Source organism: Drosophila bipectinata, chromosome 3R, assembly GCF_030179905.1.
Source record: "Drosophila bipectinata strain 14024-0381.07 chromosome 3R, DbipHiC1v2, whole genome shotgun sequence".
In the NCBI taxonomy this organism is placed as follows: Eukaryota; Metazoa; Arthropoda; class Insecta; order Diptera; family Drosophilidae; genus Drosophila; species Drosophila bipectinata.
Window position 1 is genome coordinate 2,512,367 of NC_091739.1, and position 244,417 is coordinate 2,756,783.

At 42.2% G+C, this 244,417-nt stretch overlaps 16 protein-coding genes across 33 annotated transcripts; 6 read left to right on the forward strand and 10 right to left on the reverse strand.

Annotated features, from left to right (window-relative positions):
- Positions 1 to 6,833: 6,833 nt before the first annotated feature.
- Positions 6,834 to 8,455, reverse strand: Sirt2 (Sirtuin 2). Its single transcript, XM_017249321.3, has 4 exons — positions 8,240 to 8,455; positions 8,083 to 8,177; positions 7,933 to 8,029; positions 6,834 to 7,877 (listed from the first exon to the last, which is right to left on the reverse strand). Exons 1-4 carry the CDS (start codon positions 8,322 to 8,324, stop codon positions 6,967 to 6,969), a joined length of 1,188 nt encoding a protein of 395 aa, XP_017104810.2. The 5' UTR covers positions 8,325 to 8,455; the 3' UTR covers positions 6,834 to 6,966.
- Positions 8,456 to 8,699: 244 nt separating this feature from the next.
- LOC108130868 (zinc finger protein 501) lies at positions 8,700 to 12,542 on the forward strand. 3 transcript variants are annotated; one of them, XM_017249536.3, is made up of 3 exons: positions 8,700 to 9,849; positions 9,915 to 10,453; positions 10,568 to 10,705. In XM_017249536.3, the coding sequence occupies exons 1-2, from the start codon at positions 9,174 to 9,176 to the stop codon at positions 10,430 to 10,432; spliced, it is 1,194 nt and encodes a 397-aa protein (XP_017105025.1). In that variant the 5' UTR covers positions 8,700 to 9,173; the 3' UTR covers positions 10,433 to 10,453; positions 10,568 to 10,705. The 3 variants fall into 3 exon arrangements, with proteins under 3 accessions (XP_017105025.1, XP_017105026.1, XP_017105024.2); XM_017249537.3 differs by having other exon boundaries at positions 9,915 to 10,400; positions 10,490 to 10,630; XM_017249535.3 differs by having other exon boundaries at positions 8,704 to 9,849; positions 9,915 to 10,400; positions 10,568 to 12,542.
- A 2,299-nt stretch (positions 12,543 to 14,841) lies between these two features.
- Positions 14,842 to 27,995, reverse strand: Orp8 (Oxysterol-binding protein-related protein 8). Of its 11 annotated transcripts, none has more exons than XM_017249482.3 (10): positions 26,860 to 27,995; positions 21,559 to 21,660; positions 19,005 to 19,054; positions 18,389 to 18,535; positions 18,101 to 18,332; positions 17,806 to 18,042; positions 16,766 to 16,923; positions 16,515 to 16,696; positions 15,262 to 16,455; positions 14,842 to 15,209 (listed from the first exon to the last, which is right to left on the reverse strand). In XM_017249482.3, exons 1-10 carry the CDS (start codon positions 27,293 to 27,295, stop codon positions 14,975 to 14,977), a joined length of 2,973 nt encoding a protein of 990 aa, XP_017104971.2. In that variant the 5' UTR covers positions 27,296 to 27,995; the 3' UTR covers positions 14,842 to 14,974. The 11 variants fall into 11 exon arrangements, with proteins under 11 accessions (XP_017104971.2, XP_070138356.1, XP_017104972.2 ...); XM_070282255.1 differs by having other exon boundaries at positions 18,389 to 18,531; positions 19,001 to 19,054; XM_017249483.3 differs by having other exon boundaries at positions 16,515 to 16,693; positions 26,860 to 27,994.
- Positions 27,996 to 28,719: 724 nt separating this feature from the next.
- Positions 28,720 to 29,965, reverse strand: LOC108130750 (uncharacterized). The gene has a single exon (XM_070282258.1). It carries the CDS (start codon positions 29,906 to 29,908, stop codon positions 28,871 to 28,873), a length of 1,038 nt encoding a protein of 345 aa, XP_070138359.1. The 5' UTR covers positions 29,909 to 29,965; the 3' UTR covers positions 28,720 to 28,870.
- A 2,265-nt stretch (positions 29,966 to 32,230) lies between these two features.
- Positions 32,231 to 34,099, reverse strand: LOC108130884 (thioredoxin domain-containing protein 9). The gene is made up of 3 exons (XM_017249556.3): positions 33,946 to 34,099; positions 33,469 to 33,731; positions 32,231 to 33,382 (listed from the first exon to the last, which is right to left on the reverse strand). Exons 2-3 carry the CDS (start codon positions 33,643 to 33,645, stop codon positions 32,909 to 32,911), a joined length of 651 nt encoding a protein of 216 aa, XP_017105045.1. The 5' UTR covers positions 33,646 to 33,731; positions 33,946 to 34,099; the 3' UTR covers positions 32,231 to 32,908.
- A 545-nt stretch (positions 34,100 to 34,644) lies between these two features.
- Positions 34,645 to 39,119, forward strand: kuk (kugelkern). The gene is made up of 2 exons (XM_070281012.1): positions 34,645 to 34,771; positions 36,997 to 39,119. Exon 2 carries the CDS (start codon positions 37,024 to 37,026, stop codon positions 38,650 to 38,652), a length of 1,629 nt encoding a protein of 542 aa, XP_070137113.1. The 5' UTR covers positions 34,645 to 34,771; positions 36,997 to 37,023; the 3' UTR covers positions 38,653 to 39,119.
- Positions 39,120 to 40,247: 1,128 nt separating this feature from the next.
- On the forward strand, positions 40,248 to 44,278 carry gwl (serine/threonine-protein kinase greatwall). Of its 2 annotated transcripts, XM_017249469.3 has the most exons (6): positions 40,248 to 40,606; positions 40,975 to 41,823; positions 41,881 to 42,042; positions 42,095 to 42,226; positions 42,760 to 43,762; positions 43,821 to 44,278. In XM_017249469.3, exons 1-6 carry the CDS (start codon positions 40,457 to 40,459, stop codon positions 44,084 to 44,086), a joined length of 2,562 nt encoding a protein of 853 aa, XP_017104958.2. In that variant the 5' UTR covers positions 40,248 to 40,456; the 3' UTR covers positions 44,087 to 44,278. The 2 variants fall into 2 exon arrangements, with proteins under 2 accessions (XP_017104958.2, XP_017104959.2); XM_017249470.3 differs by lacking the exon at positions 42,095 to 42,226.
- Positions 44,279 to 44,451: 173 nt separating this feature from the next.
- Epg5 (ectopic P-granules autophagy protein 5) lies at positions 44,452 to 52,913 on the reverse strand. Its single transcript, XM_017249468.3, has 15 exons — positions 52,786 to 52,913; positions 51,983 to 52,731; positions 51,641 to 51,926; positions 51,124 to 51,584; positions 50,843 to 51,070; positions 49,563 to 50,777; positions 49,361 to 49,504; positions 49,125 to 49,302; positions 48,095 to 49,062; positions 47,578 to 48,034; positions 46,767 to 47,523; positions 46,004 to 46,712; positions 45,630 to 45,950; positions 44,999 to 45,571; positions 44,452 to 44,938 (listed from the first exon to the last, which is right to left on the reverse strand). The coding sequence occupies exons 1-15, from the start codon at positions 52,813 to 52,815 to the stop codon at positions 44,626 to 44,628; spliced, it is 7,389 nt and encodes a 2,462-aa protein (XP_017104957.2). The 5' UTR covers positions 52,816 to 52,913; the 3' UTR covers positions 44,452 to 44,625.
- Positions 52,914 to 53,365: 452 nt separating this feature from the next.
- LOC108130858 (sodium-coupled monocarboxylate transporter 2) lies at positions 53,366 to 87,676 on the reverse strand. 3 transcript variants are annotated; one of them, XM_017249523.3, is made up of 11 exons: positions 87,448 to 87,676; positions 84,973 to 85,031; positions 62,093 to 62,316; positions 61,889 to 62,036; positions 55,912 to 56,086; positions 55,693 to 55,828; positions 55,031 to 55,190; positions 54,754 to 54,972; positions 54,317 to 54,695; positions 54,118 to 54,260; positions 53,366 to 54,061 (listed from the first exon to the last, which is right to left on the reverse strand). In XM_017249523.3, the coding sequence occupies exons 3-11, from the start codon at positions 62,301 to 62,303 to the stop codon at positions 53,593 to 53,595; spliced, it is 2,040 nt and encodes a 679-aa protein (XP_017105012.1). In that variant the 5' UTR covers positions 62,304 to 62,316; positions 84,973 to 85,031; positions 87,448 to 87,676; the 3' UTR covers positions 53,366 to 53,592. The 3 variants fall into 3 exon arrangements, with proteins under 3 accessions (XP_017105012.1, XP_017105011.1, XP_043067870.1); XM_017249522.3 differs by having other exon boundaries at positions 84,973 to 85,034; XM_043211935.2 differs by lacking the exons at positions 84,973 to 85,031; positions 87,448 to 87,676 and adding an exon at positions 72,904 to 72,979.
- Positions 87,677 to 96,350: 8,674 nt separating this feature from the next.
- Octalpha2R (alpha2-adrenergic-like octopamine receptor) lies at positions 96,351 to 140,269 on the reverse strand. Of its 2 annotated transcripts, XM_070281734.1 has the most exons (4): positions 138,627 to 140,269; positions 100,387 to 100,545; positions 98,090 to 98,686; positions 96,351 to 98,002 (listed from the first exon to the last, which is right to left on the reverse strand). In XM_070281734.1, exons 1-4 carry the CDS (start codon positions 139,428 to 139,430, stop codon positions 97,547 to 97,549), a joined length of 2,016 nt encoding a protein of 671 aa, XP_070137835.1. In that variant the 5' UTR covers positions 139,431 to 140,269; the 3' UTR covers positions 96,351 to 97,546. The 2 variants fall into 2 exon arrangements, with proteins under 2 accessions (XP_070137835.1, XP_017105010.2); XM_017249521.3 differs by having other exon boundaries at positions 96,351 to 98,686.
- Positions 140,270 to 179,817: 39,548 nt separating this feature from the next.
- Positions 179,818 to 181,378, forward strand: LOC108130760 (BPTI/Kunitz domain-containing protein 5). Its single transcript, XM_017249348.3, has 2 exons — positions 179,818 to 180,225; positions 181,121 to 181,378. The coding sequence occupies exons 1-2, from the start codon at positions 180,075 to 180,077 to the stop codon at positions 181,306 to 181,308; spliced, it is 339 nt and encodes a 112-aa protein (XP_017104837.2). The 5' UTR covers positions 179,818 to 180,074; the 3' UTR covers positions 181,309 to 181,378.
- A 29,721-nt stretch (positions 181,379 to 211,099) lies between these two features.
- Positions 211,100 to 212,599, forward strand: LOC108130814 (uncharacterized). Of its 2 annotated transcripts, XR_001773621.3 has the most exons (5): positions 211,100 to 211,318; positions 211,380 to 211,561; positions 211,614 to 211,790; positions 211,845 to 212,391; positions 212,458 to 212,599. XR_001773621.3 is itself a non-coding variant. In XM_017249447.3 (4 exons), the coding sequence occupies exons 1-4, from the start codon at positions 211,285 to 211,287 to the stop codon at positions 212,337 to 212,339; spliced, it is 888 nt and encodes a 295-aa protein (XP_017104936.2). In that variant the 5' UTR covers positions 211,100 to 211,284; the 3' UTR covers positions 212,340 to 212,456. The 2 variants fall into 2 exon arrangements, 1 of the variants encoding a protein (XP_017104936.2); XM_017249447.3 differs by lacking the exon at positions 212,458 to 212,599 and having other exon boundaries at positions 211,845 to 212,456.
- A 9-nt stretch (positions 212,600 to 212,608) lies between these two features.
- On the forward strand, positions 212,609 to 214,450 carry Rh2 (Rhodopsin 2). Its single transcript, XM_017249446.3, has 4 exons — positions 212,609 to 212,707; positions 213,072 to 213,988; positions 214,120 to 214,153; positions 214,219 to 214,450. The coding sequence occupies exons 1-4, from the start codon at positions 212,609 to 212,611 to the stop codon at positions 214,312 to 214,314; spliced, it is 1,146 nt and encodes a 381-aa protein (XP_017104935.1). The 3' UTR covers positions 214,315 to 214,450.
- Positions 214,451 to 214,976: 526 nt separating this feature from the next.
- Positions 214,977 to 215,672, reverse strand: LOC108130815 (uncharacterized). The gene has a single exon (XM_017249448.3). The coding sequence runs from the start codon at positions 215,537 to 215,539 to the stop codon at positions 215,117 to 215,119; it is 423 nt and encodes a 140-aa protein (XP_017104937.2). The 5' UTR covers positions 215,540 to 215,672; the 3' UTR covers positions 214,977 to 215,116.
- LOC108130816 (uncharacterized) lies at positions 215,648 to 216,230 on the reverse strand. Its single transcript, XM_017249449.3, has 2 exons — positions 216,152 to 216,230; positions 215,648 to 216,095 (listed from the first exon to the last, which is right to left on the reverse strand). The coding sequence occupies exons 1-2, from the start codon at positions 216,194 to 216,196 to the stop codon at positions 215,766 to 215,768; spliced, it is 375 nt and encodes a 124-aa protein (XP_017104938.2). The 5' UTR covers positions 216,197 to 216,230; the 3' UTR covers positions 215,648 to 215,765.
- A 1,866-nt stretch (positions 216,231 to 218,096) lies between these two features.
- LOC108130755 (uncharacterized) lies at positions 218,097 to 218,873 on the reverse strand. Its single transcript, XM_017249341.3, has 2 exons — positions 218,720 to 218,873; positions 218,097 to 218,661 (listed from the first exon to the last, which is right to left on the reverse strand). Exons 1-2 carry the CDS (start codon positions 218,771 to 218,773, stop codon positions 218,224 to 218,226), a joined length of 492 nt encoding a protein of 163 aa, XP_017104830.1. The 5' UTR covers positions 218,774 to 218,873; the 3' UTR covers positions 218,097 to 218,223.
- Positions 218,874 to 244,417: the final 25,544 nt, after the last annotated feature.

The window sequence follows — 244,417 nt, forward strand, 5'->3', positions numbered from 1 at the left end:
AGCCAGGACTGAATGTGTTTGTTTGAGTGAGTGCGTGGCGCATTTTTAGCCAAAGTTTTTTTTGTTTCAAATTCTTTTCCTTCAGCCGTCTGTGGCTTGGAGTTTTGTGTTATGCTTTCATCTGGTGCCTGCTGTCGGCCAATTTGCCTAGCCCGAATTGCACTTGCATGCTAATGAAAAGTGCTTACCACACAAGCCCCAGAAAAAACAGAAGGGAACTTTAAATTGCCTCCACTTTAAGGCTAAATGCAAACACACACAGTCGTCCCTACATTTACATATAAATAGTAATAATAACAGCGGCGAATGGGGCGCGGCAATCAGCGTTCGGCGCTGCATTAATGAAACCCAAAACAACAACAAGCGCCCGGGCAGGGCATTGTGCAACTGCGACAGCATTGTCCTTGAAGTCCTTGCGCCAGCCAACTAAACAATGGCAACATGAAGGCTCCGGCGTAAATCGTGCCACTTCATTATGGCAGCCACCAGCAGCAACAGCGGCGGCGGGGAGTAAGCCTTGCAAATGAGTTTTCCCTTTCACGACTTTCACTTGCTCATTCTGATGCCAGAACTGGTTAGCATTGTGACATGCCTGGGGGCTTATTGTATTGTGATCAATAATTGCGGCTGAATGCGAAGGGTTAAAGGGCATGCAATACTAAGGAAGAGTTTCGTTTTTAATCTGGAACAAAAAGAGGATTATTCCACCTCTTGCATACAGTAGCATCCAGAGTTTGGATTAGATTAGTTACAAGTCAGGGATTTCCTATGTAATTTGTTTACACAAATAAAGCAATATACATTTAATTAGCCCATTCAGTTAATGCCAGACAATTCCTTGGAAAATTATGCAATCAAACCCATCACCTGCCGAGAACTGGACGGACAAGTCAGAAACAATTACGCACAGCTCGTCAAATGCCCGGCACACACTGCGTATGCTTGATAACACTTTGTGACATCTGACGGTATCTGACAAGCATCCGACATGCCTTGTATCTGTGCGGTTGTGTGTCTGCAAGATGCCTCTGTCAATGCATGCGAATGTGTAAATATTTGCATGGTAATTAACTAGAACATCTAGCCCCCCGCACACATCTAAATTAGCCGTCGTCCTTGATTTTCGCATTTGCCACTGATGCGTGTCGACTCGCTAGGTGGAAAATGTTACCTATCACATTTTGTTGCCGCACAATTATGCAGATTGCCACAGAAGAGGCACGAGGCTGATGGGGACACGAAAGTTTGGGCCAAATATTTGCCATTTGGCCGAGGACACGCCCCTGCACCGACTTGTGGTGCTGGCTTGTGTTTGTGTTTGCCATTTTTGGACCACTGAAAATTGCAACTTTTCCATGATTTGTAAATAAACTCAAGTGGCAGCCAGCAAACATTTTTTATTATTTTTTTTTTTTTGGTTTGGGGGGACAGAGAGCAAGCCGAACCTCATCGTCGAGTTTGAGGCAAACACTCGAGCGTGTAAATGCACATACGAAAAAAAGAGCTTGGGAAACTAAAATAGAAACACATTTCATTTCCGTAAGATCTGGCAGAGTGGAAAAGGAAAATGTTGAGTTGGAAAAAAAGCCATGGAGCCGGAGAACAACTGGCAAACAACAAGAAAGTGGAAATAAACTTGGCGATAAACCAACGAAATCGATTGGAAATATTTTAACGAAATTGCAGCTTAAAGTGTCAAGGCAGTGTGTTGGTTGCTGCCAAAAAGGGGAGGGCTTTTTCAGAAGGGGTTTTCCGATGATGTGGCCCAAGCTGTAGCAGCAGGGGGCTGGCAATCATTTGCAGTGACGTTAAGATGAGTGCTCCTTGCAATGATTCGACTGTCGATGATTATGAGGCTGCAGCTGCAAATAGTTTCTGTTGGGTATTTAGATAATGCCACCCATTTACTTTTCTTTCAGACCCATCTTTTCAATCTTTGGCAACGGAATGGGTAGAAATAAAAGTGCTTTAAAGGTAAATATAGTATATGTATAGTACCCACTTATCAGTAAAATATTAAAAAGAAAAGGCATCTTAGAGAAATGAAGAATTCTAAGAATTCTAATATAATATTTTATTCAGAAGCCCCACAATAACGATGAAAAATATTAAAACCATTCAGAGAACGACGCATCCTTGGCACTATTATCCTGGCCGCTGGCGCATCTCTCCAGTGAGCAGTTCAAGTGAAGCACAACGGCAAAGAAACAGTTTAAATGCTAACAATGCAACGGTTTCGGGTCAAGTATTTCCATTTTTCCTCTCCCCCGGACTGCGGGGGGTGGGGGCTACGGAAACGAAGTGTAATGAAAGCGTGTAAAGTGCAAATCGAAAAGGCAATACAAGCAACGAGTACAAAATACTCGTGCTTCCCTTTTGGCCAGAATTTCTCTAAATTACCAATGTCGGGGCGTGAGGGCCGGGGCGATAAGGATAAGTTGGTAAGGTGCCCGGACACATCCTGCAACAGCGAACCAGGTGAGGAGGAAACGAGTCCAAGGAAATGTATCGCAAACTGAAACAAGTTCCTTTCATGCCCTAAATAGCGCCATTTTTTTGGCCATTTAGTTTGGGAAATTATAACTTTAATTAAAGGAATTTAATTTGGAAAGCAGGACCTACATTTGTAAGGCCTTGGCTTATTGGGAAAAGAAGTGCAGTCCTGGAATGTTATTACTTTCGGCCTAAACAGATTTCCATATTTCATTAGCATTTCGTCCGACCGCAAAAACCACTAGCGAATTAAATATTGATAATTGTTTTTCCGATTCGATTTTATAGACCAGCTGCCTCAGTGCCTTCCCCCCGTTATCTATATGAATATAACAAATGTATGGGCCTGCGTGGGCTAACTATATACGCAATTACATAATCCAGCGGAAGAGAAGACTTTTTGCATATTTCGATTGTTTTTGTGTTTTTTAGAAATTTATTGCATATTTTGGCGCAGCCCGTGAACTCTCCCGGGAATTGCCCGGGGCTTACGACACACACACATACAATTCGAAACGAATTTAAAGCCGTCGAGGCGGCGGGACCGACCAACAAAACGCTTCAAATGAAAAATTTCAATTAACCACAAAAACCGACGGCCAACCAAATCGAAACGAACCAAACCAAAACACAACGGGAAGCAGATACCAAGGGGGATGGAGCCATCTCCAAAAAAATGGGTCCACTGCCAACCATTTTTGGCTAAATCATTTTCCTCTCTTTCGATCCGTTTGAGGAGTTTTTGCCCCCGACACTGGCGCATCTACAGGGGCAACCTGAAAATCCTTTTGTCAGGATGCACTGTGCGTACTGGGCCACAATTAAGTGCACTCGGCAATGCACCTGACGGACCCCCACCCGCACACCGCACACCCAAGCACACTATTCATTTATTCATTGAAGATTGGCTTTGCCCAATCAATTGGCCATGGACCATGGACCCGTGCATTTGGCCAGGATTCGGCTGCACCAAATCAACGCAAACTGCGGCCTTTCCGGTGCCCAAAAAAAGTACTGAGAAAAACAATAATTTCTAATATTTTAAAGGGCTATTGTCCCCTTAAAAATTTGCAATTCATCTATCAAAATGTGCATTTATCTATTTATCTCGAGCTATTTATCTCTAAACAATAGCATTTCATTTTTTTTTCAGTGTGACACGCAATTGAAACCATAGAAATCAATGCGAATTATTTGGTTTTCCAATTCGTTTCACTTCATTAATGACAATCCCTAGACCCATTTCATTTTATTTTCCCCCTCGATAAGAAATATTTAGTTGTATGATTTTTACGATTCGAAGAATTATTTTATTTGCTATGCATTTGCATTTCTACTGTTTATTGTTCATCATATTGACATCAATTGTTTGCATTATTGCCGGGGATGCAGGAGACCGCAGCTAAAATTTATTTCATACATGCCAGCCCCACCGCAGCTCATTTGGCGCCACGAAAACCGCCAATTTGGCTTCGTGTGGCAAGCAGCTATTCAAATCGAACTTTAATTTTGCATATGTTAGTGTTAGGGGACAGGGGAGTGGGTGAGAGATTGTGGGTGTCGCCCACTCAATCGTTTTCGGAGCATTGTGTTGACAAAGACCTAAATAAAAATTTATGCTCACAAAAGTATGCTATATAACATGCGCATAAAATGATTATGACGATTATGCCCTCGCTCCCTAGCTTGGGATATTATGCGCACAAGAACATGAGCTTCCAACTCAAGTACAGTCTAGGATAAGTTAGTAGGAATTTTATATGTACATACGTTTAAATTACATGGAAATGGTAAACGTACAGAATATTAAATCATACAATCATAAACATATAAAAATAATTTAATTCAAAAAGAATTATGAAGCAAGAACTAAAAGATACGAGCGTTTATCGGTCTATTGTGACTTAATTATCGGAGATAATACCGAATAAGCTTTATTAACGTTATCATAACTCTTAGTATGAAAAAGTCTTAAGTATCTATTTATGACGATTAAGTCATAGCATTTAATGTTAATTTTAAAAATGTTATAAGTAATAACCAAATATGTAGACCATGAAAAAAAAACAATTAAAAACACACATTTAAATAGTTAATTTATTATTTTTATTTCCTGCGTCCATTTACCGTCTATCAATACCTGCAATATTAACTTAATATTAATGTTGCAGTTTTATATTAATAAACCTAAAATTTTATATCAAATCCTATTCTCATCTCACTTCGATCTCCACGTCCAACTTGGTTCAGTGTAAAAGCGAATAAAAAGACGATTTTGTTAATGTTTGAATAAATGCTTCTTTTGAGAACTTTATATAAATTGTATCCAAAAGACATAGATTTAAGATCGGTAGTTCTCGAAAAGACTCCCAGCCGATTTTTAAAATACAGATATAGTTTTTTTTCAAGCCAACATACATATGTTTATATATTTATTTTTAGCTAGTTATTAACATTTTAACCGACATTGTTTTATTCCCCTCCTATACAGTCTTAACACGCTCCCACATTTATTGACACAAATTGCGTTTTCTGAACAGCCATCGTTGGGAGCTCCTTCGTCTGCCTTTCTTTTTATTAAAGCAATAATAAAATATTCATAAAGATTTCGTTTATGCCACGATAAGAGGACATATTTTAGAATAAACGCCCATTAAATAGGTTTGCGGCTGGCGTCTGTGGAATCGATGGGGATCCCTGCTTTATTATCCCTGCCTGAGTTATTTGTGGTTTTAGTTCGGTTGTGTTTGAGAACTGGGGTTGGGGTTAGGGTCCTCCTGGCCTTCAAGGGCTCAATCAATTCCAGGACAAGCTGTGCTCCCCCGCAAAACAATCATGTCAAGAATTCAATATCAAAGCGCGAGCGCAGCTGTCGCTGATGACATCGGAAAGTGTCCGCCACTCCCCACGTCCGTCATTCTTTTGGGGCGATTGATGAACAGGCTGGGTTGGTGGCAGGGTCGCGGTCGGGGGCATCGGATTTTGATTACAAATATGAAACATGTTCACACAAATATGACCTGCCCCCGGAGCCCGCACCGAAACCGCCTTCGGGTTCCATACAGCTTCCTCAATGGCGTTTGTATGGAGTGCACTTAATGGCGTTCCACAGGGGGGAGGGAAATGAGGCGGAAGTGAGGCAAAGTCAAGTTAATATTGAGCCAACTTGAGTCAATTTCCAGAGTGGGCCACACTGGAAGAAATAATAAAAAATAATTCTAGTCTGCTCTTAAATCTGTCTTAATTTTTTCAGTAAAATATAATTATATTTTAAAGAAAGAATTATATTTGTATTTTTTTTTTAATTTTCATTAAATCCAAAATGTTAATAAGTGCTAAAAATATTAAAGAAAATATATGTACGGAAATTAAAATTAGATTACTAAAATTATCTAACTTTTAAAAAATCCTAAAAGCAATATAAAAATATCTTTTAAAGTCCAGAAAAATTCTAAAAACCTTTCTTTAAAATAGTCACAGAAGTTCAAAAAATATTCGTAAGCTAAAATATATTCTTTCAGTGCTTTGTAACATATTCACTTGGATGGCAACACTCGGGAAAATTGCAAATAGACAAGATCTTAGGCCATTAGCTTTAATTGCCAAAGTTCTGGGGCACCAACTGGAATTGCAACAGCAACAGCAAGTGCAACTCCAACTGCAACTGCAACAAATTGCGTGGCTATCAATATTTCCGTGGCTGCATTTGATTTCCTAATGCACCCGCAGCCAGCCAGGGCAGCAGGGGGCCAAGTTGACAAGCCGCAGCCCCACATCCTCCCGTTATGCTGTTGTCAACGATTAACAATATCCGTTTACCTCCTTCGGCAGGAGGTCACCCGGTGGCCTGGTTGGGAGCTTGGTTTTAATTAGTGCCGCCCGTACGTATTTTCTATTGGCCAATTCACCGCAGAGGCTTCATTACCTGCTGCCTTGTGCGAGTGTGTGCAGGACGGATTGCGAGTCATTAAGTTGATGCTGCAGATGCAGCAGCATCCGAAGCGGCTGCCCCACAAACATGCAGTTAGAATGCCACATGCCACGCCCACAGCGTCGTGGCGGTTGATGATGATGTCAAGCGGGGCGTAAACGTGGACTGAGGCAGGGACGGGAACGGGATTGAATCGGAATCCGAATCCAAAACCTGAAACAGAAACATGTCGAGAGTTAACCTTTGTTGGCGGTTGCCGCTTTTTGTGCGCTCCGGAAACGGCAGAGGAACTCAATCAGTTTTTGCGGTTTATGGTGGCTCGGTCAAAAGGGACACGCTAATGGCTCACAAATGGCACTTGAATAATTGAAAGCCGGAAACGGGAGAGAAAAACACACACGGGGCGAAATGAAATGAAGCGCACCGGGTTACGGCTTAGCTTGATACTGCACATGGCATTGTCAGCTTTATTCTATCCATGTAAACAAATTGCACTCTTGGAAACGAAACTACAAATTAACTACGAATTGCACTAACTAATCTCAGGTCCTACTGTGGCGGCCGCTGCTGGAAGCCTTATCATCCTTGTCTGAATGTGGTTTTGCTTTGTTAGTCGCAGTCGACGGCTCATCATCCTGACCCTTCCCACTCTCCCTTTGCGGCTGCTTCTTCACCAGTTTCCCCTTTTCCTTAGCAATGAGTTGCTGCAACTCATCATCCCATCCAAGCGCTTTGGCCAAGGCCAATACTCCGGCGTCGCAGTCTCCCAAATAGGCGACATCTCTCGTATTGTTCGGCTTGCCATAGGAAAGCGATTGCTCCTGGGGGTTCATCCAAGGCACAAAGCTAGCCTGCCCCACTGCATCACGGTTGATCAAGAGCCTAACGCATCGTGGACCGGGTCGCTGGACTAGCGAAGCAAACGGTTGAACCTCCAGCGAAGTTCCCATTATGATGAGGAGATCGCAGTCACGGAAATCCTCTTCAGGACTCTCGTAGAAACTCGCGGGAAGGTTTTCTCCGAAGAAAACTATGTCTGGCTTGACCACACCCTTGCAGACCTTGCAGGTGGGAAGTCGATCGGCAAAGATCTCCGTCTTCATCCAGGCCATGTCGTACTCCTTGCGGCACTTCAGACAGTGGTTGGTGTGAAAGCTGCCGTGCGCCTCTATAATCTTCTCCTCGGGCAGACCCGTCAGCCTATCAAGGGTGTCGATGTTTTGTGTATAGTGACGCTGCAGCAGACCCTTTTTGTCGAGCAGTCTGACGAAATAGTGTGCCGGTGTCGGAATAAATGATCCTGGGTACAGCTCCTTGGCCAAGGCAAAGAAGGGCGCCGGATTCGTCTCAAAGTAATCCAAGTCAAAAATAGCCGTTGGATGCGGCAATTTGTACTTCTTTAGGTTGCTGTACAGCCCTGAACCAGGCGACCGAAAGTCCGGAATGCCAGCAGCTGAAAAAGGAATATTTTGTAATGCAAATACTTTGGTTTTCATAGCTTCATGTACAGGTGGAAATTCCAGCTCCCACCATTGTCACTATTTTCCGGAAACCATGCTCTCGCCAATGAGCGGCAAAGCCCTCAAAGGACAGGTCGGGTATAACCTTGAAAGATTTCCATTTAGTTAATAATTAGATTACATTCATACATTCCTCACTTTCTCCACTTTGAGGTCTTCTTTTTCGTCCACGGAGCCGCCCAGATTCAATGTGTGTGCAAAGAAGCGACGAATCATATCCATTGTGGCTTTATCTGGAATCGTATTTTGATATTCAGTGACAGTAGAAGCATTTCTCAATGTTTTGAACACAAACCTTCTCCGCCTTCGTCTTCGTCGCTAGATGAGAAATGGGTAGCCTGTGATGTTTTTTCGTCCTTTTTCTTGTCGGATTTGCTCATGGTGGTAGTAGTTCGTAGCCTGGGATGGCTATAGAATCGTAAATTGCGTATTAGCTTCAGAATATCCGTCTTGTTTTGGTTTACGTTTCCCTTTGACCTGAAACCGCATCAATCCGTTGCCTCAGGTATCGATAGACTGAGCGATAGTTTAATAGCCACTATTTATGAATTTAAAAAAATGCTTTTAAAAACAGGGGAAGTATTAAAAAAAAAAACTTCATATATTTTATATACATATTTATTTTATTAATATATTTTTATAATTTTAATTGATTTTGAATTTTAATTCAAACTGTCTCCGCAGCCCTGCCTACGATATATTTATATATCGATATAAACATATAATTGGCATCGATATATCGATGTATTATCAATGCAGCTCTGTTGTTAGCCCAGCCCTGGAAAACCACGCCAGTCATTTTTGTTTTGATAAGGATACGGATACAAAAAGAGCGTGGCCTGGAAAATTTGCAGAAACCAGCAAGAAAAAGCCACGATCCGAGCCCGAATCGGTGCAAACTGTGTGTCAGGTGGTGCCCGATCCACTTATCACACATTCGCGCTTTCCCCAGCCAACGTGGTATCAGCGTGCGAGAAGAAGAGGAGAAGTGACAAAACTAGAAGCACCAGCAAAAGCAGAAAACAGTGCAGACAGCTAAAATAACAAATCGAAAAAGCCCGGGGAGTGCTGGTGGAGGTGGTGGTCGTGCTGGTGTGGAGCAGGAGGCGTAGAGAAGTAGCGCGCGGGGGGAAGGGTCCGAGTGGGCATGGCCGAGGGCTTACGGAGTGGCCACCATTGTATAACTACGAAGCGCTAAAACACAAATCTCGAATAGCTCTTGAACCGCCATGCATCTGAACCATGCGACCGCCGCCACAGCAGCCATGGCCACCTACCAGCACTACCAGCTGCCAGCGAACCACGGTGGTGGAGGCGGGGGTGGTGGAAACGGTGGCGGAGGAGGCAGTGGGGGTGGGGGTGGTGGCAGCGGCAGTGGTGGTGGCGGTGGGGGCGCTGGCTTGCAGCAACCCGCCACGCTGGCCAGCTTGCAGCAGAGCCCGTTCGCCCTGCACCAACTAACTGCCGTGCAGGCCATCCAGCATCCCACCCACCAGGCCATGCTCCATCCACAACATCCGCTTGTCCACCTGCTGGATATTTCCACTACCACAACGAATAGTGGCGGCGGCGGAGGAAATCACACACCCATATCGCCGATGAAACAGGAGGTGCAGAGTGTGATCAGCGAGGAGGAGGTGGTGGTAGATGATCCGCGCAAGAAAAAGCAGTGCCACGTGTGCAAGAACAAGTTCCGGCAGCTGACCACCTTACGCAACCATATGAAGATCCACACGGATGAGCGGCCGTATAAGTGCAAGCACTGCGACAAAGCCTTCCGCCAGATCTCGACGCTGACCAATCACGTGAAGATCCATACCGGCGAGAAACCCTTCACCTGCAACATCTGTGCCAAGGATTTCCGCCAACAAAGCACGCTGATAAATCACATCAAGACGCACAAGGGTAAGTATGCTTTCGTCTGTTGGACTTTCTGATTAATCTATTCCTGTATTCCTCTTTCGGAACAGCGGCGGAGTCCAGCACGCCCACCTCCCTGTTGAACTATCAGCCGCAGCCGAGCGGCAAGCACCGAAAGTCGCAGATGCATCAGGCGTATCAGCCACAGCATCAGCGAGTTCAAATCTCAAAGACGTTGTACTCCGGCAGCTATAGTTCTCCGGCGGCGGAGGAGCTGGTGAAGCCGTACCAGTGCAGCGTCTGCAAGCGCCGCTTCCCACAGCTGAGCACGCTGCATAATCACGAGCGTACCCACATCGATCCCAAGCCCTACAAGTGCGAGACGTGCGACAAGTCCTTCAGCCAGCTGGCAACGCTGGCCAACCACAAGAAGATCCACACGGGCGACAAGCCGTACACGTGTTCCTACTGCCACATGCAGTTTCGCCAGCAGAGCACTCTCACCAACCACCTCAAGACGCATACGCACCAGCTCGCCCACGGTGGGGCTGGCGCCGGTGGAGGAGGTGGTGGTGGAGGCGCCGTAACAGCCACAGGTGAGCCGCTTGTGTGTTCGCCCTACCAATGAGCCGCTTTCTGTTTATCCACTGTGTGTATTGATTATTAACGCTCTTCCCTAACGAAGCTTTTATTTAAATCTTGTACGCATGCCACTCCTTCCATCTGATCGAATCTTCACCAACTCCAATCCTTGAATCTGCAGTGGATCACTCAATGCCCGCTCCTCTGGCGCCCGGAACGCAACAACTGACGAGTGGACTATTGCCGAACAACCTGCATGGCAGCACGCCAAACATCATCCAGCTGGACCATCATCCACTGCTTCATTTCCTCGATGGCAGCACCACGGTTAGCTCGGTGGTGGCGACAGCAGCGGCAGCCGCCAACACTAAAGTCGAACCGTTCCAGGGCGGCGGCAGTGGTGGCGGCGGGGGATCACCGCCTGGCCGAATGACCGTGGTGGGCACGATACACATGCTGAAGGGCGATAATCCAGACCGACCGTTTGGCTGCAGTGTTTGCCAGAGATTCTTCTCGCAACAGAGCACCCTGGTCAATCACATCAAGACGCACACGGGCGAGAAGCCATACAAGTGCAAGATCTGCGAGGTCAACTTCCGGCAGGTGGCTACGCTCAACAACCACATGAAGATCCATACCGGGGAAAAGCCCTACAACTGTTCCTACTGCCCCAAACAGTTCCGGCAGAAGAGTACGCTGCAGAACCATCTGAGGGTGCACACCTGCTAAGCCTACACCTGGACCAGCAGCACCTGCCGGAACGAGCAGTCACAACCAGCCAGCCAGCCAGCCAGTCAAGCAGCCATTGAGGAATAGTGCAATATGAATGCCACATAGCACGTACAGTTTAGAGATCGCATAATACGGCATACGAATACGATGATTACATGAATACTATATTTGAATATATACTCGAAAGTGTTATTTACCTGCTGTGCAGAGCGCAATTGTATGTAACTATATATCGTAGAGAGCTGATCCACATGCGTGTCCAATTGTAAATTAAGGCTAACCGAATTCGCATAAGCCACGAATGAAATGATACAGGGTGTTTAAGCCTATAGCTCTAACCTCTCCTCTCTGGGTGGGTCGATTTCAGTGGGTGTCTGAAAAAGTAATCCTTGAACAGGTTCCAACAGTTTAGTCTCTATTACACGCCTATATACTATGTTAGTAAGCCCCTTTAGCTGTGTTTCCTAGCCGAAGTGATGAATATTAAAATGCTAAATCATAAATATTTATTCCCTTTAAAAGCATTAAAATACTTTACCAGCCAGCAACATGTGTTACAGGTTGTGGGTAAACCGATTTTCATAGCTCATTTTAATTGTACATTTTTGATTTATATTTTAGTATATGTCGCAAAATCAAAGCTAGAAAATATTCAAATTTTTTATTTGGCCCTCAACACATATTTTATTTCCTAAAAGGAAGCGGTTCAGGAGCCTCGTGCGGCGATTACGATATCTGTTGTTTGTTTTATCGCTTATAAGACCAAATTGTTGTGGGTTGTGCAACGATTACTTTCCGCACTAGAGACTACCATAGTGGTGTCCCTCACTGCAACTGTTGTCACCCGAATTCCCCATCCTCCCATCCCTTCTGACCTTCTCCTATAAGTTCCGAGTACCGGCTTCTCTCAGCTTTTCTCGTCGTGTTAAATGTTAAGCCCGCCAGCAAAGTAAAGTAAATGAATTAAAAAGTAAAACTAGTTATTGCTATACTGTGTGTAACCCCGCCCGCTCTAAAACTTACATAACGGCATGATCGGAGAAAACCAACTATTCATATAAGTGTACTCTTAGCGCATATTTAGCAGCATCTTCTACTCAACATGACTACAGCGGAGCAAAGGCGATCGCATAAAATAATCAATAATACATTTAAAGAACTATTGATTGCAAACCGGGTTGCTTATAGAACAAAACGTAAAATTAAATTAGAAAACGGAACGCAAACGAGTCCCTATATTAAGTGAAACGAGATGAGAGGTGAAGAAAGCGAGTAATACCAGCTATTGAATTGACAGAATGATCGTAAATGTTGTAGAGAATATATAGTATATATACAAAATATATATATAAACTACTTGTAAATGTAAGCGAAGCGATGAGCTAAAACACAATAATAAAAGATACAGAAAGAAAACTTTAAAATCTGTTTTTAATTACAACTTTAAATATGAGCCTAACTGATTAGAGATAAATGGAAACAACAAAGTTTAAAAGGTAATATGTTCCCAGCATGATCCTCGATGAGTACTATGTTCAAACTATAAGAGTTTCTAACGCATTTTCCCTTAGAAGCTTCAAACCTCTATTCTTATATCTTTATCTGAACACATAAATTGTTTAACTTAACCTTTCCCTTAATGCCACTCACTGCTATCTCCTCGATTATCGCTATAAGTTGACTTATAGTTGAATTTTACGTAAGGGAATTTTACGTAATTCTCATACCTTTGTTGCAAATATGAAAGTTACCTATCTTTTAAATATATCAAAAGATAGTTCGATGCGACACACCTTTTTCGAGCATATTGTCACATGCAGTGGGGTACGTTCACCCAACATTTTTTAAACGTTTTTTTCGAAACCACTTTTTTTAAACTCTTATCAATAATATCTCAAATTGAATTTAATTTTATGCACAAAGAGCCAACCTTATTTTCTTATAATTTTTTTTTGTCTAACCTAACAAACAACAAGGGATAAAACCAAAGAATCAAATTTAAATAAAATTTAATTTATGAATTTATGTTTTTTTCAGCCATACTGATTGAATTTATCTTTCAGCAGTAACAAGTATTATATATCTTAATTAAATTTTTATAAAATTTAAAAAAATTTATTTTTCCTTTGTTTCTTATTATTTTTTTTAATACACAATTTTCAATAATTTCAGTAAAGTCTGGTAGCTGGTATGCACATGACGATTGCTCAAGTTTGGCGATCTGTAGGACACGGGCCGAGCAAACTGTCGATAACTCTCGTAATTTAAGATTCTGCCTCAAATTTTGGAAGATTAAAACTAAATCATGCATCTATCCGGAAACGCAAAAAAATAAGTTGATTTTTTGTAGGGTTGTTGGTTTTTGAAAAAATATCGTATTGATGATATTTGCTGTGAAAAAAATATCAATCGATAATATTAAGAAATATCACCAAAAAAAATCGATATATCGAGTATTTTTGATATTTTTTATGGTCAGCTAAAATTGAAAAAAGGTGGTTTGTAAATTTAAAAAAAGGTTTTAATATGTGTTTTCATCCGCCATGAACTGCAAATAAGAGCTATTTTTTATTTAAAAAGTGAATTGAAAAAACAACAAATATTTATACCCACTCTCAAGCAACTTTTATATAAGTTCCTTGAAATAAAAAATAACAAAATTATTAAGGACATTGTATTCAAATTTATTTATAAAAAAAACTTAATACAAAAAAAAAAGTTTCATGGAATTCATGGAATTCTTTCGGTTATATGCTGGTCTGTCATTCGACTACGGGAGTCACAGACAATACATTTAATGACAGAAGCCAACCGTTCAGATGGAACCGAACTTCCAGGCGTGATAAGATAACTTAATGCCAATTTCTGGCTTAAGAGTGACCAAACATAAAATATCGGAAATACCAACTCAAAAATATTATTATCGACTATTTTTGCCCAAAAAATATTCCGATAATAATATTTTTTTTAAGAGAAAATATATCGATATATTGATATTTTGATATATTTCCGACATCCCTAATTTTTTGACATTACAAAGTAAAGAAGCTCCCCTCGAGTATTGGTATATTTTCTTATGAAAAGGTTTAGGTAACCACCCACGAAAACGCATCCAATTTGACTTGAAAAAGGGAAATTTATTACGTTTCTCAGAAGATATTTTGCAGGTTTTTGGGAAAAAGGAAAATCAAGTTTTGTTTAATTGATACTACATGTAAATACTATAAGCATTTTCGTATTAAATCACTAAGGTATTTTGCACAGTGTACGCAATGTGTGTGTTGCGAAGGGCAGAGAGCCTCTCGAGCATTTTTGTTCAATTTGGTAGTTACATAAAGAATCGGAAGGAAAATAAGCGAACTAGCTAAAATAGTAGCATCGGTTAAGTTGGAATTTTACGAAATCTGGTGCAACTAATCGTATATATGTGTGTTTATGTGTTTATGTATAAATATAATATGTATATGCGTATATCCTAACCTACCCAGACTACCCAGTCTAAAGGAAACGGACCGCACATGGACACTGTCTGTGGGAGCGACTTGGATTATTAAGACTTACTATATCTATAATATAAGACAAACACTTATTAGCCTATGAATATATAGTTCGTGATTAGACGTTCCGGGTCGTGCCTGGACTCAGGCCTGGGGTCGACCAATCTCTGGCAGCGTGCGAAGGCATTTGAGTGGGACCGAAATATACAGTTCAGTAAAGCATATATCGAATGTACTCTAGGGTGTTTTATATAATATATATAGCTGTATATGATGTTAACTGAAGGTTTTTCCAAGTGTTTTTTTTTCCTGAAGTTCAAACAAGACTACATCAACAACGACTCCCCGAATCCTTAGCTCTATTTGAAGAGCCAGCGCAGAATGAGGCTGGCGACCAGGCCAATCACGGCGTAGATAAGCGATTTGAAAACAGTGGATTGGGACACCCCTCCGCCCCACAGGTGCTGCGACTGCATGCTCATATTGCTAGACGTCGGAGCGTACTGTATCCGCTCCAGCCGCTGGCTGATCTCGTTCAGCTGCCGTGTGTGCTGCTCCAGAACCCGGTTGACCTGATCAACTGCCAGCGCGAGTCTGAAGCGGAAGTTCAATAAATGTTCTATAAACAATTTAAAATAACACTCACTGCTTGATGGCACTGGTGGAGCTCCGTTTCACAGCGCCCTGGGGCGACTGGCTGGAGTCAGAGTTGGTGTCGCGTGGCGCCAGCACCAGGCTCTTGTTCTTGGCCTTGGGGGCCGCTGCACCGCCCGGCTGAGTACCCTGCCCGGCGTTTGATTGTCTTTGGCTGCGTGATATGGTCTCGAGGGATGGACGCAGCGGATGCATTAGTTCGGCTCCGTGGATAATCGGCACGGACTTGTGACGCGTCTGGGTGAGCACCTTGTAGTCGCACTCGTATTGGCGCACATCATTCCGTGAGTCCCATGGACGCAGATCCGCGTACTTGTACACCCACTGGCCGTAGCTGTCGAGCTCAAAAATACCAGGTATATATTGGGAATCTGTACTGACCCGTTCCTTGGCATCTGAACGCTGGCGCTCCTCCAGCACCGTCTTTTCCTCGGTGGCCGCCACCTGATCCTCACGAGCGATTGCATCCGAGACACGCTGCCATAGAAGCTGCGATTCGAATGGTTGCTGTTCCTCGAGAGGAACCAAATACCGCGTTAGACGTTTGGAACGCATCTCAGCATCTGCCCGGAATAGCAGCGTTTCCTCGCCCGTTTTGGAATCCTTAATACGACATTCCTTATCCCAGTGACCCGAGATCGTGGCCAGGGTCTCCTTGCCCAGCTTGATCTTGCCAACTACTACATTCGTGGCATCCGAACCGCCAAGGAATGGCTTCAGCTTGAACTCCAGCTCCGTCCTGTAACCGGTGTTCTCGCATTCGATGTTTATCTTGCCCCCGAGTTCCATCGACAGGGTGCCCATTAGAATGCCCTTGCAGTGGGCGTACGGCGTGGAGGCCGTATAGCATTCACCGCGCGGCAGCAACGTCATGGTGGCAGCGCCTTCTAGCACCGCAGAGGTGCTGTTGCCGTAGAACTTCGATTTCGCCAGGATGGAGCAGGTGATGCTGAAGCCGTCCTCCCGGTTCGTCACGTAAAAAGCAGAAACTGGAGGGTGGTGCGAGACCTGTTCGGCAATATAGAAGGTTCGGCTGCCGGTGGGGTGCTGCCAGTAGCAGCGGAACCGCTCTCCCAAAATCGGGTTGTAGGGCTTTTTCAAGCCCTTGGGCTTCTTGTAGAAGCTCGACAGGTACCATTGGACTATTAGCTTCATCCGCGTGAAGGCGTCATCTTCGTGGACGGCCCTAGAAGTGAAAGATCGTCAGTAAATGGTTTACTTTTGAAGCTGACGATGTAAGCTTACTTGGAGAGAATGTCTGCATGGTAGTAAGAGTCGCTGAGCTTGTCTAAGAAGGAGCGCGGCTCCAGGATAAAGGTGGGCAATACCACCTTGCTCAGGTCCATTCCGGGTCGCACCTGCTTGACAATACACCAGATCAAACTCTTGTTCTCCTCGGCCAACTCCTCTACCTGCTCTCCTTGCTGCTGAAAAACAAAATGCCATTTCAATTATTTAAAAATGGTCCTCTCAGAAAAAAGGTATTAAGAGGTCACCTCGCCAAACTCCTCCTCGGTTATGGGCACGTAGGTTGTTTCCTGACATTGTTCTGGTCCGTCCTCCTGAACTTGCTCGGCGGCATCGGACTCCGATTCAGACTCCAGACCGGACATGACAGCGTTGGGTGCTTCATTCTGACTGTCTGCATCCAGATCTAGAATCACAAACGCAACGATAAGATCAAGATTAGGAGGAAGATGGGAGTTGCATCACGGACGCTTGTCAAGCCGCTTCAGTCTAGCAAAGACCCGGACATGACCCCGCGGCCAGAAAGCAGGATACTGTGAGGGTTCAATAGCGTCTAGGCTGACCAAAGGAGTGAGGATAATGTAAAGGGAGTTTCTCCGGGCGGTGAATATACAAAAAAAATTAATTTTGAACAATTAATGAAAAGTCTACTGTTGCGTATGAATGTCTGATGATCTCTAGCTAACTTCCGGGGAAAACCACATTGTATCATTAGATCTATTATTTCTTGAATTTGCATGAAGCTACAAGCAACTGAAGTTTGAAAAGGAAAACAAAGGCAGCAATTACGAAAACTATTAGAGCCATGTGGTATCCCCAATGAAACACATCGAAAATAAAAGGGGCGTTCGTTGTTCACCCTTGACATTCAGACGAAATTGCGGCAGTATCAGACAGTCCGGAGGAGCACTGACTGGCCGCAAAACACTCTGCGAGCTGTGAGCATAGTCGTCGTCATCCTCGTCACTGGAACTGCTGTTGCACAGTGTGGCCCCTAAGGACATGGACTTGCTGATGGGACTGAGGTGGTGACGCCTGCGCTGACCCATTCCCATGGTCCCCATGCCGTGCTCCACACTGGAGGCGTCACTGTACGAAGTCTTTCGCTGTTGGGACTGCTGGCCGAAACGCGGCAGCCGCCTGGTGCGCTCCCAGTTGCTCACGGCGCTGCTGTAAAGCTGCTGAAGCAGCGGAGTCGCAGCCCGACCAGATGCCGACAGACTCGTGTCGGAGCGAGAGGTGTCCACCGCATCAGATGGCGGCAGAGCCAGGAACTGGGCCCACTTACCATGTTCGTTGAAGTGCTTCTCGTAGTCCGCCTCCGACCACTGGGTCTCGTGGGAGACCGGTAACGGATCGCCCACGTAGCTGGATGAGGGCGCTGCCCCAGTGCTGCTGTTCGAGCGCAGCAGGAGGGCAGAACATCGCAGGGAGAGCTCCAAGGCGTCCATCCAGCACTTGCCAGCCGCTTGACTGGGGGCCCGGAATATCAGGTAAGCCGTAGGCAACGGCTGGACCACAGCTCCTGCAAGAACATGGAATAGTCAATATTTTTATTTAGTCTTAGGATAGGGGTCTAGTACCGATGGTCTCCTTGTCAGGTCCGCGCGGTGCCCAAATGGACTGCTCCAAAGGATGGAAGAGCTTGAAGCAGAAACCGTCCTTCTTGCTGGGGCGTTCTATGACCTGGCAGGACGTGAGCATGACTGTGCCCACCCAGTGGCTGCTCTTAGTCTTCTGACTCTTGTAAATGAGCAGCAGTCCTGGCTTCAGAACGCACCACAGCTTTGTCCAGGACTTGAGAGTGCCTCGCACCTACAAAGATTTTAGATTTAAGTAAGGTTGAATTATGTTGTTAAATGCCAACCCACCTTCAGCCAGTCGGCCAGTACGATCACTGCCGGATCCTGGAGCGAGTTCATCATTTCACTGGCCACTCGCTTCTTCTCGCGTCTGTAGTTCTTCCTCTGGGCCTTGTAGGACTCCTTCCGATTAAGCTTGGCAGCCTCGGCCGCTGACTGTTGGAATTTAAAGAAAAATCAAAAACAAATTAAAAATACTTCAAACCATAGACTTAAGAAGAGGGGACCTTTCGTCTTCTGCAGCCGCTAAAAATATTGAAATACTTGAAGTACATATCAGCGATGTGACTCTAATTTCGACTTGCGATTACGTCAAATGCCCGCCGACAATTGCCCGGCGAAGCTTTTAATTTTGAGTTTTTTTTGGCGAGAAGTTCGAAACGCATTGTTAATCTAATTAGCATTTATAATTTGCTTAGCTGAAAAATTTGTCACTTTTATGTCAGAAATACATGCACGTGGCGTGTTTCGGGAGGTCTGACCCTCCAATGTTTATAACTATTTTCACGACTGTTTATCTGGCCCGAAGCACATCGATTATAACTAAATTAGACAACGGCCCTTATCAGCCCATGGTGACCCAGATTTTGGCTCGGGCCGGAGGTTTTCTTTGGGGATTACTTGCCTTATCTGCCAGATTTCCATCCCGATTGTCTGAGGCCCAGTTGGCGATTCCTGAAACACGGAAAATCATAGTTATTTGCATTATTTTTCTAGGAGGCTTTTGAAGAGAGTCGTTGCCGAGTGTGATTTCGAGGCATGGTGACTGTTTACTTGTTTGTTTAGTTCCCAAATCGATCTAGCCCCGACAAAGTGGCTTGTTTTTGGAGACTATTCCATCGCCTATTTACGATCCAGAAACAAAATCAAATCAATGCGGGAAAAGCGCGAAAACTAAATGAAAACTAAAACAAGGCGATGGCCGGGTCGGGTCAGACAGAGCACGCGAGAGAAACGCACACTCGGCCAGCAAGGCCCCAAGGTGCGATGTAGTCCAAGGGGTGGGGCGGACGGTGCCCAGGGTCAGAGGGGCGGCGTCTTATTTATTTTACGAATATGTTTTAATTTATCTCGCAAGGCACTCGCCGCGGCGGAAGACTCTCCGCTCCGGGGTCTCTTTGTCAAGTGCCTCGCACTTGCAGTGGCCGAACGGCTCGTGTATTCCACATTCTTATTAATTATTTTTATTGCTTGGCTAAAAATAAAGGTCTCCCAAAAACGAGTGAGTATATTTTAATATGCACATCACACACATCCCACACAGCGACAGTCACAGCCTCACTCACACCCACGCGACACTCGTTAATTAATTAATTGCGATTCCTCGCGGAAAGGCGAGTTAGGAGTTGTCACTTGCTTTGGAGCAGATTCATGGCCAGTCAGAGAGCTGCAACTGCCCCTTTCGCATATTCCTCTCGCCGTTTGTGTCTTTTGTTTTGCTCGCGGTTCCACAGGGCGGCACTACATGGCGTATGCGTGATGCGCCGAAAATTCTTCTGTTCTGTTTGTTGATTTCTCGCCTGCCGCTCGTCCGCTGGCCGCTCGCCGACTGATTGAGATATATTGAGTCTCTGCCCTGCCGAAACGCTCGCGCACAAAGCCCAACACTCGCCAACAACAAAAAGCGCCAGCGGCAGATGACAAAAGCAGCGGGGCAGCGCCAGAGGCAGAGACAGCGGCAGTGGCAGTGGCAGTGGCAGCGCGGCAGCAGATACTAAAGCTGAGCGGCCCAAACAATTATCTGGCTTTTGCCATAATGGCTTTTGTTTTGTTTTTAAATGGGAATACAAATGCTTTCATAGCCAAGAAGTATATGCAGAGGATCATCTCTGATGTGGCCGCCCTCAGCCGAGTCTCTGCCTCGGCCGACGCCAGCAGAGCGCTGGCTAGATACGTAGATACAAAGTGTGCTTCGCTGTTCAGATAACGATATCAACGCCAACTAGGCTCTCCCAAACAGACAAGCACGCACTGTGGAGGGAGAGCTAGTAGCTACGAGCTTGTTATTAGCCAGTCCCCCTGCTACATGATCTCATCTTCGAGAAACGGTGGGAAAGCTTGGGGCTTTGTTCCCCCGATAAGATCATCCTAACCTATCCCAATCAAGTGCTAAACTAGTACTCCCTCGCAGGGACTATCCTTGAGCGAAAGCCATCCATGACAGCACCTGCAAAATATATCACAATTATGTCACCCTGATAAGCCTTTCAAACCCCCAAACTAAGTCCCCTTTATGCTGGGCGTACACCTGTAGATTATTAAAATGCGGTGGAGGAAAGGTGGGGGATCAAAAGTGGAGGAAAGGTGGGGGATCAAAAGTACACCAGGTGTTTGAAGGCGATATCTAAACTTCGGCGATTACTCATGGCTGAAATCAGAACATGTCAGGGAGCACCTTATCGAAGGCACTACAGATATGGACGCATGGATGAGTCAGGCCGTCCTTCCCGAGGCCCCTTGGGAAATCCTGTACCGGTTCTACTTGCCACCAATAAACCGATTAGTCGAATTGGATCCTAATCAAAGTGCAGAGCGAACTGACTGTAAAATATTAATGAATGTCATAACCGGCGTGATAAGATATGATCAGCATTAGCATTCAGAGCTGTGAGTGGCGGGCACTCTGGGTATTATTAACAACACACTCGCGCCCCGCAATCGTTTGATAATAATGCGCCAAAAACAATGGCAGGAAAGTAGAGCCACACAAAAGCTCTACACAAAAATAAAAGGCGAAGTGCGTCACACCAGAATGGGAACGCCGGCCAGGGGGCTGGCATATGAGCACTGCATGCAAATGCGCCTTTTAGCCATGTTGCATTCGGCCTGCGGCTCAGATAATAGCCATGAGCTGCTGCCAAACGTGCCGATCGCGAAAATAAAAGCAAAAATCAAAAGATTCTGACCAGATGATGGGTGCTTGGTGATGTTTATGAAGTCAAGAAATGCATTTTAATCTCCAATTAGTCTCACAGGATGTGATCTCACAGGTAGTAAAAATTGTCATCATTCATATAATCTGAATATCAACTAAAGAATCAACTTAAAAACCACTACAAACTATCTTTTCTATGATATGTGAGGATTCTACTTGTTGTAAATGATAAATGGTATGTGGGATGATCAAGACTGTATCTAACCGTGCTGGAATTTTGTAGTGATTTTGGTTAAAACTTCACCTGGCGATGATGGCGCCGGACTGTTGCTCAGACTGTCCGTGGAGGGGAGCTTGGTCATGAGCACTTTCAGCGAGGGTCGCCGTTTGAATTTGAAATCGAATACTGAGGAGCGGTTAGCGGCACACACATGTATATATAGGGGGAGAAAGAGAAAGCGAGCAATATGTATATAGATAATATATGTTATATAGGATTATAGGTTTATAGATCTAAGGACACTGGCACTGGACAGCTTTAGGCACATACGCACGACACTTAGACACTGAAAAGTTGACAAAACCAAAGACTACTACTTAGGTACTTGGGTACTTGGGGAGGGTGACACGCACACGAGGAAACATAAAGAAACTACACAGAGAGAAAATAAAAAAACCAACACACTTAAAAAGAATTTAAGATCTGAAAACACATAAAACCCATTAACCATTCGAAATAGTGAGAGCTAGTTACTCAATCAACTGAGCCCTCAAGTGCCTAGTTGGGAGTGGAACATCCTTGAACGCACTGAGCCTTTGGCCACTTGATCCAATCAGGCGTAACGAAGCCTTGGGCCGACGCCTCGCAGCACAGCCACTGCCATTACGAACTTAATTATGGCCTCATCATGGACTCATCAATTGTCTGCTATCGGACATGGGAGCGCCACGAAGGAGCTCGGCCGAGCCTGGAGGAGCGCCAAGGAGGCGCCCAAGAGACTGACTGGCTGGCTGGTAATTAAGATTGCTGCTGGATATGGCGATGGGAATGGCGATGGCGATGCAGATACGGATGACGATAAGATGGCCCACACAATACCATGGCACTGATTGATTTTAAATAAAGCGCCAACGCCTGGCAGCCAATCAATTCCAGCAATTAGAACACGCCTTCCTAGCTCTCGAATAGTTCAAAGTTCAGGCCAGGCACGTGGAGAAATAAGGCCAACTATTAAGATTAAGTAAAGTCTTAAATATCTATCTGTTATTATTTAAAACTTTTCTCAGTGAGCAAGAACCATGTTAGAGCCTTCGCGTGTGGCAAGACAGTAAGTCTCCGGCCAAAGGATGTCAGCCAAGACACTGCAAGTTGCAACTCAGCGCGACTGCAATGAGTTCCCCCACTGGGCCCGGCCAACATGACGTCACTTTTGGCCGCTATAATGGCGCCGCTCCAAATGGCCGCTGGCACCCCTCCCTGCCAAAAAGCCCGACCATATTTTGTTGCTTCTTTTTACGTAATCCAATTACTAGTTTGTGGGCCAACCATTGGGGCTGGAACGTGTGTGTAATGTTGTGCCTGCGGCTCATAGTCCGAATGGGTCACACACATCGATGTGGAAACTCCACTCGGGATATCAATATTAGTGGACAACACAAAATACCACTCGACCACATCCTGTTTGCCATTTTGCTCCTTCCTCTCGCATGGTTTATTTATTGCCGAGTAATTTGCCCAAAAGCATGCTTTAAAATATTCATCGAAGCACACATACACTCACAGTCTCACACACACCTCGGCAAGAGGTATGGCTCCCAATCATGGACTCGTTGGGTATGCAAATTCGGATGTAAATCCCGTTAGCCGGCAGATTCCCGGTGGTGCGAAGAGCAGTAAGCCCGCTGCATCTGCCAGCCCATCTCACTTTTGACCTTTTGGAGTGGGGGCTCACAATTTTCCGCCAAAACAAAAATAGAACTCGGCGCGCTGCGAGGTGGGCGTGAAGAAGAGGACGAAGGTCCTCCAACTGACCTCCTGCCCCCACTACTCGCTATCCATCTTCAAAAACAAGAGAACTGCGCAAAAATAATGCCTGGCCAGGTGGACATGGGCATGCACTTTTCCAGCTATTTTGCGGAGTTTATAAATTATATTTTTAAATTTATTTTTATTGGAAGTCTAACATAATCTCATTTATATTTAGTTCGATAATTAAATTTATAAGTAATAATTTAAAAAACATAATTTAGATAAAAAGAAACTATAATACAGTGATGGAAAAAATAATAGTGAACCTTTTAACTGAATCTTTTGCTCCAGAAACACAAAAGTAACATTTTTTATATTGATTTTTTAGCTAAATATATGTAAGTGCAAAATAGTTTATAAAACTGGTCTTTTTAAGTAAAAAACATTTCTCTTTTTGATTAAAAAAGGACAAATACCCTTATATCATATGAATATTTTTAAAACTATATTACAATTCTGTTAATAGCTAGGATTTGAAGTAGAAGGACTAGAAACTTTAGTCCTCTATTCCTTAGCCATTGTAAATCGACATATCCACAGCACGGCCCTTTTAGGGTCTTATGTTCGGATTACAATGGTCTCCACTCTATAACATCTCTTTCCGGTCCTTCAAATTTAAAATTTAGTAATTTAAATTTTCTTACTAACTCCTCTTAGCTTAATAAATAAAAAATAGCTTAATATATAATAATAAATCGTTTCTCGAGCGCCTTTAGGTCGACTCGGCCTCTAAGCTTTATGATGAATGCAGGAATGCACTAATTGTGATGCACAACCCAATTCCAAAATTATGAAAGACCGCAAAAAAAATGTAATCATTGTAATAAAAAAAAAGTTATTCAATAAAATAATAAGGGTCTTGCAATTAAAATTTAAGACGCTAGTTATTTGAATACCAATACTAATGCTATGATATAAGTATAGTATACTACTATAAGGGATATACTATACTCTTTTCCAAAAACTTGTTTCTTTGTTTGGAAGAGTTTCTTTTATTATATTCATTCGTAGAAACTCGTGGTTTGCTGAAGATTGGCTTTTAATGGAAGAGCTATTTTTGTGGCAAGTTTAGGGTCACTATGGCTACTGAAACTCTTTTTAAGAAAGTCTTTCTTAGTTTTTGGGTAGCACATGTGATATCGTTTTGGTTTCAAACAGAAAAATATTCGGTTATCCACAATACCATTAAATAACATTGCTACTACATTGTATTCCATCAGTTATGGTGTGCTTAGAGCATAACTAATAGTTATTTAAATCCAAATATAACCTATTTAATTTAATCTTTATTTAGTCCATCCATTCTTTATATTTCGATTTCAAGAAACTGTTTTTCCCAATGTATAGAGTAGCCCGGAATATAAACACATCACAGTTATGCATCGATTTTCCGTATTTATTTTGTACGCAATTTCCCTTTCGGCGAATACTTTTCCATATGCCGCACTGGCAGGCGCAGGTGGCAGGTGGCAGGTGTGCGCTTTTCCGATTTCCCGAACGTTTACGACATGCAGTTTACCGCTCAAAGACAGGGCCACTGCCCGCCCACACCCACTGAGGGGGCCGGGGGCCACAAAAATAAACAGCAAAGACGAGGCGACTACAATGGCAATTATAAAGTCGTATTCGGGTAGAAAGTAGTGAGTAGGAGTGGGAATGCTGTGTCAGCTAATTGCGACAATATACCGCTCGTTGAAGAATAGGATGGACCTCAATATCACGCTCTTTTTGGGGTTAAGAACTCATTAAATACATTGCAATAAAATATTCTGAGCAAGGTCGCTTTAATGAACTTCAGACTGCACTTCGTGCCGGATGAGTTATTTTTGAAAATATTTTTAAAATAAAAATTAAATTTAAAAAGTTCCTTTAAACTGAAAAGCATTGAAGGTCACCTCTATTAACGACTGAAATCTGGGCTATAAAGTAATACAGCATGCGAATAATAATTTTAATGACAGTTGCACGCCATAAAGAAAACAATAAAGACAGCGGGGCAACGGGGCAATGGTGCGTGTGCAAAATCCCACTGGCCTGGTCGCTTTCGTTACCTGGCCGCCCGACCGCCCGACCGCCCAGCCCACATGCCAGGCCAATAAAAAGCAAAAGTCGGATAAGTTTCCAAATCGATAAAGCGCATGGAAAGCGGAGGGAAAAGGCACCTGGAGGCCTGAAAATTCAGCAACTGCCGGACAGCTGTCCTTTTCAATTATAATGGAGCTAATTTATTTATCGAGGAATATTTACGCCGTCGAACGGCTGTATTTTGAATGCAAATCGATAATTGGCTAATGGACTTGAAGGCCTACAGTATTTCAATATCTAAATGTTTAGCAACTAGTTTCATTATCATTCAAGGCTGGGAATCAATATAGCATGTGTTCTAAACAGAAAACTAGAAACAAATCATAAACCTGCTTGAATCTGTAAACTTAAAACAAACAAACACCAAACAATACTGTCAATAAAAGCAGCTGGACTCTGATCTCATCGCTTTCCAAGAAAATCAACAGAATAATTATATATAAAGTTATGTCATCTGGATTAGTAAGCTGGATTTAGACGATCTTGACTGGGGACTAACTCAATTACTTGGATAATCTGCATACATCACTACTGATTGCTCCATTAGGATGAAAAGTGGAGGATTGTCCGATTGTCATGGAAATGGGCCACAAAGGCTGTACTAACCCCCGGCTATGTATCTATACGTGGCCTGGCAACCCAACCAGTCGGGCTAAAAGTCAAAAAGTGGTGGGTAAATTAATTAACACCATCCGCGGGGAGGGAGCATCGGCATCTCGCACGGATGAATGGACCCGCAGAGCGGAAGCGCGCTAAACGCCGAACAAAAGCCGAGTGTTAGGCGACAGCCTATGGCGGTTCCCCCATAGGCGGCGGGACGGAAGTTTGGGGGGCGGCGGCTCGGCAGATGATGAGCTGGATTTTGAAATGAGAGACGAGCAGTGTAATCAAAACACACACCATATGCGGAACACAGAATACGGAAGTTGGAATTAAAATCAAACGTAGAACGATATTGATTTACATATGCGGTCAAAATAAGAGCAACACATTTATTATATTTATTATATACACTATATAGCCATAAAACCCATAAAACAATTATGAACCATTCTAAAAATACATCGAAATAAAGGGTGATAAGGGTCTAATAAAACTTTACAGCTACACTTCTAGATAAATTAAACGGTACGATAAAAATAATATTTATGGCAAAACATTCAGAGTGCAGAACGAACGTTGGGGAATAATGTACAGCCCATCTTGGGTGAGTCAGGATGAAAACAAGAGTAACTCAATCCACGGTGCAGATAAGGAAGTTACTGCAATCTGCGCTCGCGCCTTTTTGTGCCATTTTTTCGACCGCAGTTGTGCGTGTGATAGTGGTAATCGTTTGAATTTAATTCAGAAGCGAGCGATCGAATCGGCAACTGAATGCGATACAGACTCGAAGGTGTGTGTGAATGACATTGACGAGCGAGAGAACACGAGAAATGGAACGCAAAACGACATCGAAAAGCGATATAGAAGCCAGGGGCGGACGGGACTCACCTGTCGACTGGCGCAGACCGGCGCTGTTGGGCGGCGTGATGCTAATCCCGCTGACACTGCTGGCTGCTCCCACGCTGACGCCGAGCGACTGGTTGGAGGCGCCCATGGACAGGGCCGTCGGGGTCACCGAGCCTCCGCCGCCGGTGGGCAGGGGGAGGGGCAGCTGGCTGCCGGTGGGCACGCTGCTGGACTGCTGGGGGGTTCCCGGCATCGAGTGCGAATGGGCGGCAGAGGGCGCCAGTGAGTCCCCAGCACCGCCCCCCGCATGCTTGGCGCTGTTGATTCTAATCGGAGTGCTGCTGGCGGCACCAGTTCCAGCTGGAGCGGCCCCGGACGAGAACGGAATGACCGGGAGGGAGGCGGTGGGCGGCGGAGCCGCTGCTGCACTGGCCGGGGCACTGTTCACAGGTGTACCGGGCGATTGTACCGACTGCATGGCGGATCTTTCTCGGCCTTAATTCAATTTGCGATTTTCTGGTTTCTGTTGTTGCTATTCGCCTGCCGTTTGTCTATTTTTTCTATCAATCAGCAAGGCATTGCTCCAGTTGTTCTCACAGTGTTGCCCACGCACACTCAGGCACACACACTCACACAGACTCAAGGACCGGACGCAGGGCCAATTATTGATTTTGTTGTTACCCGCTGCAGAGTTGGGCCTCTCTTGGTCGCCCCACGATTTTGTTTTCCTTTTGGATGTTTTGTTTTCCAAACACAAAAACCGAATAAATCGAAACGGTCGCTTCTGGCTGGGGCGCGAGTGTGAGTGAGGCGATTAGACGCGTCTTTTGAGAAGCTTAGCTGACTAGCGTTGAAAAAATTTTATGCACTCGCTGCGGCCACGTAACAGAAGTTTTTCGGTTTCGGGTTTTGCCAATTAGTAAGAGGAAAGAGCTGTACGAAAATTTCTCATAATACGGGTAGGGCACTATCGTAGTTCTCGCACACGCACACACAATGGTGGGGATTCTGTCACACTGTCCGCGTTCTTCTATGTAAGCTCTCTCGCTCCAACGGTCCGGCGTCGATGGCGTTTGGCGTTCAAATGAGGCTGCTGCCGTCGCTACGTTTCCAAAAAGCTAAACTTGTTTCTTTTCCCTTTCGTATGAGCTCATCCACCACCCACCCCGGCGTGGCCCACCTGCTTCGGCGAGTATTATTTTCATGACGTGGTTGTTGTTGTTGTTGTTGTTGTTGTTGGGTTTGGGGAGGATTTTCAAGCGCGGCGTCAGCTGATGGGAGCGGATAGTGCAGCCCTGGTTTGTCGCTTTTTCCAGGGCTGCACATTCGACAGTTTAAAATCTAACAGTTTTTTTTACAGTAGGTACCCGATAAATGTTAAGATGTTAACAGAGAGCAATATCTTTGTTTATTTTCAAAATTCGGTTACATAAAATTTAAGAACTATACGAGGATTTATGGATACTCCTACCATACTGATTAGGATGTTTTCTAGCGATATAATATGTATTTAGTAGCCATTTTCTTAAAATTTTGTACTCACATTTTAGAAATATACAAAGTTAGCATGAAAATCATTTATTTTTTGCCCAAAAATAAGCATTTCTAAGGTTGAGGTAGAAAAAAAGGAAATTTGAAAAATAAAACGAGGGTGAATTCTAAATCACAATAAATGTCGTTTTTCTAAGGAATGGTAATAATTTTAATTTCAAAAAGGCTGGTTAGACCTTGAGATTAAAAAAAGGGAAAGAATTTTTTGTACTTTTGGAGATGTTTTTTTTAATCTGAACTACAAAATTACGAAGATATACATTTTTTTTAACTCTAAAAATTTTTTAAAGACTTCCCTGAGTTGGCAAATGTCAGTAAATAAAATATAATTTTTTTATTAAATTTTTATTATAACTTTAGAAATTCTGGCAATAAACAGAAGCTTAAATTTAGCTATCATAATATTTATAATTGGCATCCGCATTACAAAAGTTTAAAACAAAGAATTTAAATGTTTTAATTTTTAATTAGACATTCAAAAACTGTAAAATCATTAGCCAGGCTAGCAGAATTCGGTCAGGTCTCCACCACTATGGATCACCGCCGTCACTCGCCACGCCATGGATTCGTACAGCATTTCGATCTTGTCCACCATCTCGTGGTCACTGTGCCAGACATCGTATAAAACTGATTTAAACTCGTAGACGTTTTTCGGAGCCTGGTTCTGAATCCTTGGCTGGATGATGGCCATCAGTTGCTCCAGAAGATTGAGGTCGCTGCAGTCAGTGCCCTCCGGGCCGACTAGGGTGTCCAGAAAAATCTCCTTTGGCGGTGATCCCTCCACAAACTTGAGGTCGTCCATATTAAAAATGTTACGCCAGTCGCGCACTGTCCAATCCTGATGGGCCTTCGCCCAGGCCACCCTCCTTCGCTTTGATTCCATACTGAGCGAAGTCGTTGTTTTCTCCTCTTCTGCCGGGGTTGTGACTTCTCTATTTCCGTCCCGGATTAGCTTGGATCGAATCTCGCTGATGCGCCGCTGCAATGTCCTTCGGCTTACTTCTATGCCATACTGTCTGATCAGTATCTTCTGCACATCAACGGATGTGCAGTTTGGGTGACGGGCTAGTATTTGCTCAACCAGTTGGCGGTTTTCCAAAACCTTTGGCCTGCCCACTTCTCGCTTTGCGGCCTCGCGATTTGTGTCCTCCTCCCGAAGTGGCGCCTGAGGCTGGACTGGGGTCTTGGGTTTCTGGGGCAGACGCAGGGTGGCTGTTTTACCCTCCAGCAGCTCACACTCTCGGATGCAACTCACCACGCTCTCCACGTCGCACTCAAGTATCTGGGCGATCTCCTCGCAGCTGTTCGAGCCCTTTAGAGCCTTTACAATATTTCTCACTTCGGCAGCCAGAACCATTTTCGCGAACTTTCCTCGTTGGGAACTGGAAAACCAATGATGCTGAGCTGATTTTGGGGGGCGGCTTTTATTCATCTGGCAGGTAAAGTTCCTAGAAATATTTTGTCGCCTGCCTGATTTCGATTTTATGGCGATCAAGCTAAGTATGTTACCCGGGATTACGGCGTCAGGTAAATATGGCATCGGATGGCGTCTCTTTTCGCCCTTATCGATCCTCCGTTAGGGGATGCCAACCCTTCGGAAAGCAGCTGTTTAAAGATGGAGTATTTTCACCTAATGATCCTTTAACAGCTGTTTTCCGAATACTTACCTGATCATATGAGTTTCAAAGTTTATTTTTCCAAAAGATGCAGAAACGAGGTCTCTTTCTGAAAATGTATAATTTTAAAAACCAAAATAAATAAAATGGTTTCTTAGAATGTTTTAGTTTTTATTTTATGACAACCTTTTGTCTCTACTATTGGCTGGTCATCCATTACCTTTCTAAAGTTTTTAATTTTCATTATTTCTTATATTTATAAGTGAAATAATTTCAAGTTAATTTTCAAGTGTCTATTTTTTATTTATTTATTTTTTTTAATCTTAAAAATTTTAATAAATAAAACTTAAAAACAAAATTAAACAAGAAGGGAACGCTAACTATCGGCGGAAACGAATAAATCTCAACCGGATATATTGGGCCGATCCTTTGAAGAATTTTATAAAAAAGCCCATTTATTAGAATTCAAAATTAGAAGAAAAATCCCAATCCCAATCCCAATATTTTCCAAAATACCAAAGTTGGTATTTTTAACAAATACCAAATTCCATTTGCGATTAAACAGGTTTATGGCAGCTAAAGGATATAGACGGCCAATCCCGGCCGTTCCGAATTTATATACTGAGTGCTAAGAAATAAAAAATGTGTGAGCAGGCTGTGATATCAACTCAGGAGGTGATCCTGGTGAAGAATATATCGAATAGTACGTATACATAAGGTCGGAGATGTCATCTTCATCCGTTGCGCACTTTTGACCAAAATTAATATATGTACCCTTTGCAAGGGTGGTATAATAAAAAATCTGCAGTCCGATAAGTACTTAGCCTTACTTACTTAGTACTTGCTAGTGTGTACTACATTCCCGACTGTCGAAATTTTAGCCGATTCTGACTTTTATTTTGACTACGTGTGGAATCGGTCCGCGGATTTTAGAAAAATGGAGAAAGAGCAATATCGGTCTGTGATTCGATTTTTGTTTTTGGAAGGGAAATCGCGCAGCGAAATCAAAAAGAGCTTGGATGCTGTGTACGGTGACTCTTCTCCATCGATGGCGACTGTCAAAAATTGGTTCAACGAGTTTCAACGTGGTCGGTTTTTGATGAGCCACGTCCAGATGCCCCGAAAACGGCTGCCACGGAGGATAACGTGACAAAAATCCACGATCTCGTATTGGCAGACAGTCGATGGAAGGTGCGCGAGATAGCTGAGAGAGTAGGCATCTCAAAAGAACACGTGGGTCATATCCTGCACGAAGTTTTGGGCATGAGAAAGCTGTTGGCGCGATGGGTGCCGCGTTTACTCTCTCCGGACAACAAACGCAACCGTGAGACCACTTCAGAGCAGTGTTTGTCGCTGTTTAAGCGCAATCCGAAGAAGTTTCTGCGTCGTTTCGTGACCGTCGGCGAAACATGGATCCACTGGTGCACCCCAGAGACCAAGAAACAGTCGAAACAGTGCACTTCACCCGGCGAACCTGCTCCGAAGAAGGCAAAGACTATCCCATCGGGCGGAAAGGTGATGGCCACAGTTTTTTGGGATTCACAAGGGGTGATCTACATCGAATACCTGGAGAAGGGCAAAACGATCACAGGGCTGTACTATGCCGAATTATTGGGCCGATTCGCCGCCGAATTTCAGAAAATTCGGCCCCATTTGGCGAAGAAAAAAGTGCTCTTCCATCATGACAGCGCATCGGCTCACACTTCCGCCCTCGCCACGGCCAAATTGGTCGAATTGGGCTACGAACTGCTACCCAATCCACCATATTCTCCAGATTTGGTCCCGTATGACTTCTTTTTGTTTCCCAACTTGAAAAAGTCACTCGCTGGACAGAAATTTGCGTCGAATAAGGAGGTCGTCGCCGCCACAGAGGCCTATTTTGTAGAACTCGAGAAAACTTATTTTTCAGACGGTTTAAAGAAGTTGGAGCATGGCTGGGTCAAGTGTATCGAGCTAAAAGGAGATTACGTTGAGAAATAAATCGCCACTTTTCCAAAATTTTCGTTTTTCTTATGGAGGCTAAGTACTTATCGGACCACCGATAAGTGGTGGTAGATATTCATATGAAACATATACGTAAATATAATTAAGAGACATCTTTTCATATTGAAAACTAAACTAAAGGCCACGATATCCATGGCAACGTTATAATTGATCGATATTGGCACACTTTGTATGAACTATGTGTCCGTTTTCCAAACATTCACTTCCCATCTGGCTCATTAACAAGAGACACAATTAGCGTATTGTTTTGAACATGCAATTTAATAGTTGATTTCATTTGTATGCTTTGTAGAGTTACAAAAATAAATATAAAAACTTGTACATATGTGTTAGTTACCTCTACAGTAGGAAATGCAATACACCTTGTTTTAGCCGTTCAAAAAATATATATGCCAGATGTCTTGTTTCTTGTCTTTTGTGTTGTGTGTGTATGACTTTTTGTTTTACACGCAGGCCGTAAAACTATCTTCAACTAAACATACATATATATGTGCTTCAGGTGTGGGTGCATTGTGGATTTGGAATTACAGAAGGTATTGCATGGAGTTCCATACCGTAAGATCAAATTTTGAGTACGCTTAAGCTCGCTAGGGTGGCTCAGCCTTCGAGGCAGCTGATTGAACTGATAGATTAAAGCACATAATCGTGGGGAAAAGGCAACCGAATAAGCCACTTACATTCTATGTAGGGAGGGGGTTTTGGGGATGTTGAACCGTAGCAGATACTGATCGGAATCGTATATCGTATAATTAAATAAATATCGCTAAAGTACGCCTAATTGGTTTAGATCCATGTGCTAGGTTTTGATTTGTGTGTGTGTCTCTGCTTTTTCGTGCTCTCCATCACCTCTTTTGAGTGTCTCGAGTGTAGGAGTATGGGGCTAGGGGAATCATTGAGAGCGTGGGACCAGCTGCCCGTAGTTAGTCATCCAGGTCGATGTCTGAGTCGTCTGAATCGTAGCCGCCGCGTATTGTCTTCTGTGGGCGATTTATGAACGGCTTGCGTTTCACATCCGGTGGCTGCATTAGATCTCCCTTGTACTCAATAGCTCCCGAGTGGGCGATGCGCCACTCCAGCATTTCCGTGGAGAAGTCGTCGCAGTTACCCAGATCAGTGAAGCCCACAATAAAGTCCTTCGTCTTGCTATCCTTTACCAAGGCAATGGTGGGTATTACCTTGATGCGAAGTCGTTGGGTCAAGAATGGCGTTTTTTCCGCATTAACCTTGCAAAACTTGGCCTCCACGTGCTTGGCAGCCAGGATTTTCAAATGCATATCCACAATCTTACAGCGCTCAGTGCTGTCGCGATAAAAGTGACACACAATGTTTGGTGATTTTTTCGACATCTCGAAGAATTCCTTCTCGTCGGCCAATTCAGAGTAGGTGCCATGCCCCTGGAAAATGAAACTTTATTTAATTTAAGGTTGAAATTTGATGAAATTTAAGGTTGAAAAGATTCCTATTGGAAACTGCTTCTTACGTTTCTGAGCCACTCCTGCTTCTTGTTGTTCAGCTCCTTCATTTCGCGAAGGCGCTGCTCACGCAAGACCTTCAAATCATCGGAGTCCAAGTTATCCAGGCGATCAAGTTGCTGGTCCAGCTGCTGCTCAATGGTCTTGGCCGCCGTAAAGAGTTGATTCTCGAGGAGATTGGCCATGTCTGCTGGTGCTGCTACTACTGGGTTGTGATTGGTTTTTCTTCTCCAGTGTCGCTCTTAGTTTTTCCGTCTTCTCCGTTCGCACTCTGCGTGTGGTACGATTCGGTCCAATGTAAGACGGTGTGGGTTAATGCGCCGTATGTGTGTGTGGTTCCGGTACAAATGGAAAGGCGTAGTCATGGAACCGCCGCAGATGCGTCATGTTTTGTGGAAAATTCAATTAAGTAAGCCTCTTGGAGTGGAATCTGCGAGGCCCCGGAGTCGAGACGACTACAAATCGATCTTTTGAAAGGTACTCACCAAGGTGTTTCAGTTATTTCATTGATTTTGCCGATTTAAAGTTTATTTAGGCGTAGGGTTGTTGTCTAGGGTTGTCAAAGAGAGGCTGGCTGTCTACTATCGATAGAGCCCAAGTAAAATATTAAATATCGTAGATTTTACTTCTTAAAAATGAACTGTAATTATAATAAAAAACAGATAGATAATTATGAACTAGAAATGGAGAGTAAGAAGTAGATATTTGACGTAGAATAGATAATAGATAGATGGATGACTAACTTATATTAAAAATACGCAAGTGTATCTTATAAAAGCGAAATGGTTAACAGAAAAGTAATGAAGAATCAACATATGTATATAATATATGTAAAATATCGTCAGACATCGCTGGGGATAGCAAATTGATAAACTAAATTGGAGCTTAGCAACACTAAATTTTGGCGCCAATTCGTTGGTGGTGGTCTCAACAATTTATGTATGCGATAGTATTGACAGAAATATACCTATTTAAAATATGTGTTAGCGAAATTTTAACTTTCTAATTTAAAAACATTATCTCTTTTTTTAAAATATCTAAAAAGATTTGAAAATTTTCTTTTTATATACATATTTATTTACAAAGAATTCCCAGCTACAAACTCCATGGAGCTATCGATGGTCGCTGCTCATCGCAGCTAAGGCACCATCGATACTATCGTCGATGGTCTTCCAGCTCTATCAAGCATACAGCCATTTTTCAGCGCGTTGTTTGTATTTTATATCGGTCGGCGTCAGTTGCAATTCAACTCAATTTCTCGGAGCGCATCAATTACCGTGTATTAAACTGTCGCCGACGCCAAAATAAAAGGTTTGTGTTAACTAATAACAGACTGGGGGCCCAATTGGGGAGATAAAGTGAGCGAGGTATTTACGAGTCCTTTGTTGCGGTAGGATTGCAAGCTTGGTGTACATAAAAAGATTGCGCGTACAAACTAAACCGGCCGATTTTTAAATCGCGAAATGTGTTAAAAGTATAGACGTACTGATCGAGTTTTATGACCTTGCGAAGGGCTTGCAGCTGCCTAGTTGCTATAAAACACGCGGATATAATTTCATTTTCCTAAAAACTCATATCTCGAATTGTTGCTGCTGCAGCACCCGCGCCGCCATTTTTAAATATTGAGCCTCCGACAATTGTCTGGTACAGTGGTGGCAAAGCACAAAGGACAAGCCTGAAGGCTGATATATCAAGCGGAGTGTTTTTTTCATTGAATTAGGTTAAGTTAAAGGATTAAGCGCCCCTGTAGACATTGACATTTAAGTTTCTCTAATTTTAAAAATAAAGAAAGCTGTTCAATTCGAACTACATGCGCCGAGACCAATATTTTGGCGCGCACTGTGAGCCGCCTTTTCTCACACACGCACACACACACAAGCAGACGAACTGAAATCCAGACGGCTTGCTTTCTTGCGATTCAATGTTTTGCTGTTTTTTATTGCGAGAAGGAGGAAGGGCTATCTGGTGTTTATGCTTTTTGCTGATCAGATCGCAACTGGTTTAAATTGATTAACTGCGGGATGGGCAAGAGAACCTCCATTAACTGCTCAAGCACACAAAGGGGCTTTTATGCTTCGGATTCGAGTTTAATCAACTCTGGCGAACGAATGTCAAAACAAAAGCGAGGAGCATAGCATTATAATAATTATTCCCCTATCGCGAGGGCTTGGCGCATAAATGCGCTCCACTGCCTACACACACTAACGTCCCTGCATTCCCCCAACACAGACTCATATCTCGCCGCTGTGATATTTCAGTTGCAGTTGCAATTGCATTTCATTATTTTTCGCTGCTGGGCACAGCATCGTGCGCTGGCCGCAATTTTCGCATTCGCATTTCCACTTTCTAAAAAAGAAAACCAAAGTCACCGAGCCGCTCGATGCTATTTCTTTCTAAACGGCGTCCCCTGCCTTTGCTTTCCCACAGAAAATGCACTTGGGTGCAACCCGTTTGGGTACCCTTCCACGGGGTGTGTTTAATTTTACGAAAAATATAGAATAAAATAAAGATATGTTTGGTTGCAAGTCTGAAAAACGGTTAATCTTCTAATAATATAATATTTTGAGTAAAAATATGCAGTTTCAGGGTATTCCATGATCCTGGTTTTTGTCATTGAGAATTTCCCATTTAAATGGCATCGAGCTGTCTGCTTAGTGTAGGTCGGCCTAGGAAAAGAAAATTGTCTTGCATTTTATTCCACTTCTCGGTCTCTGTTTTTCGCCTTTTCTAGGTTTCTGTATTTTTCCCCATCGAATTATTTTGCTTGCAAAGCAAGCCAACAAGTAGAGAAATATACACAACGCCCGTGGCCGCCTCGCGTGCTGGCCGGTGTTTGTAGGGTTTATGTCTCATTTTGCTTCGAATGCATTTAATAGAACGGAAGCCAGCTAACAATATTTTGGGGGAGCGAAACCAGTCAAGTAGAACCGAAAAGTATATACGGTGTTGGGCCAGGTCAGTGAGGAGGGAAGGAGTGGAAATGCCACCCCAAGGGAAAAGGGATTTTACTCAGGTATTGGCCGGGAAAATTGGCAGCGATCATTAGCATATGTCGCTTCGCGATTGGTCTTTCCTGGTAATTATGGCGTACTAATCTGGGCGTCCAGATGGATGTCATAAATGGCAGCTGTAGAGCCAGGTACCTGCAGTTATGCAGTACCTGCGCTTTGACCTGATCCTGCGAATCGCTACTTAAGCCATCGCCGACCACTCATCACATCAAGTCAATCTTCAGACACGAAAGAGTCTAGACGTGTTGGGATAAAAAAAAGAGATAAACGCAAAGCGTCACCCAGAGATTAGCACCAAAGAGATTGGAAAAACAGCCACTCTACTGTGATTAAAAATTCTCATAATAAAGCAGCAGAACTGTGGTAAGTGGGCTGGGGCGGACAGGCACTTGAGCCGGTTCTCGAGAGGAATGTGGTGTAAACAAACCGCAGCATTCTCGTACTTGTTTAGTTTTCATTTCGATTTCGATGCACTTCAGTCAACTAATGAAACCCATCTACCCTTTGTTTGGATCCCTTGCAGAGATCGTGCAACACGGCCAAGAATAACCAATGTTGAGCAAAATGGCGCAACCGAACAGTGCTGGAGGCGGTGGATCAGGAGGAGGGGGAGCTGGTGCAGGTCCCAGTGGCCCCGGTCGTCGCCTACCCCTATCGCTCAGCGGTGGCTCTGCAGTTTCCCGCATACAATCCGGCACTAATGGCCGCTCCAACAGCCCCCAGAATGGTGGCAACCAAAAAGTAAATGCCACCGCCCCGTTGGGAGCTGTGAAAAAGCCTCACAATCACACGCGTTCATCGTCAAGCAGTTCGGCGTCTTCTAGTGCCTCCAAGGATGAGGATAAGAAGAGCCAAAACGGCGTCAGCAAGTCCACCAACGGCAAGGAGAAGCCCCCGCAGAATGGCAAGGACCAGAAGGAGTCAAAGCCTAAAGATAAGGCCTCTGACAAAGTGGAGAAGGAAGTGGTGACCGAGAAGCAAGGGCCAGCAGAGAAGAATGAAACTGCGGAGGAATCCAAAAAGGAAGCTATCGCTTCTGAGGTTCCCAAACCAGAAGATAAAGCAGATGTAGTCATTATTCTGGATGATGAACCACAGGAGGCGGAGAAGGCTCCGGAGCCCAGTACGCCCACCAAGGAGCGCAAATCCACTCGCAAGTCGGGCAGCCAACAGACGTCCCCAGTAGCCAAGCAGCCTTCCGTTTCGCCGGCTCAAAAGAAATCAGTAGATGTGACTCCCACTAAAGTTGCGGAACCATCTCCGCCAGCACAACCCGAGGATGTGGAAATGGAGCCGCTAACAGTGGATGCATCTCCCATACGCAGCGTCCGCAGTAACCTGGATGCCCAGCCAGCGGCCACCTCCACACCGGGACGTAGTATCTTTGGTTTCCGAAGCGGCAGCAAGCAGAGCACTGAGGTGGAACTGGCTGCCCAGGCCTCCAGTTCACCCGTCACGGCTCCGCCACGCACTTTCGCCCAGATAAGTGGCCGGCGCAGTATACGAGGACTCAACACTTTGACGCCCTCGAAGGTGGGCAGCTACAGGTGCGCTCCCAGCGATCTGGACACCTCGAACTGCACCAATGCCAGTATGAACGCCACCGTGGGATCTGAAATCCCCAACAGCTCGTCGTTTTCGTTCTCCATCTTTCGATCCGGACGCAAGCGTGACCGTACTCCTCCGGTGCTTTCTGGATCTCAGTCGACCAATGATCTGGCCCAGGATGTAGAAATGTCGCCGCCGAAGCGAGCCCGTTTCGACATTTTCCATTTGAATCTGCCGTCGCCATTTAGCCTGCTACGTGCGCGCTTCTCCAAGACGACCATCAGCAATCCGACGCGTCTGTGTCTGGATCAGGCTCCGTTTGCCGATGATGGTGGCGAGGTACAAAACGTGTCGGGCATTGTGATCGAGGAGGAGGCCAAGCTAAACACATCTTCGGTCAGTTTGCCAGAAGGAGCGGAGGAGAAAGGCCAGGAAGTTGTCAAAGATCTGTCTGTGGGCCAGGAGGCCGGTGTGGAAACGCCGAAGAAAGGTGGTTCGCCCGTAAAAGAAATCCCCGCCGAGAAAGGTGTTGATGGCAATGACGAAGAAGTTCCCGTCAACGAAGAGAATATTCCACCGGTCGTGGAGTCGGCGGATACGGAGACTAACCGATCCCGCTGCTCCATTATGTAGAAGAATATAAGCATAATCACTTCCCTAGATCATAAGTATTACGTAGCATATCTGGTTTTCCCTCTTTATGGTAATTTGTGTTTTGGACGTAAAATTACATAGTAAGGAGATGTGACGACTTCTATCAGTCGGACCTGGTCTTGTATTTTTTAACAAAAACTTGACCAGGTCTGAAGTTTTACCAATCTCGACTGTGATTTCTCGGTGGATGGCTGTTGGCTAACAAAGCAACCATCTTCCGAAGAATCGCTTCAAATCTAAGCCTGTTTACCCAGCCTAATTGGGTATCGAACCGAAAAACAAAATACACATTTATATTATACCATTACACTATAATTAATGCAGTTTTTTTAAGAATAAAAATATTTCTTTGATTGTCCTTTTCCAACCACCAGTATATGCAATAAGCTATTTTGATCTGTAAAAATGTAATACGTATTTCATAAATAAAATGGATTTTTGAAAAATTTGAAGTCTCTTAAGGATGTAGTCTCATGTGTGAGGTTGAAAAAATCAATTTTTTTTTTTTTTTTATATTTTGGTAGTATTGTTTATTATGAATGTACTGTTAAAGTTTCAAATAAAAATATCAAATAATGACAGAGATACAGCCCAGAATCGAGAGCGCGCCTACACCGAAAAGTATGAGTTTCTCGGTAGCGTCTAAACTTTAAACGCGTTTTTCTCGAAACGACATTTTTGTGTGCGGCGCAGGTGATTCACAAAATTCTATGGTACCGATCTAGCTGAAATTTGGATATGTTGTTCTTAAAAGTAACACCTCTGTCCCGTACTAGAATCATTTATTTTTAATGATTAGTTTTTTTTTTATCATTAATTTAAGATAAATTTTTTAAATTTTTTTTAATTTTTTGTTTTGTGAGTTCGCCATTTTGTTGTTTATTGATGAAAATATTTCATTCTAGTACGGGACAGAGCCATTAGCTTACAAAACAATAATCTATTCTAATTTTTTGTTTCGGATGACTCTAGCAGTCGAAATCACCTGCGCCAGGGACCTATCTTTTTTTTTTATATGCATACTTTGGCATGCTATAAAGTGTATTAAACTACACAAGAATAAATTAAACGAAATATTTTCAAATAGTTTATGATGCTTATAAAAACATATTTGAAAATTGAAACGATCGCATTATTTTTTATTACAAAAAAAATTTTTTGAAATAACCTCTAAAAAGTAGGCCGGCACATGAGACTACATCCTTAATCGATATGTTTACATTTTAGTGATTGGATTTGGATGTTGACAATGGATTTTAAAATAACGCTTGATATCCATATGGAGATCGATAAAATATTTATCGATAAAACCAGGGCTGGCTTGCGACTCTAGGGCTGCACACTATTCAAAAATGTGATCAGTGAAATTCGATGTGTATAGTTTTGATTTTTAAAGAATATTACCAACAAAACACGAGTTGTATTGGCCGTCTGAATATATATTCTAGGATGAGAAATTTAGAAAAATTAATAGAATGAAAATATTTTAAAAACGGATAAATATATATTTTTAACAAAACGTGACTACTTTCCCTATTTGGCCATCCCTTCTTTTGTGCCTTCGCCATTGTTTTCGTAGCCCTGGTCACACGTACGAACTGAACCAATATCGACGCGCTGCTCGGTTCAAATTGCTTTTTAAAATTTTTAATTGTGCAATAAACGATAAAAAAATACTAAATCAATATCGTGAATTTAATTTGGGCCTACCTACTAGCCCATCAGCTCTCAACTTGGTAAACGCGTAAAAGGCGCGATCAAAAAAGACGGTAAACTGGGAGATATGGAAAACGCTGATGCGACTTCCCAGTCGGATCCCCAAATTGACTACAAGACTCCCAAGAAGACCCACTCGCTGATCGACAGTGAGCAGTTGCTAGACAAGATCAATATCCTCACCACTAAGCCGGAGAACCACTCCCAGAATGCAAAGGTAAGGAAAGAGGACACGTGATAGGTTTACAGTTACTTGATGACAAGAGGGCGCCAAAAATGTGGGTTCCCGAAAAAGGAAAATAAATAAATACACCTAAGAAGAGAAAGGTTTTTACACCCTTATGATATTTATAGACTATACGTGCGATATGTCCTTCCGACAATGTGTACAACACCACAGTAGTTCTTAAAGTAATTTTTTAAATAATCCTGGATTGTTATTTGGATCAAAGGATTGATCTGGTGGTCTGTTTTTGGTTACCTTAAAGGGTTTATTCATGTATCGAATTTGTTTCTAAATAAACTGGCCTTCCCTTTCCACTCTCCATTTTTGTACAAATTTTCTAATAAATTATGAAACTCCAGCTTCCCACGATCAAGGACTTTGTCATCATCAAACCAATCAGCCGAGGAGCCTTCGGTAAGGTCTTCCTGGGCTACAAGAACAATGACTCCAACAAGCTGTTCGCCATCAAGGTGATGCGCAAGTCGGAGATGATCAACAAGAACATGGTCTCCCAGGTGATCACCGAGAGGAACGCCCTCGCCCTGTCCCGTTCGCAGTTCTGCGTGAGCCTGTTCTACTCGCTGCAGTCGCTGTCCTACGTTTACCTAGTGATGGAGTACATGGTCGGGGGAGATCTCAAGTCCCTGCTGGCCATGTACGGATATTTCGACGAGGTCACTGCCCGTTTCTATGTGGCCGAAATGGTAATGGCGCTGCAGTATCTCCACCAGCATGGAATCGTCCATCGCGACATCAAGCCGGACAACATGCTCTTGTCCGCCACAGGTCATGTCAAGCTCACAGACTTTGGGCTGAGCAAGATCGATATGCGAAGGGATTTGGAAATCTCCGACTTAATCAACTGCTCCCCAAACTTGAATGCCCGGACCCCAGGCCAGCTTCTGTCGCTCACCTCGCACTTGTCTTTTGGTTCCGAGAAGAAGTTGCAAGACTATGGCTCCGCTCTGCCAGGACACATTGTGGCCGGTATGGGAGGAGCACCCATGGTTACTGGCACTGGCACTTCCCACCTTCTCCAGGCCATCAACAAGCATAGTCTGATCATGGAGCTGTCCGACAGCGAGGGTGACACTTCGCTAAATGAGGCGGAAAAGACGAGTGACAGCAAGATCTCCGGAGTATCGCCCTTCTTCTCAGCCGAGGAGGTTAACGATTCCATTACCCACACGTGCACCACCAATATTAATGTGGGTAGAAGAAAGAATAATCTCTTAGTTTATGTATTGATTTTTTGATTCCTGTAGCCACAGGACAGCAGCTCGTCCTGCTCTTTCCACACCTGCAATTCAGCCGACCTGAGTAAGTGCTCGCCGCCGTTGGAGTCCGCTGGATCAGGAGTCGCGGCTACGGAGGCTGCTCCCACCAAGCGACGCGTGGAGTTTGCTTTGGATCCAGTTCCCTGCCAGGTAAGTTACTTTGCCTCTAAGTGCCAAAGTAATGGTTCATTTCCGCAATAAGGGCTGCAAGTTGGCCGAGCAGGACAGCAGTAACAACTTGGCCACCAAAGGTGGCAAGCATTTTCCGAAGCTGGAGAATGCAAACGAGCCCTCGTTTGAGTTCTCCATGGTACGCAGGCGATCCCTCGACGAGGTGCGTTGGCATGTGCATGTCCTGTCAGTGTTTTGTCTCCTTCGGCTCCTTTTGTAATTCTTTTATCCATCTCCTTGTTATACCCTTGCAGGGGGCGTGATGTATGTCTACTTTCGAGTAGATTTAAGCATGAAGGCTAGGAAAATTCATAACATTCATGTTTGAAAGAAGAGGTTGATAGTATCCTTTGAAATTGATGCTATTGATGAAAGGGACATCCTATCCTTACGATGTTTTAGATTCTATCCACCCCACAGGAAAGATCCCGATGACAGTAAAGGCTATATCTTTATTAATAAGCATATATGTAGTTCTAAAATTAAATGCCTCATTATGTATACCGAGTGCCTCAATCCATGTCCATCCTTTATCATATATTAACATATAAACTAAACAATAGAAACCGCCTTACAACTGCAAGGGTATGTGAGCTTCGGTTCGCCGAAGATAGCTTTCCTTTCTTGTTGAATGTTTTTATTTTAATCATGTATCCCGTAATGACATAAATTCTGATATATATCACCGTAACCTAGCGCAATCGCTTGTTAAAAGGTCAGGAGGATTCCGGCGTGTCAAGCCGCAAGGGGGATGACAACTCCAGTTGCCACCTGAACCTGAATAGTGAGAGCACCGCCTCCTCTATCGAGAACAAGGCCGAAAACCTGAGTCAGTCCAAGGAGGACTTCAGCTGCTCGGACTACTCCCGCAGTTACAACATGACCAATGGAAACGAGATGAGTGGGATCCACATGAACTCACCTTTTCGAAACCTTTCCAAGCACTTTAAGCGCCCCGACTTTCTGCGCGGCATGAAACGAAAGATCAATCTGGTCAATCGTTCCGACAACATGTCCAGTCTGGATGCCGATGGCTCCAGCTCGGGCAATGGCAGCCAAAACACCGGTCTCACCCAGGAGATCGAAATCCTGAACATTGGCAGCAGCACGCCGAAGAAAAGAAAGGCTCGTTCGTCGCCTATCCGGGGAGTCCTCAAGGTTCGTTCCCTCTCCGATGACGAACTGCCCATGAACCATTTGCTGTGCCCGGAAGCAAACGTGGCCAATGTGGTCTTCTCCACGCCTGTCTCGTCCCAAAAGTTGCCCCGCCGCGATGGGGGCTTGCTGGGAAAACTGAAGGCTACTCGCTTCGCACTGCCTTTGTCGATAGAAAATAAGAAACGGGAGCATGCGGCCGTTGAAAAGATGTCGGGTGTGCACTACCACCTTAAGCTGGCCGACGACCCCACAATGTCTCCCATCAACCATGGCGCTGGTAACCTGCCCAAGACTCCAAAGAATATGAATATTAATACACCGTTTCGCACGCCGAAGTCTGTGAGGAGGGGTGCGCGTATTTCCAATGAACGCATCATGGGAACCCCGGATTATCTGGCTCCAGAGCTACTGCTGAAGCAAGGCCATGGCCCCGCCGTGGATTGGTGGGCCCTGGGTGTGTGCTTCTACGAGTTCATGACCGGTATTCCACCCTTCAACGATGAGACGCCTCAAAAAGTATTTGACAACATTCTGAACAAAAGTGGGTTAACCTGTTTTTTTTTTTAAAGTAAGACCTCAATTAAGTTTTGTACTTGCAGACATCGAATGGCCTGAAGGCGATGAGGCGCTATCTGCTGAAGCCATGGAGGCTGTGGAGCTCCTGCTGACCATGGACCCCGCGGAGCGACCTGCTGCCAAAGAGGTGCAACAAATGCAGCACTTTGCCGACATTGACTGGGAGAACATTGGCAACACAGAGCCACCGTTTGTGCCCACGCCTGACAATCCAACGGATACGGGCTACTTTGAGGCCCGGAACAACCTGCAGCACCTGCAGCTATCCAACTTTGCCGTGGAAGACTGATTACCGCTCGAACGGAGCCCGGCTGCGCCCGCTTTTCTCAGCCCTGTTATTTATTCCTGTCTAAGAGTAGGCCCCCCATGTTCACCTGTTGTTGTTCGTTTAGCCATATGTATTTATATTCTGTGTTTAGCGTTCATTTGAATTGTATCATTAAAATTATTGTACAGTCGATTCACTCATCATTATTACGAAGGATATATATGTATGTATTCCGGTACAAATCGCGTCAAGTATGCGCGATCTAGATAACGTATTTAATAAATTTATAGAAAAGATGAAATTGTGTGCCCTATAAAGGGTGCCCATTCAGAATGTAATGAACTTCTATGTAAAACAAGATCACCAAAAACCGTGTCAATCGAAAATATATTTGGAATTGGTATATTCATAGTCGAATGGCTTATGTTTTCTTGGCAATTTCCAAAATTGCACAAGTACATCACTTTATTGACCCTAAACCTAGATATATGATATTCAACACTCTGAAAATAACACAACTGGCTGTTTGAATGAGAAGTCCTCGTCGCCTGCTCCCTAAGCTACGTGGAGCTAAGCTTGAAGTCGAAGTCCCAGACCTCCGGAATGGTTGTCAAGAAGCTCTGATCGTAGAATATTGCAATCAGCCGGCACACCAAGTGCGAAACCGACCGCGGCTCAGGAAAGACAGACTCCTTCAGCAGGGTCACGGCCCGCACTATCGAGGGCTTCTCCTCCGAGAACTTTTTGTTGGCCAAGAGCATGGACAGCTCGCGCATGGCGCTCTCGTACTCCTCCGAGGGCAAGCGAAGATCTCGGTTGGCCGGAAACAGGGAGAATATGACGCAGGCCAAGCAGCGGGTTAGGACTTTTCGTCTGTAAGGAACATCATTTAAATATGAAACCGAAAGACTCGCGTTTGCTTTGACAACCTACCTGTTGGTGATGACCTCTGATTTCAGTCCAATCGCGCCCAGCAATCCATCGCTCCAGCCCTCGGATTTTGTGGAAGCAGCCTGTAGCTGCCGGGCGAGCATATATAGTGGCTTCTTCACCTGCTGGTTGACTTGGAGGACCTGACAGCCACGTGAAATGATTACACCCCACACAATAGCCAAGCGTGGTTCCGTTACAGGCGTGCTCTTCACACTCTCCAGCAACTGGCTCAGGTCCTGTAGGAACGTCACCTTGTCGCCATCCGAGGCTATCTCCTCCATCTTGTACACCACAAAGACGTGTAGAGAGAAGAGGTAGCCACCCTGCATGATGGGCATTAGATCAAGCTTCGGCAGAGACATGCTCAGAGACTCGAGTAAGCCCTGCCAGCTTGGGGCGTGCCACGGGGCATTCTCCGAGGTTCGGAAGTAGCTTTCCACGCTGGACTCTAGCAAAGTGTATATGCTTGCAATGTAGTTGTTCAAGTGACCAATAGCGGGGAGAGTGGAGCACATGACCAGGTTGCCGGGGGCACACCGCTGTTGCCACCAAACAAGAGCCTTGATGTGGATACTAAACAATAAACACAGTAAGTTTACTTTTTCCTTTTGGAAAGTTACCGCGAACTCACTTGGAAACCTCCTGGCTCTGGGTCTGAGTGGGAGCCACCAGCTCCAGCATCAGATTCAGAGCCTCCCGCCGTTGCTCCTCCGGCGTGCGGTGTTCACTACAACTGTGTATTGCCCGGTCAATGCTATTGAGGAGTTCCAGGAACGCGTCGGTGAAGAAGCGCTCCCCATCTTTGGTCATCATAAGCTTCTTATGTTTGGATCCTCCGGCTCGCTGCAATCGGACCATGGACCGGGTGTATAACATGCGCTTAGCGGATCCCAGCACAATAGCGTCCTGGTTGGAGCGCTCAGGCAACATGGCACATGCCAAGCGAATAAGTCTACAACGAGACAAAATTAGAGAAAAATAAAGGAAGTTCCCAAATGTGCTTACTCCAACACAGCGCGATCGGCATAGTTGGTCTCGTTGGGCAGCTTGAGGACAATGGCCGGTTCCACACTGGCCACAAACCACTTGAGCAATTGCTCCAGTTCGCTGTACTCGACCAAATGCCACGGATACTGAATGGCCTCCTCCAGGATTTTGCTTGTGTTTGGCTGGATGTGGATGTTTGGTTCGAAGGCTATCTTGACAAAGATGCCAAAGAGATGGGACAACAGAGCCACCGGCTGGGGCATCTGAACGAACCAGTTGTTCCAATCCACGCGGATGAAGATGTGTCCCAGCATGGCATGGGACTCTGGCAGAAAGCGTTGAAGGCTCTCATACAGAAGCTCAATGTGCTGGGCCGGAGGTAAGAAGCGTTGCCACGGAAGTTGGGCCAATCCTTCGTGAATAGGAGCCAGCACATAGCCCGCAATATTGGGCTGGGCAAAGTGGTGCACATACCATGCGAACACGTGCTCCAGGATCTTGTTCGACGACGGCAGAAACTGCAACACCTGCAACGTGGTGGCCACGAAGGAGCGAATCATCAGCTTGCTGCTGCCCACCTGCTGTTCGCTCCAGGGCAAGAGCACCTTGCTCTGGCCAGGCGTCAGCTGTCGTATCCAATGTGCCACTCCAGTGGCAGTCTGCTCCGTGTACGGAATAAGCCATGGCCCGTACGTCTCCACAATAGAGCCAAAGACAATGTCGCTTACTGGAAAAAGTACAATCTATCAGTCTTCCTTCGGCGACCTCACTATCAACTCACTCTGGTCGGCTAGCAATTCCTGGTAGCTGCAAATGGCCGAAGCCAATAGAACGTGGCCAAAACTGGTGAACCACATGACCAGTGGATGACAGTAGTCCTTGTGCTTGGGATACAATCCATGGAGACCGTGATGCAGTCGCTCCTTTTGAAAGTGCCGCGAAAAAAGCAACAGCGTGTCCGTGGCAGCTTTCAGATTAAAGATCTTCTGCCGCCGGGCAAAGTCCAGGGCCACCTCGTGCACTTTCACCTCGGAGTCCTCCAGCGTCAGCTCTGGGCAGTTGCAGCGCACGAACAAGGCATTAAGCAAGTCCACCAGAACCACCGGCATCAGCTTTTGATCTGAGGCGCGATCCAATACCAATTGCATGACTTCCCCGTAGTGCTGGGGGAAGTCGTAGCCAAAGATGTGGACTAAGTGCCGGCGGAAAAGATCTTGCAGCAGGCTGCTGTCCGGCTGCGACCATGCCTCCAAGCCTTGCAGCACCAACAAAAGGAGACGGTTGATTTCGTTCAGCTTGGGTTGATAGACCTCCAACCACCCAAGCAGATCGAACTTCGAGAAGAGCACAAACAGGGTCTGCGTGTCGCACCGCTTTAGGTGGGATTCAACAAGAAACTCGTACATTGGCAGAAAGTGGCCCACATCGGTGCGGCTGGGCACAAAAACGCCAGCCAGAAGCTCCAGGAGATCAGGTCGTTTGAGGGCCAGTCGGAGCACGCTTAAGCCCTGGGCCGCTTGATCCGCTTGCAAGAAAATCTACAAATATTCTTAGTTTTCTTTTAATTTACTTGAAACGGCATGTATACTCACCCCTAGCTTATCCAGGACCTGGAAGTACAAGTCATGCGTGGGCTGAAAGTTCATCGTCACCTCGTTGAGGTTGTCCACCAACTGATAGAAGCTTTTCACTCCCAACTGAGTAACCCTCTCGTCCATGGGAGCCTGCAGAATGGCTCCAATGTAGACGCCGAATTCCTCAATGGCTTGTGCGAAAACATCCACATTCATGGCCCCCAGGAGCTCCTCCACGAGCTTATCATGTCTCTCCCGATTCTCGTTCAGCTTTCGGGAAATAACTTCATTAATACGTATGTGTTCGGGCTTGAGGGTAATCTGGGCTGCACGGGTGCAGCTTCGGTGAAAGATGAGCGAAGTGCATTCCTTCCTGCGGGTTTCTTCGTAGGGAACCATCTGGTACAAGCCCGGAACGCTCTCCAAGTAGTTGGAATTCAGGGAATTCAGCTCTGAGGTCTTGTAGTGATAGTGGCTAGCAAAGAAAGAGTTTGAAAATTACAAGGATTTTCAAAAGCTAACCTAAGCTTCTCACTTGGCTGTTGAGTTGAAGGTAGTCATCCGCTTCTTTAGCTGAGACAGAAGGTCTCCATCGATGGGGGGCGTTTGGATGGGCTCGACTCGTTCGTGGCCAGGTATGGCTACACTCTTTTCGTAAGTGTTCAACAAAGTTTTAATGTGCTGCGCAGGAGGGGTTCGTGGCTTTGGTTGCACTGGAGTCCTCGGTGCCTTTCGGTTGGGCAGCCTAAGCACTTTTCGGCCCCAAACATCCGCCTGATTTCGCTGCTCCTTCCGCAGCGTGGCCAGGCACAGGAACTCCGTCCAGTGGGCCACATGGCCACCCAGTAGTTCCCTCAGCTTTTCACAATTGTATTGAGGCGGCAGTTGTTCTGCGTCGCTGCTGAATCGGTTAATCTGGGTGTCCTCCAGCCAAAGCGCACAACTTTGCATCAACTTGACGCAGCTGCGATGAAAGTGGGCCGCGGAATCGTCGTTGGCGCATTTTGTCGCCAAGGCTGAGTGGTATGTTTCAGCAGACTTCAGCTGCGACTTAATACTCTTCATCAAAGGCACATTGTGTTCGTAGAACTTATCGGACACACCGAAGTTCTGACTAAAGTTGAGCGATTCGTTCTCTGTGGGCACTCTCCAGAGGTAGAGCTCGAAGAACTTCTGGCAGACGATGGGAAACAGGGCGTGGTTACTCTCCATGCTGGCCAGCAGCTGGGCGTGTTTGTAGATCACCAGTTGGCTGGCAGGAAATGAGTTCACCTTGGCCAAGGACAGTGTTTTCTTCAGAGCTGCCTCTACAGGCTGGGCGGAAACTTGCCGAAGCAGCTCTGGCCAAATTCTCGTGTCCACTAGTCTAAACTCAATCTCTAGGAGCACTAAATTTAGCCAACATGTCTGGGGGGAGATCAGGGGAATTCGAGAAGATGCCTGGCCGCCGAAAAAGACTTTCAGAGCAGAGCCCTTGGGAGCTGATTTCCAATCCGTGCAGTCCTGCGAATATAAATACAAAATTGGTATACAGAGCTACTTTCCACTCTTTTACTGTTGAATACCTTGTAGTAATTGTAGAAGAACTCGACAGCCTGCGCACGGCAGTCGGGGAACTGGTAGGAAATGCGCAGCATCCTATCAAGGAGGTACAATAAATTCGAGTTTTGAGCCCAGCCTGGCAGAGTGGTGAAACAGTTGAGCCAAATATTCAAGAGGTTGAGAGGTGAGCAAAGGCCAAAGCTGAAGGAAGTAAAATAATGAAAAGATGATTAAGAAATATTTAAACTTAAATAGCAACCTTGTATACGAAACAATCTGGTGATGAAGCATGTTGTCCAGGAGCTCCAAAATGGGACCAATGGAGTTGGCGTATACCATGTCCTTGGCCAGTTTCAAATAAGTTCTGTCGGCATTCAGAAGGGTAGACAAAAGTCTCTGAAAACTGAAAAAGAAATTATATATACAAAACATATGTTTTCAAGGAAGTGTAAGGATAATACCTTTCACAAGTGGCCAACGTTTCAGGAGTTTCTAAAAATAAAGGCACTATCAGCTCAAGGCAACGGATGGTGGCTGCATGTCTATGATCCAGCAGTAGCTGTTGCAGCAAGTTGAATCCATGCTGGCAGATGAGGGGAATAGAATGGCCATGCAGACTGACCAACATGCCCACATACAAAGCCAGCGGCCGGTTCTCGGTGACCCCCTGAAATATGGTATCCATGCGCTCCAGCTCTGGTATAAACATCAATGGTTCCGTGGGATGCAAGAGGGTTCGTTTCACAGACTCCACCCCTTGGTCCATAAGATGAAGCCGCAGCAGGGAGATCATACGCCAGCACCAGCTAGTAAACTGTTCCCGACTCGTCTGAGTGGAGTCGATCAGCGAGGAGACTTGGCGCACGCTCTCAGAAATTCCAGAGGCGCCAATAACTTCGGGTGCAAACTTGTTAAGTGCCTCGCTTACCAGGTGGGCCATCCGTACGTGAATGTTGTGGGGCAGGAAGAGCCGTCCCTCCACATCCAGACCCCAATTCAAATGGCCAATGATAAGCCTGGCTAAGTGGCTTTCCGAAGACTGATAATCGAAATGGAGAAGCCAATTGGAAAGAACCTCAAAGCTGTCCATGTTGGGATGCCAGTTTTCTAGGGGCAGAGCCTTGAACAGATAAGCAGCCTGGTCCACTTCCCCATACCGCATCTTTATCTGCACCAGCAGGCAGCCCATCAGATGTTCATCCATCAAGTTGACCAACATATCGCGCGCCGCCTTATAGCAAAACTCCCGGGTCGAGCGGTGTATGTAGCCAATGTGAAAAATGTGAAGGCAGATGGCTTTAACTAAGTTGGCGTCTTTGCTGCGATTCCGATCGTTGGCCATCTCGAAGAAGGTCTGCAGCAGATAGTACATGTCGTCCGGAGCCACGTCTGCGTTAGCCAAATCAAATTTGTTCCAAAACTCGTCCGACTGAAAGGCAGCTTCGGCATTGCCGACCAAATCATTTGCTAAATCGACGGGGAAGCCCACGTTCAAGTAGTAGAACAGATGCCAAACAACCTCGGTGTCCAGAGTGCCGAAGGGTAGGGTGGAGAAGTATTGCCAGGTGCCCAGATTACGGGTGCGGTAAATATAACCACAAGCTCGGATAAGTAGGGCCTGCAGTTCCACTTGAATCCTTTCGAAGAGTTCGTTAGATTTGGGTCGGCTGTTGTTTCTGCGGTTTCGAGAGGTTCTTGTTTTATACAATTATTTTATAAGAAAAGGCTTAAAAATACTTACAGAAACAATTCGTTGTAGTCAAAGATATACTGGAGGGTGTGGCGCACTAAACGGCCCAATCTTTTGGCTAGTTGCTTATACCTTTCGTTGTTGTAAGTCAGCAGTCCCTCTCCTAGTATCTTGACTAACTGCGAAAAGAATACCACCACAGCCAGCATTCTCTGGGCAGTGATCATGTCCGGTTCGAGGATGTAGTCGTCCAGAAACTTTTCTATACGCATGGCCGATCTAGAATATATCCGTGCAAGAATATAGCTTCGCAACTATCAATTCCGACTTACATAAAAATCTTTTCAAACGGCAGTTGGTTAAGCAGAGCAATTAGATCGCTTTCCTTTAAGCCAATGCATTCACCAGCAGGTGTATGCGAGTCCTCCCCGTCAGAGTCTACCACAATCCATCGTTCGGTGGTACCTGTTGCCTCTGAAAGGTCGCGATGCGCTTGGGCCTGACCCTTTAGATATTCGTTTCTCTTCTTCACCGGCATCAGCAGGATCTGAAGCACAGCCATGCAGTGATTTAGTTCTGGGGAGTTTAAATCCAAAGGCAGGTCATTTTTCTGAGAGCTTCGTGGAGCAATTTGCATTCCCGGCAGCTGCAAAAACTGGGCGGCCCAAGAGCCTACACCATTGGGGCACCGCAAAATATTGAAGAGTAAGAACCAGTGGTCCTCTCTCGTGGCCAGAAGTAATTGCAAAGCTATTAGTTGGCGGAGCCACTGCTTAAGGTCTGCGTCAAAATTCTAAAATTAAAAAGAGTTAATCACAATGTCGAAGGGGGTTTGTGACTTAAGTTTACCGCATTTGGACTGGGTCGTCTGATGAAACTGAATAGTATGGATATGGCTCTTCGCAACTGCGAAACGCACTCCAAGGCCGCTCCAGATTGGGCATTGTTCAAGAAAATCTCCCCCTGGGCATCCGCATGGGGATAGACTAGCAAGTCCTTGATAATTTGGTCTACTTTTACTTTGGTTATCTTGGCGGTGATCAGGTTGTTAGTGTACGTGTGACAGACCAGGTCGTAAAGGCTAGTCAGTGAAGTTTTGGCCAACTCAAGCTTAACCGGATCAACCTTTATTATTCTGGAAACAAACTTTTGCAATTAAAAGCACAGCTTAGTGTAAGGTTTTGTACTTACTCGTATGTGACGCTTTCTTGCACAGCATTTCCATCTCCACAAGTCCCACTAAAGTTTCGAGTCACGGATTCTTTTGTCCAAATTTGTTTTTGGGATACTCCGCAGTTTTTCCTCCATTTCTTTACATCGTGCAAATTGGATGTAATCTTTCCCTGAAGCTCGTAATATTCCAGCAGGGCAGCGTACAAGGGATCCGCCTCGCTAGACTCTAATAGCGAGTTCATAAGGAACTCCAGCTCGAACTGCTTCGCCAAATCCAGATCGGGGCAGTTGTAGATTTGACGCAGTTGCTCATCGGAAAGGGGCTTTACATTGCTTCTGGCCAAGGCAAAACCCGAGGCTTGAGTTTCGGCTTGCCGGTATACAATCTTTGCACTCTGCTCCTCTACTTGGGCATTGGATACATGCATCGGTAGTAGATTAGGATACTGCACAACGTGGGGAACGACGTTGGTGGTCGAGGGTGGGGCACTTGGTTCGGCTTCCGTTTGAGTTACAACTATTGTTTTCTCCTCTGCGGCACTTTCCTCCGGTAGCTCCCTTACATCGCTGGAGATGCAACAGTCGTGGCTAACTATATTCGCGTCACTGCTGCTGCCAGCCAAAGCGGCCACCCGTTCCAATTCCTCCAGCAGCGATACATTTTCCTGCTCTTCCTCCCTTTGTTCATCGTTACTTGTTGATAACTTAGCAGGTTCCTCCTCTTCCTCTTTTGGAATCTGCCTGTCGCTACGTTGTTTTTTTGTCTTCTGCAATTTAGGAATTCGGCTTAGTACGCGAATGTTTTTATTTTGCAAACCCACCTCCTTTTTTGGCTTTACAAGCGTAGCCATTTCAAATATTTTATTTGTTCTGCCTTAGCCTTTTGCGTTCTATTTGTGCATTATTTTGGACACAGCACCTCTAAACAATGAAAATCCCCACATAATAGAGATGGACAAAAGTGGAGCTAGCCCAGCTAGCCCGGCAACAAAACTATCGAATGGCTACACGTAACAAAACAATTTAACATTTATTTATTACTCATGTTTCGTATATTCAAATAGTTACGACCTTGTTTAACCTAAAGCTTGCTAAATAAAGAATTTAATTTTTCTTTAAACTTATTAATTTTTCATAAATTTTTGAGACAAATTTTTTTGTGGAATTTAAATAATCTTTTATAGAGACTTTGAAATCAATCTCTGCGACAAAATAATATCCAAAACAATACAATTAAAAACATTCCACCTTTTCCCACGACTTAGTACAACTGGTTCTAAAAGAATTGTGTTATCGATAGCGAACATTTATTTGGCTGATGGGCAGCACTGACCTTTAAATTGTCAAGCGCGCAAAATCGAAAATGGCATTAGTAATCTTTTTGTATGATTTGTACAAAAATACGTTTATTTGTCTTTATTTATTGCACACTGTCACGCACACACATGCGATAAGTACATGCGAATGAAACTTGATTGCTACAACAGGCGCGAAAATTGCTCAACAATAGTCGCGCGCAGAAAATCACAGCATCTTTATAGACTTGAAAAACACTTGGCTAACTAATAGATCTATTCTAGGTCTTAGCTTAGCGAACTACAAACTAATTGGACAGGCTAAGACAGATCTTAGAGCGCAGATCTGCCAGCCAGCTGGCGGTATACGCCCGTCTCCCCCTCTCCCGGCACGGTGTCGATTTGGATCCGACTACTGTCGCATATGGATGGCTGCTCCTTTGCTCCTTCTGATGTGGTGAAAACCACCGCAATGGGATTGTTCTTTTCCTTCTCCTCTGGCGAGGATTCATAACCGTGGTTGACCTTCTCCTCCTTAGAGGTTGTCGTCCCGGAGGCCGAGGATTCACTGCTGTTACGCCCATTCAAGCCGGACTCCTCCTCGTGCTTGAGATAGTACGGTTTGTGGCCAGAGAAACGCTCGCACAGACGTAAGATCAGCGGGTGGAGAAGCTTGCCATCGTAGGCATCATCCGGGTGCTGGGTCAGCAGGCTGATCAGGGTGCCGATGATGACAGTCAGCGCCGTGCCGATCAAGCTGTAGTACATGAAGCTAATGGAGTAGAAGGTCTCCAGTCCAGATCTAGAAATAAATAAGAAATTTAAAAAATTGAAAAATTTAATAAAATGCGTATCTACCTTTCAGGTGCTATTGTTGGGGGTGAGGCTACGAAGCTCTGGTTGTATCCATTGATGGGAGTGTGAGTCAGCAGCCAAGGCATCTGTCCAGGTTCCATCAAGGGCTTCGTAATCGAGTCCGAAAAACTGTGGTTGGAGCAACCCTGTAAGTAAAACCCCTTAAAATACATCCAATTTTTACCAGCATTACCATTCCTACCTCCGTCGATGTGGGCAACATGGGATTCGACTTTTCAACGGTCATTCCTCCGCCAATGATCCACAGGACAAAGGCGCAGGCGGTGATCATACCGGCAGAGGTGCCCTTCCAATTGGCAATTGGCACCATCATGGCCAATATGAAGCAACCCAACAAGGGACCCGAGGTGGCCGAAAACACAAGCAGCGAGGATTCAATCACACCAGCCAGTAGGCCCACTCCAAAGGCCACGCACATGATAATTAGTCCACAGATGACGGTGATTAGCTTGAGGATTCTCAACTGTTGCTTGTCGGAGAGTCCTTTGAACCTGGGAAACTGCGAAATGAAGTCCTCCCAACAAACAGTGGCCAGGGAGTTCAGGTTGGAGACCATCATGCTTTAAAGATTGTACAAATTAGTTAGGAGTTTCAAAACCTATTTCCATGTAGATCTACCAGAGCGCTCCATTGAAAAGAGTGGCCATGAATATTCCGACAAAGCCGGGCAAGAATCCGAGCTGATCCTCTACGAAAAAGGGCAGGATCTCATCGGGCTTCTTGATGTAGCCTTCCGCATATGGATCGCAGTTGATGTATGTGGAGTAGATGACCATGCCGGACAGCCAGGAGAGGGAAAAGAAGAAGAACACCAGGGGAACATTGGTGAGCATCACTCTGGAAAGTCAAAACTTGGTTATATTCCAGCTTTTATTATAGTTGGGAGGTCACTTACCGTCGCACTTGCTTTAAGGACTTCAGACTGACGTAGCGCTGCATGAAGTTCTGCTGGCACCCAATCTGGGAGAGGGACATAAACAGCTGTCCCAGCCAGGCCGAGGTGGTATCCACTCGAACAGTCATGTCGCCGGTGAAGTTGAAGAAGTTGAGACGACCTGCGAAGTAGGCGAAATGGCAATGTACTCCCTATGGCAACTAGTAAAGATTGAGCTGCAGGGGGAGCAGGTGGAGGGATTCCCAGGAGCCCGGCGATTGCCGTACAATGACAGCCAACAACTCAAACCCGAGTGACAAACGCTCCGCCATCACACATTTATTACTGTCGTCATGCGAGGCTGCCATTTCCTACTCAGCCGCCGGCCCCCAGCCCAACCCGGATTCAGATGCCGCTGTTTTATGCCACTTTTATCATCATCATTTATGTGCATAATGAGCCGGCGCAGTAACAGAAACGGGAAAGGCAGGAGCATGGCAGGAGGTACATGGCGCTCGCAGTGGCATCCCACAATGGATGCCATTTTAATAGTCATCATTCGTCAGCACTACACACACTGTATGTGGTATGCGTGCAGGATATACATATCCTGACAGCTGGCTAATAAGCTGCTATGATCAATCGAAGCGAATCCTTGCCACAAACTAAAACTGATGGCTTACCATTGTCGCGATTCAGTTGGTAGACCTTCTTGACGCCGCCCGTGGAAATGGTGCCCTGGATGCAGACGGCGACGGTGACAACCAAAATGGTCAGGGTCTGGATGACATCCGCGTTGATGGCCGCCTTCAGACCGCCCTAATGAGTGGCAAACACAAGGAATTTAAATATTTTCATCGTTAAATCGCTGACATTCCCGAACCGGATGCGCCGCAACTTACCATAATGGTGAAGAATATGCAAATGATGGCCATGCCCACGATGGAGGCCCAGTAGGGTATCCCAATCACCGTCGAGAGGGCCACGCTGGGTGTGTACACGGTGATGCCCAGGTTGCAAATCTGTCTTACTATATAGGTGGCCGATGCCAGGCACCTGACCGTGCGGCTCTTGAACCTGCAAAAGACCGGAGAACAGGAAACGCTGCTGAGTTACAGGTGCGGGATTTAATCAAGCTGCTTGGACTGCCGTCTGCACTCGTACTCCTATCCATTTATTTATTTTATTAAACTTTTAATGGCGCCCTGGCTCGTTCTCGAGCTAAGAATTTCTGAATTTATTTTTATTTTTAACCTCTTTTATGACTTACTACCCGCTGTAAAGAAGTTATGTGTGGTATCGGGTCTGGGAGGGTTAAATTTACGACATGGGCGACGGAGAAAAACCTAAGAAAATTGGCGGGTCTGTAACTCGTTTTGATTGTTTTTATAGTTGAGCCAGGGCGCGGGCCCTAGCTTTTTATGTGCTTCTCGGGGCTGTAAAAATTTGTGTGTTAATTTGATGCGAAATGTGCGACAAGATGGGGAGCACGGCTTTTTAGGGGGTTCCCCTAATGATCGTTTAGTATGCGTTATGTGCGGGTCCGGGCGAAAGTCTCAAGTGCCTTTGCACACGCACTGCCATAGAGAGAGTGCCCGGGGTCCATAATAAATAAACTGCTTTACGTCCGTAATGCTTTGATTGGTGTTCCCAGCTTTAGGCCAGTGGTAGGTTTGCAGTCCGTTTCGAAACTATAAAATAGTTTAAACATCCTGAGGAATCAAGTTCTCTATCCTTGATTTAAGTGAAATTTATACCCTTTATATGAGGTGAAAGTTTCTACTTAAAGGATTATGACAGTCTCAAGCTCATTCAAGGATTTAAGAAGGTTATATGCAATTCTATATAGATGACCTTAAGGGCCCGAAACGCACTGTGCTGGTTGTAATCCCAAGTAATTTCTCGTCGTACATCTAATCTGGCTGCATAATCCACTTTTCCATGGCCCGGCTCCACTCATCCTTATCCTCAGTACCTCGTCCTGCTCGTCCTTTACATTTCTCCGTCTATGCCTGTCACTGCATGTGTGTGAGTCGGCCCACTAAATGATTAATTGCCCTTGGCCAATATTGATCTGGGCCGTGTTGCGGGCTGTCAGCGGGCCCTATCTCCTCGGCCAATGAGCGATTGGCTCCAGGAGGCGCAGGTGTTGTTGGAGCGGGAATTAAATGCATATTTAGGCGGCGAGGAGGATGATATCTCGGGGACTGTCTCTTTAATCGCCTTAATGCGAGGTTCATTATCAAGTGGGTTCTCTGCAATATGCTGCACCACCGAGTATTAATTAACCAAGAGGTTAATGGTGGTGCTGCACTCTTGCCGTGAGCAAACATCAATTGGCGTGTTTGTGGGACAGGCTTAACATATTTACCCGATCGACTTAACATTGTTGGTCGGGGCTTAAAGCGGTTTACATGACAACGTGTCGTATGCTTGATACACATTTTAATTGCGGCCCCGAAAGAGAGAAGTCCCTGCGGAAATCTGAAAATCCTGCAGAGGCCAGCCCGTAGGCCTTTAACAACAGCCAGGCCTGCACACATAAAAGCCCGGCCGGACAGCCAAGGACACATGTATGACAATCGAATATGTGTTGATTGAATGGGCGTGGCAGTGGGATGATTCTGGTTGGGCGGCTTGCTCGGCTGGTCAAACATTTATTTAGGCATTTTCTTAGGTTTTTCTTGTTTTTCCCAGGGCTGAGCTTGTTGTGGAAATTGATAAAGAAATATTATTGTAGGATACAATCACCCAACACAAGTCCAGACTACCAAGCACACACTGCCACATGGAAGAGCATATTGTTGCTTGCGGTCAATTTTAGCCTGATATGTCAATTTAATATGATTTATGGGATTTATTGTTTTCGGTTGCCTTTCATTTCTGTGGTTGTTGCCGTTGATGTTGCTGTTGCTGCCTCTTCGGCCCCTGCGAGTGTTTTTCTACGTTGTCTGATTGTGGCATTTGTTTCTCATTTAGCCTGTTAACATTGTGTTCATCACAATAAGTGCTCGGCTCGGCTTGGCTTGGCTTGGCCAGTTGTCCTGCCCAAGGATTTGTCTCTCCCGCTCTCTCTCTCTCTTTCTGTCTGTCTGTCACTTCATTTCGCTCTGTGTGTGAGTAATGACCTGGAGGCTGTCACCGCCGTCCAGTTGATTGAACGTTGTCCCGGTCCTGGCTTTTGTTTTAGTTTAATTGATTTAACCGTTTGCCTACACCCCCTCTTTGCCTCGTCCTTGCTCTGCCCCCGCATCCGCCACCGCCTGCGCCTGCCTGCGTAATTCACTTCGTTGAGTTGATTAAAGACATCCTGCGATGCGATTGTCGCTTAATAACTTTAAATGAAATGTAAGTGCCGCAAAGTATGCAATAATTGCTGCAACCATGCCAGCGGGTAAGCAATTACCAGCAAGGACACTTGCTCCCCTCGCACACTCGCCACACGCCCACAATCTGCAGGACAGCGTCAATGACCACTGGAGGGTGTGAAAATGGGTTTCCAGAAAGCTGGAGAAAGAGGGAGCCGGCGAGAGATAGAAGGGGAGAATCAGAATGAGCAGGTCAGCAGGCTTTTCCCCCATTAATTGAACAGAGGCTCCTGCTCCTGGTAGGTAGCTGCGTACCTACCATCTCTCATTTCCCACTGCCTGGATGCATCATTTATCATGGGAAAGCCGCTAAGCCAGTTTTGGGTGCAGGAGACAAAGGCATAAATTAATGGCAAATTTAATATGACGGTTTGTACAATGGCCAGATAATCGCCGTTTAGACACCATCTCCCGGGACTCCAGTCCTCCCGGGCGCTTCGAGTTAATTCTACAATCAAGGCCAATCTCTGCTCAAAGGTTCGGGTGCAAAGGGCGACACTTTTGATTGCATTAAATGCCATGCATAAATAAACATAATCAGCCGTGTGAAGTTGGTGTCCCGAGCTGAGTGCCATCGCAGTGTTAAAAGCCGCCCACAACGACAAGGGGAGAAAGTCAAAGAAAAAAAAAATCAAAGGTAAAAGGTATACTGTGACCTTGACGACTGGAAGCTACCTCACAGGCTGCCGGTCAGAGGTGAAAAGCTAATAAATATGAGGATGGGTTGAGATTAAAGAGAAAATATCAATAAAAAAAAGGTTAGATTTTTGGCTAGCTTAATATTCTCCTCCAATATTTCAGTGATCTTTTAACCTTTCTCATTATCCCTTGTAGAAGTACTTTTTATGACATGGTTAGCTTGGTGCCGATATGCCCTTTCCCATTGGTCCTGCCAGTGGCATATGTGTTACTCCCAAACAACTTTGTTGTCTTTGAATTGCAAATCACGCTCTCACTTTGTAGCCCAACGACGAAAACGTCTTTATTTATGCGTATGCATGTCGCCCCAAAAAGCTCGCTCTCTACCCTTTCCCCGCTGACCCGTCAGCCACTCTACCCCTCTAACTTTCCATCATCTCCACCTGCTGTCGAGTTATTTTTTCATTCCCTGGCACTTTGTTGGCTCCTTGTACTCGTAAATAAACCAGGAGGAGGAAGCCCAAATGCATTTTTTCCATTTGCTAAGTGCTAACAACTGTTCGCATTGATCTCTGCCGCTGCCCTGGCGTACACAAGGTTGATATCAATTTATTTACATGTAATTGCCACCCCAGACTTCAGCCACCAGCCCATCCAGCCCCCAGCACACAATGGATAGAATTATGCCGTAGGAACAAAGCCGAACTTTGCTTGACCATTGAACTCGATGGGCGGACAGCCAGATAGGAAATCTGTGTGAGAGCCGGGCAACACTTGAGTTGGCAGCGAGTCAAGGGTCGCCCCATCCCGAGCCATCCTATCCGCCCCCGATTTGAGTGGCAGACATCACTTGCGACAGCCGACTGACAAGTGAGAGAATCCATGACTTTGGAAGGGCATGTATGTGTGTGGCTTGTGGGTGTTTGGTTGTGCGACAGTGTGTGGGGATGGATGTCTTGGGTTTTTTGTTTCGCAAGTTTTTCGGGGAGGAGCTTCGTGCCTGATGCTTGATCCTTGATGCCTGATGTTAGTGACAGGCAACAACACGCGCTATTTATAAACATTATTGCACAAACGAATTGTCATACAATTTGTCAACAGCCTCAGACCAAGTGGCTGCTTTGTTGTTGGCTCCTTTTGGATTTCTTTTGCTTTTTCGACTTTGGTTTTCATACCCCTTAGTTTTAAAGTGTAAAAGGATATGTGTGGAGGCAACGCAAAGGAGTTTGTTTCCCTTAAAATTATTTTAAGCCTTGCAATGTACAAGTCAGAGCTTGGAAAAGCATTATTAGTCGACATGTCCTTTTCTTATATCAGAGTACTGGATGTCCTTTAGTTGCTTCACTCCACTCTTATTTTTTTTGGGCATTGTCATCGTGCTGCCTACGTCAAGGCTTTTGTCTTTTCCTCCATCTGGAGTGGGTGGCGAACGTTTCTCCATTCGGCCTGCCTGCTCGTTGGCCAAGTGGCTTTTGGCAATTTGTAGCATATTCACTTATCGGCCTCTGTGTGTGACCTAGACCCCAATCCCCCTTCCCTAACCTTGCCCATCAGAAGTTCGGCCTATTTTGATGAAGTTGTATGCATAAACATGTCGCGGGGCGCCAGTTGCGATGACAAGCGACAATGAGGCATCCAAATGCTGTGCTCGCAACTTTTTGGGGCAACATTTGGCCATGTTGCGACTTCTCAACCCTTTTTTCTTGGCTTGGATGGATCTCTTTTTACCAGGCCTTACTTTCGCCGAAGGACTTTGCCAATTGACAAGGATTGATGAAGTTGCTTGTCTCGTTGGCTGGCCAATTAGGTTGAGTGTTAAAGCCTCGCATCAAAATTATGATATATTTTATAAAAAATTACTTTATTAAAATGGGCAATTGTTTTATTTAATTTATTAAACTCTTTAGCTATTGCTCCATTAATCATTGCTCTGCCAGGATTAATTGAGTTTAACTACTCATTGTAAAAAGAAACTAAACATGCATTAGTCATCGATTTTGTCATTAATATTACTTCGACGCCAGTTAAGTCCTTCGTGTGTTTTACTAGGTTTTATGCTAATTTACAAATTACCCCAGTTTTGCCCTAGGAAAACATTTAAATAATTTGTCGATTCTGCACAGCTTTCACTTCGCTACTCTGCCCGCCCTTCTCAGCCAAAAAATGTTGTCAACGGACGGCACATGCCAATTAAATTTCAATCAAATTATGCTCAGGCCGCACCCGCCGCTCTGTTTGTCTTGTCAGTTTTTGCAATTAATTGAATTCTGTTGTCGAAACTGCAAAACATTTGATAACAAATTTGTTAACTAATTTCGAACTTAAAAAACAATTAGGCCCACGAGGCGACAACTTGCGACAGATGGAGAGGCAGTGGCGTAGGAGATGTGGCGGAACTGACGACAACTGGGCGATAGCATCCGTGGCAAAGTCCAAGTCTTGGCCCAGGCGCGGCAAGGACGAATCTATAGATTATGTGCTCTGCCGGCTCTGCTTTTGTTTTGCCATTTGTTGTTGATTCTGCTGTTTTTTTTAATATAATTCAAATTTATTTAGCAACGCGGCACAAGTTGTGCCACGGACAGAGTCAGCATCAACATCAGAAACAGAACGTAAACCTGAGCTGGATCCTGGCTGTGTCCTGCTTAGTTTCATTTGGCCTCCTTAATGAAGAATAAAATTGTGTGCGCTTCGGCGATAAGGGAAGCAGGAGCAGCGACACAACGACTCATTTGGCGAAATTAAAATGAATGTTTAAATAACAATTTCCCTGTTGCCTCTTCGTTTCTTGCTAATTAAACGATGCGGCGCTCGAGGGACTGACTTTCTCCTTCCCGACTGCGTGGGAACTGGTTTTCTGTCTTGAACTCACCTGAGATCGATGTACTGATAGACGGAGGTGATGCCCAAGTTGAAGTAGACGGGCACGAACATGAAGCACACAATCGGGTAGGCACTCATCATGCCATAGATGATCTCCCACATGGCAGAACCTCGATAGTACAGCTCACTGGGATAACCTACATAGTAATGGTAATATTAAATGAAATGCTAGGAAAAAAATAATAGAGCTTACCCAAGACAGATCGTACTCCTAGCGTTCCTCGAGCTATAGAAATCATCACAGCTACGATCGAAACACCGCCGGTGGCAAAAACATAATCGGCCTTGCTGCGCTCCTTTTTTTTGCCGAAAATTCGTTTCCAAAGCGGCCCCAAGACGGTGATGGCTATAAACAGGACGAACATCAGATAATCCCAGCCCAGAGTGCTCAGGTCCTTGGCCATGTTGTTGCGGCTCCTGATGGCAAGATGCAACAAAAAAAGCGGAGAAAAAAATCAAAATTCAAGTTGGTGACCGGCAAAAAACAAACACAATCTTTTCAACCTTTCAGGAAAACGGGGCTGACGGCATGGGGGCTTTTAGGTGAGATGTGAGCTGGATAAAACGCTTTCCAGCACAGTTGAGCATGTGCATGTTAGTCACGCTCGGTGGACATAATGCCAACTGAGAGCTCCTCCGTGTGCCTGCCCGGCGGAGCAGGAAACTTGGGCCACATTGTTGCATATCCGTCGGAGGGTGCTGTGGTTGCCTGCACCCATCATAACAGATGCACTGCCAGTGCCCTTGGCCGCCCAATTTTCTAACTTCACCCACTAAGGGCCAACTCTAATGACCGGCAAAAAGCGGCTACTGTACCAAACTTTCACCAGAAAGGGCCAACACTGGGCACATATTTTATAGCCCTTTTATATAATTTAAAACTTCAGTCCGTCATAGAAAGAAATTTTCAAATGCAACATCTTTTAGGAACTTTAGGCGTGTCAAAATTTTTAAGATTTATTAAACGATAACAAAGATGTAACTTTTTTTTCACTGTACTTAAGCAAAGGAAATTTACAGTTATGGACTCACGCTCTGACATTTGTGTGGCGTTCTTCCAAAGCGACTTTTTACTGTACTTTGTTTCAGCGGGTAAGGGCGTGTGTTACCCGAGGTAAGAAGTCAGCTTAAGTGCGACTTGGCTGCGACTTTGTGTTTTTATAGCAAAGCCAAACTGTTGAGTTGCCTGTGATGTGGACCCCAAAGCCAAAAGGATATAGGATTTGGCTCACCCTTCACCTGGCTTCCCCAAATAGTTACCAAGACTTCAAAGAAAAACTTTTAAGGACAAAGGGGAAAAACTAATTGGAACAAATGTTCCATCGGCTTATAAGTTTTGACTTGGCAGTTATTTTTAGTTTAAACGCAAAACTCAATACCAGTTTTTATATTGTCAATAGAAGAGTTTAAATTATTCAAGAGCTTTCCATGAATTGAATGATAGTTTCCTGGGAAAACCCGCGATCTTCAGTAATCAACTCAACGTGATTTATCTATGATGGAACTTGGCTGGACGGTGCCATTTATAAAACAAATATACGTTAATTTAATTTTGTTTTGCAAAACAGCTTATTAAAAATCAGCCAGTCACGTGTTCGGTTCAGCTATTCCGTTTGAAAATTAAATGTCTGGCTGTCTGATGCTTTTGTATTAAAATTTGTTCGGTCTTTAAGTCTACGATTCCGCAAGTCACCGATAAAGTTCTGAGCTCCCTCATAGTCATGTGATTAAATATAATGTATCGCTGGTCAAATCCCGCATTACCCATTCGCCCCATTGCCCCGAGCTGGTCAACTTCTTTTTTTGAGTGTCATCCGGCGGTCATCATCTCGGTCGTTCCGTTCAACTAATTGACAACATTTAGCATGCAGTTTCGCTTTTTTGGCCCCGCTCTTGGCCCTCTCGGCCCTCTCAGTCATTTCGCTTTTATCTGACATGCTGTCTGGCTTTTGTTTTGCCTGGTTCTGTCAAAACTATTAGTCATGTTGTTTTTGCCCGAGCTTAGCTTTGTTTAAAGCACAGCTGCCATGTCACCCGCCTGACAGTGGCAGTAGTGGCGGGAATCCAGGAGCTCGGGAGCCTGGCTACCTAGCCAGCTTTCTCATCTTTGTCCCTTCGCTTTTTTGGCCAAGTGATAAGCCAGGGCAGACAAAGGACACGAATGGCAGGAGCCACCGGAGCCAGGAGTCAGGACGGACAATTCCATGGGTCCCCATCCCGCCTCCGGAGCTATTGTGCGTGCTAGGTTGTGTGCAAAACGTTATTTTCTGCTTGCTGAGCTTAAGCAAATTATCCATGATCCTTACGAGAGTGCCACCTGCACCCCACATGCCGTCATGCAGGAGCAATACTTGAGTTTCATGCATTCTTTAAAGAAAAGTCGCTTTACAGATTTAATATTTATAATAATATTCAGGAGAATACATTTGCGATTTTATCATCTCAATAATCCTTATGCAGGACACAGTTTGAGAGACCCACAAACTGTTTACTTTCAAGTGTTTCCCACATATCCTTTGATGTGTGGCAGAAACTAAATGTGGCCACAAAATGTCCAATAGACAGCGACGACAATTTGCGAACATTTGCATCAAATATGTATGTTAAACCTGGCCAGAAAAAAAACCAACTGACAAAATCACTAGGAAATCTAGAAGCCAGAGGAAGCAGGGACTAAGCCACACGTATGCATAAGTTAGTAGGTGGGCGTGGTCGCCCCTTCCGGAACAAGCTGGCACTTGAAAGTTTTGGCCCAGGCTCACACACAATAAAAGTGGCAGCCAAGATGGGACAGCTCTGGGATGAGGGAGGGAAGCTGCCGCCATATTCTGCCACTTGCAGTTAATATTCATGCAGTTCCTTTTTTTTGGAAAAATTATACAAAAGTTGGCGACATGTGTGTGGGAGTGGCAGGCGGAGGATGTGGAGGAGTCTTCGATGCCAAGCATCATAAATTATAAAGCAGCTTGAAGGAGAAACAACAAAAGCAACAAGCATCCCAGCCGTTGACATGTCCTGGCCCAAGTCCTGGCATTTCCACGTGTGTGTATTTGGGTTTCAGCTGCGTGTGTGTGGCTGTGTGGGTGCCTCTGGCAGCCACAATGGAAAGTTATTAAAAATAAAAAGCCGGCAAAACTGAAGACCGCGTAAGCGCCTGACTTAACTTCCCGAGCTGCACACTCCTTCCCTGGTCCGGGCGGAAGGAGATTTATGACTCTCATGAAATATTCAACATGTTCCTGATAGCCAGAGCCGAAAATCTGCCATGATAATGCGCCAAGATCGTCAGACAATGAAACACGTATCAAAAACACATTTGCTCTGAAAACTGAGCCCCAGTCTGGGGCAGAGAAAGAAAAATGCAAAGATTGCAGAGCAAACAAAATAGGAGCCGTTGCTGAACTTAATTTGCCATTTAATGGCCTGCAGGGCCATGCCAGCTGACAAATTGAAAGTGTAATTTAGCCAAAGTGCAGGCCCGGTTTTGGCCAGGAGCCAACTACGGCCAGCAAGTGGAGCTTGCCTTTTCATTCCCATTCAGAGCAGAGACCCAGAACGTATGAAAAACTTTGCCGCCCACGCTACCTCGCAAGACTTGGCCGGAGAACGGGTGCGGCACCTGTTCTGCTGATGATCAGAAATTGCCAGGATAATTATGCATGTGGAAATTACAATACAATGACACATTGTTGCATATGCAGATGGGCACTTGTGCGGCGCACTCAATTTATGTGGCACTTCAACTTGAAGTTTATGCGCGGGGCTTGCGAGTTGCAACATAGTTGCATGCATTTCGCGGTAGTTCCCGAAAGTTCCCCTCCCCTTACTGCATTTGCTAATTAATGCACTGCAAAGTCAAGCCTTCAGTGCCCGGGGGTTGATGGCGGGCTCGTCGGCGGGGGCGTGGCAATCAAACTTTTATGTGACAGATTTTTCGGTCTAAGGATGCAACTTCTGCGGCTGTTAAAGAGAATCGCAAAGTGCAAAATGTTGTTCCAATTTTAGGGGATATTTTAATGTCTTTATTATTACCTTTTTGGGAACGAAGTTTTGGCCAAACTGCTGCCATTTATTTGCCATTTAAGGGAAGTTGCTTTTTGTGAAACTTAATCAGAATAGATTTTCTGTTCTAGGACTCACGAATAACAATATATTTTTTTTATATAGACTTTTCTTTTAGTGTACTTCTAGGAAATTGCAGTCAAGTCAAGTGACTGCATTTCACTTTTTTGTTCTTCGTTGAAACGTTTCAATTTTTTTTTGTTGGTTTTGCGCTGCAAACTTTGGTCGGTTCATCTTCTTCATTTTTGCTGCTCGGCTGCTAAAAGTTGTTAAATACAAAAGTTTGCCACTTAATACCAGTTCGAGTAATGAAATACGAGTCAAACTGTAAGCAGCGATCCCTGTTCCTGTTCCCCATCCTGTTCTGTTCAGTTCAGCTCTATTCTGTTCACTTCCTTCCCCTTTGAATCCTTCCAGCAAATTGAAGTTGAAGCATGCGGTTGGCAAACTTCTTCCTGCCATTCGCCAACATGCAACTGTTCTCGACTATCCAAGTCGCCATCACAGCCCACTCCCTCATGCCACTGGGTGAGGCATCCCTCCCCGATTGCATTTGGCAATTGTTTGTTTAGCTTTAACCGCTCGACGCTTTACACATGTTCTCCCTGCTCCCTGGGGCCCTTTGACCCGAGAATTTTGTGCGAAACTTTAGTTTGATTTCTTCTCGACCACATTCGCCTTGGCCAAGCTTAATGAGAAAAGTCATTGGGGGCGTGGCATTGCCTGTAGCGGTGGCGGTGGCAGTGGCAGTGGAGGTCCTTCGGCTTTCGTTTGGCTTGCACTTTCGGGCCAGGTCAAAGTCATTTATCAAGCGATGCCCGAAAAATAAATACTCGACTTAAGTTGCCGCTTATTTATCGTTCGCTGACCGTTCGTTGTTGCCACCAGACGTAACGAAAATAATGTCAATTTTTCAACTAGTCCCCCTCTTCTTCTGGATGGGGTTAAACTTTCAATTGCGATCATTTATAATGGAGCGGGAATGGGCGGGGGGTGAGAGAGCCGTATCGAAATCCCCTCCATCCGGTGCTGACATTTCTCTTTCGCTTTGGAAAACATAATTTTCCGCGGACATTTTTATAATTTATTTGCAGGAGCATGACTTTTGCAAATAAAAAAGCAGGAGGAACAACTTAAGTAAAAAAGAACATTTCCACACACTTTGTGAATTTCGCGAAAGTTTCAACAAAAGTGACAATTGCAACTTGTTGTTGCCTGTCATTGTGGCCCTGTCGCATTTCAAAGTACAACTTTCCGCTTTACAAGTTGTCCTGTCAAACAATTAGGCAGCCTTCTTTCTTCAAAACTTCGCCAAAGTCCTTTTTATACCCTTGCAGAGGGTATTATAATTTTGTCCAAAAGTGTGCAACGCAGTGAAGGAGACATCTCCGACCCTATAAAGTATATATATTCTTGATCAGGATCACCTCCTGAGTTGATATGAGCATGTCCGTCTGTCCGTCTGTCCGTCTGTCTGTCTGTCCGTCTGTCTGTTTCTACGCGAACTAGTCTCTCAGTTTTAAAGCTATCGTCTTGAAACTTTGCACACACCCTTCTTTCCTTTGCACGCAGTATATAAGTCGGAACGGCCCGGATCGGCCGACTATATCCTATAGCTGCCATATAACTGATTTATCGGAAATGGTATAACTTTGGTATTTTTAGAGTTAGAGAGTTCAAATTTTAGGTGAGAGCTATTTTTGGCAAAATAATACGACATGCCAAATTTCATAAGGATCGGCCGACTATATCCTATAGCTGTCATATAACTGAACGATCGGAAATGACCCAACTTTTGTGTTTTTGAAGATAGAAAGCTGGAATTTAGTACAGACTCTATTTTTGGTCAGTTGATCCAACCTACCAAATTTCATTAGGATCGGCCGACTATATCCCATAGCTGCCATATAACTGAACGATCGGAAATGGTATTTGGTAGAAATATCAACTTTCGTATTTTTGAAGATAGAAGTTTGGGACTTTTTTTAGATTTTGTATCGTAATAAATTGGATTATATATTCCTATTTCCATAAGGATCGGCCAACTATATCCGATGTTTGCGATATATATCCGGTTTTAACTGCAAGGGTATATAAACTTCGGCTCCGCCCGAAGTTAGCTTTCCTTTCTTGTTGTTTACTCTCTTCAGTGTTGGCAGGCAATGATTATGGAATTTTTGAAACGGAATTTTTGAATATTAAATAAACTTCTTAAGTCTCAATTCAACTATGTGAAATGTAGATATTAATATAAAAATATTCCTAAAAGTGTTTAAATATTTAAACAAATACCCTTTAATGGCTAAACATTTTTGTAAACTTTCCACCGCAAGAAATGTTTTTCTTGGCCGGGGCTAAGATGACAGGACTGCCACTCTTGTCCTGGAGCCTTGCCCACAGCTTAAGTAATTTGTTGGTCGCTGAAAAGTATGCTAAAAAAGAGCAACAAGAGTGTTGGAGAGCCGGGAATGAAGTCGGCAAGGCATTAAAGCGGCCGCCAGCCACTTGCCAGTCGCCACATGCTGTTAATTTGATCAACATCAACCCGGGCACTAAACCGGCGACTTCATCCCGGCAATTTAGTGGTCAACCCCCAGGGATGAGCCCTGGGAACTGGCAAAGGACCTAGAGCGTGCATCTAGGGCAGCTCCGTGGCTAATGCTCGGGGTTTTGCGTTGCAAGTTGCGTTGTTGCAACTTGCGATAGCATGCACAACTAATTTCACGTTGTCGCCACTTCCATGTCCAGAACCAGCACCCAGCACTCGACACCATCGAGTGGGCACCAGCAGGAAGAGCTGCTTTTCCCCACTTTTCCAATGTCCTTTTTTTCCCTCTCCTCTTTTTTCCTTCCTTTCCGCATTGCCATGCCCTAACAAAGTTTTCATTACGCAGACTGTGAAAAGTTCCCTGGAAGCCTTTTCCTTCCCCGGAAAACTCTGTGTCTCCGGTTTCCACCTGCCTCGGCAACAATGGGCTGCGGTTCCTTTTCATTTTGGTTTCTCGGTTATTTTTCTGTGTTCGCATTTTACAAATAATTGGGTTAGTTAGTGTCCGGGTGCAATGTCTGTTGGCCAATTTTTTTCTCTTTGTGTTCTCTGCCACCCCTTCAACACTTTCAGCTCCTGGTGAGACATTAGCTCGTTGCTGGTCAGCCACCTGTGGCTGCGGATGAGTTATTCCAGTTAACGGAGGACGGTTTTAATTATAAACCAATATTTAAAATTCACGAATGCGTTGGATGCTTGTTTAAACATTAAATAAGCGACTTAACATGTCTAAGCAAATATAATTAAAAATATTCATTTTTTGCCAATAATAATGATGGGAAAATAATAAACAGTTCTGATATTTTTTGTTTAGTTGTGTCTCATTGGCAAAAAACGATTATAATTAATGGTTGACTGACAGAGCTAGGTCCTTTCGAGCACATAAATTTGTATTCAAGCGAGTCCTGTCAAAGGCTAAACAAACGACGGTCTGTCTTGTTTTTGCCCCACACTGCCCCTGAAAGAAAAGCCACTAATCATCGTTTAAAAAGCTACCACTTGACATCCAGCCAGCACCTGTCCGGCTAATTGAACTAATGAAATGCCCTTGCAGGACTTGCCCAGGTCCTTCGTAGCCTGGCGAGATTGTGGAAATTAAAAAGCTTGTTTCGGGCTCTTTGTTTGAACAAAGGCTGTTGATAATAAATTAGACTGGATACATTTTTGTCACCATGGAAATGCTACAAATGGATATTTATGGCTGCTACACCTGCCCCTTTGGGTGCAAACTATTTTCACCTTTCTCAGGTGGGTCCCACACACACATGCGGAGAGTCCTTCCCCTTATTGGCCACGTGCTGGCGATTTGTTCAAGTGACCGGCTATCTTTGGGATCCAAGGGCTCTTTATGGGCAATCGGGGAAATAATGTCGTTGGCCAGTCTGGTTAATTACATATATATGTAATGAGTGTGCATATGGCAACTATTTAATTATTTATTGACGTTTAAACTTAAGCAGAGCCTTTAAAATGTTCTTCAATTGACGGAGGATTTTGTGCTGGCTTTTCGACTCTTGTGAATATTTCAGAGCATCTTTGCTTGGACTTTCAGAGGTTTTAAATATTTTATTGTTTGTTTGTATTATTTGTGGAAATTAAAGGATGTAAAAATATAGAAAATGATCTGTGATGAACACATTTTTAAGTTATACCAGTATAAAGTGGTCTAGAGTCCCTGTAAACTAACCGTGAAATGGAAAAAATACATCCAAGGTAATTTCTGCTCTTGATATATTTTATAATTTTATCTTGATGCTCAAAGAATTGCTGAACATAATGTTTTTGCAATTAAAATTGCTTTGACCTGTTGCCTTTTTGGATTTTCAATTAACTCGGATAAACCTTGTTTGGGGCAGCAGCTCGAGCTTTGATGGCCACCGGATGACGCTGTCAATGTCAGTTATTAAAACTTAAATTCACTTAGAGGGAGCATAAAAAAATTGGCTCTAGCTCATCCGGTGGCCCCTGACAGGACGAGAGGGAGGCGATGCTGGTGCAAGATATGCAGGAGTCCCATACCGACACGACAATGTTGCCAGCGGGTTAGAAATTCTGAAGAGCAGTGGGCGGGCCTGATAGCGTTGCACAAATTGTTTTGCTGGCAGCGTCAACTTTATGCTGGCAACAATGTAATTTATTTAATTTTCCCCCCAACTCCCTAGCCCCCTGGATACTTTTAATTTTTTTGCACGCTGCAAAGCAATTTTGAACCCAACTGGTAACAGTTGCTAAGCTTTCGCGCGTTTGTGTTGATTTCATTTGAATTTATGCAAAATTGTCAGTTTCAGAGTTTTGGAGTTTCGGAGTGCGTGTTATCCCGCGTTGGTGTTGTCCTCCGCGGTGCGCCTTCGGCGACGCGGGAAGTAAACTCGAGAATTATAATTTCAAATGATTGTACGTACAATCAGTTGTAATTAGCATATTTAATTATATCGCGCTCATAAATATTCATGAGTCGCAAATTGCAGCTAACTGGAGGGCCAAGTGCCCTGACAAGCCAGGAGAGCGCAAACACTTTCGGGGGCAGTCGGAACGAAAGACTTTAAGGCTTGGAGAGGCACTTCCAAAATGATTGATCTATGCATGGGTTGATTGATTGATTGAGGGCCATTGCCGGTAGCCGGAAGAGCCCTGCACAGTTGCAAGTGGCAACAAATCAAACAAACAGCCGGAAAATAAAACGTGCCAGGACAAACAATTGTGCAAACACTATCAATACGCAATTAATGTCATGTAATCGATATTTACAGATAAATACGACCCGCTCTTCTTCAACTACTATTACCCTTCCTGTCCGCATTTTATCGGCTTAATTGACAGGAAAATATTCCAGCTGGGAGCCGTGTGGGGGGCGGCAATTAGTTATTGTCTGCACTTCGGAGCAAACGCCACTTTTCGTATCGTGTGACACTTTAAATCGATAATGCATTATTACCTAGACAGTCATTACTCATACGCCGTGTCTGACAGGCATATATGCTCGGGGGCTGACTGTGGGATGGCCGGCTGGGGGTGGTGGGATTGTGAGCCAGTGCGCTTCATTCATAATTAAAGGCAATTAGTTTTGGGCGCCGGTTGCAACAGTTTGCGGCAGCCAGATACCACATGCTGCAATCGGTAATTTGGCAAATTGTTTTCGACAGTGTTTTCGCCAGAATGGAAATTAATTCGGCCTCCCCAAAAAGTAGGCAACACTGTCCTAGCTCCGCTCGGGATCCGACACAAGTCAATTTACATTTGTGCCAAGCCAGCTGAAGCTCCGCATAATCGTTAGATTATGCTGCTGCATCAGCTCAGCTCGGCTCTCACAGTGCCAACAATAACAATCACTTAATAACTTGGCCCAAACTGTAACAGCAATTACATGACCAACTGGAGGACAAAGGGACATGGTACGGCCAGAGTGGGAGCGGGGGACTAAGAGCACGGAGTAGGAGTCAGAGCCACAGCCAGTAACAATGGCGAAAAGGACAAAGTAAACACGCTTGGCAGCAGCTTGTCCGGCAACAATGTCGCAAAAATTTTACTTGTCTTGATTGACAGCAACAGCTAAAACGACTACAGTAACTACAACATTTAGCTCTCTTGTTCTTGCGGCAGATACACTTGGAAAAATTACAATTAAAATGCAAGCCATTAAGATAAATTTATGATCTCTGTAACTGTAACTTTTATCAAATACCTTTTCAAAGAAAGAAAAGTTCAAGGATTTTATTTTCTCTGTAGATGAGGTGGCTTAGTTACCCCAAAAAGTTGCCACATCATTTATTAGCCAACAGTTAGCGTGAGTGGGCGGAACATCTTGTGTTCTGGAGTTCTTGAAACGCTGTCCTTTGTCATAACTGAGGCAGCTTACTTAGCCTGCTTACACTCCTGGGCTCTGCAGGACCCTTAAGTCAGCCAACTGGCCGCATACGTAACGAACTCAAATGAAGTCGCTCGAAAGTGAATCAATTTGCATAGAGTTTATGCTGAGGCAGTCTGTGCTGTCTACTTGCCGAGAACTCATTAAGAACATTGTCTGGCAACTTCCGAGTGTTAGGCAAAGCTTCCGCCCTGGAAGCTGGAACAACACTTGCACTGAGCAGTCGAAACGACAAATTTACATATGGCTATGTGTGTGGCTTACTCGGAAAGCAGCACTCGACTCGGTGGAATGTCATATTCCGCGGTGTGTAGCATTGAATGTCTTAGAGTTACGACACCGATCACAGTCGCAATGAAACTGGGCAAAAATAAAAAACCGAATGCCGAAAAAATTTAAATTCTACAGGCTAAAAAAACAATAATTAAATACAAACAAAAAGAACAAAAAAGAAGCTGGGTCACACCTGTTTAAACTTTAAATGCTCCACATTAAATGTTATACACATATGTTTAAACTTTAAACTCACGTGAAATTTGATGAGTTCCCGAGTGGAATAAGTAAGGAAAGTTGATTGGATTGACCAAAGCTAGTGTCCGACCTCGTCGAAGAACTGGGTGCAAATGCAAGCACCTAGTGGCCCTGTGGACCTTATTTATATGCCAAGAGCCCGATTATCAATCTACGTAGTATGAAAGGCCAAAGCAAATACTAGGTTGGCTGTCGGCTGCTTCGGCAGGTGTTTTTTTCCGCAGAACGTGCTAGGCTGCTGAGATACTCAAAATATTGAGTTAAACCGAATCTCGGCAGACACAAATGTTTGCCAGACAATAAAATCATATAATTATTTAACGTCAGTGGAGGGCGATAAGTTGACGGCGGACAGACTTCTGGGTGGGTGGGAAGTTGCCTCGACCTAGAGCACTTAATCGGAAGTGTTTTCTCAGACGCAGTTGAGAATTTTATCTAAATGAGCCATAATTCACTGCCCTGTTCCAGCTAACTAATTACTAGTTGCGAATTTACAAAGGGAAAATACTAGGGCACACGGCCAAAAGTCAGGAGCTCCTGAGCTTGTTTGGATTTTTCTTTTCTTTAACGACTGCAGTCGTGATTAACTTCGTTTGCATGAAATATGTGGGATGACTCGGACACATCCTGGAGGCCCTGGCAAGGAGATTTTACAGCGATGTAAAGTGTAATTTATTGCCAGCACTTGGTTATTTAATGAGGCATAATTTTCATTTGCCACAAAAAACTTTGCGACTTTGGGAGACCACACAAATTTCAAGTTCATATTTTGAGCTCTTCCGAGTGGCTTTAGATTTGGCTTTTGGATTTCTGCATCGGCATCAGGTTGTGTGTTGTGCCATCTGCTTCATAAATTTTCATTTGGCTGAAATCATAAAGTGAAAAAAAGGAGGCAGTTTAAGTATATCCCGAGTCCCCGGAATTGTGGGTTGAATTTGGTGTTGTGTTAGCGGCGGCAGATTTAATTTATGTTTCATTTTTCACACCAAAGCCAGGCAATCGCCAAAAGGTGCTCCCGACGCCCTTTTCAACAAGTGCGGTGTGTATATGTATGTCCGGTGGGGGGTTGGGGTTTATGTGCCTATAAATATGCAAAATTTATGCGGATGCTGTTGCTGGCTGCCCGGCTTATCCAAAACAAAAATGTAAAACAAACTTTTCCTTCTTCACATGGATAACTAATTGAAATATATACTGAAGCGCTTTTTTCTTTAGTATTTATTAATTTATGCCTTCAGTTTACTGCTCAAATCTTAAGGGTTCTATAGACTTTGCGGATTGAGTTCCAACGAAGTTATTTAAAATAAAATAACAAAAGCTTAAAGGTTGATCGAGCTTAAGGTTTTTACATTTTTAATTGAATAGCAAACTTTTGATGTTTTATATCGGGTTTTCGTCCCTCCCATTGTATGAGAACAATATTTACTTGAACCAGCCGAGTGCAAATGTTAACTTTATTAAAGTGAAAGCATATTTTGGATTAAACACAGTTAATTTAAACATCATCGCAGCAGCCAGTTGTTTGCTTACTTCTTAAATATTCATCGGGAAAATCGCTATCAAAAATTCATAAGCTTTTTGCAAAAATATCTCCAATTCATTGCCGCATATTTTTGTTGTCGTTGGTTTTATTTATGCCTCTCTTTGTTTTTACACTGTTTGTGTTCTTGTTTTCTGTATTATTATTATTTATTTTTTCTTCTCCATGGACGAGTTTCCGACCAGAAACTACGACGGCTGAAGAGCTGCATTTTCGTAGAACCACACAAATCAATTTGCAATTGCGCTCATTGTGAAAATGCGAACGAAAATGTTTTTATTACAATAGTTTGATGCGGTTTTTATTTATTTACCACAATAACAGCAGCAGCAACAACATCGGAATCCAGCGAAACTATAGCCCGATTTCGCCTGAATGCTTTTTAGTGACTAGTTGTTGTTCTTTTTAGTTTAATTTCTGCATCTGTTGAATTTTTTATTGAATTTTTTGCTTGAAAAGCTTTTCAATGTTATTACCTGATTTTGTAAAAATTCTCTGAACTTAAATTTGCTTGATTGCCCACGATTAAGAATATTTTCAAGATGAATTCCAAGCCAAATGCCACTGGATTGTTTGCATTTAAAACGAGCTTGCCCAAACTTTTTAGGCAAAATTAAATGCAATTCCACACAATTAAATCACGATAAAGCAATTAAGTCAACTTTTTCGCTCCCATGATTAATTCAATTCAAGCCTTCTAACTTAAAGAGGCAACAAAAGCCGACTTGGCCTAAAATATTTATCAAACGTCATTAAAAAATTAACACATGATTACCGTTCGTAGACAACCTTCCGTAGTACGGCCTCTAGGAGGAATCTCGGAAAACGCTCGCTCTGCTCAGCACTTACCTTTAATTAAATGATTTATGCTAATTTTGCGCCACGTTGCCAAGTTAATTAAATTCCAGAGGATGGCGGTGGTGGCGCCTCGCTCTCTGGAGCCTAGAGATGATTAACCTGCCTCTTGGCTGCCTCTGGTGTGGCTATTGTGCGGAGCGTTTGTTGTTTGCCACCTAATTGTTGGTATTATTACCATCGATTAGCCATGTCGGCATATTGAATGGATATTGTTCACTGTTTAGTTATTTACCGACACTGATACTGCCACTGTTAAAACTTGAGTGGACAAATATTGATTGCTTTCGGAGTCCGACTTGGACTACCTTGTGTACTGGTTGCACATTTAGATTTCACAGCCAAGTTTAGTTCAAAATTATGTGTATGTATTTATAAACGGCACCTGACCACAGGCTGGGCGAATTAAAGTAATCAAAAATGTCAGCCAAATTAAATCTATTTGCTGAGCAGAGGCAACTTTTTCAATTAGTTGAAACAAACAAAATGCCATGACAATGGTATTAGTCACCCACCGTCCCAACAGCAGCCTCCTCTACTGCCCAGAAAACAATAAGCAATCAACCTGGTTTGCTGAGTGGTGCTATCTGGCCAAAACCATCAGCAGCCAGCAGTCGGCATTCAGCAGCGGCAATCGGATATCAGCCATCAGACATCTGCATTCTCTTTGGTGTTTTTGCGTGTAAAATATCACACATCGAATATTCGAAAATCGAGTATTCGTCGGCACACCACCCGCCTAGAAATTATAAAACAAACCGCCATTAAACCGCCGTTTTTTCTATGCACTTCACACCAAATTGCTCTCAATTTCAGATTAAAGTCTGTGATATTGTGAAATTAAAATCAGTTTACTTCCTGACTCATTAGCCTGATAGAAAATTAATTAGATACTCAGTTCAAGGGGTTTTTTCCTGACAGAACTACTCCCATCTTAATTTTAAATCAATTTTGTGGTTTTTGGGCCTTATCACTGATCGGAGATAGGTAAGTGCTCCGATTTGAATGAAATTTTGTGAGTCACGAGTACCACTTCAAAGATTGCGAACGGAAAACGTTTTTGATTTAATTATTCGATTGGCAAATTAAAAATATTTAGCCATGGCCAAAAACACTTTACCTATCTCTCGAATTTTATTTTTGTATCAACTTATGTTCTGTTTTCCACTTGAAAATTTTGATAGCCAATATCTCGATCGTCTCGATTTGTTCTTCCCCCAGAGGTTTCTAATATCATTGACTAATTAGATCTATTTGTTAATTACCAAAATCAATCAGAATTTCGTTTTGACGGGCCTGTTATCTCAAGAAGAGTTCTAAAATTAAACAGCCCTCAAAAATAGAAAAGATGTGCCGCTTCACGTGACCAATCGAGTTTATTATTCTGAACGACTTGATAGATAAAATGACTTTCATTCAACTCACGGACCATTTGCTTTCTCGAAAAACACTATAACAGGTGTTGGAACTGTTAGAAGTTGGTTAAATATTAAGACCTTGACACCTGGGACAACAGACGTCAATGGGGAATCAAAATAAACTTTAAATAACAATCTGAAGTACCAATATTTTGACTCTCATAAAAGTCTCAAAACGTGTTTGTTTTTTTCACGATTGGCCTTTGAATTAAATGCTTAAATTTATTTATTCATGCTTAATACTTTTATTGTCTGGAATGATTAATATTTGAGTAAATAAGCTTATTAAGATAAAAGTGCCCTAGCATCATTTATTATTTAGAAAGAATTGGGGAGTCATTAGCTTTTTATGATTACCAAGAAACTGAATGAGAGAAGCGCTCGTTGCATTAAATGGGATGATTAATAGGTACCCAGTTTGAGACATAAATGATCGTTTCAACTCGATATTTTGAAAATTAATTTAAGACTCTAGTTTAATATCTTGTAATCTATAAAAGTCTGGAATGAAATATTTCAAGTAAATAAAGGTCCATTGTGCAAGCGTTTTATCAGGAATTTGCATTCACGTTTTTCAAGGCACTTTTGTTACACAAGACCCTGATAAGGAAGCTTGTCTTATCTGTTCCGGAGACTTTACTGTTGATCTTCTCCGTGTTAAAGTTTCAGGCAGCTGCAGACACCACATCTGGTAATTGTTTTATTTACTTTCATCAACAAATTGAGTTCCCTTGTTTGGCGGTGGTGTGATGCTCGCACTTCTGGCCGAGAGCCACACAAGCAAGTACTTGTGGCGTTCGCAGGGCATTGTCATGGGCAGCTCCTGACCGCGATCCGCCCAAGGATCCGGCCGAGGCCAACTTTTAGTGGCATCTGACTGGCTGTGTTATTTGTTTGACGAATGGAGTGCAGAACTCAGCATTGCACTTGAGTGATTGTGATATTGTGACACGCGTGCATGCTGTGCAAATTAAGTGCCTCGCCTCGCCCACAAAAAACAACAATGAGTAAAGCTTCAGGGAACACACATCTGACAAGCAATTAAAGTGCGTTGCCACGAAAGGGATAAATTGGTAAATGCTGCAGCAGGGTCTGGCTTGTCAGCCTGCATCCTGCATCCTGCAGACTGTAGATTTAATTGCGGCTCTGGCAGCATCTGGATCTGGTCTGTTTGGGTGTTTACTCATTTTGCCACTCACTCAACCTCTTGCCACACTCTGACAATTTCAATTTTCCATTTCTGGCGCAATAAAAGTGTATTTTTCCATTCATTATTCATTATTTTAATGACTCCCGCAATGATAGTGGGACAGACGCCGAAAAAAGGCGAGCAACAATGCGATACACATTAAAAAATGATTTAATTTAAATTGCTTATAAGTTGGTGGCAGTTTTTCTACTCTTCTGTTTGTGAGTTAAGCAAATATTAAAATTGAAAATGCTGATTATTTGCTTATTTAAAGATTACACGTTAATCTGTTTGTTCAATTTGGTTTTCCCAATCATAAACATGCGCACAATTATAGCCTTTTTTTGTGTTTTTGCGCGAGTGATGGCTCGGCAAAAAACTTTCTTGTTTAACAACTTGTCATGTGATTCTTGTCTACGCAATTTTTTATACTTTTTTGGTGATTCCCCAGCCCATTTCTCTGACTCAGCCCCTCCGGCCAGCTGTCTTAATATTTGTTTTATCTACCGGCCGTGGAATATTTTGTCTCCTGCAATTGCCAGGCACGTGATCGCGAATAGGCATTGAAAAACGATGGTGCATTGCACCACACTCTGAACATTGAACACGGATTATACAAAATTATTTAGCATTTACTCGGGATTACCAGCGTATTAAGAATGTAATTAATTTGTGTTTGTGCCAATGCACAGTCTGCTGTTAAATAATCAACCAATATCTACTGCAAAAACCGCACAGAACAAACACGGCCGATGGGAAAATCTCTCAAAGGAAAAAGGACAAAGGCCAGGAGGAATTTGCAGCAATGCAGCAGTACAACACGACTATAAAATATTATGCATAAATAATTAAATGCATATACGAGAACACACAATGCCTGGCCAGGAATAAGGCGTGGTCCTTGGCTGCATGTACAGTGAGCAGTGGATACTGAGTACACCCGCTCATTATTTATATTGTATATGCAGTTTCAGCGCCTACTGCCGGCCAGAGATTTATGATCCGGCGGGCTCTTCTTGGGCCAAAAGGGGCAACGGACAGAGATTGACATAAATAAAATGGCTTGCTGGTTGGTTAGCCGGTTGTCGGTTGTTGGTTGTTGGTTGTTGGCTGTTGGTTGGTCGCTTGTGGCCCGGTTTGGTCGGTTGGCTGGTCAAGGAGCATGAAAACAATTTCAGCCTGTTTCAGGACCGCCGCCCGACTACCTCGCCTGTCGGTCTTCCCGTCTGCCTGCTGCACTTACAACGTCGGAGACAAATGCGAACACTTTCGAAGGATGAAAGTTCAATACACTTCAAAGGCTTCTAGATGTTTCACTTTGTGGGTCGTACTTAAAAAATCATTTTCTTTACTTTCTTGTGCATTTCTGAATCTGTTATGTTTTTAAAGATTCCATCAGTGTCATAATAGTTTAGGTCCTCTGAATAGTTGATTCTTGAACTGATTAATAGTTAAACCTAATCTAATTTTTGCATAAAAGATAAATAATAATTTATATTTAGTGTAAAAGTCTCACACACCCAATTTATCTACATGAAATCAAAAGAACAGGACACCAAATGTATCTGTGGCAATTTATGGGGCATGTTTTGGGCCCATGTCGAGAGCACTCACTCAGTGCAACAACAAACAAAAAAAATTACAATAGCAACAAAAACAAAGAAAAGACAAAAACAACACACTTCCAGATGGCAAGAAAATGAAAATGGGGGCGTTTTCAGAACGTCCTGTTCGTTGTTGAGTTCATAAATAGCGATGTTGCATGCAACTTGAAGAGCGCGCCTGGCTCAGCTAAGCTTTGGACTTGGCTTCAGCCTTAGGAGGTCTAATTTTTACGAGCATGTTGCGTGCAACTCGAGGGCAGAGCTTGCAGCATACTTCAAGGCGTTCCCACACCAGCTCCTGATCTCGTGACGTCAGCCGGCCGAGGCGATGGCAGGAAGTGGACTGACTGCAAGCTTTGCATTCAGTTTCAGTGTTTTGTGATTTAATGCCCAGCACGGGCATAATTTAAATTGCTTTATTCGTGCCGGGAGCATGTTCCTTGCTCTCTCCAAGCAAATCCAGTATACGCCCCGTGTGCCAGACCATTGAAAATTGTGCCCTATAATAACAAAGCGGCACGAGGAGGAACAGAAAATTGAATACAGCATTTGAGCTCTGTTCCGCCTGTGTTTGTTCTGTTTTGGTCCTCTCTGTGCGTTGTATGTGGCATGTGGAAAGCAATTCGATCAGTTGCCAATGGCAAGCGGCAATCACGATGCCCCCCGCCAAATAGAGCAAAGCAAATGAGTGTCTGATATCTAGGGGGGTTTTTGGCTTTCAACGAAACAAACTTTGCCACAAAACTATCAACAACACTGCCACTTCATGGATGTGGCTGTTTATTTGTACCATTTTCGTGGAGTTCAATCCACAGAAAAAGAAGCAGCTGGTGAAAAGGAAGCCAAATGTCGGGCAGGATAAACTGCACTTGGGAAAATTTTAAAAATCTTATTTATATAAACTACTTCCATAAGTATTCTTCTAAGAATTGGAGGATAACATAGAGCTAAAATTACAAGCCACATCTTGGAACTAAGGACTAGATTTTTTCAAGGGTAGCTTTAGGGATTCCGGATTCCATTTCGGTCGACTTGGTCGGAACTTTCGGGTTTCTCCGCTCACTGCTTAGCGTGTTAGCCAAAAACTGAAACTGGGAGAAGCCACAAGAAACTGTTTTCGGCTTCCGTCTGGCTTCCTTGGCTTCTGGGTTAGCCACACCAGGCTGCCCATACCATGCAACTTTCATTGATTACTTTGTTATGGATTTTTCTTCATTCCTCTTCTGGTCGAGTGTGTTTTGTGTATTGGACTGATTTGCAACACAAGCAATGCAACAAGGCCGGCGAGCTCCTCCTCTGATTGTGGCAATCAGGGACCCAGCAAAAGGGTGTGGAAAGTTTGCGCAATTTCATATTCAATATGAAGAGCTCTCGAAGAAGCATAGTTGATATCCATCCACGAGGGGATTCGATTGCCGTATCAATTCCCAATTCCCAAAATTGAATTGCATTGCAGCGACAATGTTTAAAGCGACACTTTTTGGCCAATCGATGTGCAATTAAAATGCGAGACATGGCCGAGCTTATGATTAGAGAGAAAAAGATCGCCGCAATTTTATGCACGTAGCCGATCGATTCAACTTCAAATAGCCGGAGCGCAGCGCATTAGCCGGGAATAATATTCAGTCGGCATCGTCGCCGTAGTCTTGCCAACAACAATTAGCCAGAAGTTGAAATGCGAGAGGCGACGACGCCGACGTCGACGGTCGTTAAGACGAGCACTGGAGCTGGAGCTGGAGCTGGAGCTGGGTCTGGGTCTGGACTTGGCTCTGGGCCTGGGTAAGGGTCTGGAACTGGGCCTGCACTTAAGCACACTGACTGGATCTCAACTTTGGCCAAATGGAATTGAAATGACAAGACATTGTGGCCAGGGGTAGGGGTCGAATGGGTTGGGCTGTCCGGCCACTGCCCAAAACCGGCAATCGAATAGGATTTAAATTCAATTAAAATTTATTGTGGGAATTTTTTAAATTAAAATAGGTATAGAATAATTATTATCCTAATTTATGGCATAGCCATAATAAATTTTAATCGACAACATGGTCAATAAATTTTAGTTTTCGAAATCAGTTGTTCTTCATTTTATATTGTCTATTGTATTACCCTTTAACTCTGATTGCTTTCAGTGTGGAGAGTCGCAGAACTGGAAAGGAGTGGATCGGAATGGCCTGTGATGCGAAATGGGATTGGGGAATGGGATGTGATGCCCAGCTGGATGCCGCCTATTGGCCTGTTGTTGTCGCATTTATCACGGCTGTCGGATTGCGGGGCACACCCCCTCGTCAGCTCGGCACTCCGGCTGTGTTAACCAAGAACTTGCTGCAGGTCAAGTTACGGGGCGGGCGAGATGTAAAGTTTCACTTTAAAGCTGATTTCTGATTTCTGCATTCAGACCAAAATAAAGAAAATGGCTCAGGTACGTCGCTTGTCCTGCGAGCGAGTGAGTTCAACGAACCATTTCCCTGTAAAGTGTATTCGCTTCTCCTCCCTTTTTTATTGAATTTCATTGATAAATGCTCCTTGCAACATGCATATGCCCCTGGCTGTTGCTCCTTTTCGGTCGCTTGTTGTTTGTTCGATGGCAATTCGATTTCTGATTGCATGCCGGTGCCATAAGTATGCAGTATTTGTGCTGGTGCACCTTCTAATCGACTTAAATCCAATTTGGGTCATATGCAATCATTGGCCCAAAGGTAACCGAACTCGCCGTCAAGTCGTTCAACTTTGTGCGAAATGTCTGCGAATTCTGCCATCGATCTGTATTGATTATCCAAAAAGGAAAAAACTAACGTTCGAAACTCGTTTTTTAAGTATCTAGTTTTATTTGTCTTTACGTTTTTATGACACCTTTTAGCCGGTCGCCGAAATCGATTTAAAAATAGTTAAGTCGCGTCATGTGATGCCAATTAATCAGCCGGCTATTGCCGAAAGAGCCAGAAGTTGCTGCTGGTTTTTTGGCAGACACGGTGTGGCCTAGTGCAATTATTCAGGTAAAGTATGTCCACTGCATCAGCGATGCAAATTTACCTTGCCATATCCACATGACTCACAAAAGTCCGGCTTAAGTATACTTAACACTGTTTACCTGTTGCACCGACTAAATAATTAACCGAATAAACAGAGTTCGTATTTATCCAGGCCACTGGCTGAGGTGTCAATGTCAAGTACTTAAAACCTTAAAATAATCACCTTAAGACAATATTTTTGTTTTTAATGTCTTCGAGGCGTTTTCGGCGTTCTCTTTAAGTGTAAAAAGCGACAAGTTATTTTTGGGTGCGCTTGGAAAATCTATTTTCAGACTGGAAATCACTCGGCAGTTTGTACGCAACCGGTATCGGTTCAGTCACGTGGTTTGGCAATCGGGTTTGGTTTGTTTTTCCGACTAGTTGATATAGTGAGCATGTGATGTTTTTCCACTGCCTGATTGCAATGGAGAATTGTTGTAATGCTGCAGAGATAGCGCTTTTGTAGCATTGGATACTCATGACAGAAGGGAGTGGTCATTACCCTTGAGAGATTATATAATTTTGTGAAATTCAAAAAGAAAGACGGCTCTGTAAGAGGTTACACTTTTGAAGCACTCTCCAGTACTAACGATTACTGTTTATTTAGACAAATAGTCTTCGTTGCATGTTGGGAAGATATGTTACAATGCCTATAATATAGACTCTAAAGAGTTGACTGAATAAACAATGTGCAGCTCGCACCTCTTGCACTTGACACGCGATTTTTGTTGTCATGCTAATTGAATACTTTGTTAAATTATTGTAATCCGCAGCGAGAAACAAGTGGAGAATACTTTTCATTCATGATTTCTCGGCATGTTAACTGTCTCGATAAAATATTCATGAAATATGCCCATCAAGTATACGTATAATGTGAGGATTTGACTTCATTACCCGGCTTGCGGTGTGATCGCAGGCTGTGGTCAATGCGGTTGCAACGAAAATGTTATGGGAAACACTTTGAGAATTTAATTCAGAAATAAATCAGAAACTATAATTAAAAGAAAAAAAATTATATTTATTCTCTATATAAAACTTTTCATTTTTGGTAATTAAATTTTTAAATAATTAAATAATTAAATAATTTTGGGATTTGTTCTTATTATTTTGGGCGAAATACGTTAATACCAGTTTGACAAAATGTCCGATGCGGGCACATGTTTAATTAGTCAATGTTTGTCACAAATCCTGACATATGAGCTTTTCAATCGCAGCAACTCATTTAAAAGCGTCAGATGGCTTGGTCGCTGGTCGCTGGCGGCCAGAACTAAAAATAAAACCAATTTCAATTCCAATTCGAATTCCAATACATTGGCCACTCGGTTGACAGTTGTTTTTGCTTTGGATGTTGCTATGTTGCTGTACTCCTGTTGCAGTGGTAGTTGCACAAGAAATATCGTTGCATATTTCACGCCAACATTGCGCGAATATTTATCAAGTTACCCTAGTCTCCTAGTCTCATAGTCCTCTCGCTCCTCGTTTTTTTTTCCTTTTTAACAACAGCGTCTTTGGTGGCGGGTAAAAAACGCAGAAGCAGACGATCCAGCCAGATGCGATGGCCGAGAGCCGGTGGAGGGGCCCGGGAGGGTACAAAAAAAATAGTTAAAATGTAGATTTATGCAAATGGGACGCATAGCGAACTCGCTCGCATCCTGTCCCAGCTCGCATTCTCTGTATGCCAATGTGTTAGTAGCCCGCCAGGCGATTTTCCCCTCCCCCAGCTAACCGCCTTTTTATTCTGGATAACTCGTAAAATACCAGGGTATTTTATGTTCGTACAGGTGTTGGTTTTGCTTCTAAAATAAATAGGTGCTAGCGCTCTTTAAAGACTTTTGGATTTTATATCAGAGTTTTTAAGCCTAAACTAAATTGGGGATTGTTTTTTACTTTATATAATTTATTGAATATAAATATAAACTTTATAAAATCGCTATAATGTTTAGAGGTAGTACCGGGTATCATATTGTCTTGAGTGTAACCTCAAGTATCCTTCGAGTTCCCCACTGTCAGCTCAGTTCGCTTGCCAGCTCGCTGCCTGCTGTCTGTCTGTCGTCCTGTCTGACTGTCTGGGTATTGAGTGTATTGCATTTAATATTTATTTGCTTTTATTTTCCCTTTTCCCTTTGCCGCGCACATTTTTCTTTGCGAGCAGAAAAGAAGGATAGAGGGATTCTGCATGGCCGTCAGGTGGAAAAGGAAAATTAAAAATGCAATTGCGATTAAAATTGCATGACAAACGCGTCGGCAAAAAGTGTTGCCAAAGGGGGTTTGCATGTTTAGCACCCACGGCCCTCCCGACGAACCTCCGTGGAACCACTCACTGATAAATAGTCGCATCCCCATCGTAGAGGGCCGTGCCGCTCCCCATTGTCCCATAAAAGAAAAGTGATTTACTTCGCAGATGAATCACAGTAGTCTGTTTAATCCTATTTCTAAGTAAATCAATTCACACTTACCTTTATCAATCCTCAATGGAAAGTGTCACCAAATTTAATTAACGCGAGATCCGTTACGTCTTCTGGGCCAAAAAAGAAGGTGAAGAAGTTTGATTTGTAATTAGCACGACATAAAAATACTCTTAGCCAAAAATAATCGTATTTGTGAAAATTTCACCAGACACACAAGATCCCATGTATATCCGCAATCATTGTTACAATAAAATCATTTTTCAGCCGTATTTATTTATACATATTTCTTCATCTGTTTACGAGTCTCCACCAGCTGGCTATCTGCCCAGTTTCTCCTTCGTAGAATTTAATTCTTGTGGCAATGGCCGCCACACGCGACACTCTCGAGTCCCCTGCCCCTTGAATCTTTTTTCTTTTATAGATACATATGTACATATTGTATCTGTATCTTTGTCATTTGTGCATTAAGCGATTAAACAAAGCATGTGCACCGAGAACAAGGAACAATGACAAAATTTAAAGAACCTGACAGTGATGTAGGAAAATAAATTCAAGGTAAAAAAGTAAAGGTTTTGGGGTTGAAGGTTAAAAGTATTACTTTCCATCCACTATGAAACTATTTTTTTTTAACCAAGTTTTTATGATCATTTATAATGGGAAATGCTTTTGGGAATGCTAATTCTGGAAACCATTCCCAACCGAAATATTTTAGAAACCCGGCCAACAGTGATCACGTGACTAGGGAATGATTTGATAACTCAACCGGCGCCAAACGATTCGCGTTTTTTAAGCTTTTTAACTTTTTTGTTTTGATTCCGGTTTACGCTTTCTGTTTTCAGTTTTTTCTTCTTGTGGCGAATTTTGCTTTTTTTTTATTTCGGCCTAGCGTTCATCACTTTTTCGCGCACTTCTGCTCGGTCGGCTGGGGGACTGAATGTCAAATGATTTGGCCGTTCGATGCTTATGCTTTATTTATAACAGCACTAATTAATTTTCACTCTTTCTGGACGGCAGGGCGGGGTCGGGCTGGCCGGGCAGATCAGCGAAAAAACTGAAAATACGGTTGGGATGGGGGGGATAAGCCATCAACCGACCGACTGCCAGCGACTAATATAATTTGCGGAAATTGTGACACAGCAAACTGGGGGCCAGGTAATTGCACCCAGCTACTAGGGCTCCAGCTCAAGCTCAAGGCCCGCCCCCGATTCGGGCCTGATTTCCCCCGACGCTGCCATTGTTAGTGGTTATTAATTTTCCATATTCACACAATATACGAATATACTAGATGGTTGGTAAATGTTCTGCCCCGAACAAAACAGATCGGAATAATAACAATTTCGTTGCCACCTGAGAATGGACCGGAAAACTTGGACAGATCTTGCCGCGATTTCGGCGCTGTTTTACATAAACAAATCTATTTTATAAAATATCAAGTCCAATCAGTAATTAATTAGTGGCGTGCTGGCTGTTGGGAAACCTGTTCCATGTTTCCAGTTAACTATATGTGCCTAATGTGGCATTTTTGAAGAGTTTGACTAAAAATCGTTTATATTATCTTTTCCCATTTTTTTGGTGGCTCGTTTGCATTGCTAATGAGGACTCGGGCAAGAATTTATGGCTGGTCATGTGAAAAGTTTGTAAATATTTAGCAGATGGAATTAATTTATCAAAATCTGAAAACGACGGGCCATAAAAATCGAAACTGCCGCTTCATTTGAATTATCGTTAGAAAATAAATTTCATTGTTAACGGGGATTTTATTTTTTGGTGATATTTTGGGGAAATTTTCCGCTTTTAATTTTGTCAGTTTTGTCGCGCAATTTTTCGAAATCATAAATATGTGTGCCCAGAAAATTTTCCACATCCCAAAGTCGACTTGGGGGGGTGGCAGGTAGGTGCTATATGACGACCTTCGTTATCAAAAATTTCTGTCACGTCCGCACGAGTGACCCACGGGCCTTCAAAGGGTTATGTAAATAATGCCTCGATTTTGATTGAACTTTCGGTTTACCCGTATCGCGTGATTGCTGAGCCCTCAGATAATGCCAAACTTGTTCAATCAATTTTCCGTTTATCGCCCTTTTGAACATTTTTTTATAGTATTATTATTATTGAAATGCTTTTGTTGCGGTAATGGGGCTATTAATGCACGCTAAGATGGAAAGTAAATGTTTCAAAGTAAACATTTCTTGATACAAGTTTTAAGAATTCATCGAGACTTATTGGAAAACTAAAAAAAATTATATAAAAAACTATTAAAATGCTGATTATGATTAGTTTAAATAAGTAAACATTTGTGGTTTCTAGTTAGCTAGTTATTAAAAAACTGTTTTTTATAAAGCAATTATTCCTAAATAATTTTTCGGTTGTGGCTTTTTTATTGTTTCTGCCTATTTGAAACATCTTTTTGCTCAAAGCCTCAGAGCGTTTTTTTTTAATCTGTACATTTTTCACAAAAATTGATGGTCTACGAAAAATTGGTCTGGTCTACGGTTTGGTAATTAAAATCACAAACAAAATTACTTTTCAAAGAGTAGATTGGTGTAAGCTTCCGTTTTGTCGTTGTCTGTTTGATTTATTTTAGTTTATTATTTTATTTGATTTATATTGGTGCTTCTTTATATCTTTTCAGGGTAAAAATTTTCACTGCTACGCGAAGAGGATAGGATCGGATCGTTTCGGATCGGTTCGATTCGGAACTGCGTCTTGTATCTGCGAGCGCCACGACGGGTTTGTTTTCATCGCCAGTTGCGCGGCTGCCTCTTGGGCGGCGCTATTTCTCTGCTGGCGCGATCTTGTTCGTCGCGGAAGGTTCGTGCGACGCTGACGGTGACGCTGACGCAGCAGCCGCAGTCGACGCTGGCAGCTCTGCTGGGCGTACCGCCAGCATCTGAGTCTCCCAGGTCCCAAAGTCCCCCTCAAGCGTATTGAAAAATATAAAAAGAGCGAAGATCTTTTGTGGGTTGTGTGTTTTGTGGATTTGTTTACGCACTGCTGTTGCCGCTGCTGCAGAGCCGGTTTTATAAAATTTTTTCTTTACTTTTTTTATCGCCAGTGCCCGTTCCAATCGATCCACTGACCACCACTATTAGCCACGAGCTTTGGATATTCTGCTTGCACAGAGTGCATTTGCATCGTTCGGCTGCCAATTGGAAATACTGACACAGAGCCGAAAAGAGTGAAGCCAGTGCAAAGATGGCAACGTAACGCCGCGATATAATTAACACATGCAACGAGCGCTAAACAACTTTAACAACAACCAACGTGTAGATAAACAAACAACAATTGCCGGGCTGCCCTTTGCCCAATTACGTGGGTGGAGGTGCTGGGGGAGCTGGGCCGTTGCTGGGGGTTGTGGGTCATAGTCAAGTGCAGGGCATGAGCAGTGCAAAAATGTAATTTTCTGGCACTAGAGTCGGGGGAATTTCCTAGGGGGCTCTGACGCATATCTCATAGTCTAAACGTTAATTACACACCAAACACTTAGTCATAGTGAAATGCCGGTTTATGTGCCAGGTTCAAGGAGTAACAGAAAACTATACATAGAAAAAATGTTCGAAGAACTTTATTTAGTTTTGAATTATTTTTAAAAGTATTTCACAGATATCCCAAGAGGTTTTCCTTAACAATTACAATCTTAATAAATTTATAAATTTAATTAATAAAAGTTCCCCCAATGTTATGTTTACCGTGGACCTATCATTAATCGCTTCGTTTGTCGTTCAAGTTGCCGGCATTCGGGACGAGTTGCATGTTGCAGACTTTGCAACTTTTTCAAACTTCCGGCAACAGTTTCCACACACAGTCAAAGCAAAAGTTTTTGCATTAAATACAAAACAGTGTTAAATAATTTCAGCTATTTTATGATCATTTTTCTTGGCCTGGGCCTAGTGGTGCCCGGGCCTGTGTGTGTGCGGGGGTGTGGAGTTCGTAGCGGTTATAATCATCTCAACCGGAAGTAGACCCCTCCCACTCTATCATCGACTATCTCCCTCCCGCCTTCGCTATGGCCATTCCCGTTTACTTTATGACCGCTAAGCAGGGCGGTGGCCGACTGTTTGGCGGTTGGCTTGGTTGTGCCAGTGAATTAGCACAAACCGCATGTTAGATTTGTTGATAACATGCCACCACCGCGACTCCCCCACACCCCGGCACAACCTTCCGCCCCCACCTACTGACACACACAGGCGCTTGTTGTTATCCTGAGGGGCTGGGCGCGGGTCCTTAGCCGTGCAGTTAGAGGCTGTCAAGTTGAGAATTTTATGCGAAATGTTTAGTAATTAGTTGCATCCGCAAGGGGAAATTACTTAGCAAAGCCAACCGCAAAAGTCTCTCCCTCTATGCCGCTCATCCTGCCACCCCCAATCTCTCCAAATCCAAATCCCACTTCCAGTTCCTATCTGTCATTCCCCATCCTCTCCAGCCACCTCCTTGTCTATTCTACTGGGTTTGGCGCAAAAGTTCAAGCGTTAGCAAAATGTTGACAGCTTCAAGACATTCGCATTAGGGGTATCTGGCTCATACAGTCATCACGCAAAAAAAACGATCGTTTTTGCAGTAATTCTATTAAAAATTAAAATTTTTTTCTAATGTCTTGAATTTTTATTCTAAATTATTATATTTTTTTTCATGGTGATGTATAATAAGAATTATTTAGCTCCTCTTTCTCTTAGTTTCTTTTTTAATGTATGAAAGAATCTTTTATATACAATAGGCCAATATTTTGAAAAATTTGCTTCTTAATCATTTATGATAAGTTTCCTGATTGATCAGGAAACGGTTCTGCATTTTTCTCTCTGTAATTATTTAGGAGTCATCCCCAGTGCGACATGTGCGACGTGTGTGCTTGTGTGTCTGTGAGCATGTGTGTTGGTGAGCCCAGCTCATTACTCATACGCAGCGTGCAACGAGACTCCTGTTGGTGCCAGGCGTTAAATTAACTAATTAAAACTTGCACAACTCGTGTGGCCGTCTCTTTTTTCCATAGTGCTCGGTCTCTGTCTTGTTTCGTGACAATTATTCGTGGGTGCTTTTAATTTTTGCGCCTTTTTTTCTAATTCCGCTGGAAAATGATGTTTCCACCGACTTGTGACCCGGCTGATAAACGTTGCACAAGTTTCGGGCGGCAGCAGGAGCAGAAGCAACAGCAACAACTGAAACAATTAGCACAGTCGCTGGCATCTAGACTTAACCCGCAGGTTCAAGCTCCACTCTCTGTTGGTCCGTATCGTTCTGTCTCATTCCTTGTAGCGCATTGCGTGGGCTGCACGAAAGTTGGGCGAACAGCTAGCCCAGTTTTTGCACCTCACGTGTGTAATTAGCACCTGGCTGACTCGCAGACGGGGCAAACAAACTGGCTTGACAAACTTTGCATGCTGCTGGCGCGCTTTGATTAATGAGACTGTTGCGGCTTCGTGGCGTTAAAAGCGCGTATTTGGCTCTAATTATTTAATTGGGTGAGCAAAACAATTGATGGCACAAAGGCAACTGTTGGCTTTAGAGTTTAAAGAAAAGAGGGCTTATCATACTAATGAATGGGTAGGGATCGATTGGGCAAAACCTGATTGATTTATCCGGTTTGGGGGATGGCCCTTATGACGGTAAAAGTTACTGCTTCATCAAATTTGGGGTTTATTAATAACTCAGCAGATTTTCAAATCACTAACTAATTAGGTATCACATTAGGTAGATCTGAAATTGTCTATTTCTATGGTATTTTAAGAAAAATACGTTTGATTTTACGTTGTTAAGCTTTTTAACACTCATTCCTCTTTTTCCTTTCGTTGGAAATCAATTGACTATGAGCGTAATTATTACCTTTATTTATTTCTCTTTTACCTAGAAAAAGTATGTCTAATCAACCACACATCAAGTGGCTGTATAAAGGTTCGATTTTTGTCATCTATATATTTATTAAAGTTAATTAAATACAGGTGTTACAAAATTCTTAGTATCAACATCGCAGTCTTAAAATGGCACTTAAGCCTGAAAGTGGGCTATGAAATCTGGTAGCACTTACCTGGCCAATCCCATCCCCAGAAGTGTGCTATTTTACCGAAGCTGTCTTACCTTTGTTAGACTGAAAATTTAATGGGCGGCAGCTGCTTGACAATTCTGCAATGTCAAGGCTACTACAACCATTGTGGGAAAAAATCAATAAGCTGAGGAGCCCAAATGGCGGCGTCTGCGCATACAGGAAATTAAAATGCCATTTAATGCCAGGGAGCTACCTACTTGCACTCCCTTTAGACTTACGCATTCCCACACACTCGAGCGAAGTTTTTCAGAATTTACCGGGAATTTATTTCCTTATACGCCTGCAATGCCGTACCACCCTGAAATATTTGCCACCTGACCAGGTGTCAGAAATGAATGAACAAGACGAATGCATTTAAAGAATTTAAGAATACCTTCGGTTTTTATTAATCAGTTATGATTTCTGTTTATCCAAACTGTTTGTTGTTTCTGACTCACTTGACGAGATTAAGTTTTAAAATGATTTCTGTTTAGTAGCTTTAGCTGTAGCTTGTCTCTGATGAGTTCGAGTTCAAGTTGGGAGCCTCTTGTGGAATTTTTCGTCTGCATTACTATTTAGTTTGTAATTGTTATCGTATTGTATAATTTCAATTAAATCTTTATTGTCCTTTTAGTGGACATATGTATTCACTTAGCTAATAGTTTTATAGTTGCATATATCGTATTTTCTATTTATAAGTTTCGCTTACAACTAGAAGATTTTAGGAAAACAAGTTGACCCATACAATGGGAAAATGTATCATTTTGCTCAAACTCAACTGGTGTCTTGGGGCGATTGAAATGGGATCCAAACGAAGGGCAACAGAACCGAAAGTTTTAAATGCGATTTTAGTTCTTGGTTTACAGTGTAGATTTGTGAGGATTTTCCTTTAGTTTAGTTTAGTTTAACTATGATACATATATGATTGCCTAAATGCTAAAAGTTGTCAACTATTTGTGGGGGTAAGAAACGGGGTTTCCGATAGTTTGTTCTTGTTTTTTGGTTTTTGGTTTTTTGGGCTTTGTTATGTTGTTATGTTAGTTTGTTTACACTTAGTCTTAGCTTTGGTATAATTAAATACTTTTTAGTTTACCTCTTCGACTTACATGCGAAAATTCAATTCTTTGGTGGCTTCAATTTGCAATTTGTGTTGCTCAATTTACATTTCATTTCGTAATCCTAATCGTATCCATAATCATATTAAAGTTTAAGAATCATGAGACTATAACATGGCGTAGTTAGTAGGTATTTTATTTACAAATGCTTATTTGGCTAGGTAAGTTTGAAATGCTCCTCTTAAACGCGTAACTAACTTTAAATTTTGATTTCGAGTTCTCTTCTTGGGGTGTTTGCTATGTGTGAGTTTTTGTGGATTTTGTTCCGATTTTTAGGGGGTGCTCTATGTAGAGCATGTGCATGCATGTGCAACCAAGACGTTAAAAGGGGCTCAGATTTTAACGTTTTGACCACCCTGAGGGAGAGGGGTGCATGGGATGATGAACCGAGGCGATTCGTAACTCATAGCACCATGTTACTTCGTTGTTAGCTAAGTGGATACTACAAAATACTTAGAAATAATGCAATGAGACTATGTTCTCCTATAACAGGCCAAGAAACAGAAAAGCAACAACGACAATGGCAAGTTCTAAACTTTATTTACCTATTCATATTCATTTAGATTTGTTGTGTATTTTACCCATTGTTAACTACAGTTTATTATGAATTACTTACATGTCTAGGGCAACTAACATGCAGAGTTTGTGCAGCATTTTTCTAAGTTGTTTTTACACTTAATTGGTTTATGGCTGTTTAATGCTTTCCGTTTGTGTTTCCGATTTTTGTTTTGTGTTTTTGGGAAGAAACCTTTCGAAATACATTCACTTACTTAATATACACACAATTAGTTACATAGTCTGCCCGAAAACAGGAGTCGAAGTCGGATAACGCAAGTACAATGCAAGTGGATAGAGCGTAATTGTAGTGGAAGACTTCCGCTTAAAATTTAGGTAGGTAGTTTATTTTTCGTTTATTTATTACATAAGTTATCAATGCCAAAAATTTGATTTTCATTAACCGCCTGCCTAATATACACACATAATACTTCATCTTTCCTGAAGTATCTCTATGGCTTGTTCATATATTTGGTGGTATTTTTGGTTTCGCTCGTATTTGATCTACCTTTGCGCACAACTAAGTGGAACAGACACACATATGAGAGTTTTGAGTTCAAATGTCGGCTATGCTTATTAAATGAGTAAACGTTTTAATTCTCTTTTTATGTAGTTTATATATATTATTTATGAACTATTCGAATATTCGCCGTTTGGCGTTTATCTAATTTCAAAATTCAACTTTAATATATATCTGTTTATTTATCATTAATATTAATATTTGTATTTATATATTTGTGTCTAGTTTACAATTAGCAAAAAGTTTAAGTTTAAATATTGAAATTACACTAAGTTACTTGCAATTGGTTTTAGTTTTTGTTTTTATAATGAAATAATTTCATTTAAACGTTTCAGTCATTTTAAATTTTATTTGTAATATTTGTTGCTTAGCTTGGGAGAGACGGACCCAAAACATGAACTCAGATGGTCGCATGGCTTTTCTTATGGAAAACAATAAATTCCTTTGATCTTCGCTTTACTTTTCAATCCGAACACAGGCATTGGATTTGCTTAGTTTTGGCCGGAATTTTCGGGTACCATGCAAAAATATGAGGAAACGCAAAATCAAGCATACGACCCGTTGAACCGAACCAGCAGCAGCACCAGAACTTTTCCAATTAATCAACGGGGGTCGGGTCGGGGGGGAATTGGGGAAGAGGCATGGGTAAGTGAAGCAGGCACAGTTTAATGGCCGCCATCGTTGTGTCGTCATTGCCTCATAAATATTCATGCTGTCAATGCGCATAAATACCTAAGTGCATATTTATGGTCCAACATTTGTCGTTATGAGTTTTACATTTATGGCTTTTTTACTTTATTAATTAATATGCAGGCCAACGAGTCAGCAGGCATTTTTCATTTGATTCATGCGTCTGCCGTCCGACCTGGTCACGATAATTGCTCCTAGAGAAATCCAAACACATATATCACAGGGCCTCAAAAATATGCGGCGCCACACCCCCGCTGTGAATCAATAACTGAATTGTGTACACACGTTGCCATTTCGGCAACAATGCAATTTTCACGTGTTCCTCATGTGGGAGGGTCGTATAAATGAAACAGAATGGATTAATTGCACTTTTATTCGATTTAAAGCGTAATTTACTTGGCGTTTTCAAAAGAATTGGCCATTATTATGACGGTAATGTTCACGGATTAATAAACATTTCCTTGCCAGCCTGATCGTAATTCGTTCAAATATTTATCAACTTTTGGACCAAAAAATGCTTTGAACAATCCGCAACCGCAAACAGAATTTCAATTAAAACCAAAGCCTCCCTAGCCACTCCAGGGCCCACTGATCCTTTTGCTCTGTAATTTGCCAAGTTAATCAGGCATTAAATTGGCTTATGGGGCTGAAATAGATGATGACAGAAATGCAAATTCTAATTTTCGCATTTGGCCCGATAAATAATTAAATTTTGTCAGCACTCGCAACTAGCTACGAAATGTTGATGGGGCTTTAAAAACTCGCCTATGCCAAAAATAGAACCCTATACCCCAGGGTGAATTTTTGTTATTATCATAAATATTTTAGAGTTTATTATGTTATTTACCCGAAAATCGGGAGACTCCTTTGTTGACTCGACTCACCAATTAGGACAAATAAACTAAAAATTCAGGCGCGAACAATTTGCATCGCAAATCTCATAATTCAATTAAGGGAATTAATTTAAAAGGCTTTGAATTATGCAAAGCGTTCGCAACTTTTTTGTTTGCTTTTAAAAGTGATAAATATTACACATTTAATTTATGGTGATTGCTAATTGTGACATTAATTGCAAAATTTACAAAGAAACGGCAAAAAAGCAACAAACAGCCGGCTGGAGACAAAGGATGGCATTGCGTATACGCCGGGCTGGTTTGCTGGTCTAAAATGCCGAGCTGGTTTTTCACGCACTAAGTGAAAATGACTTTCCCGTGTGCTTGGCAAAACAATGCCGTTCGACACTCATCTGGCTGTCGCACCTAAGTGCAGCTAAGTGCTGTGTGTGTTCGGTGGGTGGTGGGTTTCGCAGATGTAGGTGTAGGTGTGTGTGTCGCGAATTTTAATGTGCCTGCTGCACCACCTGCTGCTGTTGCACCGCTATCAGCAGCACCACCACCATCCAGAACCCTCCTGTCGATTTCAATTGTCCTTTCTTGTTTTTGCCATTTTTTGTCCTGCCATTTAGCTTGTTGCTTTTATTGTTGGACTTTCTGTCGCTGTTCAAATTGTCATTTGAGTGCAGTTGTTGTACACACATTGCTGACAATGCCGAAACGTACGTACGTACGTCCGGATGCAGAGCTGTGATCTATAAAAAATTCAGCCAGAAATTGCTTTCGATGTTTGTCTTTCAACACCCGCATAGCTCTTGCCCCGATTTCCATTTTCCATCTCCCGAAAAAGCGAAAACCACACACTATTATTTATGCGTTCTTAAACAATTTTAAGATGTTTTCTGGTGGCCAAAACAAGCACTTAGCCTATGGACCGGGGGCTATAAATCTTAGGATGTGGCGAAAGGGACTAAAAGCGTCATAAATTTGATGTCACATAACACGGTGATTATATTTTAGTTGCTACTAATTGCTCTGACTAGATTACGATCGATAAAGTTTAGATTCAGCTTCACCTTGTCAGCCACCAAGTGTTTGAAAAAACACACGAGTGTATCCCAGATAGAAAGCCATCACACAGGGAAGTAAAATAAATTGGACGTAAAATTTATGCATAGACCCGTCAAAGTCCTCTACCTCCTCTAACAAATACACTCGTATATATTTTGCTTTCCATTTTTTGGCTTTGGCTGGCAAAACAAGCCAAGCCGCACTAGCCAAGCGAAATGGAGAGCCATTCTGGGCCACATGCCAAAAACAGAGCCAGCTCCCTCTGCCTCTTTCTGGCCCTGCCTATCTGCCTCTGTCTCCGCCTTCGTCTCACTCAGTGTCATTGTAGCGTTCCAGTGACGACTGTCTGTCCGCTGTCCGTCTGTCCGTTCGACTGACTGAATGACGGGCTGTCTATTCCACTCGGCCGGGCACATGCATTTGCTGATGCATGGCCAAAAACTAAAGTGGGAAATGGCGGAGAAAAATCTAAAAATTGTAAAAAGGAATGTTAAACAGTAAAAAAAATAAACTTTTTTTAATGAAATTAAAAACATTCTTTTTAACAATAAAGTACTTTTATATAAAAATGGTTTTTTGATATTATTGTAATGATATTTAAGATCATTTAAAATATGGAATATAAGACTATATAGAAACCTCATTATGCAAAATAAAATCACTAATATAAAATTTATGATGTTAATTTTTAATATTTAAAATCCTTTTTTATACTCAATATGCACCTAAAACTCAGAATGCTTTAATTCAACCTGAGCATTTTTGATGGCTTGTGCTATCCTATAGACCGATTTTTTCAGTGTAGCTCCCAACCATTTGAATTTGCATCTGTGTGTGCCCATTAGGCATTGGTTCCCACCCATATATTTGGTTTATTTTTTGTACTCCCACTTTCTGTGTCGCTGAGTGAAATATCTTTGAGTGAATGAATAAAACTGCGGCTGCCTTGTCTCGCAGTTTTCTTCCCCAAAATTGTTTTTTTTTGGCATATTTCTGTGTGCTCACTTTGTAACATCGAATTCTGTGTAGTGGCCGCCTGACTGGATTATACTTTACATTTATGTGAACATGAAATTAATGATCTGGCCAAACGCCAACTGTGGAATGTAGTCTTTCTCGGAGAAGTATTTGCCGAAATACTCGTATTAAGAAGGAATCAAATTAATGTACCTTCTGACTGTAGCAATTGCTGACCTCGATATTGGTTGGCACTGCGACTAAAGGGTTTCCTGCCGACTGCACTTGGCCCAGAAAAGGTGAGGGGTAGCATTGGCCATGCAGCCGCAAATGGAAATTTGCGAAATTATTTCAAGTTGAATGGCCATAGACGTCGCAGGCGGACACATCCCATTCAGGGGAGCATAATAGATGTTTGCCGAGCTCGGATTCTTGTTTGCCCAGCTCATGCATTTCTATGAGCTCGTCGAGTGTGAAAAGTGTGTGTGTGCGGTGCGGTTGGGGGGTCTTGGGTTCAAGGGTACTAGAGAAACCAAACGAAACCAAAAATGCGTAAATTGAAATTGAGAGATTCCATCAAATTCACAGCCGTTCATTGCTTTTGAAATGAGCTACAATGTTCGTTACTTTTTCTTTTTTCTTTTGTTTTGTTTTACTTATTCCCAAAATCAAAAAAATAGGTAAGTGGGACGAAATGGATGCAAGGTCGAAACGATGAGGGGTTTACCAAAACGAAGCAAATCTAACGCCTGTAGTGCTGATACATGCCATGACCATAACCCATGGGTGTGCTGCCCATGGCACGTTCGGTTGCCTTCTCGATGCTCCTCGAAACGCACCTGTAACAGCACACGTAGGCCAAACATCACTTGAACAGGATGCGCCTGAACGCCCGTCGGAAGTCCTTGTTAAAAATGGTGTAGATGGCCGGATTGAGAGCCGAGTTCATGTAGCCCAGCCAGAAGGCGATCGCAAATGCTGATTCCGGTATGTTGCAGTGACTGCTACAGGCCGGCACCAGGATGTACAGGAAGAAAAATGGCAGCCAGCAGGCTATGAAGCTGCCCATGATGAGGCCTAAAATCAGCGTGGCCCTCTTCTCCTTTTTCCTCGCAATCCGACGCTTCTCCTTCTCCGGATCCCGGGGCTTCGGGGTCTTCGGAATAGCCGGCTCCAGCTCCGCCTTAATCACCTGCTGCTTTTCCTGCTGCTGCTGCTTCTGGTGATCCTGGTTCTTGCCCTGCTGCTGATGTTGGTTTTTGGCCGCCACCGCCTTGGCCTCGTTTCGGCGCTGCTGGTTCGATTTCCGCCCAAAGATCGGCTGGCAAAGGCGAAACTTGAGCGGCTTTACGACGGCACATCGGCTTACGACCCCGGAGTCGCTGCTGGATGGATCGAATTCACTCACCATGTCCGTGTCCACGCCCACGGAAAGTGCTCGACACCGGCCGGCAATGGGCGAAACGCGCAACTCGTTTCCCGGAGCAGTGGCAGTTGCAATAACGGTGGCTCCATTGCCCCCAATATTAGGTGTAGAACTGGCCCCGACTGGCGACGCCTCGGAGGCCACACTGCCGTTGTTGTTGTTAAGCACATTAATGGAGTTTGTGCTGCCCATGGACGGTGGCACGGGAACATTGAGACCCACCCGGCCAGTGGCTATCGTGCTCACCTGCAGCGTCTCCTTGGGCGAGGCGGGTGAGCAGGGTGCTCCGGCTGCACTTGTTGTCACAACGGTTACCGTATTTGCCCCAGATCCGTTGGGATTGGCGTATGCCAGCACCGTTTGGGCGGCCACCGCCTCCAGCTCACCCGCCTCCGATGTGGATATGTCCGAGGCCAGGTCCATGGTCACCGTGGGAATTTGCATTGGCAAGGTGGCACTGTTCGGTGGCGTCTCGATGGTGGCTATCTGGCGCTGCTGGTGCAGTTGCAAGGCCGCTGCGCCGCTGGAGGAGGGCATCGGTATGGTGCCTTTCTTGTTGGCGGTGGTGAAGCTCGTTACCTGCGCCAAAAATAAAAATGTAAAGTTTAATGTTAGGGGAAATAATTTTAAGCTTTTAATTTAACAATGATTAAGTTTTGTCTTGTTTTCCTCAACAGTATTGTTGGGGCAAGTGCTCCACTGCGAGGCACTGTGATTAAGAATCAGAGCCATCCACCCCATTTCATCCCGTGCTCATGGCATTGCAAATTAGGTCCGCAACTGCAATTGCAACTGCTGCTGGAAAAAGGGACAGATGGCCCAACACTTGCTACAACAGTTTTCCATTTCGAAAATCCTGTTTAAGCCAAAAGGCGGGAGAGAAACGCGTCCGAGCGCGCGGATTACACAAACATGGGAGGATGGACGATGCCAGCTGAGGGGGTGGGCTGGGTGGCTGGGCAACTGGGGTGTTGGGGGGTGATGCGCCACGGGGGGCTGAACATATTCAATGCGCGAAAAGCAGCAACAATTACCCCGGGCAATTAACAGAGACACAGAGCGTCCAAACGAAAATGAAAACAAAGTGTTGGCATTGCTGATCGAAGATGGAAATACCCTTTAGAGGTAAGTCTTTGATATAAAGACATAGGATGGGATAATGAGAAATGTCCCACTATAATATACATATTTTATTTAGTATCCGTTATAAATTTAATGCCTGACCTTATCATACCCTTCTTGGAGGTACAAACACAATGATTCGAGCAGAACGTGCTGTCAGCATGTGTAAGAATTTTCCTTGTGGCCCTCTTTGTTTTCCTCACCTCGCCTCTGCTGAGTTTTCCACTGTTTTCCCACTGCCCCTGCCTGTTTTCCTTCGCCATCACAACCGAACCTCTCCCGGCTGTTAATCGCTCGTTTGGGCCGCTGCCCTCGAATTTGTTTGCACAAAATGGTCGAGAAGTGTCGCCCCGATATTACCAGCCAAGTTCCAGTGTCCGGGCCTGTCGGTTTCTCTATTTTTGTTCAGCAGCTGTGTGCATTGCGCATACAGTTAATTGAAAATGCAAATTGCGTATGGCACTCGTTGCAAGCATCAGGTAATTGAGGATCATTAGAGACTTTTCACTCAATCAGTGGATTTGGGGGCGGAGCTCCGATTAAATTTTCAGCGATAATTTTGCAACAAAAGCCAGGTTCGCAAATGCCATTCCATGGAGTGAGCCTGCATAATGGCTGCAGAATCGGTTCCCTGTACTAACGTGGCCAACGTGGCAGGCGGCAATGGCGGCCAAAATTGCAACGTTGGCACACAAAACCGACCCTGTCCAAACAGCAATTTCCAATGCACTGGCAGTGCCACGGGAGGCATTCTGGTGGGAGGGAAATCCAACACGTAGCCCACAAGTTGTTGATGGGAAATTGAAGCGAAGCATGTGTGCTCAATTTGCAGCTTCCTACCAGGAACCAGGTACCAGGTAGTACCAGGTAGGGTAATGCACAATTACTTTTTAGCCAAAGGAGTCGACGGGAAAGGGCTGTAAAGGGGTGAGAACATATTGCTCATACGCCGCGTATTCCACACGGTGGCTTAGAAAAATTACATTTGTTCATTGAATCGTCAAAATTTCCATTTACAATGCTGCCACAATCGGTGGGCTACCGCATTTAATACTCAGAATGTGCAATTGGGGAGTGCTCTCATCAAAGTTCATTAGGCACACCTCCCCTTATCCTCGGGGGAGGTTTCAAAATCATAAATAATCAGATTTACCCACCTGTTCGTTGTTTGTTTTGCGGGGATGCTTTTTAATGCCTCGTCTCGCCCGCGCCTTGGCGGCAAAATAAATTCGTATATACACAAAGACCATAATGCAGCTGGGTATGTAAAAGGATCCCAGCGCCGAGTAGAGCACGTACCCGATGTCCTCGCTTAGCTGGAATGAGAAAAAACAGGGTCAATAGGTTCAGAGGGTTAAATGGGTTGGCTTCAAATTACACACGAGAGGGCGTGGTCAGTAGTCAGTGGGGTCTAATGTATGTCTTTGGGTTTGGGGGACAATATAATTACTATGCTTTGAAGCAGTATTAGCTAAGATCAAATAATGAAATATAATAATCCATTTTAGGTCCATATATTCTTCTGTTTATTTTCTGAAAGACTTAAAAAAAACACTCCTTTCTTTTTGCCTTCTAATAAAATAAGCTTATTAAGAATTTACTTAAGAGGTATTATTTTAACACTCATTGATAAAGCTCTTAATGAACTTTACTCTATTTATTCCAGCTCAGAACAAACCCTTATCCTGTTACCTCAACTATCGCTTGTTAGATTGAATTTAGTGCACCACATCCGCTTTGAAATTCAGCTTTTCGTTCTTTGCCGTTGTGGCCGGGCTTGTTGCTTTCGACCATATTCTCCCCTTTTTGGCCTGATAGCGTGGGTTATTGAGTGCATTAGGCTGATTTATTATAAAGTGCATTTTTCTCTTCATTCTTTTTTGTGCCAGAAAAAAGGTTTTTGTCTGCCTCGTTTCCGAAGAGCATTTACGGCAAAAATGCAAAGTGCATGAAATTTCATAACGGTAAATGAAGTAAAAGTATTAGATTACCGTGCCACAAAGGGCTTCCACCTGCCAGCAAAAGTTTGTGGCCCTGCGAGTCGTGCGCCACTTTTTCAGGCAGTTGCAATTGCATTTTATTAAAGCTGGCGGAATTAAATCGCCTTATACTTTCTGCTCCGGAGGCAGCGGCCCGGCCGCCCGACTCTCTTCACAAAAATTATGTAAATTAAGTGTTTTGATGAAAGGCGCACAAAAAAAAGTGCACTTGACAGCCATGGAGGGGTACAAACTGGGGCTGTGAAGGAGGGAATTGCCCGAGCAGTTTGCCCTTTTGAGTTGCTGTTTTCAGGTTCGTGTTGTTCGCCGGCGAGTGGCGTGCATAATGAAATGCTTTTGTCCTGTTGTGCTCCCAGTGCCCCTGGCTCACCTCGATCCTTGTTCACGCTTAGCTGAGAAATGCATCATTTTGCACGCAGATGAATAAGCACATGAATCGAAAATCGCAGTACTCTCGGTATTTTAAAGCCACTCAATGAAGCTTCTCTTTCCAGTACTTCAGAGAAAATCCCAGGATCCTTGCCCACATCAGCTGGTCAACCTAAGCCCGATGATTCTCTTATGGTAGTTGGCTAAAAAATCGACTGGCAATTTATACAAAATTCTTTGCAACGTCACAAACGAAATTTATTTAACTTTTAAGCTGCTTACACCCCTATGTGGCCGGTATGGGTGTGCACCCACATACACACATACTTAAATTGAATTGCAGAGAAACTGCCGGGAACTGTAAATACGAGCACGTAGAAATAGCTGCACTTCGATGGGGCAGAGCCGGAGCCAGACCCAGAGCCAGAGCCCCTGGCAGTGGCAGCTTAAGTGCAGCCCAGTTTATCATAAGCCGCAGGCGAAGTTGCAGCAGGCAGCAGGCAGAAACAGGCTGAGCTAGACAACTTTATCCTGCTGCCAAAGCAGAAAATAAATTTCCCATCCCCATGGACACCGCCATAGCCTGAGCCGAGTCGGTTGCGGCAACAAAATAAGCATAAAGTATTAAGCGCTGGGTATAATGTTGCCGAAATATACATCAAGTGGCAGGTTGAACGGCACAAGAGACTCCACGGAGATGAGAGGCAGCCACCAACAGCTACTTAAGCTGGATTCTTGAACGCTGACGTTGGCTCGGCTGTCTCGGTTTTCAACTTATTGCCTGCCACAGAGGCAGCACGCAAAGTGCACTTGAATAAATGTTTTACAAAACTTTTGAAAAGTTCCTGGCAGATGGGGCAATTACAAGGGGCAACTAAATCCAAAGGCTATTTTATTAAATGTATCGATTTCAAGGTCTAATAAGTTTTAGAAATATTTTATAAGGTGCTTTAATTGCTTTAAATAGTTCCCCCAAACTCATTCTAGTGTAAGCCCTGCAGTTGCAACTGAATGTGCCAGTTGTTGTTCCTTCTCCTTGCAGCACCATTATAAATGATCTCATCATTTACGGTTTACTGTTGAAATATCGACAGCATTTGTCAGCGTTTCACGCTCAACTGAAACGAAACTGTAATCATTCCGTCGAAAACCTTTTAGTTAAGTTTTGGGTCGATTGCATTAAAGCCAGGGGCTGGCTGCCAAAAACTTTTGCTCGTAGGCCCAAAAGTTACGCATACGCGACGTGCTCACACGTCGCTCCGAGGAAACACCTGTAGCAACAACGAGGCACGAAACTTTTCCACACTGATAATGATGTCGGGCCGAAAGGCTGGGGAAATATTTTATTAACGCATTTGAACAAAGCTCTTAAACTGACATTTGTACAGGCGTAAAAAGGAGGCAGAAACTATGTACAACTAAAGCTGTGGCAGGCTGGGAAAGTACGTGTTGCCAACGGGATGGGAGGAAACTAGTGGACGAACAAATAAATTGTCAACTGTGCGTGACGATAACTTTGCGCAGCGGATTTAATGTAATTGAAAACTTCACTTTGTCGCTGCATTTCCCTTGTTCACTTGCTTCCCGTTAGCCTATTTTCCGTTTCCCCTTAACCCATTTCCATTCAGTTTTTCTTTAAATCCGGTGTATTTACACTCGGGAAAATGGTTTTTCTGGGGTAGGGATTTTTCTAGTTTCGAAATTAGAAATCCTCGGAAGTATCATTTTATCATTTAATTTTCCATTTAATATTGTTCAAATACTCGCTATTACAATTTTTGATTATTTTTAAATTGTTTCAATTAGTTTATGCTATAGAAACACCAACTGGACTTCACAGTACAAGCCTTGTTTATTAAAGCATAAATAGAATTTAGCTGTTTGGTTAAATTAGGTGGCGTTTAATATTATTAATATTTCTTAGAATAAACACAGTGTGTTTATTTTAAATTTCCGCAACAAAAACACAAATAAATAAATTACCGAGCCTCCCAAGAGCTTTAGCCTTTCGATCAATTAAAATGCAATACAAATTTAATGCGTCCGGGCCTCAAATGGATCCTGGCTCATTAATATTGCATTAGTTTTCTCCAAGTGCATCCTGGATCCCCTCAATCCATCCACAAGCTGCATTTGTGCTAATTTGCAGATTTTCAAATTGCAGAGGGCGCTTTTGTTTATTTAAAAGTTTTTCGTGGAAGAAGGACGAATGAAGATGGGGAAAAAGGAGTTGCAGGAGAACAGCGTGGGAAGGCAGCGAACGAAAGAAAACAAAAAGCGTGACGCAAAAGAAAAATAATTATTCTGCAATTTTTAATTAAATGGCAATGGTAATTGTTGTTGCCGGGACCCAGCATTGGGGAACTTAAGCTGATGGAAACAAAAACTCATTATGCGCCACCAAATTCGTTAGTCGAGTGGAGCAGCGGTGGAAAGCATGGAAAACGGTAGGAGAGCAACAGCTAAAAGTGTTGATGATGACAAGTACCAGGCCAGGAGGATGGGACGGAGGAGGAGCCGCCAGAAAGCGCAAAAAGAGTGTAAGCCATGATGAAAAGGGCTGATGGAGCCCGACTGGAAATTTATTGAAATGTAAACATGGAAAAGCAAGCCGAAATGAGCGTAATTAAAAATATTAAATTTCCAGGCCCGTCCGGCCGGCGAATGATGCGATGCTTTAAAGGTAAATCTACTAGCCGCATGGCTCTGGGGCTTACGGCCACCAATAGCTGCCAGCAATCGCAAATAATATGTAATGAAAGAAAATAAAGAAGAAATTCCGCTGTAAACACAAAAGAATTTCAATCCGCATTGCACTGCAGAAAGTTTGCCAGCGAGCTTGGGAAAAAAAAATAAAAAAAACTGAAATATCCACGATGTTCAACAAAAAGTTGAGTCAAGCTCACAAAAGTACAGAAAAATAAATACGTATATTTATATAGCAAGTGTGTGTGTAAAGTGAAACACTTTGAAAAATATAGTGAATATAAACAAATGCATTGGCGGAAGAGTGGTAGTCTTGGTAAATCTTAAATAAAATAAAAAATTGTAAATGAATAGGTTATAATAAAAGTTTGATTTTTTTGTTTGTTTCCAGAATGTTTTATTTTAAAACGGTTTGTTTTTTATTTAACTGTGATTATCTGTTCGAAACACCACTTACAAATTATATTATATTATATTAACTAAAAAAAAAACAAGTACTCCTTGCAGTGTGGAAAAAAATCGCCGAGTAGCTGCTGTCATCATCAGGATTGTTGTCGGGGCTTGTGCAAGTTTCTCAACATCAATAAGCCAAGACTGCGAAGGACTGGGCGACAGGACACATTCGGACACGTCAAGGACGCAGCAGCCACGCACACCGAGGCAAACAATAAATCTGAAGTGCAACTGCAGGCGGCGAGTAGTTTTTTTTGTGTGATTTAAAAAAAAACAGGGAAATGTACGCTACATGGCAGCCCTGCCCTGGTGCACTCCCTCCTCTTTGTCAATGTTGTCAATATTTGAAGGGGTTCGGAACCAAATAGAACCCCCTTTTCCAGCTCGTTTTGGCCCGCTTGTTTGTCGGTGCTCGCTGAAGCAGCCATTTTGCACAGTTTGCATAGCCAATTTGCCTGGCAGTAGTTTTTCTTTTCACTCCTCGTCTTCGCTTTGACTCTACATGGAATTTTCCTTCGACTTTGACTTTCACCTCCCCGGGAGCTACTATTTCAATTGACTGCATTTCCCATTGCCATTTCGCTATTCGCCTTTCGCATTTTGCATCTTGCATCTCGCCAATGCCAATCCTTATTTTCTATTAGTGTACACTCGATTCATGCCATGTCCTCATCCTTCCCAGCATCGACTCTGCTGACTGACTTTATTTGCCTTCGCCTTTCGCATTTCCACAACTTAACGCTTGCCCGCACATGCCATAAACGTAAATCAAGTGGCTCCTCCGCCCAAAGCGACGGCACTCAGAAGTGGCCCTCAAATAAGGGCTAATTCCCTGGATCCTGTCCGGTCCTCCTCGGACCATTTAGCCCACGACAATGACCAGCACGCGCCACTGACAGCGAATTTTTAGCAATTAAAAGCTTTTAGAGAGTGGTCAGTAAGGACTTTCAAGAGATGCAGAGCTACTTCCTGCAGGGAAGTAAACGTTTTGGAAATCTTATCTTTTTAATTTTATATAAATAGATACATCTCAATGCCTTGGTATTTTTAAGTTTCAACCATATTTTTTGAATCCTACATTTAAATAAACCTTTCACTAGGAACAATACAATTTCCGCTTCAAAAATGTATGCATGTTGAAGTACCCCTTGGGGGGTTTCCTCCGGGGCAATCTGATTTCCATTTCAATTCGGTTAATCAATTCCATGGCGAAAACACCAGGCCCCCGGGTGTTTTTTAAGCCACGGGCCTTGCCGATTTGTTATTGCCGCTTAATTGCGGCTGACGGCATGCTTCATTAAATTGCAATTTTTCAGACTCTCGCCACGATTGCTAAGCCTTGCAAATGCATTGATGCTGTGATAAAAAAATAAAATAAAAAATAGCCAAGAACAAAAGTGGATGAGAAGAAAAAATCGGCCGGAATTATGCTGTGGGCTTTTTAATTGCTGTGGCCAGTTTTATGGTTTTATTATTTGATTTCAAGGGGAGGACCAGGACCTGGACCGGCACCCCAACCGGACCTTGACAGGACTCTTTTCCTGTCCCGGGCATGTTGTGTGTGTATCCGCTGTGAAACGGCGTTTTTATTATGCGGCCTGATATTTTTAATGGCAACCACTTTATGCTGATTGCCAGCCTGGCCTACCCGCCAGCCGGCTTAGGCTTAATGTTATCGTAAAAATAAAATAGCAACAGAACAACTCAGCACCGGCAACTGTTGCTCTATATTATTGTTGTAGTTGTGGCAGCCTATTGCAGCGGCAACTGAGGTTTTGTTGTTTTATTTTTATGAATCGTCCACAACCACGGAAATTGCTTGTTGACACGCAGAGTGAGGGTGGAGCCAGTGGCAGTGGTGGTGGGGGAGTGGCAGGTTCCTGACCTAGTCCACGGCAATTTGTTTTCTCACTTTTCCGCCTTGGTCAATACAGAGTCCTTTTGGGCTCGATACCCTATTGAAAGGGTGATAAGAAGTTGTAGTTATTTTATGATTCGTTTAAAAATGTTGCTTAGAAGTTTAGAATCTAAAGCTTATGTAAAGCTAATCTAAGCTAATCATGTGCCAATTACAGGACATGCTTATTAAAAATATATTTTTTTAATATACTGACTTCCAGGGTATTAACGAGTGCACTCTACCCAATATTTTCCTACCTTTTGGCCTCTTTGTCTTTAGCCACCACAATTTGTGATTGATGTTTGGCGTTATAGATGACTATAATTATGCAACACGATTTGACTTGCGTTTTATTTGATTACCGGTTGCGGGCTTATTGTGCGGCCAGAACGCCCACCCAATCGCCCTCCCTCCCCTTTGATGACTTTATTCCAAATGCCCGAACAAGGGAATGGGGAGTGGTTGGTGATTCCGTTCAGAATAGTACCTATTGATTTTGTGTCATTGGGGTTTTCGGTGCTCACGAAACACAAATGAGTTGTGTAATTAATATGGGCTTTTGTCTTGCCATAATGGCAAGCACATAAATAGCACAATAAGCCAATGTTTTCGGTTCAGACCATGGAGGATGTAACGCAAAATAGCAGAAAATTAATTTTCATATGGCTTTGGGGTGTCTTTCGTTCTCAGCCTCCTGGATCACAAACATGCCACACATATATATACATGTGTGTGGGGGAACATTTGCTCCTAACTGTATGATAATATTATGCCCCTTAACCACAATGTCGCATGCATTGTTAATCATCTGCAGTTGCCAGTTGTAACAAATTGTTGCCAAATGGTTGTTTAAGGCTCCGCAAACTTGCACACAAGTGCTGCCGAAACTGGCAACGGCATCGTTAATTTTAACAGTAAATTAAATACGGGTCTTTTCGCAACGGCTCTACGGAATCTGCCATTGAGCCGTGTTTCAAGCCCAGACCAATAGCCGTCAGGCCGTTAACCAACCGCCACTACACTTTGAAATTATTTCAATTAGAAAAGGATTTCGTTAAACTTTTATTATTTCTGGTTTACAATTTTGCGTCTTACAATCATACCGTTCTCTACAAAAAACCAATAAAAAAAATATGGGCTTTTATAATTTACTCATCTCGCGGAAACACAAGCTTTTGCAGAACAAAAGCTTGTTTATTTTTTAAAACAACCCAATTACATTCACAAGTTATCCCGTTTAAATCTTTTTTTAAAAGTGTACTAAAGTCCAAAACGGACTGCCCAAATGTTGGTGTTTGTGAGTGGCTGGCTGCCAAGCCAATTGGAAATTTTAAATGATATATATTCCTGAGGTCGCGGCGCCCTTTGGGCGGTCAGCCCTCTTAATGTAACTAAATCGAAAGCTGGCTAAAACGTGTTTATGCCGAAGCAGTTGGCCAAATTTCCAACTGGCCGGACTTGGCCGGGCAAAAATAATTAGTGTGCTGCTGCCAGGCAAACAAATCCTAGATGTGTGTGTGGGGCATGCTCTTGTGCAACAGCAATGGCAGAGACCAGCAACAACAGTGATTCGCAAATTTTAACGCTTAATGGTTATTGACACACACACAATCCAAACAGAGGAAAACGGAGGAACAGGAAGTGTAGGTTTATTGAGGCAGTTGCAGAACCAGGGGGCGGAGAGGTAAAGCAAACAGCATGACACTTGTCGGCCCGGGCTGGACAAATGAACAGCCGCCGGGGCAGCCATGGACAACCTGGCATTGGTCATTGGATTTGGTTAAAAGGCATGCATGCAGAGTCGGGCCGAGTCAATTGAGGGGTGGGACAATAGGGGATGAAAGGGGGGCCTGGGGAGCCGGGGGCCAAGTGAGACTCAACCGCAGCTGATAGCCAGGACAGCCATGATAACAACGACAACAACAAGGAGCACGACGCAAAACTACAAACTACAAGAACCCCCGGCAGTCTCAACAAGCAAAACAGTTTTCCCACATTTCACGCAATTTCCATAGCTTTCCATGGCTTGTTTGCTGCTTCGTCTGTGTTCCGGTGCCTATGCTTGTTATTTATGGTTTTAAATACTTTTAAACATTGCGCTGTGTGTGTTTTTGCATTTCAATATTCGTAATTGCTGCGTATACGTGATATTTACGGGCGTGCGTTGCGTATACGCACTGTGTGTTGTGTTGAAATTAAAATTGAAATGAAGCCTGCATGCGGTCTTGCTTAAACCTTAGACAATATTGATTTTAGCCGGATAGCCGAATGCTCAGGTTGATGGAGTGGAAGTAAAGAGTTTCCGCTCCAACTTGATTAAGTTGATTTCGAGGATTTAAAATTTAAATCTTCCAAGTGATTGTTTTTTATTGGCCAGCATTTACGACCGCCAACAGTATCAGTATTGGCAGCATTCATTTTCATTATCCAGCCGTGCTCTGCAAGTGCAATTTCATTAATGGCTAATTAATTGCAACTTTATTTCGCGGTCCGCCAGCAATGGCAGTCAGCCAACCGACCAACCTGCCAGCCACCAACCATCCTGCCAGCCATTTTGTGTTGCAACAAAATGTGTTCGGCGCACGCAACATTTCCAGGAAGGAAAGGTGGAAAGTCAGACACGAGAAGCATACGTTTTGTTATTCGAAATTCCTGTAATAATTTCATTTTAATTTTTTATTAATTTTTAAGCGCCGCTCCTTTGCACGAGAGCTGCTTGTGGGCAATTGCATATTCAGAACCACTTAATATTAAGCGACTGCACAAGGATCTGGTGTGTGGGGTGGGCTTGGGTGACTGCGTGTTTTAAAATCGTAAAACATGTTCTTCGCACACACACTTAAGGCGAACTAAGGCTACAACTAATTGGAACACTAATTAGCGTTATTAAACTACAGCAATGGCGGAGTCGTCAGTAAAGCGGCAAGCAGTATCCGGGGGAGGGGTGGCAAGAAGTGTAACGTGTGGCAGCTGCATGTCTGTCTGCCTGTCGCTCGAAGCCTGGGAAGCTGCCCATTAAAAGCACATTTAAGATGTTTACAAACGTGTTCTGAGACACTGCACACACCCCCTAGCTCTCACACGCACACATGCGGCACAGAGGGAAATAATTTGGTGAGCTTTTGGTGCTTAATAAAAATAAATATTTATTGAAATGATAGGATGAATGGTAGATAATCATAACACTTTATTATTATTTATTATTATTTAGAGACATTAAATAATATAATTTAAATTCAATTTATACAAAAGTATTAAAATATTGAATGAACTTTTTTTCCAGTGTAATGACACGCATTTTCTGCCAGTTTTTTGTACTGGCGAAAAACTAGAACGCTGCTGCGGAAGCAGCGGAAACGGATGTGTGCCAGCAGCAGCAGCGGCAGCGGAAGAAGTTGCAGAAGAAGGAGCAGCAGAAGCTATGCCTGCAGAGAAGAATGGAGAAAGCCTCTAATAAGAGGCGGTACAGACTACATTTTACAACCGACATTACCGCTAAAACCAGGAATAGAATGGAATGGAGGGCAGGGATATCTGAGCGTCTTTGATTGGCCCGTAAATGAGGGCAGGCGGCGGGTGGAGGGTGGCGGCCAAATGCGAAAACTTTACTTTAATTGACAGCAAAAAGCAATTTGCCTCATTACAAGCAACACGAGCGTAATTAAATGCTGCCCTGGGGCATGGAGCATGGAGCTCCACGGCTGCGACCTCGATGGAATCGTCAGCCGACACCACTGAAATCAGGGAAATCCCCTCGGTACCTCCAGCACTTCCCCTCAACTTCCCGATAGCGCCGGATTACGGGTGAAGCTTTAAATTTCCAAATGCTTTGACCGACATGGCGCACAAAAGGGTCCTGGATCCAAGAATCCCAGAATCCAGCGGCCAACAGCCAGCAGACAACAGACGACATGCGATTTAGTTTCTTATTTGACACTTTTCCACAGAGCTTTTGCCTCGTTTTATTTTGCCATTTCCCCTTCTTTTCATGCTTTTTGGATTTTTTCCACCTCCTTCTGCTTCGGCATCTGTCGACGTCCGCTGCAGTCATGGCAAATGTCATTTAAAGGACAATAATGGCGGTCGTCGTTGCCGCTCGACCAAGTTCCCTTCTCCAGAAAGGAGGGAAAAGTTCTGTCTTTTTTCATTCCTTTGTGTTTTTGTCTCTTTTGGCCGCATTTAAAGTCAAGTTAAAGTTCAAGTTACTGCGAAAATGTGCGTCAGCTGCGGATCCCAGTATCGATTTACTCCAGAATGTGACATAATTATTGCTCTGTTAACACACACTCTTGCGCAGCGCGAAAGCGGAGCAGCAGGCTCCTTGAGGACATGCTGGGATGAAGGAGGCTGGTCCCTCAAGTACTGAGAACAAGTGCCGGAGAGATGAGCTAAGGCGTCATACTTTGCACTGAAAGAAAAGGACAACAATTTTGGTAGTCTATTTATCCTGTTGGTATGGCATCATTTTTTCTATGACTTTAAAATTAAAACTGTAAATCCCTTTTTTTGGCATTAGGTTTTTAATTATAAAAGTATGCTATTTAGAACCGGCTTGTGTCAGTGTCCTGGTTCATTCTAGTTTATGGCAGTCCTGTGCCTTTGGCTTGGCCCCACTCGACCGGCGATTTATGTATGTATGTGGGGGCGGTCTGGCGGGCCGGTCAGCAGGAAAGTTTTCATTAATTGTACTCGCATGTCAGCAGAAAAGGAAGAAAAAACTCGGCCCCTGGTGGGAGGCTGGGCTGCCTGCCTGCCGCATCTATGTAATTTAATCAAGAGATGAAGAAACTTTAAGCCATCTTCATTTTTGGGGCTGGCAGCAGGCTCAGCAGAAAGTTTCTTCAGAAGGGCCAGCAGGGCAGAGGGGCAGACAGGGGCCAGAGTAAATATTGAAATCTACAACCTCTGACCCGCATGACAGACGAACAACAAGGATAACAATGCCCCGCATACAAATTTGTGGGCGTTGCTGAAGAGATTTGTAAACAATATTTTGTGGCATACATTTGGGACAGCCGCTGCCTGTCCTGCTCATGTTGTTGTTTCTTGGCTGGATCTGGATTTGGTTTATATATTGGCAACGTCTTTGCTTCTGGCTCATCTCGATTTCGGTTTCAGTTACAGAAGCAGCCTATTTCTTTCTTCCTTTTTGTTGGGGGCCAGCTATTTTGTGCTCTTTTTATTGGCCTGCCCTTGGTGTGTGTCTGCCTTGAAGTATTCCCTTACATTGTTGCTCGTTTATTTGGCTTTCTGGTCGTGTTTCCATTTTTTTATTTCGCTGAACTTTGCCGGCAGGCTGGGTAGGGGTTTAGCGGATTTAAGAATTTTTCATGAAGCGTATAATCTAAGAAATCTGAGCAAATGAGATTAAAAGTTTGATCTGCCATTTTTTATTAACTGACAAGTCGGTCAGTTGTTGGCCATGAACTTTCGAACGGAAAACTGGCACTTCAGCGATGCAATCAAGCGTGAGCATAAATATTTATGCTGTACATTTTTTCGGCTTCAATCAATTTTGCATTAGAAGAGACACAAGCCAGCAAAAACATATTTGCAGATGAAAATCATAGCAAATGTTTCGGCATAATTTCACAAACACAAAGGCCAAACAAAACCAAAAAGAAACGAGACTGTAATTCGTTGGTAACACAGAAATTTATTACAACTGTCAGCCCAGCCAGATACTTTACTGGGCTTCCACAGGCATCGACAGGCTGCGATTGCTCGCTTTTATTTCTGCCGGTCGGGCTCGACAGTCGTGATTGCTTTGCAGTTTTCCGAATGTAGCCTCTGCGTGTCCTAGATGCCGCCTAGCCCCGTCCGGTGCGTAGTTATGTCTGATCATAAAATCAATATGCGCATACTAAAATTTTATTTCTTTACAATTTGTGTACGAATTTGTGCGACGCCCGGCTCTTCTCCTCCGCCCCGATGGTTTACGATTTTCCGCATTGCCTTCGTTGGTTTTTTATTTTTTGCGCCGACAGCCTTTGTTTTGCTTGCTTTTGTTGTTGTTTTGTAGTCCATTTAATTCGTGCCATCAAGGGCCTCGCCCATCCGCCGGCAGGGTGCACATGCTTTGTCCATTTTCGAAGGGAAATGGGAAACGTTGTTTGACATATTTTTCTCGTTTATGTGTCCCTTGATCCGCCGAGTGTTGCTTCTCGCTGTTTTCCCTGCTTTCCTCTTTTATTTCTCTTTTTTTTTTACCCTGGTTGCATGCCCACACGGCGTATGCTTGATAATTGCTTTGGCATTTGGCAACGCCTTTGACACGGTAAATGACTGGCGAGTATTTGCTTGGCTGGCTTCCTAATTGTGTTTGCACAACGCCCAGGAGGAGTGGGAGGACATGCAGGACCTGGTTCTCGTGTAAGCCACTCCATTATGTCATTTAGGGCATTCAATACAAATTGGTAATATCTCATTTATACTCATTTTGGTCTTTTGCCCCGTCTGCCCCAACAAGGACGAAGATGGATTGTCGAGCAGGGGCCAGCAGGGGAGGGCTTAAATGTACGTCTCTGTGGATATAGATAAGTGTGTACGTGTTGTGCTCGTGTTGCCTGCTCCTGCTGCTGACCACGCAGCAAACAGGCAAAACAAACAAGCAAGCGAAACCAAAGGACCCCCACTCACACACTCGTTCACTGCCATTGCGTTGGTGAGTGACCAAATGTCAAATATACAACGGCACACACTTATTTCATTTCCAGATTTATGGTGGGAATCGCCAGTGTCCGTCCGAGCCATTCAATTCGATCTCAAGCGGTGCACTCTTAAAAATAATATATATACATATATTATATTGCATAGATTGATAGATTGCTATAGATTGCATAATTATTTTACTTTTGTGCCATTTTCAAAACTTCATTTTCCTTCTAGCTATTTAATTGTTATAATTATATATAATTGCTGTTTTATTTCTTTTATGAAGGAATTTTATTTTAGTGCATCTGAGTTTCAGGCAATAACTGAAATTTCGTATGACATTCCTCGACGCCAGGACTCAATGTCACTGTCTCGTCCTCTTTTCTGTTACAACCTCTTGTTTACTTTTTTGTGAGTTTCTTGCTGCATATATCCTGCAGGCTGCAGCAGGTTCAGTTTTAGATTCGGTTTCAGTTTCATTTCCAGATTTAACTTCAACTTGGCTGTGACAACAGTTCAACTGCACTCGCACTCGCACTGGCACTCGCGCGACATGTCAACAGATTGCGTATTGTTGGTGCATTTTCCATTTGATTGCTCGCCACAATTCCCCTGTTCTTGCCGGGTTTCTGTCCTTTCGGCAACAAGCAAGCAAATGGCAAAAAAACAAACACGAATGAAAGCAAAGACCGCCGCCGCACACAATGTAATATGCTACTCGTCTGCGGTATGTGACGCACGGTATGTTGCAGCATGTCCCATCGAGATATCCTTCTTTATGCTTCCATCAATTTCGAGTCACAGCTCTCCGGATCCATATCCGTCCGTATTTGTGGCTTCAATTACTCCAGCGAGCATGGATTCTACGCACGTATATCCGCTCGCTGTTTATGTCCGTGTAAAGAGTTTAACATGTGCTTGGCTTGGTTTGGTTTGTCCATGCCCTGATCCTGGTCCTGGCTCTGAGTTTTGGTCCTGCCACAACGCATATTTCTCCGTCCTTTGCGGCATCACGTACACAATCCAGTTATAATATATAACTACAAATGGAATTTATCTCTTCATCCTAGCCCTCGGCATCCTGCCTTTTTTGGCAAGAGTCTCCGTCCTCTTTCCCAATTATTGACATGTTCGGTTGTTGCAAAAAGTTAAATTACTCTGTGTACGATTTTGTAATTGCTTTTCTCACTCATTTTTGGGTGGGGTTCTTGCTTGTCTTTATGTTTTTTTATTAAATATGTTTGGGATTTAGGTTCGTGGGGCTCTAAAGTTTATAGTTTTTTAAGTAATAATTATGTAACAGATTAGTTCTAAATGTATTAAATTAAAATTATTACGTGTTTTAAATTTTGTATAGTTTGTTTATGGAAATGTTTTGTTAGAAACAATATATGTATATTTAATAATTCAATGCATTTTTTTGATTTAAAAAAACCCTCTGCGAAAAAAATACAGATTTTTTAGTCAGTATTTGTCTGTTCAGGATGACAATCTTTTTTAAAAACATATGTTCTTGAAAATAACTAAAGCATTATGATTTTAAATGTAAAAAATTGAAGCAAAGTGAGATAAGTTCATAAATACAATTAATTGTATCGTGCTATGTTTTCTTAATTAAAATTGAATTGAAAAGTTAAGAAATCTTTGCCAGCCGAACAACTTAACAGCATGTGAAAATGTTTCGACTGCAAGTTGTTCAGTAAATATATAAACCTCAAACTATACACCTGGCAGCTTTGTTTAAGTCCCTGGCCTGCTTCTGCACCGTTAGGCGCCATTGGCTTTGATAAAAGTGTCATAAAATGTGTCCATAAATAAAATCGACTCGCCGACCATCCAAACTGACTGACTAAAGCTCGTCATTAAGCGCGTGCGTGTTGCCAGCTTATAACTAAAACGGCTTATACGGAAATGTGCGATGGACGACAGCCCGGAGGAGGTTCTTTGGCCAGAAGCAGGAACAGGATCCGGACCAGAGTGTGACTGGGAATATAGCTTATGTTAAGGTGGTGCTAGAGAACTTAATTTCCAGGCCAGATGAGCGGACTGGACTGATTAAAGTGGTTTCACCGAGCCACGTAAATAAATAACAAAAGCCGGCGGGGGAGGCAGAGAAAAATATTAAGAGAATTGAGGTTGTGGTTGTTGGGATTCCGGCTTCTGCTTAGACGAAAGTCAAATTGAAACTCGGTTGGGGTTAGGGTTGGGGTCTGGGTTTAGGTTTCGTTTTCGTTTTGCCGTGGCAAGCAAAAACATGGCCCGACGATAAATTATGATCACAGCTAAACTTTATGCCACACACACGGCTTACACACACATGTGGCCAGTTGAATATTTTATGCCAACACCCAAGCCGCAGAACCGACTCAGCCCGGCCAACTCAAATCTCATGAAGTGAACATAAAACATGCAAATTAAAAGGTCCAAACACGTCGTCGTCCTCGTAGTCATCGTAGTTGCAGCTGAAGCCGACACATAGACACGCACAAAGTGAACTAATTTACACAAAAACAATACAATTTGCGAACCCTTGTTCCATTTCCTTTCTCCCCCTACCTCTGCCACTCGAGTCCTGGCCATCCCAGCGATTCCATTTGGCAGGACTAACCCCATTCCGGTTTTGTTTAGCTCACAGCCAAATGGCGCCACCTAGACATTTATAACCCGTCGTCGTTCTGTCTCTTTTTTTCTCTCCCCCTCTCCCTTTCTCTTGGCCCAGTGTGATCCTTTTGGCCCAGAGTCCTTGCTTCCTTGTCGCACACATGCGTGCCTGCGTGGCCACATTGTAAATCTTACTGTCAGAACATACAGACGCTGGGCCACTTCATTTCAAGTGTATTCATGCACTGTAAGAAAAAAAATCTATAGCTTACATTTTATTATGAAGCACAGTTGCTCTTAAGATAAGCTAACTTAGAGGGTTTCAGAAATATGTTTGTGTAAAATTTCGAGAAGTGCAGAGAAAGTAAAAGGACAGAAAGATACCAATGCTCCGGCGAAAGAACCTCGATGGCGTATTTTTCATGTGCACACTTAAGCACCGCCAGGAAATCCCAAATAGAAAAGCATATACCATATAAGTAGTACACCCATCGGCAGGGACAATCAATGCCAACAGTTTATGGCAAAAGTCAGAGATGCTGGGCTCTTTGTGAGTCGGCTCCAGATACCTTTTATTTCCTTGGCTTTGGCTTGGCTTTCGGTTTTAGCTTCCGGCGTGTGTATTAAGTTTTGCGATACTAATTTGCCAGATAGTTTTGCATGTGTGCGTGCCTCGGCGGGAGCTCTTAATTACATTGCCTTTTTGTGTCAGGATGTCTAGCCGAGAAAGCCGAAAGCGGCCGAGAGCGGGAGGTTAAGTGGAAATTATTTTAATCAAATCATGAAGGGCGAAAAAGTTTCAGCCGAGCCGAGCAACAGTTTCGCAGTCGGCTGGAAATACTTCCCATACGCCCCGTTGCTCGTTGCTGCTAGCATTTCGGTTTGGTTTTGCCCTCAAAATTGGCCAAACTAATTTATTTGATTCATTTAGATGCAGATTGTGTTTTCTGATTTCGCACAAACACACACACACCCGCTCACTCACATATTTATAGCCTCCATTTGGCAGGGCTTATCTTCTGGGCCAAAAGCATTTGGGCCGGCTTTAAATGTTCTCTTTCTGTACTGTCGAATTGGTCTGCGTTTGTATGCATAAATCTCGGTTATTAGTGAGTTTATATTCGCTAGACATTTTCACGTACTTGCTGCTAGAGCATCGCCATTTACGACTAGAATTTTAAGCTGGAGAGACTTTATTCCACACAGCGTTTGGCGGCTAAGCCCATCAACGTCCATGCAGAGTACATACGCCCGGAATCGTTCACCCATTGCAGGCGTCATCAGCGAAAAATGTACTCTTCAAAATCCTTTGAGGATGCCTGGCTGGCTGGATGGATGGATGGCTGGCTCTCAAAATGAAATTAATGACTTAAAAGCTTTTTTGCGGTACCCGTCACTCAAAATACAATCAATGCGCGTAAAAGCAACAACAGCCTGTTCGCTCCAAAAACGCTGAGCTGTAATTTGCGAGCGCCGTTTAAAGTCGTCGCATCGAAAAGTTTTCAACGATCAAAATGGTTTTTACCACCTGCCTGAGTGCCTGGCTGGCCCTGGCTGCCTGCCCTCGCGCCTGCCTACCTCCTTTTAGCCAAGTGTCACGCCGGCAATCTTTGCCACAATAAATATGAAGGGGACGTGGCAGGCAGAGGTGAGCAATAATTGTTGTTTGTGTGGCAAGTTCATGCAAAAGAATTAAGTAACTGTAAATGCAATAAACGGCCACACCCCCACAGAGGCCCACCCTCTGCCTCTGCCCTTCGCCCGACTTTCTCCGGCTCTCTGCTTTTTCATTTCCTCCTTCGGGCGCCCAGGTTGGGAGTCGAAGTTTTTATGGGTTGACAGTCAACCACGCAGACGCCCAGCAATAAATTCTGGAGCGAACGCTTAACGTGCAACATATTCCAGCAGCAATAGCAGGGGCAACACCAGAACCAACAGCAGCAGCAGCAGTTAACTTCCCCTTAAGAGGTTCCATCGGCAGGGCTTCCCCCTTTTCAGAAATAAATGAGCATTTCGCACGGAAGGGTTTTGTGGCGTCATTTTTCCCGACCCTCCGTAGAGGGAGAGGCCAATGGATACACAATAAAAAGGTAATACAATTGATCCCTAATAGCATTAAAATAAGTCGAATATTCTGCAATGATTGCATTTTAATTCTAGGGTCTAAGAGTATTTTAATGTTTAATAGACATTCAAATGAAAAAATTACAAAAAAGGGTTGCATGTAAGTATCTTTTTGTCGTTCTATCGCGATAAGAAATCGGGAAAAAAGTATTTTTTTTTATTTCCGTGTATGGTAGACCCAGCTAGAACACCTAGGAACAACAATGGCAAATTGTAACACCATTAGCTGCTGGAAAATTGGCAAAACGCAACAAATCGAATCGCGCCCGAAATAGGAAGCTGGTGGTAGGTGTTCCTGGAACATTCCTCAGACTTCTTAGACTTCTGCCTGTGGGCTGCCACATTAAATCAAGTGCAAAATGTCTGCGAAATGTGATGCGATGTCCTCAGTGCGCTGAGCTCCGGGCTGAGTGATAAAGTGTGAGCTGTCAAAGGGGCGAAAGCGGAAAAGGCGGGAACGCGGCGGGTAGCCACCGGGATATTTGTCCGGAAATTGTGTGGAACAGCAACACGTAGAGCTTCGATTCATTTCGGTTCACCATTCCACCTTTTATCATTGCGTGAATTCTGCGAATAAATCATCTAGGCAATCTTTATTTTCCACTATATCACACGGAATAAACCAAGAGCTTCCATTAAAAATAAAAAGAATGGAAAAGTTGTTTCACTCAACCGGCTGAATCCGATTTTCGAAATAAAAGTTGCGCAGAATTTCGTATAAATTAAAGACAAATAAAAGTTAGCTCACATGCTGCCACGGCGAGGTATGCCCTTCCCAAGCCATGTTGCCATGAGGTAGCAATTAATTTAATAAATCAACATAAAAGTTTGGCCTCCTCGCCTGCCGCGCAGTTTGGTTGTTGATTTTTTCTGATTCCATTATTCAGAGCTGGCTGTGTCAACTTAGGTGGCCATTAGGCACAAGCTTAACCCATCAGTGCCAAAGTCGCCAAGTCGGTGGGCAGAAGTTGAAGACCGCCATCGATTGGCCGTGAAGCCGAGGCAGGAAGGGAGTGGCCCTCCTCCACTTTGGTGTTTTGTTTCAGACTTTTGTTGAACGAATTTTTTGTGCACTTTGCTTGCCTTCTATTCAAGCTATCTATTTTGGGTTGCTGAAAATAATTCCCAAACTTGGGCCATTGCTTTATTCCTTAAGTTTAATTAAAAAGCTTGCAGTATCTGGAGAGGAAAATGGGGGAGAAATAAATTGGTGGGAGACACTCGAAAAAATGAAGATACTGTAAAAAAAAAACAATTTTAAAATAAAGTGTACCATTTTGAAAAGTAAATAATTAAAAATTGGCAAAAACATATATAATTCTTGTAGTAAATGGTAAAAAGTAATGGTTAGATTGAGGAGCAGATTTTAAACTATGCTTTTAAAGGAAGCTATTTTTTAAATAAAAATAAATTAAATTTAATGCTTAATCCTTTCCAAAGATAATATTTGAGTATACAGTTTCGTAGTTTGCCTCAAATTAAGACTTTAAATATCAAATAGACTTTTTAAACAGTTTTATTCCGAGTGAAGCAACTGCAATGGGTTTTTGCTAGTTGGGCTGGGAATTTTCCTAAAAAAGTCCTGCCACTTTGGCTCATAACAATGTTTGACAAGTGAGGGAAAAGCAAGCACTGGGACGCGGGGTTGGAAAGGACTTTCCAGACAAGGCAGCCCGAGGAGATGGAGAAGACGGAGGCCGGCTTGTCTGGGGGGGGGCGGACAAGATTTTCAGTTTAATTTGAACAGGACCTGACGACGACGTAGCCTAGTTTCTTTTTCCCTTCAGCTGCTGCTGCTTCTGCATCTGCTGCTGATGTTGTTGTTGGTCCTTCAACGTGGCAGCGATGATAACAATGGCCGGCAACAAGAAGAGCAAAAACAACAAGGACAAAAAGACTGCATCCTGCGTATCTGAATCTGTATGAGTGTCTGTGAAGATTTGCATCTGTGTGGCAAGTTGCAGCTGCCAAAGTTGCTCCCGGCTAAGCTGGACTCTTTTTCATCCATCGTTGCGAGAAGTAGGAACAATCGGAGAAAGTCGAGGCTGCATGAGAGGCCCTGCTAGATTCCCTGCTAGACATCCTTTTTGAGGCGCATCCTTTGCTGTCCTTGTTGCTGCCTTTTTAATGACACTAAACGTTTATCAACACACAAAACAACGGAGCCCAACAAATGCAATAATCCCTTAGTTTTCCCTGCTTCTGTTTTCAGTTTCTCTTATGCCTCTTGTTGTTGCAGCGTTTAATTAGGGGAAACTTCTAAAATTAGGCCGGGCTCTGTGCGACTCAGATTACGTATACGACCCGTGAAACCAGAGAGAGGTTGAATTTTGAAACGAGCTCACCCACGGAAATCCAATAAAACAAGCATGATGGACCCTGAATGATGTACAATTCCTAGCTTTTATGCCCAACGAAAGTTTTTACTTAGTCCGTTAACAACAGAGGTCCAAATAATGGCGTGTAGTTCCCCATATCGCGACTGTAGGCCGTCTTTATCACATATTTGTTTTGGCCGTTTTCGGTGTTTGTCTGTGTCACTTTTATGACGGCGTTTATGAGCGATATATGCGGTTATGACAGCACCAACAGCACCAGAAGCTTGTTTATCTATGTGGTGGCTGCTACACAGCCACTCTAGTGTTGTTGCTGCTGCGTGCCACCGACAGGGGCAGGAGTGTCCTGACACAGGAGCTGCGGGAGCACCAGCAACTGGAGCTGAAACAGCTTGTCCCTGTCAGTTTGCTTGCAACCTAAAACGAAGACCCCCAACTCCCGGCCAGACCAAGCCATTTATGGTCGCACGATGGCCGCATCTCTTTACGGCATTATCGTCCTTTCCTCCTGTCGCCTCGCTGTGATAATGGCCTCTCAACGCCAACAGCCACCTCTACACTTGGGGGAAATCTTATTAAATTAGAAATATATTATTGTTTTGGTTGGAATAAATGAAAACGGGTACAAATTGCATATTTTGTCGGATAAAAAGTATAGGATAAAAGTCCCTTCTTAAAAATACATTCATATTTTAATTTCAGTGAAAGAATCTAGAAGTGAAGTAAGTTCATTGCGTTCCTCATGCTCATAGTTGACCCTCCGACAACTTTGCGTATTTCCGGATCGTAATAATTTTGATTGCTTGACCAGGTCAGGAGGACCCAGGCGGGAGCAGGAGGTTAGAGTGCGCTCAGCGTAAGCCAGACAAGGCCACTGGAGTGAACTTTTCACCTGGTCAAGTTCCGAAAAGCTTGACACTCATCCGGGGCGATGATGACGATGGACGGAGAAGGAATCTCCCGGCTGCTCATTAACTATGGCACAACTTTGGCCAAAGCCCCGACATTCCACTTTAGGCATTAAGCTAATGAAATAAATTCCAAATAAAAAATTCCATCTGAGCTGGGCTAAAAAAATGTCAAACTTTCCATGGAATAAAGTGAACCCAAGTGAAGTGACATTTGCAAGCCCTAAAACGAAACAATGCGTTTGGCCAGGGGCACTTTTTAGTGCATTTTTTGCGAGGCAGCTGCGCGGGGAATTTGAAAGGAGAGCGTCGGTGACAGCTTCAGTTATTTGACGGGCAGGCAAGTTGGTTGCATGCCACTGAAATATGCCAGTTAATATTTTCAAACGCTCGGAAAGGGACTGGGTGACAGGTATGCAATCGAATCAACTGAACAACGGAAAGCCACCCGCCGCCAAGTCCCACGGAAAATTTTAATAAAAGGCAAATATTTGCCAATAGCAAAGGGACGGAGGGACCACGCATCTGCAAAGGATTGAGATTGAGATGAAGATGGCGGACCACTAAATTGAAAGTAAACAGCAATCTATTTTAATGCGTATGCACCCGAGTGGGTGCATATTGGGTCCCTATTCACCCATTCCCATGTCAACCGCAGTCAAAAATCAGGACTTGCATCTCGTTGAAGTCTCAGCATACAGGATGTACAGTGTACCCGATGCAGGATGCAGGATACAGGACTCAGTGTGGCTTGCAAAAAGTATTGGGGATTTTACAACGGGTGCATGCAAAGCGAGCTGGCGGGGCGTTTCAAAATATTTCGCTGGAAACTTTGGGGCAAAGGCAAACAAAAGTTAATTAAAACATTCCAGCTTTCAACATTTGCCTTCGCCGATTGGAAACCGCGACTGCACTCTGGAAAAGTTCTAATGAAACTTTATTTAAAATGATTGAGAGGAATCTGTAGTGAGCTACAGACATAATTGATTTTCCAATCAACCTTTAAGTCAGATAGTAAACCGAAAAATGTAATCTGAAGCTTTGGTAAATGTTATTCACTGCATTTTTGATTAAAGGGAAAATACGGAAAGTCCAGAATTAAAAATTAAAATCTCCAAAATCCACTCATTTACAAAGGCAGATGGCGGATGGAGGCTGTTGGGTTTGTGGAAAATCTCAAAAAAGCCACAGAGCAGCCAAAGTAAAAGATGTTTAAGCATCGGCAGCCACCAGCAGCCGAAAGGAAAATGGAATACCATGGAATGTAAATTGAAATCGCAGTCGAAATAAAGTGAAATGAAGCGTTTAAATTGCGAGAGACTGTGTGTGAGTGAAAGCACCCACACAACCACCCAGACCCACACACTCGTGCCGGGAAAGTAAGTGAAAGTTAATGTGAGCGCGCTTGTTTACTCTGCGGCTTTTCCAAGGCAATCGTTGAAAATATTCGACGTGCAACTGAGGCGAAAACATTACCATTGAGACCTCAATGCTGGAAAATCGGGGAAAACGGTGCGGGAAAGCGCAGAGCCATAAAAGAAAAGCGGGCAGCCAACTGAGGGTAGAGATCCTAAGAAAAGACTCCAGAAGCATACACACGTATTCCCTTTTCTTTACTCTGACTAAAGGGGATTTCCCTCAGATATATGTAGTATATAACAGATATATGTACATGTGCTTTCTTCTACGGGATGTTCCAATTGTTGTCATCGCTCAATCGATTCGGTTAAATATTTTTTCAGGCCAACAGCGGAAGAAGAAAAATAAACACTTGGAAATTATATTTCACTTGAGGATTGACTCGTAAATCGGGGGGATAAATCACAGTATGGCAGCGCACCTGCAACTTAATAATCATTAGAGCCATGGGGCTCATAGTTAGGCTCGACAATGTCTTTCCTCCGGAATTTGTTTCAATTTCTTTATTTTTTCTTTTGCAAGTTAGGGGGAGGAAAATCCAAGCTGTGCACATTTGCCACCAAAGCTGTAAGCATTTTGTTAGGGGATTTGATTCAAAACAACTCGCTGGTACAACTGTAATAAACTTAGGGCCCCACAAAGGATAGACACACCACACGTTCACCCTGCATACGAGCGAATACGAGCGTGTGTGGCGTGTGGCAAGTTGGCTGATTTATGCCCTCGCGGCTTTGGCTTCTGTTTAAGCGCCAATTGAGTCTCACGTCCCGGTGACAAATCGATTTCTTATCACCCGATGCGGTACGTTATTGCCCTTCGATGGGCGTGTGCGTGTGCCCGGGCCGCAGATAAGGTTAAAGGTGAGCCAGCCCATCGCCACGCCCATTCTGGCCAAGTCCCAGCTGGCTTCCCTCGACGGAGCCGCCAGAGTAAATAAAATTTTAATTTAATTTTTAAGCACTCGCGACGATTACGCGTAATTCAATCGAAATGGCTGGCGAGGGGCGTTGCCGGGGCAGAAGCCGAAAAGGTACCCGGCTGTTCTGCGCCGGCCTTTATCAGTGTTTCGCCAGGGAAAGTTGTTGACTTTTATGGCAAATGACTAGCGCAACAGCGTCGCTGTCCGGTACCCTGCCCCTCTCAGCGGAAAAGTTAGCCGCTTATTTATTTTCATTTCTGCTGGCAAGTTTGAACAATGGTACTGAACAAAAAAATATTTCACGGATATATACAAGTTATTTTAAATTTGAAGTAGGTCTTTATATATCCTGTAATATGTTTCCTAAAAAATATAGCCACTTTTATGAAATTTTTTTTGCAGTGCCTTCTTGCTTTCGTAGTTTATTTTTTACACAGCTCCTGTTGCAAAGGTCCTGCCTAGTTGCCAGCATTTTATATTTGTTTTAATTTCCTTGCCATTTCCTTGGCCACATTTGTCAGTCAAATGGCAAACTGACTCCGGGCCAGGCCATTCCACGTTTTAGTGTTTATTACAGTTTACTGGCGCCCACCTCCCCGCCGGAAGTCACTGTTTAGGGATGTCGGAAATATATCAAAATATCGATATATCGATATATTTTCTCTTAAAAAAATATTATTATCGTGATATTTTTTGGGCAAAAATAGTCGATAATAATATTTTTGAGTTGGTGTTCTCCGATATTAGTTGCGAAAGAAAGGAAATGCAGGTTTACTTGAGTATGCCATTTTGTATTTGGGAGACAAATCCGTTGGAATTCTGGAACTCACAAATTTCAACGATCCCGATTCTAGCGAAGGTTGCTTTAACTTTTCTTATCACGCCTGGAAGTTCGGTTCCATCTGAACGGTTGGATTCTGCCATTAAATGTGTTGTCTGTGACTCCCGTAGTCGAATGACATACCAGCATATAACCGAAAGAGTTTTTTTTAAATCATTGAAGAAAGATTTATTTTGTAATTAAGAGCATTAAATAAGAGAATTAAGTAATTAGCATTATTAAGTACATATTCCATGAATTCCATGAAACTTTTTTTTTTGTATTAAGTTTTTTTAAACTTTTTTTTAAATAAATTTGAATACAATGTCCTTAATAATTTTGTTGTTTTTTATTTCAAAGAACTTAAATAAAAGTTGCTTGAGAGTGGGTATAAATATTTGTTGTTTTTTCAATTCACTTTTTAAATAAAAAATATGTCTTGTTTGTAGTTCATGGCGGATGACAACACATATTAAAACCTTTTTTTAAATTTAAAAATAACCTTTTTTCAGTTTTAGCTGACTATAAAAAATATCGAAAATACTCGATATATCGATTTTTTTTGGTGATGTTTCTGAATATTATCGATTGATATTTTTTTCACAGCAAATATCATCAATACGATATTTTTTCAAAAACCAACAACCCTATCACTGTTACTTGCCACTTCCACTCCTAGATGCGAAAATATCAAACGGAAACCGGTTTCTGCCCCCCACCCGGCTCCTAGTTGAATTACTCGCTCAACAGCGAGCATAACTTCCGATTCGCCTCACTGGCACTGCTCGGTTAGAGTTATTAAAGGCCAAACAGACGCCGAGACCAAGTGGTATGGAGCCATTAAAAATTTTATTGACTTCACATGCTCAACAGCCCAAAAAGGCCATTTATTACTCATCACTTTATTTGGCCCTCTTCCCCAAATGGGAAATTTAAAGAAAAGCTTTAAGACCACTCGGCCAGCTGGTAGCAGCTGCAGTTGATGTGGATCCTGGCTGTTATATCCTTTCATCCTTCCCTGTTTTTGTATACAAATATATCCGTAGGTATGTTGGTGTATGCAGTGTTGTGTGGCATGCCACTCAAAACTTGCTGTTGGGCAGGTGGCTGGCAAACACGTGACTGGCCAGTGGGTGTGGCATTTCGGACGCAGGGACGGATAGGACTTACAATGTCCCTTGTTAATGGCATTTTATCGCCAATTATAAAACCTGTCATTTCACCATTTTTATCAGTGTGCAAAAAAAGAAAGAAAACGGGTATTGAGGAATGAAGGAAATGTGTTAACAAAGGATACACACGAGAGGCGAGAGTGGAAAAGCGGGCGGCTGATGCTTGAAAATGCCAATCATGTAGGGACCAGGCTAAAATCGAGCACCGGGAGCACAGTTTCTGGATCAGGATGGATAGCAGAGCCACCGCCAGACTCTGCAGGGCAGACATGTGGATAAGTGGGCGACTGTCTGGCTCACTGAGTGAATGCCTGACAGACAGGTCACTTTTAATTCATAAAGTGAATGGGAAGGCCTTTAAGCTGCTTCCAGGAGTATCAGCTTGCAACTGCAGTAACAGGGTCGAATCGACTTGCAAATTGTTTAAGGCAATTTAAGCTTTAAGAAGCTTACGGTGGGGTACAAGAAGGCACAAGAAGGCTTTTTTCCCAATAATACATTCATTTATGTCCAAATTGACAATAAATGTATCTTCAAATTACGATTATGAATCGGATGCTACATAAACATTTATAAATGCTATACAAGTTGAACTCATATTTAAAGAAGAGATTGCAGGGCCCCACCACCGTAAGAAACAAGTAAAAGTTATTTTTCTTTCAAGGGAGAAGGCATACATGTAAATAAAAGCTGTTAAAATACGATAGTGTTGCCTATTAGCACAATAGGCTAGAGCACACACATATGGCCAGATATCCGACCCCAGACACGGCAGAAGGGCTGAAAAAATGGCGTATACGCCGGATGGGTTTTGGGTTGGCGGTTGCTGGGGAGGCAAAGTGCACAAAAACACACACACAGCACGCAAAGTGTAACCACAAACACGACAACGAAGGCGGCAACAAACTACAATCAACAACTACAAATACAAATACAATGGCAGCGACAGCGACAGCAGCAATAAGAGAAAAATACACAAGGACACACAAGGATACTGCACGCAGGGAGAGCCAGTCAGAGAGACAGACAGACAAATGATATGTGTGTTGTGCTCTGGGTGTCCTGTGAGCCTCTACTTGTTCTCTGTGCCCTGGGAAGACAAGTGCAAAGCATAGGTTGAAGGTGCCGCAAATGGGATTGGGTTTGGGCCCCAGTCACGAGTCGAGTTGCCACGGCTTCTTTCTGCCACCGTCCACCGTCTTATTTATTTGCCTATATTCTAGTGCGGGTCTTGGTGTGTGCGGCAAGTTTATGATCGGAAACTGCCACGGACGCAGAACATAAGGCGGCCAGAATCACGGCTGTAGGACAGGCCAAGAGGAAATCAAGGTGCTTCCTGCTGCTGACTGATGGCGGGGCTTTTTTTAATTTTAAAAGATTTTAAGAGTCTTCAGTTTTCAAAAGACTGTTTGAAGTCGAAATGAATTGAGACACATTAAATAAAAATAACAAACAATGGACTTCCTTGAGCTGATCCCACTTCATCAGTCATCTTGTACAACTAAAAACATCAAATATTTCAAGAATACCTTCAATTTATGAAAAGGTTTGATATTTATTAATAAATCCATTCCTTGAAGAGTGGTCTACAAATCCAGCCACCTGTTGTCTTACATTCAAAATATGCTTCAGCTCTCACTCAATTGCGACTTTCGATTGTGTCGAATGTCTTAATATTCGCAATCAAAATACCATTGATGGGAGGCACTTCATCTTGGGTGCGTGCTTTGTGGTATCAGGGCACTCTCTCGAATTCATAGCCAGGATAACAAATGGCAAAGCTACATGGCTGCTGTCCTGCCCATAATATCAAATCATATTTTAACGTTTATTCCCACAACAATAAAGGCAGCCACCGACAACTTTGTCTATCCCATTCTGGTCCTTCTATATGTATTGTATATATATTTTCTACTGCTCCTCTTGATGGCATGAAATTCCTTGGAGAAACAACAAGGGCAACAAAGGCCTGGCATTTACTAATTTCATAAAGCCAAATGAAATAAAAATGCCAGCAGAGTGGAACAGCAAAAAGGGATGTGACAGGCGAAACGAAAGGATATGGGCAAAGGAATTTATCGCGGTCTCAACATGTGGCCCGACAAAAAACAAAAACCAAAGAAAAAAAAAATGGAAGAGTCGAGTGCAGAAGAAATTCCGTATTTTTGGGGTATTTTTTCTTTATTTTTTGGAGAAATCAGGCACTTTCCAAATGCAGTTTTAAGCTTCACTGAGCAAAGGGGAAATCATCAAAGCCTCGGAATGAGTGCGCCATTTCCGGTTGCGGCTACAGCGGGATGCTGGCAAATGGGAAAAGCCAGCACCCTTGCCCGCACCGGGGCCAGGATCAGAACCAGAGCCAACAATGGCAACAATAACTCAATAAAATCTTGGCGCCCGGCAGTCGCAGACAAGGCTCAAATGAATGCAAGGAGTGTTGGCTAAAACCAGCTTCTTCTCGCTCTTCGCCCTGCCTCTTCCTTTCCCGCCAAGATATCCTTCTTTATGCCGCCATTCGTCTTCATCGTTCCAGCGTGTTAATGAAAGAAAAAGGCAAAGGCAGCAACGGCAATGCCAATGACTTGGATGGTCTCTCTTTCTCGTGGCTTTTATGGCCAACATTAAAGTGAACTGTAAAATGCGCTTCATTTGTAAAAATGAGCCATCGCCATGGGGGCGTATGCGCAACGTGTGGGCCAAGTGCTCCGAATTATGATGATTGACGATTATAAACTCTGGGAAGGATTTCACTCTTTTGACATGCAAAACGGAATAAGGCCAACCAGGACACAGGCACACAGTAAAATATGCAGGCTGAGGTAAGCCAAACTCGAAAAGCACGCAAAACATGCCAACGGAATTTTAAAGAACCAGAAAAAGACACCAAAAGAGGCAACAGAGGCCGGAAATTAATATTTATAACATGGCCTGTCCTCAAATGTCAATGTGCATATTTTTAATTATGCACAAAAGTCGAAAAGGGAAGAAAAGTGTGAACTTCGCAATGGTAGCTGGTAACTGGCTGATGCGGGTTCTGTCTCAATTATGCTCCGACAATTTTCACTTCGTTGCCGCTGTCAAATTTTACACGCCCTGCTTTACGGCTTGTTGTTTTTAATTTAAAATTTCCTCAATTCCATTTCTCTTATTTGTGTTTTGTTTCTGTATTTTCTTTCAACTTTTTTCTGTTTTCATTTACATTAAAAGGCTCCAAAATGAGCGTAATTAAAATTGACCCAAGGGAGTAGCCCGGGCAATAAAAAGTACGAGATGGAACAGGCCGAACTTTTGCATAATTAGGCGGGCAGGGGCTGGACGCGCAGTTGTGCTTAGGAAGCAGTCTACATGAATCATCCGGGGCTTTGGTTTGGATTTATGAATGTCGAAATTAAACTCATATATGCTAAATTGAATCACAGCCCCCATTGAGTCAATGATACTCAGGGCCAATGCTGCAACGAAGGGGGCTGAGCAGCATTGTGTGTATGCTAGTGTGTTAACAAGGTCCTGGCACATCCTGGCCGGCCTTGCCCAGCCCTCGTGCTCTTCTGTCTCATTTAATTTTAAACTTTTTTGATTTCTCTGGTGGCCGGGTGGCAACTGGCTCCCCGAACGACATGTGCGGCGAGTGAAAAAGTTGATTTGAGAGTTGGACTCCGCTCCCTTCATATCGGAGGGGGGGAGGTAGACAGCAAATTAAACTACAAATTTCATTTACGCAATGCAATTTCAGTTGGCAAATTTAATTCAATTCACCCAAAACGAAAGTTTATCTCGCCACGCCGCTTGGGGTAATTATGTTCGCATTTAGCGCGGGATTATGGTACACTGAGTTAAGTGCGCCCTGCAAATTAAAAACTTATTCATGCTTTTGCCAAATAAATGCAATTTCTATAATTTCTTTTTGGCGGGCCTTGCCCTCCTATTCGGCTATTTCAGCCAGCCTTTTTTTTCGCCCCACTTCACCGTATTTAATAGCATAAAATGGCCCACAGAAATGGGGCCCTGACGACATTTTGTGTAATTTATTTGGCCTACGGGCGCATCCGAGAGTCCCGAGTCCTGAGTCCTCAGTCCTTTGCCTTCATACCGCCCGTTGGTTGTTGTTCTTGTTGCTTTTTTTTCCTTTCTGGGCACGACGATGAGGCGCGCAAATACTTTAAGACGATTTTATGTAAATGTTTTTCGTGCTCATGTTTTAAGTGTGTTGGCATCGCCTTCGACAAACGCCGAAAAAAGGCAAACGCCGACCGTAGGAACAAAGGATGCGGCCGGATTTCAACTGCCGCCTGCTACGTCAACACTGAGAACAAAGGGAAGCTTAATCAATTGATGGAAAACACTTGAGACTACCAATATATGAACCCAAATTCCAAAAACAAGTGTTATCTTGGCCCTGCGAAAACAAAAACCTTGATAGTTTCAGCTATATGATTTTTAATTTTTTAATATTTTTCCTCTGTGTTGTTTTCCCCTCTTGAAGGATATTCGGCTCCTTTGCCGTGACTGTTCATTCGGAATTTTATTCAAAATGGATTATGCCGCCTGCGAGTAAAAGAAAACAACACAAAAAATAATTCTCCACCATTTTGCCCACGATGTCGGCTGGTCTTGTTTTTTTTCATGGCTTTGCCCCGAACGCCCCACTCGTTTTTGCCGCTGAATTTGCAAGTGTTTATGTTTATGCGACAAAGTGGCAAGGCCCCTACAACGGAAAATGAAGAAACAACACCCCACAACCCTCTTATTGCGATCCTTTTCGCGTCCTCGCCCTGCTTCCTGGCTAATGCTGATAATGCCGCCCAGCCAGTCAGTCTGGTAATGTCTTAAAGCCAAGCGCACAACCACTTAAAAGTAAAGTTTAATGAATGGCGAAATTGGTGTTTGATTTCGGCTTGGCCATAAATCTTCACATGGCCAACTGACTGGCGGCTTCTGCGGTCCCATGTGTGCTGACTCAACTGGCAATTATCTCGCCTTTCCAGTTTTCAGCTTTCCAGTTTCATTTTTTTGCACTTAAGTGGAAGTAAATCAATATGCCCGGCACGGTATAAATTTACGACAAATAACGCATTAAATTGAATTGCTAAATTTCATTTTATTGTCGGATCGTGCAAAGGACTTTCTTCGAGTTTTGAGTGTACTATACTTCTACCTCTTCCGCCACTGCCAACTGCATAACTCTTTCGTTTATTAACCATTTTCCTCACACATACCCTCACCAGCTAAAAATGACTAAAAATCACTCTAAGAAATTTTATAAACATAGAATAGCGATACTAGTGATAGTTCCTAAAATTAACTGTCATAAATCACTCAAAATTAAAGACAGAAAATGGTATGCCTGTCTTTTCGAGTCTTTAACCATGTGAATAGATATACACACCATATTTTTAATATTTTATAAAATATTTCTCCTTGTGCATTAGTCCTGTATCGAACCAACAAAGGCGCCAGACGATGGCAATGGCAATGGCATCACTGCGATGGTGACAACGCCAGCTGGCGTGATAAGCCATTCATTACGATTATTATGGAGGTGGTGCCACGCAGTGGAGGGGCATCCAGTGGAGGACTCACATACGTACGACATGTGTGTGGCAGCGAGTCTTGAACTCGGCGAACAAATAAAAAAATACTGCTGATAGGAGTAAAAAATTTTCATACTCATTTATTTTTATTTACTGCGCGCAATTTGCACATAAAAGCCAGCCCAGTGAAAGCTAAAACCGGCAAAAACCAAAAGCCCGAAGTTGTCGAGCCCATGGCGTGTGAAAGGGTTTTTCTGTGATTTTTGTCATTTTTTTCGGCGAGGAGACAGATCCTGAAAGTATGGAAAAATTATGCGTAGCCATAAAAGCTGAGCGCTGCTAAACAGAGCAGTGCACGGGAACGCTCCTCGATGTCGTCGATGTCAATGGCATTGTCAATATTTACGCTTTGACATTGTTGTGACAGCGGAGCCGGGCGGAAAGTTTTTGCTCGAAGTTAATTTATGGTGTTCATGTGTGCAAATGCTGTCATAAATGTCAAGCGAATTTTCGTTTCGCCAAAAAAAATATTTATGGTCGTATTGGGTTAACATCGATTGGTGTTGGCTCTTTAATTGCGGCCGGGATCCATAAGGAAACCTGCTGGCATCTGGCCAGTTCTGTGGGCAGAGCACAGTTCTGTGGGAAAATTGCTGGTTGGAAGCCGGGTTCCTTCTGCCTTCAAACTGAGTAGGGAACGAGTCAGTCTTTTCATTTTATTTGGCTTTCTTTAATAAAGCTGCGCTCGCCGGCAATAATCACAGGCCAGAAGTAAAGAGGCTGCGGGGCGTATACGCAATTTGTTTTGTTTGTGTTTCATGGGACTCGCGAAAAGGGGGAAAGCAAAGTTTATTTCCAGCTTGGACTTGGTGAGATTCTGTTTTAATTTGCGATTTTCCGCTTGTTTTGCCAATTAGGCGCCATTTGACTTTACGATTGCAAACAGTGTCCCCACAAAGTCCGCGAGGCCAGCAGCCAGGCAGTGAAACTTTGACAGATTGCCCCCGTTTTGCTCAATTCATTCGGCAATAAATTAACTTTGACCCTTTCAGCCGCTGGTTGTCATCAGCCAACCAATCGAGTTTCTCTTATTCCAGTTTATTTTCCTCGGGGCCGGCCGGCGAGCAACTTTCCGATGGATTTTAATTCAATTAGCATCAGAACAGCGCAAGTCAATTGTAAAAGAGTTTTGCTTTCATCTCGGACCCATTCCCACAGCTCTGCTTTTCCGGCCTGCTTTCTTCAATTTATTTCGCCGAATATAATTTACTCGGGCATCAGAACAGATAGAGGCGAGAATGTTATCCGAGGAGGAGGCTCGTAAATAGAAAATCTGCTTCAGTTGGCATTGTTGCCGGTTTATGTACTTTGTTGCCTTGGCAGTGAAAGCTAATACGCGTGCGAATCTCACAAGGGCTTTTCGCACAAGCCGAGAGCCGAGAACCGAGAGCAGTCGAAACAAAAATAATGATATTAAACTTTAGCAAAGAAATTATATTTTATACGAGATGACATCAGCTCCAGTTCACCCAGCCAGCGTTGCATTGGCTGTATATATACATTTCTATACATTAGTATCTGCGTGTGCTTGTATCTTGTATCTTGAAACAAACTTTTCGGGGCAAAGTACTTGATGCGATAAGACAGAAAAACAAATGTGAGTTACGGCCCGGAGACTTGGTCCATGTTTGTTGCTCTGGGGAAAATGTAGATGAGCCCCCGACTCTACGTATTCGTTCTGCATTTTATGGAATGCAATAAAAAACTTTTCAGACAGCCTTCAAGAGTATGCAATGCAAATTCCATAAGCAGGATTTAAGCAACGACCGCAATGAACCAAACAAAATAAATAAATAAATGCCAGCTGACTGAGCCAAGAGCCCCACAGCCAATGAAAGCCAAACAATTGACTGCAAACGCGTTTTCTTCTACAAAGGAAAATACAAAGAAGGAAATGTCTGAAAGACTGAAAAAATAATAATAATTCGGACACTAATCTGAGCTTAGAAACTTGGCTTTATTTTAATCAAACCGACGGAGCGAGAGGCACGAAAAGTTACCCCAAAGGGGATACACTTCCAAAAAAGTAACTAAAGAAATTAGGGAGTACTTGGTAAAGTAAAAGAGCCTCTGGAAGAAATCGGTTTCCCATATAAAAAAATCTATTTTTCTCAGTGCACACACACAGAAAACGGAAGCTGCGGAGGAAAAACGAATGAAAAGAAGCCATTGGCGAAATACGCGACTACCAAGATAAGGGGGATAAGCCGCCAGGGGGCGGGCAGGGGTAGAGAACCCAAACTGGGCCAAAATGAAGTTCAGCCTGGGCCGACTTTAAGTTCCTGCCGGAGCATGACAAATGCCAATGAGCGGCTGCACTGCATATGGCAGTTACTAAAGAGATAGGGACTGGGCAGGAGCTGGGCGGGATGGCGGGCTGGCGGGCTGGTAAGGATTTTTGGGGCATGGGGAGACCACAAATGGTATACGTGCAGCACTCACAATAACGGGACAGACCCGAAAGCAGCCGGAAAGAATTGCTCTGTAATTTAATTTAACCAAAGGCCCCGGGAGTTGGGGCGGCACTGGGGAAAGAATGGCGGGCGCCAGTTAGTGGTGCGTGCCCCATAAGCTAAAATGTCAATATTTGCCTATGCCACGCATAAAGTGCCAAGGCATATGCCTTGTGGTTGGCGGCCATTCAAAGGCATGTCTGCTGTTTCGTTGTTTTTCTGCTTCCAGCTCCTTTTTCCGTATGCCGCATGCCACCGAACAACATCCTATCCGTAATGTCAGCGGCGATGAGTGCGCGGCGAGCGGAAATTAGCAAACGATTCGAGCGCCCACCAGGCAGTCAGAACGAAAAAAGAATAATATAAAAAATCTCCGCGAGACGAATGTAAACGGGGCTTATGCTTGTTATTTGATTTTGTGTTGATTTTCTCTGGTATATATTTTCTTTAATAATTTCCTGTTATAAACAAATCAAGGATGTAATAACGCAGTTCAATGCGTAAATGTTGCCGAAAAACCTCCTCCTGCCGGTCTCCGCTTCAAAATAAATGCCACTGATTATGATCTTAAAAGCCATCGCAAGCTGTAATGGCCGAGAAAAGTGAACTTTTCCAACGATGTGGAAACGTGGTATGGGGCCCATATAGTGAACACTTTAGCTAGGAATATACAGTGTAAAAAACTTAGAGCACCCTATCAGCAGCTTGAAATTTAGAAATTATATTTCCTTAGAATTACCAGCCACTTTTCCCCCAGTGCAGGGACAAGATATACAAACACAGCCCAGAGAGGTATTTCAAGGACTAAGCCCATTAGCTCACTGTTGTTGAACCTTTTTTTCTTTTGCATTTCGGGCTCTGGCATTTCTTTGCCTTCTTTTGCATGAAAATGCTACCAAAAAAATGTAAAATACTTTGGCTAACGTAAAGGGCTACTCGCACACTTGCTTAGGGGGCCACACACACAGATATAAGAGACGTAAGCATGGGCATCTAGGAAGGCAAATGTAAGTACAGAAACAACAAGAGCAAGTCTTCAGCCGAGCAAGTCTTCAGCTGAGCAAGTCAAGTGTATGAAATGTAACAAAGACCTAACGAGAATTACAGCCACACAAGCTCGTAGCTACGTAGCTACACATTGCCTGCGAAATAATGAGAAAATATCAAAAGTGCCCAGGCTCACGCACACATTCTAGTGTGTGGACTTTGGACCCGGCCCTGGACCCGGGCTCAATGTCAACTTAAAGCTCCCTTGCATATCAAATGCCGCCGGCCACGACATTGAGGTTGTGCAAAAACCGGGCATTAGGATGGCAACCGAGAGATGGGCGAGATGGTCTCCCGCTTCCAAAGCAGTTTTCTCTTAATTTCCTTTAAAGTGCCTGCATAAAAAACTGACGCTAATGAGCTACTTAGGCAATGACTTAAGTCGTTATTGTGCTGCGGCATCTCATCACATTACACATACGCAGTGTGGCCCAGCCATTTGAGGGCCCTCATCCGCCTAGGTTTTGTCTCAGCCGTTTTGATTTCTGGGCTCAAAACTTTTGCATGAATTAGTTGGAAGTTGATCCTTTGGCGTTGGGCTTGGTGGCCTTTTGATCCTGGTCCGGCCATTTGTTGCTCCATTGTGAGGATGCCTGGTGCCTGATGGCTGGCTTTTGTGCGTGTTCCGTAAAATGGTATATAATATTCGATTAATATTTCAATAAAGTGTTTGCCCCTTTACGGATTATAATAAGGTCCATTGTGCGACCCAAAGGACCCCAGAGCATCGTCACAATGGCAGCTCCCAGCCAGCCTCCGAACCGAGCCCAGTTGAGTTGAGTTTGCCCAGAGTTGCGGGTGAAAAGCATTGAATAATGTAGTTTCTTGGAATTAGAATTTCTTCTTAGTCGTCGTCGTCGTCGTCATCGTCATCGCCATAGCCACTCCATTCAATAAGCGGTCTTTTGTACGAGTATATTTGTAGATTTGTTCGACAGCAGGCACTTTCCGGACAAAATTGCACTCATTACGCGGCAGGCAAACAATACCCCATGATTTGGGTAGGTTCCACAGCGGCACAGCGGGCTTTATTATTATGCTTGTGCCTCCAAAAATAACACGAACCCGTACGCCCACTTCTACGTATTAAGATACACCTCATTAGGTTCGGCATTAATCAGGACCGCCAGCTGATCTCAATTAAATGCGCCTGTCATAATATTTTCCCACTACCACACTACACCCCCAGGAAAATGAGCGATTTAAGTATTTAAGGTCCTAAGTATGGGTTTGAAAAAGGAATGGGCATAACTATTTTACAACAGTACTTAAACCAAAAAATAAATTATTAAAATAAATCAATAAATGTTTCAATTTATTCCAAGTCTTTTTTAGAGAACTTTCTTTTCAATAGAATACAAAATGATGTCAAAATGTTTTCCCTATTAGTAATTTTATGACCCAGTGCACTCTTACAAACCCTGCTCTTGGAAAGTCAAAAAATAGAGGCTAAAAATAGTTATACGGCTAGACTGTCTCGAGTGTCCCCAAATCAGCGTCATCGCGCTCTAAAATGTTATTTTATTAATTAAATCGAGCAGGAAAGTGTCAAATCAGCGCCTCGGTCGCCTCGCCGCCCCCTGCGGCATGTATTGCGGTTCAATGTGCCGTCGTCGGCGTTGTTGCCTCTGCTGTTGTCTGTTGTCGGCGACGAGGAACAACAATTTTGTACATGTCAACATGGTGTCATAATTAAAATGTTCACCAGGCTATGGCCCATATACCCCATATGCCTCGCCCCTCACCCACTAGCTTGTCGGCCTGCAAATTGCAGGGCTTACATGCCAGCGCCCGAACAAGGCCAACGCCTACAGGCATTTCCTTTCCGAAAAATTCGCCAGGAGACATGTTTAATGATTGGGCAGAGGCGTGGGTCGGGGTGCTGGTCCAAAGCCATGAGGTAGTTGGGTGCTTGGGTAGTTGGCTGATTGGTTTGGCGGTTAGCTGGGCTGTTGTGTCATTTGTTTGGGCCCGAATGCTAATGCCTGCGAGCTAATTGGAGTGCCTGGAACTGAAACCGTAGATGATGGATAGATATGTCCCTGCTTTAGCAGATAATGATCCAGCTAAGAATCACCTTTACCACGCACATCAGTGCGAGGTAATCGATGCTTGTTGAGCTACACTTTGACATTATAAATTGTCACTGGACCCGCTTGTTTCGCTTGTTCAAAATTTAGGCCAAAAAAATGCTTCGCAACCTTATCCGGGCCACTTAGGCCTGATTAATGTGCCAGCAACTGGACTCTGGCCATCGTAAATAAGCAAAAAAAAAAAAACAATGTTCAGCTTTGCCATCGCTTTTCCTCTCGCTGTTGGCCCGGCTTTTATTGTCTCAAGGTTAATTTGAATGGCAAACTTTACGTAAGCATTCTTCTATATTAAGATACTTTATTTTGCTCTACTGACGCTTTCCACTTTCCACTTTATTATTATTTCTGCTCTGGCTTTTTATACACTGCCCTTGTGGAGGAAAAAAATTAATCAAAAATTCTGGAGACAGGCGAGATACAGATACGGACGATATGGAGGGGAATGCCCTGGGCTATTTGCATTTTCCATTTAGTTTTTTTCCTCTTCGTTCTGTTTATCATGATTGCAATAAATAATATTGTGGCTTAACCCACCGCCGCTGACCAATGTTTTTGCCACACAATTCAGTTTCGCGTTCCACTTTTTAAACGTTTAAAAATGTTTACAAATTTGGCCAAAAACGACAGGGCTTTAATCCAGAACACTGAAGATTCTCTGTGCCCTCTGGGGAATGGCTGACAGAGAGGTCCTGTCGAGAGTCCAGTCACTGTGATTGAATGCTTTACTCGTTGATGGCAAACATCGATTCCCTTTTGAAGGACGTTTTCAATTTGTGGCACAATTTAAGGAATTTTCCAAAAAGCAGCACTGGCAGCAGCCAAATAGCTGTAAGCAAGTGCGCCAGTTTGTGGCAACTCAGCTACTACATGTGTGTCCCACAGCCTTCCTTGCCTTGCTCTTGGCCAGGAATTTCTCTTGTGAATTTTCCGACTAGTTTGTTACGCTGTACGTCCTCCCTTCCCAGAACCGACGACCCCTCGAAATTCAAATTCTAATTCGGCAACTGGCAGACCCGCATGATAATGTGCATATTTCTATGGATTATAGTCTACTTTTGCGAGCCCGGCCCCACTCTATTAGGGTTCTACCCGGCCCGGGTGCTGGCGGAATTAGACACACTCTCGGAATGTATCCACCACTCATATGCATAAATATTTCTGCGTTTATTCGCTGCGTGACCCAAGCTGTGGCGAAAGGCAGGAGGGGCAGGAAGCCCCGCACGATCTGACAATTGTGCCGGCAACTTGAAAATTTGCATAGAAAGAGGCCGCAATTTTGCGCTTTGCATGTTGCTATCTAGCATTATGGCAATTCAACGCTTTATTCTCCGCAAATATGAGAGCTCTCAGCGGGCTGGCTCTATTGACTGACAAGAAGTGGGCTAAAGCTAAATTAGGCACGAAAATATGCAAAAAAAAACTTCTCATCTATCAGAAGTGGAAACTATAAAGTAAAGAATATAAATTAAAATTATGGCTTCTTTCGACCAAATGGAATTAATTTCATAATGGACTTGCAAGTTAAAGGTGTTGATTATTTTGGATTACAATGATTGATTGCATTAAACTTAATAAGGTTTGATTTTGGCTTAAGTTTCATAGTTTAATTTATGTGTATTTGCTTATGACTTATAGAATGAAATTTAAAACCAAAGTACATAGTTCAAATGATAAAAGAAAACCGTTTCTTGATAGAATTCCACAATCTATTGTTCGATAGTTAGTGGTGCGACGTCAATTGCCTTCAATTGGTTCTAATTTCGCTTGGACGGGTATAGACGGATATGGAATGCAACACTCTGGATTATTATGCAATGGATTACGAAACTCACCTCGCACTTGGGCAGCTGTCCCTCCGGCATCTTCACCTTCCAGCCGAGGAGCGGGGGAATGCAGATGAGGGCGGACATAATCCAGACCGCCGTGATCATAACAGCGGCCCGTGCCGGCGTCCGGGACTTGAGATAGTCCACTGCCTTGGTGATGCTCCAGTACCGATCCAGCGAGATGAGGCACAAGTTCATGATAGAGGCGGTGCAAAGCAGGACGTCCATGGCTGAGTGGATGTCGCACCACCAGCTGCCGAAAATCCAGTAGCCCATCAGCTCGTTGGCCAGCGAGAAGGGCATTATGATGAGGCCGAGAAAGAAATCCGCCACAGCCAGCGAGGCTATGAACCAATTCTGTATGTTTTTTAGGGACTTTTCCGTGGCTATGGCGATTATAACCAGCATGTTGCCGACCACGATAATGATCATCAGGATGGTGACAATAATCGAGGCAATCACTATGTGGGTGAGCGTGTAGCCACTGGGGTACCGGCCGTCCCAGTGTATCTCCGTGAGATTGGGATTGGTGTAGTTGCCGGAAGTAGTACTTTGGTTGTAGAACCCCCCGCCTGGCAGCAGGCTGCTGTTGTAGTAGCTGCCATTGAGCAGGTAGATGGTGTCGTTCACGTTGATGTAGCCGAGGCCCAGGCCCACTCCCGGCGTGGGCAAGGTCAGCTGTCCGTCGACGGCGAGGAGGGGCGGATTGAGAGTGGCGTTCTCCGGCTTGCTGGTCGTGAACACGGCCAAGAAGTCATCGGTGCTGATGTTGCCCGTATTGATATTGGCATTCAGCCGGCTGTAGTCCATTGTGATTTTAGATTCTGTTCCGTTGGGGTGGCTAGCTTCTAGATGAGTCTGATTGGTCCCATGCTGCCCTCGATTCTCGATTTGTTTATAATTAATCCGATTACGCGCGAAATTCCAGTGCTCTTTAAATCTAATAATTTAGCTAATTCCTTAATAGCATATTTAGCATATTATTTCGACTATGTATACCCGTTTTGCACCGAAACTTGTGTGTTTGCGTACTTGCGTGTGGAGCTCTGGCTCCGCTATGTATATTTATTTATTTTACTTTTATTTTTTGTTATTTGCTGTTTAATCAATTAAAGAGTCTAAAACACATATACAGTATGTACATTGGCGGTGGACGCGGCCGACACAACAACACGATAGAAAAGGCTGCCTAGTGCTATATACAAGTGGTTGGGAGAGCGATCCCATCGATCCGGCTCGGGCTCACATGGCGTATGCGTTACGGGTCCATCAGTCAGACCCCTGACGCATTGCCCTCGCACTGTTTTGGCTTTTAATTAAATTGAATCGAATTGAATGGCCGTCAAATGTCTTTTCACTGAAACCGCAAACTAGAACTGGCCTAGATTTGGTCGATCTGGTTTTTACTCTATTTCCTTCTGTTTATTTACACTAAAAAGGCGCGACCCGCGTTTAGGCCCTCAACCAGGCGTTGGCATATTTTCTAGCCGTTTCCGGCCAACTCTTTGGTTCGCTATTTTTTTCCTTTTTCTATGTTTTTGTTTGTTTTGGAACTACACATCCTAGCTGAAAATCACGTAAAAATACTCGCGGATTTTCAAGTATCCACACTTTCATCGCCTTCCGAGGCTTTGATGCTTTTTCTTTGAGCGCCCGTTTGACACTAACAGATGTGATGTTTTGGCCAACTTTATTTGACGTTTTAGCCGACTTTTCTTCGAGTGTTTCGTGGTTCGTGCCCTCGCTTCGTGTCGAACACGGTTCGGTGTGAGCGAGAGGTGGCTATATTGACCTCTCGCTCCACACAACGTGTTGCAAAGAAAAACGCGCGCGCGATTTTTCGACTTATGTTAGGTGCGAATCAAATTCGACTGAAAAACGTTGAAAAATTAGGTAGTAGTAGAAAAGTAGTATAAAAGTAGTAGTATTCAACCATATTTAGTGGAATTTCGAGGCAAAATTTTTAATACATTTTACAACTTTTTAAGTTTTGTTATGATTTTTTTTTGTGTTTGTAAGGGTTTTATTTTTTAATTTTGTGGTATAATTCCGCTTTTTTTAGGGAAAATAATTTTTGCAAAGCGCAACATGTTTGAAGAGTCACGAGCGCTCGGAAAATTTGCTTCGTACTTCGGTTCTATTCGGAATTAATGTCTTGGGAAATTTTCTCAATTTTCCTTCTCTGTCCTTTTCAACTCATTTCCCACCAAACACCATCGCCACTGCGAGTTCCATTTCAATTCGTGTATTTCAATTCTTCGACTGTGATTTAAGTATCTCGCAGATGCATTGGTTAGTCCATTGTTTACCTGTGGACAAGTGTCGCGATGTCAACAGATTAGATACGGGCTATTGAAATATGAATATGTATTGTGTGGGTGTGTAGAAGCCCGCTTTTATCGACTGTCTGTCAAATTGTAATTCGAATATAGCAATTTCTCTCTATTTTTAGATGGCTTAACATGTTATTCCTTTGGTAATAGGGTTTGATGATAAATGAAGGTATTTCACACGGAGTTTGACGTCTATATTTATTTACACTGCATTTTAATTAAATCAGAATTTTTGTATTTATAGTAACTTTATATAAATATTGGTATTTTGTTCAAATTTATTTTACAAGAGGATAAGATAAAAAGATAAGTAAACAATACTCAGTAAGAATTCCTTAACTTTACATCAACCAAATAAAAAGTTTAATACATTTTTTAAATTTTCTTTAATAGATTAATTAAATTTTCTTTCTAACAAATTAAAAAAGGCTCACAATAAAAAAAATACTTCTTAAGTATTATATTCAACAAATATTCTCATTACAATAAGAGAACAGAAAAACCATTAAAACCATTAAATCATTTTTAATGCTAACTCTTCTAAAGATACTTCTTGATACATATGTACATCTAGATACAAACTACATAAGTCGCTATCTACCTTCTGTTAAATGTAACTCTTCCTGTCTTCATGTTACTTTATAATTAAATACATGTGAAAATGTAGAGGTATAAATGTGTTTTTTAATGTATTATTGAAACTATATTTTAATAAAATAAAATTTTTTGGAAAAACATTCAAATGAAAACAAAAAACAGTATTATGCATAGAAATCAATTTAATTGAGTTTATTTATTCATGCCCAAAAACAAAATGGTCCAAATATTTGCATATTTCATTTTAAAACTGCAAACAATGAAAAATTGTTGCTATGAATTTTTAGTGAAATAAATACAATTTAAAATTTAGTTGAGCTTTGAAAGGAACTTTGAACTTCCATGATCTGTGCACTGAAATGCGATTAAAAATCAATTAAACTATTCACTTTCGATACCAAATCGCAAAGGCTTAAGTTCCACAAGTGCATGTTGGCCGGGCATACGTTTCACTCTCTCAGCGACTCGCGGGAAATTCTCTCTCTACATTCTCGGCTCGCCGTTCTGTTATGCTTTTGTTTGCCTTTGTCCCAGTGCCCTAAACCAAAAACCGAAACTTATTTTTGTGGCAGCACTTTTCACGTTTTTCATTTCGGTGGGTGGCATGGGTGGCGGTAAGGGGTGAGTTCCTTTTTCTACACACATATGTTTGTTAAGGGTTGCTGCTGGCCAGGCCAGTGTGTGTGCGATGCTACCTTTTGTTTACATTTTCGTTTTAACCCAAATACGGGGCCCTGTTTTCACGGCAAATGCTGGCCGGTTTCGAGTCGGCCTTTAAATACTTCTCACTTTTTCCCCTGGGAAGTGGGGGGTGGCTGGTGGCCAATAAGGATCCCATAATGAAGCCATCCATCCGCAGAAGGTGTGCGGGTGGATTGAAAAGGAAAAGCCAAGGCAACGCCAACATATCAGACACATTATGCGCGATAGTCACGTCTTCTGGGCACATAATTGAAAAGCGAACTTGAGCGTATCAATCGGGCAAACAGGTTGCCTTTGCCGGCGCAATGAAATCAGCTAGAAATTATGATAATGAAACAGCCAAGAGGCTTGTCCTTTTTCTCATTTTTTACGTTTTATGATGAACCTGCTTCTTGTCTTGTTCATCAAGTGCAGACGGTGCGTATGAGTTATTTAATTATGTTAAGCATACATCGTCACCCTGCCGCGCATAATTTCAAATTACACGCAGCACACATCAAGCATCCAGGTTTTAGCATCAACATAATAAATCCGTGGAGGTCGTCGCCTGACAACAAACAAGCTGAGACTAGGACACACCCAGGTGGGCGGGCTGTGAAGAGCATACACCCACGCACCCTCAAGACGGTGACAAATTCCGGAAACAACAAGCGACAGCGGCAACAAATAGACAGCGGGCACTTCTCATCTTCAATGCATGGACTAAGAGATTGCTTGTCAAGCTCTGATTATGTTAACCACCTGCGAAGGTGCTCCTAGATTTTCCGGATAGCGATGGAAAAAACTTCCATTTCCAGCAGATATTCATGAAAAATTCTCCTCGGCGACTGGGCTCTGCAATCCAAGGTTTCAAAGCAAGTACATTATAATCAAGTTTTTAATGCGCTTTTCTCCAAGTAACACTCATATTTAAATAATTGACAACCGAAACCCTCTCCTTGGTCTATCAGAATAATAGATTGCAGCTACCGAAGAGGTTAACTGCTTTAATTTCACGCTTATATGGCTTTCAAATTTTCAATCAAGTCCGGTATTGATCGAATCATGGCCGGAAACAGAGAGGTAATCATCATGGCCATAATTCCTCCACACCTATCTGGCGTAGCGCCCAATGACCAGACGACCCGTGTGCATGGATTTTGGTAATAATTGCGCTCCAGTTCCGTTATTGCGGTAATACCGGGATACTGATTTAGAAGTGGCCAATAGTGCAAGAGTATTATTGTACCCGGTTCTCGTAGAGTAGTTGTAGAAAAGTGTAACAAAAATAAAATCTTTAGCGCCCGTTCGGAAAAGTTTTTTGGGAAACTTTTGATCCAAATCTGATTTAAAGAACCATTAGTATTCTTGGATAGATAGGTTTTTAGATAAGTCATAAGTCATATTGGTGTTACTCATAGACTTTTTGGGCTTGTTCCCATGGGATGCTATGGTTAAGGAGGCTATTTTTTTAAGGTTAATAAAATTTAAAAAAGAAACCCAAACTTTCTAAACAAATTGTTTATAGCTCATCATAGCTATATAATTTAATCTCTTTACTATAATTTATTGTCACATAAATCCTTTTCAATTTATACAATGATAGTTGTTCTTTATTATTTAAGAAACTCTTTTCTTATCTTCAATTTGGAAACTCGTCGCAGCTTAAAATAGTTTCTTTGGCAAGCGATTTAAGCCTTCTGCTGCATGATGAATTACAGGTATATAAATTTGCCGAGTGTGGGTTTTGGAATTTCGAGAAAATAACAGAACTGCTGCCGTAGATAAGACGCCAGTGCACCGAATGCGCATATATTAAATTATGTTCCCATATATCAGAGCTGCTTGTACAATTTTCCAGTTTTCCGTGCATCACGCTCTCGCCCTCGCCCCCAGGCTCTTCATGTCTAACTCCATTTTTCTTTCTCCTTCCCTGCCGATTGCAGTTGCCTAATGGAAGGCGACGACTGAGGATTCGCCAGCTCCAGACTGCATTGATGTCCTTGGAACATGTCTTTTGTGCAGCTCGGGGCTAAATCCACTAAATCCACTCTTAATTCGCCGCACGTTTTACATAATGAAATCGGATTTGTGGGCCGTGGAAAGGGGAAAGCCCTGGACCAACGAGTCCCATAAATCGGAGCACTCAAAGGCACGCTGCACTCTGTCACGGTCCAAAATGGGCCAAAATGTGGTTAAGGTCGTGAGAACTGCGCGGCAGACTCAGCAGCTAATGCCGCATTTTTGGCGTAAATGCTCCAACTGCAGCTACCACTAATGGCGGCAAATATATTATGCGCGCTTATCATTCGCATTAGCCGGCGAAATTGTTGCTAAAAGATTTTCAACTGATGAGGAGCGAACCGAGGGGCCTGGAAGGGATTGCCGAAACAAATGGCAAATGGCAGCCAGACAGGAAATTACGCTACTCATACGCACCGTGGGCACTACCACCTGCAGTATCTTTATTTAAAAACTCAAAGCGCGTCGCTCGTTTGCCGTGTTTTAGTTTCATTAACTCAGCTGAAAAGCCATTTATCAAGCTGTCAGCACCAATTATTTATGTACCCGCTCGGAGTGGAGCAACATCGGAGCATAGCACAAATATTATAGAAAATATTATCATGGCCCTGGCTTCGGCTTAAATAAATGCCTGGGATCAATTCGCATTTGGCGTTAAATGAAATGGCAATCGTGCCGGCGTTAAATGCGCTACAAAATTAAATTAATTGCCAACCTTTCGCCTCGGGGCATTTATTGCCAAACAATTTAAAGTTTTAATCTGCGTCAAAGGCATTTAATAGAATGGCCTTGCCCGGCAATTAACCAAAAATCCCAACACCATGGGGCAACATGTGCCGGCAATGCCCGGCCCCAGAACGGAATCCCTGATCCCACATGTTCTGTGCGGCTCAGTTGGCTGAACATTCAGGAAATTTGCTCTCGACATGGGCCCAGGAAGTGCATAGCTCGGGCCTGGTCTGAGGAAGGATCCTAGTCAGTCCCTGCCCCCCGGCTCCTTGCTTGTTGCCAAGTTTCATGGTTTGTTGGGGCCAAAGTTGACATACAATTTATGCGTCTAATTACTTGCACTTTTTGCTCGAACTTTTGTTTGCCATTTTTGATGGACCCATCGGCGGCCATGTCATTTATTATTTTTATGTACACAGCGAGCGTTTTATTGACACGACGGCCGATTGGCTCCGCGACTGAGTCAATAAGGCAGCGACAAACTGAAAAGGCTCTTGTGCCAAACAAAAAAGGAAAAACAAAATAAAGACGAGGACTGTCATTAATCTTTCGTTCTTCGGCCAAGTTGTGCAGCTAATTGCGCCATTTTCGTAGGTTTAGCCTCGAGTCAGGGTCGTTTCTCAGGAAGGACCTCCTTTTTTACCCTCTTGTCTCAATTTACCTCCAGTCTGGGCTATATTCATATTTCCATGGCCAGTGACCCATTCCTGGACAACTAAGTATTTTACGCAAAAAAGACGAGGTCCTTCGCAGTGACTTTAATGCCCTGAATGTTCATCTAAATTCCCATGCGAAACAGGACGAAATAAACAAAGCGTTTGAAAAAAGAGAAAATAAAATACAGTCGGAGGTACGGTGGAAAGGGCGGAAGGCCAGGTAAAATAATCGGGATTATTTATGTGGCTCGGCAGAAATTTGCTTACATATTACACTTTTGCAACATTCTTTTAATTAGCTGCGCCGACAGCAAAACGAAAAGTTCCAAACAAAGGCAGCGCGGCACAAATGCTGGGCATGAGCTGGAAACAGTTAGTGGCCGTTGAAGGAGATGGCTTGGGTTGAGCTGAAGGGCGGCAGGCTGGTGGCTGGCTGGTGTGTGGCAGGCAGGTGGCTTTGTTCCGCAAACGCACCGCGAGCCATGAACAAGGCTGGACTTGCAAATAAAGCAGAGCGTCGGGAAGCTGTGAAGGGAGACGAGCCAAAGACGAACTCTTTACAAAATTCCCAAACCAGACCTTTTCTTGGTCAGTGAAAAAAATAAAACTATAGCTGAAATGTATACTTTTTACATAAGCTTAATTTTTAATTCTAACTTAATTGCCAGTTTCTACAATCTAATTTTAATTTTTATAATTTTTACCGAATTATACATTTGATTAGTCTTTTTCTTAGTGATCTTTGCATTTGGCCTTTTGTTGTGAGCCCTGTTCTCCCTTCCTGGCCCATCAAAGCCCTTCGCATTTTTGTTTGCTTGTTTTATGCCAATTTTTGGAAGCTTGCACAAAACATTTTTGCAACACAAAGTGCCCGCAGCGCCGAAGGAAGCACAAAACCCCATGACTTAATTAGAATTTTGTGTTGCTACTAATGTTGCTGACATGGTTAGACGCAGTTTGTGCCCCCGGTTGCCTTCAATTGAATGCTTTTGGAGCCCCTTGACGTAGCGCTGACACATGAAATGCATTTGTTTTTTTTTCGTAAGGCCGCAAGTGGCTCTTATTCATCTAATTACCTGTGATGCCTGAATTGGATACGATTTTGCATTAAAACATACATTTTAAGCCGGTATTTAATCCTTTTCCATTCGATTTGCAGATTCTCTTTCGCTGCTATAATATCGTGGCCTTATCATTTCCTTTATTTTAGTTTTCAACATTTTGTAATCAATTTTGTGACCACACATGCTGCCCAAATGGACACAAAGGGCTGCCATTTCTACTATTTTTCGGGAGAAAGGACGGACAAAACTGAAACTAATTTCGAATCCATTTACATAAACTGACATCTGTGAGAGTTTCGCCTGACCAGCCGCTGCCCTGGAGCAGTTTTCAAGGCCAACGCCCTCTACGACCAGCCCCGCCCACTGTCAAATATTTGCATTTGGGGTTTTTTTTTGCCTTCTTTTTGCAACTCTTGCATAACAAATAGTCCAAAAGTATTGCATGGGAAGCGGGCATGTGAGTGCATTGTAAAACATGCGGAATTACAAGCGGCAACATTAAATGCAACATTTCCAGCTGTCGCACTTTTAGAGAGAGTGGGTGTGTGAGTGGATGGCAATGGGTGTGGTCGCAGAGAGATAAAACCATGGCCATTAGATACGCCCATAAAGTCAGCTATCATCGCTGACCAGGAGATTAGTGGATGGATGGATGGATGGCTGCCTCGTCATTGCCGGCAATTGATTTTCAATCAGCGCCGACTGCGACCTTGATGCGAAACCTGAGATTGCCTTGCCGGTTGACTGCTGGCCAGTACTCTGACACTCCGGCACTCAAGCCTCATTTGGCCCAGGTCACTTTAATCAGCTGCAAAAGCTTTCAGCCAGCCCGCAGCCATAGAGACCGGCAGTCCAAGTTTTAGCCATATCCCTGATCCCAAGGCGAAGTCGCAAACCGCACACTGGTACGGAGAACAGCCATAAATCGGGGTTGTAAACAGGATTAAGAAGAAGGAACCTTATTCATAGATATATAAAACGAATGAAATTCGCCAACACATGAATTTTTAATGGTTTGACTTCAAAAAAAACTTTTGTAAGCTTCATTCTCATTATTGAAAGTTTGCAAACCAATGTTCTCCAATGCATCTGCGGGGCAGTCAGCTCAAGGGCCACAAATTTCAATTTCATCGGCTGCCATTGCAATTGAACAAATGTTTGGCCACATTACGAACATTGCAAATTATTGGTTGTGGGCTGCTGGCTGTGAGCTTTTAGTTTCTTCCCAATTTTAAGCCCTTTGTGCGGAATAAACGCAACGAAAATTGAATTCTCTAAATAACTGCGATGTTTGACGAGCTGTTATTCGAAATTGATACCAATGAGTCGGCGAATCAAACAAAAATGCAATCAAAGTTCCAATTTAATTGCATTCGCTCTGCCCAACTATGCCATTTGTGTTGCAATCAGTCTAAATGCATTTCCGTTCAATAACAATCAGAGATCGGAGCGGTTTGCGGTGAAGTGGCCATTTTTCAATAACGCATCTCACACATCGTTATCAATGGACAGGCCGCTTCATCTAATGAACTTCCTGGCGTCGATTAACCCTCGTTTTTCAAAAACAACATAAACATAAGCCATGGCATGACAGTGAAACAGTCTTTTTAGGCAAGGCACTGTGGGCTTTAGTGGCTTCATAAAAAAGTTAAACATTTGTGAATAATAAACATTGTGACAATTGTGAATAATGCGAGTGCCAGGAATTCCTATATTGTTATGAGGTCCCATTACCGAGCTTATTAAAAATAATATTTATTTTTGAGTTAATTGACCGGAAAGTTTCCCATGGTGCAACATTCAGTTAAACTTTCAGTTCGTTTGGCCAAAAAGGAAAACTTTTCTTTTGGCATACATGCGAAACGTGAGGAAACTTAATTGGGGCACGGTCATTTCTTTTGGGTAGGAAAAGCGTTGGACAGGTAGGTGGGTGGGTAGAGTCCCGGCCAGGTGGGCGACTCCGGAATGGACTTTTATGAGCAACAGAATTTGCTGTTTATTGGCTTTCATTATGGCAGCGTTGAAAGCCACAGAAGCTGCAGGCTGCAGGCCGCAAACCGCATTTAATTAATGGGGGTACTGGCTGCGACTTTCCAGCTCAATGGAACTCTACCAAAATAACTGGCAACTGGCAACCACAAGGCCTCGGAGCAGCGGCCCAGGACCATTATGCAAAAGTGTGTTCGAGTGCGGGAGGCACAAAGTTTGCCCATTTTGTCGGCCAAAGAATGCACAATTCTGCCGGCCCTCTTCTGCAGCTAGCCCACAAAAAGTCGGCCGTCTGGGCCTTACTTTAGCCAGTTTAAGTGCGCCAAATTGCTTACAAATTCACTTTATGCCGAAACTCAGAAGGCATTTTGTTGCACCTGCTGAGCCGGCGGCCATACATTTTCGGTTGAGTGCTCTCCATCGAAATCCGCCGGCTATTTTCATTTAAATTGTCAGTTTTAATTAAATTCCGACGGAATGCACTGAGAACTATCGAATTATTGCATAGACGTCTTAATTAGCGGCACTCGAATGCGGAATGTGAGCTTGAATTTCAATTAAATGGCACAGCGCTTCGCACGATTGCACGGACTCTCGAAAAAAAACAAAAACCCGAAAAACGCTGGATGGCAACCCAAATCAAGCGCATCTGCCCCAATCCGACACCTGTCGCAATTCCTGATATCAGATGGCCCAAAGGCCAAAGGGGCCACTGGTCAGGAGTTGGGTCAGGTCCAGTTGGGGTCTAAATAATCCGGCAGGACCTGATAGAATCTCCGGCTGCCTGCGCAATGAACTCCCATGACGCCCAATACCGAAATCTGTTTTACATATCCCAGCAATTATTTCAACCTTTTCCGATTTTATTTATTGCCGTTTATAAATACTTGATTTTAAATCTTGCCAAGGGTCACAATGCACTGCAAATGATTCTGAAAGGTAAATAATATTTTTAATATTACAATATGTGTATGGGTATTTAATATCGTATTTTGATGCCTTTTTGACTAATAAGATTTCTGACATAAATTTATTTAATAAAAACTGAATTATTGTGCATGGTAATTTTTTACCAAATTGAAATTGGGCAAAAGCAAACAAGATTGGCCAAATCCATTAGTTTCCCCTGAGCCAGATTTGACAAATAGCCTGTCCTGCATCGGGAGAATAAAATGTATCCGCCCATCAAGTAATTGAAAAGTGCACTGTCAAAGCGAAAGTGATTTGCAAGCCGAAGCCGGAGGTGAAGCTTAAGCATTTGATTTGGATTTTGGATTCCCAAAAAACAAACCATGTTTGTGCAAGGATACGCATACAGTGGGCATACCGTATACGCACTCAAAGCGATATCGTAATGGAACGCAATTTGTGCGAAATAAATCAAATTGTGTCTGGCACCCAGGAGGAACTCGATCGACTCCGGGCGTCTCCCGAGACGACAACAAACGAAATCAAAGTTGGGGGCGAACAGCACTCAAATGGGAATCAGTGGCGCAAAGGCATTTGTATTGATGATGCTGAAGCACTGCAGATAAACTAAATCAACGAAAATTGGCTTACGAGTCTAAGATTTTGAGTTATTGCTTGCCAGCTTGCCGTGCTGCCGCCCTCCCGCTCAGCCGTCTTGCGGGCCGGCACACGCGGCGTATGCGCAACATATCATTCTGTGTGCCACACAGCTAGCGCCGCCATTAGCGTAATCCCCCTTGCAGGCCAAATCCCCACTCAGCCGGCAATTTCCATTAGCATTCAGGTCAATGCAGCACCATTAGGGCGTGCCACTCCCCCCGCCGGCTCACCCCTTTGGGCCTGCCTCGCCCCCTGTGATTGTCATTAATTCGCCATGCGGTTAAATATTCAGTACAGAACTCCCAGCATCCCAGGCACTCGAAAGGTGACTTTTGATTTTTATTCAGTTTCCGGCGAAACTTTGTGCAAAGTCATGGATGGAGAAAAAGGAGTGACAGTTTCTGCATTTCTCAGAGAAAGTCTGTGACATTATGGGACAGCGCAAAGAACATAATTGACAAGCCCCATTGCAAGCTCATAAAATTTTTCAAACTTATTTGTCGCTGGCAAGGAATTTTCCACCACTCGGTAGAAAAACTTTCATCTCCGGCCAGGCCACTATGGGTAATTTGACCAATTTTTGTGACAAAAATTAATAACTCAAGATCGGAGCAAGATATTTGACTTCTGCTTTTTGCATGGGGTTACATTGACCAATATCTTTTACCAATAAGAAAATAGAGGGCGTGGCACCTCCACTTTTTTTTGTTAGCTAATGTAAATTTCTGCAGATTTTTAGAGTACTTATCAACTAGTTCTGTGACAGTATTTTGTTGTATTTCATAGAAAATGGTGGGCGTGGCACGCCTTTAACAATGGGTTACAGTTTTAAGAAGAAAATCCATCTAAAGCATCGTGTGCCCCTGCAATGAAAGACAATTAATAATGTATAGAAGACAAAGGTCCAGCTCTTCGTTCTCCAACTCAATATTATATTGATGTCCAATATTCACATTATCAAAAGAGCTTTCATCCTCACCCGCCGTGGTGTCGTCGGGATTTGATTAGCCCTCTAATAGGCCCAAAACCTCAAATGGAAGACACATTTTCTGTTGCTATATTCTTCTATCTAAATTCACTAGCGAAAATTATCGGATCAGAAGGACCTGTAGCTCGCAGAAATACGTCTGGACTACAAGTCTGGAGGCACTACAGCGTGCTTTCTGCGAGATATATTTCCCTTCGAATGAAAAGGCAGTGTTGGCCTACAGGCTTCTTGGTTTTCGGAAAATGTAATAGTTTTTGAATTCAGCCAAACTGCATGATTCCGGCGCTACTGACTTAAGATAGAAGAGCACCTCTTCCACATTTGCGTCAAGCGGTAGCAAAATTTTTTACTCTCTTGGTCTACGATATCGCTATACTCTTCAAAATTCACTCCTGAGATGGAATCTTTAATAAAATTAAAGACAGCGTTCTCCTCTGCAACTTTTTCCTTTGCTTCGAAACATTTCGCAAAAAAAATTTGTGTTTGCCAAATTAAGGTTATGTTCTAAAAATGAAAAATTCTCGCATAATCGGAAAAAAGTGGTATTTAAAGTTACATTTATTCGAACAAGAATTTAATACTCTACAACATACAATAGGTTTCGTCGATGGACTCTTCTAGACTCATTTTAAATCCCTTATGGAACATGAGACTTCATCCAAAATATGGAGTGGCAAGGCTACTTACATTTTTGCTCGATTACGGGGACAACACGATTTTATTCTACAAATGACGATCACAAACATATAATACAAGCCACACAGAATGATATTCATTTAAAAAAAAGTTATTATATTGTTTAGATTTTTAATTCTAGCCTCTCAAACTTTGTTAACAAAACTTAATGTTTTAGTCGCCTGTGCTTTGCAATTGCAACAGCTGTGTTTGTCAGCTGATTCCTTTGTTTTGGCGCCCTCTATCAAAATTTTTGTTATGCACCACTGAAGATTGGTGAATTTGGAATACGTTACAGTGAAACTTATTTTAATTTTCCGACTTTCAGAAAATGGGTTTTTGTCACAAAAACTGGTCAAATTCCCCATAGTGCAGGCCCAGCCCTGCACGGCCAGCCCTTCCGGCCCCCGGGTTCGACATCATCGAGCCGGGTCGGCGACGGGGTCACAAGTCAAGTGCTCGTAGTTTGGTGCAAAGTTTCTGGCACAAGATGATGCACATGTGCGTCGTCTTATCTCTTGAGCCGCATTCACAGGCTTATGCTCTTGATAGTCTGAGTTCCCCCAACCTGCCTGTTGGCCTAAGAAATGAATGTCAGTCTCAGATACATGAGTATTTGAGAGATGTGAAAAATGTTTCTTAAAGGACTACTAACCCTTGAAGTTAACTTTATGCAACTGACAGTCAAAATAGCGTTAGAACGTAAGGAAAAAGAGTGAGTTGGCTTAAAAAAATGATGAAATCCTTTATCAAATATCTGCCTATATCTTAACAACTATTTCATTTTCATCACTATTCTATCTGTCTGTATCCTCCAGATACAAAAGCCAATTGCAGACTCCTGTATGGAAATAACAAATAATAAAGGATGCCAGCATTGTGAAGATAACGTCTCGAGAAGCTAAGAAAAGCAAATACTTGGGTTTTAATTACAGAATTCAGAGCCAGTCGAATCCTCAGAGTCTAAGGATGAAATTCACACACAGTGTTAGTGGGGAAATTAACAAAAATTGGGTTAAATACATACCCATATGAGCGGCAGCAGTGGGTGGCCCTTGGTGCAGGCATATTGGAGTCAAGGCTAAATTAAACGTGAACGTTTTGTTAAGTGCTCTCGGATAAACATACTCACCCACCCCCTGACATAGTTGGGAGCTATCGAAGCATTTGCAACTGTGATAATTACTAAACCACATCGGACCTCCTCCTAGTCCTGGCCGCAGTCGCAGTAATAGTCCTCCGCCCCGGCCTGCCCACACTCGCTGCAAATTTCCGCTTCTAATGGATTTTTATGCGCCGCCCTGGAGGAGAGGTCGACGTGCTGCCATTTAATCTACACTCAATATGATTTTACCGCACAGCAGGAGGAAGCCGGCGAACGCCGCTAATGTTGACATATTGTATCTCTGCACTGAGAAGAAACTAGACGAAAATGAACAAACAAGCAAGTTTCTTTTTATTGGTATCGCTACTGACTAAGTGACTTCTAATTTCTCTCTCTGTAGAGATAGTGTGCGTGTGTCCGTATTTATATGCCATAATCAGCATTATATGCCCGTCATGTTATTCTCCATTTTTCGCCCTGCCATTGTAGTGCTAATGATGATGAAGTTGTCCTTAAATGCCCGGCCAGCGCTCAGCCAGATCCGGATGCTGCGGTGGCATTTGGCACTTGGAATTGGAATAGGAATAGGAATAGGATTTGGAGTAGTGGGAGTGCCAGCAGTAAGCTCGTGCAAGTTCGAGGTGCTGAGAGGTCCTTGGCACTTGCCATGCCGGTCAGCCAAAGCTTGTACACTTGTAATGAAAAGTAATTTGCGCTATATTCGCTTGATTGTGCGTATTTTGTTTGTGGACGTAATTCGGGGCAGAGTGGAGTGGGTCCACGCCCACCAGGCGTTCCAAGGAGTAATAATTGCGTACGAAATTAATGAACCTGCTTTTGCGCGGAAAATTTGATTAAAGTGCTCATTAATTCCAATTGTCGGGCAATTTCGGGAGGTACAAATATAAGTATGTATATGTACGTCCGTATCGAAAGTCAAGTGTTCATTGAGGCCTCTAATTGTGCATTCAAAGCCAAACGGTTTTGGCTTTCGATTCCATTTGGGGCAGAAAGAAGATTATTATTTCCCAGTTGCAAGAGACTATGAGAGCTGCAATGCATTATGAAACTCGATTTCCAGGTTTCTGATTGGCTGGAAAAAATGCCAGGTCTAATTGAAATTGATAGCTGAAAAACGAAATCTTCGGCATTTATGTTGATAAATTGTGTTTGTGACAGGCCAACATCTAAATGCAAACGCAAATGCAAAAATTGCAACTGCCCAAGCACTAACCGAGAGAATAAAATGCAACTAAAGCAAATACTCGAGATGGAAAATATCAAAAAAATGTTAGCCCCGAAATGCCAGGCAAACAAATTAAGCCAAGCCAGGCACGAACGTTGCCCACAATTTCCTTGGCCAATATTTGAGGCTTCTTGTCTTTCTCGCATGTTCAACAAGGCAATATCGCACAATAAATCCAAAACTAAAATACACACCAAAGAGTCAAGGCTTTGTCGAGCAAAAATCAACCATCGTCTTGTCCTGCCCCACGGCGAGCAACAGTCGTTTTTGGGTTACGGATTTTCATCCGGATCCTGGCTCTGTCCGGCGTTGGATTTCGGTTCGATTTGGCCTGGTTGGAGCTCAGGTTGAGTGGGTATTGAGGAGCTCATTATTATGCATGAAGTCATAGACTGTCTAGCACCTGCAGGACAAAGCCATCCAGACACATACACACCTCTGCACACCCGGCCCTCCGCCCCTCTGCGGCAGACGAACGGAAATTTACGCTGACATGAAAACCTCGCCAACGGCGCTTCACTGTAACGTAACATCCGCCACGGCCCCTCCTCCGTAGTCCTTGCCACTCATCGCCAGTCCTTCAGCTCTCCTCACAAGTTTAAGTGGGCTGCGGCGAAGGCCTTTGGTTCGGGCTCAGACTCTGTGTCCTGTATCTGCAGCCTGTGCACTCCAAAAATTTCCAACCAAATAATATATAAAATAAATATTTAACACAAGGTTTCACTGTATAAAATTTAAGAAAAGAAAATAAAGAAAATAATAAACCTTCAAAAGTAATCATTTATTTCTTAACGTGTGGCTGGATCTAAGCCAAACTATTTGATATTCAATGCAGCACCCGGAACTTGATGGAATTGACTTTTGCGTCCTAGAGTGGGGAGTCCTGGAGAGGAGTCGCTACCAGCCGCGAATGCGTTGCGTTGAATTTGTCCCGACTGCGTCATTAAATCAAATTGAAACCCTTTTGGGCCCGAAAAAGGACTTGATGCTTTTGATTGCTTCGGTCTGCGGTGGTTGACAAAACTATTAAGGACCACCTTTTCCCCTTTGAATTTCAAATTCGAAATCAGTTTTCCTGTGGGCGTGCCAGGTATCAATCTTAGAGCATGCTTAACATTAATCACACTTAAGCAAAGGCCTACCGGGGTAATGAGGCGGATTTTTCACTAACAGATTTGGTCTCCATGGCTCCGAATACAAATCGGTTTTAATTAAAACCGTATGTCTCTTGGGGTGAATCGAAGAATTCTCATAGTGAGACGTATTCGTGTATCTCTTAAATTCTTTTCCTTTAGCCAACTCCAATTTAAACGGAATAGGTTTCCAGTTAGCCCAACTACGTCTCTGTTCGCATATACAGTTTCAATATTTGCACAATAATTTTGTGGACCAGCAAATATTTGTTCACACACTCGGTTTTGCCTGTGTCTGGATTATAGTGTCCGTGTGGGTGTTATAATATGCGACTGGGTGGTTGGGTGTCCGGATGGCTGGACGGCTGCGTGGCTTCACATTCGGGAGCCCCTGTGCTGGTCCATTAGCATATTATGGCATATTCACGCACGGGTTTTCCCTAATCAAAAGCGCAAAACATTCTGTCCGCTTAATCGACTTGATTAGCGTAAATGTTCCGACAGCGGGTTCATTTAAATGGTTTTTATAACAGGTTTTCAGAAGGAAAAGAAATTCCTATTTTGTTGGGGGCTATGTATAACAAAGGGTGGAACGTGATGGGCAAGGATTAGGTAGAATATGGTATATATTCTGGAATCCAAAATAAAAACTTTTCGGTTTGGTATAATCTTCGTTGCCCGAATGGCTCCCCTGGCAAACAACTAATATAAAATGCAAAGTCATTTTTTAGTCATCAGCCAGGTATATTTTCCCTCGGAAAATTGGAAAATATGCTTACAGCAATATATTGGAAAAAGGACGTTGTTGTGCAAACAATATTAAAATCCGAGCGACACCTCGCCGGCTATACCGCCCCTCTATCTACCGGAAACGGAAAAAATCCCCCAGCCAGCTGATGTCCGAAAAAAATAAAAATGCATAACAAACTGTGTGGGTAAAGTTTCGCCAGAAATTATTTTAGGTGAACACCACTGGACACTGGCAGGAACTTCAAAGTTGCCGGCAAAGGGAATAACTTGCATATATTTGATTGTTTTTTTCCGCTCACTGCGCTCTGCTCACTGCCCTTCACTATCGAAGTACAGAGAATTTTAAAACAAGCAAATAGATTCCATAAATTCGCCCGGAGACTTAAAACTTTTGGAATTGGAAATGGCCATTGATGGCGGGGAAACTTAGTTTTGATGGCGCTTTGATTAGAACTATAAGCCGGCGAAAGGATTTACATAACTTAGGATATTGAATATAACTGGCAGCACGCTAAGTACTCTAATTGAATCGGAGCTGAGCGCCATAATCTGGCCCAAAAACCCCCCTCAAAGCGGAAGCCTTATAAATTCCTAATGCTCCCCCAAAAATACAAAAAAAAAACACAGGAAACATCTTGGGTTTGTTATCGGTTTAGTGGTCTTTGTTGGCCATAAGATAGAGGAGTTTAAGTGAAAGTTAAACCCGTAACGACTGCCGACCACACCTACCCAGCAACCGAGAACTTTGTCCGGCGCGGCGGGTGGGAAAACAATGACAGAAACTGAGAAGTGGAAATTGCTTTGCGCTGGTCCAGTTGCAGAATGCAACTTGTCTGATTGGGAATGGGAATCGGACTCGGGACTTAGTACTCAAGACTCCAAGACCAACAGCAAAGCCAAGTCGAAGTGGGAGTTCCACACCAGAAGTCCGCATCCGAGGCCAAGTCTCATTTAGTGTCTGGACTGATTCCTATTTATGTGATTGTGAAATGCAAACCGAAATGCGGAGAGATTTGGGTGTTTGGAAAAGCAAAGGAAAATCGCGGCAAGGAGCCCCGGGCTTGATAAGCTAGTCCGCCTGTGATATGTTCGAGTCATTAAGCGCTTTTTGCCAGGCTGCTGTGCTCCTTCAGAGCTCGGTGCTCATTAAAGCTAAGCCCAAAGCTAAACAACAGGCCAGGGCCAAGTTTACTGTCTTGTGTTTCTTTCATACATATTAATCATACGCACAGTTGCCAGGCAACCCGGAGCAGAAACTTTTTAGCTGTTTTTCCTTTCGGTTCAATCAGGGGCCAGCAACCCTTTTAGGCTTTCCAGACCATTCGAGCGCAATTATCAAAAAGTTTTTACCAGCCAGGCCGGGCGGCGAGTAAACTTTTCAGCCACCCACCCTCGCCGGCAAGGACTCTATTCGCCGCCGAAACCGAGAGTGAAAACAGAGCGTATTTTAATGCGATAGACTTACTGTAAAGTTTCGCAGGCCGATTAAGCGATTAATAAGCTTGTCAATTTGCAATTGTTGCCAGCAGTTGGCACTCTAAATTATAAACTGCCCGCTGGACTTGTTTTTGTTTCCCACACCCAGAGCCGCTCAAAGGCATTCGGCAATTAGGCGCCGTCTGAGAATCAAGAGCTCCTAGAAATAAGTGGCCTTTGCCGGTTCGGGTTTCCTGCATTGGCTGACAGTTAACACCTGCAGTGCCGAAAGTCTGTCCCACTGTCTGATAGTCCACTGGCCCGTAGCCCGTCACTTTTTCAGACCGTGGGGCTAAGGTACAAGGTACAAACACAGATTGGCCTGCTCTGGTTGCTCTGGTCCCTGCCAGCATGGAAGTGAGCAGGCAACTCTCAAGGGCCTCTTCAAGCGCACACAAACACATCCTTGGAGCAGGACATTCCTTCGCTTTCCTCCATATCTGTGAAGGAAACATTAGACAAGCCTGTAATAGTTTTGTGCTAGGGTATTTTGCGTGCTTCCTCTGCCCCAAACTCGTAACAACTTCTCCTGCTTACCTGACTACACATTTTTTTATGGGCGCCAGGAGAGCAATTACTAAAGATTCCGCTTTCCTTGCAATAAAAATTTAAGATGCTAACCAGGCCGACTTCTCGCCCGAAATGTGGCAGACATCCCAGCCGCCTACCGGATGTAAGACAACGGACAAATTGTTGGCTAAATGCAAATATTACACTTGGGCGCAGCATTTTTCCTTTTTTGCTTCTGTGGGTTCTTTAAGAGCACCTTAAAGCTTATCCTATTGGTCACTTTGCTTGGGGCTTGAGGAAATAAAGCCTTTTTGGCCAACTGAAAAAATCGAGGGAGACATTTTATTTGTAGATTTGCTAGTTAAGATTGTATTTAATTAAAAAGAAACTGCCCAAATTGAGACTTTGGGGTTAATTGTAAAATTCTAGAATCTAGATGATGAACCGACGTTAACAAACCCTGTGAGCTAAACCCTCAGTCTTCATAGAAAAAATCCATTCTTAAAGAGTAAAATGCTTTAGTTTTAGAGTTAAATTCTGTGAAAGCGTGGCATTCATCGGGTATTTTTGGCTGAGTGCATCTGGATGTTGATAAACGATTGTGTGTCTGCGAGGTTTAGTCTTTTCACTCGCCGCTCTCGTCCGGCGTGCCTGAGAGTGGCTTTTACGAGGGACTGGCTGCCAATGTCAAGCCAACATGCAATCCGGTGAGACAGGTCGAGACCCTGCCAATAGCCAATAGCTGGGGCAGAGGCAGAGTCAAAGCCAGTGGCAAAGAAAGCACGAGGAGCAAATCTACATTTTCCCAGCCGCAACAGGGCGCACTTAGCCCCCGTCCTCCACTCACAAGAGCTCGGGAGCTAAAATGCCAGGCACACGTAGACATAGAATAAAGTAACTTTTTTATTGCGTCTTCATCTACATACATACTATATGTGCCGTAGAGTATTAAAGCCACCGCAGAAAACTTTTTTAGCCCAGAATTGTTATTCAAAGTGGCAGCCCAACCACAAAATCCGAAAAGTAAAAGGCATATCAGGTGAGCTGGAGAATCGAAGGCGGCGGAGGGCCTCGTGGAAATGGCAACGCACCAAATTGAAATACAAATAATGAGCTGGCAAAACAAAAATCATGCCGAGAGGCCATCATCAAATCGATGGAGAGGAAATGTAAGCTGCCAGTTTAGAAATATGAAATATTACCCCAAAGGCACCAAGGTTCTTATTTTCTGTTTGATGGGCAGAAGGAATGCCGGGAGCTGGAGTTGAAGTGAAGGTTATTGACTGCCCTCGGTGATCCATCAAATTTGGGTCTGGCCCTAGCCTGATTTCAATTCAAGAAGCTGCTTTGCTTTGCGCCTGCAAGTTTTCTCTCCATTGATGCGCATTTCTTTTACTTTTTGGTATCCAAAATATGCCATGACTGGGCCATATGCCACTGCTATGCCAGTGAGATTTTTGGGTTTTGGGGTTTGGGCTTGATGCTCTCTATTTTTCTCCTTTTTGGCCGAGAAGAAGCGAGCTAGGCAAACTGACGCCATAAAATTGGCACATAAATATAAAGCCTGCCAAAGGGCAGGAGCTCCCGATTCCAAATCCGAATCCGACTCCTGCTTTGGCAAATGTACTCTAATTAAATTGAATTGCTCTCTGCTTCTTTTGCGAGCAAACTTTTTGATGCAACATTAGAGCTTAGTTCTACGTGTGCGCTCCATTGAAGCTTAAAAATGTGGTCCACGTTTAGGTTTTATGGCCGCCGTCCCCCACAAAGTTTACTTTTGGCAGCCACTGTGCACTTTGTATGCAGTCGAGTGGCCCGGTCCATGTCTGACCCATTTAATGTCAGCCAAACTGACCAGCCGAAGATAGTGTACATATACTTAGACCTCGGGTGGCATTAAAAATGAGCTGGAGCTGATTAAACCAAAGCCACTGGCCAGACAGCTTGGCCTGATTTTCGGGGTTAGGCGGCTCAAAGGGCGAAGCCAATTAGACCCGGGCAAAATGCTAACTAAATACGCCACGACTCCGTCTTCTTCTGGGTTCGGAGTCCAATTAAACTTAAATTAATTTGGCCAACAGTAGCCGCCTCGCCACGTCTCGCCCGGCCATCAATATTTGCACACATTGATTGAGTTAACACTTCTTGGCCAAGTTACAAAATTGGCTCGGTACTCAACTCGGCTTGGGGAGCGGGACTTGCCAACTTTGCTTCCCTTGGACACCAGCCAAGAAATCGGGCTTTCTGCTACAAAATAAACTCATAATTGCCCCCAAAACTCGGAGCCGGACTCGGCCAGGATATGTCCGACAAGGGATAAGGATAACGAGAGGGCTGAAGCCGATGATGGAGTGGTGAAAAGGGACAGCGCAGAGGAAACTTTCACATTAGTAATTAATAAAGCAGTGAGGATGTGACGGACAAAAAACTTTTGCGTCAGATAATTTTGATGTGGCCCAGAGCAGAACACACCCAGCTCAGCTCATGTAAATTAAATTACAAGCGGGCAGGCTAGCGGAAGGACATTCACATCCTTCGCATCGCTGAATTGAATGCCGAATGGAAAATTGAAACGAAGAAAATTATAATGAGTTCTTTCTCTCCGGCGAGCATCAAGTTTTTTTCGGACAAGATTCCCTTGTTCGTACATACATACATACATACATATATGTTGGTTGGTTGGTTGGTTCGTCCTGCCATTCGCATAGCGAAGCTATAGCTGTAGCTGCTTTTGCCGGGCTATCAGGATATCTGTCTGTTGAGCTGTCACCATGATGTTAATTGCATGTACCATCCCGATGGCGAAGCTGATGCGCTTTTCTTTGCCATCCACAAGCACAGACACGAATCGAAAGCAACTAGAGATGTCTATCGAAAATATAAGGTTGTCAAATATCTCCCTTCCGCTTTTTTGCTCTTTATTCAATGCTTTATAAAAAGTGTTACAGTGATCCGATTTAGTTGAAATATGCGCCGTTTTGTTCGATAATCCGTTTCCATCTAGACGGCAACTTCATAATACCTCCCTCGTAGAAGCCCCCCTCCTTATTTGCGAAGAACTCGGACAGCCACTTTTCACAAGCCTCTTTTGAGTTCAACTTTACACCACCAAGGGCGTTCGTCATGGACAGGAACAGGTGGTAATCACTTGGCGCTATGTCCGGGCTATATGGTGGATGCGATAAAACCTCCCATCCGAGCTCCCGTAGCTTCTGACGAGTCATCAACGAAGTGTGTGGTCTGGCGTTGTCCTGGTGGAACACTACACCCTTCCTGTTGGCCAATATATTTGATAGGATAAAAGTTGCCAAACTGCAATAAAAGCATACACACACATACATACTGCCGACAACAACAAGGGCAACAGCTGAGCAACAATACAACAGTTTTCCCAACCCCTGAACCCTGACCTCTGACCCCTCCTCGACTGAGTGACCCCTGGAGTGTGAAATATTTGACTAGCTGCTCGAAATTGAGCTGCTTACGCTTGGTCGCCGCTAAAGAGAGAGTTTTCCGAGTTTTCCCCATCAATATTTGATGGTGGAGAGCTCTGGCCCGGGGAAGATCGGCTCACCACAAATTGATTGCCTTGTGGTTTCCTGGAATTAATTAAAATAACCCTAAGATGCTGCTGCTAACTGTTGAGTAATACCTTCCCAAGAAGAAATCGGTAAGAGCTATGAGGATTGTCTTGTGAGGTTTAATGCAAACAATTTCTGCAAATAGCCCAATATTTAAGTTATGTCCCCACAATGAATTTAATCTGCTGCCTGATAATATTGTTTACACATAATTTGGTTATTAACGCAATGCCAGCTCACAACTCGGTTAAAAGAAAATCAATTTCCACTGCGATTCGTGACAGACGCTTTCGTTCCTGGCTCTACCTTGCGACTCATGACTGCAATTGCAGTCGGGGATGTGGGCATGTGGCATGTGGATGCAGATGCAACTGCTGAATGTCTTTGTGTACCATCGAGAAAGGACAACAACAACATTAACGTAACACCTCTCCCCGTGTGTGTGTGAGTGTGGTGCAGCATGCTGGTGGCCTGCAGTATGAAAATGATGTTTTTCGCTTAAAAGGGAAAATTCTCATTTTACATGCGCTGCAATTTCTCGCTCACTTCAATTATGCAAATTGTGTGTATGTCGAAACCAATTCGCATTGCCTGCCACCAGCCCTCCGTATCAGTGCTTATCAGAGATGGTGGGTAATCGGACTATTTGGAAGTTATCGATATTAATCGGTTTTATAGTGATAATTATTAGTGAAAATTCTAAACAGAACTTCCTAACGCTGCGAATAATATTAAAGCATATATGCACTATCACTTATATTGATCTTTTAAAATCCACTTATTCTTGATCAATTTTATTTAAAATTCTTACATGTGGAGTCTACATTGTGGACTCAAATAGTGTCGATATATAAGGTTGTCAAATATCTCCCTTCCGCCTTTTTCGCCGACAAATACCGATCAAATCATGGAATACATCGAGTTAGACCGGCATGTGGCTTCTCGTGACATCGCCCAGGAGATGGGAGTTAGTCACCAAACCATTTTAAACCATCTGCAGAAGGCTGGATACAAAAAAAAGCTTGATGTTTGGGTGCCGCATGATTTGACGCAAAAAAACCTTGTGGACCGAATCAACGCCTGCGATATGCTGCGGAAACGGAACGAACTCGACCCATTCTTGAAGCGGATGGTGACTGGCGACGAAAAATGGATCACATACGACAATATCAAACGAAAACGGTCGTGGTCGAAGGCCGGTGAATCGTCCCAAACAGTGGCCAAGCCGGGATTGACGGCCAGGAAGGTTTTGCTGTGTGTTTGGTGGGATTGGAAGGGAATCATCCACTATGAGCTGCTCCCATATGGCCAGACGCTTAATTCTACCATCTACTGCGAACAATTGGACCGCTTGAAGCAGGCGATCGACCAGAAGCGTCCAGAATTGGCCAACAGGAAGGGTGTAGTGTTCCACCAGGACAACGCCAGACCACACACTTCGTTGATGACTCGTCAGAAGCTACGGGAGCTCGGATGGGAGGTTTTATCGCATCCACCATATAGCCCGGACATAGCGCCAAGTGATTACCACCTGTTCCTGTCCATGACGAACGCCCTTGGTGGTGTAAAGTTGAACTCAAAAGAGGCTTGTGAAAAGTGGCTGTCCGAGTTCTTCGCAAATAAGGAGGGGGGCTTCTACGAGGGAGGTATTATGAAGTTGCCGTCTAGATGGAAACGGATTATCGAACAAAACGGCGCATATTTCAACTAAATCGGATCACTGTAACACTTTTTATAAAGCATTGAATAAAGAGCAAAAAAGCGGAAGGGAGATATTTGACAACCTTATATTAACAAGTTTTGGATATTTGCATATCTCACATCTAACAGCAGCAGGGAGATGCTTCCGGCCTTTAAGGCCACTGTGAGAAATTTCTGTAAACTTTTTTACAACAGCACTTGGGCTAGGTTTTTGGCTGGCAAATATTTATTTTTATGTTTCGAGTTTTTAGCTTCAAAACTTTCGAAAAGTTTTACTTAATTTTTGATTGTGTTAAGCAAAATAAATGCACCAAACCCTGGGAAACTATTTTAATAAAAATCAAGAGGTTGAATAATATGTGAACAACTATATGGTTTATTGGTTACTTTCTCAGTAATGTAGAATTAAAAAAAATTAAAACTGCCTATTAATGGAAGTTTTTTGTGAAACAAGCTTTCAGAAATAGCTTTTCCTTTGACAGAACAGATAATCTAAATTCTTTTATAACCGAATATAATCAGATAATCATTGATTTTAATTTTTCTCTGTAACCCCTTTAGTCTTTCTCCCTTTCCTAACCCCATCAATGACATGCGCATGAGTTTTGGCCATTTGTGGCCATTTGCAGGAATGCTTTTACACCACTTTGGCATTAAATTCGATTGAAAGTTTCACGCCAGCAGCACTCCGATCCGAGAATGCAGAGACAAGTTTCACCATTTTTGGGCAACCAATTTGTCGGCTATAATTTAATACAGCTCACCGGGGCACACGGGGCGTATGCGTAATGTGAGCAAACTCTTTGGATCGCCGGTCGGTGTGTTGTTTCGGCTGCAATTGTGATACATTCATGGCTTGTTGCTGCGCGACATTAAGTAGCGCATTATGCACACTGAATGGGCGCGGTCATGGTTCTGGCCACATAAATCACTTGCAGGCAAACAAGCGCACAACTTGGTTGCATTAAATTTGCATAACTTTCCACTGTTGCTTCGGCAGCACTCTGGTCCTCCGATGCACTGGCACTGTAGCGACTCCTCTTGGTGTTGCCAACAGTTTGCGTTTAAAACTTGAGCAACTTTTATAGCATTCACTAGTTGGCCAACTTTATGGTATAGAAACCCCCTCCGAGCAGCAGCAAACGCTTCGTTCTTCGCTGACAAGCAACAAATGTTTGCGGAAATCTGTGGAAATCAAGGGGAAATCTCGGGGAAATGCACTTGCCATTAAGAACTGCCAGAGAGGACTTTGAATGGGTTTAATTTGAATTTTGCCACCCCTTTTTATTGGCAAACTTCAATAAATTACACAACCATTAATTCTGAAACGTGACGCGAGATTCTCCGCGTTCGCCAGAGCAGGCAGTCAGCCAGTCAGGAAGCCAGGAAAGCAGGAAGCCAGCGATTCCTTACCTAAACGACTTCAATTTCCATGTGTGTTCCCTGGCTGGCGGATTGGTTCGGTTTGTTTGTTTGCAATTTCAATTTACTCGCCACAAAGGGGGCAATACAGTGGTGGCTGTTTGGCTTCAATCGAATGGCGCTCCTTTCGCCTGCCAAGCGGGTAAACAATTTTCCGAACCGAAACGAATTTCGCAAATTGATAATCATCAGCCGCGTGTGGAACGGGAATTGCTTTGCAATTTGTTCCCAACCAGAGTCCACGCCAACGACAATTTTGCGACTAGGGTTTTCACTGGAAATCGTTCTCCTTCATAACTGACATATCTGCATAATGAAATGATAAGCAAGGAAAACACAGCAGCGGAAAAGCGCATTAAAATTAATTATGCTTTTCCATTTCCCTTTTCCAGACCAGGGATAAAGTAAACCGTTAACACTGTATCTTGTGTTGTGACAGCTGCGGCACTGCGTTTATAAATGGCTATGATAACTATCAACTAAATTTATTGGTCAGAAATGATGGACAAACTAAAAAATCATGGCATAAATTCAATTAGGGCGGCAGGTTAATGAAACAATAGCGACACAATAGGCAGCAATTAATGGCGAACGTGTCTGGGCATTAGCTTTAAGCACGACTTGATCAAGAAATAAGAGCGGAAATAACTACTCATTAAGCGCGATGACCACGTAAACGGCCAACAGTCCATTGGGAGCCGACGGACGACGGCGGGCGACTGCAGCTGCAGCCAACTACGGCCGTGTGGTAATAGAAATCATTACAATAAAACTAAATGGGCCCGAAGCAACAGCCAAACGGGCCAATGGCCAAGAAAAGAAAGTCATTTGGCTGCGGAGGAGCAGAGTTCCTCGGGCCGACCGAAATGAGCGCAGACAAATGGCAGACACGTAGAGCGCATCACGGCCAACACAGCCAAGTCAGCCAACTCCATGCTGGCCAAAACCAAATCCGGGGCCAGGCCAGACAATCAAAATCCATTTGAGTCGGAAATAAGCGAAATCAACAACTGGCGTTGCTTATCCTTATCCCCACACTCAGGCAAGTACACTAAAAGAATCTGCTTTTATTAAGGTTTGCAAGCTTTTGGACCAGGTATAAACCACGCCCAAATTTTTTCTTCGCTGTAGAAACAAGCATCTGCTGCAGCAAATCATTCCATAACTTCACATAAAGAGAAGCATTTCTCTGGCTAAGGCTGAATTATATATTTTATTTTATTTATTTTTTGGAAATGTCAAGGCGCCTCGTCGGATTTAAAATAATTACGTTACACACAATAAGCGAGACGGAAACACATTAAAGAAAGAGAGGGAGAGCACGCCGAGGTGCGAGAAGAGGAAAAGGACAAGATGAACGCTTCATCGCCTTCGTTCGCGTTGCCGGCTGGCTGGCTCGACTCCGTTAAGCTTTTGAGCGCATTCCTCAGCTTCTTCGGCATGCAAGTAAAATATGTTTTGATATTAAATTATTGTCGGCACGCCCTAACAGCCACCAACAACACATAACATACACACACAGCATTCCCACACACTCCCACTCCCAGCCAGATTATATGAGGCACGTGCAGTTCAGGACGCATAATAATTGCCGGTTGATAGCTCCGGCAGCCCGCTGGGATGTGTTGCGTATCCTTTCGCCTGCCCCAGACCCTGCCTCCTTGGGCGGCAGCTTGAGTTTTAGCCTCAAAAGCCGCAAGGCCGCAAGCCAGAGGCGATAGGCAAGAGGCGAGAGCTCTAGACTACCCTCCAACTGAATTCCGAAAAGCAAAACTGGAATTTTTATTGCAAATTGCGAAATTTTGAACTAACAAAAAAGAAATACAACAAAAGTGGAACGCAGCCAGTAAAAATGACTATGGCCATGGTCGAAAGTTTTTAGCCCCATTGTTTGGAGAATGTCGGCGCAAAAAATTGTTCAGTGTCACTGTGACAATGTTCCTTGCTGGAAATTGCTTCTCATGGCATTGAAATCAATAATATTTCCAGAAGCACTTTTGTGCATCTCTCGAACAGATCAAAGTTGTAATTTGAATAATTTATTAGGGTTGAAACTTTTTGCGAACGTCGGTCAAGAAGCTGCGCCCGAAAGCATCTTAAAGGTAATAAACAAAACTCTTTCCTCGGCCACTCCCGGTCTTTATTTTTTTGCTTATGAATCGTTGGCACAAAAAGGAAAAGCCGGAAGCAAATCATTGAAATGGTTCATTTCCTCAATTTGAGGCTTGGCCCGGGCAGGGAGAAATCTTTTTCTGAAAAGCAAAGCGACGGAAAGCGGATTGAGAAAAAAATATAATTCCGAAGTAGCACAGCAGGCACAAAAAGTGCATTGGGAGAATCGGAAGGCGTTGAGGAAGGATTTGGGGTTCTCGGGGAGAAAACGGAAGGCAGGTACATCAACAAAAGGTGAAATCTATGCAAAAAGTATTCTCAGAATGTCGGGAACGAACGTCAGCGTTTTCACTCAATTTCAAACTGCCGCAGTCTGTCTTTTTCCATCGAATCTCTCTATTTCGTTTCAACTGGTTTCGTCCTTCGGCACGTTCAAGTGCAGCCATTAAATAATTCCTGCTTGAGTGCGTCCAAAAATTGTGTGGAAATTAAAGACGACAAATCACAGAATCGCCAAATTGGTCAAAACAAGTGGAAAATCACAAATTGTGGCCGAAACAACCGAAACGTGGCCAAGAGCATAACTTCGATGGGACCACCACCACTCTTGGCTGGGTTTTTTGTTGTTTTCATCCCAGATTTTTTGCTATTTTTGGCAGATTCCTTTTATATTTCGGCTGCCATCCCGATACCGATTGATTAGTAGCCGCATTTGTGTATTGATTTACTCCCGATGATACATCACGTATACGCACTGCTGCCCAATCTGAAGTGAACTGAGTTTGATGATGGCTCCCCATCAGCTCTTCCACTTGACTGGCCCTGTGTGTACCTGCTCTACCGTTTTTAGTTAAGACTTCCGATTTGTGTTCGGGGCACATCCCCTTCGGAGCTTGAGTCTTCCGTTTTCTGTAATTTTGCTGATTTCCCCATCACCGGTTCTTGGTTTCTTTTTTTCAAAAAAGGGTTCTCTTAAGACCTATAAGAATAAATCTTGACAGGAGTTTTTCCTTAACAAAATTTTAAATATGTCAGGAACCAATCTAAAATAGAATAAATGTAGCTTAATTTATCTAAAATTAAAGAATCATTAATATAGACTTTTATATTTTTTTTTTTTGAAAAAAATAACTGTCTGCGTGATGCCTTTGGAAGGCAATCGCGTCATGCGACACCATTTCGTGGATTCTCTTTGATGCGTCAGAGCGTCTAAAATATTCACAATTCCTTTCGCTTTTCTTCATTTTTTAATTTTCTCCCAGCGAATCCAATACGCTTGATGACCAATAGAAGCCAAAAGGCGAAATGGGCCATGAAGGGGCTGCGAAACTTCTTTTATGCACGCAGCGCATTAAATTGAATTTTAAATGAAGATTGATTTTTGCTCTCGACCCGCAACGGCAACAACAAAATGGAAAATGGGCCAAGAAACCAAAAAAAAAATAAAAGAAATAAACCAAAGGCAAAAAAGAGGGGAAAAAACGAAAACCCAAAACAAATGCTGCCCATTGTAATTAGAGACAATGGAAACGAGAGGGATCCCTTGTGACTGCAGTGCGCGACCCTTTTCACTTTTTTTGAAGGTACTTCACCCCCACCCAACGCGTCTGCCTCTTATCTAAATTAATTCAAATGCCTGAAAGAAACACAAATAATTAAAATTAATTATGTGGAAAATATTCAATAAGTTGGAAATTATGCAAACGAGCGCAAAGTAAACGCCCCAAGATAAAACTAAGTGCAATTTGTAATGGGTAACGAATATCAGGCTAGATGTTGAACTCCCGCTTTTGGCCCGCACGTTCGATGGTTCCGGCTCTGGCTCGTCGGTGGCGTGGTGTTAGGTTGTTTGGCCAATCACGGGTGCCTTTTTAGGACTTATTATTATTTAATTACAAAAAAACGTGCGAGAAGAGATGACGAAATAAGCTACCGGAGGAGCTATGACCGACAACTGAGAAAATTAGGACACGGAAAGGATAGAAAACGAAGAAGACAAATTTTGTGCGATCGGACAATGTACCACTCCTTGATGTTTTAGGAGCTAACGAGGCCCACCCTTCCTTGATCATGGGTTTTCCGTATAACTTTAAAATTTTCCACGATCCCTTTGTTTGGCAAGCGCTAATGAGGCGGGTTTAGGAAATCAAAAATCAAGATTTTACGCAAACATTATAAAATAGTTTATTAAAGCTAAAATGGACATAATAAAATTTTCTGGGTTTCGCTGTGGTTCTTTACATCTAATATTTTTTTAAGGAAAATTAAGTAAGGCGGAAAAATTTTATAAATATTTAAATATGGGGTATGAAAATGACTTAAATATAAAAAAAATTGGGTTTTCAATAAAAAAAAGGACAAAGAAAAATATAATTTATCATCAATTAAAGGTATATGTGGTAAAATGGGAAAACGTGAAAACTTAACATAGAAATAAGAAGAATTATCAAATGGGATACTTCAATAAAATATTATTTTGGTTTTAAGCAAACTCACTGTGTTTTATTTTCTGCATCCACCGCCGAAAGCTTTCGCTGGTTGCTGCGCTGTGAGAAAAACTTTATCGCACAAAACAAGAAAAAAAATATGCAAAAAAAATAATAATTTCATTTTTATCAAATAAAATGATTTTTTCCTAAAGAGGAAAATTTTCTTCGTTTAACCTTTTTTCCGTTCACTTTTCACCCATATTTACACTTATACTCTAATTTTCAATTATTTTTCTCTTCGGTTACATTAAAAATTAACTTAAAAGTAAACTCCATACAAATATTTCCTGCTTAATTATTCTATCCCTCTCAATTCTCTCACTAGAGTTCAATGAACCCTCTGGGGGACATTTGGGAGCTATGCTCCATCGCACCTTCACACCCGAGATTAAGCACAGCGTGCTATCACCTATTTCGTTTTGGGGTGACAAAACTGCAACGGGGCTACTGCACCGACTCCGTCCGTCTCGCTTACTCCTTCCTCCCAACGTGGAATGGGGGCCTGAACTTGCAGTTTTTTCTCGCCTCTCTTCTTGTGAACGGGACACCAATATCACACCAATATCACCTGATTTTACTTCAGCCGGTGTGAATGGAAGAGATTTCTATCCAGGGATTTTTCTTTGTTTGAATTTTTAGCTCGGTCTTTAACCGCTTATATCTACTTAGATATTACCTAGCCCCGGTGTTACCTAGCTAACCAAATTTTCTGAGCTAGGTGGGGGTTGAGGTTAGGTTTAGTTAGGGGTCACATATTCTCACTAACCCTCTAGAAAAAAAATTCCCTTTTTTAACTGACTTAGCTTAATTTAAATTGTTTAACAAAAAAAAATCCGACACTGGAGTCTCCTTCCGCCGAGGACCTCCCTGCAACCGCACCAGGGGATTCGCCGATTTCCGTCGCGTCTTCGATGGTTGTGAACCGCGGACTGATCTGGTCCCAGAGCTTTGCCTCTTTCGCTTGGTTGCTCTGCACTTGGGAGCGATGTTGTTGCAGGCCTAGCCAAAATAGATTACGCGGACTTAGGAAATCTCCTCTCTTATAATAACTAATGGTCCCCCAAACGCTTACCTCCAGAGTCAGTGCCAACTGACTAAATTCCAAATTTTCACTTTTTTTTCTCTGCTTCAAATTTTTCCGAATTAAGTTTTACCACTTTCAACTGCACTGGTCTGAGTCTCGATGTGAAAAGAAAGAACCTCCAGGCGAGTGATACGGGGAACCCAGGACCAGCTATTCGGGAGTTCTTTTTCCTTTTGCAGAGTGTACCCGGTTAAAAATTTCTCCACCCATTTCTCCCGCTGAGTAAGAGCGCTGCCACTAACAGTCCCTAAGCCTACCCGTTTTCTTCACGACAGTTTTAGAGCCAGTCGCTTCCAAACCGCATTACCAATCCATCAGATACACGCCTTTACAAAATCCCCCCCGACCAAAATCAGGCTTGGGGGTGCATTTAATCTTCTCAACCCACAAGGCTGACCACTTGTAGCTAAGCCTGGCGAATATCTTTCCCATGGTACCGGCCGACAAGCTTTCCACTCAGATCCTCTAGTTCATATATTGAGCTTCCTATCTTCTTTCTCACTCTAGCCTTTACAAATAGGGGAGCTAGCTTAGCATTGTAACCTGCCTGAAAACAGCTCTGTTTAAAGTTCCTCCTATATACTTCCTGCCCAACCTTGTAAGATACTTCACGCGCCCTAAGGTTGTAATTTCGTTCATTCCTCACATGTTGTTTTTCCAATGTTTCAGCTGCCTTCTTTCTAATTATCTCTAGCGAGTCCTCTCGGCTAAAAGTAGCTGCTTTGTCCTCTAGCATCGCCAACTTCCTCAATAAGGAGTACGTGGCACCAGAGGTAATCATCTGCTGCCCAAAAACCATAAAGTAAGGTGTGGATCCCAAACCGGAATGAGTGGCTGACCTCAGCGCACAACTGATCTTACTGAGATTTTCATCCCAGTCCTTTTGGTCACTGCGAATGTAAGCACGAATGCCAGCAATCACAGATCGATTTACCCGCTCCGAAGCATTAGCCTGAGGAGCGTGCACCGCCGTTAAAGTGTGCGTGATACGATGACTCCGAAGCATACTTTGAAATTTATCGGATCTAAACTGCGACCCGTTATCGGAAACAATGCCTTCAGGAACACCAAATGTGTGAAACAGATCCTCTTCTAAGTATTTTAGAACAACGTCCGCTGTAAGCTTCTTTACGGCTCTAAGGAAAACAAATTTCGAATAGTGGTCCAGCACAATGAAAATCCCTATATTCCCACTACGAGACCTAGGATAAGGGCCTAAAAAGTCTATGTAGAGACGCTGGAAAAACCTCTGCGTCTCGACTGCCTTTCCCATAGGTGGCCTCAATGCCCTATTCGGTGCTTTAGTCATCCTACAGGTTTCACAGGCTGAAATGTAGTCCTTCACATCATTCACCATTCCTGGCCAGAAATAATATCGCCGAATTCTCTCCAAAGTCTTGTGGACACCCCCGTGAGACGCCAATGGATCGTCATGCGATTTCTTTAACACCTCCTGAATCAATGCCTTCGGTATCCACAATTTCCATGCGTACGCATCATTGAGTAGTTCGCCTTTCGAATGTTCGGTGCGTCGATACACCAAGGAATCCACGATTCTCAGATCCGGAAAGTTAGCTAAATTACTTTTAATTCCCTCTATTAACTGAATATAGTCAGAAGACTTAAAATGTTCTGAGTCGATATCCACCAGCAACCCGTTATTAAAATCTATTGCCGCTATCTGTTCCTGTTCGACTCTAGACAAAACGTCGGGAACCACATTTAACTTCCCCTTTCGATGCTGGATTGCGAATCGAAACCCTTGTAATTTTAACGCCCACCGTGCCAATCTAGTATTTAGATCACCCTGCGACATCAGCCACTTCAAGGATGCGTGATCCGTGATGACGGTAAATTCCAGTCCTTCGACATATGACCGGAATTTTTTTATACTGACTAAAGCCGCAAGGCACTCCTGCTCTGTCACTGTGTAGTTCCTTTGGGCTTTATTTAATTTTTTAGAAACAAAAGCTATAGGTAATTCATCCCCGGTGATAGACTTCTGCACTAGGACTCCTCCTACTCCAGTTTTACTAGCGTCACAGTGTATATAAAACGGTCTCTCAAAGTCTGGTGTCTGTAATACCGGCGCACTTCCTAACATAGCCTTCAACTTCTCAAAAGCCTCTTTACCTTCTTGGGTCATCACAAATTTTCGCTTGTTTTGCAAGAGATCGGTCAAAGGAGCCGATACTGACGCAAAATTGTTTATAAATTTCCGATACCACCCGGCTAATCCCAAAAAGCTTCTCAACGCTTTGAGTGACGTTGGTAATGGAAAATTTGAGATCGCCGAGACTTTGTCGGGGTCTGTTCGAATACCACCCTCACCTATTATGTGGCCCAAATATTTTACGGTTCGCCTACAAAATTTGCTCTTTTCCACATTCAAGGTTAAGTTAGCTTCTTGGATCCGTTTAGCTACAGTCTCCAAAACTTCTAAATGCTTCTCAAACGTATCTGAGATAACCAATAAATCATCCAGGTATACAAAAACTTCGTTTTTAAGTGATGCAGGTATTACCTTATCCATTAACCTCGTCATAGTTTGTGGAGCGTTGCAGAGGCCAAAAGGCATAACTTTATAATGATACAAAGGCCGCCCTGGTATAGTAAATGCAGTTTTCGCTTTTGATAGAGGATCCAAAGGGATTTGCCAAAACGCGTCCTTTAAATCAAGGCTACTTATAAAATTTGCCTTGGGTAACCGGCTAAGTATGCCATCGATCTGGGGAAGCGGATATGCATCCTTTTCCGTTACTGCGTTAACCTTACGGCTATCGAGGCACAATCTTACTTTGCCTGGCTTTTGGACCAGTACTACTGGCGAGGACCAGGGACTATCTGACTCCTCAATAACCCCAAGTTTTAGCATCCTATCAACCTCGGCATATAGCAATTTTTCAATGGCCGGCGATACTGGGAAATGCCGTTGCTTAATAGGCTTCGCTGACCCCGTGTCTATTGTATGCATTAAAACGGAGGTCCTACCCAGTCCCGATAACGCAAATGATGGAAAGCTTTTAATAACTTTTTCTAGTTTAAGTTGCTGCCATTTCGATAACGAGTGCTGCTCCGCATCTCCTGAGATCTCTGAGATAGCTAGGGTCGGCGGCAACAGTTCGTAAGCTGTCCAAAAATCTATTCCTAAGTAAATATCTTGCCTTAGAGAGGGGATTATATGAAATTCTAATTCTCTTTTTATTCCTTTATATTCTATCTCTGTCTTAAATTTACCTATTATTTGTTGCTTGTTTCCATCGGCAGTACACGCACCAGCTAAAACCTTTTTAAAAGGCTTTCTACTGCATATATACTCCTCAGCCAGATGCCCACCTATACACGATATAGCAGCGCCTGTATCTAGCAACCCTCTTCTCTTCTTTTCTAGTAAAATAACTTCTGCGTACGGCCTATTGTCGCCTAAATTTTTTCTAATACTAGCAATTTCTTTTATTGTTTTCCAGTAATTTTTTTGTCGCCGACTGTTTCGCGAGACAGACCTAGCCTCGGGCTTCAGTGTTGGCAAGTTTAATGTTCGGAACTTTTCCAGCTTAGTATGCCAGACTTGCAATCCTAAATCTCCGGAAGGTGAATTTTCTACACTAAGCGCTCCCTCTCCTTTAACTAATGCTGGTCCTCCAAGCCTGACTGTCGGTTGGGAACACTGGCTTTGGAACGCGGTGTTGCAGTGTTCCTGTGGGAGTTTTTTGTACATCTCTCACAAGAGGGTTTATACGCGTTAGGAAGACCACAACCATAACAAAAGATTTTCCTTTTTGATGCGCAGTCTTGGTATCTATGCCCTTCCTTTCTGCAGTTCCAACATACCAAGGAAAATGCTCCTATCTCTTCTTGAAGTTCATCTTCCCCAAATTCTAATGCATCGTCGCCTTCCACCTCTTCGCAAAGTTCACTTATCGGCTTTCTTAAAGGGAGTGGTTTTTGGTAACCATGGTGTTTACGCATCTCTTCTATAAAGAATTCCCTTTTTCTAACCGTATCCCTCAAATTCTCCATGGACTCGAAATTTAAATTCAGAATCTCATGCTGGATTTCTGGACGTAAATTGCGCCGTACTATTTCCACCAGTGTTTCGTCGGATATGGGCTGGCTAAGTCGGTCAGTAAGCTTTAAAATGGAATCATAAAAGCTTTCAAACGATTCCTTATCTCTCTGTTTTCTGTCCCTTATCATCTGACGGATATCTACATCGGTCCTTGAATCCCGGAAGTGCTTCCTTAAGGCTGCACAAAGCTCCTGCCATCTCACCACTCCTACGGTCTTATGATGACGCCAAAAAAAATCAGAGGCCTTTCCTTCAAATAGCATATTTGCATTCCCGCATAAAAGTGAGAAATTCCCCTCTAATGTCTGATGTGTCAGAGCCTCGACTCTGTAGATGAAACTATCTACCCCTATAGTGTCGCCCGCTCCCGAAAACCTTAATTTCCAGTTTGATAAAATGTGACCCACTTTGTCGGGTCTTTGTGCTAAATCCGAGCTTAGGGATCTGGAGCTATTGGGTCTCTGTGGAACTGTATACCGTTCTTCGTGTGGCATGTTAATTCCCAAAACCTGCTCTAGGGAGGAATTCCTACTTGTATTAGGATTTACTGTTGCCCTTTGTTGGTCTATATTGCTTATTTGCGCTTCTACATTTGTCTGTATTAGGTTTGCCATCCTCTCCGTGAGCTGAGTTAGTAGCTCGTTTTGCATTGCCTTTACGGCTGCAGAAATTTCTGTAGTTATTTGGCTCATTTCTTCTGCTGGTGTATTAGCATCTGTGTTCTGATCCTGCCTTGACCGCTCCTGACTGGTTGAAGCTGACAAGTCCACCTCGCTTCCACTACGCGAAATAGTTTCGAGCCTTGTCCGCTGCCTGGTTTGAATTGCTGACGTCGGAGGTTGTGAAATTCGTTGATCGATACAGATCGAATCACAAATCGGACAAGTTCTCTTGACTGCCAAATGTGTCCTTAAGCACGCTTTATGGAAGACATGCTGACACTTGGTTTTATAGCTATCGACTGCCCTAATCTCAGAGCTACATAAGCTACACTCAGAACTAGGAGGAGGTCCCTCTTTTTGAGGTGATCGATCCAGACCCATAAATGTCTAAGTATAATTATTACCTATTACTATTATTATTATTATTTTTTTTTTTCTTTTACTAAGGATGAATGAGGTAATACTAAAAGGATAACTTTTTAAAATATATAATAAAAAATTTTGTTATTATTTTTTTTTTTTTTTTTTTTTTTTTTTCCCAAATTAAAAGTAGTTTTGATTTCCACCACGCACTTAGCAACGCTGCCTATTTACGACCGTCTTCACAAAATTGTTGATAAAAATAAAAAAAATGGACTTGAATCAAGCAATGATTTGTGGACATGAGGCCTTATGTGTAAATATGAATCTTCATGTTCTCCATGCAAATCTATTGCTCGATTTACTCAAGGAAATGGTTCTCATCAGAACTTTATCCGTGGTCGCGAGCTCCACCTAAACGTAGAGTCAACGCGCATTCCAAGCGTCTTAAGCTCTTGAAGAATAACCAAAACATTTAGGATGAAAAGAGGAAAAGAAAACTGAAATAAAAATTAATGGGGAGCTATTACTGAGGCTAAGTGGTCAATAGCCAGCTGCTAGCAGCTAAGCGACTGATTCCAATTCTTATGTCTCAGGTAGCCCACCACTTTTCTTTCTCCACCAATTGTCACTTTCGAACCCACATCTCACCGGTCAGGATATCCGCCTAAGGCTGAGCATCCTGTGTTCCAAATGACGATCCAGAAACAAAAATGACAAACGACGACCAAGAAACTAGATAGTTGCCGATGAAGTAAGTGATGCTTACTTTACTGACACCTGCCCCAATTAATCGATCAGGAGAAAACTAAATAAATTTAGGTTATAGAAAGAAACAGTTACGGTATAAATTGTAGTGAGTTTCCTAGACTTAATATCCTTTCAAAAATTTCAAATAAAATCTAGCTTCACCGTTGGGCGCCAAAATAATTAATAAGATCTTACTAATAATTATTCATTACTGTAATGGGTAACGAATATCAGGCTAGATGTTGAACTCCCGCTTTTGGCCCGCACGTTCGATGGTTCCGGCTCTGGCTCGTCGGTGGCGTGGTGTTAGGTTGTTTGGCCAATCACGGGTGCCTTTTTAGGACTTATTATTATTTAATTACAAAAAAACGTGCGAGAAGAGATGACGAAATAAGCTACCGGAGGAGCTATGACCGACAACTGAGAAAATTAGGACACGGAAAGGATAGAAAACGAAGAAGACAAATTTTGTGCGATCGGACAATGTACCACTCCTTGATGTTTTAGGAGCTAACGAGGCCCACCCTTCCTTGATCATGGGTTTTCCGTATAACTTTAAAATTTTCCACGATCCCTTTGTTTGGCAAGCGCTAATGAGGCGGGTTTAGGAAATCAAAAATCAAGATTTTACGCAAACATTATAAAATAGTTTATTAAAGCTAAAATGGACATAATAAAATTTTCTGGGTTTCGCTGTGGTTCTTTACATCTAATATTTTTTTAAGGAAAATTAAGTAAGGCGGAAAAATTTTATAAATATTTAAATATGGGGTATGAAAATGACTTAAATATAAAAAAAATTGGGTTTTCAATAAAAAAAAGGACAAAGAAAAATATAATTTATCATCAATTAAAGGTACATGTGGTAAAATGGGAAAACGTGAAAACTTAACATAGAAATAAGAAGAATTATCAAATGGGATACTTCAATAAAATATTATTTTGGTTTTAAGCAAACTCACTGTGTTTTATTTTCTGCATCCACCGCCGAAAGCTTTCGCTGGTTGCTGCGCTGTGAGAAAAACTTTATCGCACAAAACAAGAAAAAAAATATGCAAAAAAAATAATAATTTCATTTTTATCAAATAAAATGATTTTTTCCTAAAGAGGAAAATTTTCTTCGTTTAACCTTTTTTCCGTTCACTTTTCACCCATATTTACACTTATACTCTAATTTTCAATTATTTTTCTCTTCGGTTACATTAAGGGGGGAAATACAATTAAAAGGCCTAAAATGAGGCCTATCTTTGGGAGTGAAATGCAAGTAGGGAATTGAATGAATCTTAGCGATTCTTTTTGCATGGTATTAGAAAATTATTGGGCAATAAAAATCAGTCAAGTTTTTCGAAAAATATTGTAATTAAGCCCATTTATGATCAATAATGTGGAGTCGTGTTTTGGGGGATAAACTTTGCGCCGTGCAGTCTCCAGGCCCAGGATCACGTCTAAAACAAAAAACAGCAACTGGGCATTAAACTTAGAGGTACAGCGCACAACATGAATTATTTCATATGTAAAAAAATGGTTTTTCCATTAAAAAATTTGAAATTGAAAAAAAATGTTTAAAAAAAACACACTTTTTTTCGACTTTGTTCGTCAAAAAAACATGTTATAACAAATAAATATGAAAAATTCTTTAATTCATGTTGTGGAGAATTTCATTTCAAACATAAAGCAAAAAACCGCATTCGATTTAAATGAAATCTCTGACCTGTACATTGCACGGCGACTTTGAAAACACGACTTTTCAGTAGAAGCGTTTAAAGTTTACCACTCACTAAAGTTTACCACTGACACGCACTCACTAAATTGCGTATTACTTTGAAAATAAGTACCGGACAGCTTTATGCTTTTAAAGGCTTATTCTCAGATATATTTAGAGTATATTAAGACAAAAAAAAATTTTTCGAAAATAAAAAATTTTTAATTGTATTTCCCCCCTTAAAAATTAACTTAAAAGTAAACTCCATACAAATATTTCCTGCTTAATTATTCTATCCCTCTCAATTCTCTCACTAGAGTTCAATGAACCCTCTGGGGGACATTTGGGAGCTATGCTCCATCGCACCTTCACACCCGAGATTAAGCACAGCGTGCTATCACCTATTTCGTTTTGGGGTGACAAAACTGCAACGGGGCTACTGCACCGACTCCGTCCGTCTCGCTTACTCCTTCCTCCCAACGTGGAATGGGGGCCTGAACTTGCAGTTTTTTCTCGCCTCTCTTCTTGTGAACGGGACACCAATATCACACCAATATCACCTGATTTTACTTCAGCCGGTGTGAATGGAAGAGATTTCTATCCAGGGATTTTTCTTTGTTTGAATTTTTAGCTCGGTCTTTAACCGCTTATATCTACTTAGATATTACCTAGCCCCGGTGTTACCTAGCTAACCAAATTTTCTGAGCTAGGTGGGGGTTGAGGTTAGGTTTAGTTAGGGGTCACATATTCTCACTAACCCTCTAGAAAAAAAATTCCCTTTTTTAACTGACTTAGCTTAATTTAAATTGTTTAACAAAAAAAAATCCGACACTGGAGTCTCCTTCCGCCGAGGACCTCCCTGCAACCGCACCAGGGGATTCGCCGATTTCCGTCGCGTCTTCGATGGTTGTGAACCGCGGACTGATCTGGTCCCAGAGCTTTGCCTCTTTCGCTTGGTTGCTCTGCACTTGGGAGCGATGTTGTTGCAGGCCTAGCCAAAATAGATTACGCGGACTTAGGAAATCTCCTCTCTTATAATAACTAATGGTCCCCCAAACGCTTACCTCCAGAGTCAGTGCCAACTGACTAAATTCCAAATTTTCACTTTTTTTTCTCTGCTTCAAATTTTTCCGAATTAAGTTTTACCACTTTCAACTGCACTGGTCTGAGTCTCGATGTGAAAAGAAAGAACCTCCAGGCGAGTGATACGGGGAACCCAGGACCAGCTATTCGGGAGTTCTTTTTTTTTCCTTTTGCAGAGTGTACCCGGTTAAAAATTTCTCCACCCATTTCTCCCGCTGAGTAAGAGCGCTGCCACTAACAGTCCCTAAGCCTACCCGTTTTCTTCACGACAGTTTTAGAGCCAGTCGCTTCCAAACCGCATTACCAATCCATCAGATACACGCCTTTACAAATTTCGTTGGGCTGCGGCGGCGGGCAACGCCAAACATTTGTTGACCAAAAATATCTTCTCCTACTTAGCATTGATGGACACGGGCCGTTGAACGGATGGAATAATGTAGGAATGGACCAGTGGAGCGATGGACAAATGGATAAATGGATGGCGGCTTGGGTAGACAGACGGATAAACGGATGGATGGATGGATGTGCGTATTAGAGGAACACCAGACGATTGTCATGCTCAGAATATTTCCCGAGCGAAAATTTTCGGGTGTTCGAGTTAGCAACAATTTCCGGCATTTCGTATATAAGCTGAAAACTGAAAATGAAAATGCGCCACAGCCAGTGAGTTCTCAATTCGGTGTAGTTCTTCGTACAGCATCGTATCGGTTCGGTTGCACGTTTTTCAAAAGTAGCGCAAATTACTTAAAAATACCAAAAACCGAAAAATTGGAACAGCCGTCGCAGCAGCAGCAGCAGCCAAATCTGAGAATTTCTACGGGTCGGATTTTGGGATTCTGCGGTATTCGACATTCTCCTTTCGCATTTGGTCAACGCCGCATCTCCTCGTTCCGCATCTGCCAGCCGCGCGAAAAACATGAAATTGAAAATCAATCTGACGTTCCTCTGTGCGACACTCGTCGGCCTCCTGTCCATCATCCTATTGACACAGACCGTTTCAACTGAGGCATTCGGAGGCGGTGCCACCTCGGGGCAAGGAAGTGCAACGGCGTCATGCAAAGAGCTGAGTAAGTGTCGGATGTAAACCCATTACAGATGGCTCATTAAAGTGTTTAAGTACCTGACTGGACAACAGAAAAAACGTCCATTTCAAAGGCCTTATTGTTTGCCTATATTTTAAAAACAAATACAACAAAGTGCAAAGTAATCAACGTACAATTGAATTCAAATGGAACAGAAGGTCTGCAACAGAATTTTATAAATTTTATCCGGATCCAATTTATTTGCAGTCTTTCAACCGTTTTTCTATTCAACCCTATTCAGTAATTAAATAAAAAAAAATTTCGAACACAATCTCTCTTAGTAATCAATAAAAATTATAGAACAATAAAACCACAGAAATGGTTAAATTATATACATTTTGTTTAAATGTGAGAAAATAAATGTGCAATTTAGTGTCAAAAATTGTGTCTCACTTTCATGTGTTTATTTTGAAAGCATATGTAAAGCAGACTTTTGAAATTTATTTCACACATTAATTTTTCCCAGAAAAATTATCTTTTTATTAGCGAAATAATGGCCTTTAAAACACAAAGTAAAAGTCCCATTATTTTGTTATGGAATTAAGACAAAGGTAAATAGTAATTACACCATTCGCCGGCGTGTGGAATTTTTAAAAATGAAATATTCAGTAGGTACTTGCCAAGTTTTGTCCGCGTTCTTCTGACCGGCTATCTGTCTGTCTGTTTGCCCAGCGAAATTGTTCTATTTTTTCGCTTATGACTAAAAACGTGCCCCACGAATTATGAAATATTCTGCCTTGTGCCTTGAGGCTCGGCGCCCGATATAAGCAAACCATCAGAGACAAAGGTAATTGCGCTTAATGAGGCCAGCCGTATTTTGGAGCTAGTCCATAGGGCTATTAATAAGATGATGCTGTAGCTGACTTTCCAAAATTTTCAGACAATGTAAACTGCTATGTGGGCCGTAACGAGGGAAACTTCTGCAACAGCAAGGATCAGACAAAAGCGGTGACCCGCTGGTACTTTGACAAAGGCGTCTGTCGACCCTTCACCTACAAGGGATGCAACGGAAACAGGAATCGTTTTTGCTCGCAGGACAGCTGCGAGTCCCGCTGCGCCGATGATTAATCCATTTGTGTTTAGTCTATAAATTTGTATGAGTATATTTAAGTTAAGTAAAGATCAAAAACCCGCCAAAGGACTTTCTAATGTGGTAGTTTTAATATTTGAAGAGTTGTATCATACTTACATCTTCCATATATACCGAATCTACCATTTTTATACCCTTGCAGAGGGTATTATAATTTTGTCCAAAAGTGTGCAACGCAGTGAAGGAGACATCTCCGACCCTATAAAGTATATATATTCTTGATCAGGATCACCTCCTGAGTTGATATGAGCATGTCCGTCTGTCCGTCTGTCCGTCTGTCTGTTTCTACGCAAACTAGACTCTCAGTTTTAAAGCTATCGACTTGAAACTTTGCACACACCCTTCTTTCCTTTGCACGCAGTATATAAGTCGGAACGGCCCGGATCGGCCGACTATATCCTATAGCTGCCATATAACTGATAGATCGGAAATGGTATAACTTTGGTGTTTTTAGAGTTAGAGGGCTAAAAATTGACATGAGAGCTATTTTTGGCAAAATAATATGACATGCCAAATTTCATATGGATCGGCCGACTATATCTTATAGCTGCCATATAACTGAACGATCGGAAATGACCCAACTTTCGTGTTTTTGAAGATAGAAAGCTAGAACTTGGTACACATTCTATTTTTGGTCAGTTAATCCGACCTACAAAATTTCATTAGGATCGGCCGACTATATCCTATAGCTGCCATATAACTGAACGATCGGAAATGGTATTTGGTAGAAATATCAACTTTTGTATTTTTGAAGATAGAAGCTTGGGACTTTTTTTCGATTTTTTATTGTAATTGATTGGTTTTATTATGATGTAATCATAAGGATTGGCCAACTATATCCGATGTTTGCAATATATATCCGGTTTTAGCTGCAAGGGTATATCAACTTCGGCTCCGCCCGAAGTTAGCTTTGCTTTCTTGTTTAAAAACAAAAATTTGGTTCTTGAAACTTTTTTAAAAATTATTGTACACATATAGAGCTCTTTAAAGGTTTCAAAGTCATTCAACTTGAATTTAGTTTCTTAGAGTGTAGCTAGAAAGTATTTAAGTGTTTTTACCTTTGATCAAGAGGATTTTGACTAAATGCCGCCACAAAAATAGAAACTCAAATGTTGTAAGCTGTCAGAGGTGGATCGGCACTTTGCTCACTGTCAGGGCTGTATAAAAAGCCAAAACCCGAAAACCAAAAACCGAAAATCGAAGAAAAGAGTGCCCCGAGGGAGAAAAAAGTGGGCGGCAAATGTGCTAACTGTCAGTGGCATATCAAATAGCCTCCTGACATGGCACTGACAGTGTCGCCAAGATTGTGACTGCCACCCATTCCGCTAGCTTTTAATGCCCACCATTTAGATGCTGATGCTGACGTACTCCGATCACCGGCTGGCCCAGATGCCACCGATGCCACTGGACTTTGCCGGGGAGGGGAAAAAGCAGGGGAAAATTGCTTGATAACCGCCAGATGGCCATTGTCGGAAACATCAAAGTATACACGCTGTCAGCAGGGGCCCTTTTTTGCGGCTATCGACTTACGGCTAATTAAAATGCTAAAGCTACATTTGCATTTACCTGTTGACTTAATCGGTGGGTGGGTAGATGGGCAGGTGGTAGCAGGCTGAATTAATTGCAATGCCGGCATGCTCGGACTGGGTTTTGACAGGCCTTTGTTTCTGGCCACGTGTGGGGGAGGGTGATTGCTGTGTGCGCAAACAAATGCCAATCAAATGCATAATAGCACCGACGACATGCACAACATGACATGCCATTGATGGCAGCACATTAATCTGTTTAAATGACAGCTCTCAAAGTGGCAAAAGCCCGGCGGAGAAAAACGCTGGTTCTTACCAATGGGTATCCATTCGAGTCATGTGCCAAAACTTCGCTTGTCCGATGCTGGCAATTTTCGACACTATTAGCAAGTGTGCGAGCCGTTCAGTTTTTCGACAAATTCCAACTACTCACCGCATAATGGCGAGGAAGAACAAAAATTCGCAACGCGCAAAAGAAAAGCCCCTCTGGTGGAAATTTTTTTCGTCAGCAATTTGCATGAAATTAGTTTTCTCTCCGGTCTAATTGGAAATTTAAAACGCACGCACACGGCAGACAAAGGCCACTTTTGAGCGCTATAATTGAAAACTGGCAAATCCAGTCGGCATTATCTCAAAGCCGGAATAATCAGCGATTGCGCCGTAAATGATGCATGAGCCGGAAAAAATGGAATATCAACGTCATAAAAATGTAAGGGCCCCGAAAAAATCTGGGCAGACATCAAATGCGTGTAATTTGATTATTTATCACATTTTTGTACATTTAACGACTCAATTGAGTTTTATGTCAGCCAAAATATAGGGCGAGGGCGTAGAAGGGGCGAGAACGGGCCAAGCCCAATGATGATGATGAAATGGAAATTTCGGGTGAGTGTTTTGGTTTCCGGAATTGTTTTCATTTTCGTTGTCCGGGGTGGGCGACTGTAAAGCTGCACTTCCATAAAACCAATGCCAGCATCGTACTTTTTGGTCAATCAAAAAGTTTCCCAGACTGATGGAGGAAACAGGAGCCAAAGCCAAAGCCCAGCCAGAGCACGAGCCAGAGCCCGAGTCCCAGCCCGCGCCAGAGCTGCAGAGCTTTGACAATGCTCGCAAAAGTATGCTATGCTAAATGTTTTGCTTAGATGGAAAACTGAAATGTTTCGCTTGGCCGTTTGTTTGTTTGTCTGTTAGCCTGACTGTTTTCGTATTGCATAAATGGAAGTATGCCATAAAGCAGACTAAAGCCATGAACCAAAGGAATTTATAAAACGCAAAAATTGCTTTTGTTTGGGCTCCCACACAAAAAGTACACAAAGGCCGGGGATAGAGAGTGTCCACCAGCTCTAGCCGGTCCCTGTGCCTGTGCTTCTCGCTCCATCTCTCTCTCTGCTTTATTCAGCCATCTCTTTCCTTTCGTTTCGTTTTAGTTTTCGTCCCCTAATCTGTCTTGCATGTGTTCATATAAATTTTGTGTTTATTCGAGTGCATTTCCACTGCGACGCACACTCAGCCGCAGTCGGCCACGTTTAGTGGCCATGGAGCGAAATATCCAAACACCCAAGCACCCAGGTCGGGTCTCCCCCATTGGGGCTTTGAGGCTTCATTTGTGTGTGCGTGTGTGTGATTTAGACCGGGTTAACTCACACACAGCGCCCAGCAACTTTCTGCATTTTAGCTTTAACTATTTTTCCGTTTAAATAATTCCGGAGGTACTTTTTTGCGGTTGAGTCTTAGTTATGTTTCCGACCCTGGACCCAGAAATCTTGAGCTTGCTTTTTCTGCGAGATTGAATTAAAATTCCTGAAAATGAACAAAAAATAAACCGAAAGAACGTACAAAGTTACCAATGAAATTTATTGCCATCGACTTTATAGGGACTTATAAAAAGTTTTCTTTCAGCAATGTTTTCCACTGACTTCACCACCCGAACGCGCGGACTTTTGCTGAAAAGCGAGGGGTGAGGGTTGCGGCGGCTAAACTTAAACCCTTTGGCCAATTTAATTTCGCCGCTGTGGTAGTTGCTGTTGCCGCTTTGTGTTTCCCACCCAAATTGGTTTCTCATTCTGGTTGATTTCATGCACAATCTGGAGACGAGGTGCTTCAGGTGCCACATATATGGGTACACAAGCAACCAATACTTAAGTAGACTCTAGCAAGCAAACACATAAAAAAATCTAATCAGATTTAGATGACAATAACACAATATGGTGTTTAATTAGAAGAATGTACTTTTCGATCGACAAACACTATTTTATAATTTTAAGATTAGTTAAAAAAATGTGTAGACCCAATTCTCCCTGTGCATTTGTACCTGTACTTAGAGCAACGCCTTGCCAGCTGCTGGGTCTCTCAGGCCACTTGACTTGTTATCTGCACTTGGACGATCAGCCCACTTACACTTGTTGCCACTCTTGTGCCTTTCGTTCTTTGACGGCGTGGCCTTATCTCCAGGATATATGTACGTATCCAGTCCCCAATCCCCTCACCTCATTCCCCAAGGCGCGCATTTATTTATCTAGCTGGTATTGTGGAATTTTTGTTCTCCTGATGCGTGCTCACGCAATCGAAGTGTGTGACAAGAGCAAACAACAACATCCTGCTGCAAGGACTGCAGTCTAGTTATCCCCCAAAAGGCATTGAACAGCAGTTGCTTGGCAGGATTGTCTCATGTCCTGCACAGCTTACGAGGAGTGTGGCAACCCGGGATTTCGAGTGTTTATGTTCAAGCAGCTCTGAAGCAATCGTCTATGGTAGCTTAAAGACAACAATTGCAGTTGAAATTATAGTATTGGATTTCAATAGTAGAGTACTAATATAAGATTAGAACTCCTTCTCTTCAAAATGGGGTTATGTAGTTCGCCTTCAGTGTTATAGACCACAAATTGGACCACTTTGATTGGAAGCTAGTCATTTATTTTTATGATCGAAATTTTATATAAATTCAAATTTACTCAAGATATCTAAAACATTTTTTATTGACTCAATTTAAAAGGATCATTAGTTGGATTAAGACCTTAAAGTTTTCACATTTGACCGTATCCTGCTGCTCTCCACTGTTTTTATGCATACATATGCATGGTGTTTTTCAGTTGCAGCCTTTGCTCCTCCAGCTTTTCTACAAATAAATTAAAATATTTATAACACATCCGGACACTAACCCAACGAGCGCACCAAAGGAAGAGACTCGCATATTAAATTAAATATGAACCTACTCCAAATAACATCAACATGCTATTTCTATTTAAATTTCGCCTTGGGTCCATTGCTGCACGTACAAGATAAAAATATATGTATAAGTAAGTATGAAAAAAAAGTAAATAAAGAAGGTAGTGTAGTGTAGTATACGTGTGAGGGTGTGTGTGTTTTTGGGGGAGGAAGGGCGTGGCAGCCAACATATTGCTGACAGAGTTAAGCAACAGCCCGGGCTCAGAGCGAATGAATGAGTGAATGGCTGATGATGCACGTGGGTGAGTGCGGGTGTGCGTGTGTAAGGATGGCTGGGAGTGTGTGAGTGTTAGCCTGTGCGTGTGAGTTAGTGTCAAGTCAGGGACATTTAGTAATTCCGCAGGCATATCAAGGACAACGTACTCATAAATACCAAAGGCAAATGCCGCAGCGGCAGTAGCAGTAGCGCCAGCAAAGGCAACAACAACTGCAGCTCCCTATCTTTTTCGCACCCACTCCGTAATCCTCTAGGTCTCTTCCTGAGCCTGTCTGTGTGTATTTGTATGTATGGAATTTTTAACTTCATTATCGAACCCGGCTACCAGTTTCTTCGAAGCCTTCGCATCGTTCTGCACTCAAAAATACAAGTGTTTTCCAAAAAATATACTTTTAATTACTGAAAAATAACTACATTTTGATTTTTATTTAAATAAGATGTTTGAATTATTTTCCCTAAAGAATATCAATTTTTTACTCCAAACAGATTCTTGTTAATTAATTTAATGAATATATTTTCTGAGTGTAGCCATTGTCTCTGGTCGCATTGCTCAACATCTTTCCCAGTGCGAGAGGCACAACGGCATGCATACCTAATGCCCAATGATGTGCACACGGGATCCTCGACGACTTCTCCATCATTGTCGCTGCCAGTTGTCAGTCACTCAGTCCGTCATTCCTTCAGTCCGACAGTCCTCAGCCAGTCCCTGCGGCAGTCAGTCAGCCGAGTGAATTCGGATTCCCCAAGCGGATCCAGGATTCAGGACATTTAAAAAGTCATTAATCTCATTTCTGGCCAATGCGAATGTTTGAATCAAGATGGGCGAACTGGAGACACCGCCCCTCAGTCCCGCAGCCACAAAGCCCCCAATGGCCCTTTTCCTAATCCAATTGCTGGAAAATTTTTCACTTTTTTCGCCTTAGACTCGTAGACCATAAATTCATTCGCTGTCCGCCAATGTTTTGTTATTTATTTGACTTTAGCACGTTTTCCTGCGTGGCACTTTTCTCGCAATCCTTAAAATGATATGCCACGCCTAGGGTTTCAGGAACAAGGAATCACTGGAACTGGAAACTGAAAACAGCATTGTGCGGGCTGTCAGCAGTCAAGCGGCACAGAAACTGAAACTCAACTGAAAGAACACGCAATTTATAGCACACCTAAGCGAAAGTTTTGCATGGAAATATATGTATTTCGGGCACGTTTGTTCAATGAGCAAACAAATAGGGGATTGGGAATCGGACTTGGATTCGGATGTGGAATGGTATTGGCATTGGTATTGGTATTGGGATTGGCGGAGAATTCGCGTAACCGCGAGAATGGGAATTGAATTTATAGCGTCTATTTATTTGTGCGTATGTCAATGCCAAATGGTGGCGCCGTCAAGGCCGGCAGCCTCGACGAGCCACACAGTGCGTATGAGTGATATTTGTTTTGGATGGCTGAACGTAAGCGCTTAAAAGTGAAATTTAATTAATTATGTGCCGCTGCCTGGAAAATTGTATACGAAACGTACTTCGAAATGTATGCAATGATTTATGACCATTCCACAGAACTCCAAAGAAGGCTGGTGTGGGGCTTGGGCCCCGTTTGTAAGTGGAATGATTCGTTTCGCTATTCTGTCTGTTCTGTTCAGCATTTTGCTTTCGGTATTCTGTTCTTTCTCTGCTCTGTGTTCTGTACTCTGTGCAATTTTGACGCGACTCAAAAGCGCAACATGAGAATTTATTTGGCTCACATTTGTCTTCCGCCAGGAGTCGCGCACATGCACACAGGCCCCGCACCCGCCAAAGCCGGCCGCCCACACCCACACCCCCTCAACGGATACGGGCACACATTCCTATGCCCGCTTCACATGGAGCATTATTAATAGTCTGGTGGCGCCTGCAATATCCTGTCAAATTAATTCCATTTTAATTAAATTTTTTTTTCGTACCGACAAAAATAAATGAAAATTTCTGTCAAATAAATGTTAAAAAATTGACTCATTGCCGAACATTGGAAGGGGCTGGCTGTCTTCGAGGGAAAGGAATCACAGCTGCAGAAATATTTACAAGCATTTGTTTGGCACCCCCTGTTTGGTATCCTTCGCGTCCTTCGTGTGCGTGCGTGTGCGACTTTGGGAATTTCTCACGCTTGGCACTGAAGCCATTTTTCGCCGAAAACCCGCCAAACACCAGCACCCGCTCCAGCAAGAACCCATGCTGCTCCCCTAAAGTTTGGCTTGAGCCATTTGTGGCACAGGAATAGTTCAGGCACTGCGCTACATTTTGGAAAATGCGCTCATTTATCAATATGTCAGCTGTTGTATAACTATTAATGTTGCCAGTATACTACTCTTCTCTTCCTTCGGCTTATCCTTCGGATATACGTTTGTATGGCAAAACTTGGAGCAGGCATCAAATGCGTTTGAACTAATTTTCAGCCATTTATTTTCATTCCTCTCGGCTTGCATCTCGGCTTGGTTTTTTGCTGTGAGACATATCCCGGGATTAATGCGAAATGCATTAGCATTAATAAATGATTGCCGTCTTGACTTCAGCTCTCGTCTTTCGGCTTGAAATTCGGCTTATTAATCATTCAGACCCAAATCAAGTGTGGCACAAGGACTAGTTGATACCCGTAATTCAATCACGCGCACTCGCCATCTCTCATTTGATTTCCAAAACACTCGATGAAAAATAAATGCACTGCGACTGGAATAAATTCATTTACCATTGAATGGATTACAAACTTAATAAAGTAGATCGTTCGTTGTTAATTAAAAATGTTTTTTCCACAAATGCATAGGGGTTTCCCCTCCCAGAGCACTGTCGCCCGACCAAACAAGGGGCGTTAGTGTCTGGTAATTCTCAGGATGCCTGGCATTTCATTTGATTGCAACAAATGGTGCTTCGGGGCTTTTGTCTGGGAGGATGGGGGCAAAGGACTTTCATAAATGTGTGGGTCCTGCACGCCAGACTCTTTTGTGTACATTTATTTTTGCCATCTTATTTGCTTGTCAAACTCATCTGTGCCCCGGGCTCCCGGGCACTGGGGGGTATGTGTGACAACGGAAAAAATAACACAAATTATGGCAAATGGTAGCAAATTTTAATAAAATTCGCCCACAAAAAGAAACCAATGAAAAATGGAGCAGACGGGACAGACAATCACGAATGTGTACAACGAAAATGTCAACAGCGAATTATTGAAAAGACAGTCATGACACAAGAGCCCTCTGCACGATTTTAAACAGGGACATGTCCTTGTCTCTTCTTGGTAATACACCTTTTATCGTCAAAAATTATTCACCTGTTCGTTATTTTAAAGCTCTCATTTGACATTTTCCACTTTCTTAATCATGAGAACCAAAATTAAGCCGCCTATTGACTTTTTATTGAAAATTAATTATTTATGATCGGCTGGTCGGAAATCAATCGTATGGCGGATAAAGGAGTGCGAAGCGGAATCTTGAAACCTGGAGGAGAGGTGGGATTATAATATGTCACATGTACACACAAAACACAAAAGCAACAAAGCACCAAACAAGCCGCATTAATTCATGAGGTTTCTGTCAATGGGATTTCCGGTTGGCAACTTCCGCTTTACACGCACTTTGCCCGGCACGGCACGAAAGCATCCCATCTCATCCACTATTAATGCAAAAATTGTATTGGTAAAATGCGGATTGAAAATTTAAATGAAAATTCCATTGTCAACATGTCACGGCAAATTAATGTGGCCAAGCCAAATCCGCAGATTTCTGGTTACACGACCTTCTGAAATATTTAAAATTTAAATTAAAGCAAATTTTTATTTCCCCTTCGGGCGCTAAGAATAAATATATATTTTTTACCGCTCTCTGCCAAGCAATTAACTATGTTTAATCGTTTTTGTTAGCTTTGCCTTTGGCTAACAAGCTTTAAGCTATCTAGTTTGCTAAAAAACAACGTGATGACAGGCTTTTATCCTTAACTGATATATTTTTATACCCTTTCAAACTGTATCATAATTTTGGGGAAAGCAGTGCAAGCCGTTTTATAGCAGTGCAAGTTAGATGCGATTATTTCGGGGGAAAAATTTTCAAAATCAGATTCGATTTTTGGTTTTTGTTAGAAACTAAAACAGGTGTGATAGACTTATTCCTTTCTTTATTGAACATTAGGTAACTTGCGGAAATTAATCAAGGCGTAAACGTAATATTTTCGTAACAATTTAAAAATCCTGTAAGAATTTGACAAAACGGCATGTTTCTACGTGGTAAAATATGGCCTTACGATATACCTTTCAGCCTCTACTGAAAAACTTGATAGAATCGACATTCTATCAAGAGCATAGAAGAATCGAAACATTCCGAAGTTACCGTATCCTTTTTTGTTTGAATTTAAATAGTTGTAACAGTCATTTGTGATATTTAAATATTAATTATAAGAGCTTTATTTATTTTATAGATTTTTTGTATTATCCGTCATTAATCCCTTATTTAAGGCGTGCCAATTCCCCACAACCGTTTAATTCCATCACCAGTTTGTTATCGTCCTTACGATGGCGCAGTGCCAGCCCTCAGCTCAGAATTAAAAGCAAATATTTTGCCACCAACAAAATTAAAAAAAATGGAGAACAAAAAAGAACGCGATACACTCAACAAGCTAAAATATTTGCTTAAACGCATATTTACTTGCCAAAAAACGAAGCCGAGCAAAATTGGTTGGCAAACAGAGAGGCGGAACAAAAACATCATATCCAACGGAATCAATTTTCCGTTTCTCACCATGCAGGGAAAATCTGAAAATGCAGCATTTTCAGAAATCAGAATTAACAAATACAAATGCGAAAACTGGAGGGCAGAGTGCAGAGGGCGTAGCAGTAACCCATATAAATAAAGCGGAAGCAAAACAAAACTCGGGGTGTTTGTAAATTCAAAATGATTGCTGCACTCGGAGAGTGAAAGCTCGGAGAAAATGTTAATTTACAAGCGATTGCAAAATTTTGAGGCATGTCATGCATTTTAAATGCGGCAGGGTCACAATTAAATCCTGCAGCGAAATGCATTTTAATTACCCGTCCCCAGCCAGCCAGCCAGTCAGCTATCCAGCCAGCTGTGCGTATATATTTAACCGGCCAAGAAATTCAATTATACACAGTACATATATACGCAAGCATGCAGGTGCCTGCGGGCCAAAGGTCAACGCTTGGCTGGGCCGGGCACCTGTAACTGAAGTTGAAGTGGCCGGGTCTACTATTTCCGTGGCCGCTGCTGTGGTCACCCGACCGCAATGCAAATAATTCACGTTAAGTCCGCGCACTGCATCAAAGGATTCCCCCGGCCGGCCCCCGACCAGCCATTCTGTCAGTAGTGGGATGTCCTGCAAAAGGCGACCGCATGTGGTCTCGGTCGTAATTTATGATTATAGGCACCTCAGGACCCACACTACCGGAACCACCCCATCCAATGGAAGGCTGTCATAGGACTGCGTACGGCATTCCGGGTGGGTCGTCAACACTTTACGGCTATTAAAGGACTCAGCTTAGGCTGAATTAATGGCGGCACATTAAAATCACAGATTAATGCCAGGGCCTGCGATTTGTTTCACGGATCCTTAGCGATTTCAATAAAACACAACAAAACTCAAACAGAATTGGCAATAACAAGTGCAAAAGTTTTCGGGCCCCAAACCTATTTGGGACCGGCGGAAAGTAAATGGAAAAAATAAGAAACTTTGGCCAACCTCATCGATGAGCTGATAAGTGGCAATTGAGACAACACGCGTGTGTATCTCGGGTGGGGCTTGAAGTGCCAAAGTTGAAAAAGTTATTTGCATGTAAATTTGTTGTTAAGATCACAAATGTAATACAAATAGCAGAACAAAAAGCTCAAAGAAAAAGTGCGAGCACACAATAACAGAAACTTTAGACAAAAGTCAAATGATTAAGTTGGGCCCAGAAAGTGGGTGGGTGTCTGATCGAGTTCTAGATAAAATGAGAGCCGAATGCAGAGCTGGGTGGAACTTTATTGGCACATAAACACAGCAGGAGGAGGGATGGGAAACTCTTTCCCGAAAGTGTTTTCTTGGCGCTGTATTTCCGTTTCCGCTCAACTGGCAAAATTCATTAGAGCCCTGCGAAGTGGCCGCCCATCCACTCAATCACTGCACCGTGTGCTCAATAAACTTTCATTAACTTCATTCAGCCAGGCAGCCAGTCAGTCAGTCATTCAATCGTCTCCGGATATGTGTGCGGAACTTGTAAGTGTTTTGTAAACATGACTTACACCACGGACTGCCAATATTTTTGCGCAAATGCATAGCTTCGGCCCGATATTTCAATAAACTAGAAGTTGCGCGCTCCTCGATTGCCTGCGAACAGTTCATAATGCCGTTCAGCGAAATCAGTCGGGTCAAAGGGCCCAGAGACTCTGGCCCTGTTAAGTGGCCAAAGGCAACGCAAAAATCCCAATTACAATCCGATTTGGTCGGCTTCTGCCCCCGGGGCTCAAAACCAAATCAGTCGAAAATTTAATTGAGCATTCAAAGACGCACAGACACGACAATGTGGTGGTGGTGGCAGGACCAAAGGTCCATCTCCCCTCCTCTGTGCCAGTTGCAAAAGGACAACGGGTTCCAATCCCAGTGCCAAACTCGAATTGCTGCTGTCAGAGGAATAGAGGAATGAGGCTGCGAATGAGAGCATTGCCGAGCTGAATTTATCCCACAGTTTGTGTTTGTCACTCTATTCCGGGCTGAAACTCCAGGATTCAGCCAGGACTCAGAGTTGGAGGACATCTTGTTATCGAGGCTGTCGGCACGAGCTCGGCATGATTGGCAGTTCAGGTTGGGGGCTTAGCCCTAGTAACGAATGTCCGAAATGCAACCGTATTCTTCCTCTCTGTAACTTGACAATTTTTCTCGTCTACACCTGATGGTCGTCGCACAGGGCGCCCATCTTCCCTCTAAAGGATGTCAGCTCACTGTCACCAGGATTGGCACTGGCAAAAAATAAAATTGTTGAGCAGGGTTTAAGGTGGCTGAGATTTGGAGCATTAACTGGAATTTGTTTGAAATCTTTTACTTAAATTTTTTTTTAAATATTTTAAGCAGGTTTTATTTTTAGATTATAAAAATATGGAAATTTTTATCCTCTTTATAGATATATTTTATAACCATGTTAAAAAATAAATGGTACTGCTGTGTGAAATACAAGACACCTCGAGAAGATGTTCCATCTATCATTATTTTTGGTGACTCAGCTTCAGAGCCGTCACGTCGCCAACTAATTATCAACATAATTAAAAGGTGCCCGTGGCAATCCCCTGCGGTGCCACTGACTGATTATTGGCAGAAAGTGTTTAAGAATATTTCATTTTATTTTGGTGCAGTATTTTTCTTTTCTAATTGAATCACGTTCGCCGTGGACTGGGACCTTCGTCCAAAAGTGAGATGGGGCTAGCTGCCTGTCCTCCGAGTGATGTGGCCTTTTTCTTGATAGTTCCTCCGAGGCAATGCTCACATACCCACACCCACAGATCAACCCTCAATCAACACGCACACTGGGGGTCTGGGGACGCGGCAACTTAATCATCATCAAGTCAACATTAGTCACACTCCCAGCGCGTTATCCTTCAGGCTTCGGCTTACGCAAGTTGGGGTTACTGTGGAGTGTCCTGGAATGAGGGCTCAAATGACATTGCGAATGCCATTTGCAAGTCTCTTTAATGGCCACGACAATGAAGACAGTTGGCCAAGAAACCAAACCCCGGCCCTGTGGGTCTTGCGGCTCTGACTCCAAAGTCATCTGCCCTTGATGCCAGTTGTTGCATTAAACTGATAATTATGCCTAATGCCATTTGTCGATTTGATTTCCGGAATGGGCGGGGTCCTTGGATCGGTTGCACTTGGTGATTAGCCCAGGGATATGAGCTGTATATGGCTGGCAAAAGTTGCTTCCTCAGATTGCGACACCTGGGCTGGGGTATCTATTTCAAAAGGTTAATTACGCACGTTTGCATATCACGCACCACATGCTGCCTCAATTGTTTATCTAAATTGTTATTGCCCGTGGCATTGGCATTTGGTTGGGGCTTCGGAAGAGTCTGGGGAAACAAAGGATATGGCCAGCCCTCCCCCGATAGCATTGCAATTTAATTAAGTCACGCAGAATTTCGATTTGAGCTTTGAATTAAACATGCACGAGGCATTAGATTCGCCTAATGAGGCCCAACATGTTTGGACAATTCCCCTGGATTCCGGGCAGAATTTCGCCATTAAATTGCAAACTTTTATTTATTTTGTTTTTGGCAGGCAGTTGTGGACAGCGTGTACCATAATTGATTTACAAAATCTGATCGGGTGAATGTTATTTTTGTCGATTGGTTTCCAGTTGGGGTTTCGAATTGTGTCGGTGCGATGGCTGAACAAACTTTTATTTTGCTTCGTTGGCAATTTTTGTTGAAAAGCAAAAAGGAACTTTTTTTCGGGTTTGTCTGAGTGTTTTACAGTGAAAGAAAATCAGTTTACTTAAAAAGGGATTTGTATTTTTAATGGCAGAGGGTTTAAAAGCCATAGTTGATCAAATGTTTACCATCAGTGTCAAAAATACATCTACTTGATGATGCCATTTATTTATAAAAACTAAAATAATTATCCATGTTTCAAAAATACACTTTTTGCAGTGCTTCTTGCCGTCTGTGACCCCGCTCTTAGCCTGTTTCTTTGTTGCCGGGGCACCTTAGCCAACAAAGGCAACAAACAGTAGCAGAATATGCAAACAAGCGCCAAATTTTGCATGCCTCGTTGTCGTTGTCGTTGTTGCAGTTGTTGCCGCTTGCTACTTGCTACTGTATTATTGGTATTGCCACTCCTGCAATGCCTTGGTTTGCCTTGTTAGCCTGGTTGTCTGAGTGCGTCTGAGTGTCGTCGTTGCCACGTTTGTTAGGCGAGCCAGGGAAGCGTAAGACATTTGCCGCCTTGACTTGCCACGTGCAACAAACTCGCTCGCTCCCTGCCAGGACCTGTGTCTTGTGCCTTGTGTGTGTCCCCCTTTTTGATGCAATTTGCTTACACAGACAACTCGTTATTTTATTGTTTGCCTGCTGCAGTTGCAGCATAAATTTCCGCCGTTGCATTCGCCTGTCAGTCACTTTCTATTGACTCTGCAGGCAGGTGACTAATTTTCTGTTTTTGTTGATTGCTTATTTGCCATTACCGGCAGAATAAAAACGCATTTCACCTGTCTGACGTAAGTGCTTGTGAATTTCATGGCCCGCCAATAAAATTTTAAAAGCAAACAAAATGTTTCCTTGTGTCATTGTTCAATTATTCTCGCCCCTTGATTGCCGCTGCCGCTGCTTCTGCTGCTAGTGACTGCATTTCAAACTGCAAAATCCTTTTAGCGCTAAACAGCTCAACACATTAGAGACATTTTATTTTCGTTCTGGATGAGACAGTCCGGGAGTATATGGCCAACAGGGGCCGAGGCAGGGGCAAGCAGCGCTGAAAGTGTGGCAATTGAAGCGGCTGTTGGTTTGGGTTCTTGGGTGTTTTTTTTTCACCCAGTTTCATGTTGACTGCTTAAGAGCTTAAGTGATATTACACTCGAAGCGCAGCAATTTCATTCGCCAAATGACGAAGTGTGGGCGGAGGTTCAGGCTAAAAGCTTTTCCGCCCCAAAATGAGGAAAATTTTCGAGGAAAAATTCTAAAGTGACATAGCGATAATCGCGTAATCGATGAAGTCTGTCATTATCACGAGCCCTAAGTCGGGTGTCAGGGCAAGTCAATAAGCGAAAGTTACAATGGGCGACATGTCAGCGAAGGCAATAACAGCACTTCACTCTTGGCCAAAATCTGGCGCTCTAAACTGTTGGTAAACATTAAAAGGGAAGTAAAACCTCTAAAAAATAAATTTAAACATAGACATGGTAAAAAGTTAGTGTTTAAAACTGAAGTATGAGGACTCCCTACCCATCTCATCACGTTTTTGGCCACTCAGAAACAATGGCCGCCAGTTGGGCTTATTCTCTTTTAGCCTAAAGCTTGAAGTTTTGATGGCAGGCAGCCGGAAGGGTCAGGACGCAGGCAGATTCAATTTGACAGTTGCAAGAATTCAATTTTCTTTTCGCCATGTTGCGGATTAGTTTCGTGCTCCTCCTATTAGAGGCGTCCTGTGAAGTCGACAGCCGCAGTTGGACATCATTTCGCAGCACTGCCGGCAACAGAGCAAGTGGCAAGAAGGAGTGTGCAACTTACCAATGCACACGCACAAATGAGAAAAGTTGCAAGTTCCGAAATGTGCAGGAAACTTTATCCAGCTGCTGTTCTTGGCTCGCTTCTCAGGATTCTGTTACTGGTTCTCAAGGCGGCCAGGATCGTGGTTTTGCGGCTAGTTGCTGGCCCAACTACTGTCATGGCCAAATAACAAAGTTCGTGGCCAAGTCATGTGCGTGAGGCATTGAAATTGACGCGCCAACAATAAGACCGATATAACCAAATATCTGGAAACCAGAAGCGTTGCAAATGCCACCGCAGCTGCAATCCATACAGAAAGTTTGTTCAATCCTCAATGCATCCATTCATCAAAATGATTGACAGTTTGTGAATTTAGGAGGAGCATTTCATGACGACTAAGAAAATATTTATTGAACAATTTTCTTGGCTAAAGTTTGTTATAGAAGCTATTAGATAAATAAAGCTCACAAGAGTTGTTTCCAATTAAAATTTATATTAAAATGTGGCTTAGGATTATCTTGGAATCATTTCATTTCTTGTTAAGAACTATACTACAAAACTGAAAAAAACTATCTTAAAGCTTAAAGTTTGAACCATTATGAAGCAGCCCCTAAAAGTAGCCTTAAGGCTAAATTTGTCATATGCATTCGCCGCAATTCGATTCATTTCATCCACAAAGGATAATTGGAAGCAGGGGGACAGGATACTGGATAATGGGGACCAGATACTGAGGAAGATGAAATGACAACTGAAATGACTGATAGACCGGAGAGTGAAAGAGGCTCAGCCGAGTGACTAAATGCTTAAATACCAAAAACACCAAACGGAAGCTGGAACAACACGCACCGACAAACCGGCTACAATTCAAAGAATGGAAAACAATTTGCTGGCAACGTTTGGGCTCTTTGTGGCAGATCTCCATCTATACCCCCGGTCCCCAAGTATCCCTCCGCTGTCCTCGGACAACCCTATCGCCTCCGCCCACAGCAGGACCCACCTTTCTGCGTTGTTTACTGTATTTGTTGTGACAGTGGGACCCCGAATCAAAACCGAAGCCGCTTGATGGATTACAACCAAAAGGCGGCAGCATCACCAGTTTTCCTCCTCAAGCCATTGTGGGTGTGGCTAGAAGGGCAGGCTGGGCCCGGGAAGAGAAAAAAGCTACAGAAGCGAAGGCTGCTGCACGATTAGGCTTTTGTTTGGCTATATGTCGAATTTCTATGGCCACACCCAATCCAATCCTAGAGACAGAGGCCCTTTGTATCTGCGGCCAAAGTGATTTGTGTGCCCTTGGGGTATTGGCAAGTACGTTTAATGAAGTGAAGGGTTAAATTTGCCAGGGACCTGGCCGGGGGTCTTGGGTCCTGTGCCAAAGAAAATGCCAAGTGGAAGAGCGGCTTAGAAATACACAAAAGAGTTATACCAGCAAAGGAAATCAAGACGGAAAATCCCATTTCATAAAAGAGTGTTGGTCGGCTGCTTAAAGCGAATAGAAAGTTGTATTTTAAAGTTTAGGAAATAAATTCTGGAAATAACCAACTTTATTTTATAATATTTTTTAAGAAAGTTTTATTAAGTGTCTTTAAAGAATGAATTATTTTTTGAACGGCTTTTTTATTTTATATTTGGTTTATTTTATAGCCCTAATCTAGTAGCAGTAGCTCTGTTTTAGAGCAAAAGCTTATAGTGTCTTTGAAAGACTTTCGCGAACAGGCTTATTTTCCGCGAAAACTCCCCTGCATTGGCAGCGAAACTAAATCATTTATCATAACGAAGGCTGCATCGCATTTCTCCCGAGTGGCGTGTGTGATTGCGGCAAAGTCGGCCCAAAATCCTGACCAGACCCAAGCTCCCAGCAACCCCTCGGCCTGGCATATATAGCCATAAATCTGCGGACTGGGCAAAAGTTGCGGATATGCGAAACGGCAAACGGCAATGGCAACCATTTGTCTAATTTTAATGGGCATGCTAATAGAGCCATTGCCTGGTCAGCCGGACACCTGACCCTGACCCTGCCAAAGAAATTCTTCCCCGTCGGGACGGTGAGGGCTTTGGCAGACCCAGGTTATGCCGACCGGTCGGCAGACTTTTAATTTATGTGCTGCAAAAAGTTTTTGGCTCATTAAATGTACCTCAAAATGGTAAATGACTTACGGAGCTCCGTTGGCGAGAAGATGAAGATGCCGCTGCTGCAGACGATTGACTTGGTGGCTTGGAACGTGGTCCGTGCCCTCTTGCATCATTTGCTGAATTGCCGCTACGTGCCGCATTATCGGCCACAAAAAATCTCGGCCAGACGACTTTGCAACAACTGGCTATCCCCCACTGCTATTGATGGGGTCGAAATTTTTGGTTGCGGAAATTGCCAAGACGCTCGACCATCTTCGGCATTGGCTTTTTAATGAGCCTCGGTGTGTTTGGGCTTCCTCCGATCTATCTCGGGTCAGTTTCCGCTCTTTCCCAGCATCATTTGTTAATGTTTTCCCCAACACATTTTTCAAAACATGACCCCGAAGCCCAAAAGCAGGCAGTAGTCGTATCTGGAGACTCTGAAATCTGTTTTGAAAATTTTTGACAGATAAGATTATGGAAGTACATTGGGAAAAAGCCCTACGGTCTACAGCCATTAGATTAAATTAAATAAATAAAAGCCATTAAATGTCGAAAGATTACTCCATAACTGTTATAATCTATTTTAAATATTGACAGTCGTTGGCAAGTAATTTCGTAATCTTCTAATAGATAGCTCCTTATCTAGCTTTCTTTTAATTAAATTGTAATTTTTCCAGACTGCCGAGCCAACAATAAATATTTATCTTTCTCAGCCAAGTCCTCATGTGAAATTAGCCAAAAGCACTTTCATTTATGTTAGCTAAAAAGGCCATTATCCGCATTTATTTAGCCATCTAATGAGAACTCGAGCCAGAAGACCACTAGTCGAGTAGTTCCCATTCATATATAAACATATTTTTATTCACGTACGCTTTGGGCAAATTTAATTTAAAAAGCAAACCCGGATATATGTACATACATATGTATGTACGTACGCTGAACCTCAATCAGCGAGAAATGGCGCAAAACACGGAGGGTAAAGCAGCATTATCTGCACCACTCTCCGCCTCCCCATATTTGCCCAATCTTCCCGCTTAACACACCTGGCGCACCTCTGTCTGGGTCAGTGAAAATCCTACACCTGGGGGCGAAAAATTAGCGAGAAATAAATATTTATTTTCGAGTAATTTCTAAGATAATTTTCCTTAAGAAGAGTTTGGCAATGAGTGTTGATTTTCTAAGCAATCTTTAATCTGCCTGCTATATAAACCGCACCTGAAACTTTAATCATTATTTCATTGTAACTTCTAAAAATAATTTAAAAATACTTCTATATTGCTATTGCTATATTATTTCCACCTCTAGTGTTAGTCTAATTGTATGTGCTTTTGTGGCCAAAACTATGAGGATGTTGTTGATGTGGCCATTGTTGCTTGTGTTGCAGTTGCACCCAACGCTTTTGTGGCCCAACGCTACACCTAGCTGGCCAGTTAATGTAGTTGGCCTGGTCAGCAATAAAGTTGTGTGTTTTATTAGTTTCTTCTGGTGGCAGGACTGAGACTGGCAGTGCCAGTGCGTTTACCGCTGATTGTTGTGCTGTAAATTGCATTTGTGGTCGACAAAAAGCATTTGCCAGCCAGGTCAGGCCTCTTTTTTTAAACCTTTGAATCTGCATACAGAGCACATACATATGTGCGAGTCTGGGCAGGGGTTTCTTGTTCATTTAAATTGCCATTAGGTGCGGCTTTTGTCTGACTCATCCTTTAATTTAAAGAAATGCCACAGCATTACGGTTGCCATTAGCCAGTGCAGGTAGCAGCCAAGCAAAAATAAAGAAAAACAAGAAAGGAAAGCTAACTTCGGGCGGAGCCGAAGTTTATATACCCTTGCAGCTAAAAAAAAACCGGATATATATAGCAAACATCGGATATAGTTGGCCGATCCTTATGAAATTTGGTAGGTTGGATCAACTGACCAAAAATATAATCTGTACCATGTTCCAGCTTTCTATCTTCAAAAACACAAAAGTTGGGTCATTTCCGATCGTTCAGTTATATGGCAGCTATAGGATATAGTCGGCTGATCCTTATAAAATTTGGCATGTCGTATTATTTTGCCAAAAGTAGCTCTCATGTCAAATTTGAACTCTTTAACTCTAAAAACACGAAAGTTATACCATTTCCGATCGATCAGTTATATGGCAGCTATAGGATATAGTCGGCCGATCCCGGCCGTTCCGACTTATATACTGCGTGCAAAGGAAAAAATGGTTTGTGCAAAGTTTCAAGACGATAGCTTTAAAACTGAGAGACTAGTTTGCGTAGAAACAGACAGACGGACAGACGGACAGACGGACATGCTCATATCAACTCAGGAGGTGATCCTGATCAAGAATATATATACTTTATAGGGTCGGAGATGTCTCCTTCACTGCGTTGCACACTTTTGGACAAAATTATAATACCCTCTGCAAGGGTATAATAATAATAATAACGTAAAAACAAGAAAGCAAAGCTAACTTCGGGCGGAGCCGAAGTTTATATACCCTTGCAGCTATAACCGGATATATATCGCAAACATCGGATATAGTTGGCCGATCCTTATGATTACATCATAATAAAACCAATTAATTACAATAAAGAATCTAAATAAAAGTCCCAAGCTTCTATCTTCAAAAATTCGAAAGTTGATATTTCTACCAAATACCATTTCCGATCGTTCAGTTATATGTCAGCTATAAGATATAGTCAACCGATCGTTATGAAATTTGGTAGATCGGATTGACTGACCAAAAATAGAATGTGTACCAAGTGCCAGCTTTCTATCTTCAAAAACACGAAAGTTGGGTCATTTCCGATCGTTCAGTTATATGGAAGCTATAGGATATAGTCGGCCGATCCTAATGAAATTTTGTAGGTCGAATTAACTGACCAAAAATATAATCTGTACCAAGTTCCAGCTTTCTATCTTCAAAAACACGAAAGTTGGGTCATTTCCGATCGTTCAGTTGTATGGCAGCTATAGGATATAGTCGGCCGATCCTTACGAAATTTAGCATGTCGTATTATTTTGCCAAAAATAGCTCTCACCTAAAATTTGAACTCTCTAACTTTAAAAACACCAAAGTTATACCATTTCCGATCAATCAGTTATATGGCAGCTATAGGATATAGTCGGCCGATCCGGGCCGTTCCGACTTATATACTGCGTGCAAAGGAAAGAAGGGTGTGTGCAAAGTTTCAAGACGATAGCTTTAAAACTGAGAGACTAGTTTGCGTAGAAACAGACAGACGGACAGACAGACGGACAGACGGACAGACGGACAGACGGACAGACGGACAGACGGACATGCTCATATCTACTCAGGAGGTGATCCTGATCAAGAATATATATACTTTATAGGGTCGGAGATGTCTCCTTCACTGCGTTGCACACTTTTGACCAAAATTATAATACCCTCTGCAAGGGTATAACAAGAAAGCAAAGCTAACTTCGGGCGGAGCCGAAGTTGATATTTTTTTATACCCTTGCAGAGGGTATTATAATTTTGGTCAAAAGTGTGCAACGCAGTGAAGGAGACATCTCCGACCCTATAAAGTATATATATTCTTGATCAGGATCACCTCCTGAGTAGATATGAGCATGTCCGTCTGTCCGTCTGTCCGTCTGTCCGTCTGTCCGTCTGTCCGTCTGTCTGTCCGTCTGTCTGTTTCTACGCAAACTAGTCTCTCAGTTTTAAAGCTATCGTCTTGAAACTTTGCACACACCCTTCTTTCCTTTGCACGCAGTATATAAGTCGGAACGGCCCGGATCGGCCGACTATATCCTATAGCTGCCATATAACTGATTGATCGGAAATGGTATAACTTTGGTGTTTTTAAAGTTAGAGAGTTCAAATTTTAGGTGAGAGCTATTTTTGGCAAAATAATACGACATGCTAAATTTCGTAAGGATCGGCCGACTATATCCTATAGCTGCCATACAACTGAACGATCGGAAATGACCCAACTTTCGTGTTTTTGAAGATAGAAAGCTGGAACTTGGTACAGATTATATTTTTGGTCAGTTAATTCGACCTACAAAATTTCATTAGGATCGGCCGACTATATCCTATAGCTTCCATATAACTGAACGATCGGAAATGACCCAACTTTCGTGTTTTTGAAGATAGAAAGCTGGCACTTGGTACACATTCTATTTTTGGTCAGTCAATCCGATCTACCAAATTTCATAACGATCGGTTGACTATATCTTATAGCTGACATATAACTGAACGATCGGAAATGGTATTTGGTAGAAATATCAACTTTCGAATTTTTGAAGATAGAAGCTTGGGACTTTTATTTAGATTCTTTATTGTAATTAATTGGTTTTATTATGATGTAATCATAAGGATCGGCCAACTATATCCGATGTTTGCGATATATATCCGGTTATAGCTGCAAGGGTATATAAACTTCGGCTCCGCCCGAAGTTAGCTTTGCTTTCTTGTTTTTTTTTTTTTTTTTTTTTTTTTCGCGGTCTTTCAGAATTTGGAAATGGCTTGTGCATCAATAAGAGCATCAGCTAGCATTCCTGTATTCATCATAAAGCTTAGAGGCCCAGACGACCGAGGGGCGCTCAAGAAACGATTTGTTAGAGTATATTAAGTTATTTGTTAATTATTAAGCTAAGAGGAGTTAGTAAGGAAATTTAAAATTCTATATTTTAAATTAGAGGGACAGGAAAGAGATGTAATAGAGTAGAGACCATTGTAGTTCGAACATAATACCCTAAAAGGGTCATGCAGTGCATATGTCGAACTACAACGGCTTCTATTAGGAAGTCCTTCTATTAGGAATGTTGAAATTTAAGCGTGTTAGTAAATGCTGGCTATCTACATCCCCGTTGATAAGGTTATGCAGAAAAACTACACCGAGCATTGTCCTACGATTTGTTAAGCTAGGTAAGTTAATAAGTAAAAGTCTGCTACTGTAGGATGGAAGCTGAAGATTTGCATCCCAGTATAGGCCTCTGAGTGCAAATATTAAAAAGTTCTTTTGTACGGATTCTATGCGGTCCTTATGTACTCCATATTGGGGACTCCAGACACATGAACCGTACTCTAGTATCGGACGGACCAAAGAAATGAATAAAGTTTTGGTTATATAGGGGTCATTAAATTCTTTTGACCACCTTTTAATAAAACCAAGGACTCCTTTAGCCTTATTAACCATTAAGGAAATATGGTCGGCAAATTTAAGTTTTATGTCTAATAGGATGCCGAGATCATTAACCTGGGTTAATTTTTCTAAGGCAATCCCATTAATGGAATACGTAGCTTGCAGAGGGCAAGAACGATAAAAAGACATATGCTTGCATTTTGATCCATTAAGTATTAGATCATTAGCCAAACACCATTTTTGAAAGTTATCAAGGTCAGACTGAAGACTGCATTGGGCAGAGATGGATTTATACTGAAGACAAAGCTTTACATCATCTGCATACATAAGAACTAGAGAGTTCGTTAAAGCAGGGGGCAAGTCGTTTATAAAAAGCGTAAATAATAACGGGCCAAGATGACTTCCTTGAGGGACGCCGGATGTAGCACGGACCAGACGGGACTGTATGTTTTTAAATAAGACTCTTTGTGTCCTTCCATCTAGGTAGCTGGAGATCCACGTTAAGAGGTCTTTAGGAAAACCCAGCATATTCAGTTTACTCAACAAAAGTGAGTGATTAACTGAATCAAATGCTTTGCTGAAGTCTGTGTAAATTACATCGGTTTGATATCCCTTACAAAAGCCGTCTATGACAAAGGATGTCAACTCCAATAAGTTTGTGGTGGTGGAGCGACGCTTAATAAAGCCATGCTGACAAGGAGTGATGATCGAAGAGCAAAGGTGTTGCAAATGAGGGGTAATTAATTTTTCAAATAACTTTGGAATTGCCGACAACTTAGAGATGCCTCTGTAGTTGACAGCCTCGGACTTTTTCCCCTTTTTATGTAGGGGAATTATAAATGATTCCTTCCACTTAAGGGGAAAAATCGAGGTTTCCAAAGATAAGTTGAAAAGTCTTAGAAGAGGTTTGCACAGAGCCCTGGCGCAGTATTTTAGCACACAGCCTGGTACTCCGTCGGGGCCTGGCGAATAAATGGGTTTTACCCTTAAAAGACCAGATAATAAGTTGTTCTCAGAAAAAGACGGACAGAAAATAAGATTTGCTGCTTGAATGTTATATGCATAAGGCTGATCAGTCAATTTAGGAGGAGAATAAGTTGTTTGAAAAAATTCTGCGAATAGATCGGCAATGGCCTGATCCGAAGTCGCAGAGGAATTTTCAAACATAAGCAGAGGTGAAAAAGATACGTGTTTACGCTTAGTGTTTACAAAATTATAAAACTGCTTTGGATCCTGAGTAAATTGAATCCGGCAGCGGTCAATATAATTCCTATAACATTCAGCGTTATGCACGGTAAAATTCGACCGAGCTAGTAGGTATCTTGAGAAATCAACACTACTGCAGGTTTTTTTATATTTAAGTAAAAGCTTATTTTTTTTATTTTTTAGGTTAGTGAGGGACCTTGTATACCAAGGAGGATTTGTTGAAGCGGACGGATGTTTCCAAGGCACACATGAGTCAAAAAATGTATTTAAAGTATAATAAAATTTTTCTAAAGTGACATTAAGATCAGTGCACGCCAGAATATCAGACCAGTCAAATGTATCGATAAGGCTATTAAGTTTTTGAAAATCAGCTTTACGGAAACAGCGAATCTTATTTACCACGCTCGGAGACATCTGATCGATACCAGGAGTGGTTTCGATTGAGACCTCCAGCGTGGGGTGATATGGATCCTCTGGGGTTGAAAGGGGAAAAGCTCTGGAGAGAGCGGTACCATCCGGATCAGATACAAAACATAAGTCTAAGAGCCGACCTAGCGAATTTCTAACATGATTGATCTGACCTAGGGACATGTCAAACATGCCCGCGGTGAAGTCATGGTAAGTTATAAGTGACAAAGATGGTGAGTTATCGACGTTGGACCACTTTAATTCTGGGATATTAAAGTCGCCCACCGCTACGAGTTGGTCACGATCCGTCATAAGATTAGAGACGTATCGAATAGCGGACAAATGCTGCCAATATGTGGGCGGTTCAGCCATAGGAGGTATATATGAACATGTAATGTATAAAGCTTTCACGGACATAGTGATTTTAACGCAAATAAATTCTATGTCACCAAACTCTTGGGATTTCACCTCTTCAGAAGCAAAAGTAGAGTCTACCGAAATGAGGACTCCACCTCCTCTTCGCTGAGATCGATCCCGTCTAAAAGTGGTGTACTTACTTGGAAAAACTTCGGAGCTAAAGATCTCCGGATTTAACCAAGTTTCTGTAAATGCTATTATATGGGATGCAAAGAAAGAACTATCAGAATATAGCTTGGGGAGTTTGCTACGTAGCCCCCTAGTATTCTGATAGGTAAGAGTTAGTGAGGAAATTAGTTTTTTGGGTTAGAGGCCAAAGAAGAGGTGGAGGGTTGGTCAGTGGTTCCGATATTGGGAAGTCTGACTCCCACTGGTTTATTAACTTTTTTTTTAACGGAACTAGGCTGATGTTCTTGGACGAAAAGATTCTCTGGCCAAAAACTGGGAGAACAAATCGTCTTGAACATCAGCGCGGGCACACGAATCTTGAAAGAAGACGTGCGCCTTGTATAATTGTATTTAAATTTTTGTATGTCCTCCACCTTTATATCGGCTTTAGTTTTGGCTTTGATATAAGCCGAGATATCAATCTCTGAAGTATCAGGGGCAAGCCGAGAAACAAATATATGTTTCGATGGAGGAATCACCTGTAAGGGTTTTGGTGTCGCAGGTACAAGAACTGCAGCATCAGTCGGTGCCGGTGGTCCGGACTGTGGAATACCCTTTTGGGTGACCCTAATGGGGGTTTCGTTCCCTAGGACCTGTGGCATCACTTGAAGGGATGCCATGGCGGACATATCGGACAATTGCTCATTATCCCTGAGAAATTCTGACGAATTTTTCTCAGTTAAGGCCCTTGGGGTGGCCAGAGTTATAAGCGGCTGCGTTAATGTCGGCTGAGCAGGCTGAGGCGGATCAGAAACAGCGGATTTCTTACGCTTAGGGGACTCATTTAGCAGCTGAAGGCCACTAAATTGAGTGTCAAGCGCACAGAGCTGGTCATTGATTTTACGAAAACCAGTGATCAGCTCTTTAAATCCATTTTTGGTCTGTCTCATGAACGACCTCATTTCGCCTTGCACAGCACGACAATTTTCGCAACAATAATGTATCCCAGACCTACGGGAAATGGCATCCGAAACTGATGCAGTGAAACCGGCACACTTGGCGTGCACGACGTTTTCACATAACCAGCAATGGATACTAGGCTGGGATGTGGAAATCGTCTTGTTGCAAGACTTAATGGCACAGACCAGTTTAAATTCCATTTTGTTTATTATTATTATTTTTTTTTTTTTAATTTAATAAGACAAAAATTAATATTTAAAAAGTTAAAAAACACAATACCTTGAACCACTGTGCCAAACAAGAAGCCGAAGCGGGAGCTTTGAAAGAGTGCACAAGAGAAATGCAGAAAATATAGATAAGCCGGGGAAGAAGCAGAGCTGAGCTATGCTTGGAATAGAATTTAGACAAATTATTAATTCGATTCCAAATATACCAAAGCACTCGCGAAGCGATACGGTTTAGGCTTTAAGATTGTTATGATTCACAAGATTTAATTCACAAAGTATGTAAACACCGGTTTACCAATATTTATCAAAAACGCAGTGCGCACAAAAAAACACGACCGTTCGCTTGAAAGAAAGAGAGGGAAGTATAATATTAATATACCCTTGCAGTTAAAACCGGATATATATCGCAAACATCGGATATAGTTGGCCGATCCTTATGAGAATAGGAATATATAATCCAATTTATTACAATACAAAATCTAAAAAAAGTCCCAAACTTCTATCTTCAAAAATACGAAAGTTGATATTTCTACCAAATACCATTTCCGATCGTTCAGTTATATGGCAGCTATAGGATATAGTCGGCCGATCCTAATGAAATTTGGTAGGTCGGATCAACTGACCAAATATATAATCTTTACCAAGTTCCAGCTTTCTATCTTCAAAAACACGAAAGTTGGGTCATTTCCGATCAATCAGTTATATGGCAGCTATAGGATATAGTCTGCCGATCCTTATGAAATTTGGCATGTCGTAATGTTTTGCCAAAAATAGCTCTCATGTCAAATTTGAACTCTCTAACTCTAAAAACACCAAAGTTATACCATTTCCGATCAATCAGTTATATGGCAGCTATAGGATATAGTCGGCCGATCCGGGCCGTTCCGACTTATATACTGCGTGCAAAGGAAAGAAGGGTGTGTGCAAAGTTTCAAGACGATAGCTTTAAAACTGAGAGACTAGTTTGCGTAGAAACAGACAGACGGACAGACAGACGGACAGACAGACGGACAGACAGACGGACAGACAGACGGACAGACAGACGGACAGACGGACAGACGGACATGCTCATATCAACTCAGGAGGTGATCCTGATCAAGAATATATATACTTTATAGGGTCTGAGATGTCTCCTTCACTGCGTTGCACACTTTTGACCAAAATTATAATACCCTCTGCAAGGGTATAACAAGAAAGGAAAGCTAATTTCCGATCGTTCAGTTATATGACAGCTATAGGATATAGTCGGCCGATCCTTATGAAATTTGGCACGTCGTATTGTTTTGCCAAAAATAGCTCTCATGTTAAATTAGAACTTTCTAACTCTAAAAACACCAAAGTTATACCATTTCCGATCAATCAGTTATATGGCAGCTATAGGATATAGTCGACCGATCCCGGTCGTTCCGACTTATATACTGCGTGCAAAGGAAAGAAGGGTGTGTGCAAAGTTGCAAGTCGATAGCTTTAAAACTGAGAGACTAGTTCGCGTAGAAACGGACAGACAGACAGACAGACAGACGGACAGACGGACAGACGGACAGACGGACATGCTCATATCAACTCAGGAGGTGATCCTGATCAAGAATATATATACTTTATAGGGTCGGAGATGTCTCCTTCACTGCGTTGCACACTTTTGGACAAAATTATAATACCCTCTGCAAGGGTATAATAAAAACAAGAAAGGAAAGCTAACTTCGGGCGGAGCCGAAGTTTATATACCCTTGCAGCTAAAACCGGATATATATCGCAAACATCGGATATAGTTGGCCGATCCTTATTAAATTTGGTAGGATGGATCAAAATATAATCTGTACCAAGTTCCAGCTTTCTATCTTCAAAAACACAAAAGTTGGGTCATTTCCGATCGTTCAGTTATATGGCAGCTATAGGATATAGTCGGCCGATCCTAATGAAATTTGGTAGGTTGGATCAACTAACCAAAAATAGAGTCTGTACTAAATTCCAGCTTTCTATCTTCAAAAACACGAAAGTTGGGTCATTTCCGATCGTTGAGTTATATGGCAGCTATAGGATATAGTCGGCCGATCCTTATGAAATTTGGCATGTCGTATTATTTTGCCAAAAATAGCTCTCATGTCAAATTTGAACTCTCTAACTCTAAAAACACCAAAGTTATACCATTTCCGATCAATCAGTTATATGGCAGTTATAGGATATAGTCGGCCGATCCCGGCCGTTCCGACTTATATACTGCGTGCAAAGGAAAGAAGGGTGTGTGCAAAGTTTCAAGACGATAGCTTTAAAACTGAGAGACTAGTTTGCGTAGAAACAGACAGACGGACAGACGGACAGACGGACAGACGGACATGCTCATATCAACTCAGGAGGTGATCCTGATCAAGAATATATATACTTTATAGGGTCGGAGATGTCTCCTTCACTGCGTTGCACACTTTTGGACAAAATTATAATACCCTCTGCAAGGGTATAACAAGGAAGACATAAGCGGCAACACTTACATATGTACGAGCCAAAGGATACAGTTCACATATCCTCTGGGTTTTCTTCCTGTGAGCGGTTTTCGTGTTACATTTTTTGCCGTTGCCGTTGTTGCATTTGGATGTTGTTTTTTTTCTGAAATTTCTGCTATATGCTTTGCACTAAATATTCAACACTTCCTCCTCCATTTAGCCTCTCAGGTTGCTCACTTTGGCCGTACTTTTTCTGTCTGGCGCTCTGTTTTTGTCGGGGCCAACAGCTCGGGAGGTTTGTTTTTAATTAAAACAACAATGCAATGCCAGAGCCACACTTCCGTCCGGCATCTAACCCGCTTTCCACCTTCGTTTTACCCACCGCCTCCACTACCGAACCGGCGATGCAGGCTCACATATTATTTCCCACTCACCCAGTGACTGAGTGACTTGTTGCTGTTGCTGCAACTGCAGCATGTTGCTGGTGTCGCTTCCGTTCCTGTTGCTGCTGTGCTTTACTTTTGCGCTTACAATTTCATTTTACCCGCTTTTTGTTTCAGTCCCTCCGGCTCTGGCTCTGACTCTGACTCTGGCTCTGGCCTGGCCAGAGTGCTTTGTTTTGGCCTTTGCTCGCTTGCTTGTGTGTTTTGTGTGAAAAGTGATAAGTGAAATATGCTTTTTCAGCTGCATTTTCAATTTAGTCGTTCAATGCAATTCCAATTGGATATTGCCAGTGGCCAAGTTACAAGCCCGCCCCGTTCCCACCGATGGACGGAAAGGTAAAAAATGGCGGTATAACCAATATACACCCTTTGAAGTGTTCAAAATGGACTCGTCCACACAGGAACTCGCTTAATTGAGACTGAAATAAAATGAATTCTAGCTGCATTGTTTGCAGGTCGTCCTAGCTTTATGACACGACATCTGAATAAAAGCGGATTGCGCCAATCATGTTTACACAAGGAAAAAAATTTTTTATTAAAAGCTTGATAGCAGCCATTTGATAAGGATTAGCTCTAACGAACTCTATGGGCCAAATCTCAATAAACAAAGTAACACCTTTTCTGGTTATATTCACTGAAGTGTTATGTTTTTAACACTTCTAATAAACAAAATGCATAGTTTTTCTTTTGAATTTACAAACTCTATTTAAAGTGCTGGAAGTGGATTTGAATTTAAATAAAATTTTCTTCAAAGTGCATGTTTCTAAGGCGCTTAGCTTACGGGTATGGGGTTAGACACTTGGCGCTTTCAATTCACCGTCCTGGCTCGCCGGCAGTTCGCTGAACTTGTTGACTAATTTCGAATTCAGATCGTGAACCGAAGTGGCCACCACCTGACAGACACGTGACACTATCTACCCCACGGGTCCTTGCACCAAGGAGGTGGTGCAACTTGGGCGTGGCCAACAAGTCCTGGGCCAAACCCTATTGTTTGTCGCCACCCAGGTACCTCAATCTAGTGGGTGGGCCGGGCAGAGCGAGTGCTGTAAAAAGTACATTAGTGCAGATGATAATCTAAGGAAATGGTCATTTAATGCAACTCTAGCGGAGGGTTTGACGATAGTTAACCTAAGCAGGCCACCGGGTCGATAAGTCAGTTTAAACTTTAAACTCAGTAGTCTCAGCCATTCGGGTCCGGACATGAAGGTGCGGTCACTTTCAAAAATTCATTCTAATATAACTAAATCTGGCAAAACGTCGTGTATAAATTATAAAAATTGTAGGTTTGTAAATTGCTATTTATTAGATATAGTTCGAAGCTTGTAACTTATCGAACCCGATACCTGAAAAACGTAAAAACGATGTCCTTTAAGAAGCTGCTGTTTGTGTGCATGGGTAAGCTACATATTTAAAGAGTTTAGCGGTTTTCAAAGAATCTTTAATCTTGTTGATATAGGCAATTCATGCAGCTCCCCCATGGCTGAGGCCATTATGCAGAATTTAATGGTCAAAACTAGCCTCTATTGGGAGGTTGACAGTGCCGGCCTGAGGACCTGGAACACGGGTCGCAAGCCCCACAAGCGCTGCCTTCAAACGTTGCGTGAGCACGGCCTGCGATCCGATCACTTCTGTCGCCAGGTGAGTGGAAAGATCAGTTCATGTGAAGAGGTCTCTATAGATTATCTTCCAGTTTGCTGTGAACGACTTTCATTACTTCGACTACGTGGTGGCCATGGACGAGGCTGTGTACAAGGAACTGCTATACTGGGGAGGAGTGAACCGCGCTTTTGAGAAGAACTGCGAAATATTGATGCTGAGTGCTTTCGGTAAAAACGGTCAACCAGCCGTGATATACTCGCTTTCCCCGGTAAGTTGGAAACGAAATTGGGAATAAGCCAACCGTTAAGCTAAACTTCCGTAGACTCGAAAGCTGAGAAACTTCCGGACCGCTTATTACCAGATCAAGGATTGCTGCAAGCAGCTGATTCTCAGCCAAAAGGTGGATATTTTTAGGTACGAGCTGCCCAGCTCCAATGATGATCTTTACTTTGCCGCCGCCCCCAACGATTCAAATGCCAAAAAAGCGGCGACCGCCGTCGGAAAGGCACTCAAGACATCGGGAGACACCACTGACTATGAGGGATCCCGGGAGAGCCGGGCCGCAAAGAAGGGGACCACCAAAGACAGTGGGACGTACATCGTCACCCCGGAATCGAGGTCCTCTGGCGGACAAGTGGCTCCGTGCTCCTCGTATACGAACGTCTCCCAAAACTCGACCTACCAGCCTGGAGCGGTGGCATGTTCCGACATCAAAACCAGCAACATGGACAACACCATTCATTGCAACCAACAACCTCGTGGTACGCAGCGAAAGTTGTGCCAAAAATGCGGTCAGAAATTCCTTGCAGCGCTTTGAACTTTCGGTTACATATTGGTTGACTACACAGCGCCCTTGACCTTCGATCATAGTATGTCGCAAACAAATTATAACGTAAATCGGTGGGTTGAAAATAAACATGACTTTTATCTGGCAGCTGTCCGCTTGTCTCGGTTACTGATTTACCATCCCGTCTAATTGGCTTAGAAAAGGCCTATAAAAGCAGGCCATTCAAGTCGGGCTCTCGAGTTCCCACACAGTTCGATGAGCAATCGAGTCGCGGCAGGGCGAGTTGCCGGTAGCTGAGCATGGAGAGCACTCATTTTCCAGAGACGCCATTGACTTTGGCCCTTTCCGGGCCCAGGTTTCAGGCCCAGTCGGGCGGCAATGGATCCGTGCTGGACAATGTGAGTTACTGAAGACTAGTGAAATGACCCAATGACCGTGAAAAGCCCTCAAGAAAACCACAATCCATATAGCTCCCCATCGATTATTAATTACAATTTTTATTCAGGTGACAATTTCATTTGTGTCATTGGATTTGTAAAATTTTCAGTGTGGTTTGACTTAAATCAAATTAAATAAATTAATAATTAAGATTATTCTATATCTGCACCTGTGACCTGTGGATACTCTCATTATTATTTAAACAATAAATTTCAAATAATCCCAAATCCATCTAAAATTCTTAAATGAGTTTTTTTAGAATTGAAATTAAAAATTATTGAAATCAAAGTGTAACATAAACATATTTTTGAAATTTGCCGACAGGTGCTGCCCGACATGGCACACCTGGTAAATCCCTACTGGAGTCGCTTCGCCCCGATGGACCCTACCATGAGCAAAATCCTCGGCCTGTTCACCCTGTGCATCCTGATTATATCCTGCTGCGGCAACGGAGTGGTGGTTTACATCTTCGGCGGAACCAAGTCGCTGCGCACGCCGGCCAATCTTTTGGTCCTGAATCTGGCCTTTTCCGATTTCTGCATGATGGCCTCCCAGTCCCCGGTGATGATCATCAACTTCTACTACGAAACCTGGGTCCTGGGGCCGTTGTGGTGTGACATCTATGCGGCCTGCGGCTCCTTGTTTGGATGCGTTTCTATCTGGTCTATGTGCATGATTGCCTTTGATCGATACAATGTGATTGTAAAGGGCATCAACGGCACACCCATGACCATCAAACTGGCCATTATGAAAATCCTCTTCATCTGGCTGATGGCTGTTTTCTGGACCATAATGCCTCTTCTGGGTTGGAGTAGCTACGTGCCGGAGGGAAATCTGACTGCCTGCAGCATCGACTATATGACGCGCCAGTGGAACCCGCGATCCTACCTGATAACGTACTCGCTTTTCGTCTACTACACCCCGTTGTTTATGATCTGCTATTCATATTGGTTCATTATCGCCGCCGTGGCCGCCCACGAAAAGGCCATGAGGGAGCAGGCCAAGAAGATGAATGTGAAATCGTTGCGCAGCTCTGAGGACTGCGACAAAAGCGCCGAGGGAAAACTGGCCAAGGTCGCCTTGACCACCATTTCCTTGTGGTTTATGGCCTGGACGCCGTATCTGGTCATCTGCTACTTTGGATTGTTTAAAATCGACGGCCTTACGCCTCTGACTACTATTTGGGGAGCCACTTTCGCCAAGACGAGCGCGGTTTACAATCCTATAGTATATGGAATTAGGTAAGTACGAGTCTCGAGTTTTCATATTTTTTACCTTAATGTCATATAAGTAATGGGCTATCCAAATCCTGAATATTGATTACATAGTTTAGTTTACCAAAAATAAATATTTTCCCATTCTTCCAACCCAGCCATCCCAAGTACCGCCTTGTGCTGAAGGAAAAGGTGAGATCCTGAATGAGTCCCTATATACTTTAATATGCATTTTCATTTTCATTTGGTCCTGACAGTGTCCCATGTGTGTGTGCGGCAACACGGATGAGCCCAAACCGGATGCGCCTGCCTCCGATACGGAAACCACATCTGAGGCAGAATCAAAGGCTTAAGCCAGAAACCAAAATACTAAAGCAATGCCTACAAGAGGCACAAAAATACGAAATAAAACGAGAGGTGCAACCATCATAAATTGATGCAAAAATGTAAAAAAAAAAATAAAATCAAAAATTTAGTTTTCGAAGAAAATTTATTTTTAAAAAACTATTTTTAAAAACCCCAAAGGTAGCAGATTAGAAAGATACTCATTTAATAACTATAGGTTCAGTTTAATTAAATCACAATCAATATTGTTCTACTGTCTGTAATCCTTCGAATGAGCAATGAAAGCTGTGCCAAACTATTGAACCTTCAAATGAAAATTTGCATATTTTCGACACTCACACCAAGAATTCTCATTAGCCAGCGCCTCAAAACTCGCTCATTTCTGCCTCGTCAAGGAGCGCCCTACCACGGCAGAGTGCCTGGGCCCAGGACGCCGGCCCGATTCATCTTCATTGACACACATTTCCACGCAGCTAATGTCGCTATTTGCTTTGTGCCTGTTTTGTCTCGCGTCTAATGATTATAATTACGAAACAGTTCGTGCCCCAACCCGCCCACTGGCGCACATTTGCCTAATGAGCACTAGACTGGCTCTGAGCAGGAGCCGCCCACTATCCCAACCCACTATAGCATCCACACCAACCTCCCAGACAGAGAGATGAGACTGCACTCACGAGTCCCGAGTTGACTGTCTAATTAAAGTAGTACAGGCCACAGTAGTACAGGGGCGAGGGCACAAAGAAAACAGACTTGTCGCCCGCCAGCGATTGGGGAAACCGAAACCAGGAGCCAATTCCATAGCCTTCCAATTCAGTGCCAGATTTTAAGTCTGCTCGCTCCGCTAGCCGCCCGCTTGGCTAAGTAGTCGGTAGCTTTCCGGATGTTCTTCAACCTGGTCAGGTGAATGCTGGTGGCATGCCTCATGCAATCGGTGAACCTCTCCATCGGCCATCCCATGTAGAACTCGTACACACACCTGTTCACCTCATCGTAGGCATGTCTCAAAACGCGTTCGGCCTTCTCCTTCTCTGTGTTTTTCATTTCATTGTAGTACTCATGTAGTTGTGTATCCGATGCAATGGTTGCCTTCCATGCCTCCTGGATGCGCCACTCAGTGGTAATGTTCTTTTCCGCGGCCATTTCCAACGCCAGGCGGTCCCATTGCGGAGGTGAGGCCCAAATCACCAGAAATGGCATAATAGATGTAAAACAAATTAAAGACAGCCAACTCATTGTATACAGTGTGTGTATGTGTTTTTAATAGGTTTATATTCCAAAAAACTTCAGAATATCACAAAAAGCTATTAAATTCTTTTAAACTCGACCCACAGAAAAACAAACTATAATAACATTTAGTTTATTTTGAATGTTTAAACTGATTATTCTGATGACAACTTCGATTTGATTAACAAAATTGTCCTAAAACCAATGGCTTATAAATTTCATTAATTTTGAAAATCTACCAAAACAAATGGATTCGCGATGCCCCGGAGCTTGCTCCATAAACGGCCCAATGCTCGCTGGCCAACTCCCCTAAAGATGACTTCGCAAAAGTTGTCACAGACTTAACACAGGCCTCGTGCTGGGTCAAGTTTCCACTGGATTGAAGTGCAATATTGCAGTGCGAAACTGCCATTTTCAACGAATCCACCAAATCATTTGCTTCACTTTGAGCTGCGTTTGTTGGAGGTAGCTTTTCTCGGGCGATAAGTTCAAAGGTGTTCACTTCCTCCTGGGCCCATCGGAGGGCCAAATCCGTGGGGGAACTCTGACCATAGGTATACACAGTCTGGACGAAAAACAAGAGTTAAGAGTTAGTCCAACTATAATATTTTGAAAACCCACCAGTACAGCCAAGAGGCACAATGCGATCACCGTGGAAGCAGACATTTTCTGAAAGCCTTAACTCGTTGACTGAAGTACAATTCCGAAGATTTTGTTTAGCCCTCCTCGGGCTTTATCTTGTTTGTACCCCGATATAGTTTACAGCCTCCATTATCTGTGTTATCTAGAGATGCAACAAAGCTCGATAGCCTCAACCTAATTATGTTTTATGTTGTAAGCCATATATTCTGGGCGTATTTAGATAACTTTCTTATCGGCGCCCAACGGAAGTGGCACCTGAAGATCAAACAACAGTAGCCAAGTGGCTCATAGGGTGTTAAACGCAAACCGGCGATAAACACCAACAGGTCAGGCGGTGATTCATCACCATTCGATTTGGATCTGCACTGATTTTAAACCGATTTTACGGAGTGAACTAACGAACTCTGGCAGAGGGAAAAGCCGCAGAAATTGTGTTGCCTACTTTGGGGGACACTCACAACTTTTGCATAAAAACAAAAGCCGCAAACCCAAAACAAATTTACATACATGCACTTTCAGAGCTTTCCCGGTCCCCGTTCCCACTGCCTTTCTCTTTTTGTTTTGGCCAACCAATTCTGGACTGGATATACACACACCTTCCCATGTACATATATATTTAGTTGGGCAGCCCGAATGCGGCGAGATTTTATTTTGTGCCTCGGCAGTACCATTTTTTGCTGCGTGAATTTCAAATGCCGCAACTTTTGCATTACCAAAACAGGGCTTAGGGGTGGCTGAGTTTGGTTTTAGTTTTGGGGGAGGTTGGTTTTAGGTTGGGCCTGTAGGGGCGGGGTATTTTGAAAGGCTCGCGGCTAACACTAAACGGAACTTTTCAAAGTTGCGGCGCTCCTGCTACGGCTGGTTGTTGTAATAATGACAACACTGTTTCTCAAGTTTCAATCTTGAAATATTTCAATTAAGTGGCTCCAACTTTGCTCTCCTTCCAGGCTCCGGGGGTACTGTGTGTCTTGTGCGTGTGTTTGAAATTTACATTTAATTACATATTTGAATCTGAATTTAAATCCAAACAGCCAGTAGCTGGCTTATCCGGCACTCCGCCATTTATGGCCAGTCTCTGACTCGTCAGGGCAGGCCATTTAATAACCAGAGGCCCTGGCTTGGCATTCGGATTTGATTCATATGCAAATGCCATATCAAATCGAATCGAATCGAATTGAAATGGCAGGACGTTGGGAGGACATTGTTGGATAATTGAAGCTGCCCTGCCACATAAATCAACATTGGCGCTGCAATTCACTGAGCGGTCTCCACCCTCGCAGAGGGCCAATTGGGAGCCAAATCATGCACTGGAAACAATTCGCCAGTGCCAATCGGAGGATAAATAAAAGGGCTGTCATAACCCTTCCAAAGTGGAGGAGGGCAAAGTCAAACGTAGAGCAAATATTTGGGGAAAATGCGTCATGTTCCTGCGATGCCCAGATCGACTCAAGTATGCGGAGGTAGTGGTGACCGGTTTTAGCCTTTTTCTCATACTATTTTCTATTAAATACAGCTGAAAGTTAAGTTCTGTCTTATGAAAATGTTTTTATAAGAAATTCAGTGCTTACCATCTTATAAATTCATTCTCGTTTTTTCCTTCCAACTTATCAAATTCTATTTATGAGTTACATTCGAAAACCCTAACTAATACTGGCTCTAGCCTTTTATTTTGGCCATCTTGTTAACCCATAACTGGCACATTCTATGTGGTGACGTGAGCAGTCAAGTATTTGCGCCACCCACCAAAAATCTCCCGGAAAAGCAAGGGCAAGTCAAGGAGGCAACATCAAAATTTGTAATTCTCGATGGGAAATTTAATAAAGCGCCGGAATGCAAAGCTCGGCCAGCCACATCAAAGCCTGTCCTGGCGTAGGTCAGGACACTCCCACCCAGGACACACACAAAGGAAAAGGGAATTCCTGCATTGAGCTTATTTAAATTTTATTGCATCTCTGTTGGTCGATGGTCGCCGCTAGCTAGTCAAAGATAATATCGGATGTTAAACAGCAGGATCAGGAAGTGGAGAGGGCAAGTGGTGGTGCAGCAATCTTCTATGCAACAACCGGAGCAGCGGTGGTGGCAGCAGCGGCAAGGCGCGCCTGCCACTCGTCGTCGATGGTCTTCAGCTGGCTCTTGGCACTGGTCAGCAGGGGCTTCACACAGCGGATCTGGAGCCAGGGCAAGGTGGCGTTGTTGCAGTTGGCAATGGCCTCCTGAGAGTTGGCCACCACATCCTGGACGCGCTCGGACAGATCGGCGGGGAAGTCGGGCTGGGCCAGCAGGCGTTCGGCTTCGCGCTGGATCACCACCGACTGGAAGAAGGTGGAAATTGAGGCGCCACCGAAGGGAGGAACAGGTGCCACTGGGCCAGCAACACCAGCTGCGGCTCCGGTGCCGGCTCCGCCGAATACTCCATTCAGGAAGGGATTAAAGGCGGCCGCGTAGGGATTGGCAGCGGCGAACGGGTTGATGCCACCCGACGGTGAAGCCTGTTTAATGAGATTATTTAGCTTCCTTTTTTACACAAATAATTCTCCTCCGGCTCACCTGGCTGCTAACGCAAACAATGCTGGCTACCAATAGAACAATTGCGAATTTCATTGTTAGATTTTGGATTTGTGCTCTGAGATTGCGGGAAGCTCAGTCGTTGGGGTTTGGTCGAGACTAATTGCCAGAACCGCTGTGGTGCGGGACTTATATACGCCATTAAAAACACACGGCCGTCTCCTTATCTCAGCATCCCAACCACGATTGAACTGATTTACATTGTTCACTGTTTGTATGGCAATTACCGGTGCTAAGCCCACTTCGGGGGCTATCTAAGATAGATATAGATATACATAAAAAAAAAAAAGCTGGTTCTCGCCTGTAGTTGGGAAAAAGTTGCCATTTCATGCAGTGACGTCACGGGCTTTTTAAAATATATACAATCTTATCGGGGACCTTTCCGGTTGTGGAATATCTTTGGCATCTGCCAGATAAAATTCTTTGTTTTGTTAGGCTACTGTGCAGTAATGGTGATTGGAGATTTCAAACCGTGCGAAAACATGTTTATATTACAGAAGGAAGTGTGATTCATCCAAGAAGAATACGAATATAAATCTAACCAACAAAGTTATAAAGCCATAAGACATCAGTGGCCTTTGTTATATTTTTTAAGAAACTAGAAGTGTAAGTTACAGAAACTAAAACTAAATTTATTTGATAAACTTATTCCTTTAGTTGTTAATAAACTTTATAAGTATTTAATTTAGGGTTAAATTTCTGCAGATAAATTTTATTTTTAACATATTATACTAGGTGCGTTGTTTCTTTGCCAAAAAAGAAGTTTCCAAAGAATTTAAGTTCTTACTAAAATAAACTTAAATCCTCAATAATATAAATAAAATTGATTCTAGTAATATATACACGCGTCAATAATATATTTATAATATGTTAGACACACGTCAACAAATATATTTTTTTAATTCCCTAGATTAAATATGAAACTTCTAAAGTTGCCCACAAAACGCTGTGTCGAAACGGTTAACGATTTCAAACTTTCAAATTGAAAGCATAATAATTCTACTCGAGTAATGTAAATGTAAAATGTAAGATGTATAACGTAAAAAATTTCCTCCAATGTTTGGGTGTGACCAGGTAATGCATTCCAAGGTAGGGAATCCCCTAGGTATAAAATTCCTGGTCACACTAGTTTTTTTAAATAAATTAGCGGGAAATTTTTATATCAGGTAATACAAATTCATACGAATTTCGTATTTTCCTGTTTAAATTTAAAAAAGGTAAGAAAGTGTAAGAAAAACCCTGTGTTCTCTAAAAATACTATCGATGATTGGCTGCCACCACCGATAGCAGCAGACACCTTTAATAGTTGTTGAATGGAGACATCATAGTTGGCGTCTCACATTGCTAAAAAAAATTATATTTGTGTCCTGGTTGTTCTAATAAAAACAATAAAATCGATATGGATCGCTTTTTAAAAAAAGGTATTTTTTATGTGTTATATATAAGTATTTCGATCGATTATGTGTTGAATTTTAGATAAGCATCGAGTAATCTCCCACACTTAATTCTTCAAGGGCTGACAAGCAGCTTTGCATTCCCGTTACGTCCCACTATAGGGCCACCGACCACTTTTTGTGGCCAAAAGCCATTTTTTAAAAGTCCTTAAAAAAAGGATCTAACAACGTCGTTACCTTAAATTTTAAGGCTTAAGGGGGGACATCTGATAAAATTCTTTAGGGTCTTAAAAATAACTTACCCTAAGATAGAGTCTGGTAAAAGTGTCGAAATTTTCCATCCTGCGGCGATGCCTTACATAACTCGAAAAACATAACCGGAAACATAACTCGAACCAAAGATTATACAGTACATAGATGGGACATCTCATACAAAGAAAAATTTTCTATGGCGGGTTCCAGCAGTGGAACCCGCTGGAACGAGCGGTTAAGTTATTAAGTTTAAGAAATTTTAATTGAAGTTTGAGTTAAGTTTTCTGCGTCGAAAATGCCTTCGAGTCGGAGCCTTCGAGCTTTTTTAAACATTTGCAAACAAAATTGCAAGCTCAAAACACAACACCGCGATCTGAATCAATAACCGAGCCGAAAGTCTGCGAGCCGTTACAATATTGGAAGGTAAGATTCTTTCAGGAATTATATACTATACTTTCGTATTTTATACTATATGGTACGTATATAATTATACTTTCAAGAATCTTTGAACGCCCTTCAAAGAAATCGCAAAACAATATTTGTGTGTGCCTGCCATATCCTGCGAGTCAGGAAGGGCCTTTAGCAATGCTGGGCAAATAATTTCTGTCCGCAGGACTCGCCTGAAGCCCGATATTGTTGATAAACTTATGTTTATTAACAAAAACCACAATTTTTTGACTGTTGACCATTGATCATTGTCCATTGGACTATTTTAAAGACGGTTTTGATCTCAAATTATCTATATTTTAAGTTAGTGCATAAAGCACAAAAAATATTTTGTTTTTTTTATTTTTAATACAACCATGAATGTGTATATCAATCATTTTAAAAATTTTTACTTAAATTTAAAAAAAAAATCGATGATTGTCATCGATGCTTGAAAAATATCGAAAACATCGCTGTGTTTAAACCTCGATGTTGCTGAACCTCTAGTACTAAGTGTTTGTTGGTGTCAATTGTAGAAATTGTTGTTTTTAAAATGTGCTTATTTGTGTACCCCCTAAAAAGGTAAAAGTAAAATTAAAGTATAATTTTCAAATGGAGTAACACAGTATTCGTTTTACTTTGATTTGGAACAGTACCATGATACAATTATTATGTATAATTGTATCATGCTCGTGCCGACGGGTATGGAGGCGTTGGAATTTATTTAAAAAAACATATACGTTTTAGGAAAATTAAATTAATATTGAAGCAGCTGGTGTCTGTACAACCAATCTATAAAACAACATAAACATTTTTAGTATCTATACCGCACCCAATCCTGACACAGATCTTTGGAATCTTGTTCAAAAGAATTTATTTTCTATTGCGTCTGAACTGAACGGTACTGCTATTATAGGTGGCGATTTTAATACCATATCTAGTATTTCGGGTAACAACACGCTTGATGCCAGAGGAGGCATCTTGGAAAACGCTCTTTTAAATACAGGATTTTTCTGCATTAACCGGGGACTGCAAATAAGACTTATGAGTTCAAACAAATTGAACCACACAAAAGCCTTTGCGGGGAGTGGGAAAAGGACACATATACCTATTTTTAACGGTGAATCCGGAAACACAATAAACTTTTATTTCGATTTCTATTGTTAAAATCTAAATATAACTCTTATTTTCAATTTTTATAATAATAATTAAGAATAAGAATTATTTTTAAATTTTTATGATGATGAGGCACGGGGATGAGCCGGGCATTGCACGTCTCGGCAGGATCGGCCAGGCCATTAACGTCTCGGCAGGGGGATCGGCCAGGCCCTTAACGTCTCGGCAGGGGGATCGGTCAGACCCTTGACGTCATGCCACGGAAGCAGTTAATTACCCTACGGAATTTCTAATCTCACTTGATCTGCCTGGAATGCCACCACACATATTGAAATTAAAAATAGGTGTGCCGATTATCATGCTCCGGAATATATGAATATAAATCAACCGGAACTCTGCAACGTTACGCAACTCGCAGTCAAGAAATTGATGAACGTAGTAGAAGCAACGATCATAACTGGTCCTTTCAAGGGTGAAGATGTCCTCATTCCTAGGATTCCTCTGATCCCGACTGATACACCGTTCCAGTTCAAGAGATTGTAGTTTCCCATTCGTTTGGCGTTCGCAATGACCATTAATAAAGCTGAAGGTCAATCTCTGGAGTTGTGTGGTCTAGATTTGGACGCAGATTGTTTTTCACACGGACAATTATATGTTGCGTGTTACCGCGTCGGAAAACCAGAATGTCTTTATATTTACGCGGAGAATGGAAAAACGAAGAATATTGTATACCCACAATTATTACAGAATTAAATGAATTTGAAAATTATTCTTTTTATACCCTTGCAGAGGGTATTATAATTTTGTCCACAAGTGTGCAACGCAGTGAAGGAGACATCTCCAACCCAACAAAGTATATATATTAATGATCAGGATCACCTCCTGAGTTGATATGAGCGATGGTATAACTTCGGTGTTTTTAGAGTTAGAGAGTTAAAATTTGACATGAGAGCTATTTGGCAAAACATTACGACATGCCAAATTTCATAAGGATCGGCCGACTATATCTTATAGCTGTCATATAACTGAACGATCGGAAATTACCCAACTTTCGTGTTTTTGAATATAGAAAACTGTAACTTAGTACTGATTATATTTTTGGTCAGATAATCCGACCTAGTCAACTTCATAAGGATCGGCCAACTATAGCTGCCATATAACTGAACGATCGACAATGTTTTTTGGTAGAAATACCAACTTTGGTATTTTTGAAGATAGAAGTTTGGGACTTTTTTTAGATTTTGTATTGTAATAAATTGGATTATATATTCATATTCCCATAAGGATCGGCCAACTATATCCGATGTTTGCGATAGATATACGGTTTTAACTGCAAGGGTATATCAACTTCGGCTATCTCCCCGAAGTTAGCTTTCCTTTCTTGTTTATTTCTTATTTCTTCAATGTGGCATACCACAATATGCCACAGCGAAGCGTGCAAGGGTACAGTTATTTTTTATTACAAAAATTTAAAAAAAGAGTTATATTTCAATTTTTATTATAAAAATTGAATGCGAATAGGTACAGTTATTTTTTATTATAAAAATTTAAAAAAAGAGTTATATTTCAATTTTTATTATAAAAATTGAATGCGAATAACTTCTGAACCCAGTGGACTATTAAAAAACGGGTAACGTATTTATGATCTGTGGCTCAGTACCTTTCAAATGATCGAATGTCCTTAAAGGACATAATCAAGGATTCCTCAATAATTCTATTTATTTAGTTATATTTATACTAAAAAATTTCCAGTGTGGGTCAACCATGTAAAAGTACACACCGGGTTTCTTAAAATTCTTTCGATTATATTGAAATTTTTTTGTCTATTTTTCGGCAGACTAGAATAAAATAATTCTAGCTCGACAATTTTTTTCCTGAAGAACATTTATTTAGTTTTAAAAAAAAACTGTTTTTTTTTATGGACTCGGATGATAAGTTACACCGTAAATCCGAAAGTACCACTTTCAGTGCAGAAAATGCTCTTTCAACCGAAACCTGGGTAGCAGGCACACTATGCAACAATTTTGCTAGTTGGTAGAGACGAGTAGTGTTGTGTCAATACTGCTCTTTTAGGTGAACATGTTAACTTGTTCTTTTTTTTCAAAAGAGTCAACTCACTCATATTGCTCACTTGCTCACTGTTCACTGCTCAGTTGCTCACTTGCTCAGTTGCTCACTGGTTGTTCAGTGCATTACCAAGCCAATGAGCACTGCATCTCAACGACTTTTCAAAAATAGATTATGTTTCATAATTAATTTTCAAACTTACCGATACTTTTACATTTTAATTTGTGGCAAAACTTTTGCTCCCTTCATTGGGCATTTAAAAATAGTTAAACGAAATCCTTCATGGATAATTGAATTTTCAAATAAATTTAATATGCTACAAGCAATGAAATCATTATTATTATTAAAATTTAACATGTTTAATTTTTAAACTTACCGATATCTCTGCATTTTAATTTGTGGCAAAACTTTTGCTCCCTTCATTGGGCATATAAAAATAATTAAATAAGTTCCTTTATGGATGAATGAGTTCGCGCTATAATGAGAAGAACGTTTATCAATATGCACTTTTCGGAAATTTAATTATACATACCTTATTGCTTACAAATTAATATGCAAAAACATAAGATTTTTTACATTAGATGATTTAAGCAGTGAACGTCTATTTCGAACTGTTTCGCCTGCACCTAAAAATATTCGTTCACAAGGCACAGATGTGGCCATTATACAAAGCCGCTTCAGCATATATGTGTATAACAGCGAATATTGGGATTCCGCTGATCCCACCAGACCAATGGATCATCTGTTCTCAGGATGTACTTCTCGGCTAGATATTTATCTAGGTCGTTGTCATTTTCATTATCCTTTACTTGGCAGGCATTATCCATCCGAACAGATTCAGTATGAGGAGTAGCCGAATGAAAAGATACCAGTTTTGTTTTTAAATCATGAACTGCTTTTTTTTATGCTTCTTCAGATTTAAAAACTCTTCCTTTGAATCTGGGATGTAAAATGGTGCTTTCAGCATACAAAACATTCGATTCACAATCTTGAAATCGTGTATGCATATCAGTTTGTATGCATTTTACGAATTCGACAATAGTTGTATTTGTATCAAATTTCAAGTTATCCAACAATATTTGCATGTCCTCCAATTTTTTTAATCCAGTTGAGCTACTGTTAAAATATTGAGCTATTAATTTTGCTTCTGCCCTCACATTGCCAATTCCGTCTAGAGCCTTCCGGACAATTAGATTTAATATATGAGCAAAGCACCCAATATGTCGTCACTTGCCTAGTTGAATGGCTCTGACAATATTCGCTGCATTGTCTGAAGCAATTGCCGCCACTTTGTTTTTGATATTCCATTCTGAAATGATGGTCTGCAAAAATTGGCAAAGATTTTCAGATGTGTGCCTGATCGGAAATGATCGGCAAGCTAACATATATGAATTGAGGCTTGTTGACTCCTTGTCAATAAAGTGAACGGTGACGGTCATATAGCTCTCATTTGTTAAAGATGTCTATCCATCTGTGGTCAAACAAACCGCTTGTGCTTCTCGAAGCTTCTCAGTTATTGTTTCTTTGAGTTCATCTTGAAGTTTTGGAATTAAAGCATTGGTTAAAGTTTTTCTTGTGGGCAGCTTGTAACCAGTGCAGTTCGACACGTCAGTAATCAGCTTTTTAAACTCCGGCTCATCTACCAATCACAAAGCGTGTTGACCTTTGGCAATCATACGAACCACTTGCTTGTCGAGGCATTGCAATTTATTTTGCGAAACAGGCCTGTGCACAAATGTGGAGATCTTTGGCTGGGCATTTTGCACAGCAACCACATTGTCGTCATCGATTTGGCGTGCGACGGGCTCAAGTGCTGCTGGATGCTTGCTCTTCAGATGTCTGGACAAAGTGCTCTTAGATTTGGAGCTTAAAATGGACTTGCAAAATTTGCCCTTGGCTTGCTGGTTTCCCAAATCATCGAAATGATTCCAAATCTCACTAAACTTTCTTATGCACGACATATTATTATTTTTTAAATTATAAACAGTTTTGGCGGTAATAGAAATGTTGAAGTAAAGAAAGCACAATAACAGTACAAAGCAGAATTCAAAAAGGCTAATTTTTGCGCAACGACTTGCTCATTTTTGCGCAACGTCTTGCTCATTTTTGAAAATTTTCGGTTTAAATTCTGTACTTATTGAATGAGAACAAAATGCGCAAAAAAGAGTAACTAAGCACAAATGAACAAAGGAGTAAGTGAACAAGTGAACAAAAATGAGCAAGTGAGCAAAAATGAGCAAGTGAACAAAAAAGAACAAAAAGGAAGGAACATGTTCGCTCGCTCAGTTGAGTTGAGAACTCATTTTTGTTCACTCACTCATGAGCAACCCAACACTAGAGACGAGGATATGTAAGCTTTTTGCCTTCCCAGTATTTCATTACATTCTCATGCAGTCCAATTTGCTTAGGAGAGTATTTGTGGATCTCCGACATAGCCATCTTGAACTCAGGATCATCATCGGATTCCTCATTTTCCGAGTTCACCTCAATGAAGCTAAGGAAATCCTTCAGTAGAGAACATGTGCTCTGGGATGCTCCATCAATCTGACTTAACGACGGACTTTGGCTTTCAGATGAAACTTCCAGTTCTTTTTTTACAAAAAATAGTAGTTTTTTTGTCCTAAAAATAAATATAAATTATTTTAGAATAATTATTGCATTACTTTTACAATACGCGATTACCTTTTTATTAGGGGCTAGTATTTTTCGCATTAATGAACGTTTCACTGCAATGTTTCACTTAGGTTTTCTTCTGAAAACTCCTTGTATACGCATACGTTTTTCAACATAGTGTATGTTGAGTACCACCTTGTTGGCACATCCAGTAGAGGTTGGGGTAGCCCTTGTAAAGAAATGGCCAGCCTAAAAATAATTTTAAAATAGTATTGTAATTTTTAAGTGTAATGTTATGCATTTAATTTTTTTACCTATAAATCGGGGTTCGCAATGTAGTTGTGGTACTTTTCGCTTACGTGATTCATATCGTTGCGAGATGTTATGGAGTTCATGTCCAAGCCGCAAAAAATTTGTTCCGTCAACTTCTTAAAAGGAGCCGAATCCAGCAAAGCAAAGGGCACCTTCTCCTCGGTCACAAGTTGCACACAAGCTTCTTGTACTTCAAAAGAAGAAAGAGCAATGGAAAATTTGTTCTTCTTGTGGCTTGTTGGGATTTTTTTCTTCCAGTTCACGTTTATAATTTTCTGGATGTACCTCCTGCAAATGTCTTTTCAAATTCGTGAAGTAGTGCCCTTTATAGGTACGACCACAAATTTTAAATTTAGACACATTATCGTCTAATGAAAAATTAAAAAACTCGTGGACAAATCTGTTTTTCGACCCATCGCGATCAGCACCCAAATTAAATGAAGAAGAATCAAATTTTTTGTGCCTCAAATGCATCCCAAAGTTTGGGAGCGCCTTGGAATACGGCCACCAAAGGCAGTGATATATTTTGGGAGTGCTAAGGCACGTTTTGAATTTTGTAAAACAATAGGGACACGGCGCCCCCTTTGTCGTCCATATTTTATCAGTCCCGTCCTTGTGCCATGTGTCCTTCGCAATATTTCCTATTTTTTCACTTAGTTCAGTGGACACCTGCGGCACCGGCTCCGGCAACGGCTCCTGCGTCATTAACTCCGTCACCGGCTCCTGCGTTATTAACTCCGCCACCGGCTGTGGCCGAGCAACTCTCTGTCGCCTTGTCGCGTTGATATACCCTTGCAGTTAAAACCGGATATATATCGCAAACATCGGATAAAGTTGGCCGATCCTTATGAGAATATGATAATATAACCCAATTTTTACAATAAAAAATTGAAATAAAGTCCCAAGCTTTTATCTTCAAAAATACCACAGTTGGTATTTTTACCAAATACCATTTTCAATCACTCAGTTATATGACAGATATAGGATATAGTAGGCCGATCGGACAGACGGACATATCTATATATATAAAAATCAATTGCTGTTCGTTAGTCTCGCGACGCCCCCGCGCCCGATGACGCCTCCGCTCCCGATTACGTTTCCGCTTCCGACAGTAATGACGCCCCCGCGCCCGTTGATGTTGCTAGTGCCCGCTCGGGAGCTTCGTTTCAATCTCAGCGGTGCCGACATGCCGACGTGGCACTTCGACGGGCAAGGGGGCGTTTGGACGAGCAAAGAGAAGCAATGTCCCTACTGCTTCAGGGAGTTTAAGACCGTCAAAGCCCTTAAGCAGCATTTTGAAGGGTGCCTCGAAGAGGGGAAGGGGTACCATTGCCAGTGGTGCCTAATTAATCGGTGGGATGGGCTAATTAATCGTCCCCCCACTAATCCCCCCAATCCTCTCCGCAATCCTCTCCCCAATCCTCCTCCCAATCCTCCTACTCCTAATAGTTCCTATTCCCATCCCAATTTTAATTAGATTTAATTTTGAATAGTAATAGTTTTAGTAATAGAATTTAATTTATTTAATTTTATTTTTATTTATTTTTTTAATTTATTTAATTTTTAAAATTATTGTCATTGCAATCGAAATTACAAATTGCTAAAAATGCAACATTTTCATTTTCAGTTCATTTTTATTTATATAATTTTCATTTTAATATGTTTAATGTAAAGAACTGCGTAAGTATTTAATGTTTATTTTGTAATTATTGCAATTAATTTGTTTTTTTCTAGAATGTTACTATCGTTACCACCAACCAGCCGAAGACGCCAAAGACTCCCATGACCTGAAGGAATTAATTGACGAGGAGGACGACGTGGTGGAGCCGCCGCCGAAGAAGCCAAAGACGCCGAAGACTCCCATGACCTGGGAGGAATTAATTGACGAGGAGGAGCCGACGCGGCCGGTAGACACGCCGAAGACGCCGCCCATGACGGTGGAGCCGCTGCGGCCGATGGACGCGCCGAAGACGCCGCTCGTGATGGACGTGAGCTACGCTCAGGAGCTCAATTTAAACTTAACAAATCCCACCGTGCCCACCTGGCACAAAGATGCGAGTTGGAACATATGGACAACGAGTGGGAGAGAATGTTTCATATTGTTTCGAAATATTCAGGGGCTTTAATGCCCTTAATTGCCACTTCCTCGGCTGTTTAAAAGAGGCTAAGGTGCACCACTGCGAGTGGTGCCCTCACAGCAAAAAAAACAACACGCTTCTCACAGCATTTAAAATTTAATTGCAAGGGTGTGATTGTAAAGTATGCCCCGGGCTCCAAAATGCAACAATTGTGGGAGGAGTGGGACGCGCTGCAAAATGGATCATCATTTTCCACCGCATCATCCCCAACACTTTCAAATTTTTCCCAAGAACAATTTGGTGCCAATATGAAAAAGTAAAAATAAAGTTATTAAGTTATTACATTTTATTTTGTTTATTTTGGATGGAAGTTGATGGTACTTTTGCGGATTGAGCTGCATTAGTTTGATCCAAAATTAGCAAATTTTATTGGATCTTTTCGTTTACATGGACTGGGTGGACCTAAATTCGCCACGACTGCTCTACAACTATCAGGAGCTCAACTATCCAGTGCAAGAGAAGCTGCGGCAGCTATACTGGCTGATTGGACGAAGATCACACCTGAAGCTGAAGGTCAGCGTGACCGAATATGGTATTTTATATACTTTTTGGTATATAATCAGCTCAGATTTGGCATATTTGTATATTTTTGGTATATTGGTATATAATGGTATATTTGCTCGATTTTATGGTATTCCATGGTATTTTCTGTTTAGCCACACTTTTACAAATGCTTGACAACTAACTTTGAAGATTGCATTTTTTATATTGCAAATTATCTTGAAAGAAATGAGCAAACAACAGTATCGCGATGAGTGGGAGACCATCCCGGAACATTCCATAAAAACGAAAACGTTGCAAATATTATGCATATACAGCAATCAATAGAACATGGTTGCAATAATTTTAGTCCAGATAGACATATGCTATCGGCAGATATAAAAAATATTAATTTAGGCTCTGATGACGAATTGATGACTGATTAGATTAGAATCAGCATAAGATTTAAAGGAAACCTGATACTCAATTGTTACCCACTTGCTTAGATTTAAGGACTTAAATGAATTTTTTATTTAGTTTTAACACATTGTTTAGTTTTAAGGTATTATTTTAATAAACTAATACTAAAATAATACTTACACCAAAGTTAAAAATTTGAATCATGATTCAACCTTATGCTCAAAACCTTTGTTTCTAACCTTTATGCTCAAAATGACGAAGAAGGAGGCAGTGCCCCCGCCCCCGCCGTCGCCTTTTTTTAAAGAATGTGTGATAAGCGCAATAACTTTTGTTACGCTTGCGGTTTATTTGTTGATAAGCTACATCGGTTTAAGTTAAGAACAAATAAAGCTATAGTTAAAGCGTTCAACCTCTTTTTCAATTACTCATACATGGAAAGTGCTTGGTATGAACCCAAATATAATGCCAAGTCATAGGACGCACGATTGGAATGCACTGGTCATCCCATTTACCGTATAAAATATATGTATAAAATATATAATATAATAAAATATAAATAAATAAAATATTATTATATACTTACATTTACGCACTTCAAGTGAAATTCGTCGAAGATGAGGAAGAAGGGCTCGTCCACCATGACAAAGCGGAGATTGCTCTCCATCATGGTGAACCCTTGACGAAGCGTGTCTGCCCTCCTTCCTATCCACTCAATAAAACTTTCTTTTAATTTCAAGTTAAGCGACAAAGTATTTATAAAATTCATTTTTTTGTTTTGAAATTCAAAATAAAAAATAAATTGCAGAAAAAGTTGCTCCAAATCGAAATCAAAACAAAATTCAAAAGAAGATACGTCACGTATCTTACGTGATACGTAGATACGAATACGTAGATACGTCAAATACGTAAAAAAGGGTTTCCAACGTATCGAGTAAGTGAATTAAATTAAATTAAATAAAATTAAAAAGTGATTTATTATTATTTTTTTTTTTTTGTATTAAGTTAATACCATTGTATTAATACAATTTGATGAAATGTTGATCATAAGTCTATTTTTGCTGAACGTAAAAATTTAGTTATAAAGGAGTAATTTGTTATTGGTTCGTGCTCAAAGAACCGATATATATCGTCATATTTTAATAGAAGCGGGAAATTTGAACGGATGTTTAAATTGCAGTTTTTGTCTTTGAACCAAGGTTTTGCATTAACAAACGGAAATAATAGGCAATAACCTTTGTTTCTTTCTAAACAAAAAGAGTTATATTCTCTTTCCCAATCCAACAAGATGCGATTATACAGATGAGTGGGTTTAATGAATGGTTTAATATTAATTTGAATTTGAATTTGAATTTTCATAAAATTAGTATTACCAAATGAAAACAAAATCAAAACATATGCAAAAAAAAAAACTTTTTTGCATTTCTTTTGCACACTTTTCTTTTGCAAACTTTTGTGACAACTTTTTCGGTGATACAAAGTGGTATACAAAGTTGTATTTTTTAACAATATCAATATGTATCAATTTTTCAATTATGGTGTAAGTATTATAATTTTGTCCAAAAGTGTGCAACGCAGTGAAGGAGACATCTCCGACCCTATAAAGTATATATATTCTTGATCAGGATCACCTCCTGAGTTGATATGAGCATGTCTGTCTGTTCGTCTGTCTGTCCGTCTGTCTGTCCGTCTGTCTGTCCGTCTGTCTGTCCGTCTGTCTGTCCGTCTGTCTGTTTCTACGCAAACTAGTCTCTCAGTTTTAAAGCTATCGTCTTGAAACTTTGCACACACCCTTCTTTCCTTTGCACGCAGTATATAAGTCAGAAAGGCCAGGATCGGCCGACTATATCCTATTGCTGCCATATAACTGATTGATCGGAAATGGTATAACTTTGGTGTTTTTAGAGTTAGAGAGTTCAAATTTGACATGAGAGCTATTTTTGGCAAAATAATATGACATGCCAAATTTCATAACGATCGGCCGACTATATCTTATAGCTGCCATATAACTGAACGATCGGAAATGACCCAACTTTAACCCAACTCGTGTTTTTGAAAATAGAAAGCTGGAACTTGGTACAGATTATATATTTGGTCAGTTGATCCGACCTACCAAATTTCATAAGGATCGGCCGACTATATCCGATGTTTGCGATATATATCCGGTTTTAACTGCAATGGTATATCAACTTCGGCACCGCCGGAAGTTAGCTTTTCTTTCTTGTTAAATAATTTAAAATTTTTTTGTCGCAGACTATGACTGTTTACAACGAGTCGAGCGAAGGGACAGCCCCGCCCCCTCCAGCGCCGTCGCCACTTGCGAAGACGCCACTCCGCTCTGGCCCGCTTCCGCTCCCGACGCCCCCGCTCCACACGCCCCCGCGCCCGACGCCCCCGCGCCCGTTGGTGGTCCAAGTGCCCGCTCGGCAGCTTAATTTGAATTTGAGCCACGCCGACATCCCGACGTGGCACTTGGACGGGCAAGGGGGCGTGTGGACGAATAAACCGAAGCAGTGCCCCTATTGTTTCCAAGATTTTAGAAGTGTCAGGCTCCTTAACCAGCACTTCCAAGGGTGCCTGGATGAGGCAAAGGGCTTCCATTGTCCATGGTGCCCGCTGACAAAGAAGAATGCTAACTTTTCGATGCACTTTAAGTATAAGAAATGTTGCGGCACGGTGGGTGTCCCCTACATGCCCGGGCCCAAGATGAGGGAACTGTGGGCCCGGTGGGATAGGCTAGTAAATCTTCCCCGCATTAATCCTCTCCCCAATCCTCTTCCCAATCCTCCTCCCAATTCTCCTACTCCTTCCTATTCCCAACCCAATTTTAATCCTCCTACTCCAAATTAACTCCTACTTTTAATTAGATTAAATTTAGAATAGGAATAGTTAGTAAATGTAATAATAGATTTAGTTTTAGTAAATATTAATAGTAATAATTTAGTAATAATTAATAGTTTTAGTAAATGTAAATAAATAGATTTAAATAGAGTAAATGTAAATAAATAAATAAATTTCGATTATTCACTTAATTAATAAACACAATATTTATTCGCGGAAGAATTATAAAAAACGGGTCCACAAATGATAGTACTGAGAACTGAACTGAGAACTCATTTGCAGCCGATATTGGTACAAATATGCATTTTACAAATAAGATACAAATCTTATCTCTTAATCTTCTTAGGGATTAATTTCCAATTTCTTTTAGCTAATATTGCGGCTATAATATTGTATATAATATAATATAATATGCGGCTATAATATAATATAATATAATACTGCAATAATATTGGCTTATATTGCGATTTGTTTTCCTTTGTCGGGCTATTATTATTAATATTAATATTTTTATAAATATATATAGTTTACAGGTTTAAATTTTAATTTAAAAATAACAAAAAATTTCAAATTTCAATTTGATTTTATTTTTAAACCGTTTTTCAACACTCCATTCAATCGTGTTCCATCTCTTTCGCACGATTTTTCGTCTTTTTCGCACAGTAGGTGCAGAAAAGTCGCGCGCGTTTTTTCTGCACCTACTGTGCGAAAAAGACGAAAAATTAAAATGTTATTAACATTTTTTCTCTCTCTCTCTGATGAGTGTTTATGAATATCGTAACAGATATATTATATTAAATTCATGTTTTCATAAAAATTATAGAAATTTTTTAGCTATATGGGAGCGTACTGGGATCTCGGAAACTTGGCAACTCGGATCCGAACGGCTGGTTGTATGATTGTGGTTTGATTTAGCGTGTTGATATGGAACTGGAGAAAAAAAAATATTGAAAATGTCTTTTTCGGCCACTTTTGATCAAAACTATAATACCTCAGCAAGCATTAAATACTTAAGTACTTACTGTGCCATTATTATTCATTTTGTTTATTTATTTGTAGTTTGTTTAATAATTTGTAAATTATTTAATTGATGCAAGTTTGCAAACTTTGGTGTTTGTAGCCACAAATAAAATCTTTTTTATTCTTTCTTGATTTTATCTTTCTTATGGTTAATTGGCAACGCTCCAAAATGACGCGTCCCAAATTCCCATCACTAATTCTCCACCAACAAAACATTGCAAAGTGAGAATTTCAACATGCAGTGCGTAAAACAATTAAAAATTGTTTGTGATATGAACATTCCAGAATCATTTCTGGAATGGTTAAATAACAGAAGAGAAACTCTCGAAAATGGCAAATCCATTTTCGCAATTTGAATTTCCTTTTGGTCGACGAACCATTTTTTATTATTTTCGATGAATTTCATCTAAGACATGTCAATGTAAGTATAAAAATTGTTATATATACATATATATTTACTAATTAATATATTTTTACAGAACGCCCCAAATAACATGAAGAATTGGAAATTATTTTCCATTGCGGTGTCCAATTTCGCGGGACACTTGAAAATTGTTTATTTGCGAGCGGTAAGTACAATAAGTACTTAATTTTATTAAAATGAAATTAATTACATTTTTTTGTAGGCGTCAAGTGGCATCAAAAAAATTGGATCGGCTGCCATTTTGGAGGGAATTAAAATGGTGCTAGGCAAAATAAAAACAAGCACCCGGCTTACCAGAACATTGGTCGGTGCGGTAGCCGATAAATGTGCCGCCAATATGGACACAATCAAATTCATGCAGAACCACGGAATACCGGAGCAACTGATTTCTAACATGAAACTGTGCGTTTCTCAGGCGGGAAGGCCTGTGTTCTCCATAATCATCCATAACCATAATTCATAATAATCCATAATCATAATCATCCATAATCATAATTTAATTAAAACTAAAAATCGTAATCGTTTTAAAAACGAAAACGTTGCAAATATTATGCATATACAGCAATCATTAGAACATGGTTGCAATAATTTTAGTCCAAATAGACATATGCTATCGGCAGACTGATTAGATTAGAATTAGCATAAGATTTCAAGGAAACCTGATACTCAATTGTTACCCACTTGCTTAGATTTAAGGACTTAAATGAATTTTCTGTTTATTTTTTCTTTATTTTTTTATTTTTAAGGACTTAAATAATTTTAAAACAAAAAAAAACAATGAAATAAATAAACACTCTTATTTTTTTAAATAATAAGTCCTTTATTATTGATTTATTTATATCTTTTATTCTTTTGTATTATTCAAATTCTAATATGAAATTATATTCAAATTTCTAGGCGTTTTAACCGAAAATTAGTATGGTATTTTTATAGTATTTAGTGCATATCGGAGTAGTATATTTTAGTATATTTTTCTTAGAAAAGTAGTATTTTTCGATTGGTTCGGCGCGGTCACGCTGCTGAAGGTAAAGCCACTGATTTACAAGGCCATAGTGAAGCCAGTTTGGACGTATGGCATCCAACTGTGGGGCACAGCGAGGCCGAAAGTAAGGTTAGATCTACGACATCGAGAGGAACCAGAATGTGATCATGTATCAAAATTAATTTTATTAGGACCATTATAACTTGTATTTCTCAAATTCCTTTTGTCAAGGTTCTCACATAGCATTTAATTATTGTCCCTTATTGCGGACAGATAAAACTCTTGAATGAGAAAAAAAAAAAAACGTAAGCCTTAGATATTAAGCTTTTTTATTGAAAAACATGTTTTTTTTTTGTTTTTAATTTGTAATGATAAAATTTTAATGTTAAATTTTTTTAGTGTCTTTTATTTTTTTTTCATAAAAAAAAAATCAAAATTAATAAAATAAAATCTGGCTTATTTTTAATAAAATTGGCTCAATCTTTTTTGGGCTCTTTATAAATTTTTAAAGTGGCAACCGCGATTGTGAAGAACTTATTGAACCAAACATCAGAATACCTAAAATATCAATAGTAGATTGGATTGTCCAAATAAATTGGATTGCGCCAAAAAATGTAGCGCCCGTACAACCGTAGCCTTCCACGCACTCCACTGGAGTGACGAGTCGTCACTGACGACAGGGCTTTTATGAACAGCTACAGGGTGTTCACTATCGATAAAAATGGTGGGAGCACATTAGAGATGGGAAAACACCTAAGCCTAGTTGTAGTTGTTCATAAAAGCCCTGACGTCACTCCAGGGGAGTGCGTGGAAGGGTACGGTTGTACGGGCGCTACATTTTGTTGCCCTTTTTCTAAGAAATGAAGCATCACACAAATCCTCTTGCATCACCCACCAAATGAATTATCATTAAAATTATTTAACTGTTTTAGAAATCAGAAAAGTAGTATTTTGTTGTTCGAACCAACATTTAATTAAATTTTCAATTGGAAAAGGTTAAAGCGCTAAATAGCTGAAAGCGGCTGAAAAAAATTACTAAGTGGAAAGCGTTTGCGCGTGCGTGGCGAGGCGACAAATGAGAGTACGTTTTGACGATAAATAAGAGTACAAAAACTCTTAAAATTTTCAGTAGCACACACACAACCATGCAAGAAATTTGCAGAGAAAAAATGGCGCCATTATGTTTGTGTTGGTGACTGCAGCGTGGCCTCTTTAGAGGCAAAACTTTCGCGCCGTTCGGGACTTGTCGTTTTTCATTAGAAAAGCAGGAAAATATAAGCATAGCAGACTTTTTGTTCAATAGGAATTGGTTTGATGCGTTAATATGTATCTAAAGTAAATAAGCTTAACAAAAACTATTTAAAACCGTAGGCTTTTTCAATACAAACTCCGACACTTCCTGAGAATTTTTGATTTTATGCTTACCCTGATGTTAAATGTGAAAAATATAAGCTTCAGAACGCACACTACTTTTTCCACTACAAAAAGAAAACAATTTTTTTTTTCCTAGAAGAGCTTCCCTCGTTTGAAGCAACAAAATTGAAACGAAATCCGTCGCGTCTGCCCTTGAAGCCGAATATAAAAATTATAACCTCTCTTAACGCTCACCATGGCAACAAGCTGTTTTCACCAAAAATTTGATGGAATTTAATTTTTCTTTAAAGAAGTTCTAGGTCTAAACCCTGATTGGCTCTCTTGGGGTAATATTTTGCCAAACAAGGCAAGGAAAATACTGGCACCTACTGTAAAAACTCGTATAAGGAATAATTTCATTGGAAGATTGTTTTTTTTTTTGTTAACTTGGTTCTGAATATTTTGTTTTACACTTCGCTAAAACTTTTCTTTTGTTTCACATACCTTGCTGTTTAATGAACATGAGAAGCTTCAGAAAACACACTACTATATTTAACCACTAACCATACAGCATATAGACAACCCATTTCATACAACGAAAATGGACGCGAAAATTTCTTGCGACAGGCCCCAGCAGGCCCCAGAGCGGATTTCTTACGCTCTCTTACGCTCATCGTTCGTTCATCTTACGCTCATTCTCTCATTAAATTTTTTCTGTTTCTCAGTCTCTAAACGGAGCGCGATGAAGAAGGTTGGCCTGCGCTTCGGTTGATCTTCGTATGTATGCGTGTCACACATTCACATACACGGGTGTATGTGTGCGTGCGATTTCGTTTCGAAGCCAGCGCACAAAATTTTGATTTTTCTTACTTTTCAGGCTTGCTACCCTAACCAAATTCGGGTATTCGTTATTTGATGAAATGACGAAAGAAATTATATTATTTTTTATATTATATTTTTTATTATTTCAGCATACATTTTTAATTTATTTAGGAATAAGATTAAGTGTTAGTAGTAAAATGTTTTGTGTATATATATTTTTACGAATCATTAAAAATCAATATACTGAGAAAGTGTCAGAGTATATTTAAGTCGGAGTCACTTAAAGCGCCGATTGCTTTTAAGTTTTTGTTGTTCTGCAAGAGGCTTGTGCATGCCTACTCTAACGATGGAATGGGGGAGGGTGAAGACACGAAAACAGCTGATGGAATTGTTTACCTTTTTTGTTTACAATTTTTCAGGCACTTGTTATTAATTTGGGTTATTGTGAGATTTAATTCAATTATTGTCGTTAATTTAATAATTTCTTTGTATATTTTGGAACTTTAAAAAAGTCGCCGCTCGAATTTGTTACAGATATATATACATATATTTATATATTTATATTGGTTTTCTGATACCTCTTGAGTATCAAGTTTGGCTTGAGTTTTAAAATATCAAGCAAACTTCTTTAATTTTATCAACATAACATCAATTTTAGACTCAATATCCCTCCCAAATGTTAAAAACACAAATTGAACTCATTCGAGTTTTATTAAATTTGCCAAATATTTTCGTTCAGGGTATCGAGTTGGAGTGAGACAAAGGCAGGGCGCGAAAGGCAGCGCAAGGAAGAGCAAAGGAGGCCTCATTATTCTTCGCACACACTCTCAGGTAAACGTGTGCACATATTTACAAACACAAGCAGACACACTCTCGGTCTATGAAGGACTTAATTCGCATCACAAACAGAAGCTTGTCTAGTTTAACTTCGTCACCGGCTCCTGCGTTATTAACTCCGCCACCGGCTGTGGCCGGGCAACTCTCTGTCGCCTTGTCGCGTTGATATACCCTTGCAGTTAAAACCGGATATATATCGCAAACATCGGATTAAGTTGACCGATCCTTATGAGAATATGATAATATAACCCAATTTTTACAATAAAAAATTAAAATAAAGTCCCAAGGTTTTATCTTCAAAAATACCACAGTTGGTATTTTTACCAAATACCATTTTCAATCACTCAGTTATATGACAGATATAGGATATAGTAGGCCGATCGGACAGACGGACATATATAGAATATATATACTTTATAGGGTCGGAGATGTCTCCTTCACTACGTTGCACACTTTTGGACAAACTTATAATACCCTCAGTTATAAAAATGTATCAAACTTTATTATAAAAAATATATCAAACTACTTACTTTGCAGTTATAAAATTTGCACTTAAACATATTTGTTTATAATAAGATCCGTTTCAGATGATGTTTTTTATAGATCAGGTGTGCTTCGATTTCCATGCGAAACAAAATCCGTTATCACGCGTCGTCATTTCACAATGAAAATTAGTGATGATTAAAACCTTTTAATCAAAGGATAAATTTTCGAATGTTGATTGCTCAAATTTGCGCATCCATAAAAATCTATTTTTTCCTAATTATGATAAATGCAAATGATTTGTCTTTAAATTTCGACTTAAATGAAATACTTAAAAAGTTTTTTTTGTAATATTATACACTTTTAGGAATAAAATGATCAATTTTCTAAACTACATCTACCCAAATTGAACAAATCTATATTTGTATGAAAATACGATAGTATCGTATAAAAAAAAATTAAGTATCGTATGTTGAAAAATCCATTTTTACAGAAGTTTTTTTTTTGATTTATTCTCTTACAAAAAATAAGCAAAATCAAAAGATGTTTAAGCGATTAGAAACATTTTTTATTGCATTTCTTGATTTTTGTGCGTTTGAAGGACATACGATGTATGGACATACGATACTATCGCTAATACATTGGCAGCCCTATGTTTATTGGCGCCAACAACTAATTTGTTTACTTTGTGAAAAAGTTGTGAAAATACAGTACTTTAAAACTTTGGATGTTCTTAGCGGAAACCTATCAGATATAGCTATGATATGGTTAGAAAATGGTAAAGAATCCTTTAAGAACAGATTCGTCATTATTGAGGGCAATCTCAGGGCAATTATTGAGGAAGACGAACCATTTTTTTTACTCTTCGATGAGTTTCATATGAAAAAAGTCAACGTAAGTAACTTTAAACTTTAAACTGTAAAACTTTATATATATATATATGTACATATATACTAATTAATATATTTTTACAGAATGCTCCAAAGAACATCCAAAATTGGAAAATATTTTCAATTGGAGTTTCCACTTTCGATGGACCTTAGAGGAGAAGAAACATCGATGCCAACATCGATGTCATCGATGTTTTCGAAACATCGGTAAAAATATTTAAAAGCAAAAAATCCATTTTAGACAAATCAGTTTCCGATTTGCTTGGGCAATGGTTCTTTGTTTAAATTAAAAGTTTTTTTTTATTATCATCTTATTGTACATTTCACTAAACTTTTGTTATTTAATGATGTTTTTAATGATTAATTGTTTAGAGAATGAATTTGTTTTGAGAAAATGGGGGGCGATGGTTTCTTTTTTTTTTAATATTTACCTATTTTAGTATTTCAACATAAAATTCCGTAAAAAAATCATAAAAATATATTTTTTTATTGTCTATATAATTATTAATAAATAAATTTTTATTAATATATTTATTTATTAAATATATTTATTAATAAATAAACGCTTTAAAATATCCATTTGCGTTCATCACAGGCTTGATTAGCTTTAAATAATTGTTTTTATAATTCATGTAGAATAATAAAAATATTATGTTTAAGTACCTCATTTCTATTGTCATTATATTTGTTCTTCGGTTTGTAGTTCCATATCAAAGGAAAATTTAAATTGATAATTTAAAATGTCCAAATGTAGCCGAAGTATAAGTTATAAGTGATAAGTTACCAGAAGCAATGAGTGGATCATATGTGTCCGATCTGAGACAATTATTTCAGATGGATGGCAGTCTTTTTTTTTTATTAGCCACTTCCTTGTATGAGGAAAAATGTTATGTTTAGCTAGCTCCCTTATTGAACAGTATTGTTTTTTTGTTAGGCTCTCATCCAAAAGAAGAGCTACAGCTTCAACGGTCGATACTTTCTCAGGCTTGGAAATTTGCTGTCTTATCTAGTAGATTTCGGATACCTTTTTCCTTTCCGGACTTCTAGCAAATAGTTTTATCAAAAGCGAGATCAACTTTGCCCCCTTTCGCGCTTCTACACTTGCTGATTGTATTAGAAGACCCACATTTTCTGTCATGCAAGTAGCAAGACCTGATGCTGTCCTTCTTATCGTTCTGTAACATTTAGGCGCGAATGATAATGAAGACAGTCCGCTATATGCACAACCGTCTGCGAAGAAAGCAAATCACGACACTTTCTTTTAAACGCCGATACTTTTTTTTTTGCAACTTCCACTTTTTTTCCACTATTGCGATAAACGGTATCAAAATTTTTCGCTTTTGACTATTAATTTTTTATCCTGATAGCACACCAAATACATTATTGCAGCTTTTCGTAGCAGCTGATTTCCATTTATCGAACAATTTATCGTTGCTGACTCTCAGGGTCTGACCTAAAAATCCAAATATTAAAAAAAGTGCACTTTAAGACAACCATATAAAAATTGTAAGGTGAAACTATGTGTTTTTGTTACTTCATTTTTTTATACCCTTGCAGAGGGTATTATAATTTTGTCCAAAAGTGTACAACGCAGTGAAGGAGACATCTCCGACCCTATAAAGTATATATATTCTTGATCAGGATCACCTCCTGAGTTGATATGAACCGAGTGGACTATTAAAAAACCGCTTACATATTTATGATCTGTGGCGCAGTACCTTTCAAATGATGTATCGAACGTCCTCAAAGGACATAATCAAGGATTCTTCAATTATTCAATTTATTTAGTTATATTTCTACTAGAAATTTTCAACTCTGTACCCACCCATTTTCAAGTACACACCGAGTTTCTTAAGATTCTTTCGATTATATTGAAATATTTGTTGTATATTTTTTAATTTTCTATTTATTTAGTTTTAAAAACAACAGTTTTTTTATGGACTCCGATGATAAGTTGCACCGTAAATCCGAAAGTACTAATTTAAGTGCAGAAAATGCTCTTTCTACCGAAACCTGGGTAGCGGGCACACTATGCAACACTTTTGCTAGTTGGTAGAGCCGAGGATAAGTAAACTTTTTGCCTTCCCAGTATTCCATTATATTCTCCTGCAGTCCAATTTGCTTAGGAGAGTATGTGTGGATCTCTGTCATAGCCAACTTTAATTCAGGATCATCATTTTTAATTAAAACCCGTCGAATCCGTGGATCCAAATAAATTGCGGACAGAACAATTTCATTTTCGGTAAGATTTTTTTCTCGGTTCTCTAAGTGTTCGACGAGGTTCTTAGAGTGTGTGCTCTCCATAGACTTAATGGATAACTTCGTTTCAAGCCAAAGCTTATAAAATTCGCCGAAATATAATTGGTCGCTTTGCAATTTTTGAGTGGCTATAAAAATCGGTTCTAGTGCCGCCAACAGAAAGTTAATTTCCTCCCAATTTGATTCCGTTAACTGCAAGGTTTCACTTAGATTTTCTTCTAAAAACTCCTTGAATACGCATACGTTTTTCAACATAGTGTACGTGGAGTTTCACCTTGTTGGCACATCCAGTAGAGGTTGGGGTAGCCCTTGTAAAGAAATGGCCAGCCTAAACATAATTTTAAAATAGTATTGTAATTTTTAAGTGTAATGTTATGCATTTAATTTGTTTACCTATAAGTCGGAGTTCGCAATGTTTTTTTTATGGATCGCGCGCTATCGACAAGGAATCTCCGACCCCTCTCTTTTAGCAAGTCATAAACAGCTAATTGCATGGAATGGGCGGCACATCTAATCGAATGTATAGAGTGAACGCGAATATCTTTCATAAGGTCGTCATCGTCAAACTCGTCACAAAATTCAGAATTCAATTTTTTGTTCATGAAGTCGATCGCTTTAATGACATTCTTGTCATTGTCTGAAGTGACAGTGTAGACTTGCTCCTTTCTCATTAAAAACTCGTTCAGCACATTTTCAATTTCCATGCTTAAATTCAGTCCCGTATGCCTTTTATGCAGCTCAATCACTCCAAGCGTTTTTACTTCAATGCGGTGGTCTCGATAGTATTGGACATTGATTCCCAATATACCCCTGTTATGCCTCGAAGCAATGTCAATTTTAAGCGAAAATACTCTATCCTTCAATAACTTCGAAAGAGTCTCCTTTATGTTGTGGTATTTTTCGCTTACATGATTCATAACGTTGCGAGATGTTATGGGGCTCATGTCCAAGCCACAAAAAATTAGTTCCGTCAACTTCTTAAAAGGAGCCGAATCCAGCAAAGCAAAAGGAACCTTCTCCTCGGTCACAAGTTGCACACACGCTTCTTTTACTTCAAAAGAAGAAAGAGCAATGGAAAATTTTTTCTTCTTTGCTTGAGGCTCGTTTGGATTTTTTTCTTCCAGTTCACGTTTATAATTATCTGGATGCACCTCCTGCAAATGTCTTCTCAAATTCGTTAAGGGGTTATATACCTTCTTTGTCGAAGAAAATGAGCAAAGTTCGGATTGTTTTTTAGGTATGTAGCAATTATTTAATTACACTGATTTTTTAATTTTTTGATAGTACACTTTATTAACAATGTTTGTGCAAAATTTGGTGGAAAAATATTAAATAGTTTTTAAGGGGTGGCTGTTTCCCTTAGAGGCCTTTTTTTTTTTAGAGCCTTGCGGTGACAGTTCCCCAGGTCAAACAGGTCAACTTAAACCATAAAAGTAAAAATATTTCATTAGTTTAGAGTAATCTCTTGTGCTTGAACGATCGATTTCAAAATTTTTTGTTTTTGTTTGGATATGGCAGCGTTTTATGCTAAAAATGAAAGTTTTGGTCTCTAGAAATTTCACTAAAAAATTTATTTCGCCGAAAAAAAAGTTTGCGCGTGAAAAGTCGATCGTTCAAGCACAAGAGAATTTCATTACGAACATTTTAAAAAAAATTTGAAGTAAATCGGTTCAGTAGTTTTCCGCCAATCCATGTCACCGCAAAGTCATTTTTCAAGAAACACCATTTCGAGATATTCGCGTTTAAAGTTTCAAGTTCAGTTCAAGGCCGCAACAAGGCGTGCGATTAGGAGCGCTGTAACTTTTTTTCTACTGCTCCAATCTCTATGAAAATATGGGAGAATGTTCTCAAGGAGTTGTTCTTCAAGATAAACCACTAAAAAAATTTTCGTTTTTTTGAAAATAAAAAAGGTATATAACCCCTTAAGTAGTGCCCTTTATAGGTACGACCACAAATTTTATATTTAGACACATTATCGTCTAATGAAAAATTAAAAAACTCGCGGTCAATTAAATCTGTTTTTCGTCCCATCGCGATCAGCACCCAAATGAAATGAAGAAAAAATCAACGACAATTTGATGCCAACCAAAGCATTTCATACTTAAAATAACAGTGTTAACCTGATGTGCACTTTTACATGGTTGACCCACACTAGAAATATAACTAAATAAAATGAATAATTGAAGAATCCTTGATTATGTCCTTTGAGGACGTTTGATACATCATTTGAAAGGTACTGCGCCACAGATCATAAATATGTAAGCGGTTTTTTAATAGTCCACTCGGTTCAGAAGTTATTCGCATTCAATTTTTATTTTCAATTTTTATAATAAAAATTGAATCATAACACTTATTTTCAATTTTTTTAATAAAAATTTAATCATAATTTTTATTTTTTTTTTAAATAAAAATTGAAAAATAATTCTCATTCTTAATTATTATTATAAAAATTGAAAATAAGAGTTATATTTCAATTTTTGTCATAAAAATCAACAAATAATTTTTATTTTTTAATTTTTTTTTGTTTAATTATAACAATTACGGTCCCTGATTT

Excerpts from the sequence above, each read along its gene's own strand:
- Sirt2 (XM_017249321.3), bottom strand. The coding sequence starts at position 8,324 with ATGAGCAAATCCGACAAGAAAAAGGACGAAAAAACATCACAGGCTACC. Across the intron at positions 8,178-8,239 it reads CGAAGACGAAGGCGGAGAAG|ATAAAGCCACAATGGATATG; the intron begins GTTTGTGTTCAA and ends ATACGATTCCAG. Across the intron at positions 7,878-7,932 it reads GGGAGCTGGAATTTCCACCT|CTGCTGGCATTCCGGACTTT; the intron begins GTACATGAAGCT and ends TTCCTTTTTCAG.
- LOC108130868 (XM_017249535.3), top strand. The coding sequence starts at position 9,174 with ATGCATCTGAACCATGCGACCGCCGCCACAGCAGCCATGGCCACCTAC. Across the intron at positions 9,850-9,914 it reads TCACATCAAGACGCACAAGG|CGGCGGAGTCCAGCACGCCC; the intron begins GTAAGTATGCTT and ends CTTTCGGAACAG. Across the intron at positions 10,401-10,567 it reads AGGCGCCGTAACAGCCACAG|TGGATCACTCAATGCCCGCT; the intron begins GTGAGCCGCTTG and ends TTGAATCTGCAG.
- Orp8 (XM_017249482.3), bottom strand. The coding sequence starts at position 27,295 with ATGCAGTCGGTACAATCGCCCGGTACACCTGTGAACAGTGCCCCGGCC. Across the intron at positions 21,661-26,859 it reads CGGTCTGCGCCAGTCGACAG|TATTCGATTTCAAATTCAAA; the intron begins GTGAGTCCCGTC and ends ACCGCTCCTCAG. Across the intron at positions 18,043-18,100 it reads ACCTGACAAGGAGACCATCG|GAGCTGTGGTCCAGCCGTTG; the intron begins GTACTAGACCCC and ends ATGTTCTTGCAG.
- LOC108130750 (XM_070282258.1), bottom strand. The coding sequence starts at position 29,908 with ATGCCATATTTACCTGACGCCGTAATCCCGGGTAACATACTTAGCTTG.
- LOC108130884 (XM_017249556.3), bottom strand. The coding sequence starts at position 33,645 with ATGGCCAATCTCCTCGAGAATCAACTCTTTACGGCGGCCAAGACCATT. Across the intron at positions 33,383-33,468 it reads AGCAGGAGTGGCTCAGAAAC|GGGCATGGCACCTACTCTGA; the intron begins GTAAGAAGCAGT and ends TTCATTTTCCAG.
- kuk (XM_070281012.1), top strand. The coding sequence starts at position 37,024 with ATGTTGAGCAAAATGGCGCAACCGAACAGTGCTGGAGGCGGTGGATCA.
- gwl (XM_017249469.3), top strand. The coding sequence starts at position 40,457 with ATGGAAAACGCTGATGCGACTTCCCAGTCGGATCCCCAAATTGACTAC. Across the intron at positions 40,607-40,974 it reads ACCACTCCCAGAATGCAAAG|CTTCCCACGATCAAGGACTT; the intron begins GTAAGGAAAGAG and ends ATGAAACTCCAG. Across the intron at positions 43,763-43,820 it reads TGACAACATTCTGAACAAAA|ACATCGAATGGCCTGAAGGC; the intron begins GTGGGTTAACCT and ends TTGTACTTGCAG.
- Epg5 (XM_017249468.3), bottom strand. The coding sequence starts at position 52,815 with ATGGCTACGCTTGTAAAGCCAAAAAAGGAG. Across the intron at positions 52,732-52,785 it reads TTGTAAAGCCAAAAAAGGAG|AAGACAAAAAAACAACGTAG; the intron begins GTGGGTTTGCAA and ends CCTAAATTGCAG. Across the intron at positions 44,939-44,998 it reads TCAGAGGTCATCACCAACAG|ACGAAAAGTCCTAACCCGCT; the intron begins GTAGGTTGTCAA and ends TGTTCCTTACAG.
- LOC108130858 (XM_017249523.3), bottom strand. The coding sequence starts at position 62,303 with ATGGCCAAGGACCTGAGCACTCTGGGCTGGGATTATCTGATGTTCGTC. Across the intron at positions 54,973-55,030 it reads TCCTTAAAGCAAGTGCGACG|AGTGATGCTCACCAATGTTC; the intron begins GTAAGTGACCTC and ends TTGACTTTCCAG. Across the intron at positions 54,696-54,753 it reads CTTTTCAATGGAGCGCTCTG|CATGATGGTCTCCAACCTGA; the intron begins GTAGATCTACAT and ends CAATCTTTAAAG.
- Octalpha2R (XM_017249521.3), bottom strand. The coding sequence starts at position 139,430 with ATGGACTACAGCCGGCTGAATGCCAATATCAATACGGGCAACATCAGC. Across the intron at positions 100,546-138,626 it reads GACAGCTGCCCAAGTGCGAG|CTAAGCGAGGACATCGGGTA; the intron begins GTGAGTTTCGTA and ends TTCTCATTCCAG. Across the intron at positions 98,687-100,386 it reads GCAAAACAAACAACGAACAG|GTAACGAGCTTCACCACCGC; the intron begins GTGGGTAAATCT and ends TTTTTGGCGCAG.
- LOC108130760 (XM_017249348.3), top strand. The coding sequence starts at position 180,075 with ATGAAATTGAAAATCAATCTGACGTTCCTCTGTGCGACACTCGTCGGC. Across the intron at positions 180,226-181,120 it reads GGCGTCATGCAAAGAGCTGA|ACAATGTAAACTGCTATGTG; the intron begins GTAAGTGTCGGA and ends CAAAATTTTCAG.
- LOC108130814 (XM_017249447.3), top strand. The coding sequence starts at position 211,285 with ATGTCCTTTAAGAAGCTGCTGTTTGTGTGCATGG. Across the intron at positions 211,319-211,379 it reads GCTGCTGTTTGTGTGCATGG|GCAATTCATGCAGCTCCCCC; the intron begins GTAAGCTACATA and ends TTGTTGATATAG. Across the intron at positions 211,791-211,844 it reads TGATATACTCGCTTTCCCCG|ACTCGAAAGCTGAGAAACTT; the intron begins GTAAGTTGGAAA and ends AAACTTCCGTAG.
- Rh2 (XM_017249446.3), top strand. The coding sequence starts at position 212,609 with ATGGAGAGCACTCATTTTCCAGAGACGCCATTGACTTTGGCCCTTTCC. Across the intron at positions 213,989-214,119 it reads CCTATAGTATATGGAATTAG|CCATCCCAAGTACCGCCTTG; the intron begins GTAAGTACGAGT and ends CTTCCAACCCAG. Across the intron at positions 214,154-214,218 it reads GCCTTGTGCTGAAGGAAAAG|TGTCCCATGTGTGTGTGCGG; the intron begins GTGAGATCCTGA and ends TGGTCCTGACAG.
- LOC108130815 (XM_017249448.3), bottom strand. The coding sequence starts at position 215,539 with ATGAGTTGGCTGTCTTTAATTTGTTTTACATCTATTATGCCATTTCTG.
- LOC108130816 (XM_017249449.3), bottom strand. The coding sequence starts at position 216,196 with ATGTCTGCTTCCACGGTGATCGCATTGTGCCTCTTGGCTGTACTG. Across the intron at positions 216,096-216,151 it reads TGTGCCTCTTGGCTGTACTG|ACTGTGTATACCTATGGTCA; the intron begins GTGGGTTTTCAA and ends TTTTTCGTCCAG.
- LOC108130755 (XM_017249341.3), bottom strand. The coding sequence starts at position 218,773 with ATGAAATTCGCAATTGTTCTATTGGTAGCCAGCATTGTTTGCGTTAGC. Across the intron at positions 218,662-218,719 it reads TTGTTTGCGTTAGCAGCCAG|GCTTCACCGTCGGGTGGCAT; the intron begins GTGAGCCGGAGG and ends CTCATTAAACAG.